General features: G+C 41.1%; 33 protein-coding genes, 3 long non-coding RNA genes, 4 other non-coding genes and 1 pseudogene across 48 annotated transcripts in view; 18 read left to right on the top strand and 23 right to left on the bottom strand.

Moving 5' to 3' along the window:
* Nucleotides 1-4,929, bottom strand: part of LOC102712367 (transcription factor GTE1) — a 5,270-nt gene extending 341 nt beyond the window's left edge. Inside the window, exons 1-7 of the mRNA XM_040525053.1 lie at nucleotides 4,702-4,929; nucleotides 4,339-4,482; nucleotides 3,620-3,697; nucleotides 977-1,201; nucleotides 786-884; nucleotides 340-398; nucleotides 75-225 (exon numbers count right to left, since the gene is read on the bottom strand). Coding sequence (XP_040380987.1) covers nucleotides 75-225; nucleotides 340-398; nucleotides 786-884; nucleotides 977-1,201; nucleotides 3,620-3,697; nucleotides 4,339-4,482; nucleotides 4,702-4,842 — 897 coding nt within the window. The 5' untranslated portion in view covers nucleotides 4,843-4,929. The remainder of the gene's footprint in view (nucleotides 1-74; nucleotides 226-339; nucleotides 399-785; nucleotides 885-976; nucleotides 1,202-3,619; nucleotides 3,698-4,338; nucleotides 4,483-4,701) is intronic.
* A 2,973-nt stretch (nucleotides 4,930-7,902) lies between these two features.
* Nucleotides 7,903-10,718, bottom strand: LOC102712090 (GDP-mannose 4,6 dehydratase 1-like). 3 transcript variants are annotated; one of them, XM_040525535.1, is made up of 3 exons: nucleotides 9,276-10,718; nucleotides 8,861-8,971; nucleotides 7,903-8,100 (listed from the first exon to the last, which is right to left on the bottom strand). In XM_040525535.1, the coding sequence occupies exon 1, from the start codon at nucleotides 10,466-10,468 to the stop codon at nucleotides 9,368-9,370; it is 1,101 nt and encodes a 366-aa protein (XP_040381469.1). In that variant the 5' UTR covers nucleotides 10,469-10,718; the 3' UTR covers nucleotides 7,903-8,100; nucleotides 8,861-8,971; nucleotides 9,276-9,367. The 3 variants fall into 3 exon arrangements, with proteins under 3 accessions (XP_040381469.1, XP_040381468.1, XP_040381470.1); XM_040525534.1 differs by lacking the exon at nucleotides 7,903-8,100 and having other exon boundaries at nucleotides 8,607-8,971; XM_040525536.1 differs by lacking the exon at nucleotides 7,903-8,100 and having other exon boundaries at nucleotides 8,607-8,943.
* Nucleotides 10,719-12,537: 1,819 nt separating this feature from the next.
* LOC107304507 lies at nucleotides 12,538-15,292 on the bottom strand. The gene is made up of 3 exons (XR_001550612.2): nucleotides 14,810-15,292; nucleotides 13,964-14,032; nucleotides 12,538-13,465 (listed from the first exon to the last, which is right to left on the bottom strand). It is a non-coding gene; the product is annotated as an uncharacterized LOC107304507 (long non-coding RNA).
* A 620-nt stretch (nucleotides 15,293-15,912) lies between these two features.
* LOC102721281 (probable ribosome-binding factor A, chloroplastic) lies at nucleotides 15,913-19,025 on the bottom strand. The gene is made up of 4 exons (XM_006655704.3): nucleotides 18,558-19,025; nucleotides 18,285-18,458; nucleotides 17,230-17,431; nucleotides 15,913-16,502 (listed from the first exon to the last, which is right to left on the bottom strand). The coding sequence occupies exons 1-3, from the start codon at nucleotides 18,840-18,842 to the stop codon at nucleotides 17,276-17,278; spliced, it is 615 nt and encodes a 204-aa protein (XP_006655767.3). The 5' UTR covers nucleotides 18,843-19,025; the 3' UTR covers nucleotides 15,913-16,502; nucleotides 17,230-17,275.
* Nucleotides 19,026-20,149: 1,124 nt separating this feature from the next.
* Nucleotides 20,150-25,589, top strand: LOC102720993 (ribosome production factor 1). The gene is made up of 11 exons (XM_006655703.2): nucleotides 20,150-20,455; nucleotides 20,564-20,644; nucleotides 21,797-21,892; nucleotides 22,047-22,130; nucleotides 22,213-22,282; nucleotides 22,359-22,441; nucleotides 23,994-24,073; nucleotides 24,207-24,305; nucleotides 24,611-24,716; nucleotides 25,032-25,121; nucleotides 25,210-25,589. Exons 1-11 carry the CDS (start codon nucleotides 20,198-20,200, stop codon nucleotides 25,246-25,248), a joined length of 1,086 nt encoding a protein of 361 aa, XP_006655766.1. The 5' UTR covers nucleotides 20,150-20,197; the 3' UTR covers nucleotides 25,249-25,589.
* A 2,113-nt stretch (nucleotides 25,590-27,702) lies between these two features.
* LOC107304416 (auxin-responsive protein SAUR50-like) lies at nucleotides 27,703-28,966 on the bottom strand. Its single transcript, XM_040525502.1, has one exon. The coding sequence runs from the start codon at nucleotides 28,900-28,902 to the stop codon at nucleotides 28,540-28,542; it is 363 nt and encodes a 120-aa protein (XP_040381436.1). The 5' UTR covers nucleotides 28,903-28,966; the 3' UTR covers nucleotides 27,703-28,539.
* A 6,434-nt stretch (nucleotides 28,967-35,400) lies between these two features.
* Nucleotides 35,401-38,841, bottom strand: LOC102711812 (transcription initiation factor TFIID subunit 14b). Its single transcript, XM_015837958.2, has 7 exons — nucleotides 38,598-38,841; nucleotides 37,406-37,488; nucleotides 37,088-37,309; nucleotides 36,825-37,012; nucleotides 36,610-36,734; nucleotides 35,957-36,035; nucleotides 35,401-35,857 (listed from the first exon to the last, which is right to left on the bottom strand). Exons 1-7 carry the CDS (start codon nucleotides 38,808-38,810, stop codon nucleotides 35,829-35,831), a joined length of 939 nt encoding a protein of 312 aa, XP_015693444.2. The 5' UTR covers nucleotides 38,811-38,841; the 3' UTR covers nucleotides 35,401-35,828.
* Nucleotides 38,842-44,593: 5,752 nt separating this feature from the next.
* Nucleotides 44,594-53,782, top strand: LOC102711540 (kinesin-like protein KIN-UB). The gene is made up of 19 exons (XM_040525312.1): nucleotides 44,594-44,907; nucleotides 46,203-46,303; nucleotides 46,401-46,523; nucleotides 46,943-47,128; nucleotides 47,249-47,470; nucleotides 47,559-47,724; nucleotides 47,834-47,983; nucleotides 48,138-48,226; nucleotides 48,368-48,571; nucleotides 49,270-49,362; nucleotides 49,717-49,854; nucleotides 49,943-50,074; nucleotides 50,449-50,590; nucleotides 51,004-51,096; nucleotides 51,547-51,672; nucleotides 51,780-51,905; nucleotides 52,324-52,467; nucleotides 52,943-53,071; nucleotides 53,187-53,782. The coding sequence occupies exons 1-19, from the start codon at nucleotides 44,697-44,699 to the stop codon at nucleotides 53,345-53,347; spliced, it is 2,736 nt and encodes a 911-aa protein (XP_040381246.1). The 5' UTR covers nucleotides 44,594-44,696; the 3' UTR covers nucleotides 53,348-53,782.
* Nucleotides 53,783-71,616: 17,834 nt separating this feature from the next.
* Nucleotides 71,617-72,600, top strand: LOC102710992 (AT-hook motif nuclear-localized protein 18). Its single transcript, XM_040525469.1, has one exon. It carries the CDS (start codon nucleotides 71,617-71,619, stop codon nucleotides 72,598-72,600), a length of 984 nt encoding a protein of 327 aa, XP_040381403.1.
* A 10,100-nt stretch (nucleotides 72,601-82,700) lies between these two features.
* Nucleotides 82,701-85,877, bottom strand: LOC102710707 (ATP-dependent Clp protease proteolytic subunit-related protein 2, chloroplastic). The gene is made up of 9 exons (XM_015838236.2): nucleotides 85,706-85,877; nucleotides 85,564-85,610; nucleotides 85,390-85,462; nucleotides 84,765-84,885; nucleotides 84,398-84,535; nucleotides 83,729-83,845; nucleotides 83,559-83,627; nucleotides 83,357-83,452; nucleotides 82,701-83,070 (listed from the first exon to the last, which is right to left on the bottom strand). The coding sequence occupies exons 1-9, from the start codon at nucleotides 85,783-85,785 to the stop codon at nucleotides 82,921-82,923; spliced, it is 891 nt and encodes a 296-aa protein (XP_015693722.1). The 5' UTR covers nucleotides 85,786-85,877; the 3' UTR covers nucleotides 82,701-82,920.
* Nucleotides 85,878-86,289: 412 nt separating this feature from the next.
* LOC102710415 (WASH complex subunit 4-like) lies at nucleotides 86,290-98,215 on the bottom strand. 3 transcript variants are annotated; one of them, XM_006655702.3, is made up of 26 exons: nucleotides 98,127-98,215; nucleotides 97,760-98,034; nucleotides 97,056-97,411; nucleotides 96,746-96,863; nucleotides 96,510-96,633; nucleotides 96,331-96,411; nucleotides 95,840-96,059; nucleotides 95,433-95,502; nucleotides 95,312-95,365; nucleotides 94,803-94,871; nucleotides 93,982-94,038; nucleotides 93,764-93,871; nucleotides 93,608-93,680; nucleotides 93,096-93,139; nucleotides 91,820-91,909; nucleotides 91,247-91,428; nucleotides 90,665-90,773; nucleotides 90,230-90,328; nucleotides 90,009-90,152; nucleotides 89,742-89,903; nucleotides 89,222-89,440; nucleotides 88,727-88,920; nucleotides 88,477-88,648; nucleotides 87,515-87,697; nucleotides 86,691-86,870; nucleotides 86,290-86,595 (listed from the first exon to the last, which is right to left on the bottom strand). In XM_006655702.3, the coding sequence occupies exons 1-26, from the start codon at nucleotides 98,134-98,136 to the stop codon at nucleotides 86,509-86,511; spliced, it is 3,480 nt and encodes a 1,159-aa protein (XP_006655765.2). In that variant the 5' UTR covers nucleotides 98,137-98,215; the 3' UTR covers nucleotides 86,290-86,508. The 3 variants fall into 3 exon arrangements, with proteins under 3 accessions (XP_006655765.2, XP_040380972.1, XP_040380973.1); XM_040525038.1 differs by having other exon boundaries at nucleotides 87,515-87,694; XM_040525039.1 differs by having other exon boundaries at nucleotides 95,312-95,359.
* Nucleotides 98,216-100,465: 2,250 nt separating this feature from the next.
* On the top strand, nucleotides 100,466-105,153 carry LOC102710132 (enolase 1). The gene is made up of 17 exons (XM_040525025.1): nucleotides 100,466-100,636; nucleotides 100,790-100,853; nucleotides 101,214-101,278; nucleotides 101,579-101,626; nucleotides 101,718-101,804; nucleotides 101,894-101,974; nucleotides 102,063-102,164; nucleotides 102,225-102,305; nucleotides 102,385-102,459; nucleotides 102,989-103,051; nucleotides 103,182-103,262; nucleotides 103,381-103,575; nucleotides 103,661-103,711; nucleotides 103,798-103,886; nucleotides 103,981-104,032; nucleotides 104,119-104,175; nucleotides 104,768-105,153. The coding sequence occupies exons 1-17, from the start codon at nucleotides 100,568-100,570 to the stop codon at nucleotides 104,846-104,848; spliced, it is 1,341 nt and encodes a 446-aa protein (XP_040380959.1). The 5' UTR covers nucleotides 100,466-100,567; the 3' UTR covers nucleotides 104,849-105,153.
* Nucleotides 105,154-105,698: 545 nt separating this feature from the next.
* LOC102720435 (protein cornichon homolog 4) lies at nucleotides 105,699-109,049 on the bottom strand. 2 transcript variants are annotated; one of them, XR_001550486.2, is made up of 5 exons: nucleotides 108,777-109,049; nucleotides 108,097-108,278; nucleotides 106,316-106,438; nucleotides 106,080-106,172; nucleotides 105,699-106,003 (listed from the first exon to the last, which is right to left on the bottom strand). XR_001550486.2 is itself a non-coding variant. In XM_015838381.2 (5 exons), the coding sequence occupies exons 1-4, from the start codon at nucleotides 108,840-108,842 to the stop codon at nucleotides 106,136-106,138; spliced, it is 408 nt and encodes a 135-aa protein (XP_015693867.1). In that variant the 5' UTR covers nucleotides 108,843-109,049; the 3' UTR covers nucleotides 105,699-106,003; nucleotides 106,120-106,135. The 2 variants fall into 2 exon arrangements, 1 of the variants encoding a protein (XP_015693867.1); XM_015838381.2 differs by having other exon boundaries at nucleotides 106,120-106,172.
* A 2,079-nt stretch (nucleotides 109,050-111,128) lies between these two features.
* LOC102720153 (uncharacterized protein At4g22758-like) lies at nucleotides 111,129-112,520 on the bottom strand. Its single transcript, XM_006655700.3, has 2 exons — nucleotides 112,057-112,520; nucleotides 111,129-111,936 (listed from the first exon to the last, which is right to left on the bottom strand). The coding sequence occupies exons 1-2, from the start codon at nucleotides 112,328-112,330 to the stop codon at nucleotides 111,860-111,862; spliced, it is 351 nt and encodes a 116-aa protein (XP_006655763.2). The 5' UTR covers nucleotides 112,331-112,520; the 3' UTR covers nucleotides 111,129-111,859.
* A 2,478-nt stretch (nucleotides 112,521-114,998) lies between these two features.
* On the top strand, nucleotides 114,999-118,003 carry LOC102719871 (hypersensitive-induced response protein 4). Its single transcript, XM_006655699.3, has 5 exons — nucleotides 114,999-115,344; nucleotides 116,372-116,492; nucleotides 116,584-116,675; nucleotides 117,147-117,243; nucleotides 117,333-118,003. Exons 1-5 carry the CDS (start codon nucleotides 115,150-115,152, stop codon nucleotides 117,692-117,694), a joined length of 867 nt encoding a protein of 288 aa, XP_006655762.2. The 5' UTR covers nucleotides 114,999-115,149; the 3' UTR covers nucleotides 117,695-118,003.
* A 561-nt stretch (nucleotides 118,004-118,564) lies between these two features.
* LOC102719591 (probable protein transport Sec1b) lies at nucleotides 118,565-126,350 on the top strand. The gene is given in 23 exon segments (XM_006655698.3): nucleotides 118,565-118,871; nucleotides 118,874-118,978; nucleotides 119,134-119,192; nucleotides 119,436-119,517; nucleotides 119,715-119,793; nucleotides 120,143-120,193; nucleotides 120,273-120,369; nucleotides 120,451-120,483; nucleotides 120,944-121,072; nucleotides 121,657-121,845; nucleotides 121,950-122,033; nucleotides 122,118-122,213; nucleotides 122,303-122,373; nucleotides 122,863-122,959; nucleotides 123,432-123,557; nucleotides 123,636-123,731; nucleotides 124,467-124,586; nucleotides 124,661-124,738; nucleotides 125,063-125,262; nucleotides 125,384-125,477; nucleotides 125,563-125,652; nucleotides 125,864-125,962; nucleotides 126,069-126,350. Coding segments are annotated over 22 exon segments (2,328 nt in total). The 5' UTR covers nucleotides 118,565-118,582; the 3' UTR covers nucleotides 125,927-125,962; nucleotides 126,069-126,350.
* Nucleotides 126,351-127,908: 1,558 nt separating this feature from the next.
* Nucleotides 127,909-132,463, top strand: LOC102719302. Of its 3 annotated transcripts, XM_015837931.2 has the most exons (8): nucleotides 127,909-128,104; nucleotides 128,573-128,691; nucleotides 128,725-128,957; nucleotides 129,054-129,217; nucleotides 129,299-129,379; nucleotides 129,614-129,689; nucleotides 129,771-129,869; nucleotides 131,967-132,463. In XM_015837931.2, exons 2-8 carry the CDS (start codon nucleotides 128,594-128,596, stop codon nucleotides 132,089-132,091), a joined length of 876 nt encoding a protein of 291 aa, XP_015693417.1. In that variant the 5' UTR covers nucleotides 127,909-128,104; nucleotides 128,573-128,593; the 3' UTR covers nucleotides 132,092-132,463. The 3 variants fall into 3 exon arrangements, with proteins under 3 accessions (XP_015693417.1, XP_006655760.1, XP_015693416.1); XM_006655697.3 differs by having other exon boundaries at nucleotides 128,573-128,957; XM_015837930.2 differs by having other exon boundaries at nucleotides 128,566-128,957.
* Nucleotides 132,464-132,886: 423 nt separating this feature from the next.
* On the top strand, nucleotides 132,887-136,301 carry LOC102709852 (putative transferase At4g12130, mitochondrial). Its single transcript, XM_006656545.3, has 5 exons — nucleotides 132,887-133,422; nucleotides 134,309-134,562; nucleotides 134,665-134,763; nucleotides 135,485-135,643; nucleotides 135,719-136,301. The coding sequence occupies exons 1-5, from the start codon at nucleotides 132,980-132,982 to the stop codon at nucleotides 135,961-135,963; spliced, it is 1,200 nt and encodes a 399-aa protein (XP_006656608.3). The 5' UTR covers nucleotides 132,887-132,979; the 3' UTR covers nucleotides 135,964-136,301.
* A 5,797-nt stretch (nucleotides 136,302-142,098) lies between these two features.
* LOC102719020 (somatic embryogenesis receptor kinase 4) lies at nucleotides 142,099-145,639 on the bottom strand. The gene is made up of 4 exons (XM_006655696.3): nucleotides 145,247-145,639; nucleotides 143,982-144,242; nucleotides 143,025-143,897; nucleotides 142,099-142,911 (listed from the first exon to the last, which is right to left on the bottom strand). The coding sequence occupies exons 1-4, from the start codon at nucleotides 145,581-145,583 to the stop codon at nucleotides 142,442-142,444; spliced, it is 1,941 nt and encodes a 646-aa protein (XP_006655759.3). The 5' UTR covers nucleotides 145,584-145,639; the 3' UTR covers nucleotides 142,099-142,441.
* Nucleotides 145,640-147,240: 1,601 nt separating this feature from the next.
* Nucleotides 147,241-150,842, top strand: LOC102709572 (annotated as a pseudogene).
* Nucleotides 150,843-153,859: 3,017 nt separating this feature from the next.
* Nucleotides 153,860-156,798, top strand: LOC102709288 (tRNA 2'-phosphotransferase 1-like). The gene is made up of 7 exons (XM_015838401.2): nucleotides 153,860-154,121; nucleotides 154,206-154,353; nucleotides 154,498-154,587; nucleotides 155,769-155,823; nucleotides 155,899-156,021; nucleotides 156,308-156,364; nucleotides 156,459-156,798. The coding sequence occupies exons 1-7, from the start codon at nucleotides 153,871-153,873 to the stop codon at nucleotides 156,587-156,589; spliced, it is 855 nt and encodes a 284-aa protein (XP_015693887.2). The 5' UTR covers nucleotides 153,860-153,870; the 3' UTR covers nucleotides 156,590-156,798.
* Nucleotides 156,799-157,868: 1,070 nt separating this feature from the next.
* Nucleotides 157,869-160,053, top strand: LOC102718745 (40S ribosomal protein S20). Its single transcript, XM_006655695.1, has 3 exons — nucleotides 157,869-158,091; nucleotides 158,196-158,309; nucleotides 159,675-160,053. The coding sequence occupies exons 1-3, from the start codon at nucleotides 157,962-157,964 to the stop codon at nucleotides 159,815-159,817; spliced, it is 387 nt and encodes a 128-aa protein (XP_006655758.1). The 5' UTR covers nucleotides 157,869-157,961; the 3' UTR covers nucleotides 159,818-160,053.
* On the top strand, nucleotides 158,393-158,478 carry LOC121054823. Its single transcript, XR_005812107.1, has one exon. It is a non-coding gene; the product is annotated as a small nucleolar RNA SNORD36 (small nucleolar RNA).
* Nucleotides 158,596-158,679, top strand: LOC121054822. Its single transcript, XR_005812106.1, has one exon. It is a non-coding gene; the product is annotated as a small nucleolar RNA SNORD36 (small nucleolar RNA).
* LOC121054820 lies at nucleotides 158,994-159,071 on the top strand. Its single transcript, XR_005812104.1, has one exon. It is a non-coding gene; the product is annotated as a small nucleolar RNA SNORD36 (small nucleolar RNA).
* Nucleotides 159,211-159,287, top strand: LOC121054821. Its single transcript, XR_005812105.1, has one exon. It is a non-coding gene; the product is annotated as a small nucleolar RNA SNORD36 (small nucleolar RNA).
* A 358-nt stretch (nucleotides 160,054-160,411) lies between the features above and the next one.
* Nucleotides 160,412-163,730, bottom strand: LOC102709005 (3-phosphoshikimate 1-carboxyvinyltransferase 2). Its single transcript, XM_006656543.3, has 8 exons — nucleotides 163,393-163,730; nucleotides 162,547-162,791; nucleotides 162,314-162,467; nucleotides 161,813-162,027; nucleotides 161,608-161,725; nucleotides 161,196-161,406; nucleotides 160,959-161,020; nucleotides 160,412-160,847 (listed from the first exon to the last, which is right to left on the bottom strand). Exons 1-8 carry the CDS (start codon nucleotides 163,696-163,698, stop codon nucleotides 160,629-160,631), a joined length of 1,530 nt encoding a protein of 509 aa, XP_006656606.3. The 5' UTR covers nucleotides 163,699-163,730; the 3' UTR covers nucleotides 160,412-160,628.
* A 4,550-nt stretch (nucleotides 163,731-168,280) lies between these two features.
* Nucleotides 168,281-171,748, top strand: LOC102708724 (transketolase, chloroplastic). The gene is made up of 7 exons (XM_006656542.3): nucleotides 168,281-168,844; nucleotides 169,261-169,351; nucleotides 169,450-169,555; nucleotides 169,643-169,925; nucleotides 170,006-170,154; nucleotides 170,243-170,396; nucleotides 170,483-171,748. Exons 1-7 carry the CDS (start codon nucleotides 168,359-168,361, stop codon nucleotides 171,437-171,439), a joined length of 2,226 nt encoding a protein of 741 aa, XP_006656605.3. The 5' UTR covers nucleotides 168,281-168,358; the 3' UTR covers nucleotides 171,440-171,748.
* Nucleotides 171,749-173,018: 1,270 nt separating this feature from the next.
* On the top strand, nucleotides 173,019-178,434 carry LOC107304438. The gene is made up of 3 exons (XR_001550532.2): nucleotides 173,019-173,163; nucleotides 174,318-174,411; nucleotides 178,179-178,434. It is a non-coding gene; the product is annotated as an uncharacterized LOC107304438 (long non-coding RNA).
* A 3,383-nt stretch (nucleotides 178,435-181,817) lies between these two features.
* Nucleotides 181,818-183,251, bottom strand: LOC102718462 (protein EXORDIUM-like 3). Its single transcript, XM_006655694.3, has one exon. The coding sequence runs from the start codon at nucleotides 183,060-183,062 to the stop codon at nucleotides 182,046-182,048; it is 1,017 nt and encodes a 338-aa protein (XP_006655757.2). The 5' UTR covers nucleotides 183,063-183,251; the 3' UTR covers nucleotides 181,818-182,045.
* A 4,815-nt stretch (nucleotides 183,252-188,066) lies between these two features.
* On the bottom strand, nucleotides 188,067-188,558 carry LOC102718181. Its single transcript, XM_006655693.3, has one exon. It carries the CDS (start codon nucleotides 188,469-188,471, stop codon nucleotides 188,214-188,216), a length of 258 nt encoding a protein of 85 aa, XP_006655756.1. The 5' UTR covers nucleotides 188,472-188,558; the 3' UTR covers nucleotides 188,067-188,213.
* Nucleotides 188,559-195,493: 6,935 nt separating this feature from the next.
* Nucleotides 195,494-196,193, bottom strand: LOC102717903 (BTB/POZ domain-containing protein 2-like). The gene has a single exon (XM_006655692.3). The coding sequence runs from the start codon at nucleotides 196,073-196,075 to the stop codon at nucleotides 195,770-195,772; it is 306 nt and encodes a 101-aa protein (XP_006655755.1). The 5' UTR covers nucleotides 196,076-196,193; the 3' UTR covers nucleotides 195,494-195,769.
* Nucleotides 196,194-200,130: 3,937 nt separating this feature from the next.
* LOC102717622 (granule-bound starch synthase 1, chloroplastic/amyloplastic) lies at nucleotides 200,131-204,340 on the bottom strand. 2 transcript variants are annotated; one of them, XM_040525257.1, is made up of 14 exons: nucleotides 204,253-204,340; nucleotides 203,023-203,397; nucleotides 202,845-202,925; nucleotides 202,657-202,755; nucleotides 202,466-202,555; nucleotides 202,280-202,343; nucleotides 202,104-202,204; nucleotides 201,906-202,015; nucleotides 201,564-201,807; nucleotides 201,296-201,472; nucleotides 201,013-201,204; nucleotides 200,836-200,922; nucleotides 200,579-200,707; nucleotides 200,131-200,491 (listed from the first exon to the last, which is right to left on the bottom strand). In XM_040525257.1, exons 2-14 carry the CDS (start codon nucleotides 203,356-203,358, stop codon nucleotides 200,375-200,377), a joined length of 1,827 nt encoding a protein of 608 aa, XP_040381191.1. In that variant the 5' UTR covers nucleotides 203,359-203,397; nucleotides 204,253-204,340; the 3' UTR covers nucleotides 200,131-200,374. The 2 variants fall into 2 exon arrangements, with proteins under 2 accessions (XP_040381191.1, XP_006655754.2); XM_006655691.3 differs by having other exon boundaries at nucleotides 203,023-203,409; nucleotides 204,253-204,310.
* A 5,315-nt stretch (nucleotides 204,341-209,655) lies between these two features.
* Nucleotides 209,656-211,778, top strand: LOC102717347 (glucan endo-1,3-beta-glucosidase 14-like). The gene is made up of 2 exons (XM_006655690.3): nucleotides 209,656-210,937; nucleotides 211,371-211,778. Exons 1-2 carry the CDS (start codon nucleotides 209,666-209,668, stop codon nucleotides 211,449-211,451), a joined length of 1,353 nt encoding a protein of 450 aa, XP_006655753.2. The 5' UTR covers nucleotides 209,656-209,665; the 3' UTR covers nucleotides 211,452-211,778.
* A 6,360-nt stretch (nucleotides 211,779-218,138) lies between these two features.
* LOC102717071 (NAC domain-containing protein 43-like) lies at nucleotides 218,139-221,414 on the bottom strand. Its single transcript, XM_006655689.3, has 3 exons — nucleotides 220,761-221,414; nucleotides 220,325-220,641; nucleotides 218,139-218,978 (listed from the first exon to the last, which is right to left on the bottom strand). The coding sequence occupies exons 1-3, from the start codon at nucleotides 220,930-220,932 to the stop codon at nucleotides 218,307-218,309; spliced, it is 1,161 nt and encodes a 386-aa protein (XP_006655752.2). The 5' UTR covers nucleotides 220,933-221,414; the 3' UTR covers nucleotides 218,139-218,306.
* Nucleotides 221,415-231,767: 10,353 nt separating this feature from the next.
* Nucleotides 231,768-234,437, bottom strand: LOC107304410. Its single transcript, XR_001550503.1, has 4 exons — nucleotides 234,388-234,437; nucleotides 234,144-234,292; nucleotides 232,538-232,624; nucleotides 231,768-232,447 (listed from the first exon to the last, which is right to left on the bottom strand). It is a non-coding gene; the product is annotated as an uncharacterized LOC107304410 (long non-coding RNA).
* A 4,024-nt stretch (nucleotides 234,438-238,461) lies between these two features.
* LOC102708162 (protein CANDIDATE G-PROTEIN COUPLED RECEPTOR 7) lies at nucleotides 238,462-240,284 on the bottom strand. Its single transcript, XM_006656540.2, has one exon. The coding sequence runs from the start codon at nucleotides 240,145-240,147 to the stop codon at nucleotides 238,792-238,794; it is 1,356 nt and encodes a 451-aa protein (XP_006656603.2). The 5' UTR covers nucleotides 240,148-240,284; the 3' UTR covers nucleotides 238,462-238,791.
* Nucleotides 240,285-242,190: 1,906 nt separating this feature from the next.
* LOC121054652 lies at nucleotides 242,191-243,796 on the bottom strand. The gene has a single exon (XM_040524765.1). It carries the CDS (start codon nucleotides 243,776-243,778, stop codon nucleotides 242,957-242,959), a length of 822 nt encoding a protein of 273 aa, XP_040380699.1. The 5' UTR covers nucleotides 243,779-243,796; the 3' UTR covers nucleotides 242,191-242,956.
* Nucleotides 243,797-243,812: 16 nt separating this feature from the next.
* LOC102707879 (magnesium protoporphyrin IX methyltransferase, chloroplastic) lies at nucleotides 243,813-245,176 on the bottom strand. The gene has a single exon (XM_006656539.3). It carries the CDS (start codon nucleotides 245,110-245,112, stop codon nucleotides 244,141-244,143), a length of 972 nt encoding a protein of 323 aa, XP_006656602.2. The 5' UTR covers nucleotides 245,113-245,176; the 3' UTR covers nucleotides 243,813-244,140.
* A 963-nt stretch (nucleotides 245,177-246,139) lies between these two features.
* On the bottom strand, nucleotides 246,140-251,459 carry LOC102707595 (probable lysophospholipase BODYGUARD 1). The gene is made up of 4 exons (XM_006656538.3): nucleotides 250,574-251,459; nucleotides 250,138-250,469; nucleotides 249,502-249,707; nucleotides 246,140-247,011 (listed from the first exon to the last, which is right to left on the bottom strand). Exons 1-4 carry the CDS (start codon nucleotides 251,199-251,201, stop codon nucleotides 246,669-246,671), a joined length of 1,509 nt encoding a protein of 502 aa, XP_006656601.2. The 5' UTR covers nucleotides 251,202-251,459; the 3' UTR covers nucleotides 246,140-246,668.
* An 11,950-nt stretch (nucleotides 251,460-263,409) lies between these two features.
* Nucleotides 263,410-265,654, bottom strand: LOC102716787. Its single transcript, XM_006655688.2, has 7 exons — nucleotides 265,495-265,654; nucleotides 265,317-265,406; nucleotides 265,077-265,231; nucleotides 264,287-264,407; nucleotides 264,074-264,193; nucleotides 263,927-263,997; nucleotides 263,410-263,847 (listed from the first exon to the last, which is right to left on the bottom strand). The coding sequence occupies exons 1-7, from the start codon at nucleotides 265,606-265,608 to the stop codon at nucleotides 263,598-263,600; spliced, it is 921 nt and encodes a 306-aa protein (XP_006655751.1). The 5' UTR covers nucleotides 265,609-265,654; the 3' UTR covers nucleotides 263,410-263,597.
* Nucleotides 265,655-276,149: the final 10,495 nt, after the last annotated feature.

Genomic DNA, 276,149 nt, shown 5'->3' with positions numbered 1-276,149 from the left:
AGGAAACATGGTTAGAACCCAAAAAAAAAACGAATAGAATAGTATGTTAAGAGGGATGGAACGTATAAAATCACCTGAGCATCCATATCAAGATTCACTTCTTCTCCTCTGAGATGGAAGGTAGGGTTGTCTTGTGCAACTATCTCCAATGCCTTGGTAAGATCCTCCTGACACAGGTGGCAGAGACCTGCACCCAGTTTTCTTTTCTCTTCTGTAGTCATTTTCCTACAATATAAAGATTTTGGTAGCATGCCACATGCATGAGTTTGATGACAGTTGCAACAAACAAACAACAGATAATTAACTCAATAGGCAACAGAGAATATTTGTAATGTGTACCTGCATCTCTGGATAACCATTTGCCGGAGCTCGTCCAACTGCCTATTGATCTCAATCAGCTGTAATAAGAAACCAAAGAGAACTCACTGAATATCTAACAGAATATCAGAATATTAGTACAAGTGTAAGGAGAGCAGGAGTTGCGATCATTTTGTGTGCTTGGTTTCTAGAAAATCACCAAAGGTACATCATAGGTCAGGATATACAAGGCTGTTCAGGTTGACCACATCTCTTTGTCAACAATTGAATCCATACTGGCACATCTTTACAGACAAACAGAAACAAACCATAACAAAACAAATTTGTGTAAGGCCTAAGTGATTTCTTTGCAATTCATATTCTGAACAGTAGCCAAGTCATTACATTTTGCTTTGTGAAATGAGTGGTCAGTAAAGCTACAATCAATGTCCCAAAAAATAACAAATAACAGTTGATGAGGAGCGTACCTCATTGTCAGTATCTTTTGCTAATTGCACGATAGCTTCTTCTACAGAGATGTTTGTTTTCGGAACACCATTGGATTCTTCATCTTTTTGTTTCCTTTCCTAAAAAGAAATGTTCCAACCTATTGTTGTCAAATGCTAAGAAACCCAAATTAGCACCTCCAAATAAATAATATATGCCTACAAACATTCACCTCATTTTCAACTTTAGGAAGAAGTTGGAGCCATTTCTCTTCAAATTTTTCAAGCAGTGATTTGGCCATTATATGAACATCATGCCGTTCATCATTGTACTTCATTGCATTCGCAAAAATTAATCTGACATCAGAATATATTTCTCGGACATTGTTATATCTGGTGTCATCTTTCCCTTCCATTTTCTTTTGGATGGTCGAAAAATCCATAGGTTTGGTGATAATCTGTAAATAAGAAAAATTGAAGACAAAAATATCACTACAAACTCGCTTAAGGGACACATAACATAGAAGTACCACATTAATGCTAATAGGTGGGGAAGCTAGGAATTACCACATTGGCTGAAGAAAAGAAAAAAAAACTACTATACAAATTACCACATTAATCTGAAAAAGAAAAGATGCTAAGTGTTCATCTTAGAAACTTATGGATAGATCTACAATGGAATAGATTGATCCATAAAGGGAAACATATAATTTTTGCCAGGAAAATAAACGACCAGGTGCTTTGTAGCAGTATACAGCTAGGCATATATTACCTGTGTCTCAAAATATTTCAACTTTTGCCCATTTTAGCAGATATTAAGGATATAGGTAGAAGTATAGAAATGCCTCTCATTAAAGCTCTGAGCACAGCTGCTCTCCTACACACACCATTCTGTCTGACATGGCATTCCCTGCCGCCCCAGCCATCTGGCGCCATTGCATTCAAACTTACTGCCAATCAGATGGCCTGGCGTCCAACCAGTGCATGCCCATATAAAAACTCTCACCTCTACGACCAAAACTGCACAAAGCACCTCAGGATACAAGAGTCCCGAGAACACAATTTACTACAGTCCACAAAAGCCATCAAACATCTTACCCACATCTATGAAAGCCAACCACCAATAACACAATTTAGTAAACTCTTTGCCACAACCAACCATCTGTCCTCAGGATTAATTGAATTTACTCGCCCCCCACTAGACCCACCACTCTCTAGATCGTCGGAATCCATCAAACCCAACTCCTCCCAGGAAGGGATCTGCCAAGAGACGGCTTCATCACCCATTCGGTTTGGTAGGAATCGTGTTGGTTTCAAGGGATTCAAGCTGCACATCGGGTGAGTTGATTGGGGAATAGGCTGTTCTTTTGGGTGTTGCTTTCAGCGGGGACCTGAGGAAGATGAGGCTGTGAGCTTGTCACAACAAGATGGATGGATAGAGTGATCGTTCGGTGGGGTGGGTGGAGAGAAAATGATGAGGGGTATATTTGACCATTCGCCCTTGAAAATAAGTATCTTTTGCTAGAATTTGAAGTATTTTTAGACAAATTTGAATCTCAGAAGTCGAAGTATTTTGAGACGGAAGGAGTAAGAATCAATGTTAACAAACATGTGGCATATCTGATGTTTGCAGGATTTAGGAAAGCAATAAAGAAACAGATAGGAGAAGAGGATAAGCTCAGAAAAAAGGCTGATGCAACTTTTGGAACATGATACACAATCCAAAAAAGGCATAGCACTATAGCACGCATGTGCATAGCTGGGAGTGAATTCATGTTTAAATGGGAAACAAATCAAGAAAACAATGCATTAGACAAAAGAGTAAAGCATCGTGTGTGGTCTTAGCTAATTGGTGAGACTCTGTATCACATCATCAGTCCACTGTCAATAAATAAAACCCAGATGGATTCTAACACATAGCTTATGGAAAACATGTCTTTGTAAGAGTTAAATACATCTTTAAAAAAAATAAGCATGTGCTGAACTATCACAGTATTGCATAAAATAGAATGTCTACATGATTGTTACGTGGTGTATGCATTGGGCCGCGGATGGAACAGATCAGTCTATAGATTTGAAATAAAACAAGCAAGGAACTTATTCGGACCATCAAACTGGATGAATTTGAATTCTAATAAGAAAGAAAATACGCAAATTATAAATGATCACTAAAGAACCATCCAAGCAACAAATATTGGTGCCTGATCCAAGAAAACTGAAGGATCAAAAAACATTATTTACTAATAAAGTAAGCAGAAACCATGCTAGAATTGGAATACTTATATTTATACAATTTATTGAAGATTATAACATTTAGTTAACGATAATTTATTGCTACACGTATCCAAAACAGAGGATAACATGCTCTATATATGTTTAATTGCCACCGTTTGCTATATTGAAATTTTAGAATTGGAAGTTTGTGATAAGTTTATTATAGCATTAATGCTCAAGCTTTGCAATGTCCAAACTAAAATAAAGACTTCTCCATAACCAGATTAGAATTCATATGTGCATGTTCTTCAACAGTAAACTTAATTGTGACACGGTACATAATTTTTTTACACATATAATTACTTGCTCATGTGGGTACACAGTTGTGACTAGTTCATCCAATCGGTTACAAAAAAAAGAATAAAACATATGCCACCAAAAAAGGACCTCTGAAGTAAGCTATATCTAATCAGTTTTCGAAAATATTGTGCGGCGCATTGTTAAATCTCAAGAATACATCAACTGGGATTGATGATCAATGCTGCATTCCAGAATCGCACGCACATCATGGGTTGCCTATAATCTTGGGGAACTAAGGGAAGAGAGAAGATGAGGGTCGCTGCTCTAGAAAATACAAGATAAAAATGTGCTAGCAGTATTACCTTGTAATAATCATCAAGTTGAAGGCCTACAACATCTACCGGCTTCAGAAATGGATCGGCCCATTCGTGAGATGTGATCTGGAAGAAAACGAAATCAAGAAAAATACTGAATAATGTCTGCACATTTCATTTCGGAAACTAGTTGTGTATATAGAGTTTTTAGTTCAACTGCAATCAAACAATATGAATTTGGGAGGAACCAATCGAACAAGGCCATAAAATTAACCAACATACAATCAAGCTAAATATAGTATCTCTTTATAATAGATATATTTTTGCTTTGAAGTATATTTACTTGCCAGCTCTCATCTATAAAACTTCCGCAAATATCATCACGTATTTTCTACATATTTGATCCCCTACCCCATTAACCGCAGATCAGTTTGCAAGTTCAATACATGGTTATGGTGAAAAAATAGAATCAAAACTAACAGTAGAAATCCTAATTAAACGGCACTAACTTATCAATGGAAATTAAAGGTGCGCATCACAGTATAATCAATAGCTTTATGGATTTTTTTTCAGTTAGATCGACAAGGTACATTAGCCATGTACTGTCCAAACTAAACCTGCACATTACATATTTTGGCAGCAAGTACACTTTCTGAAGAATGGTTCAGTGTGCATGAAATAGAGAGCATGTACATCAGCGAGCTCAAATACATAGTCAATGCATCACTGGTTTATTCACGTGTGACGTGCGGTTCAAGAAAGATCACCTGACGCACAATCACGCCAAACTGACGCATAAGATCGGGCATCCCTTTGGAGTGGCTGCTATCCTTGCGGCCAGCCTTCCGGCCACCGCTGCCGTGTTTCTTCCCGTCGAAGAATCCCATCACCTCATTCACCCTCTTCTCTACCTGCAACTCTCCGAAACATGAGACCACCGCGCCCTAATTTTGGACACAGATTACAGTGGATACAGTAACTGAAGCCTGCTCTACTCTTGTCCCTGACTAAATCACATACTACAGCGAGGCGCAGCGAGATGGAACTCGGAAATCCTTCCACCGTTCCACGGAATAATCTAGGCTTAGCCAGACAGACGACGGCTACTACCAAGGTTGGGGGAGTATCACCTGGTCGGTCTTGGAGACGAGGTCCTCGACCTGGCGCCGGAACGCGTCCACCTCCGCCCCCGGCGTCCCCGCCGCCGCCGCCGCCTGCAGAGGCCTCCCTCCCTCCGCCTTCCCCGTTGGGGCTCCGCCTCCGGGCACCATCTAGGGCTCGCCGCCTCGCGCGTCGCCGGCAGCCGCGTGGGACCAAATCCTTTCCTTTCTTATTTTTTTATTCTTTCTTTATTTTATTCTTTTTTTCCTTTTGCCCCTCGTCTCTTCTTTTTTCTTTCGGCTCCCTACGGGCTGGGGGTGGGATGGGCCGTCCTTATTGGGCCTTAAGACTATCGCGCTGCAGGACTCGTCGCCCTAACTTTGAGCCTTGTGGGCCTAATGTATACAACTTTTTATGCGTTTTCTTCCTGATCTAAAAACAATAAATTATAATAAAAAATTCCACAGCTAACCTCAGATTTAAGTTTTAAAACGTAAATTTTACGTTACAAGAATAATATAAGAGTGATCTTAGCCAAAAGAGCCTATCAACTGTGCCTAAGAAAAATAAAGTAGTGGGCCGCGGGTTCTTTTTTTTTCTTTTTTTGCAGAATGAATCTGAATGCACATGTGAGCAACAAGTTGATAGTTGCATGGCGACCATGACCATGTCTTGGCTGCCCCACGTGACACGTCAATGTCGTGCTCGTAGTCGTAGGCGTACGAACTAACATGGTTAGCACCTGCCATGTACGATAACTTTTGACATGTCAATCTGCCATGTACGTATGACGAACTGTGTACTTTTCTGTGTTTTTACTGTCAATTGCCGAACGCCCACTGACCAACAATTGATGTGGCACTCGTCATGGAGTTCAGTTATATATCTGTCTCAAAATAAATAATTAATCTAGCATAGGATAGTACGTGATTCTAGATTATTTATTTTAAAATGGATATATTATTTTTCTAAGGGTGTGTTTAGTTGGTGAAATGAAAATTTTTGTACGTGACGTTTGACCGGATGTCGTAAGGGGTTTTCGGCCACGAATAAAAAAACGAATTTCACGGCTGCCCTGTAAACCGCAAGACAATTTTTTTGAGCCTAATTAATTCGTCATTAGCGTATGTGGGTTACTGTAGCACTTATGGCTAATCACGAACTAATTAGGCTCAAAAGATTCGTCTCACGATTTCACACGTAACTGTGCAATTAGTTTTTCGTTTTATCTATGTTTAATACTTTATTTAGGTGTCTAAAGATTCGATGTGATGTTTTTGGGTGAAAATTTTTTGGGAACTAAGAGCATCTCCAGGAGATGGCTAAAATTAAAGTCCTAAAATTCATGTAGGAACATCTAAAAAATTATTAGGATGAAAAATCACTCAATTCTCCAAGAGTTGCCTAAAATAGATTCCTAAAAACTTTAAATTTTGACACATCATCGATGTGGGCCCTTCTCAACTAATACTATTGAAGTTCTTCCACTGCCCAGCACATGGAAGTATTCAATGTTGTAAGACATTCAATGTATTTCTGGATAATCTGATTAATCTGTAAGTGGTGTATTTAGTTTTCAAACCTAACTTTACGGTAGGGATAGTTTCTAGCAGTACGATAACTAGCTTATGGAGATTGAACATACTTACACACTTAGGATGGAGATGGAGTGTGTAGCTAGATGGAGATGGCGCGAGCGGCCGGCTGGAGGCGACGCACGCGGCGGGATGGAGGCGACGCATGGCGGAGATGCTGTTGCGGGAATGGGCGAAGTGGAGGCGGAATGCATGTCAGGTTGGAGGCGACGCGCGTGACAGGATGGAGGCGGAGATGCCATCGTGGGAAGGGGCAAAGTGGAGGCCGAGCGCGCATCAGGCTGGAGGCAACGCATGGCGGACGCGCGCGGCGGAATGGAGGCGGAAACGCCGTCGCGGGAAGGGGCGAAGTGGAGGCCGAGCACGTGAAAAAAAATGGCGTGATCAATTCACTTTTGCACGAAAACTGGTTTGGGAATGCCCAAAATCGCCCCAAATATTTGATACATTTGAGATGATATTAGGAATAACCAAATTTTAGAAATGTATTTAGTTAACCGTTGGAGAGGTGTTTTTTTGATCAATTACCTAATTTTTGGTTTTTAGGATTCATTTTAGACATCTTCAGGAGATGCTCTAAACAGCCCCTAAGATTAACATAACTGTTGAATGTCTACTTGGATCTCGAATGGTTCGTCTGAAAAAGAAAGGTAGTCAGATCAGTCCGAGAGCGGGGACAACAGAACAGGCGCTCCTCATTTGATGCGTCGGTGGCTCCATCACTGGCGAAATGAAGTCATTTTTATAGCAGTTACAACAAAAAGCTTCTGCTTTTCTAACGAAGAACAGTGCTAGTTGTCAACAAGCAATTGGTCATACGAGAAAGTCTGGAGCTGCATGACTGCATGTCAAGTCCACTAAGTTTGCACGAACCAAAATAGCACAACTTTGAAATATTTAGATAGGATTCATGAATGAAAAAAAATGTACATTTGGTTTTTTATTATTTTGTGAGTAATACTCTGCCAAATTATAATTCTACTGGTTTACGTTAGACTTGTTTGGTTTGCTACTAAGCCAAAATACAGGTGATGTCAAATCATGAGCAAGCTTGGTCGGTGCCAAAATTGTGGCAACACGGCGGTGATAGTAAATCATATTTGTAAATAAAAAGTAATTTATGAATAAAAAAATTTATATATGTATTCTTATCGATCTAAGAGGTCAAGGTGAAAAATAAGCTTCAATAAAAAAAATTAAAATAAACTTTAAATTAAAAGTTAAAAATTTTAATTTTGACTTAGAAGCATAAACAGAAAAGAAAAAGATGAAGTTGTACGTTTCACCTGAACACATGAGAAGTAAGCCAAACACTAACAATTTACTATTTAAAATAGCAATATTTTGATAGCTCAACATTTGGCTTCAACTAAACATGTCCATAATTTTTTTACTCCCTTTGTTCTTTATTGTTCGACAACATTGACCAATAAAATTTTTTAAATCACACTGCTTTTATGAGTACAACTGATGTAGTTGTAGCGTGCGAAATACTTTGATACTCGCACTGTTCTATATTATAGATATTTCAAACTTAGATCATTTATGAATCGATGAATATATTTTATACATGCTTTCATATTTATTAGCATTGTGAATCTAGATAGGGAGTTGATTAAAAAGGAACTGAGGGCGTACTTATTTTTTGGAGACTGTTTTTGATGAACATAACACATGTTTACAAGAGAAATCGCTACTCCAACCAGTACACGTTTTGTGATCTATATATGCCTCCTCTTATTTCCTTCCTCATTGGCGAAGATGGCTCCATGGAATTTGGTCGTTATTGGACGTCAGCTCCACAGGACGTACTAAGCAGGTGGCCCGTTCTCCCTACGCGATATACCGTTATTCAACATAAAAGACAAGCCAAATTGCTCATCACAAAGGAAAGAAGATTCATCGAGGACAAAAAGTCATCGATCAAATGAGTACAAAACGAAGTGCATTGATCACAGGACAAGATACCAATCCCAATTAGACGGCTTGTTCTAACTCAAGTCTGCTTATTTTCATAGTCAGATTTGATCAATGCAGCAAATATGGACAGTACGTTCAGTGACACAGGAGTGATATATTTGACTTCACACAGAAGTAAATTTGCATTTGAAAGTGTTTTGCACATGTCCACAAATTTGTAATGGTAAAATGTGAACATGGCGCAGTGATTAATATAACATAATTTACGTGGACGGGCGAACTAAAATCTTTTGGTACACACAATCACATTACACAGCTAAAATCACCTTGAAAGAAAGTTTAGCGGGTCCATATTACAGCATACAACCGCACAATCCCAAATGAAGCGAAAGTAACAAATGAGTGAATAATTACTCACATTGTGTCATTCAGTTATCAAAACTGAGATCTTGCTTCAATAATAGGCTCAAGAACTGCCCAAACATTAAGATACATGCACAATTACATCGAACGGAACTGCCTCGAACTCATAATCCATGTGACATCAGTGTCAGCTACAGCTATGGTACATTGAGATCAATGTCCCCACTCCCCGCCCATCATATAAAAGGTATTTTGGCTGTAGATTTGGCACCAAAGACAGGATACAAAGAGAAGGCAATACAATACTTACAAGTGAATATGCTTGTCATGAAGGTCATTTTTTCCAAACTGCATACCCCATCTCGCGATCTTGACGTCTTGAAAAATCCAAAACTGGTGTTGACATTGTGTCAGAAATGACCTAGATCAACAAATGAGCACTAGAGTTCAGCTCATCCTCTGAAACTAAGGATATAATAGAACAAGATTCATTCTCTCCAGTCTCCAATTATGCACTAACCACATGTTACAAAGTGGCATAAAAAACACAAATTTTCTACCATAATAAGACACATAGCTGCACATTTATTTGTAAATTGCATCAACTCGTTTATTATTATCTGTTAAAACCACACACCGATATAACATAGTAAAAGTAAAGAAATCAAACTACAACACTTCTTATTTCTATCTCAAGGAAACAACAATAGTTAACTTGAGCCCACCTCTTCTTATGTAACGGACAGAATCACAATGTATCAGTTTCTAGATAATAATCCAACTTCAATCTCCCAGGACCACACCATGGTAGCCAATTCTATGGCTGCTGCTTGGCATCACGGTACCCGGCATCCACGAGAACCTTCTCCTTCTTGGCAAGCTCAATGTCATGATCAACCATCATCTCAACGAGCTGCTGGAAGCCCACCTTAGGCTTCCACCCGAGCTCCTTCCTTGTCTTGGTTGCATCCCCCTGGAGACTGTCCACCTCAGCTGGGCGGAAGTACTTCTTGTCAATGACCACATGGTCCTTCCAGTTGAGCCCTGCATAGCCAAAGGCAGCCTGGAGGAACTCCTCGACGGTGTGGGACTCCTCGGTGGCGACGACGTAGTCACCGGGCTGGTCCTGCTGCAGCATGCGCCACATTGCCTCCACGTAGTCCCCGGCGAAGCCCCAATCCCTGGCGGCAGAGAGGTTACCGAGGAAGACCTTGGTCTGGAGGCCGACCTTGATGCGGCCGACGGCGCGGGTGATCTTGCGGGTGACGAAGTTCTCGCCACGGCGGGGGGACTCGTGGTTGAAGAGCACGCCGTTGCAGGCGAAGAGGCCATAGGCCTCGCGGTAGTTGACGGTGTACCAGTGGGCGGCTACCTTGGCGGCGGCGTAGGGGGAGCGCGGGTGGAAGGGGGAGGCCTCGTTCTGCGGCGGCGGCGTGGAGCCGAACATCTCGGAGGAGCCCGCCTGGTAGTAGCGGATGGGCTTGCGGGCGAGGCGGACGGCCTCGAGGAGGCGGAGCGCGCCGGTGGCCGTGACGTCCGCGGTGTAGTCGGGCACCTCGAAGGAGACCGCGACGTGGGACTGCGCGGCGAGGTTGTAGACCTCGTCGGGGAGGATGTGGTCGAGGGCGCGGCGGAGCGAGGAGGAGTCGGAGAGGTCGGCATAGTGGAGCCGCATCGGGGGCCGCGGCGTGGAGGGCTGGGAGTGCGGGTCGTGGTAGATGTGGTCCAGCCGCTGGGTGTTGAAGTTGGAGGAGCGGCGGATGAGGCCGTGCACCTCGTAGCCCTTCCCCAGCAGCAGCTCCGTCAGGTAGCTCCCGTCCTGCCCCGTGATGCCGGTCACCAGCGCGACCTTCCGCGGCGGGGCCAGCGAGCGCGGCACCGCCGCCGGCTCGCCGTTGGTGTGCTGCTCCGCGGCCATTTCCCTCCTGCGCGGTTAGATCTGGTGGGGTGGGGTTGGGGGAGACGAGGCAGGGGGAGGAAATTTGGGGGGGAAGGGCAGGGAGTATTTGTAGGGCCCGCCTGCAGTGCCACTGTGGGACCCCACCACTCCCCCCTCTCTCTCCACCTCCCTGACCGAGTAAGCGCAAAGTGCGACTGTGCGACTCGCCACGGAAACAACAGATTTGTTTCGTTTGAACAAAATTAGTTCCTTCCCAAAATATAATTTAGATTATTTAGCACAAAATAAAGAGGTATTGAAATATTCTTTTTTAAGTAACTTCAGTTATCAATTTTTTGAATTTTACATGTATTAGATTCCATTTCTAAACATCTAATTGGCTTCATAATTATTAGAATGATTTGAATCGTGGAAATCAATACAGAGGGATAAAAAAATTGAATCCTAGACTTAGGTCTCATCTAGTTTCCAAAATTTTTTTCCAAAAACATCACATTAAATTTTTGGACACCTAAATAAAGCATTAAATATAGATAAATCAAAAAACTAATTGCACAGTTACGGAAGAAATCTTGAGACGAATCTTTCGAGCCTAATTAGAAAGTGATTAGCTATAAGTGCTACAGTAACCAATATGTGCTAATGACATATTAATTAAGCTTAAAAAAATTCGTCTCGCGGTTTCCAGCCAAAATCTAAAATTTGTTTTGTAATTAGACTATGTTTAATACTTCAAATATATATCCGAAAACTTGACGTGATGTTTTTACAAATTTTTTTTTGCGAACTAAACACCACCTTACATACGTTTCAGTAGAAATTCTCTACGGAAAAATAAAAATTCCTCAGGATAGTTAATTTAGACTTTTAAATAGCAAAACACAAAATCATACAATCTAAAAGCATGAAAAATCTCATGACAAATACTACTCTCTGTTTTTTCATTTTATATTATAAGACTTTTTGGCATATTTTTTAACAGAGAGAGTAACAATTATTACTTTTGCTAAATTATCGAGTTGTCGTGCTAACCATGACGGAGCAACGAGCACTATGACATATTGATTTATGAAGCTCATTTTCAGACATTGAGATTTAAGGGGGACAGCAACTTGGGTGTATGATCAATTCAATTAAAAATAACATGACAAAAGAAGGGGTAGATCATCAATTTTCATCCACATTTTTGTTTATACTTATAAGTCAAAATTTATTTTTCAAATTTAAATTTAGAGTAGAATTTAAGGTTTTTTATATTAGTTTTTCAGCCGATTGCTAAGAACACATATGTAAAATTTTAATTTACAAATTGTTTTTCGTTTGCAAATATATCGTTCGGCATTTTCATAAATAAGCCAAACAATCAGCCCTTAGCTTTAAAGAATTTTCTCGAGTGGAAGGAACGTAATTTGGGTTTAGACAGGTCAGATCAATAGCAGTCTAGGTCAAAATCATCCAGCCAATTATTATTATTAAGTCTAGACTAGACAGTATCAATATTATCTCCGTTTCGAAATAAGATCATTTTTCAGTTTTTTAATATAATGTTTTGACTCTTCGTCTTATTTTAAAAATTTTACGATTAATATTTTTATTCTTACTAGATGATAATAAAATATGATAATAAAATATGAGTAGCACTTTATGCGTGACTATTTTTTTAAGTTTTTATATAAATTTTTCAAATAAGATGAATAGTCAAGCGTTAACACGGAAAAACGGAAAATGGAGTTACTATGGAATGGAGACAGTATTCAGTATAAAAAAGCGATAGCATGCGTAAATGAAACGATGACATTAGGTTATTCCGTACTAGCTTCAAATCTACGATGTGCTTTGCGTCTTTTTAACTCATCGTTTAAGTCTGGAGGATTGGATGTTACACTTAGTTTTCATGAGAACGTTTTTCAAATTGTTTGACAGTGCTCCATCTGTCCTAATATCTAATTTGGAGTTGACTTTGAGATTTTTTTATCATGGTCCATTTTTTATTATTTTTTTAAATCACTGAGAACATATATATATATATATATATATATATATATATTATTCCTAAATTAGTTTTTATTTGCAAAATATGCCCTTTCGATTTTTCTCTCAAAAAGCCAAATGATCACCACAACACCACCTACGACCAGACACGATCCATCCTATAGTTATAAATCTGGACAATATAATTATTTTTTAAAAAATATTTTCTTGCAAAATCAAATAAATTTATTTTTTAATTTTATAATAGCTAATACTTAATTAACCATGTGTTAATAGCTCACATCGTTTTCCATGGCCTGAAAGTTCATGGCCAACCTCCACTAAAGAACACTGCCTCCTCAGTTCCAAAGAGTTTTGCACGATTTTTATAAGAATTTGTTTGATTTCTCTAATTTTCCTTGAAAATTCCTAGAAATCATAGAGGCCCTTAATCCCTTCCAGTTCGTGATGGCAACTCGCAAGCACACCTCGTTTTGTTTATGGTTAGTCATCTGCGCGGATCTCTAGGCATCAGCGACCTGAACCACACGAATCGAAGAAGAAAACCACAAGTATGACTAGTAGTTTGAAAGCTTAGGTGTTCGCTCGCTCGTATTCACCATCCCCATGCATTGACCTAGGACAAATTGATACTTTTCTACTCCCTTGGAATTCCAGCCACAACCATTCCCATGCACGTATGGATCCTTTTTAACTTAATTTACTATTCTACTCTAGTATATATTGTAGTAATTAACATTGTTAAAAAAATTCGCTCCCCTGATTAGTAAATTATTACTAGCGGCTTAGATTCGATATGATACTAGCAGTAGAGCCAAATAACAAACAAGTGAGAGAGTACAAGGGTTACCTCTCAAAGTGTCAACGAATCAAAGAAGGGCCCATAGGTTGGGACTGCAGAGTACTGAAGACAAGTGAGGCTGCCGACTTTCTTCAGTTTGGGGGAGAGAACTCAACGCCAGTTACAGAAACCAAAGCAAAGACTGATCACCTTTGAGTACCATGTCATTTTACAGCAAGGCCCTGCAAACAAGTGTCGGTGCCCACTGATTAGTGTTAAACTCTCCAGCTCATAAAGGTTAACAAGTTACAATGACGCCTAGTTCAAGAAGAGCGCACTGTCCTAATCATGACGACAAGCATCATTAGAGATATCTTTGAATCACTTCTAGTATCTGTCCTCATCGTTGCCGCATACAGCTGATTATAAGCCGTAATGTCTTACCAGTGCCAAAAAAATAATTTATAGGTAAAACTATTATGTAAAATATTACAATTTTTTTGTAGTTGCTTATAAGCTGAAAAGCACAGGATAGAGCTGAAGATAAGGTTTAGACATATATTTACATGTTTCAATTGAAATCCTAGATATCATCTAAATAGCGTCAGAATGGGTTCAGTCTTATTTGCAGCATGGGAATTGAAGTTCGTCAAAAGAACATTGTTTATGTGATCTGTATGTAAAGCCAGCTTGTGTATCTTAGCTATCACTTCTTCATCAAAACAGTAGCACAGGCATACCTGGCAACCGCCATGTGTGTGACCTTGCTAATGCGAGCTCCACACTCCATCAAAAGATGTCTGCTTTATCTGCAAATGACCGAAAAAGTTCAAAGTGAATAATGATCATACCCGCTAAAAGGATTGTGGTAATATGACTAATGCGTAACTGAGCACCATACAAGTAAAAGATAAGTGATGTTATCACATTTCATGCTCTACAGCCTTCGTTTGGCAGTTGAAGCTAGTCCTTGCAATAGTAACAGTACGTTGTTAATGAAGTAGCATGCAGGGCTGACTGAGCACCATTTTAAAAACACATTTCATCAATGCTTTACCAGAAGAATCACGAGCAGACTAGATCTGACTAGTGATTAGCAGGAGTAGAGTTGTCCACGAGACAATGAACATCTAAATATGCAAGGACAACATTGGTTATGTGCTTCCAATTCTCAAGGGACAAGGAGTATCTTTTGTTTGACTACTCGTCATGAATCTCTACAGTCATTCATTGTGGAAGATTGAACTAACTTTGTCTCTTGTAGATTTCTCTGTACTTTGGTAATGGAACAAGAGCCAGTTTAGCTGCCACTGCCGAATTTACTATCCTTTTATCCACCAGATCTGCACAAGAGCTTTATGTAATTCTAGGAATCTTCTTGTGTTAGATGTTACTACTTTTCTTCTTCCTAGATGAGACATTTGCACTGTGGAAGGTACTTGTACTAGTTTTCCCAGTTTAATTGTTAATCTTGGTGAATGTAAAACCATAGGAACCACTTACCTGATGCTGAAAATTGTCTTTGCTAATTCATTTTTAGCACAAGTTATCTCCTACCTTAGTCAAGCATTAGATAAGTAACCAACCTTTTGTTATGCAGGAGATGCTCCATAGCAGCGTGCTTTGGTTACTCACTGTCAGTTTTGGAAATGTTCAAAGTTAAATCAATTGTGACTCACAACTTGCTGATCCTCACTGATTATTTGAGCATTCCTCCTACAATGGTATAGGTGGACTTTAACCGGTTAATTCATAGACTCTGGAGGATCTGTTGTTTCCTTCGGCCCATGTATGCTTGTGCTAAATGATTTATTTCTGAGAAAGAAACAAAACAAGGATGTTCCATGGGTTTTCCAGTGAGAACGTTGTAGGTTGACCTTCACTGTACATGACATACCCTGTCCATCAACAGACAAAGTAACAGTAGATGATGCTCTGATGATAAGGAAAACAGGGTATCCATAGAGCATCTTCCATCCTTCTCATGGTTGATTTGCAAGACATCAGGTGTCTCTATATCTGAGTATCGACATCCTCTGAGTTTTGCATAACAGATGGAAACAATATCAGGGATGTTTAATTAAGTTCTGACACCAAACTTCTCCATATGAACTGCTGTATAGGGATAGCACTAAAGTATCAGCCTGCTCTCTAACCATCTCCATAGTGATTTTCAGTTTAACCTATCACACTTCTGAGGTCTTCAGTGTTCTCTCCAAGATAACAAATACATAATAGAAGGTCCACTATACAAACATTTCACATTTGTATGCAACCTCAATGTTGTTGGATTTGCATTTCTTGAGTTCCCCAAGGACACTCTGTCCACCTGAAAAAAAATGAAAAGTAAAATTAAGGTGCATAGAAAGCATGGCACATTAATAAAATGGTTAAAGAGACACATAATCATAATTTTTGACTCAATAACCTCATGTCTATATAACCTTTTTTGGGTTTGTGATATACACAAGGAAATATATGCTGCTGATAAAGAAGCCGGGAAAAGCAGAAAATTACGAGTGACGGAGTAATTTTGGTAATAGTTCATATGCTGATATGGATATTTAGACTAATAGCATCAAAGATGTGAATGACAAAAGAATCTAGAAAGCTTCTGATATCAGCTGCCCCTGGTAAAAAGATAAAGAAGAATCTCTTGTGATGTATAGGGAAAATACACAAGGTCATATGAACATCATATGATATTCTGATAATGAAATAATTACAAGCCCAGTTGAGTTACATATGTATAGTAGGCACCTCATCTTGTTTAGCAGCTGTTTCTTCAGCTGATTGTTTTGCCAGATGAGCCATTACCAGCTCTTACAATTTCACAATGGCAAGCATATAGTTTGAAAGTTGTAAATCAGAAATGAGACTTTATCATTACATAGTACTGAACTAAAGGTACTGCTGTACGACATAATAATTCACTGAAAGGTGTACAACCATTCCCAAACCAAACAGAAAATCAGAATTGAAATTCAGCAAGGTAAGTAGACATATAGCAGGTGCTAGTCAGCATATGACAAGGATGAACATCAGTTGCAGTGTCTTTCACAAATGATCAGATACCACAGTCTCCTGGACAGAAAAAAGGAAAATCTTCCCTCAGAACTCCACACCAAAATAGGTTCAGCTTTGACCAGCCATGCAAAAAAAGATATGATCTGCTTGTAATTGGCAACAGAGATGTCAAAGCTCTTCAAGTGTTGAGGTACTTCCAAACATTTGGAGAGCAGATAGTTCTCATCTTTGTAGGACTAAAGTCTAAGATAACTGCACAATAAATTACAACAATTAGAATATTTCTAGTAATAATTGTGCACATGAGCTAAACTCTGAGAAAAAAAGGGAAGCCTGATAATGTACAACTCTTTATGGAATTCATTTGTGTGCTTATATAATCATGCCTAGTGCAACCAATCACCATTAAAACTAGTGAAAAACCTCATGCGGTCAGATATAGAAATATGAGGTGGAACTGAGAAACTCTGCCATGCATATCTTCTCAGCCCAAACATGTGCTTAAGGAGAATGAAAAATGAGCATTATCACAGAGGATATATTCTGTCCCAAACATTGTCTCTGTAGTGTTAGAACCATTTGTTACTTGCATTAATAAATTAAAACATAATGCATGTATTGAGTAAACAACTTGAAAGAGCTATAAGCCAGGAGTTTTGATCTTGGAATAACAAGAATAATGTTTAATTGACTGTTCAACATTTGATCAGAACAAGATTTTCAATTTAGTCATTGTTAATCAGAACAAGATTTTCTCTTAAGAAAATTGTTTGGATATTGCAACTTCAGACAACAAGTTAAATTGTTTTTCTTCAACTTGCTAATAACTATTGAGCCTAATTTTTCTCCCATGACTTTGAATGGTACACAGTAGTTTACCGTACTTTATGCGTAAGAAGAGCATTTCTTTTCAGTCCCACAATTTAAAAGACAGAATAATATTGCAAATCCATAATATTTGAATCTGTATAATTCACACCTGCTATGTTCTGGGGTTGGCGAAGCATGGCAGGTAAGAAGGCAAGCTATTTTACATATATGATGTCCTCCTCATCTGGCTCATCTGCATCCCAGTCACCATCTTCGTCTTCTGATAGATTTGCACCTTCTCCATTTTCTTCTTCTTCATTTCCTTCTTCTTGCTCCCTTTCCTCCTTTAGTTTGTCCAAGATAGCAAGAATCTATAGATACGGAAACAATTAGAATATATTTTTCCAATATATTCGAGATATAGGGAAAATAATGCTTAGTGCAATAATTGATTGCGCGCCAATATAGCTCCTGCAAACCACTGAATTGTTTGTTTTAAAGGTTTAGTGATGTTAAAGCTGAAAGAAATATATCAGTATGAGGGTTGATTGCCTCACATATGCTCTACAGTAAGAAGTTCACATCTAATGTGGTATCAATGAAGCATAACCTATTATTCTTATCTGAAGAAGGCGTATGGATACTTATAACTTAAGTCTGAACTGAATTGCAAACACCATTTAATTAGGGCCTGTTTCCGTTTGGAGGAAAAACAAAGGATTTGGATTCCTGAGGATTAATTCCTATGAGTGCCATCCATTTTCTAGGAATAAAGTATAGGAAACCCAAAGGATTTTTTTTCTTTCCTACAAGTAATAGAGAGAAAACATAGGAAATTTTACATCCACTCAAACCTCTTAGAAAATTCCAATAGATTGAAGTGTGCATGCATTCTTATTCCTTCCCTTTTGTTATTACTGTGGGTTCAAAATCCTCCAAACAGAATAAGCCTTTAGAGTTTATACAAGGAAGCAAAACACTGACACAACTTGTAAAGTAACAAAAACAATATCATGCTTCTTATGAATAGGTTAATATATGCTCGATGGCATATATGAGTTTAACAGAATGCAGAGTCAATAGCCATGGTCTGATATGACAACAATGGTGCTAACAAACAACAAGACAGTGAATAGGATACATGCCCTGAAGGCCTAAATGAAGATAAACCAGTGAAAACAGATGTCCACAGGAACAGGAAGATAAAATGAGTTTGGCGTGTACCCTGCTTCCCCGCTCCATGGACTCATCCTCGATGAAGCGTATCTCGGGCGTGAGGCGCAGCTTCATTCGCTTGCCTATTTGGCTCCTGACATACTTAGTTTTAGCCTTGAGCCCGGCAATGGCCACCTTCTTCCCCCTCTCGTCCCCAAACACGGAGACATACACCTTGCACACCTGCGCCACACCGGAACAAACAATGGAATTCAGCATAGCTCGCACAAAATCTACCATCTCTCTAACTCTCTGATCACCGTTGGCGCAGGGGGAAGTGACCTGGAGGTCGTTGGAGAGCTCGACGTCGGCGATGGTGGTGAGCGAGGAGAGGTACCGGTCGGCGCCGAGCGCGGCCTCGGGGAGGACGGCGCGCTGGAGGACCGGGTCGCGTGTGAGCATGTCGGCGAGCTCCCGCTGGATCTGCTTCGCCACCATCCGCACCCGCCGCTCCTTCGCCATGCACCGCACCACGCGCAGCGCCGACGAGGGCGGCCGCGGAACGGGCACCGCGACGGCCACGCGGCGCGGCAGCGGAGGGGACACCAGGGGGCGGCACGCGAACATCGCCGGATCAACCTCGACTGTGCGCGGCGCGGACGCGAGAGTGTGGCGGGCCTGGCGGCGGGGTTTGCTGCTCCGGCGGCGACAGTCTCGTCGCGGTGAGGCCGCGGTGGAACGGGAGACGGACGGGGAAGTGGGAAGGGGAGGGAAGGGATAGTGTCGAACCGAACAATATCTCGGGTCTTTCTCTAATTTTGTTTTACCCGAAAGCATTCAGGATTACTTTTGGAAGATTTTATATAAGGCTGTTTAGTTTAAAAAATTGTCGTGTTCATCTATGGCATCAAATCTTTAAAGACATATATATATAGAGTATTAAATATAATTAAAAATAATTAATTATATAGGTTGGAAGAAAATTTACGTCAATGATTAGTCATAACTATAATGATGAATTAATTAGGATTAAAAACGTATTATATTTTTCTGACACCATATATGTAATTATGTAATCAGTTATCGAAATAGCCTACCAATATCCGATCAAACATTCGATGTGACACTCAACTCAAAAATTCACGAATTAAAAATGCCCTAAGTCCAATAAAAATATGAAACCATATCCAGATTTCCGTAGTTCTAAAACAGTGCTGCAGTCAAACTATTTTTAAAGTTTTTATGTGGTTTATATTATTGTCAGAATTTAGAATCCATATGTTTTTTTCGTGCATGTCTTACTTTTATTTGTGTGTTTTGAGTTTCTTGTGTTTCAAATATGTCCCTAGAATTATGTGAACTCTAAGTAATAGCTCGATAAGTCTCTGGTATGGTCACATTATAACCTTATGAACTTCTCATTTTACCCATTTTTTATGGGAGAACGAACTAATATTTGTAAAATACAAGATTTTGGTAAGTCTAGTTAAACCAAAACATTGAATAGTGAGGCCATCACGACCCTCCATGTCATCTAGTTTTTAGTATTTAAATACATTGTCATATAAGCAAAAATCTTACGTGACAAGTGAATTAATAAGAAGAGAGGAAAAAAGATGAATAAATCATTTCTCATGAAAAAATCATCTCTACACAAGAACCAATAATAAAAACAAGATGATGGGTGAGTAAAAGAAGATAGAAAAGAGATAATTAGATGAGAATTTAATTTAAAGATACAATCAATTGAATACATAGTTTAGTTTTTTGGTTGGAATGACCTGATACACCTGAAAAAAAAAGATAGGAGCCCATATTTGCTATAATACACAGCCCACGGAAAAAGCCCAAGTAGGCAACCAGGCCCATAAACTGGGCCCAGTACGGGCCCAATAAGGTCTCAAAATGCCACGGTGCCCTAGACGCTTAAACCCTCGCCTCAAACGAACGCTGCAACCTCCCCCGCGGCGACGGCGGCGGCGATGACGAAGGAGAGGAAGCGGAGGGAGCCCGCCGGCGCGCCGCCGCCGGGGGACGACGACGGAGAGAGGATGGACCGTCGGAGGGAGAAGAAGCCGCGGATGGAGATGGTCGACCCGGTGCTGCCGTCGCAGATCAAGAACAAGGACAAGCGCAAGGAGGTGCACGCCAAGCTCAAGCGCGAGAAGAAGGCCCAGAAGCGCATGCTCGCCCGCGAGCGGAGCCAGGCCGCGCAGCGGGCAGCCGAGCTCGGCGAGCAGGCAAGCGCGCACTCGATTCTCCCTTCTCCTATCGGAGCAAGGTATCCACCGAGTTCGGTGTTTTGCTTGTTCGGTTCTGATGATGGTTTTCATTTTGGGTGTTCGTAGCCGCCGGAGAAGCAGGTGCCACGCACGATCGAGAACACCAGGGAGCCTGACGAGACCGTGTGCCGGCCCGACGATCAGGAGGTTTGTGCACGTTCTTCTATGTTCCTTACTTAGATGGATCCTATCAATTCGAGTTTCCCAATTATTGGAGCAATTTTATTTTCTAACTGTAGAGAATTGGATAGTACGAGTTTGGAATCAATGACATATATCTGACAGGGTCTCCTTATGTTGCAGTAGGTTTATGGAACATGATAGTTATTATATTTCGTATTGTTTTTGATAGTATGAGGTGTGATTGGGGTGATTGCGTCCTTTCCAAATACTCCCTCTGTTCCACATTGTAAGACTTTCTGACTTTGTCTAGATCCATTTGTATGCTAATAAATCTAAACACATATACAAAACATATACATTGATACATTGATGAATGTAGGCAAACCAAGAAAGGCTTATAATATAGAACGGATGTAGTATATGGCTAGGTATGATGTGAAGTTCGAACACCATGTGGCATGTTGTGCACTTGTGCCTTGTCAATGTTAAGGAACAAAGATGAGACAACAATTATATGTTTGTTTGAGGTTAAGAAATAAGGATGAGATGCTGGTTATATGTGAATAGGTGAGTTTGCAAAAGCTCATGAGGCATGTTAGCAAATGAGTCTTGTGCTGGCTTCTGTTATAGAAAATATCGTGCAGATGTCATGCTATCGTCATATATCATGCTTATAGCATGAATCAGTTATCAGTCCTTATGACTGTAAACAAGCATCGCAACTTTGACAAGACACTGTACTTGTGTTTTTTTTCCTAGACATGCTTGCTTCGGTTGAGTACCTTGCACTTGTTATGGATATTCAGTATGGAATAACAAGCTTGTAGTGCTTGTATTTGATGATGCTGCCTTGTATTTTGTGCGGTACGCATCATGATTTTATTCTAAGCTGCAAGCATTCACATTTTTCTTTAGATTATTCGTTGCCTTTTTAAGTAGTTCAATTGCATGGTATTTATAAACACTACTAGCTGTTCTTTCTATTTCATACAGTAATGTGTACTCCCAATCCCAACATATTATTAAGCATTTCTCTTAGGTCTCTTAATCCATTTAGAATATTAGTGTATTATATATCCTTTTTTGTTACTCTCTCTTAGGATGGTCACTCATTTGATCACTGTGATTCAACTTTACACAGTACCAGACTTATTAAATTACTACTCTCATTTGCAGCTGTTTGCAGGGAATGATGCTGATGAATTCAGTGCAGTCTTGAAGCAGCAAACAGCACCGAAAGTGCTGATTACCACATGCCGCTTCAACTCAGGCGTATGCCTTTATGCCTATCAACTCTGCTTTTGGATTTTTACTCTTCTCCATATCTTCTTAGGGCTGTTCTGAATTGATGATTATTTGATAACCTCTTTATTAAGAAGGTCGCATCATCTAACAATATATGGTTTTTCTGCACATATGTCCACAGAGGGGACCTGCCTTTATTGAGGAGTTAATGCAAGTGATACCCAATTCGTCTTATGTTAAAAGAGGAACTTATGAACTCAAGAAAGTATGTCATGTCCAATGTAGATACTGTTCGTTTGTTTGAGTTAGGTGCTTCATATGGACTGATTGATACACATATTTTTTAGATTGTGGAATATGCAAATAACAGAGGATTCACTTCACTTGTTGTTGTCCACACAAACCGAAGGGAACCTGGTAAGGTTTATCGTTTTATTATTTCAAAATTTTCACTTTATATGTTATGGCATCTTATATTGTTTATATGTCACAGATGCTCTACTGATTATCAATTTACCTGATGGTCCTACTGCACATTTCAAACTATCCAAACTTATTCTGCGGAAGGACATAAAGGTAATTTATCTTAGTTTTATCATATTAGTGCCTACTAATTACTGTTGTATTTTTTTTATTCAAGATTTGTTGGAAATGATAACCCGTCTTTTAAATTTGGGAACTTGTTGAATGAGCCTTGGTGTTATCTAGTATCTACATCTAGTTATGCACCAACTGATACTCAACACTAAAGACTTGGTTTGAGGTCTCTACCTTTGAACATCGAGAATACTAGAATATCCTTTACAGTTAAACATTTAAACCATCTACGTGCTAACTCAGCATCCACTCAACATACCAAATGGATAGTACAGAAACATTATTATCCATCTTCTATGCCTTCTAATGATTTTTGGATTTGCATTGTAAAGAACAGGTTATGTAATTCCCCGGTCCTAATTATAACAGCTACTTTAGAAAAGCAGAAATTAGTATTAGTTTTCCGCTACTGTGAATCTCCTGTATTAGTTGTTTGTTTAGAACAACTGTCTGACCACAATATCCTTTGTCCAACCTCGATTGTTTCACACAGCATCGTACTAGTCAGTAACTGTGACCATGTATTATGGTGACCAAGAGGTAATACATTGGTTCCTTTTAAATTCGTTAGGTCCAAAAAGGAAGCACGTGAAATTATATGAGTGTATTGATTTCAAGTCAGATAATAAATACACCGTTGTTTTATTTTCAAAAGTTTCTGACACCAGACATTAAAAAAAAAGTGAAAATCTTGTGTTTATTCCCAACTCTATTAGGAATTTAGGGGACATATACTGGTTGTGGTTTGGTATATTGTTACCTGCAGGAAAACAGCCTTGCTGGCTTGTTTTTTCACTACAGTTCCTTTTTTGTTCTTCATATTTTATTCTTAGTAATTAGTGAAGTGGCCTACTGTTACTAAGTGATAGTGTATAGAGCAGAAGGTAAAACTTGTTTTGATGATCACATTCATCACAATGATGAATGCGGAATTGTCAAATAATTGATCACATTATTCAGATAGCACTGGTAATGGCAATGATGGTAGCAACGTATCCTTCATTACACCGCTAATCTTTTCAGACTAAAGTGCGCTGAGAGTGAACAAAACTCAAGTTGACATCAATTGGTCAATGGTCATCCTACTTGTCCCTAGGTTGTCTCTAGGATGCCTTAGCCATCTGAGCTTTGCCCTCAAAATCAAATATGCATGTGGCTATGTTCGGTATCATATGACATGTCTGCTAGATGCTGATCCATGTCCCTATCCAACATAGCATGTTTTAGTTTTAGTTTCACCATGCTTTTTCAATCATTGTATAAATTATTGCAATGGAGTTGGGTTCGTAACCATGTTGTTGATGGTCATCTGGATTGATGTAAAGCAGGAACTCTTATAGCTGGAAGGAACATCTTTATTCTACTTTAGTAGCATTCACATCCAGATTTATTCAATTTATTTAATATGTTCTTGTTAAAGGACAATGGGTCCTCTCAGCTTATTTTTCCGATATACTTTGAATTTTAGCTTAGCAAACCAGTTAATATTCATGGCTTTGTTTTACCATTTTGGTTTTTTTTTATAATGCAGAACCATGGCAATCCTACAAGTCATAAACCAGAGTTAGTGTTGAACAATTTCACTACGCGCCTTGGTAATCGCATAGGAAGGTGATTTGCAAATCAGAACTTTTCTGCTCCTTTGCTGGTCCTGTTTTGAAGGAGAATTCTGTTTACTTTTATATGATGCATTTTCATGTCTATTGTTGTTTCACATGTCAAGTTTCCCCTTCTACTTTTTCAGGATGATACAGTCTCTTTTCCCTCAGGACCCCAATTTCCGTGGTCGACGAGTTGTGACTTTCCATAATCAGAGAGACTATATATTTTTCCGTCATCACAGGTGCATATATCGAAATTCAAGTAGGAAAAACCATGCTGTTAGCATGACTACATGATGAAGAAATCCTGTGTGTCTACATAATTGTCGTTTTCTGAGATCTGTAGCATAATGAAGATCATCACAAATGTTTTGATTAGTTACTCGTTGGATATTTTGTTTAGCTCATAATTTAGTTGATCCTGCGAAATGTGTTATCCTATGATGCTATCTCCTTGCTAATCATGACATGTGCATTGGATTATGTTCGTCTCTTCCATTTTACTGTGAACATTCAAACTTATTTTCTTATGCAATACTAATGATAGGTACATCTTTGAGACAAAAGAAAACAAAATTACTTCGAAGGACAAGAAAGCTAAGACTTCTGAAAGCAAAAGCCAATCTGAGAAGCAAGTTATTTGTCGCCTTCAGGTATTTCAGCTACTTCTCACTACAAGTTCTGTAAGTGATCATATACTTGAATTCACAATCTTTTATTGGTCATCCCCATCTAGCAACCTCAAATCCATGTGCTTGCAACTGTTCTATGTTGTGTGTTTGAAGGGCGCTTCTGGTTCTCCCAAGATATGCTATAGTTTTCAGCATCAAATGCTTGCCATCTTGCCAGTTATATGTGCCAGATGGATGTTAGCTATGATATCTTTTCATAGGCTTAGTACTCTTTATGACTGTTACAATGTTATCTGTTATCCATAGCGGTAAGCCTAAGTTGTTTTGATGAAATAGGAATGTGGTCCTCGCTTCACCCTCAAGCTGCTCACCTTGCAACATGGGACCTTCGACACAAAAAGTGGGGAGTATGAATGGGTTCACAAGGTACTATTATTCATTTACCATCCCATAACCACACTTCCACTCTACATGAAAGTTTTCTGACTTACTGCAAACCTTGCATCATTTACAGCCAGACATGGACACAAGCAGGAGAAGATTTTTCTTGTAATGTAGCATGGGATCCTAATGCTGCACCAGACCAAATGTTAGTATTGTTTGGAAGTTACTGCAGATTCAGTTTTCTCCCTTAGAATTGTATCACAAATGTAACAGGCCTCTATGCACTTTTAGAGCAATTTTGATGATCTATCAAATGAGTTCAGCTATACGTATTTTGGCCTCTTATTGTATTATCTAGTTATAGTCTTGGCTGCCAGTATCTTGCACAAAAGCTGCCCTTTGTTTTGTTCCGGTCCTAATATGTCTTGCTGTCCACAAGATGTATCATCAAATCTGCTGATATACAAAGGTCATTATCATCCAACTACCATGGTATTACACCTCATTGTTCCTGCCCTTCTCTCCATCCATGAACTTATCATTGCCGGCCCCATGTTCTTCAAGGTTGCTATCGCCACCAGCGGCACCATGACATCCCCAGGGTCATCGGATACCTGTGGTATACCTCCTCTAGTACCTGTTACTCTTTTCAGTTATACATATTTGACGAAGGACAAGATTTCATCAATTTATTGATACTTTGCCATCAATCTTATATTAAAATAAAAATATGACATCACTTTTCAAGGCAAATTATATTTGTTTTTTTATAAAACAAGCATGAAGTTACTAGTTTTAAAAGCTTAACTTGAGCATCAATTATTTATAACCAGAGGATTACTACTAGTATAACTTATGAATGAGATGATGAGATACCAGTGGCAATTGTCCATTGCTGGCACTGTTAAACTTTTGACACATTTGATGCTGTTACCGCTAAGTAGTGGCTGAGCTGATGGTGCAGGCAGGCAGGCTGGCAGATAGCTGCCTGGGGGTGCTGCTGCTACACATGGCCTGGGGTCCCATCCTATCCAAGCAAGGCCATATGTTTCTGCGCGTACGTCCGTGCAGGCCGGGGCGTACGACACAGGTGAGCTCTCCTCTTTCTTGGTCGCCGCGGATGGATGGATCGCATTGCACCGCTACCTTGAAAAGGAGGCTGCGCTCTAGAGAAAGAGAGAGGAGTAATTGCCATCTGATCTTGCCCTGTTGTGCTTGCTGGGCTGGTCACGAGCGCAGCAGTGCAGCGGCACATGGCTTGCTCCCCTCCCTGGCCCTGGCCCTTCCATGTTATCTGCTTCAGTTCATCTCAGTCCAGTGGTAACAAAGTGAAATTATCCTACCGGAGTGAAGTGTCTGTTTCTGTAAGGCCCTATTTAGTTCCTAAAATGTTTTTCTAAAAATATCACATGAAATCTTTATACATATAAATAGAGCATTAAACATAGATGGAAAAAAATTAATTGCATATTATAGGAGAAACCGTGAGACGATTTTTTTGAGTGCTACAGTAACCAACATGTGCTGATGACGGGTTAATTAGGCTCAAAAGATTCGTCTCGTAGTTTTTTATCGGAATCTGTAATTTGTTTTTTTATTTGTGTTCGAAAACCCGACATCTGATCAAATGTCTAACGTGACATTTGTTCTAGAAATTTTTGGAATCTAAACGCACCCAAAATCTCTGTTTCTGCAAGCTTTGGCTGGGTGAAATGTTCATCCCCTTCTGTCAGCTGCTTAGCTAGCTTGCCAGTCAGCCATGGTAGATCTCGAGTTACAGCTGAACTGAATTCCTAACTGCCATGCTACTAGAAGGCTACATTGTGAAGCTTGGACTTGCCGCTAGAAGGTAATTAATTACTCTGCTAAAGTTGGAAAAACTGTGTTCATATATCGCTAAGAGCATCCCAACAGCTCATCTAAATTTGGTCATCCATATCTTCATTTGGATGATCATCTAAACTAGTTTCATCCTTCGTATCTCTATGTACTCCACTAGATCATCCATATATGGCATCCTCTATATTTCTTTGGAAGATGGAGAGATCATCTAAATATAAATGTTCTCTCTCCTAATATGGATGACATCTAAAAATAGATGATAGGATAGCCATTCTGTTGGAGCCTAATTTATAGTCTTCATTCTCTATTTTTAGGATAAAGGATGAGATAGATGAGCTGTTAGGATGCTCTAAGCTGATGCTACGAACAACCAGCACTGTACTTGGGGAGTGATGGTGTGCATGGATTGGATGCAGATATTACTGTGTTACATGTGTGGATCAGATCTGTGGACTGTTGAATCTTCCATGCATGTTGGACTTGTGTTGTGTTCTCATGCAAATTAATTAACATGCAACGCAATCTATTAGGCGCCGAGCTGGGCGAGAGCGACTCAGAATAAACTACCTCTGTATCGTACGTGCTACGTACGTGCAGGCGTACAACTACGCTAATATCTCGGAGGACAAACCAGAGCATGTATATATCACCAGCTAAAGGTGTGATTGTTCGTATTTTTTCTCGGGAGAAAAGCAAAACAATATATTTGTAAATAAAAAATAATTTATAAATAAAAATTGTATACAGCAGATTAAGAGTGACTTACGTAGCATATTACCAATACACCTCGCTTGTGTTGTATACAAGTACACGGCGATCGCCAAAATGAATGACCAGAAAAATAAATTAGGCTAGCTCTCTGCACTCAACACACCCACGTTGAGACGTTCTCGACGGCCGGCCGGCAATTAAGCCCGAAAGCTAGCTAGCTGCAGGTAATTACTGATATCATCTCACATATATCACACACACATGTCGTTATATGTACATTGCCACATATACACCCTGGCTGCTGCAGCCTTAGCTACCTTTTCAAGCTCATCGCCATTAATTATCATTACGAGCAGTACTCTCTTTGCAATCAAAATGTCAACTAATTGGAGATCGACGTATACATATCAAGAATTAATGCATGCATGCATAATTGCATTTTGGACAATATATCTCTATCTATAGCTAGCTACCTATGTACTTAATTAGCCGGCCATTAATTAATAATTAATTACCTTGCATGTACAGAGAAGGAGAAAAAAAACACTAAGTGAATGATGGTTCTCAGTTCAGGTGTTCGAAGAAGAAGAACACATCACTCACAAAAACGTCTCCATGAAACATGCAACGAGACCAGCTTCTGCTAGCTAGCTCCAAGTTCGTCGTCTTCGTCTTCGTCTACCTCTCTCCAATGGCGATCGAGCTAGCTAGCTAGCTAGGGCGCGCGCTGACCCGCGCATGCGCCGCTAGCTCAGCTCAGACTCCGAGCAATCGATCGATGAATGGTTTATATTTACACGGTACTAGTGATGATCTCCATTGCTAGATAGCTAGCTCGCCGGAGCAATGGACGGACGAATAGCTAGTGTACAGTTGCGGCGGCGGCGGCCGGCGTTGTTCACCGGGTTCAGGAGTACTGGAGGGAGGAGGTGAGGGAGCGGAAGGCGACCTCCTCGCACGGGAGCACGAGGAGGCCGCCGGCACCGGCGCCGCCGAAGCCGAACTCCTCCTCGGCGCGGCGGAGGAGGGAGCGGAACTCCGGCCGGTCCAGCAGCGCGATGGGCACCACGAACCGCCGCCGCCGCTCGCCGACGTACACCGCGAAGTGGCCCCTCGGCACGTCGGACGGCAGCCCGGACGTCTCCTCCTCCACCTCCTCCTCCTCCTCCTCCCACCGCCCGCTCTGCTGCTGCTGCTGCCGCCGCCCCAGGCTCGAGCACCGCTTCAGGATCTGCTTCAGCCCCGCCGCGCCGCCCTTCTTGATCGCCATTGCCGCCGGATCGAGCAGGCACCTCAAGCTGTTCGTGGTGGTTGGTAGTGGTGGTGGTGACGACGACGACGATGACGAGGAGGCGGCCATGGCGAGGGGGGTATATATAGGGAGAGGTGGTCGTGAGCGTCCCTGCCACTCTCGCCGTGGTTGGTGGTGCAGTGGTGGGCCGGGTGGGCCCGCGGCGCCCGTGGGCTTGCCGGGCCTGGGCCGGGGACAGGGTGGGGGCCCACACCACCTGTCCCTGTGTTTTTCACCTAAGCTAGTTGTTTGATGATACATGGTAATGGTAGACTTGGTAGTGGCTGTGATTAGTGAATTTGATCAAATGATGGTACTATAATGTGGTACATATCTTCTACTGAATTAGCTGGGGACCTCCTGTTTTATTTCCTTTTTCCACAGGAGTTAAGGAATGATGTTTTATGTTCCAAATTACTTCGTCTGTTGCATAGTGTACAACTTTTTGACTCTACGTATATTCATTTATTGATTAATATGTATGATTTTATTTATGTGTCTATATTTGTTAGCATCCATATGAAATAAGAACAAATATTGCTTTTAAAATATATTAATTTCTATGCCCGGCGTCAGAATAAACCATTGCTATGAAATTCCTACATTCTATACACAACTAAATACGGCCTACAACAAGGATGTTCAGAGTTATCAAAGAAAAAAAAAGGAATCATCCTCGATATTTCCCTACTCTTTGCAATTTGCATGGTAGAGACAAGGTCAACACACTAGTAGCTTAGCTAGAGATCTACTCTAATTGCAAATTTGCAATCAAGTGGTAGTGAACATAAACGAGAAAGAAGATCATGTTAGTGGGGACGCAACTTCAAGGGGTTGGTTGACATTTGAGATTTGACAAAACCGGGCAGTGGGAAAAAATGGAAGTCTCACTCAACACCAAAGTGAAAGTGATCAAACCACCCTCATTCATCTGCCTTTTCCAATGCCCTGCAGCCGGTGTTTGTGTTGTTGCAGAGACACACCTCCAATAATGGTCCATCATCCATATCTTCAGGTATCTCTGACCACTGTGCGTGTGTCTGTACCAGCTGCATCTCTACGCACCACAATTCACAAAGATGCCCAGATAGTTTTGACACTTTTTTCGCTTGCATTTCATTAGAGAAAAGATTCTCTCTTTTTTTCTCTCTTTTCTGAAAGATAATCACAACAAGATTTCTCTCCTGGTTCAGGTTAATTTGCTCAGGTTCAGGACTTCAGGTAGCCATTTTCAACAATGGGAAGATGATTGAGTGTGTGCTCTTTTGTGCAACGGCTGAATAGCCGAATGATTTGTGACAATTATTCGAGGATACAAATGAATGAGTTGATGATTATAAAATTGAAAATTGGATTTAAAACATTATTATAAGAAATTTATATGTAGGAAGTTTTTTATATGCAAAAATCACGTAGTTGAGGAGTTTGTGAATCGTGCGCATTGATCCATTCATCTGTTTAGCAGAAAAGAACATGGTAACATACTGCAGAGGTGATAATCTGACATCCTCTGGAGCTGAAGACTGAGGTATTGCAAGAGACTTCCAGTTCAGATACTCAAAAGACAGTGTTAGCAATATCTATCAACTTTATGCAAGTGTCCTTGGCTCGGCTATTTCAGAGCTAATTAATCTTTAATGTTAATTCAGTTAAGTGATCTCGAATGCTAGTTGATCAATCACACAAAGTGTATGTACACACAGTATGTATTGTCAGCTGGTAGATCTGCAGGACCAAACATAAATCAAAGGGCCGCACTTGCCACTGGCACTTGTGTGGTTGCATCTCATGATAGGTGATGCTGCACGTACGGATGGATGGCCACCCGTTTAGCTTGGACCATCAAAGATGGAGCACTAACTGGCACACTATGTCAGGATAAAATGGAAAAATAAAATATAAATACTCATAGTATAATTCTAGCTAGCTGTGTAGTAGTACATGGCATGTAGTAGCAGAAAAGAAAAACAGGTGTCCTTTGAAATCTTCAGAAAGTGTCCTTTGAAATCTTCAGAAGCCTAGCTAGCTTGCACACACATTTGAGTTGATGCTAATCCATGGCTTAATTTACTAGTAACCCAGAAACAAAGCCATGCATGCATGCCAAGACAAAGTGCAAGTCGCATTCACCTTCTAATTAGTTAGTACTAGTAATTAATCAAGCGATAAATATCATGGTGCCTTGGCTATCAGCATCAAAGGCGATTATTATTTTGATGTAACACATGGATCGAGAAAATTAATCACCAGCAGACAATTCCTTTTAATTTTTCTGACTGAATGTCATATTGTCATGGAGGATGTGTGGTGGTATACAAGCAGGCCTGCACTCATCAGCTGCTTTCTTGCGTGTTTATGTCCCTTTGCTGTTGAACAGGCTTGTATGGGCACTCAACCAACTGGAAACATTATGTTGGCACTCATCACAAATCACCATTATATTATGCTGAGAATTCAATGATCATTGGACCCCGGTAATGTCAACTCACTAATGAGCCGTTTATCTGAATTCTGACCGTTTATCTGAATTCTGATTAGTATCAGTCGTGACTAGATTCTTATCACCTGACATGACATTGGTCGCAGCTAGCTGTTTCGTATCTAAGACGGCTTTGAAACAGGAATATTGGCCATGTGAGATGCTACTAATATAATTCAGACGTTGATTGAATGGAAGAGATAAAGATCATCTATCCATGCAACTTCTTGATTAATTTATCTTTCAGAAATCAGAGTTCTGGAATGAGTACTGTTGAAGCACATGCATCATCCATTTTAATTTTCTCATCAGATTAACCTTTTGTTTTACAGAACTGTGCAAATTGCACCGAAAAACTCTTTTAAACTCTCAAGACGTACACCCCGTCGTTTCTTGCATACCATATATACAATTATAAATATTTTTTAAAAAAACAAATATATATTAATGTTTGATATATCACTGCACAAATATGAAAAAAAAATTCAAATTTAACTTTTACAAGTTACAAAAAAAAACAAAAATTATTGTGAATATGCTTATACTAATAAGAGTATAATTTTTTCCTTTGTTGCAATATGTAGATATTGAATACATTTTTTGGAATGATATATCGCATATTATTCTTCATTTAAAAAATTCGATAGCATGAAAAAAGAGAGAGTAGATATCGTCAACCCCTAAAGTGATTATAAATTTATAATCCATTTTCATTGGTACCTCGTTATCTACTCCCTCCGCTAAAAATATAAGGCAACGAACTATTGATCCAATAATACTTAGCTCTTGCTGTAAAAGATGATATTGTTATATTCATGTTCCAAAATACCTTTTTAACCCCAAGCGAAATAGTGTGTAAGAAAATTACGGTGAAAGCTTAGTTTTGTTTCCTTCTAATATATTGACATGCAATTCTTTTGCGCGTTCGAAAAAAAAGATTAGTTTTGGATAATTAAAGAGCAATTTTACTATCCTTAAGAAGATATCAGGAAATACTGAATGATACTAAATTTTATATAAAAAACAGTGCTATATCTCATGGTACCTTTTTAAGGACGGGAGAAATGCTCTAATTAAAATATAGCCAATATTTTTGGACGGAAGGGGTAAGATCATGCTATAATTCAACATATTTGGTGCATATATAAAGAGTATTGTAAAAATCTAAGCTTGGATCTCCATTTGTCCCTGGTCCCTTCATCGAGCATGCAGCCTGCTTGATTTACCTGTCTGCATTAGCAAACAAATTAAGGCGAGGCGAGCGTGTGCAAATGCAACCACCGCACGCGCACGTACGCCCGCACGTACGAACGACGCACTCATCAAGGCCAGCCTTCTGCACGAACAGTGCAAGATTTCAGCGATCACCAGCAGGTGCAGTCAATGCAGATACCAAACTAGCAATGACAGATTCAGAATTCAGACAGGCCCATGCACCTAACTGATCACTAAGCTTTTAGCCAAACAGAAGGCCAGGAACTATGTTGCATGCGTGTGTGCAGAGTTGCAGGCTCTGATCGATCGATCCATTGCTGAATTACCAGAAATTAATTAGCTAATAAGAACGCTAACACTTGTAAATCTTTCAGAAATTCAGAGTTCAGACGGCAGGCAGGGAGGAACTGAAGGTTAAGCTGTAGAAATCAAACTCGGTAGACCGATCTAACGAACTGACAGATTGCGAATGTTCGATCGAGGAGTGCTACTGCTGCTGCAGTAGGGCAGTAGCCTTCGTCGTCGAAAGACGGTAGCTGCTAGGATAGTGACACACTGACACACGTTGAATTGATGGATACATGATCAGATCGATCAATCGATGAACATCGACATCAATCGTCAGATGGTAGGAGTACCAAAGATCGAATTGAAACAAAGCTAACTGCATATTATATGCTGATGGCTCTGACGCATCGATCGCCATGCGAGATGCTCCAAACATGTCAGTGTTCTGCTCCAGTTCAGAAACTCTCTCGTCTCTGCCTCATCAGATGTACTGAAGTGATCTAGAGCTCAGCTAATGGCGATCGAGCCGTGCAAGCTGAGCAAACTGGCGTCCGTTCCAGACGAGTACGTGTGTACATTGTGCTGTCGCCGTCGTCAACCGGGCCGGCGTACGTGGAAGGATCTCCGGCCGGCCGGCCGGCGACGGCGACGTCTGAGCTTCCACATGGCGAACTGGAACGGTCGATCGTCCGGTGGCTCGTCGCCGGCCGGTGGATGTTGACGCGAATCATTGGGCCGGAGACAGCGCCCGAACAGCAAGTTGCAACTTGCAAGGGTGTTTGTACCTACGCCCCTCGTGTGCAAAGTACTCCTGCTATATAATCTACTCATCATTATCCATCAGCCTTAACAGATGAAATGAAAGCTTAATCATAATCAATTAATTGCAAGCATACATATGTCAGTCTGGTTTCAAGAGTCAGAGACTAGCTGGAGATTCTGAGAAACAGCTAATGAGAATTTAGAGAAGTCGGCTGCTAGTTTACTTATTGGATTTTGTAGCTACCGAGACACCATAGTTGGCGTGAAAATCTGGATTGCTCGAGGAGCTCGAGATTCTGAGAATAGCTGTAGCTGTTAAAAGCTCGCCAGGAACAGGCTATACATATGTCTCAAAATTAAATCAACGCTTAATTAACTAGTACAATGAAAGCAGGGATGCATTATATTAGGCCTGAGGTAATCATGAGGGTTTTATCAGCTTCAGAAATTGAAAGTGACTTGTAAAAGGGGCAGATATGATTGAAGGAAGCAGCAAGGGACATTGGAAATCTTGTGAAGGTTCGTCTGGTCCTTGCAACCCAGCCTGTAAGGGTTTGGACCATCGATCGATCGATCAGCCATGATCAGTAGATTGTCCCACAACTTGTACCATGTATATATCCATCATAGATTCATAGGCTGGTGGTTGAACCCCTGTGAAGCAACCCCATTGATTTGATCAGTGTTAACTGTTTGCAATTTAGTAATGTTGAATAATTGCAAGAGAGTAATTCCATTTGAGACTCTCAGTACAGACATTCAGACAGTACTCTGTCCAGCCATATATATCCAAGGAAGGTAGTAAATCCATTTCATTTCAGCTCTGTGTGGCTATAAACACACATACAAGCTAGCGAAGCCATTTTGAGTACACTTTGTTTTTCAGTTAAACTTGGAATAGATTTCTTGGCAGGAATTTTCATCAAACCCTAGGGGGTGATCGTTGGCATTAACATCATATTTACGAATAAAGAATATTTTGCAAATACAACATTTATATATGTGTTCGACTAAAAAAAATAAACTACGATGGAAAAACCCCAAAATCAACTTCATATTTATGGTCAAAAAATTAAAATTTTGACGTATAAACAGAAGCATAAGCGAAAAGATCAAGCTCCTATACTTTTTTTCTGTAAAATTCATGCATTGCATAACAAAATAATTTTGAAAAAAATGTGCCAGTAGTGAACATGCATTGTTTTGCAGACTGGGAAACGTAAACAGGTGAATTGGCGGTCAAGAATACAGAAATGACTAGGGCTAGGTAGGAGCATTTTTTACGGCAACAATGGCTATGAACTGTCAAAATTTTGTCGGCAGCTCAGTGAGCAGCAATGCAGCATTTGCTCACGGTCAGTAGCAAGCAATGCACAGACAGGCAACTAATCTTGCACAGTTGCACTACGAAGCCTACCCCTTAGGGGCTGGAGCAGCTTAGAAAATATATCAGCATGGTACCATTCCCCATTTTTCACCCAGTCATTTACAGTGTGTAGTACCAGCTTGAAGAGAGAGAAAAAAAAAGACATGGAACAAACACACTACGACATTTCATCACCACAATAACCCCACAAGAAAATGTACCATTGATTTCATTCTAATTGCTCACATGTAGCGAAACATATGATAAGACATACTGAGAAAGATATATTGACTGTAAGATGGCATCAAATTTAATTAGAAGTGCATGAAGCAAATAAAAAGATCCCAGCAGAAACTGAATCGGTCGTTCAGCAGCACAGTTTTTAACTGTTACCCACGCTAAGCGCGTTAATAGATGCTCTCCGTCACAGAATCAAGAAGCATAGCACGTTCCTGAGCCTAGAATGTCAATGTTCATCACTGTTTGAACTTTTGAAGTGTCAAAGGTGTTAAACCAAGCAAACGTACTTGTTCTAGAACACCCATCAACAGGACAAATATTAACAGCTTAGATGAGCCCTTTTAGTATGGAATGAAGGGGGAAATCAGAGAAGCAGGTGTTACCATACGATGCATGAAAGCATAGAATACATAGAATATACGCACAATACACTGCTGGTTAGTACATTAATTGCAAGCCCATGGGCTGAGGCAGCTACAATGGAAATACAGTGATACACTTGTCAACACCTAGTTAGAGAGTTGTTATCTTCCTTACAACGGTGCTTGCTGCAGATTAGCCGTGCCCAAATTGTTGGCTTTGAACTGGATATACAAGAGTGAAATTTTTCATCATCAGATTAAACCCTTGGCATAATTTACCTACGAAACAGTCAAATGGGAAATAGAAATAATTTTACTGACCAGAAACAACTTTGGATTGCTGAGGCATTCCATCTATCATGCTTAATTGCCTTCTCAGCTTAGCTATGTGAGCTTGCACCTGGACGAACAAGAGAATTACAATGTCAGAGCAGTGGACATTGTTTTCACATTCAAATTTTCATGCACACACAGTTCCTCCTACTATTAGGTCAGTGAACTATTCTATGAAACATCTCCTAAACAAGATAAGTGAAATAAAACTCTATGTAGTTTTAGCTATTGTTCCTAAAGGTTTCTGCAGTGATACTGGTTATTCTAGTCAAGTGATCCCCAATTCAAAAATTTACAATTTTGTTGCCCTCCAAAGATTAATATGATGTGTTACACGGAATACATAGTCCTCTTAGTATACATTCTTATCATTGGGAGATGCAGAACTTAGCCTGAAAATCAGTTTCCAATTGGACTAGTTTGAGAAGGGGGTGGGAGTGGGACTCTAAAAATAAGGGACAACTACAAGTTTACATGCTTGCATGAATTGCTAAACTCTCTTATGGAAATACCTATGGACTACATGAATTGTTACAGCAGACCAAGTAGATGGGAAAGGAGGGATCCTTCCGGCAGTATTGCCAGGCATTGTAATATATCTCAAGAGAATAAGGACAATTGCAGCTAACTGTAAGTCTCACCTGTTGACGAGCAGCAGCCAATTTTAATAGTTCATCTGCTTCAGAGAAATTTGAGAACCACTGGCTCAAAGGATGATCCTTAGTGTCACCACGCTTCTTTTCATGTGGCACAAGTTCCATAGGGCCTAGATGATGGATAATTTCATGTGGCAAATTCTATTAATTCCCACTGCGAAATATATGTACATGCCATGATGCCAAGGAAAGAGGATTACCTGGAGGAGGCAAGGTTATACCAGGAGGTAACCTAGGCACAGTAGCAGCTGGATGATTTTGAACTCGTTGGAAAAAGGCCTCCGTGGGCTCAGGAAAGACAATTTCATCGTATGTTTCCACAACAACGGGTTTTTTAGTTGATTGTGGTCCAGTGTCCTCTTCAGGATACAGTTTAAGTTGATGAAACCTGCATCATCTATCTAGTTAACTAATAGCTTTCCCATCAGAAAAATGATGTTTTAACACGAGATGTGCAACTTACAAATCCAAGCGCTTTTCACATACGTCACTGTGGAAATAAAGAGTTATTGCTATTTCAAATTCTCCCCATCCAGATTCAGACAATTCAAAAGGTGGTTGCTCTACAACTCTTGTCGGATTAGTGAAACTCGGGTGAAGCTGAAACACCACACGCTTAACTATCACACTCAGATCCTCATTTGTTGCAGAACGGACATACACGGTCCATTTGTGAGAGTTGTATCTAGAAGAAAAGAATATATTCATGAGCTTTATATAATATTCACTATTGGTAACAAACTGTGTGCTTGATCAAGTTTAACAAGAGGTGTCCACTTACTCGCTTGCTTTTTTACCAAGCCAGAAAGAAATGGTTCCATAGACAATTGGAAAACTGATCTCCACATCCTTGAGCTTTTTATTCTGTAAAATATCAGTAAAGCATTATGTCAAGTAAAAAGTGTCATTGGAGCTTACTAATCAATAAGGTCTAGCAATTAACTGATATGAAATGGTGTGATAAAATCTCTCTGGATGATAAACATTCCATGGCATTAAAAAAATCGGAAGGTGAAGTTTGGTGGATGCCTATTTGTTGCCTTGTTTCAATACTTAGAGAAGGTGACCTATGCTGCACCAATACTTCTGAAAAAAATGTATACGTCTCCGATACACGTAAGCCAAGTAATGGAAAATTAAACAGAAAAATAACTAAATTAATTATCCAATAAACCGTCAACACAATGACACTTCTCTGAAACATACGTGACGCGCCCAGCCCATTAAGCACATACTAACCTTGGGAGTTGGGAAGAGTCCATTATGAAAACACATTGATATTATAGACAGGGGTGGTGTAGGCTGAGCGGATGTCAGATGGAGGTGCAAGTATTGCGACCATGTTGGCTTTAGTATCTATACATTTGCTAAAAATCTACATTTCCCTTGCTTGTAGTATATTATTCTTTTACTTTGGTGACAAACAATTAAGTATATGAAAAAAAAATATGTACTGTGTCGCCCTATCGGCATTTTTTAGAAAAAAAATGGTGAATCTCCATATCCATGTCCATGCATCATAGAAGCTGATTGTATGTTTGCTGTCATACATTAGATGACTGGGCTATTGTTCCGTGTGAAGATTGAAAACATGGTAACATAATGCAATAGAATGTATATCAACCAAAAGGTAGTAATTAAATCAAATGACTAGATATTATGGTCCACTGCCCCTCAATTCTAACTGCAAAAAAAAAGGACAAACCGTAAGATGCAGCTTAGCTCACCGGCTACATACTTCTTGCATTGAATCATATCCTAGTCAAATCTCAATTGTGCAAATGAGCATTCATATGATGTTCGCTGCTTACTAACGCACGCGCGTGATGTATAATCCCTTTGATTCATTGAGCCCCTTAGAATAGATACTGGAGTGCCACCGAAAAACCCTAACTCCCCACTCCTCAGCACAAAGTCATGACAGCACCGCGAAGGGGCACGCTACGGTGAGGAGGAAGAGGACGAAGGGAAACCTTCCTGTCGGCGTCTTCCGGCGGCCGCGCCGGCTTGGAGCGGAGCGCCTTCTGCGCGGCGGTCAGCACGGCCTCCGGCTGCGCCGGCGCCGCCGTCTGCGCTCCCGGCGCCTCCTCGGTATCCCGAACGGCCGCCGGAGAGGCATCCGCAGCAGCAGGCTGCGGCGGTGCCGGCGCCGGCGCCGGCGAGGAGGAGGAGGAGGCCTGCGGCATCGGCGCGCGGCGAGGGTTCAGGCCACCGTGGAAGAGGACGCGACGAGGAAGATGGCTGGGTCGGACCGGCTCGATGGGTGGGTAGTTGAGTCTGGTCTGAGCCGGATTGGCCGGTCCACTCGAACCGGAAGCGTGTGGACTGCACGGGGGCTGGGCTGTAAAGTGGGTGGGGTTTTAGGGTGGGCCCGGCCCATAAAGTCAGTGGTCTGATCCGCTGGTCGGCCCAGTTCAACAGCCTCAGGCCCACAGATTGGGATCATCTGTAGATTGAGGCCCACAGCTTTCGATGACATGATTAACCATTTCTTTTTTTTTTTGCCATGCACGTGTGTATCACATGCACTCTCACCCGTGTGAATGTGCCATAAACACATTCCCAATCTACAACGGCCCATAAACTAATTTGATATTGCAAGTATTACTATGATTTTCTATAGATTTACTTTAAAAAAAATCTAACAACCCTATCTTTCGCTCCCGTTTATTTTTACAAGCTAAAATTTAAATTATTTTTAGGTTTGGTTCTTAGATTGTTCTGAACATGTATATAAAGAATTTTATTTATAAATTATTTTTTTCATCCAAACGGTCACCCACTAAAACGTGGCTATGGTATGACCTAGGCAAATCGATGTAAATGCTTTAGGTTGGGGCATTTAACTTTTTATTATTCTTACGAATGTTTTAACAGATTTATTACTGGATCCACGTGTCGTAGTCTTATAAGTACCCACATATCATAAATAACGAGTGGCAAATCTGTTTTGATTATGACAAATGGTTAAATTTCTCCCATAGGATCGCCGTGGTGGTGGCGGCTATGATACGCGCACGTACCGTTGCCCCTTGCCCGATCCATCCATCCGCTGGCCACTAGCCGCGGCCGGCGAGGTAGCCGCCGCCCCCGACAAGCCACGCCCCGCGCAACGTGTCTCCATTCCGCGTCAGCAAAAGCGATCGATCATGCAGAAAGCGACTCTCTTGCTTGCAATCGATCAACTGCCGTCGTCTACCGCTGTACGCACCAACTGTTCCTGCAGTGTCCTGGAGCTCTTTTTCGATTATATTATGCCAATTTTTTTCACTTGGAAATAAAATATGATTCAGCGTGTATTTTAGTGTATACTCTTCTCGAATACTGGTTTGATATACTATATTGCCCAACAGCAACAGTGGCAGCTATGGAGCCAGGCATCTTGGCGGTCCTGCTCTCGTGGCTGTAGTTGTTTACTACTCTGTCCAAAAAAAGAAGATTTCTGGATTTTTTAGGTCGACGTTTGACCATTCGTCTTATTTAAAAAATTTATTAAAAAATTAAAAAAAATTAATCACACATAAAGTACTATTCATGTTTTATCATGTAGTAACAATAAAAATTTTAATCATAAAAATTTTTAAATAAGACGAATAGTCAAAAATTTTAAAAAAACACAGAAATTCATTTATTTTAGGACGGAGTTCGTAGGTTTGTTGGTTGTGTGTTATAGTTGTGGTCATTTGGTTTTCTCTAATTAATCGTGGACTAAGAATTGGTCTCGTTTATACTAAAAACCAGTGATATGACCATAAGTTATAATGGGTGAAAACTAAATCTTATATGTTAGCGATGGATGTACGCGCATGCAGGGAGGGGGGACGGGAGGACGAACAACTGTACGCTTTTTAATAATTTGCTAGATTTATGATTTTGAAATTTTCTTATTATATTTTATTTTCTAGCATTTGCTTTTAGATCGCTAAGAATATTATATACAAATTTTATTCATAAATTATTTTTTTTTTGTTTACAACGATCTCCTTAGTTTCTTATCAAGATTCCTATTTTGTCAATCGGGTGAATGAAAACTAAAGGAAGTCCAACTATAATGTCCTATCAAATTGCTTTCAAGAAATGTCAGTTATGTGACTGTTGATTAACAGTACATTATATGAGAGAGCAATCGTCCGAATCTGCCTGGAACAGGATGTGGAATTGGACGGTTTGCCATCTCTTGCGTTGCCGTTATGGCAAGAGAGGATCAGAGGAGAGGTTGCTCACGATGGCTAGCTGCTGCTAGTGATCAATCATGGGGCCTCTACTGACCGTGCAGTGTTTTTGTGATGGATCAAGTATCCAGGGAATGTCATGCTCAAAAGCTAGATCTGAAGCTAACTTCTGGAGTGCTTGCTTAGATCAGTAGATCACAGGCCCACATGAAGGTGGTTGTTGTTTATGTGACTTGTTCATGTGGTAGAGTGAGTGCAACCAGTACCTGCATTTGCTGATCTTGCACAGCCAATTGCCATGCAATGCTAAGCTGAAAAATCATTTCTTTTTTTTTTTGTGCTGTATATCCTTTGGCTGGCTGCTCTTGCTGGTCCCTAGCTCCCATCCTCTCTTCATGTGACCAACTCAAGTATCTCAACCTGTCAAAGTAGTAGCTCTGAATCTCTGATAGAACAGTGTAGATCATTTGTCATGCGAGGTTCTTGCCTCTTTTCAAGTGATTAGATATACATGTTCAGAAAAGCAGCCAGATCTTGTTGCTCTATGACCTTTTGCAGATCCGACCGTGCGTGTGCTGAAGCGCATGTAATCATATCTGCAAACGTGCTTGGAGTATTCTTTCCTTGCAATCTTGTGGTGAGGTAAAGCTTCTCCATTGATCAGCATCAAGTGAATTCACAGCTAGTTCGATCATTAGTTTGTTCTGGACTCTACCAGAAATTACAGTCTGAAGTCTGAGACTCTGAATCCAGATCTGAGCCCAGAAAAGTCACTACTACAGCACAAATGTGGACAACAATTATCCAACAGAAGTTTCAGACTTTTCAGATATGTGATATGGCAATGGCAGTATTCGCTTCTGTGTCAAAGGCATTGTTTGGAGTTTAAAGAATTTACTCTCTAGGGTAAAAACCTCTCATCTGATCTTTGATTATTAGATCCTGGTTTACGTGTGTCATTACTTTTTAAGGCGTTGCTTTTTTAGGGTTGTAGTCCAAGTACTGCTTGGCCGGAGTAGGAGGATGAAAAACACTTGTAGCTGTAGCTTGATATTTGTTGTCACGTTATTCTTTCTTTTTCTTTTTTTTACAATGATTATAAGTTATGTGCATCTTAACTATACAAAGGTCAGGGGCTCAAGGGCAATCGTAAAATAATTGTCTCGTCTTGATGCAATTTTTTAAAGATCAATAAGCTTCATTTACTTTTTTTTAAAAAAAAATATATGGTATGGTTGGTTTGAATCCCGATGTCTATAATACGACTACGTACATTATTAGCTGGTGTGCATGCTAGGAATTATTCTTCAATTGTCAAAAGAAAAGCAGATATAGTTCAAGAAACAGCAGTGTTGATAGGTCTCATTAGAAAAACTGAAAAAGTCCAGACTAGGTCAAATCCTGCTCTGTGCAAGCTAGATGACATGCCATAAGCTACAAAGCATCGAGCAGTGGACCAACAAAAATCCAAATAAAAAGGAATAATAAGCGTGCTGGGCTGCCTGGTGCTCCACTCTTCACGTCTGCTGCAGATTCAGTGATAGCATTGACCTGTTCCGTTGTACATGACAACAACAAAATAGCAAGGAATCAGAATAAGCGTCGTGTTTTCTATGGATTTCTTGAACAGCTACTCTCTTGGTTCTTTCAGGCGACTCTGATCAGAGATTGGAGGTTAATGGAGTAGTTTAAGCTCATGACTGGTTCAGAAGATCAGGCTACTCAATATTTCTAGGGGAAAAAGAAAGCTCTTCGTCTTCCTCTTCTTGTTGCTGCAGAAAAAACGAAATAATTGGCCCATGGCAGAGAAGAAATTAATCTCAGATGATTTTAAGCACCTTTTGCCTTATTTATCAGGGCTCCTAACTACCAGTCTACCAGCAGACACCAGCTATTTTTGCTGTCATGATTGCTACTTATCATATAACTCAGTTAAATGGGCAACAGATGTCTTCTTAATTTTTTTTTCTAGATGAAACCTGTTTATGTCACACAGTAAATCGGTAATACGGAGTAAGCTGCAGTAGTACATTGTAGATACTGCAACCACTACTGGCTTGTTCAGTTAACTGTACTTAGATCATCTGAATTTGCAACATTTTACATATCAACCACTGCATCTGCATTTAACATTACTTCCAAGCTACTTGTACTGCCATTGATCAGTACACAGTTTGTCATGCCTTGAAGAGAGATCAAAATCCTAGAATGGATAGACCGATACAACCTAAGTTTAGCTTCTGCTATTAGTGAGCACTACAAGCATTTATACTACTAAACCACTACCTTGATGTGATGAACATCAACAACCAAAGATGATGTGCACTGTAAAACATAATCATGAGAGGTTTAATTATATATTAAATTGTGTGCTGAACTCATAGGCGAAAGTGATGTACTGTTGTGTTCAACATCTGAAGATTCTCTCTCTTTGTTGAGAAAACAATGAAGTCAGATACTCAGAAGATGTAGGTTGTACCAACCGATGGGAGGACAAAATCTATCGAATGTGACAATAGTACGAACAACAATATGCCTTCTATAGCTCAAATGAAAATTGCAAGCCAAGCAAAGGGAATTCCTAGTCCAAGCCTACTTATCTTTCTTGTTCTAAATTTCGCCCACATTAACAACTTAATTTACTAGTATAAACTTCAGCATATTTACGGGATCAATATTGGACATGGTTAAGCACTGATATGAATCTACCACAGAAACTGAAGAGTATGCGAGTAAAAAAAAAACAGAGCTGTTGTTCATAAATCTGAATCAACTGTAAGAACAGAGTTTCTTGCTATTGAATTCTCACACAAAATCTGTAGATCGATGTAAACATGGTAACAACTGGATCTAACTTGTATATACAAGACACACCCTTGATGTAACATTGACAATGACATGCCTATTCCTAATTGCTTTTGACACAGCTGGTATTCCCATTCAAAGAATGATCTTCTCTCAAAAAATGGTATCCAAGAACAATGTCTTTTTTTTTTGCGGAACACAAAACAAACCCATCCCAATAAACACACGTGTGGACCCTACCCCTATAAACACATCTAAAAACTGAATTGCTTATATATTGAGATTGACGAAACCACTGTACTGCCCTGCCATAGATGGGTATACCATATTATCATTTACTACTAAAGAATAATTGCTATTATGTTTGGCACAGAGGAAAAAAAAGATGAGGGAGAACTGCAAAAAAGAAAAAAAAACCTTCAAAAGTTGCTTAAATTTTTGAACCATTTCCCCTCCACTGATGAACAGCAAGATCAAGGCAGCAGTAGTAAAACTGAACAAGCCCGAGAAATTAAGACTCGGCAACACAGTGGTCACAGCCTTTTTGAGTTTTTTGGACACCACCACCTCCTCCTTTTCCCTACCCACAGGAGGCACCCGAATTCAAACCCCGCCTCGCTCCCGTGGGCCCCACCTGTCATGCACCGCCAGCTCCCACGGGGTAACACAAGCCGCGAGCATACGGAGCATGTGGGGGAAGGGGGACCACCCGCCCACTCACTGCAAGGTGGGCCACCTCTAGACCGGGCCCACATGTAGTGACGACGCATCAGGTGGGGACCACGTCCACACGACGACACGACACGGCGCTGCTCGCCGTCGCCGTCTTCGCCTTCTCGTGGAGCGGCTGCGCCCTGCGCCACCAACCCGAGTACCCGAGCCGCTCTCCTCCTCCTCGTCGCCTCGACGCTAGCGGCTCGCTTCCTCCTCCTCCTCCTCGCCGGCTCGGCCCGCCTCCCTCCCTCCCCACACTGTCGCTGTCGGTGGGGGCCCGCCGTCCTCCTCCTCACCGGCATTTATTCATTCCCGCTCGCTCATCGCCCTCCCGTGATCTCCCTCCACCCCGAGCTCGTGGTGTGTGGGGGTGGTGGTGTTATGGCCAGTGGCGCGAGGAATGGGGGAGGGGGAGGGGTGGGGGCCAGGATGAGCGGGAAGGCGGACAGGCAGAGCATCAACGCGACGCCCAAGGCGGCGGGCGGGAAGCCGCGGCTGTCTGCGGCTGGCGGCGCGTACCGGCGGACCAGCTCCGGGCCGCTCCCCGCCGCGGGCGGTGGCGGCGACCGGCGCGCGTCGTCGGACTCTGGAGGTGCGTTTGGGCCACGGTGGCTGGGAGTGGGATCCGGATTTGGATTTGCTGATGTGGGGTTTTGGGGGATTGAGGATTTGGAGTTTGGGTTGATCTGCATTTGGCCTAGCGTGAGATACTAGCTCGAATCCGCCGCTTGATCTCCTAGGATTTAGTATTTTTGTAGAGCGTCAAGGCGAATGTGTTCTACCGACTTCTACCTGCTGAATGCTTCCACCATTTCGGTAGCGCGATGGTTCGGTTCGTTGAATCTCCTCACATTTTTGGATTTGCTTGTTTAATGACTTGGTTGTGCCTGGATGCAAGTGCACAACCCTGAAACTCTAGTGGTGCGTTCCAATTGGTGGTTTGATCATGCCATTTTTGTAAGATGTAGCTGTAGTGGCAGAACCATCGCTTCAGAAGTTCAGATTAGGATTTCGGATTCCTCGATGATGTCATACCTCTGGTCTAGCAGTTGTAGTTGTGCCGGGACCATATGTTCGTCGTCCTGTTGCATCGTGCTTAATCATGGTGGCCGTGCACCCCTTGCACCAGACCGCTACCTACCTTTCCAATTTGCCTTGCAAATCTAACATAACTGCTGAGCTTTCGGAAGAATGCCTGCTGGTAGATGTGCATCTAAACAATTAGGCTACGTAGTGCATCTTATATTCCTATCATATATGTAATTCCCATTGATCGGGATGCAGCGTGGTTCCTTCATCTTGGAAATTACCAGAAACCAGCAGTCCATATGACTTCATCTAGGAAATTTCCAGAACCCAGAAGTCCGTATGATTTCTTCCATCCAGGAAATAGCCAGAAGTATATACAACAGCAATTACACCAATAATATTATATGTACTCCCAAAAATGAAAATTCTTATCATTTTATATTTTTGGTATATATGAACCTATCTTAGTTGCCATTTAGAACCATAACATCAAGTATTCTGCTAGCAGGTTTCTTGGGAGACTTAGTTATTGCGTACATGATTCTCATTGTAACATTTTCATGCTGCTCCTATTGTGTGTTAGACCTATTCCCTTGTATAGTTGAACTTACATTTACTCTGCATGCGAGGCCAAGTAGACAACTCACTTTCCATGCCTCTCATGCTACAATATCTTAGCATATCTATACATATATGATGTCGGACATGATCATTCCATGTTTACAGTTTAATTGACAAACCTCATGCCTTGTGTTGAAATTTGAAGAATTGTGTTGCTTTTTGTGTGTTAATATTTATCTGACTTAGATTCTATATTTTTATTAACTGATATAGCTTCATTCTACCTTATTCTAGCAGTTTCTAGTAGAGTTCGAGTTGCTGTAAGGCTTAGGCCTCGAAATGCAGATGAGTTGGCAGCAGATGCTGACTTCGGTGATTGTGTTGAGCTTCAGCCAGAGGTTTGCACTCCCCTCCCCCTCCCTGCTATTTATCATGCAATGCAAAAAGGAACATGTTGTTTGCTTATGGTCTCACTTGATCAATTGTTTTATAAAGCTCAAAAGATTAAAGCTTCGTAAAAACAACTGGGAGTCAGAAACCTATGAATTCGATGAAGTGCTTACAGAGTTTGCTTCACAGAAGAGAGTGTATGAGGTTGTTGCAAAACCAGTTGTGGAGGTATGTGACAGTCTTACCTTTCTTGCATTTACTCGTTTTTGTTATCCATAATTCCTACTATTCATGAATGACCTCTTACAGCACATTGTAAATGAGTTTGGTTTGAGTGTTGTTCTGGGATCTATGGCTATGCTTGAGTGTAACACAAATCAGCTGGAGCATGGAATATTAGCACACTTGAAAGTTTCCTAAATTTTAATGAAATAATTATAGAATTTTTTATTTTAAATGAATTTTTCTCTTGGTTGTTCAATGTTATTTTTTTTTACATTTAAAGTTTAACCCAATCCTGGAGGTAAAAGAAACCTTAAGTCTTCTTGTAGCTAAAATGATATAATGAAGGATGAAGTTATGTCTGTGGACTTGTGCACAAGCTATTAGTGGACTCTTGTTGTCTTCTGACCATATGTTTTTTGCAGAGTGTTTTGGAGGGATACAATGGCACCGTTATGGCATATGGGCAGACTGGTACAGGGAAAACTTTTACACTCGGAAGACTTGGTGAAGAAGATACTGCTGCACGGGGAATCATGGTTCGTGCAATGGAGGATATTTTGGCAGATATAACACCTGAGACTGATACAGTATCAGTATCTTACCTTCAGGTTTGTGATTCAAGGGGTTCTATGGCATTGTATATATTTTCTCCAATCTCAACACATGGCTTTCATTTCTTTGCTGTTCTTGACTTATTGGGTTGTAAATGTATATTATGGTTGTTTCAGTTGTATATGGAAATGATACAAGACCTCCTTGATCCTGTAAATGACAATATAGCCATTGTAGAAGATCCAAGGACAGGGGATGTTTCATTGCCTGGGGCTACAGTAGTTGAGATTCGAGATCAGAAGAGTTTTGTAGACCTTTTGAGGGTTGGGGAGGCTCATCGTGTTGCTGCAAATACAAAGTTGAATACTGAGTCTTCTCGTAGTCATGCACTCCTCATGGTAATCTGTGCTTTTAGCTTTCTAGGCATTGCACCCTGTTGGCAAATTAATATGGTTATGCATGAGTTTTTTATATCTATTGCTGAAGGTAAATGTTAGAAGGGCCGTGAAAGGAAGGCACGAAATGGATGTTAGCATTTCAGGTGAAAATGGGCATTCATCTTCCATGGTTGGGTCATTCCGACCGCCTATTGTTAGGAAAAGCAAGCTTGTAGTTGTAGACCTGGCAGGATCAGAGCGAATAGACAAGTCTGGTGAGTGCATTCTCATCGATAAATGATGACACATCTTTTTTCCTATGAATGCCATATCTTGCTGCACTTCTGTACTTTTGCCAGGATAATAAGACATTAATATCTTCAGGAAGTGAGGGTCATACATTAGAAGAGGCAAAGTCTATCAACTTGTCCCTAAGCGCACTTGGAAAATGCATCAATGCACTAGCTGAAAACAGCCCACACGTACCAGTTCGTGATTCAAAGCTTACAAGATTGCTTAAAGATTCATTTGGAGGTAAATGCATGCTAATATGTCATTTGGTCGATATAAAAATGAAGATTGTGTCATAGCTTAGGAAGGCATGCTCATATTTATCTAGGAGCTCATTATATACTGTAACAGTTTTTTTTTTGGGTTCAAATTGATGTGGTTCTGTTGAAATTCATAGGCACTGCAAGAACATCATTGGTTGTGACAATTGGCCCATCTCCAAGACATCGGGGTGAGACTACCAGTACAATAATGTTTGGACAAAGAGTAAGTTTTTACACTAAGATATATTTAATGATTTTAAGATTCTCTTGCCTTTTCAAGTTGCAAAATTGTTCATTGACTGACCATCCCAATTTGTTTTTTTCTGTGATGCAATTAATGTTTTCTTTGTTGTTTCATATGTAGGCAATGAAAGTTGAGAACATGGTGAAACTGAAGGAAGAATTTGACTACAAAAGCTTGTGTAGAAGACTTGATATTGAATTAGATAAGTTAATTGCAGAAAATGAAAGACAAAAGAAATATTTTGATGATGAAATTGAAAGAATAACAGCAGAAGCTCAATTGCGTGTTACAGAAGCTGAAAGAGAATACAAAACTACTCTAGAGGTTTGCTTTTCACTACAATGTTTTATATATCTTGCTATTTTGTAGTATAGATTAATTAGCCCGTATACCTTTTATCTTGTATATTGGTATGTTGATCTTCATGAGAATTCTATTTATTGGAATCAGCGGTGCGCTGACTGAATATTTGACTTTGGCTTCTGATATGTTTTAACCTTTTACTCAGAGTAGTAGGTCATAAGTTTATTTGACAAAAATAAAGTGAAATTTGGGCTTACATTGACACCATAAAGGATTATCCAATTTCGATCTTAAAACGACTGAGTTAACTATTAGTCATCAATACCTCAATCTTGTCTTGTGCGCTTGGTCCTCAAATGTATTGCCTCTATCATCATCTATAACTCAAAACCCTTCAAGACCTCAAGCATCTTCAGTTGCTAGCCAATCCTATTAAAGGGCCATCTCAATGCTTCACATTCTTATGGCAATTTCAGCGTAGGCTGGAAGTAGAAATATCATAGGCGATTCTAGAGTGCCATGACATTGTGGTACTTTTGCCTAAAATATTCCCTAATGAACAAATAATGTTATGTAAATTTCACAAATTAGTGTTTTAAACTAATAGAATAAAGTGTAAATCACTTTATTTCTAAGCTTCCTAAATAACGATTCTGGTTCTGTCCTGCTTGATTGAGTATGCCTTTTATATATATATTTTTTTGTTTTTCTTATTGTAGAATGAGAAAGTGAAGTGCCATCAAGAATACCTGGATTCTATAAAGATACTGGAAGAGAAGTGGAAAGTACACCAGCAATCACCTAAGAAACAGGTACATCTTTATTTTTGGCATTGACAAGTTCATTTGTATACTCTTACTTGTTTATCATTGCTGGCATGCCATAAATTTCTGACTAAGAAAGATCACTTACATTAACTTTAATAATTTAGTTTCTCATTTGGGAAAAGTAGGAAAGCTTCCACAGGCTGTTATTCTTAGTTAAGTGATTGCTGTGCACTAGTTAAGTGATTGCTGTGCACCAATAGTGGGTGCACATGTAGGCTTGAAGCTGATTGGCATGTGAGTCTTGGGTTTACACTGTATCAGAGTTGCTTAAGCAATAAAAACTCATGTGCTGACCAGCTGCCATTTTCCCATCAACTCACTCATTTTATTTTTCTGTAGATTAAAGAGACTGAACCTACATCCAACGAGGTTGGAGAAGTGCAGAATTTACTGCAGAATGAGAAGATGTTACGCCAATCTGCTGAAGATGAGGCTAACGACCTTAAGAATCAAGTATTGCACTGGAAAAAGATGGAGGTACTGTCAGTATATAATTGTTTTCCACCTATGAATATATTGTTACTGATTATTCTGATAGTACACTAACCTTGTTTTCATCTTGTAGGCTTTAGCTACTGCTGAGGTTGTCAAACTCCGGAAAATGCTGGATACTGAAGCTAGCCAAAAAGAGAAACTTGATGAAGAAATAGCTGCTCTAAAAAGCCAGTTGTTGCAGTTAAGTCTTGATGCTGATGAGGTAAGAATTACTGGCAGTGCTAGTAATAGTGTTACTGATGATCTTGAATTTCTAGATATTTTTTAATTTAATGATTGATTGTCATGTATTATCTTATCGAATCAATTTGATATGTAGCACACCTAATGATGCATAATCATATTTTCTCACATGTTGGCTTTTGTCTTTGTAGTGCATAACACAGCAAATGTTAAGTTTAATTAAGTTCATCCCCATTTTTATGACTTGTACCTGTCCTATTATTTGAATCATTCCATCCCTATGGAAAGCAGCTGTGCTTTCTTGAGGAACTTTCATTTTTATATCTTAAATGCTAATGTAAGGTCTCTGACATTCTCTTTTTTTGTATCATTCATTTTTTTTCTTCTTTTTAGACAAGGAGGAGTCTTGACAGAGGAGATGGATCCGGGAAAATATTTCCTGGGTTTGATTCTTTGATGTCCCATTCTAGGAATTCACAGCCTAGAGAACAGAGTAATGGACCTAAGCCACCCATTGCTAAACTCTTTGAACAAGGTATTCATCACTTATTCTCTATCTCTTGAGGAATGCAATCTTGGCAAGAATCCAGCAAGCTTCACATAGTTGATTGGTCTACACACTTATTTTGATTTTACACATTTTATTCACTTGTAGCCTGTCTTTCAGACTGTATCTTTTACCTGTTGGTCCTTGTAAGATGTCCACATATAATAAGACCATTATACAAGATTGTGATTAAAGTTTATGTATGTTATTCTTGCACAATAGCATTATATGGTAGTGAGTAAATGACCCTGAGTTGTGACTGCTTTCTGTTTTCTCAGAAGCTCGAGATAAGTAGGAGAGACAATATATGTGCCAGACTTAAAAAGAAAATGCTTATGTGTAGGTTACTTATATAGTTTTTATCTGTGATACCATGATGATGAGACCTCCTATTATTTCAGTTGGGTTACAGAAGATACTGTCATTGCTTGAATCGGAAGAACCTGATGTTCGTGTTCATGCAGTGAAAGTTGTTGCGAATCTGGCAGCTGAAGGTGCGGTGTGCATATTCATCATATGTTAATTTGAAATAAGGATTCTATTATTTTTTTTCTTTCATGTGTCAGGGTTTGCATTTTCTGTATGAGTAAATTTGATTTTTAAGCATTTACATTTGACACTACCATCTCCATTTCATTTGTAGCCTATGCTGGATGCTGTTGAACTGAAGTAGTATTACCCTATAAACGTTAAGTATTTTAGATAGTATAAGTATACATTGTAACAATACTTGATATGCATCATTTTTCAATGGATGCCTTGATATTTAATCCTGGAACCAGATCTCTATGTTTAATGTGATACGTACTGCTTCTTGACCATGTTGGATCAGCAGCTTTTTAATAAGACTTGCAAAAAACTGCATCTATGTAGTTAACTTATCTCTGGGCTGCACATGATTTATGCTCCACGTATTGTTAAGTATGGCTGCATTTGTGTTTCAGAGGCAAATCAGGAAAAGATTGTAGAAGCAGGTGGCCTTACCTCCCTCCTAATGCTGCTTAGGAGCTCGGAGGATGAGACCATTCGCAGAGTAGCAGCAGGAGCAATTGCTAATCTTGCAATGAATGGTTAGTAGGCCAACAGTATTTTGTAAATCATGAAAGAGTGCCTTCATTTGTGAGCTTATTTCTGTTGTTGAATGCCTCTTATCTCATTGTGGTAACAATATATACAGAAACAAACCAAGATCTTATCATGGCTCAAGGTGGTGTAAGCCTGTTGTCTATGACAGCATCTGACGCGGAAGACCCACAAACCCTAAGAATGGTTGCTGGAGCTATCGCCAACCTTTGTGGCAATGGTAAACCCTATTTTTCTGCATGTTTCCATTTCAGGAATTAGTACACTAAAAAATTATCGAACTGAAGAAAATGCCCCTGAAAGTTAGTATTCTGGACATACTAAAGTGATAATCAGTCAAATGGCTGGCTGGCAGTGTAAAACACCATGACCATCCAATTTAATATTAATAATCCTTGCTATGCATATTCGTCTGTAGCTTTAAGTTCCTTGCAAAGGAGAAAACTGCTGAAGTGTAAATTTTGGTTAATGACCAGAATTTCTTTTGTTTAGGAGCAAAGTTGATAATCGTATCACTTCAAGGCTAGTGCGGGAGCCTTCAAATTTAAGAAAAAAAATACTGATTTTCTTGGACTGAAAAAATAAACTATTTCCTATCCATGTGACTGTTCTCAGCATCATTATTTTCCTTCTACCAGACAAACTGCAAACACGGTTGAGAGGAGAAGGTGGCATCAAAGCATTGCTGGGAATGGTTAAATGTGGTCACCCTGATGTCCTTGCTCAAGTTGCACGTGGAATTGCAAACTTTGCAAAATGTGAATCTAGAGCAGCTACGCAAGGTAATGGTACCAATCGATCCAATATTCATTTGTTTTTCTTATTGTACTTTGGTATGAGTGGGCGACATGTTCCAGAGTTCAAAGATGCCATGCAAAGGACATTTTTTGGCTTTCAGATTGTGTGATAGCACATAGCTAGAACTGGCTATGTCCATCTTATGATCTTATCCATGAAACCATGAGTCCATGACTGAGATTTCCTTTTCTATCTCAGAAACTGATGAATGATGATAGTCTGAAATTAGCTCTTATGCAATTCTCATCGACTTGAAAATCTTTCAAGTAAACATACTTCCATGGTTGATCTAATTTGTCACTGTAAATCTTGTGATAGTTAATGTTGTTTTACATAATTCCTGCTACTCTGCTAGAGATCAATTTTGATGTACAATCTTATGCGGTTATGCCATCCCTAGATTTGTTCTTCATATTTTAACCATGTATTTCTAACACGTGCATAATTTTATTTTATCAGGAAATAAGGTGGGAAAATCGTTATTAATTGATGATGGTGCGCTTCCCTGGATTGTAAAAAATGCAAACAATGAAGCTGCTCCAATTAGGCGGCACATTGAGCTTGCGCTATGCCATTTAGCACAACATGGTATCTCTCGTTGCTTGCAACATTGCTCCTTTATTCACTGGTGATTGTGCATACAGTATGCAACAGTACTAGCAAAATTATACGTTTATACTTATGGTGTTAACTCTTTCTGCAGAAGTAAATTCAAAGGATATCATTAGTGAAGGTGCTTTATGGGAACTTGTACGAATTTCAAGGGATTGTTCTCGTGAGGATATAAGGATGTTAGCGTACCGGACATTGACTTCCAGCCCCACTCTTCAATCAGAAATGAGAAGATTACGCATAGAATGTTGATAACGAAATATGCTGTTGGTTCACTGCGTGGAGTTACACTCCCCTCACAATCTAGGTGCCATTGCACCAAGCCCTGGTAATCAAGCATATAGGCCATGTTTTAGTCGATTTTTCCAAGCGTCTGGGAGCCTGAGTTTTCATCGGAGCAGCTCCCCTGTTCTCCTCAAAAGAGTTTTTAAGTTTTGATGTGGTGGTTGCTGAGGAGAAGTTGAAAGTCTGGGTTGCAACTGATTTATTCTGACCCGTTGCTGTACGGTTTCATATTTTACGTTGTTTGTAAAATTGTTGTAAAAATACCAGCAAGGCCAAAAATGAGTTGCTGTTATCACTTGGGAGACAGCAGATAGGTAGACTTGGCCATGAATCATACCTGTATTCATCATTGTACAGTAGCTGATCTTTACTGTAACTTATTGCTGAAAAGGCGTGATGTTAGTTGCTACTCTGAGTACTTATGATTCGAAAATGACGTGATTGTACACATGGAGCGTGCGTGCGTTCAACAGAGGCAGATGTGTACCGGCCCAAAATGTACTGGAGTATAATTTACTCGTTGCTCAGAAGTTCCGGAAGACTGCTGCTTTGTGGCCTGACACACAGGCGTGTTTACCCATGATATTTTCTGCTCTCTCCGTTCTAAAATAAATTAATTTTTTACTTTTTATCTTTAATTTTTAACTTTTTATCTTATTCAAAATTTTTTTACGATTGATATTTTTGTTTTTATTAGATGATAAATCATGAATAATACTTTACGTGTGACTAATTTTTTTCTAATTTTCTGAAAATTTTTCAAATAAGATGGATGGTCGACAAAGAAATCGGAGAATTTGTTTTTTTGAGAGAGGAGTGTGTTTGATCCCACTTTTCAATCTTGTGGGTGGGTGTAACTTCTGGAGGGCTTGCATCGAATTGAAGAGTGTAAGGTCAGTAGAAACAAGATGAACAGGTGAGAGGGCACTATGGCAGTGAAACACGGCAACACGGGGAGTTCGAGAAGCGTAGACGGTCGCAAGGTTCCAAAGCAGGAGGACGCGGTTGCGCGCCGTAAAATCAGTGAAAACCTACTTACTACTCCGGTGGCAACCTCCTTGCCGCCTAACATAGTAAATTAGAGCATATTTGACAGCTCATCTTTATTTAGATAACCATTTAAAATAACTTCATCCACATATGATAGTTTCTATATCTTTTGGAGAATAAAGAGAGAACATCTAAATATAAAGTTTCTCTCTCCTAATATAGATGACGTCTAAAAATAAAGAATGTGATAATGTTCTGTTGGAGCTCTATTTTTACCTTTTATCCTCTATTTTTAGGATAGAGGATATGATGGAAGAGCTGTTGGGATGCTCTTAGGACAGATTAAAGGTATAATTCACTATAGACACTTGTCCAATCCATGTCAGTAGCAATAATATATTTTATAATGGTACGCACAAAAATAAAGTTAAGTATGGATTCTTCATTAATACAACAAAATATTTTTTGTTATGCTACTTTTATTTTTATCCACTCCTACACAACAAAATTTTCTTTAATAAATACTAAGAGTCGACTCTAGAACGACTTTTCTCTCTCTTCTCTCTTTTCTTTCCGTTACCAAATTTACTTACACAACGATTAAGAGAGTCAACTAATAAGCACCTTTGTACATGCCCTTAGTTACACGGGTGCCTGCAAGAGAGAGAGAGGGGGTAGAGCGAAGGCAGCGGTTATCACATAGCCAGAACCAAACGAGATCTTCTGGCGTAAAGTTAAAAGACGTTGTTACTGTTGTGCATTTAAGGGGTTTATCCCTTTATTTGTTTAAGTAAAAAAAAAGAAGAAAGGAAAAGGGGCAGCTGGCCGGCTGGGCCACTACCAGGCCCAACAGGACTGAGCAACCCAGCTAGCACAGCACACAACCCTATCCTTTTCTTGTTCGTTCTGAGGCATCGGAGAAAAAGGGAGGCGGGCGGAGCTCCTGGTGGCGGCGGCGATGCTCAATTGCTCGCCCGCCCTAGGCAGCACGTCCGCCCGTGGGACGCGCGCTACGCGCGGCGCCGTAGCTCCCTCTCCTCGCCTACAAAGCAGATCGAGTCCCCCCTCTCTCAAATATAGAGAAACGCATCACCTCTCCACCCTTGTTCATCCAGAACTCCGACGAAATTCCTCTCGATTTTGGGAGGAGTTGGCTGGTGCTGCTTCTGAGCTCTTGTTCGTCACGCCGAGGTGCCGGTCCTAGCCATTGGTGCCCGACGATGTGCAAGATTGCGGCTTGCGCAATTTTCCCCTTTCTCTGGTCGGTGTGGTGTGCAGGTGGTGGTGGATGTGGTGAGTGGCTGCTGCGCCTGTGTGGTGCGGTGAAGCATCTGATTGTTGTCTACCTTGGCCTGGTTTTGGGACCTGTTGCTGTGCAGTGATCATCTGCTCCTCGGGTTGGTGCCGTGGACGTTCCACTCGGTATCAACATCGGCTCAGTATCTCCGTCAACCATCCGCTGATTGAAGACTCGGACGTGAGCGGTGGAATTGGTTTTCTGGGACAGAACTTTGAGTTCGCTGAGTTTGTCTTCCCACGTAGACAATCTACGTGCTGTGAGTTATTTATTACTCATTTTGGTTTACATTATTTGTGCAATTTGCTAGTTAATTACTTGGGTGTGATTGCATATTCTTTGGACCGATTAAATTGCTCGATGATATTAACTGTGTAGTGAGACAACACGTGACAATCCAGAGATTTTAAAGTGCTGGTATATTTATATATGTGCAAATTTGTTTGCCTTATTCTGAAAGCATATTACATCTGCTAGCTCTATTCTTTACTGTTCAGTTTTAAGCAGCTTAGTGTTATTTGGTAATATAACTTGTTGTACAGTCTTTTAAAACCTGATTTAAATCTCTCTGGTAAGATAGTTTGTCATGAGTTAGTCGAGGATCTTTCATCACTATTTGTGTTGGAAGGCTGCACGTGCAGCAACCCATAGTTTTGAGAGCAAATAACAGACAACAACCATGTTCCTAATATTCATCTGTTGTATTCATCTGATTGCCATTATTAATATACAAATGAACTTGAGTAGCTTTCTTCACTGTATAAAAGCTTTTCGTATGCTCCTGTTCATTTATGTCTTATTAAATTATGGCTGTAATCTGAGTAGTAGAATTGTTATATTCAGAATTGTTTTATTCATTTTGTTTGAGTATATCGGAAGCCTGTCACTTATTCATCTAAAACTACAACAATCCAGAAAACCAAGCCTGTCACTTATTCATCTAGTCCTGATGTCATTAAGCCTAAAGTGTTTGATGGCGCAAGCTTTAAGCGCTGGCAGATTAAGACTCGCATGTGGCTCACCGACCTGAAATTATTTTGGGTGGTGACAGCAGATTCCCCTGTGGTTGCAGCAGATGATGCTGAACCTGCAGCAAAGGCCACCGCGGAAGCGGAAATGGCAAAGTGGAATGATGCTAACCAGGCATACTTGTCTCGACTACTGAACGTCGTGTCGAACCGCTTATTTGACTTGTACTCTACTTTCACCTCTGCAAAGGAACTCTGGGTTGAGCTTGAGGATGAGTTCTCTGAAGCTGATAATGGCAATGAGTCGTTTGCAACGGAAAGCTACCTCAGCTATAAAATGGTTGAGGGAAGGTCTGTCATGGAGCAGTTACAGGAGATTCAACTCCTTGTAAGGGACTTAGTCCAATATAACTGCATCGTGGCAGAAAGCTTTCAAGTGAACGCAATACTGGCCAAGCTTCCGCCATCATGGTGAGACTTTGTGACTGCACGTCGCCACATGAAGAAGCAAATGACTCTCTCTGAGTTGTCGGCTGCGATAAATGTGGAAGAACGTGCAAGGGCCAGTAACAAGCCATCCCAGCAAGTTCAAGCTCATATCGTTGAGAAGGGCGGAGGTGGAAAGTCCCAGAAGAAGAAAAAGAACTCTCCACTGCAGAACCAAAACAAGCCAAAGCCTAAACAAATAAAGAAGAAAAAGGAGGACTTTATTTGCTATGTCTGTGGTGTCCCTGGGCATACTGCTTGAAGGTGCCGAGACAGAAAGGGCAAAGGTCCTCCTCCTCAGCGCAAGGAAGGAAACGTGGTGGTTAATTCCACCCCTGTAGGGTATGTACCTCATGCCTTTATGGCAAGTCCATCAGATGACTGGTGGGTTGATTCAGGTGCTATTGTCCATATTTGCGCTGATCGGTCTATGTTCTCTTCATTCCAGGGATGTAACAGCGGACCCGTCTTAATGGGAAATGGTGTTCCGGCTGCAGTTCGAGGCATAGGATAGGTCTGCCTGAAAATGACTTCAGGGAAGACACCCGTACTAAAAGACGTGCTCTATGTGCCCTCGATGAACCGGAACCTCATTTCAGTGTCGCTGTTACTACGACAGGGCCTTAAATTAGTATTCGAGTCTAATAAAGTGGTCCTGTCTAAATTTGGCGTTTTTGTTGGAAAGTCGTATGAGTCAGGCGGTCTGTTCCATCTCTCTAATTTGAGTCATCATTCTTCTTTCAGTTACAATGTCATTTATAATATCAGTACAATTTCATTAATGACATTTGGCATTCTCGTTTATGTCATGTGAATTTTGAGACCATTAAGAGATTAAGTGACATGTCTTTAATTCCTGAATATAAACATACAAAGGGTTCAAAGTGTGGTATTTGCGTGCAAGCAAAGCAGCCCAGGAAGCCGTTCCATACGGTTGAGGGTAGAAATACTACTACTTTAGATCTTGTACACTCAAATGTTTGTTAGATGAATGGTATAATCACAAAAGGTGGCAAACACTATTTTTTGACCCTGATAGATGATGCATCAAGGTACTGCTATATTTATTTACTTAGAACCAAAGATGAAGCACTAGAATATTTTAAAATATATAAGGTTGAAGTTGAGAACCAGTTAGACAAGAAAATTAAAAGACTACGGTCTGATAGAGGTGGTGAATACCTTTCCAACCTTTTTGATGAATACTGCGCAGAATGTGGAATCATTCATGAAACCACTGCCGCATATTCACCTCCATCAAATGGAGTTGCTGAAAGGAAGAACCGAACGGTGTGCGACTTGGTTAATGCCTTGCTGCAAAGTTCGGGGATGCCTGATGTATGGTGGGGCGAGGTAGTACTCACAATGTGTTATGTCCTGAATAGGGTAGCGCCTCGAAATCACGAGGTAACACCCTATGAAGGATTTAAAGGTAGGAAACCCAATCTCTCTCATCTTCGGACTTGGGGCTGCCTTTCAAAGGTAAATGTGTCGTTGCCGAAGAAGAGAAAGCTAGGACCTAAGACCGTAGATTGTGTCTTTCTGGGCTATGCACGCAACAGTGCAGCCTATAGATTTCTAGTGGTCCATTCCGAGACGAGCGAAGTCGCTATAAATGTCATTATGGAGTCTCGTGATGCGACGTTCTTTGAAAACATTTATCCTATGAGGGATAAAGAAGTGGTCGCCCCAGATGGTACTAAAAGGACATACTCACTGCCCTCGAGTGTCTATGACCCGACGCCAGATGTGGAGTTGAGGAGGAGCAAGAGGCAAAGGACTGAAAAGTTTTTTGGAGATGATTATATCATTTATCTAGTGGATGAAGAACCACGCACCCTCTCAGAGGCATATGCATCACCTGATGCAGAGTACTGGAGGGAAGCAGTTCAAAGCGAGATGGATTCCATCATCGCAAATGGAACATGGGACGTCACTGATCTTCCAGCTAGTTGCAAGCCGGTGGGCTGCAAATGGATTTTTAAGAGGAAAAGGAGACCCAATGGTACTATTGAAAAGTACAAGGCCCGTTTAGTGGCTAAGGGTTTTACTCAAAAGAAAGACGAGGATTACTTTGATACCTATTCCCTGGTGGCTCGACTGCCCATGATCCGTGTGCTATTAGCACTGGCTGCTGCGCATAAGTTTCATGTTCATCAAATGGACGTGAAAATAGCTATTCTAAATGGAGAGCTAGAAGAGGAAATTTATATGCAGCAACCAGGGTTTTGTGGTTAATGGCCAAGAGAGCAAAGTTTGTCGCCTAATTAAATCCTTATACGGTCTTAAACAAGCTCCCAAACAATGGCATGAGAAATTCGATAGTACGTTGACCACTGCTGGGTTTTGTGTAAACGAAGCCGACAAGTGTGTGTATTATCGCTTTTCTAGGGGCAAAGGTGTCATCATGTGCCTATACGTGGATTAAATATTAATATTTGGGACTGATTTGGAGGTAATCATGGAGACAAAAGAATTCCTCTCCAAGAACTTCGATATGAAGGACTTGGGTGAAGCTGATGTAATATTAAACATTAAGCTAATAAAAGGTGAAGATGGGATTATTTTGTCACAATCCCATTACGTGGAAAAAGTCCTTAAACGCTTTGAGCATATGGACTGTAAGCCAGTTTTCACACCGTATGATCCATCCTATAAGCTTTGCAAAAATGAAGGCGAGCCTAGAGACCAGCTAACATATTCTCAAATAATTGTATCTCTAATGTACCTTAGTAGTGCTACTAGACCAGATATCTCGTATGCAGTATGCAGACTGGCTCGTTACTCATCCAGTCCAGGAATAGACACTGGGTTGCTCTGTATAGAGTACTTCGGTATTTAAAGGGAACGATGAATCTTGGTATTAAATATACCGGGGATCCATTAGTATTAGAAGGATTCAGTGATGCCAATTGGATTTCTGATTCAGATGAAATGAAGGCTACAAGTAGATATGTATTCATTTTAGCAGGTGGGGCTGTGTCATGGAGATTGTCTAAACATACTTTAACAACACGTTCTACCATGGAGGCTGAATTAGTTGCACTTGATTCAGCGGCTTTGTAAGCCAGTTTCCACACCGTATGATCCATCCTATAAGCTTTGCAAAAATGAAGGCGAGCCTATAGACCAGCTAACATATTCTCAAATAATCGGATCTCTAATGTACCTTAGTAGTGCTACTAGACCAGATATCTCGTATGCAGTATGCAGACTGGCTCGTTACTCATCCAGTCCAGGAGATAGACACTGGGTTGCTCTGTATAGAGTACTTCGGTATTTAAAGGAAACGATGAATCTTGGTATTAAATATACCGGGGATCCACCAGTATTAGAAGGATTCAGTGATGCCAACTGGATTTCTGATTCAGATGAAATGAAGGTTACAAGTGGATATGTATTCATTTTAGCAGGTGGGGCTGTGTCATGGAGATCGTCTAAACAGACTTTAACGACATGTTCTACCATGGAGGCTGAATTAGTTGCACTTGATTCAGCGGCTTTGGAAGCTGAATGGTTGAGAGACCTATTATCAGATCTTCCAACGATAGCAAAGCCGATACCGGCTGTCCTAGTATACTGTGATAACATAGCTGTGTAGCTGAAGGTGAACAGTAGAAAAGATAACCAAAAATCCTCGAGGCATATTAGAAGACGACTTGTGTCGTGTCGGCATGCTAGAGAGACTGGTGTAATTACTATAGATTACATCAAGTCTGAAAGGAATCTTGCCGATCCTTTCACTAAAGGACTGGCTCAAAAGCCAATCCAGGCAGCGTGCAAAGGAATAGGGCTCATACCCTGTTAAAGGTTTCAACTGTGGATAACTATCCTGTGTGACCGGAGATCCCGAGATGCAGGCTCTAGGAAACGAAGCACTGTGAAATCAGGAGCACAAACAACACCTGAGTCTCATTAGCTGTCGTGCTTCATCTGTAAGGCAGGTTGAGCAATATGCTCTTAATGAATTCTATGCTATAAGCGGGAAATTGTCCTACAGAATTTCCTGAAAGGGTTCACCTATACGAGCTGACTATGGGGTCGTAGTCCAGGAGAGTACATGGTTCTCTCTAGTAAGCTCATGAATGGATACAAAAAGGGCATGACCGTAACGCCCTGCCCCGTTAGAGGAGCAGATCAACTGCCTAGTACTATGTGCCTCTTGATTGAAGTTTCTCACACTAAGGCTTATGGATCAAGGCGTAGTCCTCCGTTTGTCTGTGCAGAGATGGAGATCATTAGGATAGGCTTTGGTTCCAACCTAAAAGGTACCTTTGCCAAAAAGTAGTATATAAACAGTATGTGGTCTCAATGACATCAATTAGAAAATAAAGAGAAAAAGGTGGGGATTGTTGTGCATTTAAGGGGTTTATCCCTTTATTTGTTTAAGTAAAAAAAAGAAGAAAGAAAAGGGGGCAACTGGCCGGCTGGGCCACTACAAGGCCCAACAGGACCGAGCAACCCAGCTAGCATAGCACACAACCCTATCCTTTGCTCGTTCGTTCTGAGGCAGCGGAGAAAAAGGGAGGCGGGCGGAGCTCCTGGCGGCGGCGGCGATGCTCAACTGCTTGCCCGCCCTAGGCGGCATGTCCGCCCGTGGGACGTGCGCTACGCGCGGCGCCGTAGCTCCCTCTCCTCGCCTACAAAGCAGATCGAGTCCCCCCTCTCAAACATAGAGAAACACATCACCTCTCCACCCTTGTTCATCCAGAACTCCGACGAAATTCCTCTCGATTCCGGGAGGATTTGGCTGGCGCTGCTGCTGAGCTCTTGTTCGTCGCGCCGAGGTGCCGTCCTAGCCATTGCTGCCCGGCGACGTGCAAGATTGCGGCTTGCGCAATTTTCCCCTTTCTCTGGTCGGTGTGGTGTGCAGGTGGTGGTGGATGTGGTGAGTGGCTGCTGCGCCTGTGTGGTGCGGTGAAGCATCTGATTGTTGTCTAGCTTGGCCTGGTTTTGGGACCTGTTGCTGTGCAGTGATCATCTGCTCCTCGGGTTGGTGCCGTGGACATTCCACTCGGTATCAACATCGGCTCAGTATCTCCGTCAACCATCCGCTGATTGAAGACTCGGACGTGAGCGGCGGAATTGGTTTTCTGGGACAGAACTTTGAGTTCGCTGAGTTTGTCTTCCTACGTAGACAATCTACGTGCTGTGAGTTATTTATTACTCATTTTGGTTTACATTATTTGTGCAATCTGCTAGTTAATTACTTGGGTGTGATTGCATATTCTTTAGATGAATTAAATTGCTCAATGATATTAACTGTGTGGTGAGACAACTCGTGACAATCCAGAGATTTTAAAGTGCTGGTATATTTATATCTGTGCAAATTCGTTTGCCTTATTCTGAAAGCATATTACATCTGCTAGCTCTGTTCTTTACTGTTCAGTTTTAAGTAGCTTAGTGTTATTTGGTAATATAGCTTGTTATACAGTCTTTTAAAACCTGATTTAAATCTCTCTGGTAAGATAGTTTGTCATGAGTTAGTCGAGGATCTTTGATCACTATTTGTGTTGGAAGGCTGCACGTGCACCAACCCACAGTTTTGAGAGCAAATAACAGACAACAACCATGTTCCTAATATTCATCTATTGTATTCATCTGATTGCTTTTATTAATATACAAATGAACTTGAGTAGCTTTCTTCACTGTATAAAAGCTTTTTTATGCTCCTGTTCATTTATGTCTTATTAAATTATGGCTGTATTCTGAGTAGTAGAATTGTTATATTTAGAATTATTTTATTCATTTTGTTTGAGTATACCGGAAGCCTGTCACTTATTCATCTAAAACTACAACAGTTACTGACATATGAGCCCCAGGCTACGGTGAACATATGTTGCGTGAATCCCTCTAACTTTATGTAATTATATCAAGAATCCTCTTGCAGCCAGCACACCCACATTTCAGTCCCATGAGGATCTCTTCCAGCCAGCACACACGGGGCGCAGGACACAAGCGTGAAGACGACGACGACATGGTCAGCAATAGCTGGGATGCCTGCGTGGTGTGCCAGTGTTGGTGTGAATTAAACAAGAACCTATACTAGTATATATATATATATATATATATATATATATATATATATATATATATATATATATATATATATATATATATATATATATATATATATATATATATATATATATGGCATGATGAATCGTCGATTATTACGCTTGAGATTTTCATAGGTGGCGACGGCCGGCTGGCCCTGAAACCTGATCACGCACCGGTATTGTACATTTGCACTATATATACCATACACGTCAAAGATTCGATCGGGCGGCGAGCGTCCAACCCCAACCCAACCAAAACCCAAACGCTCTCCCAAGTTGTCGGCAGCACGTCCCCGGAGACCCGGCTCGAACTCGACGATCTCTCTCTTAATTTGCTCGCTGGCTCTCTTCCAATTCGCCAAATGGTCATCAGATTCTTCCAAACAATCCTACCCCCATTTCCATTGCATTTGCACTAACGCGCACGCAACATACGCCTGCTTAATTCGGCGCCGGATCGATCAGCTGCGATCGAGGCTGTGAGCCTGTGACGACCATTCAGCCTCTTGATGATGTCGTGGTGGTGGTGGTGGTGGGGGGCAACGGAACCGCAGCGCAAGGGAGGGGGCCGCGCCGCGCGGCGACCGCGAGGATTTTATAAGGCCGGGTAGCTAGGCTAGCTGTACGTCCATGCATGATGGGTGACGAGACGGAGGCTGATCACCTGTCCGCGTCGGCTGGCCGACGACGACGGCGACGTGGACATGTCACGTCACCTCAACGCACGCCCTCCCTCCCTCCCTCAATCGGATATTCTCTAATTTTGAGTGGCGGATAACTCAGACTTTAGACGGTTAGCTGTGATTTAATCTCTAATAGAAATTTATCCTAGGAGAATGGGTGAACCCCTCCCATGTCCTCCAATCATTATGGAGTTTGAATCTTTAACTTTTTCATAACTCCTTTCATTAAAAATATTCATTTGTTTTGACAGAAATTTACAGAAAGAAATAGGTTGAGATTTTACACATTATCACACAAGATGATGAGATTTTTTTCATACTACCGATGGAGAGGATTAATTCCTCGAACAAGATAATAGAAAAATCCCAGGATGGGCCGGGCTAGAAACCCGACTAGGCTTAACCGAACATCGATTTTTCTATGGGCCGAAATTTATTCTGCAGGGAAGAAATCCACGGGGTTGTGGCCCAATCCCGCCCAATCTCCCTCCAACCGAACGAGGGCTTAGAAGGCTAAAGTCTCCCTGCCCCTCGTCCTTTCACTTATGTTTACGTTTAAAAGCTAAACTTTAATTTTTAAAAACTTAAATTTAGAGTTGATTTTGGAGTTTTTCTTTGTAGCTTATTTTTTAGTCTTACTTTTAGATTGCTAAGAACAGGTATGTAAAAGTTTTCCATAAATTATTTTTCAATTGTTAATAAGTTCCTTTGATTATGTTTTTGAACAACCAAACAATAGGGTTGATAGAAAGAAGAAGACAACAATGATCCCTCTAGCTTATCCAAAGCTAGATCCATCTACTCCTAATCAGATCTATATGTCAGTGACCTATGTCGTCACGGAACACCTTCCTCTTTTCGCATATGTTTCTACTTATAAGTTAAAATTTAAAATTTCAACGCGTACATGCGCATGGATCGTCGCGAAGAATGAGCTCGATCGTAGATGATTAGGTCGTCTACTAGCTAGCCCCAAATCATTGTCCGGCCGGTCCTACGTAGGTATATATAGTACTCTCTCCATCGACGACGCAACAGTTGTGTGGCGATCGAGCGGCCTAGCTACAACCTGTTGCAACACCACGGCCGATAGCGACACGATATGGCACGCAATTTAGTTCCCTGTCGCCGCCGGCCTCATTGAATCTATGCTTCTAGCATATATACACAATGAGATATACGTGCGTGTGCTTTGACCAAGATCTCGATCAGGAGACCTCGCACGATCACCCATGACCATGTATCGATCTAGGGTGTAATTAACTGTTTGGTTACCGGTTATACTTTACCATAATTAACTTAATCCTGTAGATGTTGGTTAATTCCTCTTGCATGAGGCAGCAGGACATCGATATAACGGCCGAGAAAAGCTTCTGTTAATTTACGTTTATAAACCAAAATTTATTCTTTTTAAGATTAATTTTGATTTTGTGGTTTTGTTCATCGTAGTTATTTTTTAACATGTGCTTTTAGATCACTAAAAATATGTTTATAAAAGTTTTCATTATAAATTATTTTTTTCTGTAATATGCCGTTTCATTTTTTTCGCTAAAAACCCAATCCATGACTAACTTAGTATCTAGGCTAGCTACCTGGAACGTGTTGAGTTATAATCCTAATCCCTAGTAGAAAGACTGACTTCGATGGATCGAAGCGGAGGTCAGTCGTCGGGAGGCTTAGGATGGACTCTATAGATTTTAGGGTCTCTCACCATATATATATTTCTTGTAAGTCGTTGTGTGGTATTGTAACTTCATCATAATAAAGTGAAGATATTTGATGGTTGACGTACGTGGTTTTTTCTCATGCACTTTAGGAGATTTTCCATATTAAATCTCGTTTCTTCTATAATTAATCTACTGTGTTTATCATTTATTTACCTATCGTTTTCTAACGGAACGTGACGAAGAGATTACATGTAACGCAGTACACAGAAAACTACTGTATAATTTGTGTGTGTGCAGGTTAGTAGCTAGCGTGCGTGCGTGCCGACACAGGGGACAGCAGCGAGAGGGGAGGACTGGCCGAGCAGACGAGACGACGACTCGACCGATCGCCAAACACATCTGCGCTCGCCCAGGCAACCAGACCAGGAGCCCATACTCATCTTGCACCAGCAGCTAGCTGATATATATACAGCTCAAATTAAACACATCTGCACTAGTAGTACGTCCATGCAATGTTTTGTTTGTACTGCCAAAGCCAAGCCGTCGATCGTCTCACGAGCCGGCCTTCTAGCTGCCTCTTGGTAGCACATATCAACGCCATTCGATCATGCATGCGACACTCATCTGCCCAATCTGCATCCGTGTCAGTGAATCTATCACTCCATCTATCTATCGATCGAATCATTAATCAACTTGTACACGCAGATGCAGCTACAAGAGAGCAAGCAGTCTATTAGCTACTACTATATATATCTATCTTTTATATATATAGATATGCCGGCCGGCCGGCCGGTCTGATCTCGCCGGCGCCTGAGAAGACGTAGTGCTTGGCCTTGGAGCTAGCTGTCTGCGCGCGCGCGGGCGCCAAGTAATTAAATATATACTGTCGCTGTATCTGCCGATCTGCGTGCGGCCGGCTGGCTGCTGAAGCATGATCGAGCTGAATGCCTGAAGCCTGAAGCAAGCAAGCAAGCTAGCTAGGTTGCGTCGCTGCAGGCCGGCTGCAGCTACTAGCTAAGCTAGCTAGCTGGCGGCTGCATGCGACATCGATCGGAGAGGGGACGGCCCGGCGTGTGTAGGGGTCCGGCCGGCGCGCATGCAGCAGCTACCCATGCATGCAAACATGCTCTCCGGCCATCAGCTAGCTGCTGCCTGCTGTTCACTTCACTGAATCACTGCTCGATCCATCCACCTTTTCATGCATTTTGTGGGGGCGACCTGCCGGCCCACCGCCGGCCGGCCGGCCGCAGCTGCTAATCTTGTGTTCTGCTCATGCTCGTCCAGCCTATCTCATCGGACATAGCTGCACTTTACACGTATATATGCATCGATCGCATTGTAGTTCTTGCTGCTGAAGAGTGACATGAAGATAGATTGACAGAAGTGGCTGCTGATCAATCCACACAGGCAAATCAATTAAGGCCGCAATTGACCTTAGCTACACCGGATATAGAATGATTTAAGCCTACAAGAGGAGCACTACTAGTCTACTACTACTGTTAATTTCTTCTGAATTGATCGAACTGAATGCTAGCTGCTCGTTCCTGATCAGTATATATATATATATATATATATATATATATATATATAATTCTCTTTCCTCAAGTACCTATCAAGCATGCATATGAGTATTTATATATATATGACACGCGCTTCAATAAAATATTAAAGCATGAGCATGTTGTTCCAGTCGTCTGCTAGTGCAATACTACAGTATCATCATCGTCACTGCCGTTGTTTTTCAGTACCGTAATATCGACCTATGGATTGTTGACCTAGCTCTACCTATTGATTCTCACTTTGGATTTTTCTTTACAAAAAAATCAGTGAGGATACTACTTGATCATCACGAGCTCGATCACCACATCAAAGTGCGTGCTCATTCTTTTGTTCTGAATTAACATAATCACAACCACATACATATATTCCTGCAGTCGTCCAGCTGCTCGATCGTGTGCTCTACTGATTTGGAGTATGCTATATATACTCTATCACTGTGTCTCTAATACCTTTTAATATAGAAGTTTTATATACACCAGAACATATAAAATTAAGAGATACAAATTAATAATTCCCTCGAAGTTGGCTGCAGGAGTACCGATAACCACGGAAATATACATATATAATTATGAGATGCACTTGAAATTAAAATACACCTGAGTAGAAAAGGAGAATTGTCAGTGTATCGATCAATCGGTCGAATGCACACGGAGGAAAACATACCTCGATTTGTCAGATTATATCCCTAAAAAATGTCAGGTTGTACGCCTAAAAGAATGTCAGATATAGCTGTGCTGATAACCACCGGTACGGTCAAGTGCGTAGATAGTACTACAATATGTGGCGATTATAATTAAGAAAGGATTCCCCAGACTGCCGGTAACCACGAACTTACCATGAAGTTTGAAAATTTTGAATTCATTTTTTTAGAGAATATAGGAGAAACGTTAACCGGTTAACCCTGACTATGGGTGACAACTTAGCTAGTAATCAATATTCATGCATTGATGTTCATACTTCATACGTCCTAGTGATCATATCGGGGCATTTAACTATTTTGCCACTTTGCACCAAAGAAGTTAAATCATTCACGCACAATCCCCTCTCACAAAGTAGCAAATCCGTTGCCACTCGCCCCCTATAGAGTGGCAAAAAAGATAAATACGTTGAACATGTCGATCACAGTTCCGCACATATATACATCCATATATGCTAGAAAGCAATATATGATTTGAGGAAAATTTGTGGTACTTGAAAAAAAATATATCGAGACACCGTTAGTGTAAAATTTTTTATACCTCCAGGTATTAATAACTAGAAGTACTAAAGTTTTACGCTAGAAAAATATGGTACTCATGATTTCTTCTAAAAAATGGTAAATTTGCTATATGGCCGAATCTATAGTTAATATTGCATCTATAACTAGTAATCTACTTGTGTGTTGCAATATATTAGGTTTATTCAATTGGAGAGAAATGAATTCGATTAGGTCCATATGATTGAGGATGGACAAAAAAACAATGGATTCCATCTAAAAGATTAGATGGATCCTACGGTACGGGATGTTAACAGCATGTGAACGCCTAGCGTAGATCCAGATTAGCTATAGTCAATACTACGACTACAACTTATGCAGTTGGTCATGGGCCTTAGATGGAGATAGGACGAACTAAACCTATGCATGCACTGTTCAAAAACACTGTAGCGATATACTGCAACGTATTTTACTATTACCAAAATTACCATAGTGACAATTATATGCCATTGATCATCTAAATGGATGACTAAAATTGTATGCAGTCGTTCAGTACAGTTGCAGTACTGACTACACCTGATTTCAATCGGCCTAGCGTGCATGGTGGATAGGAGCAGGGATAAATAACGGATGACTCTATTTTTTTATGCAGTAGTATAGATTAATTAATAATAATGTAGTTGACGATTCGATATTTTTTATCAAGGAATATTGCTCCTCCTCCTTGCTTTATGGAGTTTGTTGTTTTCTCTTAGTTTCTCTATAGCTGCTTTATAGGCCTGTACATTCTCCTCTTATATATTGACCACTGCTGCTGCAAGTTGATTGGTTGTAAACTGTTTTGCTTCCTTCTATTATACATCGATGCACAAGCCTTTTACGTATTAAAAAAATTTAATAGAATATTCTTGCTAAACTAAATATCCCATTCGGCTTATGGTAGTCAAAATTTCCATATTAATTTACCTTTCGTCATACGCTAGTTTCCACGGTATTTCTGTCTTCAAGTCAACAAAATCCTCGCAGAACCGGAAAATCGTAACGGCCACATCACAATACATAATCTTTAGTGATACAACAACAGCCAGGAGTGATATTGTTTGGCTTTTATCATGGAAAAATCAAACGATATATTTACAAATAAAAAATAATTTGTGAATAAAAGTTTTATATATGTAATTTTTAGCGATTTAAAAGTCAATGCTAGAAAATAAACTTGGCAGAAAAACCCTAAAATAAACTATAAATTTAAGGTTGAAAGTTTAAATTTTATCTTATAAACATAAAGATATCAAACAAAAAATGGGGGTGCAAGTAGCCAGTAACGACATATATTTGATCAGTTGACCGATCAGAAAACTTACATAGTTGTGCTGAATAACACTAAATCCTATCTATATCAAAGTATATCTATATCAAAACGGTGTCACACCCACACGGTCCTTCATCTACAGACAACGTCACACTATCTCTTGTGATGCTGCCCCTATCTTTCATCCACAGGACTGACCGACCCAAAATAGTCTACTTTGGGATAATATATAGTAGCATGCCCATATAGTTATTTGGTGGCCATTAATTCTTAATCATCAGGAAATGATGCATTTCACTGTTAGCAAATAAGATATATATACAAATATCAAGATGAAATAACAAATACAATCTAGTGCACTTATTTGTTAGTTCATTAATTACCTAGCATCTAGATGCAAAACTAAAACACATAGTTGCATCAATAAGTAGCATGTATAATGTTGACATACAACAGTCAAATTCTAGTTGAGAAAAGCATATATACATAAGGTTGGAAAAAAACACAAACACACTATATATATTGATATATATTCCTTACCTTAGAGTGATGTACGATGAATGGTGATCAAGAGTCCTGTACACCTGTACTCCATATATAGTCCATAGTGTCTATCGTAATGCCCCAAAATATTATACTTGACACATAATAAATTCATATATTTGACAGATAAGTCAATCCGTATGAAAATATAAAATATTTACCATATTATACCTACATTTGTAGCACTGCTATACTATCCGTGTGATCATATATAGTCACACATGTAGTGTCTCATACAAGAAAAAGCTAATATATCCAAACCGAAGACTCAATATTTAGCAATTGACTTCTAAATTTGTCATTTGCAACGCGTCAGTTACTATACCACTTCTATCTTTGCCTCAGCAAAATCCTCGCGTAACGCCAAAGCAACCATAACAGATAACATATCACACTATCTGCAGTGATATGGCTTTATCTATCCTTTCCGTAGTAAGAGCCGATTCCAAAGTAGACTTCTTTCTAAAAAGAATAGCTAGATAAGGTAACACATGTAACATTGATCCGATGCACCGTTTGGCGTGACAACGTGAATACACACCACTCTATTCCTCAAGATCGATCTATACTTGGTGAGAAGATAGATAGGGTAATACACATTATAGTCATTGATTTGACACTCTGTTTAGCATCACCGCGTGAATAACACTACCTTACTCTAAGATATATTCATGGCGAAAAGATAGGGTAACGCAAGACGTAGTCACTGATTTGATACCTCATTTGGCATAGTCACGTAAATATGCAACACTCTATTAATTCCATAGGATTTATACATGCATGGTGTGAAGATAGATAGGGTAACACACGTCATAGCCATTTTTTTGATACTCGGTTTGGGTGGCATTGTGGCCTGAAATACGCACGCTACCCTATTCCATAACGATCTATAACTGGCAAGAAGCTAAATATGATAACACACGTCATGACCACTAATTTGGTACTTCGTTTGGCGTCACGCCGTAAATCCGCACCGCCATCAACCCTACCCCTATCTCCGATCGAAAGGTGATCTCCATACGAATCCATGGCGATGTGCTTTGACGACGTTATACTATCTAAATACTCCTATCTAGCCAAGCCACAGTGACGTGGTGATGGTGGTGGCAAATGCAATGGGTGGTGCAGATGGTCAACACACACGGCCGCAATCAGACATGTCAGCGAGGCGGTATAGCTAGAGAAAGAGAGAGAGAGAGAGACGTGGGCAGCACCAGCCAGCCGCGGCGCGATCGCGATCAGGATCAGACAGCGCCCTGGGCTGTGGGTCCCACCGCACCACCCCATGTGGGCCCACCCTCCCCCTCCCCAATCTACGCGCTTGTATTTTAACCCTTTCTCCTCTCCTCTTCTCTCCTCCGCTCCAAACCCCCTCCCTCTCCTCCGCTTTGACCACCGCCGCGCCGCGACGCGCCGGCCACCGTGAGCTGAGAGAGGGGGAGTGCGTTGCCGGGGGTGGAGAGGTGGGGGGCGGGGATGGATCCTGTGACGGCGGCGGCGGCGCATGGAGGGGGGCACCACTTCGCGCCACCGGTGGCGGCGTTCCACCACCACCACCCGTTCCACCACTACCCGGCGGCGTTCCAGCAGTTTCAGGAGGAGCAGCAGCACCACCACCACCATCTTGTGGGTGGTGGTGGAGGGATGGCGAAGCAGGAGCTGGTGGACGAGAGCAACAACACCATCAAAAACAGCGGGGGGAGCAACGGGAGCGGCGGGGAGGAGCAGCAGCAGAGGCAGGGCGGGGGCGGGGGTGGGGCGGAGGAGCAGCAGGCGGCGCCGGTTGTGATCCGGCGGCCTAGGGGGCGGCCCGCCGGGTCCAAGAACAAGCCCAAGCCGCCGGTCATCATCACGCGGGACAGCGCCAGCGCGCTGCGGGCGCACGTCCTCGAGGTCGCCTCCGGGTGTGACCTCGTCGACAGCGTCGCCACGTTCGCGCGCCGCCGCCAGGTGGGCGTCTGCGTGCTCAGCGGCACCGGCGCCGTCACCAACGTCTCCGTCCGGCAGCCCGGCGCCGGACCAGGCGCCGTCATCAACCTCAACGGCCGCTTCGACATCCTCTCGCTCTCCGGCTCCTTCCTCCCGCCGCCGGCCCCTCCCTCCGCCACCGGCCTCACGGTCTACGTCTCCGGCGGCCAGGGGCAGGTCGTAGGCGGCACGGTCGCCGGCCCGCTCATCGCCGTAGGCCCCGTCGTCATCATGGCCGCCTCGTTCGGCAACGCCGCCTACGAGCGCCTCCCGCTCGAGGACGACGAGCCGTCACAGCAGCACATGCCCGGGCAGTCCTCGCCGCCGCCGCCGCAGCCTCAGCTCCCATTGCCCCCGCACCAGCAGCCGATTCTGCCCGACCAGCTGCCACACAACCTGATGAACGGAATCCACCTCCCCGGCGACGCCTACGGCTGGACCAGCGCCGGAGGAGGAGGAGCCGGCGGCGGCGGCCGCGTGGCGCCATACTGATCAAACCGACGCCGCGCGCGCGCGCCGGTGGCCGGAACCGAGGAGGAGAAGGAGCGAAGCGAGCCATGCATGGTGTAGGATGAATTAAGCTAAGAGTTAATTTCTTCTTCGCCTTTGCTAATCATGCTCTCGTGTTGTTTAATCCATGGTAAAATCTGCTTGCTTTTTGCTTGCAACTTCACTGCAAGCAGCAGCAGCAGCAGAAGCTAAGGATGGTTGGATGGTTAAAAACTAGTGCTCTGTTAGTGCTGAGAGATGTTAATTAATTAATTACTTTGTGTTTCTTTTTACCTTTTACTCTCAAGTGTCAACTACCTTAAGCATAATGCATGTCATGGTTCATGTAGCTAATTAAGATACCTAGCCAGGTAGTAGTAGTACTAGTAATTAAGGAAGGGAGCATTAGCAGTAGTAGTCAGGAGTAGTAGCAAGTAATTAGTCAACTGATTAAGGCTCTACAAGCCAATCAATCAATGAATGATTAAACTAATCATGTCATTGTCCACCTTTCTCTCTTAATTTGTCTGGAGCTGGGAGCTATTAGTTAGCTAGCTTAATTAGTGTGCAAAAGCTGCGTATTTTATGGAGAATGATGGGTCAGTTCGTTGTTGTTTCTCTTGGGTCTCACACACACAAAACACACATATGCAAGCTAGCTAGTGTCAAACAAGGCATCTCTGGATGGATGGACAGATGGTATCACATGAGCAACCACTTCACCAACGAATGGATGACCGGATCAGATAGATGATGATGATGATAGATTTCTTGATTAGCTCTCGTTGATATCCTCTGTTCCTTTCCGTTTTGGTTGTGTTCAGATGGGATTAAGCACAACCACTTCACCTTGTTGAGTTCTTATATATATGTGTGTGTGTATGCTTGTGTGGCAGAACACACATACGTACACAGCTCTGGCTATATTTTATGCATGTCTCGGACAGACGTATGCTGGATCGATCCTCTATCACAAATTCACAAGTGTGTGTGCGTGTGTCATCAGTATTGCAGATATTCACCTTCATATATGCGTAGGTAAATAATTAGAATTTGCTCCAGGAATTATTTTGCTCCACGTATACACGCATGCATTTTGTCGTTGTGATTAATATATTGTCAGATCAAAACATACATAGCTATTTTAATTTATATGTGTGCGGATTACATGTATCAAGGGCTACGTTACTCCTGAATTTCATCTTTTCCTCTCTCTCTTTTTCCTTTTTTTTTGGGGGGGGGGGGGGGGGTTCAAATGATTTTTTTTTGTATTTTGTACCTTAAAATATTTTAAAACTCAAAATTGTAACAGGTTTAGTTTGCAACTGCTTCTAAAAAATGTACTAAATTTGTTATTTAAATTACATAATTTTTCTTTTTGGGGGGGGGGGGGCAACATTTAAAATTTTACTGTCTGCCAAAAGATGTGTGCATGATGGAACCAAAGTCCCATTTTTTTTGACAATTTTTAAATCTGATGTTCATTGCCTACTTAGTATAGCTCCGTTTGTCCTGCAAAGTTCGTTTATCATAGGATTTATTATTTTGTAATAAAGAAAAAGAGGCAATGGTAAATTTGTCACTGTTAAAAATTGCAAAAAAAAAACCATCAAAGATGCCATTTGAGTGACATCCTTAATTATACTATAAGAAAAAACTATTTGGCAAATTTGTAAAACCCAAGAAAGAACGGTCGAAATTAATCAATAACGGTAGTTATTAGTTATTGAGATATTTCCAAGTCTCTATATATAGACCCTTGTTTCTATGTTGTAAAAGGAAGTAAATAAATGTAAAACTAGTGACGGACTCAGGAATTTCTTAGACCTTGAGAATACACATAAGGAAACAATTGTAAACATTTTGAACACTGGACCAAAATATATATAGACTATCACAGTGACGTGACTTGTTTTCGAGCTCGGGTGGCTTCTCACGGGTCAAGCGGGCTTCGGTTAATTATGCCCGTGTAAAAGTTAAAATGGATCATTTGCTCCATGCTCTGAAAAACACGTACTATAATAATCTTTTTCTTCTAGTGCATTGCTTGATTAGACTGTTTGTTTTGTGATATTTTTGTTAAGTTTGTTTCTCAACATTATTTAAATTATCCCTGTAATCAAGCAGACAATCCATCGAAATAATCCTCTCAATAATCTGAATCATTTTACTTTAACTTGCTAGGTAGTACAGAAATCTAACACACTAGCTAAATATACATGATTTGCTATAGAGAAATATAAATTATACATATGTTAGTATTATTTGAAACAATTTGTATTTTAGGGATTAAAAATAGAACCAATATATAGGACTAATATTTTGTACTTAAATAAGTAGTTCGTAAGACAATATATATAATAAAGCTGATAGCAGATTAACTGGCGCCACTGTTACCTTCACTTGTGCAAGTCAGTTCATTACAATAAGTATGCACCCATTGCATAAGCTTTTGCCATGTAATGTGACACTTCACACTTACAATTTCTTAAGGAATGATTTTGTTCTTTTTATTTATTTATATCGTGAGCAATTTTAACATTTTTGAGAAGGTATCAGAAGGTACCACTGTTTTTATATAAAATTTAGTACCTCTTGTTAAGGTAATAAATTTTATATAGAAAATAGTGGCAGCAAATTTAATACCTCTTGTTACATGATGAAAAAAATGCTCTTATCGTACCTTCATAAGGTAAAAGTTTTAGGGTCCGTGGTCTCCCGATAACTCCTTAGGGACCGTAAAATTTATTGTATGTCTTTCAGTGTCATTAGGGCTTAGATATACCACCGGTGAATTATTTTTCTAGATCCGCCCGAGTAATAACAATGAACTGCATTGTTCATTGATCACTGCACGTACACACACTGATCAGCTGATCAGTGTTGCAATTGGATCAACCTCAGCTAGTTGCATAAGTGTGTACTTGCATCCGAGCATTTCCTTCTCCTGCAGCTAGGTAGCAGTCATTCACTGCTGGACATATGCTGCCTCGGAAGCACGAGGCACTGTTCCTCTTGCATGCATGGTTGGGAGGACTAGGGCACAGTGCACCCTCCTGTACTGCAGGCTGCAGCTCCATGCATCCATCGATCTGCAAATTGTACATATTCAATCGCTTGCATGCATGCATGAATGAATGATCGATGAATGAATGAATGAATGAATGCATGGTTTGTTAACCACAGAGCCAGGCCGAGCAGCAATGGCATCGATCGATGCAGTAAAAAAAAAAGAAGAAGAAGAGGAGCAAATGATTCTGATGGCTGCCCCTGCATGCATGCACGCTTGGCATATATTCAGAACGATTCGATCGATATGTATGCATGCAGTTGCAGACTCGCAGTGTGATTGAATTGCTTGCCTCTGCACGGTTAATTCGATCGATCGATGTACCCGGCCACTTTGTTTTGAGTTTTTCATTTTTTACAGTTACTGAATCAACGAATGAATGCATGATCGAATCTGAATGTGAATGAATGAATGAGCCGTGAGCAAACGCATGCAGCCGCGGCTCGTTGCAGCTTTGCGAGAGGGAGGGATCGATCGAGCGCGAAGTTTGAGGCTGATGCAAGGAACAGTACCAGCATGCATGCTCTCTGCTAGCTGCATGCTTCCGGTTCAGCGATGAGTGAGCTGAGCTGCCTGCTGCTGCTGCTGCTGCTACCCAGCGCGGTAATTAACAGGCATGGACGACGACATGGATGTGGATGCAAATGCAGAGAGGAGAGGAGGTAAGGTATGGGCCACCTGAAGAAGAATTCAATCCAGGCTGCACTGCACTGCATGCTGGATGCTCCTCCTCTTTCTTTCATCGAGCATTGTAGAGAGAGAAACTCTATGGAGAGAGAAAGTGAATGAGAGAGAGAGAGAGATTCAGAATTCAGATGGATGTGATGTGTGTGGGTGTGATATATGTGATGTGTGAGAGAGAGAGAGGGGAAGAGACGATGAATTTGCAAGATGGAGGAGGTGGTGGTGGTCAGGAGCACACGTGCACCTGGCGCCTTTTCGAGGCAGCAACAGTTGGGAAGGCATGGCGCAACAGCTAGAGAGAGAGAGATGAGATGGGACGTCGGCCCAAGCCAAACGCTAGAGAGAGAAACTAAAATTAACAGAGAGCGCTTTGTCCATGCGATGTGATCGTCATGCTCATGCTTGCTGTGACCTTGTGTCTGTACATGCAGACGATCCAGCAGTCGTGTGGCCACCTGGATATGAGATGAGAGATGATCGATCATCCATCGATGCATGGGATGAGAGAGTGGCAAAGGGGTGTGTTTGGTTGGTGGGATATGTCTAATAGCAGATGATCGTCCAGGTTTTTGATGCGTTTGGTTCGTGGGCGAAACTGAATATGGTGGTCCAGAAAAAGAATATTCCATGAAGATGCTGAATAGGTGTATCCGACCAAATTTACCGGGTTAGCTCATCTACCTTCGCGAAGCATGATTATTAGTGATTGTTTAGTGATAATTAGCTTGTTTTAACATTAATTAGTAATTACCAAATTAAATTAGTGTTAATTAATGATGACAGATATATTTAATTGATAATTTATATTAATTACAATAAAATCTATAATGATTAATTTATATTATTGTTTATTAGCAATTCAATATGTCCATCCTATCCATCCTCATCCATCCAACCAAACAAAAAATTAGATCATCCTATCCATCTAACCAAACATAAAATTGGATTACCATAACCTTAAAAATATGAATGGTCATATCTCATCCTACCTTAACCACCAACCAAACGCACCCTTAGATAACCTTTCGGTCCATCCCCATGCATGAATGGCCATGCTTTTGATCGAGTTCATGGGATAGTGCTGAACATGCATGCATATCTTGCAGGAGATTCATGTGGAGATAATTCATGATGCAGAAAGTTTTCTTTGATCTCCCTTCGGTAAGAGTATCCATATCTGAAGTGTGAAAGGAAGCTGTTTTTTCACAAAGAAAGTCTCAAACAAAACTTGCAGCTGCATGTGATGAACTTTTGCAATCAATCTCATACCGATTTTATGTCATGTACATTGACACCGTCAGCTGTATATATATATATATATATATATATATATATATATATATATATATATATATATATATATATATATATATGTTGCCAATATCTCCAATGAAGAATGAACTGTTGATACGCCGGTTGTGTCAATAGAAAAATGAAGCCGTTGATGCTTGTAGCAGAATATGTGGAAGCTTGCATGCGTGCTCCGGTCTTAATTATTTTTTGGAAGAGTACATACCACCACAGCGATCGATATGATCAATCAACGACGTGCATGTCATGACTAACTGAATTTTTTGCTTCTGAATTCGCCTCAATCTGTTGCCGGCCGCCCGGCCAGTCTGGTCGTCAGAAAGACTATACTCCTGATTTTTTTTTCCAGAGATGCTGAATACCCGTACTTAATTCTCGTCTCCACCCATTCTTGTGCATCATGCTTATAAGCCAAAATTTTAATTTTTAATATTAAATTTAGAGTTAATCTTAGGATTTTCTTTATAGTTTTTTTAATATTAAATTTTAATGTTTTAGTGTTTGCTTTTAGAGTGCTAAAAACACATATATAAAAATTTTATTTATAAATTTATCGTTTCGCTTTCTCTAAAAAAGCTAAAAGATAGCATTTCATTGTTGGCTTACAATCAATTCTTTTGGTTTCTACTAGAAAGTTGCTTCATACACTCTTTTCCTCCTTTTGTTTTAGCTTGTAAGATATTTTAATTTTCTCTAAATTCATATATGGACCAATATGTGTGTGTTTATACAGGTAAAAATTGAAAATATATCTTATAATCTGATACAGAGTTATACGCTCACTGCTACTACCTCCGTTTCATATTATTTATATATATAATATATATCATTAACATCCTTAGCATTCTTGTAAATCTAAATAATGCTAGAAATACATACTCGTGAAACGGAGGGAGTACTATATACGAAGGGATGGCATGCAGAGACGATCGATGTACAGGTCCTCCAGCCGGCCGGCCGGCAGAGTAGAGAGGGAGGAGAGATTTTGGTCGTCTCGGATCTCCTCTCTGATACATCTCTATCTCGAGAAAGCGACATGATCGAGTGACTGCCTGCCTGCATGTCTGCTTGCTTGCTTCTTCTGCTGCCACACACACGCGCGCGGCCGGAGTAGAGGAGGACGACGCCTTTTTGGCGACGGTGACATCTGCTTTCTCGCCTCGGCCGGCCGGCCGGTTCTTCATCACCTGCACGCATATGTCCGACAAGATTGATCGCCTCGCTTCGCCTGCGCCTGCATCTACGTACGTATGATCTCTCTGAACTTGTACGTCTTTTCTTGGCCAAAAATTCAGAAGTAGTCAAGATGATCACAGTTCATACAACGGCCAATTCATCGGTCAACAATCTGCTGCAGCCTGCAGCTCGCTGCCTCAGCTCACTGGCTTGCTGCTGGTGATGAGAATCCAATTCAAGCGTCAGGTCATGCGCTGTCTCCATCTCACTCTACAAGAAAATTTATGTACTGCATGCTCGGAGTACATGTTGTATTATACATTATACATGCATACGTACAAACTACTGATCTCATCGTGATCGGAAAACCGTACTGTACATGTGATCGAGACTCTGAAATTAATAACTCTAGATGTGAATATATACGAACGCATGCCCACTTTTTCGTTGGGACTTCTTTGTCTGAAATTCTGAATTGACAAGGGCAGTTACCATTAACTAGAGTACACTACTCAGTAATCAGTTGGGGATATTTAGGATGAGCAGAATTGTTCTCATCAGTTTCTCACAGACTGAAAGCTGAAGAAAGAACCTGTGAGGAAATGGAGGACAAGGATGTTAAGTACTCGTACCAAGCTGTGGAAGCATAGAAGTAGTACCAGCAGAGAAAGAAATAGAATTAGATATCCTACTACTAGCTAGGAATAGCTATCAGTAGCTGATGAGTAGTAGGAGTACATCCTAGGACTGGATGAGCTAGTGTTACACACTGCACTGACAAGGAGAGTTGAGCCATCTGCAGAGCAAGAGAGTGTCTGCATGCAGAGGCAGTGCAGGTAGGAGTGGCTCAAGGCTGATTCTTTCTTGCAATCACGATTCTTTCTTGCTTGCTTGTGTTGTGCTTGTGCCTATCTCTCTCTAAAAATCTCTTTATTTTTTCTCTCTGCCTGTCTGTCTGTGTGTGGTATGTGCATGCATGCCCTGCAGGTCTCTCCTTCTCAACCACTCTGATGAATGGTGATGCTGACCACTGCTGGGACCCACTGCACCCCCACAAGATAGGGCCCATCTTCATGTGGTTTTTAGTTAATTATTGCCTAAAGTCTCCTCTTTGCTTTCCTTGAAGTTGGTGCTGTGAAAGGAAGGCCCTACCTGAATGTCATTATCACACTAACAAACTGTGCTCTTATCTGCTTCTATTTTGTACTTGTCGGCAGAACAACCAGATGCAGACATCCACTTCCACTACAACTAGCAAAATGCCCGAGCTCTGTATCGGAGTAAGAGAATTTTACTACGGGCCTCTTCTGAAGGCAAAAATCTTACAGAAAACAGTTTAATATTTTTTTTATATTTTTATTACCTCCGTCCATATAACCTTATTTTTTGTTTTTCCGTGTCCAACATTTGACTATTCGTCTTATTTAAAAATTTTATATAAAATTTTTTTTAAAAAAAATCACGCATAAAGTACTATTTATGTTTATCATCTCGTAAGAAAAAATATTAATCGTAAAAAAATTTTAAATAAAACATAGAATCAAAACATTATATCAGAAAACTGAAAAATGATTATATTTCGGGACGGATGTATTACTTAAAGATCCTCCAACCAATAGATGCAGTAATGTTATCAGAAAAATCATTAGCGGATGACAGATACGACGGGAAGGCTAGTGGCTCACAATACCGGTCATGGAGACAGTGACCAGCAGCGATTAGAGCACATAAGTTGCCACCATCTACTAATCTATCTGTACCTCCGTCGCGTTGCTGCTATTCGTTCTGCAACTGCAACTCTCCGCTCTCTTTTTTGTTCGTTGGTATTTAGGCTGCATGTGTTCTTCCTCCCACATTTTGTTTTTTTTTTCTCAGCTCTGGTACTTATGCTTCATGAACCGCTAAATAATGTGGTTTTCAAAACAATTTCTATCTAGAATTTTATCATCTGACAATAGATTTTAAATTTTTGTTGCAACTAAGTATATTCATATCATGAAACAATTATCACAAAATATTTCATCTTCCATCTCCAAACTATCTTAAACACAGTACGTCTTACATCACACTAGCAGGGGGGAGGCGAAGACGGATTTACCATTCACATTCGCTATAGAAGTCTTCTTAAACAGTATAGATGTGGATTATCCGGATTTGAAGGGCCGTGCTTACCTCCAACTATTCAATCAATCAATCTGGCCTCTGAATGTTAGGTCCCAGACCCTGAAATAAACAGTGCTACTCAATGCACGGAAGATGGAGCTTACCCATTATTGGCTTCTGGGTGGAAAAAAACCAAACGGTATATTTATTGACAAAAATAATATATGAATATAATTTTATGCGTGTGTTTTAACGATTTAAAGCAAAGATCAAAAATTAAACCATGATAAAAATATCAAATCAACTCCAATTTTAAGGTTAAACATTTAAATTTTAGTTTATAAGCATAAGCAAAAGTGAAAAAATAATTTTCTTTATTTGTTCATATATATATATATATATGTGACAAAGTGAGAAGGGAGTTCTGTGAGTAACATCCTTGTTTGATTATACTGGTTATTAAACATGAAGAGTAATTTATATTTTTTTAAAAAAAAGTTATATATAAAAGTTGTTTTAAAAACTTCAATTAATCTATTTTTTAATTTTTATAGTTAATAACTAATTAATTATATATTAATCTATTACTATTTTTTTCGCGTCGGTTAACGATTCCACCGCCGAACACGGCCTAAATGGTGATATAGGCTCTGTTTTTTTTTTTGGAGAATGATATAGGCTCTCTTAACAGTAACATCCATGTCTGTCGTGACTACCACCATTGTTTGGAGTTTTATTAGTTTCAGCAACGAAATCTGCCCCGGTTTTCAAAAATTTTTACCCAAAAACATTAAATCAAATCTTTGAACACCTAAATAGAGTATTAAATATATATATAATGAAAAACTAACTGTACAGCCATGTGAGAAATCGTGAGACGAATCTTTTGAGCCTAATTAGTACATGATTAATCACAAGTGCTACAGTAACCTACCAGCGCTAATGATAGATTAATTAGGCTCAAAAGGTTCGTCTCGCGGTTTCCATGCCAGCCATGAAATTCGTTTTTCATTCTTGTCCGAAAACCTCTTCCTACATCCGGTCAAACGTTTGATGTGATACGCAAAAATTTTTATTTTACCAACTAAACACCCAAACAGGTTTGTTACGATCTGTCTATTTGGGCTATATTTGGGCTATATCCAGATGTAAGAAATGTACTGCCCCGCTTCAAGACGAAGCTAGATATTTCTAACCTCTTCACATTTGTCTCAAAATGTAACTATTTCTTTATCTAATCACTAGTCTCGAAATCATTCTCCATTTAATCTCTCCATCTACAACATTCATCTAAATCATTTATACTTGTACTTTCTTAATACATGTGTAAATGCTTACGAGATTGGAAGGAGGGAGTATTTTTCTCGCCAATCTGTATCCTTCACAGAAAGCATTGATTTTTCTCTGACCAAACATTCTGCAATTTCTTTAATCTTTTATAGGAAGTACGGTAGCTTGTCACAACCTGCAGGTTTGCTTTGACCTTTGAGAGTAGTAAAAGTACAAGTTCCAGTCCCACTTCCCAATAATCTAACAAACATGGGCAAACGCATGCGGAACATGTGCACCTGATAAAATTAATGGAAGTTTGAAAGAGCTGTGCAGCCAAGAATCCTTCCTCTTTGGACTTTTGCTCACCGACATGTTTAGTCAACGGTTGCCAGATCAGGTACTATCATATTGCAGACCACAGCAAACCTTCTGCGGATTTTCAGGCAAAGAACACATCGCTAAACAACAACATCCTCGCCTGAAATTATGACTAAAAATGTATGAGAAATGAGATGTGGCATTGATCCACTACATTTCTTTCTGCCTGCTATATTATTGTCTGTTAGTTTCAATACCGCTGGAGACAACAAAACAAGTCTCGTATCTTCACATAAACTTCCGTTGATGAAACAAGGCAGTAGGATTTCATAGCGGGGGTAAAGAGGGGTAACAATACAATCCGACGTGTATAACGGATGTAACATCTATTAGCCAAGTCCCAGATTTCGTAGATCCTTCTTTTGAGCAGTTGATCCCTCTTTCTTGATCCGAGAAGGCCTAATAATACGATCAATAATTCCATATTCCAAAGCTCCTTCGGCATCGAAACGCTTCACCCTAGATAGATCTTCATGAATCTGCGGTCAAAACAAATTGCTTAAGATGAGAGGAAGGTTTGCAGTTGGAGAGCAACCATGCTGAATCATGAGATTGCGTGTACAGGGAAAATAGCAACAGCAGATTATTGACTTAGTGCAACACATTACAGAAGAAATAAAGCCTTTGATGAATGGGGGGGGGGGGGGGGGGGGGGGATGGTGCAGTAAACAACCAAAATTCTTCTCTGGGGTGGCTAGGCATACTTAAATTGCAGGAAATAATGGAAAAACAATGTAGCAGCAGCATGCAACAGGAAGTGCTTACCTTGTCAACAGGATGGCCTGTGTGCTCTGACAACTTGCCATAAAGATAGTTCTTGATTCTAATAAGTTCATTTGCTTCATTTTCTATATCATCAGCCTGTAGGAGAAAAAAATAATTGTACAAAAGCAATTCAATTCAAATGTGAATTGCCAAACACTCCCGACTTCAACCAATTAGAAAACCATCTATTAAGAACCCAGACCTGTCCTCGAGCCGCTCCAGCAGGTGATTGAAGTGAAATTCGGCAAAGAGGCATACCAGTACGTGAACCCTTGAGTCGCAGAAAATAGAAGAAAAGCAAGTAAAATATCTTAGCATGCTCATCTACTCAAGACAGATTCCAAAAGGAAATTGATATTGGAGTAGTTATACCTTTTCACCAGCTGCAAGAATGAATCCTGCCAAGTTGAATGCAAAACCCAGGCAATGAGTACCAATAGGGCTCTTTAGGCTTAGCATTGTATCATATAGTGCCATGCATGGTGTAAGCTGAAACACCATTGATGAATACGAGTCACTCCCCACAAAAAGAAATTAGTGTAACACATATTAGCTAACAATAAGTAACTTCTACAAGGTTTTGCTTCCTACCAGGTTTGGCATAAATTGTTTAGAAGTAAATTTTTTTTCCAAACAATTAAACAGTCGTGTTGTTTTAACTTTTTTCCCTCCTAGTTTATCATGACTAAAGTAGCTCTCTTTCCATGATGAGTGTTTCTATCTAATGTAAATAGATAGATGCATATGTTTTTGCATTAGTTTTGTCCACAATCCCACAATATAACACTGAAAATAAGACCATATATTCAGACAAACCCACACCCACAAAAAGTAGCACTGGAACTGAAACTCTGGAAGTCCCTTCAACCAGCTATACACCATTTTGGTTTTAAAATTAAACATCTGAACTAATAGCCTGGTTTTTGATTTCTAAGTGACAGGCTACTCGCAAGTTACAAAATCATGGCCTGGCAAATATAAAATTGACATACAAAAAATGCCAATCAAAATTAACACAAATGTTGTACATAAAGTTCTTACATCTCCTCCTGGTCCATTAATGTATAGAAGAATCTTTTTGGTGTTATCAATGCTGTCAAGATACAACATGCTTGCCAACACTTGGTTACTAAACTCTTCATCTATACTGTCCCCAATGAAGATAATCCGTTCCCGATACTGCACAAGAACAAATTGAATTAGGCAAACATTATAGATTTCGTATTATAAGTCATTTTGGGTTTGTCGCAAGTCAACCTTCTTCAAGTTTGACAAAGTTTAGAGAAAAATGTAGCACCATTCCATAGACTTGAAGAAGTTTGACTTACGACAAACCTAACTTATAATATGTAACGGAGGGAGGAAGCCACTTCAAAGAAGCATCATATGAAGCATTGTGTAGTCTTACCAGAGCATTCCATATATCAAGCCATTGCCAAGTTCCTTCACCAGGTGTTCTGTAAGGTACCCGTGGTGTACCAACAGGCATCATTGAAATGCGTGCCCTGGTAGCCCTCTTGTTTGATAATCTAGGAAATTTAAATTTGAAGTACAATGAGAATGCAATAAGGGAACAGACGGTTCAAACAAACAACACTGATATTATTCAGATATTCTTTGGCTAATTCTCATGCTAAACTGCTAACATATAGATTTTTGCTAGAACAAAACAAATCAATAATGCATTTAATCCTGATCGATGCAGGTCTTCATCTTAGTTTGTAAGCAACAGAAGGGCCTCTGAAAATTAACCATCATCACAGCCAAGTGTCTAGAGCTATTCGATTAGACGAAAAGCATACAAACAAACCGACAGATACTTGAATGTGGATTGCAATGCGTAACCAAAAACTGAACTAGCGCAACAGACATAATAAAACAGAACGAAGAGTTGCTGAACTCTGAAGATTGTGCAGTGCTACCATGACAAGAAGGAACATAAAATGTATCGAGTACTATATTTCCCTTCTCACACTATCATACACGAAGCACCACAAACTGCGCAAACCGATGGCGGCGCACTTATTACGTACCCCAGAGAGATCCTCCGGTTGACGGCGGTGTAGAAGCCGGCGGTGACATTCGGGCAAGACGACTCCGACGAGCCTGCACAGCATTTCCAGCCCCCAAGACCAAAATCAACAAACGGTACCAGAGAAAACGAATCCGGAATAAATTCGAAAATCGATCCTTCGTTGATCACTCACCTAGCTTGGTCTGGGCCTTCAACCCGACGAATACCTTGGTGCCGACGCTGCAAAAATAAGGGGAGAAAATGAAAACGAGAGCAGAAGTTGCAGAGGAGGGGGTTAGGGTATTAGGGGTCGGAGATGGGGGGAGGCGGCCCACCTGAGGGATGAGGGCGCGGTGGCGACGGCGCGCGGGTGGAAGCAGGAGGAGTTGGCCGGCGCCGGCGGGGACAGCGCCATTGGAGGCGGAGGGGGAAGCGGAGCGGTCGGGAGCTCCGGGTCGGGTAGTGACCGAGTGGATAACGGAGACAGGCGGGGGAGGCGCGCCTCGAGATTTGTGCATCGCTCGATCCACAAGGAGCGCGATCTAACTACTGAAAAGCGCGAAAACGTGAAATGTTTTTACTGAATCCTCACTTGAGATATTGAAAAAGAAAACCATGAGCATTTAGCTAATACTGCAGTACAATTCACCTTCACATCCAGCGTTGCATGTGTTCTATTCTCCCAAGCTTTTTTTTTTGTCAGGACTGGACTAAGGTAAAGCTCATGAGACATGTACCGTATTTTTTCTATTCTGTTTAGGTTTATAAGAAAAAAAATTAAATTTTCAATCTTAAATTTGAAGTTGATTTCAAGTTTTTTTATCAAATTTTATTTCTCAGCCTTGGTTTTTAGATCGCTAAAAATATGTATAGAAAAATTTATTTACAGATTATTTTTATTTATAAATATGTCGTTTAGCTTTTACGACAATCACCCCATGGCGTGGTGCCATGGTCAGATGTTTCTGAACTGTACTAAGGGTCAGATGTTTCTGAATTGTATTAAGGGTCAGATGATTCAATACTAATTCTTATCTTCTCTGAATTTTTGTTAAGTTTCATGCAAGAAAAATACTCAGCAGCCTATGCACAAAATCATCAGGCAACAAATAAAATGTGTTGTGTTATCAGGTAACTTTCATCTCAATACTGTTCTAGCAAGGCTGAAGAGACATTCTATGAGCTCAATTTCCTGCAGGTAGCGCGTTCTCTTGTCATCAAGACCCTGTCGAGCAAATTAGAAGGTTAAAGAGAAGGATGAAATTCCTATTAAGGATGCAATGTGATATGAGAGTATCATCAGAAATAAACGATAAGTACCTTGTGCTGCTCTGTCTTAACAGGTGGATTTGAACGCCAGAGTTTTAGATTGGCAAAAGCAGATCCGCTCATGCTTCTATCAGTTCCCTTGTCGTCCCTGACCTTCGTCTCTCCTTCCAATTTTGTTTTTGTTGAAGCGAACCAATTGAGTTCATCAAATGAGTTTTCTTGCTCCAAAATCTGAAAGCGTCAGCACATTGGAACAGGTTAACAGGGAGCAAGGTAGAATGTTCATACAGTAACTAATCTGAGAGCAAAAACTCATGTGCAGACCGGCAGCATGAAGAAGCTTTGTATCAGAAGCTGAATAATTACCAGTAAGGTAAAACACCAACCACAAGAACATGCTCGTAGACGTTACCGTAAAATAAAATAGAGTGAAGTGCACCAGCGGTCCCAAAACTTGTGTGCATGTGTCATCTAGGTTCCTAAACTCTCAAAATGCATTTTTGGGTTTCCGAACTTGTCCGGGGGTGTCATATAGGTTCAAATAGGCTCCGACCCAATCCATCCGCTGACATGGCATGTCATGGTGGCGTCTACGAGAAGAGAGAGAAAAGAATAAAAAGGAGAGAGAGATACCGACATGTGGGACCCACATCACCCTACCAACACGTAAGCGCTACCATAGTATCATGTCAGCAGATGGAGCGGGTCGGAGCCCGTTTGGACCTATATGGCATCCCTGGATAAGTACGGGGACCCAAAAATGCATTTTGAGAGTTCAGAGACCTAAATGATATATGCACACAAGTTTAGAGACCACCAGTACACTTCACTCAATAAAATAGAAGGAAACGAAAATTACATTTGAATAATGTTACCTTCAGGACAAAAGCAACTCCAAGTAGGAAACCATCATAAGTGTGTGCGGATCTCTTATCTTCATGCACTCGTCTCAATACTTTATCTTTGAGAAGAAGTTTACAGTCCACCATGTGCCCAATTACGGATGGAACAATTTGAAAGAAAACCTTCATTTCATTAAGTTTATTGCTCTGAAGCTTCTACAGGCATAAAACAAAAGTGTGACGTCACAAAATGATAAAAGAAATAGCAAATGAAGGGTTGGTATCCTATGCAGAGGACCTTTAGAAAGTTAGGATTCAACTAGGTGCAAGTCAATCTTATTCATCGGGTTACTACAACATGATTTAGATTTCGAGGACTCCATGAGTGCACAGTTCAATTAAACTCAAACCAGCTTCACGCTTCTTCTCCACCAACCACTGACCATCCAAGTGAACCTTCGCCTGCTATGCTCCATAGACTACCAAATACCAACTAGCACTCTGACCATAACTGCTGGTTGCAAACAAGACATAAAGGCAAGCATCACTCTATACTTTTAAGTCCCGTGCAGAATACTGGAAGAAACTTACACCCATTACTAGCATTAACCTTTTGCAACTCCCGGAATTTCTTCAGAGTGGTTCCATAAACAAGTTACCTTACCAGTACCAAATACTATAGCAGAAAGTGAATACTATACTGTAGCAGAAAGTCATAAAAGACGGCACATAGTTTTCCTTGTCGTTGACAAACAATGTTACAAGTGCGCAACACAAATGCCAAACCATAGGAAGATTCACAAGAAAGATTGAAATTATGCCATTGTATAACTGATCCAAAATAACGCTCAAACTTCAAACAGATATAACCACAGGCAATGCATGGCAAGTAATGCAGTGAATTTGTGTGTTGACTGGAAATCATAGTTTCCCTTGGTGGCTTGGATGTAGAATACACATATTAGAAAATTTAAGAACAGACTTAAAGATAGTACCTTTGAAAAGTTGGTTGCTAATAATGAAAATGGTTGAATTCTATCCTCTGATGGATCATTGTCTCCTGTGGTCATATCCAAAACTTTGCCAATTTCAACAACGTCATCATCCCAACCCAGCAGCCTGCAACTTGCCGAGTAGCTCAAGTCGCATTTGGGTTTTCTCACATATCTACAATTTAAAAAAAAGGTCATTATGATGAAGAAAAACACAATAATAACCTCTCCAGATGAAGTTCTGAGGTCATACCGTGATATGTTGTTCAAATAGCGGGTGCGACCAGCTGTAAGTACCATCATGAGACCTAGTACACTACCTATTCTAGTAACAACAGCTTTTACTTGTTCAAGCAAATCTAGAGCATGATCTCCAAGTCCAAGCTTCCCTATGGAAAATTTCATGTCTCCTTGGCTAGCAGGATTGGCACCAGACATGCCAATGTCCTGTTATAACGCTAAAGAGTTAAATAAATTTGATAGCTTAAATAGTTCTTATGAAGAACACATGCATGCATTTTGAACAGGATGAAGCCCAAGGAGAAACTGTGGTATCATCAGTGAGAGAAATAGTCCCTCCAATCACTTTCATATGACGCTAAGGACATAGAACTAGTGAATGATTTAGTGTAATTTTGTTGTCTGAAATGTCAAATAATATTGACTAGAGGGAGTAGTATGTTTAACCCTGTAAACTACAAGTAACACATTGTGAATAGTTTAGAACAAGTTTGGTGGTAAAAGTTACCTCTGGTTGTTTGAAATCTCTTAATAAATCAATTTCAATTTCACTCTGAAGCAAAGCATGAAGATTTACGACCATCTGGTTTAAGAAAATAAAAATGGAGTCTAGATATGCAGAAATTCGCTGCAAATTGCACGTGGCAGCTGAAGATGCAATATGATCGACACATAAAATTCTCAAGTTTTTTCGGTCTTGGCCACCCAGATCATTCTCAACAAACATCTGCATGAAATAAAACATTAGAAAAAAAACAGTTCAAAAAAAAGAAGGGGAAGAGGAGGGATGGAATGTAAATTTGCAATTTAGACAGTACATCTAGAAAAGTATCATGTCACATGCTAATACATCAGTGCGGTTGCAAAATATGTGAAATCTTTCCTTTCACAGGGTATATATGAAGGGGTATTTTGAGTTATCATTGTTCTGGTTAGAAATAAGGAGATACAACTTTAACAGAAATCCATAGGAACCATGATTACAAAAAACGTCCAGCTTTCAGGGTACAAGGAATATTAGTGCCCACCTGCTTGACAATGTTGTAGGAATATGCCTCACTAAATGAATCAAGATTTTCCATGGATTGTTTTAGATAGAAATCTAGATCCACGGTATCCATGCTAAGATGGAAATCTTCCAGTTCAACACCATATTTCAGCTCTCCTAGTTGATGCATCTCTGCATACATCTAGAATATACTCAACAACAGTCATAACTCATATGAAAGCATTCGAAAATATACTTAAGTTTCACACAGAAGTTCTTATCTCCACATGAAGAGTATGGTGCATACCCTGTTGTCGTAGTTAGACATCACTGAGTAAGTGTAGAATGCAGAATTTAGATGGCTCTCCACCAGCAATTTAATATCAATAAACTTGGAAGGTAATCGCAAGGGCTTCATTCTTAAGTACCACGAAAGATTACGAACCCCAGTCTGGCCACCACAACAGCTAGTGTCACCATAAGAAAGCAAAAGGCACATTGCTCAATTAATTTAATGTGTTTCATAACCTTTGTTGGGTTCACAAATACTGCTCCTTTTAAGTGAGTGGAATGAACATGAAGTCGGAGGTCAGTCTCAATATCTCTACACAGTGGAGCAACAACCTCCTACAGAGAGTAAGATAGAATGAAGTTAAGTATACAACCCAAAGAGAACCTACAAAAGCTAGAAAAGTTTTAAGGTGTTGCCCGTGCCCTGATTTTTAGTTTGAATGCTCTGCTAGAGCATTTGCTTTTTTTTTTAAGGAACAACATAGTATTAGTCTAGTAGAGTACTGATTTTATTTTGCAAGGAACAGTGTTGTAGTGCAAACTGTTTTTATAGTGTTAGACCAAAAATGAGCCATATTTGGTTCCTATACAAAAGGATATTGCCTAGCTTGTCCACAGACCACAGCACAACACTTCAACAGTACACATGAGCAAAAGAGCCTTGCTCCACACCTTTCTCAGAGCATGCTCAATTTCTTCCTCATAGCATTGAAGAGTAACTTTTCCCACATTTCCAAGTGTAAGAAGCGACATTCCATCAGAAAATGCATCAATGATGCTCCTGTCAACTCAAAATAATCAATGTCAAGAAAAATCAGCAGTAACTGAGACTTCTCAAAAAGGTTGAAGAAGTACAAAAATCTTTTGGTGTTTGGTTCAAATTTATGTTCAGTTATCAATGGCAAGAATTAACTCTTCATGATTGAAATAATTATCCAACATTCCAGCTTATTCCCTCCCTCTATCCCAAAAAAAAAAAACTTTATTTTTCACCCACCCCACACATAACTGTACACAAATAAAAAAACTAGAATACCCTCCACCTTATCAGATCCCAATGCAATTGTCTCAAACTTTATCTAGTTCCATGCATTTGTTCCCTCCTCTTACAAACTCCAATGCAATGATTGCTCAAAGATGGATATATTTTGGGACAAACAAAAGGGGGGCAAAAATGATCTTATTTTGGGAAGGAGGATTATATTGTAAACCCATTCAAGAAAATTAGGACATCTTCTGATTACGTGTACTTACTGTAGCCAAGATAATTTGCAAGCATCTCCATATACCATTGACAACCAAGTCGCAAGCATCTCTTTTCTCCAATACAGAAAGCTGCAGTTTGTCCTTTCATCGATCAGAGACCAGAAATTTGAAAGAATTCTGAACTTCGATATAAGCTTTCTCACACCAACCAACTCAATATCCAAGTAACCCTGTTTCATGGCTACAGACATTAGTGTCACAAACATCAGAAAAATCAGGCTATGCATTAAATAAGAATAGCAACAAAGAAATACACAATGGCATTTACTGAAGGCCATCTGCCATAAAATCATTTTACACAAACTCTAAGAGACTAGTTTGCAATCTACTCCAACTTCAGACTAAATGGATATGTGCAGATGCAAATTCTAGATGTCTCAAGTCTCAACTCCCAACAATATCCATTTTGATTATAATATGTGCTAGTTAAATTAGTCCAAGCGCTATGCATTGCACTCAGACAGGAACCACAAAAGGCACTAACTTTGTTTTCCCTTGGAGCAACCTTGTACCAACAAAACCGTAATGATAATAAATATTTGATTTGAATGTTTAGTGTACCAGACTGTGCAGAATATCCATTGTAATAGAAAGTGTCAGTTGCCTCTGAGAACTCCCACCTCCTTCAAGCAATTGCAAGGCCATCAGAACCTGGAGTTAGTCAGTGATGAGCTCATCAGAAAACTAAATTTTGTAATCGATTCCGAAATGAGAATATTCCTTGAAACAAATGAGCTACAATCACTTTATTAACTTAAAAGAGAAAAACGATGGTTTTAACCAGGGTTGTTCATGTATGGTTCCATCCAAACTGGACAGAGTAAACATAAGTCAGATTAGTACATCTGCCGGTCAGCTAGGTCATTATCTCACTGCAAAAGAATACAGCTGAACCGGCTGGTTTCAACCCATAGATGAACAGCCCTAGTTTTAACATATGAAATTGTCAAGAAGCTGAAAAAGGGTCCATCTCAACACTTTTACTAAACAATTACTAGTCCCACAATCAATAATATACAAAGATTAGATGTAAAGTTGCGCATCTAGTCAATCTCCATGTCTCCATCAGTGGATGAACTGCTGCAGGAAATCACTATCCAACATTCCAACCTGTTATCTTTCCTAGTTGCTAAAGTAATTAAACATCATAAACATTTTGGAGCACTTTCCTCTTCAATCAATATATAATCATCAACAAGATAGTCAGACAGGTATGTATCGCAATGATTAGGCAGCGTAAACAGATACAGAAAAATAATAGATACCTCTAATGTGAACAGATAAATAAAAATAGTTAAACAGTAAATTGTTTGATGCTGTTAGGACCTCACTAAATATTACGTGCATGTTTGGATCTAAGGCAAGGGCTGTCCTTGCCATGCCCAGCGAGGAGAGGCGTTTAGCAGAAGCAAAAATATCTACTAGCTCTGCCCCATAACATAAGGGATTTTGGCTGTATAAATGCATAATCAAAACCCCTCATATTTTGGAACGGAGGTAGTAGCTTATAATGGAAAGCTAGCCTTAGCCAGGAAGGAAAACTAGCTCACACGGGAGAGCCGATTTGGCTCACCTTCGACGGCAAGCACGCCATGTGCACACATTTTATGCAACAACCGAGCAAAAAGGTAGCTTGAAAAGTTCGCTTAACTGACATGGGATGTTTGCCTAGCGGAGCTATAGGCGGATAGGCCTATAGCCTAGATCAAGCAAACAACCAAACATGCCCTAAATTTCTGCATTTGCTGCAATCCTCTTACCATGAGGGAAACCAGCATTTACAGACTTCAGAATTTACACATTTATCTAAATGGATAATTATTCCAAGAGGTATTACCAACGAAAGTGAATCAAGAAGTCTCGTCTCCATGTCTGTACCACCTAAAAGTCAATGGTATTCTATATCAGGAGTATCAAAAAAGAAACAAATGAGAAAAATAACTGGATTATATGGTATATGAAAAAGTATATCTGGAAGCGTTCTTTTGCATTCTATCACAGATTTCTGGAACGCTACTAGTTATTGCTTCCCATAGTCATTCTAAAAATTTGAAGGATCAGGTAGCACACTAAGAAGAAATTAAGCTATACGATGATCCATTATAACCTTTTGTTCAAACTGAAGAAGATTTCTTAGTTAAATATGTGCACCCTAAAACAGCATATTGTTTCAAATCACTATAGTTCTAAACTGATACATCTAGAACTAAGCATCCTGTAATGGATAAAAGTTTGCAATGCAGGCTGAATAATGCTTCTGTTTTCCATGTATAAGAAGATTTTGAAAAATAGTATCTGTATTATTCTTCTTCACAGAACAAAAAAAAGAGAGATACTTGCTTCACACACCACGTATCAATGAGTTAAGAAATCCTGTCTTGCTTGTCTGACTCCCCTTGGCTATTTCATTTTGTAATTTAGTCTGCTTAACACAAACAAAGAAAGAGGGACAATCAGCCCTGTAAAACAAATAAAATATCGTATAGCTCAGGCAGGTGAATGGACCTTCAATGGTACTATGAGTTGTTCAAGATCTGATTGAATGACGTTGATTATGTGAGGAAGACTGCGCACTAAGCTAGACCCTTTCGTGCGGAACAAGTCTCCTATGGCCTAATACAAGAGAGTTAGTACAATGTTAAACAGCACTGGCACTTGATCTTTCAGGAAAAAGCCTTGTCCGAAAGAAAAATCCAAGGAAAAAGTTGGGAGCTTTCTACTACCTTCAGTGACACAATCATTTGGCAAAGAGACTTGGCTTTCTCCCTTCTCAGTGGAACCTTCCAACGAGGCAATGAGCATCACAGAAATTAGTCAAGATGATTCAAAAAATACTATGGTAGTACAAAAGGAGGTACAAATGTGAAAAGTTTCTGAAAAGGTATGACAAACAAATAATTACAAATACTAAGTTCCCTGTCAGTAGTATAAAGGTAAGCAGTTAACAGTATGTACTCCTTCCATTCCAAAATAGGTCATATTTCTAGCCCTTGGGATCCAAATTATTGTGGATGGAAAAGAATTAAAGTGCCACTCATTAATAGGAGAGTTGTATTGGTGGATGGGTAAGTAAGGGGTATTGAAGGGATAAGACTTCTCAAATTGTAGACCGAGGAAAGGTAAGGAGATGGAAATGAACTTACATTGAGACAAATGATAGAGGCTAGAAATGAACTTATTTTGGGACAGGGGGACTATGTGTCAGGGGTATTTGCGATATTCTAGTGGTGACCTAGGATTGTGTATCTCCTACTCTCTTCATTTTCCCTTTGGGTTCTCGCAATGTTTACTAATTAAACTGTGTCTTCCTCGAAAGTTATCAAGCCAGACAATCAACATAGAAACATACAAAAATGAAAATAAAAATTGATAACAGCTCCAGGGAGTATGTAAAGAAATCATGAGGCCAAGTTGGTACTGTATGAGCAGAGCAGGGAATTAATTAAATTTCAATGGATAGGTCACAGGACCCACATGCTAGTTAGTAAAGACTGAAAAGGCAAAATATAAAGGGCACAAAAGGAAAATTAAGAAATATAGGTACCTCAAGATGCATATGCAAGTCAAGCATTGATAGCACAAGCATATGTATTCTATCTGCAAGCACTACTCCCTGCACCAAAGAGCAAGCAAAAATAAACGATGGACTAATAACTCATCAGGAAAGTGTATGTTATTTTACAGTGCAGCAATCAATCTGTAAGTAAATGGCAAGCAGTTTTGGCACACTCACCCAGAATGTTAACTCCATTTACAACTTACAGAAAAGTAAAAACATTTTTTTAGTGAAGGGTCCAAAAACATCCATGCTCAACAAGCCAGGCCTAAGGGACACTAATTATTACCACATAAAACACAAAGAACTTAGTGAAAGTATAAAGTCATTTTGCAGATCAATAAGGGATAACAAAATTCTTTTGACCTATCTATTTATGGTATATGTGTCTAAACTCCAAAGCACATTTTAGACATTTAGCAGCCTAATAAAATTTACAGCACAGCTCTATTAGGAAAGAGTCAAACTACAAAGCAGGATACAACTTAGAATATGACCTGCAAAATTTGTTTCTGGAGATGTCGAACCCACTCTTCCGTCAGCATCTGCGACTGAAACCATGAAACATCAAAACACATCATCTTGTGTAGTTTGCAGAAATGTGACAAAAAAAATTACCGAGGGATGAATGGCTGACTGGAATGAAACAGACCAGCATGACAACGAATCATTTATGGCCTCGATATTCCTGTACATGCCAAACAACACTTAGTAAAACTCCCAAAATTACACTGAACGCTTAGCAGAAAGGATTATTTCGAACAAATGGCATGCTGTAGACAAACTCAGCTAAACTGGTCCTGGCAGAAGCAAAATATGCAAGGCAAATAAACCATCCAAAATTCCCTCTCTGACAATTATCTACCAAAATGTACTTATGTAAGTCAAAGAGACATACAGTTACAATATTTAAATACTCCACAGAAAGAACACAATCGGTAGGACAATAGTAATGATGTGCTTCAAATGTCGAGCAAAAGGGATCCTGGTAAGATTTATATGTATAGATAACCAAATAGTGCTACCTTGAATGTACTTCATTTAACCGTGAGAGATAATTATTCTTCAAGGTAACAAAAGCTTCACAAGCTTCCTTAATGGGTGGTAATGAGGAAAGTGCTGGAGGGCAATGAAACCTAATTAAGTCAGAGAGCATAATACACTTTCCACCTTCAATGTAGACGACTGGAACCAACTGAAATATCTCGATTAGCAGATTCATTGGTTTCTTATCAGGAGCTTCACCTAAAGAATAAAGAAAATTTCAGAAAAATGTAAATTCAAGCAATCCTATTATCAAGCATAATGATAGGTTGAATTGAACCCTTGGAAAATTAAGCTGAACAGGAATGCACAGCATATCTAAATCATATCATGTATAGTACCAAAGCCAAAAAGAATCATTTCAGAGAAAAAAACAGAATAAGCATAGTTAAAAGTTTAGAGGAACAAGAATAAGAGGACTAGAAAGGAACATATCTATAGATATCAATAACCAAGCATGTTAATCAAGTACCAGTTGCCGCTGTGAAGAACAAAAAAAGTGCTAGAAGATGGAGTACAGTCCTTCGATCAAAGGGGAGTTCCTTCAAACAACCTGAAGTGTTAAAATCAATACAGAAAAAAATATTTTGCAGGCCATCAAGACACAACAAAGTAAATGTACTGAACTAACAATGTTTGCAGACTGCTCACCGATGCGTTGAATGATCTCAGAACTACTCTCAGAGAAGAAAGAATAAAATGTGTCTGATAGTTTCTTATTAGATCTAATTAGGTTTATTGAAGAGCACAGAGGAGAATCTTCTTGCACCAAACGCTGCAAAATATTTTTAAAAAAAATCAGTGATATGAACATAAAAATAATTTAAGCAGTATGTTTAGAAAGGGGAATAATGAGAGAAGATGAAAGATGATGCACCAACACTCACTTGGAAGAAGCCAATGTCAAAAAGCTTCTGTAGGTTGTGTACTACTTGGTCAAGGAAATCTACATCCTCAAATGACACACTAAATACATCAGCCTCAGATTTTACCTTATCCAGCATCCTATGAGGAAACCAAAGGTCAGTTTTCCAAACATATTGAAATATGACGGTAATGAGTTACATGGGTGGATACCATATTATTTGATATTCTATTTTCTCAATGAAGCAAGCAGAAGTAGAAGACTATGGCTGCGTTCTAAGACAAGGGTTACCTAAGCCAATTAGCCCCACGCAAACTAAAAACAATTAATACCTTGAGAATAGAGATAGGTAGCTCCTGATATTGCCATTGTGCCTCAAAATTTCATCTACCAAAAGGAACACCAGAAGCCCATCACCAAGCGATTGAAACATGGTCGTCAAATCTAAACCCTTGAATGAGTTCAATGGGCGCACATTCTTGTCCCGAACTGAGCAGATCGCATCCAGCTGCCGGAGCAGGTTCCCAAGGATCATCACTAGCCCATTGATGATTTCATACACATCAAGTAACAATGGGATTGAGTGTGCAAATGTCTTTTGTGGTTCCCCCTCAAGAAGTGCCTCGTTTGGGCCCCCCTCTGCGGTGTGCCCGAAGAGGAGGAGTTGCCGATAGAGTTCCCTTGACGCCTACAAAAGAAATGGAAAATAAGGTAACAAACACCTCTAGCATTTATCGCTTGCATTTCTTGCTTGTGGTTGGCATTGTAACAATCATATTTCAAACGGAAACATAATAAAACAACAATCACACAACATTTCTCGCTTGCGCTACATTATTTCGAAATCAGCATTTCTCAGTTAGCACATTTGAATTTGACTTTGCATCCCAATATCATGGTAAACTCAATTTACTAAAAACTTGCTCCAAAAGTGAATCCCACAATTCAATAGCAAAACTCAATTAAGGAGAAGTAATCCTATGAGGCTTCGATATTAAAATTGAGTAAGACGGCACATCAATTTTAGCGCGCTTACTGCATCAGAGAGGCGGGATATCTCGAGGCACGAGTGAGAGATCACGGCAACGAACTTGGAGACGTCGACGTTGTCCTCGGCCGCCGCCACGGCGGTCAAGAGGGACGCCGCGCCCGCACCGAGGCCGGGCTCGGTGGGGGCCACGCGGAGCCTGACTGGGTCGTATGGCACCGATGTGGACGGGGAGTCGGGGCTGATCTCGGCGAGCGCCGCGCGGGACCGGAACCGCCACTCGTCGACGTGTCGCCGCAGCTTCTCCTGCTGCTCGAGTAAGACTGCGCGGGAGCAGAGCACACGAGTTAGGTGGGGGCTTCCAACCGCAGCGCTTAGAGCGAGGGAGAGGTAGCATCGAACCCGAGGTGCTTACGTGACGCCATCGCCGGCGGCGAGCGGTGGTCGCCGGCCGTCGAGCAGATGCCGCGGAGGGGAGTATGTGGAATCTTACATCGGAGCCCCTCATCAATCTCTAATTCTCTTTTATTCATTTGAACCCCCAATATTACGATAATTTATAAGAGCACCCTTGTCTCTGATGCAAATGGGCCGCCAAGGCCCATGAATAAGTGGGCTCTTTCGTAAGAATTTCCACCTTGTTGGGCTGAAACGAGTTCTCGGCCCATCCAGTCTGTATGGGACATAGGCACTCTTCCTCCGTAATTCCGGCCCATGTCACATTACATAGGGGTTGTTTGATTGCTAGTCAAAGTTTGTCTTATTTTTCTTTAAGTTTGGCAAGTACTCAATGATACCGTTGATCATTTTATTTAATTTTTTGTAAAATATGTTTATATATATATGTATAAAGTATATTTAACAATAAATAAAATGATATAAAAATAATTAATAATTATGTAAATTTTTTGAATAAGACAAATAGTCAAACGTATATAAAAAAATTAACGGTATCAAATATTTATATTTAGGGACGGAGAGAGTAGGTTTGATCAAGTTAAATGTAGTATTTGGTTCCAACCATAAATTAGTCTTGCTAAACTTTTCTATAAATCAGTCCTACATAAAATAGAGACAATAGATTATGATAAGGAGGCTAAGGCGTACCTTAAATTTTTTTACCATCACTTTAGTAACTTATTAGCTATAAATGTTTGGTAAGCTTAGACATGCATACACAGCCAATTAAACAACTCCATAAAGCTCTTCGGGATAGTTTCTTTTAAAAAAAAAACACTTCAAAAGGGGTGTTGTGTGTGTGTACGTATGTTCTTTGCATCGTCGTAATAATGGTGTTATAAAATTGCAAATGCAAAGTCAAAATAGTTCTCATGGAAAGAAAGAATATTCGTGTATATTATGCTATTTGTTGACGTAACAGAAACAGTGCATTTTTACTTTGTTTTCTGTCCGAGCTTTGTCGCAGCCAACGTTGAGATGGACTGGGAAACTGGTACGTCCATGGAACAAAATAGCAGAAGCCAAATATCTTCTCTTCCTTATATTTATAAACTAAAACTTAAATATTTAATCTTAAATTTAAAGTCAATTTTAAAATTTTTTATTCTATATTATTTTTATCTTTTTAATCATTAAAAACACATATACAATATTTAAATTACTTTTTATTTGTAAATTTATCGTTTGGCTTTTCTAATGATTTGATATTGACAGGGGCAGCATTTTGACAAAGTCTTGACCCCAAAATACTGACATTTATAATGGATTTTTCTCTATCATTTGCCAAGAATGAGTTAATATCACCACTTCAAAAATATGTAGGGTCAAATATATGGTAAAAAGTTAACAGCGTTATTTATTAAAAATAAAGAGATGGGAGATTAATTTCCTTCTCTTCTGTAGCTCTAAATGTCCATAATTCACCAATAGTCCATTACATATATCATCAGCTTCAGCCTTCATGGACACACGGAGACACAGGCACCAACTTTAATTCACAGTGCCAGATGTGCAGTTTCTAGACAAAGCAAAGGCGCATTTGTCCAAAGGATCGATCGAATGAGAGATTAATTAACCTAATGTTCTCTGGCATGATCTGTTCCTGCTTCCTGGACAGAATTCGCTTGCCGATTGGAACAAGATAGCTTTGTCAAATACTGTACTCGGTATCATCACCATCGATCATCTCGTGAAGACGATCGATCGAGATCAAATGCAACTTCGCCTCCCAGTACACTACCTCTCGTGCCTACCTTAACCCTCAAAAACCCATTTAAGGGATGTGTTTAAAGGGGTGATTATTAGTCAAATGTCATACTCGTAAACGTAAAATAATTTGTATATGTGTTTTCATTGATCTAAAAATAAAAGAATGACGAAAGTTAACTTTAAAATTTAAGAAATTCAATTATTTACTTATAAATATAGGTAAAACTAAAGACGAGAACGCTTTTGTACATGTTTCAACGTTGATATCACGTTTCCCGAATAGTTTGCAGCCTAACAACCGAGAAATTACACGTACAATACGTGAATCCTATCAGCTTTTTCACGTAATTCAGTGAAATTTCTCCAAAATTAAACAGGCCGTACTAACTCCGTAGCTTGGGAAGAAATCAAGCGGTGTGAGCTCCAAGAAAACCGTGCACTCCGGATTTCCCCCTCCTCCAAGCAAAGCAAATCGAAGCTACATCAAGAGACACTGACATGTGGGCCCCTGCTGCTGGGACAAAAAAATCTCCGCGCGCCAAGTGGCCCCAACCCATCCTGGCTTCCGCTCCGCTTGAAATAGTTCCTCGTCAGTTCAGGTGGCGCAGCGGTGCGTGCAATCCACAGACAGACGCGAGCGGAGAGCCAAGAAAATACGCGAGGCGGCGGCGCGGCGCGGCGGGGGAGATGGCGGTGACGATCCAGTCGGTGAAGGCGCGGCAGATCTTCGACAGCCGCGGGAACCCCACCGTGGAGGTGCGTGCGGTCGATTTTTCTCTTCGACGAACACAGCTCAGATTTGCGCTCGATTTGGTTGCGTTTTTTGTTCGAAGGATGAACTAGATTGCTGATAGGTTTGTGTGGTTTTGTGCTGGAATCGACGGCGGCGGCGGCGGCGGCTGGTCGCAGGTGGACGTGGGGCTCAGCGATGGGAGTTTCGCGAGGGGCGCCGTGCCGAGCGGCGCCTCCACTGGTGAGCGGGAGAGCATGAGCGCATTTCTGGCGAAATCCTCATGGTCCATCGTTTTTATTTGTCAAATGATTGGTTCGAAACCATTGTTAGTCATGATCATGTTCTACATGGGAAGAGATGTTTGCATAGTTAGATGCAACAGGGGATTGATGGAAACATTCGAGCAGTAATATGGTTGTCTCTGTCAGGGCTATGCGTTGGAATTTATTAGCATAATCATCGTCAGCACGACAGCATTTTGATAGTATATTAATCTGTAATCCCGGATACACTTTCAATGTGGATGTGACTGAAATCAGAAACACATCGAATCAGAATGGTCACCTTTTTTTTTTTAACTGTTTCCTGCTTTGACTAAAGGAATATATGAGGCCTTGGAGTTGAGAGATGGAGGATCTGATTATCTTGGCAAAGGTGTACTTAAGGTTAGCTTATTGGCTTTTCCCTCTAATCGAATGTCAGGACATTTTTGCAATCTGCAGATAGCTTGCACTTTTATTTTGCGTTTTGATTCTGTCTACCTCTTGTATGTGTCATAAATTTGGTCCAAAGGAACTATATGAAGCTTGCAATTCCATTCTTTTTCACAGATGAGAAAACCATTGAACTGATCAGTTGAAAAAACTGACTGTTCGGTGGTTTCTACCTTGTTAGAATATCTCAGTGGTCGAGCCTAGTGTATGCCTCATGTATGCCAATCAAATAATATTGTCCCTTTTTGCTAGGCTGTGAACAATGTAAACACTATTATTGGACCAGCACTCATTGGAAAGGTATGTATCCCACATTATATAACTCCATTGGCATTATACACAATAAAAGTGAGATAGCTTGCTTAAGTACTCCTGGTGATTTTTGTTGCAGGATCCCACTGAGCAAGTTGACATTGATAACTTCATGGTTCAGCAGCTTGATGGAACCTCCAACAACTGGGGCTGGTGCAAACAAAAAGTATAACTTGTAACAGTTCTTTTCGATCTATCATTGCATCAAATATACTCTTTGTACCAACATCCTTTGATGCGGTTAAAACAAAACAGCTTGGAGCAAATGCTATTCTCGCGGTTTCACTTGCTGTGTGCAAAGCAGGAGCCATGGTGAAGAAGATTCCCCTTTACCAGGTATGTACTCTGTAAAAACTATACATTGCTCTGTAACTTTGTTCTTCTAAAACTTCAGTGCTCATGCTTAAACATCAATAAACTGCAGCACATTGCAAATCTTGCTGGAAATAAGACACTCGTGCTGCCTGTACCTGCTTTCAATGTGATAAATGGAGGATCCCACGCTGGAAACAAACTTGCCATGCAGGTAATACTCGTGTCGATACATGATCCAATTATACTCTTTGCTCATTTAGCTGCTGCACAGGAATTCATGATCCTCCCTACTGGTGCCTCCTCGTTCAAGGAGGCCATGAAGATGGGAGTTGAGGTGTACCACCACCTGAAGGTGAACAATCAACCTTATTTCATTTTGTATCTGAAACTTCAGAAATATTTTCTCAGGATGGTGGTTCTTCTTTATACAGAGTATAATCAAGAAGAAGTATGGCCAAGATGCCACAAATGTTGGGGATGAAGGCGGCTTTGCACCTAACATTCAGGTAATTATCCTCCAATTTCTGTACTTCTATCATGGCATTACGGTAGTAAACTTGGTAGACTGTCCCAATGATTTGTCGGCAAACTCGATGAGTTTCTCATTCTGAAGTATACTAGAACTGACCGTAAACACAAATAAGCAGTTACACGTCACTAAAGATGTTAAATATTCAGATATTATCAACTAAACAACAACTACATTAGGAAAAATAGAACAAAATTATTTAAATTTTTTTAAAAGAGTTTTTAAAGTGAGGAGGTATTGGTTCAGCTCAAAAGTCACACAACAATTTGGATCGTACATACTTGGGCCGTCTATAAGTTCTGTGTGCTACAGCTAATATGGGCCGGATGTACTAGTCCCGTTCCGGCCCAACCAATATTGGCCGCAGGTCCACCAGGGGCCAGGGCCAGACACGTCGATCTCAGTGGATGGTAGCCGGGCCCACCATCATTTACTGCGGCAATATTTTGTATTTTCAGTTCGTTTTCAATTTTGTTGCAGACATGAACTGAAATATTAATGTGTAGGAAAACAAAGAGGGCCTCGAACTGTTGAAGACAGCAATAGCTAAGGCTGGCTACACAGGCAAAGTAATTCCCTTCTCTTAATTTAGCTCACAATTCAACCTCGCTTTGATTCTTACTGCATGCTTCATTTGAAGCTTGTGCTTTGATTTTCTTTTTTTTTAATCAATATCTATTGATTTCATTTATATGGCAGGTGGTCATTGGAATGGATGTTGCAGCTTCTGAATTTTATACTGAAAAGGACAAGACTTACGATCTTAACTTCAAGGAGGATGTAAGACCTGTAGCTTCTTCTCGAATTTTTATCTGCATATAGTTCTTGCGTTATTCCACGAGGCTATAACAAGACATAGAACTTATGTGTATTGACATGTGTTTGTTTTCTTGACCAGAACAACGATGGTTCGCACAAAATTTCAGGCGACAAACTGAAAGATGTGTACAAGTCCTTCGTTTCTGAGTACCCTATTGTTTCGATCGAAGATCCATTCGATCAGGATGACTGGACTACCTATGCCAAACTTACTGATGAGATTGGACAGAAAGTGCAGATTGTAGGGGATGACCTTCTTGTTACTAACCCCACAGTAAGTTACAGTTAATGAATTAATTGTTACTGATCTGAGTCTTCACCAAGTTTATGTTTTAACAATACATGCTTGCCCTGTACAGAGGGTTGCGAAGGCAATTAGTGAAAATACATGCAATGCTCTTCTCTTGAAGGTAGTGTATTCTGCTCAGAGTTGCTAGTTCTTTTGCTAGGACACTGTGGACCATATTGATTATATACCATCTGTTTGTGCTGTCAGGTGAATCAAATAGGCTCAGTTACTGAGAGTATTGAAGCTGTTAGAATGTCCAAGCGTGCTGGATGGGGAGTGATGGCCAGCCATAGGAGGTAAGAGTTGTAACTCTTTCAGCTGTTTTCATCTTTTTGTCGGATTTTTTTTTTCACACAACTCTTGTCATCTTGTGTCCTCTCCTCTCTGCAGTGGCGAGACAGAGGATACCTTCATTGCTGACCTCTCGGTTGGTCTGTCTACGGTATGGCTTGTGGTTAAACTGGAATAAACTTCATATAATTCTGAGTGCTTTCAATGGTAACATTATATCCCACAAATTTGTTACAGGGTCAAATCAAGACAGGAGCTCCCTGTCGGTCTGAGCGTCTAGCCAAATACAATCAAGTAAGCCTCTGCCTCTCCCACTTCACCTCCTTTGCAGCAAAAAGTACACTCTATGACGCTCTGCAACATCTTTTCACTTAAAATAAGCATAAGCGAAACAACTTAATAGGATTTAAAATAATTTATGAATAAAGCATGGTGAAAAAACTCTAAATTTAAGTTTTAGAATTTAAATTTTGGCTTTTAAGCATAATAAAACTATGTTTGTTTTGTGAAGCCTTCACTCACTGCTAGTAATTCCAGCAAGGCCTTCAAAATATTCTTCTTTGATGTGTAATTCTTCTAATCTACAGTATAAGTGATTACGTTTATCAATTGAATTACCTTGCTTAATTTATCATTGCTATTGATACTTTAAGCTGGAATCTGTAGACAATGAATTGGGTAAATGAACTCCTATGATATATATAGTTCTGATGGCGAAGTTTGCTTGTCTTGGAAGGGGCATAGTTTCTCCTTTATTTTCAATAAAATTTAGTGATTTTTCTGCGTGTCATTCGGTGATGTCACAACAAAATGTTGTTGCTTGCTTGTTTGCTCAGTGTTCTGAACAACACTGACTGACACTGTCGTTGCTTGCTTGTGGTTGCAGCTGCTCAGGATCGAAGAAGAGCTCGGCGACGCGGCAGTATACGCTGGACTAAAATTCAGAGCCCCAGTGGAGCCCTACTAAACCCTTCGTGTGATCTGAATCAAGGCGGTGATGCTGTTGGCCTATTTCTGTTCGGATACAAGTCTACAAGCGCAATAAAACCTCTTTTTTGAAAGAACATTGTTACTACCTCTTGTCAGTCCCAGAGATAATGGTTTAGTTACCCTGGCTATTTCGTTCAGAACCGGATTGTTTACTACTACTTTGGTTTCTTGTCACAGTTGTGCACCAATATAAGATCAATAAAAGATACTAGTATGCAACAGAGAAATTCGCTTTGTCAGAAAGCGTTTTTTCTCCTCCCAACAAGTTGAATTCGTTGTGTTGTTGAATTGTGCAGTTGTGCGTGGTGCTAACAATTGGAAATGAAATGGCATTATGGAACCGGTGGTGATAAGGACTGAAGAGAGATTAAGTACACCGGAATAGGTCGCAGAGCAAGCGGCAGAACATGAATCTCTTTCCTCTAATGAAAAGACTTCTATATTACTAATTTCTTCTAAACAATGTTTAATTTAAGTATGCACTTTGTATTTTTAAAATGAACCTAAAGAACATATATGCAAATAAAAAATAGTTTATAAATGATATATTTATATGTATGTTCATATTGATCTAAAAGTCAAGGCTAAAATAAACTACGATAAAAAAACTCCAAAATCTAATAGAGATTTATGGTTAAAAATTTAAAATTTTACTTATAAGCATAAGCAGAAACACGAAAAGATACGGCTGAATAAGTTAACACGAAATTTCAGGTGCGAGTTGAGGGTCACATGCTCAGGTCTCAGGTTTGGGACAGAGTCATAGCACCAGGCATTGCCCTGCGTGTTTGCACTTCTGACTGACGACAAAAGATGAGGACAGAGAATTCAGAGGAAAGGATCTCATCTCACTAAACAAAAATCAAACCACACGAGGTCAACATAAAATCGAGGACATTCTGCAGTGCAAGGCAAGATAACTCACGCACAGCAACGGAACTAAATCCTTTGCCCCCATGAGAACCGATGCACGGTTCAAATAAATAGTGGCAGTAGCCCCTAATTTACAAGATACACGCCGACACGGTAGGAGCTTCACTATAAATCGGGAGAAAAAAAACAGCTCCACAAGCCAATCATATTTTTGTTTGAGGCCACGATTTCTTTCACTTGCCTTGCTTCTCCAGATGACCTGCATTGAACCAAAAGGATTTTGGTATTGATCAATATGACTGCAAAACGGTGTCATGAGGGCCATGTTGTAATACCTAACTAATGGTTGGAACTTGGAACACCAATATGACCTACATAGTGTTTTTTCATTCTACTGGTCCTCCTCCAACAATACACTCCAGATCATCCTGAAGACAAAACATGCAAAAAAGTGCTAAGTTATATTCTTCTCTGCTTGTTGGCAATAAATAACAAATGATTTAGTTTCTCTGTAGTTCTAGTAAACAAAACAAGGACAAGAATAGGAGAATGATGATGTGATTCTATTTACCAAAACAAGGACAAAAATAGGAGAATGATGAGGCCAACTATCTTAAAAAGACGACGTTTCTTCTCCCGGCCAAGGTGATTAAATATTTCCGTTACATCTACAAGATGTTGCCGTCGCTGGTACCTGCAAAGTGCAAAGACCACAAAACGGTTCCCAATCAAGTTGACAGACAATTATTCATTTTGAGTTCTTTTCACAAGCGGATAAGTTAAAGTATCATCAATGGAAAACCTAATCTCTATAGTATCAGTTCTGGAAATCTTAGCGCTTGTTTGTCACTCATGTTTTTTTCTCAAAAAAGAAAAAAAAACAAGTGACAAAGGATGGTCTGAGTACAGTTTTAATGAGAATATAATACAGTTGAAGTTCAAGTCCTGGAAAATTGCATTTTTGTGATATAGCAATATATCGCTGTAGTGCTGCTGTTCTGATATCAACGAGTTTACACCTATCGTTACTAGTGCATATATTAGAAATATGCATTCCTGGATAATTACATAGTTAACAACAAAAGTCTGAATGATATGTTGCCTTTGTAACCTAACATCTCAAATCAAAACCAAACTAAAATCAGGCTAGAATCTATAATCACTATTTCACAATCTAGTGATCTACCAAATATGCTTGCATGCAAATTACAGTATTTAGTTTCTCAGTAACTCCTGACATATTAAATATGATTAGACTATTTGATCCAGCCTAGGTCGTCAGTCCCCATTTTTTCCATGAACACACCAATTACAGTTAAATGACATGATTTCATCACTATGTCATCAACCTCAAGAAAGACCATAGCATGCAAAACATGCAATGGACATGGGTGTGTGTGGGTGAGTGGGAAGGAGTAAATTCAGTTGGGATAAACATTAAACAGAACAAGACCGAATAACATGACAAGCGCTAGTACCCTAGATCTCCAGAGTGAATATACTGGTTGGCTAAGTAAAGATATTCATAATTTGAAGAGGGGTATTAGCTATAGGTTTTTGTAAACTTACAAGACAAGATAATTGTGCATATGTTTGTGACTCCATCCAATGACATGGTAGTTAAAGGTTGTTTGCTTTAAAAAATACTTTTCAGGCAGTCTTGTGGAAACTGTCTACACAAGAGCCAGCATTATCACCTCATTTGTTCAAATAAGAAAAATAGTTAATTATAGTTCATAAGATAGCTAACCATAGCAAACTTAGTATAGCAAGAGGGGGAAAGCAACACAGAAATTCGGAGTAGTCATTAGTCAATTAAGTGAAATCATGGTCCTAAATAAGCATGTATGGCATGCATATAAGAATTTAGTGATTCCTTAATACTAATAAGAAAACGAAATATTAGAAGGATGTGTAGGAAGCTAAGCTCATTAAGATACAGATGTGTGCAGCACTAAAGTATATCAGGAATCAGAACATTGGAATAATAGATCATATGCCACTAATCTTGGAGCCATCTTTGGTGCAATATGAGTAAAGTTCAAAGCTTCGCCTTGGAAACAGGAGACACCAGAACCTCATCAATCATTTTAGTCTAAAATTTTCTGAACAACTGAAACAGCTTTTAAAAAGGGTGTCTCAAGCTTCATTTCCATTTTAGAATTTTGTTTTGAACCTCATGTACAAGACATGGAGGGCTAATGAATTCTATCATTTCAAAACTTTCATTTAATCTGTTTATACTAAGCACGGCAAAATAATAACTTGGCATCAAGAGACTCTAGCCCCAGACTTTTCATTCAATGCAGATTAAAGGAACTTAAAGGCTAGTATGAAGACAGCAGCACTTACAGCGTATAGTTATAGTACACCATCGGGGCAGAAAGTAAGAACATTGCCCAATGCCCCGATAGGAGGAACAATACACTTAGAACTGCTTGCAATACGAATTCTGGCATAACCACTTTATTTATCCGAGAAGATGAATCAAATGGGTTGATATAGTCAAACTCCAGATCTGCCAAGCACATCAGCTGCCAAAAGAAAGAAAAAATCCACGGAGGTGATGAAAAACTGAAGGGCTCAGGCAAATACATATGAATTGTAACCAATTTACACAACGACAACGATGAAATATTTAACTGAAATTAGGAGTTATTGTTCAATCAAGCATCGCAGCTTTACTACGCCAAAACATGAACAAGAACAAAAATAAAATGGAGATAACTGATCGCACACTACAGTATTGCACCAGAGCGCAACAAATTAAACCAAACGATTCCTAGGCCCTTCTCCACCAGCCAACAAGACCCCTCCAAAACCCCAAACATTTCGAATTACGAGTCGCTCTACCCCAAATGCCGAGAATTTCACCCTAATTGATCCACAAATCTACAGACCCCCCCCCCCCTCCATCCAAACGCCGGGGAAATCCCGTACGGCACAAGATCAGGGCGACAGAACCAGCCACGCCAGAGACTCGGAGCAGCCGGCGACGAACGGAGGTGCCCCAGGGTGGCGAGGTAGCTCACCTGGTAGATGACGAGCACGATGAGCGCGACGACGAGGAAGAAGGCGGTGAGCCACACGAAAACCATCTCTCCCCCCTACTTCCCTGAGATGGCGGCGCTGGCCTCTCTCTCTCCGTGGGGGATGGGGCTCGCCGGAACCCTAGCCGGAATAACAACCGTCGCGCCGCAACAAGCTGCGGCGACCGGCGGCGAGGCGGGTGAGCTGGAACGCGGGGAAATGGATGCGGCGGCCCACAAGAGATGCAGATTCTTCTTCTCTGCGTCAGCAGAAGCTGGTACTTGTTCGTCATGGGCCTTGGTCAATCCAGACCGCTCGTCACTAAACAAACGGCTCTGATTTTGTTAATTGGATGCCCGTTCTTTTCTCATCACCCCCAATTATCCCGGACGCGCGCACCCAGCCAACCAGTTTTGCATAAAAATAATTCTATACTCTCTCTGTTTGATCCTTGGTGTCTCTGTGGACAATGATAATATCTTCAAAATATATTTTGGCTATAATCTTTTGTTATAGTATATAATATTAAATAATTTAAAGATATTAATAGTCAAAGTTATAAAAATTTTACTTTACCTCGTCCAAAATGATAGGAATTAACAAATGATCAAAATTTCTTATCTAATTTTTGTAAAATAAATTTTCAACTTTTCAATGCTACCTTTTATCTTAAAATAAGTTCATTTTCATTTCATCCATCCCACGCATGCGAATACAAGAGGAAAAAAACCAATATACCTTCTATTTTTTTAAATTCCAATGCTACTGTCTTCACTTGTCTGGTCTAATGTGTTTGTTTGTTTTGCTTCCATAGGCTTCACTGCAATGAAGGCTTAAAAGATGAAATTATTTTTGGATAAATATAATGATATAAAATAAAGTTATTTATCTTGTTGATGGCAGAAGACGTCAAATGGTTGTTTGGATCTCTTGTATCCGTGAAGGGTGAGGGTGAACAAAAGAATAGTGGCTCTGTGACTGTAAGATAGAGAAAGTTAGCGTTGATATACGATGGAATATTTCCTAATGTTTATATTGAATTTTCAGTATATCTGATACAATTCTCGCATGGATGAGGAACACTGTCCCATTTTAAATATGATTTTACACTAAATGCTCTTGTTTATAAGAAAGTATGCAGATATTCTGAAAGTAGCCCTGGTTACGTGACTAAACATTTCCATTATCTTTGGGAGATTTGCAAAAAGGAAAAGAAAGACATTTCAGTTTCAGAGTTTCAGTCTGTTCAGAATTCTACGGCGCCTGAATCATCAAAGAGAGGACACGAAGAGAGGCCATGAACATGAAAAGAACGACACGTATTAACGGCCTCCTGTATTCGACTTGTGTGGCAGCGGCAACGCAAGAAACAAAAACTGAACAAAGAGACAATGACGACGGCGTTTTTTTCAGAGAAAAGAAAGACGAGGAAGATGTGCCAAGTGTGGCATGGTCAGTGGCCGTGTGTCCATCTGTGTCCGGGCCGAAGCTTCGTTGATGTCCTTTCGCTAGCTGTGCCTGCCACGGATTCCACCCCCGAGTGGCGGCGGCGGCGACGGTCGAGCACACGTACGTGTGATGCAGCAGATCTGCTTCAATTCAACCTTGTTGTCGTACGACTCATGTACTACCGTGTCACATGTCACGGTAACTAATCCTTGAGTTAGTTAGCACTCCTGCCATGCCATGTGGACCTAGCAAACAAAAACAAAAACTGTATGTACGCGTGTATAAGTCGTATAGTTCGGTCAGACGTATAGTATTTCTGGCTTCAATTCGCCTAGCGTCACCCATATGACTGTCTTTATAATTTAATTTCTAAACCTCGTATTAAGTATGTTATTTTGTGTATGACTTAATTAATTATAAGTGGATTTATAGATCAACTATAATAACTATAAGTATGTTTTTTTTTAGTTGTTGATGTAGAGGCGGGTTTTAATCCATTATGTAAGAATAATTCGTAACCGAGGTTGATTTAATTAAATTAGCAACTAAGTTATATTTTAAACAAATTAATTAGTTTAACTAAAGTCAATCATTAACTAATTGGACTAAAATCGATATTATCCGGATATCCATGCATATAGGTTTACTCCCTCCATCCCAAAATAAAACATTTTTTTACTTTTTACTTTCAATTTTTGACTCTTTGTCTTATTAAAAAAATTTTACGATTGATATTTTTGTTTTTATTAGATGATAAATTATGAATAGTACTTTATGTACGACTAATTTTTTCTAATTTACTAAAATTTTTTCAAATAAGACGGATAATCAAACGTTGGATACGGAAACCGAAGAATTCGTTTTTTTTGACAGAGGGAGTATCTGTAGTTTCAGTTCCAGTTTCAGCACGCTGCAATTGTGGCGAGGAAGGACGTACGGTGCATGCGACCCGTGCACAAATGCTATACTCCGTACGTATGAAGCAAACTTTTCACTGCCTGGATCGTTCTGGGCAATCAATCAATCAACAGAGAGACACTGCGTGTTGCTTATAAACGCATCTTATTCCTGTACTCACAACAGCTATAGCATCACCAAAAAAAGGAGAGAGTGGGATAAGAAAACAGCAGTACAAAGTTTCAATCTGTCCAGAACTCTACGGCGCACCCGATGGAGGTAGTTTTTTAAGCACACGTTATAAGTACATTCATTACTTGCGTATCATCTAAATAGTTATCAAAAAATATAAAATAATTTAAGAAGATAGTTTAATATAAGTTATTTCACTCCACTAACATGCATGCAAGTTTAAATTCAACTTCTATAAATTAGCAATAATAAAAAAACAATTATGAGTATGCGTATACCTAGTTTCAGTTTTACTTGCATGTTTGTGGAGTGATATAACTCATATTAATCTATCTTATCAAATTTTTTCATAATTTTTATGATTATTTAGATTACATGCAAACACACGGATATACGTGTGCTAAAAACTGTTTCCCGCACGCGATCTGCGATCTGTCAAAGCATGATGCAGCTCACGACTTACGACTGGCGATTAATCTGCTCTGCTCTGCTCGATTAATGAACTAAGCAAAGCAGCAGATTGTGTTTGACAAAAAGAATCAAAATTTCAAGCAGCAGGTCTCCTCGAGCAAAGGAAGAAATTTCGAGATCCCAGATCCGCCAGCTTCTCCTCCGACCTTAGACCTGACAAGAAAATGATCAAGAAATCGATGAATTAATTAATCAGCGCTCGGCTGGAAGCATGTAAGAAGAAATTAATCGAAGAAAATTCAGGCACGGGAAAGAACAAAAAAAGACGCGTACTTTCGAGAGAGTACTTGGAGAAATGCAGCTCAAACGCGGCCGCCGCGTCGCCGGCGTGGCCGGGGAGCGGCGGCCGTCTGCCCTCGCGCGCGTACGCGTCGACGGCGGCGCGGACGAGGTCCGCCACGGTGCAGTCCGCGCCGAGCACGACGTGGACCGGCCACAGGCTCTGCTCCACCGTCACGTTCAGCAGCAGCCGCGTCAGCCGCCTCTGCTCCGCCGCCGCCACGACCGCCGGCGACGGCATCGCCTGCACGGCGCCGCTCGGCGCCATGGCAGTCGGCCTTATCTTGCACCTCTCGCGGGATGGAAGCGCTCGCTGTGGCTGCTGCGCGGTGCACGGCGCGCGCGCGGCGGTGGCGAGCACGGACAGAAGCGGTGAGGCAGATATAGAATGAGAGGGAAGAAGAAGATACTTGGCGGATACTATCGATGGAGAAAGGAGCAACGGATTGTTAGGCACGCGTGAGCGTGTGTGCGTGCGTGACGTTCACAGCCACACTACTTATAAACGAACTTAGCTTCGGTGATATTGTCTTACGATATTCTCGGTAACATTAAATAATTGACGTTGGGATCTACATGTGTTTAGACCTACGTAGATTCTACGTGTCAGTGACTCAACGTCACCGAGTATGTTACGGGGCAATGCTATCGAATCCCTTATGACTATGCCCGTCCCTAAATATTTAGCGTCATTGGTTTTTTATACATGTTTGACTATTCGTCTTATTTAATTTTTTTTGTCAAATATGTAAAGCTATATATACGCATGAAAATATATTTATCAATAAATACAATGATATAAAAATAATTAATAAGTATATAATTTTTTTAATAAGACAAAAAGTTAAGCGTGTGTAAGAGCACTACCTGTGGCAAGATATCTTTGCAAAATCAAGGCATAAATGCGTAATCCACACCAGGAATCAGGTGTTAATGACGTGATTCGATGCAGTTGTTCCGTGTTCGTGCTGGATTACACGCTATTTTGATCACCACAAGCTAGCCTTTTCTTTTCTCGAACGAAAAAAAAAACTTACGCGTCAATATATTAGCGGGTAGCTAAATTAGAATTAGTAACCAGCAGCAGGAGGAGGCAATTAAGCACTTGTTTACACCAGAATCAACAATCGTAAATATTCACAATATAAAGTTTGGTAGATAACAACTAAACTAAACAAAACTTTACTATTATAAACTTACCAATATATAATAATTCTTAAACTTTCCACACAGAATTATACCAAAATCTGATAAGATACCAAACTAAACATAATGCATGTCTTGATCTTACTAAAGTTTTTATCAATGGATAGAAAGATTTATTTGAACCTGTTCTAATAAGACTTTTGAGAGGGATCGTTGATGTACTCATGTACATGTGGCTGTTTCGTGAGCGGACGTGCGACGGATGCGCCGCACCGCAGAAGCACGTGGCTAGGTGAGTAGTCGGGTCGGGTTAGGCGATCGATCCTGCCTGGGCGGCGGAAAACGCCTGAACCAGTTGCGCCCCGCGCCGAACGAGCGGCTCTCGTCTCTTGGACGGGGACGGTCGCATATTTGGACATATTTGAGTGAGCTTATCTCGGGGTACGGCTTTTTCTTTAAGCCGTTTTTGTTAGAAGTTGTCTCAAATGGTTTATAGCTTATAAATTCTGAAAAATAAATTAAGAATACAGAAGCGGGAGAAGCTGAGTTTATAAGTTTTTTTTCAGATTATCAGAAGCTGACTAATAAACAGCTACTTTTCAAAATCTAAAAACTCCCCAAACAAACTCTTTGTCCTACATGACACTGCTATTTTACCCGTACATACAGCGTACAGAGTATGTCCTGCTTTGTTTAACAATAAAATACATGTTCTATCTTTAAATTTTTGCAGAGGTGTTCGTTAGATTTACAATCTTGTAAATCGTATATTCAGATCCATAAATATAGTTTAATGCGCTGTTAATGGTCCAAACTATCTTTTGACTAGCTCCAACTACAAATTAACATTTTGCATTCGACCTCCTCACTAACCCACCAATGCCAATAAATGTGTATTTATCCCCTTAGGTCTTAGCATAATACACACAGATCAATTTCGCCACTTCGACTCTTGTCTCTATAGAGTGAGTAAAATCGTTATCGTCAAAATTGTTCCTGGAACAGTGAAAGAAAGATAACGTAAGTCGAAGAGAATGATCCCTTGAGTTTGGTTTGACACGATCGCTGCAAGAAGGTGGAGAATATACCTGAACTTTCAAGATGATGAGTACGTCGACATCTATTTAGAGTGAATTCTAATCATTATTCCGAGCTATAGAGGGGGCTAAATAATACTACTCATGTTTTTTTAATATGACGCCGTCACATTTATTTTGCATTACAAATGATGATATATTTCTCTACAAACTTAATCAAACTTATTTTTTCTATGACAAAAATGTGCATATATATATTGTGTTTCAATACTAAGACGTTTGACTTTTCGTTTATAATGTTTGATCATTCGTCTTATTCAAAAATTTAGTACAAACATTAAAAAAATAAATCGTGCTTAAAGTTTTTTTATAATAAAATAAGTTGTAAGTAAAATAATTAATATTTTCATAATTTTATAAATAAGATAAATGATCAAATATTGTAAATAAAAAAATAAAATATTTTACGTTACGAAACGGGGGAGTACAAGCAACCCGTACGCGCTGGCCCAACACGAACAACCAAACAAAACGTTAGACGCTCCCGGAATACCGGCCCAATGCTGAGAAATTAACATGGGCTCGGACAAACTGGGCCGTGAATCCTTCGGAACTTCTATATGGGCCTCGTCCAGCCCATTTTGTCCGTGAAGCAAACCGCCTCCCTTTCCCAAAAAAACTCCACGCGGACACTGACACGTCAGCGTCGTGTTCGTCTCGTCAGGAGGAGGAGGAGGAGATGACGTGGCCTCATTCCTCGTCAAAAAGGGGGAAAAGAAGAACACGGGGGCTCCAAATCCGCCGTCCCAAATTCCCCGCACCTCTCGCTCCCGAATCCGCCGACGACGAGATCGAGAGATCGAGGCGAGGGGCGCGCGTTTGAGGTGGTTGAGCCGCGAGAGCCATGGTGAGCGCCTTCTTCCTGCTGTGCGGGTGCGTGGACCAGGCGAGCGTCGCGGTGGTGGAGAAGTGGGGGCGCTTCCTCCGCCTCGCCGAGCCGGGCCTCCATTTCTTCAACCCGTTCGCCGGGGAGTGCGTCGCCGGGACCCTCTCCACCCGCGTCCAGTCGCTCGACGTCCGCGTCGAGACCAAGACCAAGGTTTCCTACACCGCTCCTCTTACATTACCTCCTCCATCACGCTACCTCATGAGCTTCTAGCCTTCTACTTGCTTGATTAATTGTTTGCAATATTAGCTAGCCTGTGGAAATCTTTCCATATCTGAGCCTGGTGGGGAGAGTATTTGGTTCAACGCATGGGTCCGAGCAGTTTCCCCTTGCTAGATTCATCTTATTGGGATGCTAATTATGTTAGTTTTTATTGTTTGAAAAATGATTACTGGTAGAAGTAACAGCGGTGGAAGGAAGTAATTAGACAGTGTTAATTGGTCATATTTCCTTGTGTCTGGTAATGCTTTGGACAAATGTCCATACGGCCCTATTAATCTCCTGCTGGGTGCGAACGTGCAATCATTCCTTGCTTGGCGGTTTAACAGCAGGAATTCGATTAACCAAGCACCGATAGGAGGATTGGACACCATCGTCATTCTGGTTGGATGGCCGATTTGGAAGGGAACAACAGGGTCCTCAATGGCCTGCACAAAACCTGGAGGGAGGTGGCCGCCACTGCAGCGGAGGAAGCTCGCTTTGGCATGAAGCTGGCAAGTCACTCTAAGGAAGAGCGGCTTGGTCATAGTCACACAATCATTAGCGAGATATTGCCTTAGTATCCTATTGCCTTTTTTTTTCGGTTTCTTTCTTTTGTCCTTCATGTACATACTTCTGCAAGTGCGCTGGTACAAAACCCTCAATCTTAATACAGAGACACATTTTGGCGTGTTTTGGAAAACAAAAACAATCTCACGCTGGGTGAAGAAGTGAATCACTGCAACTTGGTGAAACTGGTCAGCGGATGGTTGTTGGTGTTCAAAGTAATTTAAGCAGTGATATTTTGCAGAATTTTCTTTTCCCATTTTTCTGTGCGGTGTGCTTTGGCAAGTCAGCCACCGCGATCCAATTAATAATATGTTCTAACTTCGTGTTTGAGGAATAATATTTTCCTTACTGATATTACTTGGTTTGTGTCTTTACTTGGTGAAACATTTGATGATGTGAATTTCCCTTGCAGGATAATGTCTTTGTTCAGCTTATCTGCACTATCCAATATCGAGTTGTTAAGGAACATGCTGATGATGCATTCTATGAGCTGCAGAATCCCCAGCAGCAAATTCAGGCCTACGTCTTTGATGGTAAAATTATTAGTATTTGTTGAGCAATTCAACAGTTGCTCATAGCAAATTAATAACTCAAAAGCCTAATCACTTTTTTGTTGAAAATTAGTGGTCCGAGCCATAGTTCCAAGAATGAATCTTGACGATCTTTTTGAGCAAAAGAATGATGTGGCGAAAGCTGTACTTGAGGAGCTTGAAAAGGTAACCCATATGTCTGTTATTACTGTTACCGTGAGTCTGTATCTATGGGATTAACTTATCTTTTGATTGTACAAAGTCCAGTGATATGTCTAAGCATTATTTGTATTTTCTACATGTATTACTTCTATTCACCACTTCATGTTCCCTTTGCTTCTTTTGACATGTTTGGAAATTTGGGCATTTTGTTCGATACATTGTAAACATGCAGTTCGATTATCTACAGTTCATTTTTCATTTTCTCAATATCATTTTTAATATTCTTATTTGTTGGGATAAGGGTTCCAAAATACTGTTTGATGGAAGCGTGGAACCTTGTTGTATGTACAACATGCACCACAGAGAGAACTGCAATGTTCAGTAGTTTGTACACCTTTTGTTGAATGTTCTGCTTCATACTTTACTTTTCCATCTATTTTTTGAGGGAATGTGCTTTTCCATCTTGTCTTGCAATTTGATTAAGATACTGTCCAGGTCATGGGAGATTATGGTTATAGCATTGAACACATTCTCATGGTTGACATCATCCCTGACGCTGCTGTACGCAGAGCAATGAATGAAATAAACGCAGGTATCATTCCTTAATGTCTGATGTTAAGTAGGAGTAACAATTTCTGTTTTGTGCATGTGTGCTCACTCAATATTCAATCCCTGTAACAGCCCAAAGGCTTCAGCTTGCAAGTGTCTACAAAGGAGAAGCAGAGAAGATTCTTCTGGTCAAGAAAGCAGAAGCAGAGGCAGAGGCAAAACACCTTTCCGGTGTTGGCATTGCTAGACAGCGGCAGGCGATAACTGATGGCCTCAGAGAGAACATCCTGAACTTCTCACACTCAGTTTCTGGCACCTCAGCGAAAGAAGTCATGGACCTCATCATGGTCACACAATACTTTGACACCATCAAAGAACTTGGGGATGGCTCGAAGAACACCACGGTGTTCATACCTCACGGTCCAGGCCATGTCAAGGATATCAGCGACCAAATCCGGAACGGTATGATGGAAGCTTCAAGCAGCAATGTGTAGACCGCCGTTGACGGTGATTCAGATGGGAGATCTTGTTTATAGTGAACAGTAGGAAAACTAGCACCTTTTGTTTGCGCACCTGGAGTGAACTGTATACAGCGATAGATAACAGGGTGTTGAGTTTTGGCAGAACAATAATCTTCGAAAGAAAGATCACATGTTTTCGTATATGAGTTAAAATCTGCACTTATACACGTTAATATTCTGTATTGTGGCATACTGACGAGAGTACTAAGTGTTTTTTTTTATTATTAATGCAACACTATTAAGTTCTATTGGTGCTAGCTACTGAAAGCCAGTAAATGGATAAGTGCCATCATCCTGATCCGTCCCTCTGGCCCCAACCAGGTTCACCATATTGGTATTATCGTGACGATAATCATAATAATCAATCATACGGCAAGAGCACAATAACAATAAACCACGGTTGGTTTAAAAAATATCACGAGAATTTTTTTTAAAAAAAATCAGGGTGATATATCCCAATAATTACGATGTATGTGTGGTTTTCGTATAAAGCTGTGATTATCAATATAGTGAAAAGTGCTATAATTATCGTTTCAGATACGGCGGTGACAGTAGGCGTATGACGTGCAATAATCGCTTCCTACCCAGCAGCTTGACCCTAAAACTGTAACGACTTTATCTAAAAGTATTAAATTTAAATTAACATGATTATCGTGATTATCGCTATCTAGCTGTTTGGGCTTACGAAACGATAAAAAAAAAACCGTGCACCAACTAGCTTCTCGGTGATTTCACTAAGCAGCAACTCGCTCGGTGCGACGTGATGTCACGAATCTGCAAACGAGTTGTATATAAAAAAAGACAAAAACAAAAAAACAAAAAACGAAAAACGAATCTGCAACGGCAACGGCAACGGCGTGCATGCGACGAAGCGGCAACTCACTCGGTGCCACCATGGGCAGCGCAGCACGGTGCTCCCATGGCGTCGTCGTGCGGTCGTGCCCTCTCCTCCTCCCCCTCCCCCTCCCCGCGGGAATCGCGGCCCCGCGGCTCCTGCTGCGGAGAGGTGAGGACCCCACGCTCCCTTCCCCTCCCCGCTCTTTCCCGCCAGCTAAATCGGGTGGGAGGAGAGTAGTAGCGCGAGAGCTAAATCGGGAAATCGAAAGTGAGGGTGAGGTGCGCGAGAGGGAGGGAGGGAAGGGCAGAGGCATCGACGTCGGTCGGACCCAGTCGGCGGCGGCAGGATGTCGATGTCGGGGTCGGACTTCGCCGCCGCGGGCGAAGACTCCAAGATCTTCCGCAACATCTGCCGGGACCGTAAGCTGCCCATCTCTGCCGCCCCCGAATCCTCTTCTCTGATTCCCTTGTGGTTTGTCTATGTCTGCGTGATCCGCTAATACTCACTGAATCGATCGCTTGCTGTTTCTGCTAATACTTTCTGAATCGATCGGTTGCTCCTCTTCCTTTCACAGGTATACTCAAAGACTTGCTGAAGCCAGACAAGGACAAGGAGACCAAAAGCTCATGGAAGGTATAAATCAAACAAGTGCATGTATAAATGTCATTACACAAATCTTGTGCATGGATAATTCCACATGTGATGCATAAAGTGTTGATTTTTTTGGGGGTTGCATATATTCACACTTATATTGAACAAGGTGTGGTACCCAAATGTGGTAACTCTATGAAGATCGATCGATGCCGATTTTCACCAGCTCCTTGCAGAGAGTCTGAAGGGGGATTCCCATATTGATTTCGTTTATCTCCTGCGCAGGTTCTTATCATGGACAAATTTACGGTGAGGATCATGGCTTACGCCTGCAAGATGGCAGAAATCACTGATGCAGGAATTTCGTGTAAGTTTGTCAAGCCTGGACCTGTGATCATGTTGTAGGCTTATAGCATACAAACAGAGAGTGTTGATCTTGAAATGCCATCGGTTTTCTTTTGCATTCACTTGAAAGACTAGTTCAGCAGATAGTACTCTAGTAAGCTGGTTGCTTTGAAATTATTCATAAATGAGATATTTACATGGATTTCTCTTGTCATGTAGTGGTTGAAGATCTTTTCAAACGAAGGGAGCCCATGCCTTCCATGGATGCAATCTACTTTCTCCAGCCACTGAAAGAAAAGTACTATTGGATTGCCTTTGACCTCATTCTTTCGTTTTATTGTTCTGAAGCAACAATACTGATAGCGAGTACCATATACATGGAGTATCTCGTCTTCGATTCATTTTGATTTTATGATGTTTCTTTTGGGTAATGGTTAGCGAGTAGCATATATAGTATGATACTAAAGACATATACATTTGAAACCAAAACCATAGCACTGCATTTCCTATTTTTGTTTAACATTAGCTTTTGCTTCCACCTTTTTTCCTTAGATGACTGTTCTGCTAGTTAATGAGTGTTGCACAATCAATCCCTGATGTTATATAGTCTTGAATCTTCTCTCATATGTGAGCTTCACAACCTGCAGTGTCATAATGCTTCTATCTGACATGTCTGGGAGATGTCCGCTGTACAGGAAGTATGTCAAATGGATTGTTCAATTCATAACCAGAATGCAAATTACAGAAGCTCATATTAAATATCTCACTTGATTCTAGGGCATACATCTTCTTTAGTTCACCGATTCCTAAGGAGCTGGTCTCTTACATAAAGAACGACAGCAGTGTGATACCACGTATCGGTGCACTAAGAGAGGTTATTATCCTGTTGTTTGTACCGTTGATTTCTTTGAGTTTGACAGATGGGTTTTCTAATGCTGAATTTTATTAATTGCAGATGAACTTGGAGTTCTTTGCAATTGACATGCAGGTATTCATAGCCTTCGATCTACATGATCTCTTAGTAGTGATGCCTCTTTTCTTGATTGCTGGCTAAGAAAATTTTCAGTGCTGATTTTATTTTGTTACTGTCAAGTATAAGCTTATCGCTAATTATAAGAAGCAACTGAAGGTAAATGTAAAATTAGCATTGGTTGAAAATAAGTTTGGACAATTTAGAACTGCATTTGCACTGTGAAGGAAAATTAAAATGGTTCATTTGCACCAATCTAATGAATTCATTTCCATGTTTGAAATATTTGTGATATTGCTGAAGGTGAAAACGTAGAAAATGAGGCCTGCTACTTTGTTACACATGTTGGATGGGCCATGGATGTATTCACATGCTGTTGGCTGGTTCTTTGATTTGTTATTAGTAGGGTGGTTAGTTCTATAAGAATTGAAAATTCAAGTTCTCAAGATTAATGTAATGATTAGTGGCATATCTGCAGGGCTTCACAACTGACCATGACATGGCATTGACTGATTTATATGGTGCAAATGAGCACAACTCCAAAAGGTTCAATGACACTATAAGCACTATGGCTACTCGCATTGCTACAACATTTGCTTCGTTAAAGGCATGGACATACTTCATTTGTTATCATCTATTCCCGTTTTCTAGTACTGATTTCATCACATTACTGATAGATTTCCTATCAGTCTTTCAAATTCATCGCATGTTTTTATCCTAATAGACATGGTTCCAAAAAAGTTTGATGCATATGTTTTTGCTTGTCATTTTTTCTCATTCCCATTTCCCAGGCCAGACATGCCAACCCTGAACATCGCCTTCCTGGCTTCCTTGATTCACCATGCCACAAAAAGAATATATTAAATTCCTTGAAAATGCAAAGAATATGCACTTTACAGAACTTTATTAATACCCTGTTAACATTTTGCCGGGTTGGCCGGAATAATACCCTGTTAACTGACTTACAAAGATATTGTCTTGGTGATCTCTTGAAGTCTTGTATTGTGGCAGACTATACCTTCCTCTTGTGAATATTTTAAAAATATACATAAAATAATCTATTAAACACCAGCAGTTCTAAGTATCTCATCTTCTTATGATGTATTCTTTCAGTCTTTGAGAATCTATCAAAGTATATACAGCATCATTGTTCCCCTTTTATCAAACACAATCTGATTCAAGTTATAACAGGAATTTCCTTGTGTGCGGTATCGTGCCCCAAAGGGCTCAGATCCATCAACAACAGCAAAATTTGACATGGTTCCAAAATGGTTGGCTACTGCTGTTTGGGATATTGTGTCGAAGTATAAATCAACAATACCTGAATTTCCCCAGAAGGAGACATGTGAACTGCTCATTGTTGACAGGCCTATAGATCAGGTGCTAAAGGATAACTTATGTTTCAATAATTATCGATTAGGAGTATGTGGAAGCAATCCATTATCTTTCCTACTACTAACAATAATTTCCGTATGTCTGCAAAGATAGCACCTGTTATTCATGAATGGACCTATGATGCAATGTGCCATGATCTACTTGAAATGGATGGCAACAAATACATATATGAGGTACATGTTTTATCAGATTATATAATGAACGTAGCCTGTTCACTTGCTCCATTCTTATGTTTAGGGTATAATTTCTGTTGAAAGGTGTCAAAAATGGGATCAGAACCTGAGAAAAAGGAGTCTCTATTGGAGGATCACGATCCTCTCTGGCTTGAGCTTCGCCACATTCACATAGCTGATGTGAGTTATGTGTTGTACTGTTGTTTAAGATTGTTTTAACTTTTAAGTACAGTTTGGTATGTGCTTTCTAACACTCATTGAAATCACAGGCTAGCGAGCGGTTGTACGAAAAGATGAATAACTTCGTAGCCAAGAATAAAGCAGCTCAACTTCATTCAAGGTGCATGATCTTTCTCGGTTTTAAAAAAAAGGCAATTGTAAATGTTCTAATACAGAGTCGAGCACAATATGAAATTCCAGCAATGCTTCTCCATTGGTGCCATCTTAGCATTTGTAGTTTACTGAGGGCAGTCATGTTCTATATCACCTCTTGCATATCCCTTATGCTGGGTATTTATCTGCAACATAGTTTGTTGCAGTTCAAACACAGTTTTATCTATATCTTTATCTTACTAGTGTATAGTATTCTTTTGGAAAAACTGATTTGGTTCGGATCTGAATTTTCAAACTGCTAGACAAATATAACCGGAATCCTTATAATTCAAAGGAAATAATATAAGCTGTGGCCTGTAGTTTGATGTCAAGGTACATCAAATGGTGATTGGTCAGCTATTTGCTAGCAAAAGTACAACCACAAATGCATCGTTCTTAGTAGTTAGTACTAAGTTCTTTTGTACTGCATGCTTATGACATTCCCATTCTCAATTAGAGATGGCGGTGAAATTTCTACGAAGGATTTGCAGAAGATAGTTCAAGCTTTGCCACAATACGGTGAACAAGTTGAGAAATTGACCCTCCATATAGAGGTAGCTAATTATCTCCATAATAGTTCTCTGTGTGCTCCTGCTGTTTTTTATCTTTACAAGTCATCAGCTATACAATGTGAAAGGGAAATAATTAATGTAGTTGTTTATCATGATATTATGGTAATTTAATTTAAAAGAGCTGTTGAGCACAAAATATGGTTTTTATCTCTCTTGCACAGTAAATCGTAGATTCCATATCTAATATATATGATGTAAAATTGTCAGGGTATATCTTTATCACTTTCTGTTTTTTTTTTTCTTTTTGTATTACTTAGTGAAACATAGCATCTGGTCCAAAGCAAGCAACTATTGTTTAGAAACACTTGTTGACTATTGTCACCTTAGTACATACTTGCATATTTGACTTTTATAGCGCAGGCCTTAGTGCCTTGCTTTGTGATTCTTTTTGTAAGTTCTATCTTCATCCTCAGAATGATAACAATTCTAATGCTCCCTATCGAGTTCTGTTCAGATTGCTGGAAAAATTAACAAGTTTATCAGAGAGTATGGCCTCCGTGACATTGGGCAGTTGGAGCAGGATCTAGTTTTTGGAGATGCAGGAGCCAAGGAGGTGATCAGCATCCTCAGGTCAAAGCAGGTTTGTTCGGAAAGAAAATGAAAACAGGCTCACTGCTAATTGTTTACCAGTTTTTCATTCTTTGCTTCTATTGTCCAGGATATGAGCCCAGAAAACAAATTGAGGTTGCTTATTATATACGCAATTGTGTACCCAGAGAAGTTTGAAGGTGACAAAGGGGATAAGTTGATGCAGGTATTTCCCATCAAGGTTTTATTGATTGTTAGTACAATGATTACATTAATTATACATAAATTACACACTAATTTCCCTAGTTAGAACATGGAAATGTAGAGTACCAGGTTGGCTATTATCATTGTTCAATGCTTACTCAAATGTAACCTGCTAACGAAAATGTGGCATGGTATTCCCAACAAAAAAAATGTGGCATGGTACGGGGTCTTGTCAGCTGTTTTTCAGGAATACATTTGCCTGTTTAGAGTTACTTTTTATCTATCAATATAATAGGAAGTCATGCTTGGACTTAACATGGGATACATTACATTGTGGATGAAGCAGTTGTTGCTTGCTTTCAAGAAGTAATATAACTATGGTGCAGATAGTTTTTTTTAAAGAAAAATTCATACACGGAGACAAATCTTTTGAGAAATGGCTTGGATGACTGGCAAAGTTGATTCAGAGAAATGTAGATATGCTAGGTTTCTTTGAATAATTGATTAACAAGGTTTGTAATAATAAGCTTTGGGTATACAATCATCCCATTAGCGGCCTTACATTTACGTTTATTCTACCTCCCAAGTAAGGTTAAGTTAATATGGAGTGGCTTATGAACCTTATGGTAAATGTATCAAAAGTATCCCGTGCGTTGCAAATATTGGACTGCACTACAATTTTGATTGACATGCATGCAGTTGATTCTACAACCATATGACACCTAAACAAGTTTCTCTTGACTCTTTGGACCTGCAGCTAGCAAAACTGCCACATGATGATATGCATGCTATAAACAGTTTAAGATACCTGGATGGTTCAGATACAAAGAAGACATCACGTGCAGGCGGCTTCTCTCTCAAATTTGATGCCCAAAAGGTGACGTCATGATTTGACTTAAATTATTTCTACTTCCTTCACTTGAACCAACATGTTCTTAACTTCTATACCAGAAGAAAAATGCTGCCAGGACAGAACGGCAGGATGGCGAGGAGACCTGGGCATTATCACGTTTTTTCCCACTTATAGAGGCACGTGGTATAACTATTACTAGTTTACTTCTAAAATTCCTTCATCAAATATCTGCCAATCCAGTTTATTTATGTGTGCTTAGTACAGTTAAGAATTACCTCATGAGATACTATCATTTTTTTGCGGGGAAATGAGATACTATCATTAGCCTTTTCTGAAACCAAAATATATCAAATTTCTAAATTCAGGCACCTCAATAATGTGGTTCATTCTGTTGATAAAAATATCTTATAATGAACTGAATTGAATAAGAACAAGCAAAGTGGCAATGATTGGTTTGTATTTGTTCTTTAAAGTAAAGACTGGTTATCATTCTCAAGCAGGAGTTGATTGAGAAACTTAGCAAAGGGGTATTACCTTTAAATGAGTACCCATCCATGAGTGAACCCAGTTCTACTGCTGAAGGAACTACACAAAATGCATCTGCGCCTCGACCAGCACCAACACAGCAGCCCATGTCCAGGAGATCACGGCGGACACCGACATGGGCTAAGTCTCGAAATTCTGATGATAGTCAATCCAGGTATTCAAGAAAGATAATTTTCTATCTGAACCACTCAACCATATAAATTTTCCAAGTAAAACTAAATATATCAGCTCCACACCTTTTAGTTATCTCTTATCATCATAAACTGAATTGGCAGCGACTCCTCGGTCTTGAGACATGGATCAGGTGACTTCAAGAGGCTAGGCAACCGGATTTTTGTCTTCATGATTGGTGGAGCCACTAGATCTGAAGTAGGCCATTTACTGCAAATGATTTCTTAACTCAAATCCTATCAAATGTATGTGTTTATCAATTCTTATACTTAAAATGGTTCAGCTGCGGACCGTGCACAAGCTTACTATGAAACTGAAGCGTGAAATCGTCCTGGGATCATCTAGCATTGATGATCCTCCCCAGTTTATTTCGGTAAACCCATTCTTAACACCACTATAATTTATAATGTCTTTGAAGTTCTTTCCTTTTCCCATTTCCATCCAAATCCTAATGCTGCAATGGAAAAAAAAGAATAGTAACCGTAACATTTTTTAACATAATGCGGACTGTTTCATTAGTTTAATGTAGAATTATCAGTTGATATTTGATCAATTGTACTAATTGTTTCAATCCACAAATGCAGAAGATGAAGATGCTAACTGCAGGTGGTGCCAAGGACGTCTCAATAGATAAGCTTCGCATTTAGTTTGCAAGTCAACAGATGGAACAAAATTGTCACCAGGTAACTTTTCGTACTTCATTTCTACCCATATCATTTCCGTTTCCCCTCTTTATGAGTCTAATTCGGAGCATCTTTGTGATACAAACATGTATGCAATTTACTGCAGAATTACGTTGCTACGAACGGTTAGAAGCCTTGGACAATGCTGTTTGTCATCAGTGACCGGAGTACTCACAATAATCACACCAAATGTAAAGCATGACATGTAGACAACACATTCTATACCCACATTATATGTTCTTCTCACCAACGTACAGATGTAACACGTAGAACAGTTGCGACAGTTGTTTTGCCCGAAGTTCTAACAACGCTATAACAATGACATGGTAACATCATTTATTCGAAAAAAAAAATGCTGGACAAGGTGACATCATAATCATACAGAAAATGGATTTGTAGTGAATTAATGGCGTTGTTTACTTATTTAAATATGAAGTTTTATCCATTGATCGGATTATCAAAAGTGAGGTGTCTGAGTCCAACTCGGGCTTGTGGCGGACGACGAATTGAAAATGAGGTGTGGCCAAAGCGCTTTCTCATCCACCACCATCGTGTGGTGACTTCACATTGGTCATTCACAATTATGGCAATTTTAGAGAAAATTGTTAGAAACATCGTACATATACAATTTGATACGTGGGTTTAAATTAATTTTATATATCAGTACTTTTATAAAGATAAAGCATGTTAAAATGATTATAAAAATAACAATAATGGTTTATATTTGTTATTGTATTGAAGATCTAATAGCGGTGATCGATAGTATTTTTTAGTGATTGTCAATATAGTAATTCCAAGGTCCTAATTGCTAAAACATAAATAAAAAATAGATAGAGGGGTGGAGAAAGAAACAAGTTGCATAGCATGAATTACACTATATATCATAATTACATGAACAAAAACTATAAAGAATGAAAGATTGAATATTTTATATTGGATAACTTATTATCCAGAATAAATCTACATTGATATTCATTAATAATAAATGATACGGGAAAAGGAAACAATATTGGACGGACTAGGCAGGGCATGGCGAGAGCCATACCTCGCCTATATGGTCCTTCGCCAATAGCTCGGGCTATGCATTGCTGTCCGATTCCCCATTTTCGCTTATGTTTACGAGTCAAAATTTATTATTCATCTTTTTGTTTCCGGTTAAAATTATTAACCTTAAATTTAAAATTTAGAGTAAATGTTGGTTTGCTTTTGGATCTCTAAAAACATACATATAAAAATTTTATTAATAAATTATTTTTTATTTAAAAATATGTGATTTGTTTTTTCCATAGCCCGAGACCGTACACGTGCCTACTTTTAGGTCAAAACCGATGCGGCGGTTGGGAATCATCAGTCGCGTTCGACGTTGATCATGGGTGTCAGCTGTGCTGTGTCCGCCCGATTGCGCCAAGTGTAGCGTGCACATGGCGACGTCGACGCCCAGCCGGCAGCCGGCAGCCGGCGGCGCCTTCGACTACGGCGACATGACGAGAGCTCCGCAGCAAGAAGCGGACGAGATCGGGCATGTTCGCTTTGTTGCCTGATAAACCTTACCAATCTATTGGCATTTGGCATTGTCAACATTTTGATAATGTTAAAGATGTATTGTAAACTCTGTTTAGTTTGATATTTTTATCAAATTTTAGAATAGTTGTGTGAGTAGAAATTTTTGGATCATTACCAAATACTGGTAATTTTATGATGATAAGGTTAAGTTTGGTTTGTTGCATAACAAAATTTTGGTTTTGTCAATATTTGATATGTTTGGATTTGGTAACAAAGTGAACAGGAGGCCTTTGAGGCCCAAAAACTCCAAATGTGGACTACGGCCCAATCCATGAGCCTGGGACTCGATCTGGAGGCTTCCGTGGGCCCTCGCGCCACATCGCTTCGCGGCCACGCGAACGTTCGCGAGAAATCTCGCAGGGCCTTGCCGTCGCTGCGGGTCGCGTCGTTCCTCTTCCTCCTCCTCGCACGCCGCCGCGCTGCCAACGCCACGGATAGAAGAAGCCGCGCGGCCCCTCCCCTCCCAGGCTCCCACCACCAAACCAGGAGAGAATCTCCCTCCTCCTCCCCGTCCTCGGGGATCCCCTCCGCTGCCTCCACCAACCCGCGCGCGCGATCTCCGGCCTTGGGGAGATTCAGGTGAGGGTTGCCGGTCCCTTCATGCATGCCCTGTGCGGTTGGGGAATGAATAGGAGGTTAGGAAATCATGCATGGTTTTAGTTCTTGCGGGGATCGTGACGTGGGAGCGTCTTTAGATTGTTTTCGGTGGGAGAATTCTGTGCTATTTCTCAGGGGAACCGATGAGAATCGATGAGGCGAGCGTTTTGCTAGTGCGAATTTGGGGAAAGTCGCGTGCTATCTTTCTGCTAGGCCGGCCTTGGATCGTTTTTTTTTTTTTTGGGGGGGGGGGGGGGGCTTCAATTTTACGGTTGATACGGTATTAAAGAGTGCAATTCAGTGGGATTGATTTGTAAAATTAACTGGCTTCGGTAGGAAATTCCATGTCACCATCTATCCATGATCGTTTCATGTATTACTGCTGTTACTTTTGAACAATTTCTGTATCGTTAGGTGCTACCGTGCTAAGTAAATTCATGAAGCTTGCAGAACCTGCCTAATCATTTGGAAATGGAGAGGGGGCGGAATGGAAGGGATGACTTCTTTGGCGGGAGGGACCCGTTTGCCGGATTCGGTGGCTTTGGTCGTCAGAGGAGCTTGATCTCTGGCTTCTTTGGGGGGAGGGATCCTTTTGATGATCCCTTCTTTACTCAGCCATTCAGTGGCGGGATGCATGGCCCAAGTCTTTTTGGGCCAATGGGAGGGCCATTTGGAGACATGAGAAATGATGGGTTCCTTGAGCAGGCTCCTCCTCCCAGAGTTAACAGCAAGAAGCCTATTATTACAGAGCTTGATGAAGAGGAAGGAGAGAATGCAGAGGGGCATGCTAATGAGCAAGCAAGCCATGAGTCATATGTTCAACAACCAGATGATGGTAGGAGTTGGGCTTGAATCATTTCTGTTCTCTATTTTATCCAGGATGCAGAATTGATGATATGTTAAAGTCGTTTTGTTATTTGTTAATTTCCAGAAATGCAAGGGGGCCAAATGCAGCCACGGAGGGATTTCAACAGGGCGAATGAAGGGCAGCCACAAGCTCGTGTGTTCACATATCAGAGCTCTACTGTGACCTATGGTGGTGTCAATGGAGCTTACTACACTGCTTCGCAAACTCGAAGGACTGGAAGTGACGGAGTAAGCAAATAACCTAAAAACATATTAATGGCCCCTCACCGTCTGGTTCACACAAGTAACAGTAATTATGCTTAACTGCAGATAACTGTGGAAGAAAGCAAGGAAGCAGATACTACAACCAAAGAGGCTACTCATAGAATCTCACGAGGAATTCATGACAAGGTAGATGCGTTTACATTCTAAAATACCTACATGGGAATCTAATGTTCAGATCTAGATCTAGTAGCTTTCAGTGTGTTCTGCAGGAGTCTCTATATTTAAAGACTAAAAATTAAAACTCAGATTATCAAATTTTCCAAAGACAATAGCATCAATAACTTCTTGTTATCTAACACTATGTTCATTAAAGTACTATTTAGGTATGTAACTAATTTTCTTTGTACTCAAAACTTTTAGGGGCACTCACTAACAAGGAAGTTAAAATCGGATGGCAAGGTGGACACTACACAGATATTGCACAATCTTCATGAAGGTTTGTCTGATGTTCTTTAGATCTGGTTGCCACATTTTGCTTGCATTTTGGATATATTTTTCACACAAGTACTCTATACAGATGAACTAGCGGGGTTTGAGGAATCATGGAAGGGGAATGCTGGGCATCACTTGCCTGGCTGGAACCAAAATGCTGGTACATCTAACAATAATGAACCAGGTAAGCAATGGTTTGGGTTTGTGAGAACCTTTATGCCTGCATACATTTTTGGGATAAGACTTAATTCTCTAGTTTTCTTTACAGCGCGTTAAAATTGTTCTTGTATAAAACAATGGGGCTGTTCATTCTCAGACATTCAATCTCAGTTTAAGCTTGACCCGAAAATGTTTCTTGCTTCCATCCTGTTTTTCTGAAGACCAGCTAAATAAAACTGACAAACACACTTTCTGGGCTCCTGCTGATTGCAAACCCAGTGGTGTAGCAGCAGTAACTCAACACAAAATTAATAATGCTAGAAAGAAGAGAGAGGAGTAGGCTGGGAAGTATAAAGTGGAAAAGGTAGACTGAATGTCCTCGTATAAACATCTTTTCAATTGGCTTGACTTCTAATATGCGGACAGATGGTTCCATGGTGGAAAAATGATGTAGTGTTCAAACTGTTTTAGTAGCACGAATGTCAGTCTCTGGGTACTAATAGTTTAGCGAAAGTTGGACCCCATACTGCCACTGTTGTGTGGGATCTTCTTTTTTTGGACAAGGCAAGAGAGTTGCGTGCCATTTCATTAAGGAGGGAAAGAAGTACAAGATCAGGATGCAAAACCTGACCCAAACACACTCACACCACCTAACATAACATTGCACAACGGAAAAGAAGGCCGAAAGTTCTAAAGGCTAACCCATTGTATGCGCAGCAGCAGAACTGCAAACCATTTTGCACTAGCCATGCACCATGTGAGCCCTCATGGTCTATAAGACCGCACAACCAGATTGACACTAAGCAGCCCCATCGAACACACAACCACACCTGTTCTTCTAGAGCTCCCAAATTACAAGAGTAACTAGCGAGTGAAAAGTGAAAAACCTCCTGCTTTGCAGCAGCACACCACCAACTAGACAAAGCGAGCAGTGTCCTGCTGAGGCATCAGCCCAAAACCCTCTGGCAGCACTAGAAACCAAACTTGTGTTGCAAAAGACTTTGTGTTGAATATGCTCATCCACTTGATGACAAAGAGGACGTGCAGCAGGGTGGGGGAGACAGTGCTTGGCCAAGCGATCCGCGGTGCAACATCTGTTCAGAACGGTGAGCCATAAAAAGATTTTCCAGTGCAGGGGCGAACGCCAAGGGGCAAATGTAGCCACCCCAGAGTAGAAAGCCTTATACGCTGATTTGCAGGTGTACACAACACACCTATCCTACAAAAGCTTCTAAACATGCTGATGTTGCACCCCCAGAATTTAGCACGACTCCCTCCACAGTCTCATGAGTTAGAACTTCAAGGGAGAGATGACCACTAATATCTGTGACCCAGCCACGGTTCAGCAGGACTTCCTCAACAGCGTGCTGCTTGAAGATTTGACTAGCGCTGGATGTTTTCAGTGCTTAGTTTTTTCCCCCTCTTTTTGTTGGGAGATCTTCAGCACGAGTTATAACTGTTTGTTGACCATGGCCTGACCTAAAAACCGGTGTTTAGTTCTATTTATCTTTAGCACGTGCATTGTGCACAGGTTCAACAAGTAGCAAATTCACAAATTTGTGAAATCGTTTATAGAAACTTGAAGTTTGATAAAAGGAGAGATGGTCAGACCGAAAGATTAGCTGAGTTTGGTCTTTTGCTTTTAATATGATTGAGAAGGGCAAATGAAAATGCCATGCCAAATGAAGTAGATGAACTATGAAGAGTTGTTTTTTGCTCCTGTTTTGTATTGATAGTGTTGAAACCTGGTCTGCCTAGAGCCCTAGACATGAATGGGTTTCGTGAACACACAGAACACTTAATTTTTATGTCCTGCTTTGTCTATTCTAGGTGCTTAGCAGCTAATGATCAATTCTAAATGGTTAGTTTTCATGGAATAGGATTCCAGCATAAGTTTGCTGATAACCTTTTTTACAAACTTGTTTGGTGATAACTGAAACTGCTTTAAGGTCTTCTATGTGAACCGTAGTGAGGTCTTGGGCTGTTGGCATTTATCTTTAGTTCTGTGGTTTTCCATGTACATTTGTTATTTGTAGTGGAGTTCAATATGTATGCTTCTGCTCAGTTGGCATTTTCTGCATTTTTTGATCCACTAATGTATATGGTTGTCAATGCAACACAGGTAATCGTGGCACCAGTGGACGTGGCAGGCAATCTGGATGGGGCTGGGCGCTTCCTGGAACGGAGCAAGGCCGTGATCCGAGACGGAACGGACGACCAAAATCACGAGTCATACCAATTTCCTGAAAGAGTTTATTATCCATGGATCGAATCAGTGAACTGCTGCTGTGAAAGCAAAATGCATTAAGATTCAGGTCCAGAGGATTAGGTTCAGGTGAATACTCCTGTTTCCTGGAGGTCCAAATGTACCCTACGACCTCATGTATGTATGTACCGGAAACTGTAAAAACACTACGGAGAGTGTGCGCTGTGCTGCTTTTCGATCTGTAGTAGTACCAAATAGGTCGTCGTTGCCACGTTGCTGTTCGCTCATGGTGAAAACTGAAAAAAAAAAAGTGCTTGTAAAGGTTCGTTTCGCTCTACTCGTGTGTATGCCCATTGTAATTCTGGAATCCAGAGCCGCGTAAACGTGTGACCAGATACTGTGTTGAGATCAAACGATGTACTTTGAGGCCTGTAGTAGTTGCATATTATAAAATGCTTTGTTTTCTTTGGACCTAAACTTTTTAAGTTTTATAAAAAAAATATTTAAAAATAGTCACATTTAAATAGTATACTTATATATATATTCAATGTTCCATTTAATGGGACAGTTTAGTGTTGCAAATACCGTTCTTTTTATAAATTTAGTTAAAATATAAAGTTAGTTTCTAGATGTATACTGCCTCACCAGTTTACCAGTAGGTTCCCCTCCTGCCCATCTGCCCCGTGGCTTCACCCCGTGGCAACCATGGCCTGTCACCACTCACCGCAACCAAGGCGGCCAAGACGCAACGCGTCTCGAAGTAGGCGAGCGACGCAAACGGCAAGAGGCCACGTCCCTCCCCCACGCGTCCGCGTACACCCCCCGCCGCCCGCCTCCATTCCACATTTCCACTATCATCATCAACCTCGCCGCCTCATCGCCCCCGTGCGCGAACCCAAAAATCCAACGGACCTAAACCTCTCCCGGCCATGCCCATGGCGCCGCCGCTCGCCCGCCGCCTTGCGCACACCGCCGCCACCCCGGGGGTGCTGGCCTGCCGCCTCGCCTCCCGCGCCGTCGTCCGCTTCGCCGGGCCCGAGGCCGCCCGCTTCCTCCGCTCGCTCCTCACCAAGGACCTCCTGCCCTCCTCCTCCTCTTCGGCGTCGGCGGAGCAGCGGTACGCGCCCACGCCCAACGCGCCCGCGCGGGCGCCACCCCCGGCCTACGCCGCGCTGCTCACGCCGCAGGGGAGGTTCCTCTACGACCTCTTCCTCTACCGCCCGGCCCCGCCGTCGCAGATGCTCGACTGCACGGGCTCCGCGCCGCGGACAGGGGAGAGGCCCAACTGCGGGGAGGAGGAGGAGGAGCCCGGCGAGGTGCTCGCGGATGTCGACGCCGCCGAGGTCGACGAGCTACTCGCCTGCTTCAAGAGGTGAAGATTTGTCAAAGCTAATACTCGTATAAGTCTGAAGCTTCTAGTATATGCTCCATTATGAGGAAATTGTGAATTGTTACAGTTCAGCCGCGAATTGTCAGTAAAAGCAATTTGAGTAAGAACTCTACATCATTAGCTAATGCTGTAATGGTTAGTGGAGACATCGAGTGTGAAACCTGGGCTCAACGGAGCTCGACTGAGAAGGAATTTCGTTAACCAAGAAAGATAGATTTTTGACTGATTCGTGCTTATACTCCTTTCGTCGTTACCTCTGTCCCAAAATTAAATGAAGTTATTTATATCACCTACCATTTGTCCCAAAAATTTTTTAGACAAAGGCTTAACAGCCCTGCTTTTACTGAACGCAGAATCCATTTGCCCCAAAATGAAGCTATTTCTCCACCTACCTTATCAATTCGACCAATCACAACCAACATTCTCTTCTTAACCAATCACATCTTTCTTTAATCATTCTCACTTTCTTATTCCCCATGCATGCTGAAATGGTTACATTTTGAGATGGGGGAGTAGCACATAAATGGTGTGTTCGGCATTTCACAGGCGTTCCGCAACACAAATTCCCATTTTAAAATTATCATGGCCCAACTAGTTAGCAATTTTAGTTTCATGTACGACCCTTGGTATCAGGATTTTGTATAAAGCAGCTCCCCTTGGACTGAAATTGTAATTATTAAAGATTCATGTGTTAAGCTCTGGTAGGAAGGAGTACATTAGGATCTTCTTGTAGCTGAGAGATATAATGATATATGAGATCACATTGTCTTATAGCTTTTTTGGTGGAACTAGTGACCTATCCTTCTTGTTTGTAATGATCTTTTTATTTGTTCAAATGTCTTATGTCCTTGCAATATTGCCCATTCAGATACCGGTTAAGATCCAAGGTTGAGATAGACAATGTCAGTAAGGACTTCTTATGTTGGCAAAGATTTGGACGCAATGTGGAGCATAAAGGACCTTCTACTCAAGAACCTGAGGCCCAATCCATTGGATGGGGGCAAGGTGTTGACCATGCTGCCGAATCAGCTGCGCAAGGCAATGGCCATGGTTGGGAGTGGTTCAAAGACCCACGGTTGGATTGCCTTGGTTACAGAGGAATCTTTCCAGCTAATAGTATACGTAAGTCATCTTTTCACGATGTTTCAATAGTGTTGTTTATGGCATGATATTCAATTTCTAGCAGGATCCATTTGAACACTTGATCCCTCCTATTTTTCACAGCACCATTAGTTGAGTCTGACAAAGAAGCGGATGAGCGCCATTATTTGCTCTGGCGGATAGAGAATGGAGTTGCAGAAGGCTCAACTGAGATCCCAAAAGGTTTGATTCACATTGACACTGCTTTTATTAAGACTGCAGTTTGGTGTTGTTCCAAATCTAGAAATGATGCCAATGATGTTTTTACAATGCGTATTTGTCTATTAGTGCATTATGGCTTTCTTGTTCAGAATGTCATTTTGGTCAAAAAAATTCTTCTCCAACTTCAATTATCTATTGAGGTCTATGAACTTGATTATGATCAACTTAAGGGGTATCTCCTATTACCTGTTTTAAAGGCTTCATCACCTAAGCGTATTGAATAAGTAGTACCCCTCAAAAAGAGGCCTCTTAATAAGGTTAACACAATTAGTGGTAGCATCCCTATTCCACATAACTTGAAGGCGACTGGATTCAGGTCTATGTTCTGTATAGCAATAGGAAGTTAGGAACACAAGGGTATTGTTGGCTGGTGTCAGTGGTGGATTATTTACCATCACTCTGTATTCCCTTGGAGACACCTTAGAAGCATAGTCTGTATACCGTCTTTTATTCTCAAACTGCAGCTTTCATTGTTCCCTTATAGCACATGGATAAACTCACACAAATGTCCTTGTTCATGAGTTGACATACCTCATGAGTGTCCATCTTGTCAGTATTTGTTTCTGGCATAATGTGTTATCATTTTGGTCATTGACCAACTCTTTGTGATTTTTTTTTCAAAATTAGATAATAAAATGTTTTTTCTATCTTCATTTGCTGAAATTGTCTTGTTTTAAATCAGGTGAAGCAATTCCACTTGAATACAATTTTGCTGGATTGAATGCGATTTCATTTGAGAAGGGCTGCTATATTGGCCAGGAGCTTATTGCACGGACACACCATCGTGGTGTCATTCGGAAGCGCCTAATGCCATTAATATTTGTAGATGAAAACGGGCAAGGTATGGATTGTGTGCTAATAGTGTTTCTTTTCCCCTTTCTTGCATGGGACTCATTATGCAAACTCTGTTGTTTAGAACTCGAGCAGGCTGTTGCTCCAGGCTCAGAAGTCGTGGACAAGGAGTCCGGCAAGAAAATCGGTACAGTTAGCACTGCTCTTGGCTGCCGCGGTATGGGCCTACTGAGACTTGAAGAAGCACTGAAGCAAAACTCAAGCCTTGCCGTCAAGGATAATAGGGATGTGAGAGTTAAGGCGATCAAACCAGACTGGTGGCCGGCTGAGTGGACACAAGTGCTTGAACAGCAAAGTGCAGTTGCTTGACAGCAGATATTCAGTGCCCCACTTAAAATCTCCAGTGAAGTTTTGTGGAGTTTTAAAGCCGAAACTGTAGAGGTTTTCAGAATTCAGAGGCAATCAAAGCAATCTCAGTTTAGCAGCTTGGTTATGTTTACAGTTTAGCAACTGACATGGTTACTTGATCATGTAGCAGTAATGAAGTATGAAGGCAGAGATTGTTTTGTTCTCTGGCCTCTCTTCACTTGTATCGACCATAAATAAGCGACTGTACATAGCCCAAACACTGAAAGCACGCATTTCAATAAAATTACACTGTCAACAGTTCGCCAACGACACAGATGATCCTGCACTAAACTGTTCCTTTCAGACGGTCCATCAGACTCATGATGATACTTCAGTCCTGCCTCTACAATGTTTCTCAACTGGACATCGACACCTGGAGTATCTGATGAATGCAAGCATGCGCTGTTTGATCAGTTTTTCAGGCGTTTAGTTGGTGAAATAAAAATTTTTACGTGTTCATTGATCGGACGTCAGAAGGAGTTTTCGAACAAGAATGAAAAAAAGAATTTCACGGTTGGCATGGAAACCACGAGACGAATCTTTTGAGCCTAATTAATCCGTCATGCGTCATTCGCGCATGTAGCTTACTGTAGTACTTATGACTAATCATGTACTAATTAGGCTTAAAGATTCGTCTCACAATTTCTCACATAACTGTGCAATTAGTTTTTCGATTTATCTATGTTTAATACTCTATTTTGGTATTCAAAAATTTGATGTGATGTTTTTAGGTAAAAATTTTTGGGAACTAAACGGGGCCTTAATAATAACATTGTGTGGTCCTCTTTCTTCAAAAATTAGAAGAGTAAAATGATTAAAAATAAATAAAATGACAAGTCTCATTGAATCTATTATTTATGCAGATCCCATGGCCTTCAAAATTTGAGATCACAACTTGTGAGCTTGGACCTTGATGAAGGACCACACTGGGGAACAATTCCTGCCACGGGTACAAATTCACTGCACAATGAGCACAGCATTGGGAGCAAAAGATTAAAGGACATTTGCTCAGTTCGTCCTTGACCATATGGTATGGAGGAGAAAATGCAATGCTTTGGATTCCCTGTAATCTTTGCTGGTCCTTTGCTGCCAATGACATACAAGTATTTTTGCATCTCAAAATTCAGGAACAATTAATTTTTTACCACTCTTACATTTAACCATAACAGATTTGTCACTGAATCCACATATTATAAACACATAAGAACCGTATGTCATAGACAGCAAGTGGTAAATCTATTATCGTCTTTTATTAATGTTAAGAGTGACGAAAAGTTAAATACCCCAAAAATCCAACACTGGTTCTACTGTTCAACTACAACAAGTGCAGGGCATCTCTTGTGTATGGAAGAGGCTTATACTGTTTGTGTCTCTCGTGTAGAACTCACACAGTACGCCAGTAGAGACTGATTGTTAGAGCTATACCTATACGCCGTATGGCACTGGTGTACTATGAATCACCCATTCTTGTCCCGCTTGGAATACACGGTAGAACAATGTGATGTACAGTAATAGCAACGTTTGCTGGCTGCAAATGTGCTACAGGACATTATCTTCTTGCTTTTGCTTATAAGTCAAAATTTAAATTATTAATCTTAATTTTAGTGCTGATTATTTATTTTTCAGTATTTGTTTTTAAATTGTTTGAAAAGATGACCATAATAGTCGTATTTTCAAAAAATATTTTGTTAAAATATAATTTTGTGTTGTTTAATAGAGAGTAAGTTTTGATGAAAAGACATCGGTGTCACTTGATAAATAAAAATGAATGTATGTAGCGGTATATGTGAGAATAAAATTAGAAAAAATATATAAAAGATAATTGATTGGATAAATAGTGCATAAATAATATTAAAAATGATTATATTTGGAAATAGATTTTGAATTCTATAAATAGTTACAGTAGTACTAGGATGCAAATGTGGATGACAAACTGAAAAATTGGGAGTATTATCATATTCTTCAGCTATACAGTACAAACAGCGTGCGAGTGCTAGGCTGAAAAGGTAAACTAATGGAGGGACCATGTGCACACGTGACACTAAAGTACTACAGTCTCCAGTATTTTCGCCCTATGCTTCACAGGGAACCATCAAAGCAGAGAAAACAATTTACTAATCCCTTCATTATAGTAGCAATCCATCCTTCTCCCAAGAACACACTTTTTCAGGGATTGACAAAGCTGCAAATCCCTTCACAGCCAACATGCAGGACAAGAAATTCAGTAGGAAACTTCTCATCAACGAGAGCATGTAAACAAAACTGAATATCAGGAGGGTGATTGTTAACGGCATATTTATAAATAAAAATAATTTGTAGATAAAACTTTTATTTATATATATATATATATATTCTTAGTGATCTAAAAGTTCTGAAAAATAAACTTCGGCGAAAAAACCTAAAATTAACTCTAAATTTAAAGTTTAAAATTTAAATTTTGGCTTACAATCAGATAAAAAAATGAGTGTGTATATTAAGCTGATTCAGGCAGGCCTCTAGTAAGCCTTACCCAAAACTTTCAAATAAGTGTTCATAAATGGAGATTCAAATTGCTGCTGCATTCATGTTGGTAGTGATGAATGCAACGGCAACCTTGGACTAACCCTGTGCAGGGCAGAGTCAATGCTGGCTGGAGCCTGAACTTCACACCAAATGGCAGACAAGCCGAGCAGCAAAAGAATAGTTCCAGATACCATATTTTTTTTAGTTTAATTATCTTCTAAAGCATGATAAAATTGTCCATTTCTTTATAACCTCTCTCAAGCTTACTCTCGAAAGAAATGGCCAATACCACTTTGGACACGCACAAAAGGATGGCTTGCCATTGCCATTGCAATTGCAGTTGCAGTTGCACCCTCGAAAGAATACCAGCTCCACTACTCATATTAGCACACTGTACACTCCAGCAGAGCTGGACTACTGCTACTCTCTGGCAGTGACACTGGCTTTGCTTTGGTCCTGTCTTGTTCGAGGCTTTGAGCACTGCAAATCTGCAGTGAGAGAGAGAGAGAGAGAAGAAACAGAAGAGAAGCTTTGGGTTGGGAGAAGCATGCACACACATTTTCAAATGCCAATGCTCCAGCTGAACGCAACATCATTGCAGCAAAGCATGCGGCTGAGGCTGGCCGTCTCGTTTCAAGAAACAAGGAAAGGAGGACTGCATTTGGCTATCTATCTGGTCAATGGCACTGTACTGCTGCTGCTAGTACTAATGGTTAATGGCTGCACAGTTCAATAAAGATCGGTTTTGTCTTTGTCCTACTATTAACTGAGCAGACAAGATTATGGCATAATGGCCCTGTGATTAAATGCGAGGGTAGTTGGTGATTGAGCCTTCATGGGTTGGTTATTTTCTTTTTTGTAGAAATGTTTTGCTTTTGTTCTTGGTTTGATTAAACAAATCTTGCAGCGGTGTGCTCCCCGATGAACGGGCAGATTGTGCTGCTGCTGATGCTGATGGAACTTGGCTGAATTTTGTCTTTTGTGACAATTCAGTACTAGTGCCACTCGTATAGTATTCTTTCTTCTTGAAGAAATAATATTGTTTGAATTATTCGAGTCTTGCAAGTAATGCAATGGTCAGAGGTGTATGTAAATGTTTCGAGCCTTTCTGTACTTCATGTTAAAAGTTTGCATTCTAGTACTTGTAGCTCCTTTTTAGCCCTGTAACTGTGCACTAACAGCGTTGGCAGTACTACAGAGATATCTCTAGCGGACGAGTTCTCCCACAGGGTTGACATGTGGACCTAATAACCGTGTAGCCTATATATCAATCTATGGCCCCGTTCGACACCTATGTTAGGGGTGATTTAGATAGGGCTAGACTTTTTAGTTTCATGTCACATCGGATGTTTGGACACTAATTTGAAGTATTAAATATAGACTATTAATAAAACACATCTATAATCTTGGACTAATTCGCGAGACGAATCTAATGAGTCTAATTAATGCATGATTAGCCTATGTGATGCTACAGTAAATATTTGCTAATTATGGATTAATTAGGCTTAAAAAATTCGTCTCGTGGATTAGCTCTCATTTATAAAATTAGTTTTTTTTATTAGCTTATGTTTAATACTTCAAATTATGGTCCAAACATCCGATATGACTAGGGACTAAAAATAAGTCACTGGAAACAAACACACCTTAGATATCTAAGCACCCTCTTTTTTCCGCGCGCACGTTTCCCGAACTACTAAACGATGTATTTTTTGGAAAAAAATTTTATAGGAAAGTTGTTTAAAAAATCATATTAATCTATTTTATATATTTTAAATAATTAATAGTTAATTAATTATGTACTAATTTATTACTACGTTTTTCGTGTTGGATAACTTATCCTCTACCTCATCCAGCCGAACGCGGCCTATGTGTTAGGAGAAAGTAAAATCAGTAAAATCTACCATCTCTAGCATGGACTCATGCTTTGTCAAAACTAGTGATTTTCTCTCTCTTTTTCTCGGACTAGTAATTCAAATGTTCAGCTATGGAGGAGCTGAAATGACGAGGCTGAGAGCACTCTGGAAGAACAGTGGCCTGAAGGCCAACGGTCTGTCCCGTCTTAAAATAAGATTATTTTTTAATTTTTTATATAATGTTTTGACTCTTCGTTTTATTTAAATGTTTTTGCGATTAATATTTTTTTCTGAGATGATAAAAGCATGAATGATACTTTATGCGTGAATAATTTTTTTTAAGTTTTGTAACAAATTTTTTAAATATGACGAATGGTTAAACGTTAAACACGAAAAAATAAAAAATAAAATTATTATGGGATAGAGTAACGTCTGTAGCGTTGGTGAGGAGAAAAAAAAAAGCATTCCCGTGCTGCTTGTACAGAAAATGCAGAGCCGTGTATAACTGCCTGGGACTGTCCTTGTTTGTTCAGAGATTCAAATTTTAAAGCTACTCCCAAATCCCAATGTCTTGCAATTATGTTATGTCGAGATTAGTGGCGATATATTGCCTATGTTTTGCATATTGCAAAGTACAACTCCTACTCCAGTTCTTGCTCAAGACAATTAGAGCTCTTTTACAACAAAGCAATTTTTGGGACTAGATTATATGGAATAAGATTTCCTATATGACCATTTGGAACAAATGAATTCATCTTCCAAATTTCTTTAAAGTTATTTAGGAATGCCTTAAAATATAGGAATTTTGGAGAATTTTCAATAAGAGGTCCAATCTCTTAAAAAAAATCTCTGATGTCTAAAGCTCTTCTAATTCATGTGTTTTTACTACACTCGATCTATTATTCCTGTAGTTTTATCTTTTATGTGTTTCTTCTTCTGTCCATAGAATTTGGGTTGATAAGTCAGTCCAATCCCCTTATACTGGAAAACTACTCTGCTATGAAAGGGGCGATCGTTTGGCTTTTTCAAGAAAAAAAGACAAACGGTAATTTGCAAATAAAAAATAATTTATAAATAAAACTTATATATACGTGTTTTTAGTGATCTAAAAACCAGTTCTAAAAATAATCTACGATTAAAAAACCCTAGAATCGATTCCAAATTTAAGGTTAAAAATTTAATTTTTAAAATACAAGGGTGAAAATATAAGCACCTCAGTATTTAATTTTTTTTTACTAAAGTAGTGGATTTTTAAAGTTCAGTTGACCTTCCATTAAAATATTTTCTCATCCTATCTCTCGCCACCCTTCCCCGCATATCCACTATGCCATCAAAGTATTTTTCTTAATTTTAATCTCGGTTAAATAGAGTAACAACTAACATAGAAATGGAATGGGTAGTATATTGCCCCTAGCAGATTGAGATTCACAAGAAAATGGTATGATGAATCGCCAATAACGCCCAGATATCAATTCACATCCGTAATTTTAAGTTCGATCACGAATTCTATGTGAGTTTGTTAGAAACATTAACTGAATTATGTACATAAATGCAAGCAAATTCTCATCAAAGCTGACCACACCTCTAGACTAGAAATTCTCTTGTACTAGTATGGTACAAATCAGATGCAGATTTATAGGACAATGGAATGATGAATGGCATGTCAGGGTCAATTAACACCCAGACCTCAATTCTCATCCGTAGTCAACATCGATCACGTATTCTTCGTGAGTTTGTTAAAATGCATTAACTGAATTACGATAAAGCACTTCAATGCAAGTAATGCCGTTGCGAAGCTGACCAGAGCTACATTAGAATTTAGAAATGCAGAATCTCTGAACCTGATGGCTTTACAAATCAGCATCTATGGCATACTGATCAACCAAACCAAGGTTCACATCTAAAACACCTACTTTTCAACATTCTAGTGTCATTAGAAAAGAGTGACTAGTCAATCAGTACTAAAATGTTCAGCACAAGCATATCAGTGGCAACTGGATCATTACCCTTTCACTACCACTACAAAATACCTCAGGTGAAGGAGGTTTCCAAAAGACATCACAATATCAGCTAGCTTCAGTTCTTCAGTGGCAGCTGCTGAGTTGCTGGACCACAGCCTCCATTGTGGGACGTTGGCTCGCCGCCTCGCTTGTGCAAAGTGCAGCAACAGCGGCTAGGTTAGCTGCCTCAGTTCGTGAGAATATGCCATTGAGGTTTTCGTCGATCAGGCTCTCAAGGTCATTGGCAGCTGTGCTGACCTTCAGTTGTGAGACTGCCCTCCTTCCTGTCATGACTTGAAGGACGACGATTCCAAATGCGAAAACATCACTCTTCTCGGTGAATCGACCAGTGGTGGCGTACTCAGGGGCAAGGTACCCCATTGCTGCGCTGGCCTTTAGGGTTGAGAAGACAACATCGTCAGCAAGGAGCTTGTGCAGCCCTGGGACCGATAACCGCGGTGTTAAGTGGTGGTCGAGAAGGATCTTCTCAGCCGATATATTCTGGTGCACTACTGATGGCTTGTTAGTTTTCTTACTGTGCATGTACTCAACTCCTGCAAATGTGCATCACATTAAGCATTAGAACATCACTGATAATACTGCAATGACCATGTCAGCTGTAAGTCAATGAAGATAAAGCTAGAAAAAAATAAATTAGTGGAAATACCTTTTGCGATGCCTCTGATTATGGAAACTCTTGTTGGCCAATCAAGGACATTAGCACTGGAACCATCCTTAACATCCAGATACTGTGACAAGCAGCCATTAACCATGTAATCATAGACAAGGAAGCATTCCCCCCTTCCCCTGGAGCAGCAGAAGCCCCTCAAGCTAACAAGGTTCTCATGTCGCAGCACAGTGAGCATCTTGAGACCACGCAAGAAATCTGACTCTTCTTGCTTGCAGCTTGTCTTGTTAAGGCTCTTAATAGCAACAACAGATCCATCGCGTAGAATTCCCTTGTATGTCGCAGCAAAGCCACTTTTACCCAGCAAATTAACCTCAGAAAAGTATTGAGTCGCACACTCAACCTCCTCAAGGTTGAACCTAAAGCTATCACCAACCTCGCCCGATGAGCCAACACCTCCACTGGACAAAGGGTCCCATCCATTTGAGTACTCAACACTAATAAGTGGGGAAGCGCTTCTTCGGCAAACTTCCTTCTGCTGGTAATGGTCAGTGCTGAGCCTGCTATCAGAAACCTCCAATGAGCTGCCAATCTTCTGCTTTTGCCGACGGTAATATGAGAACGCAAATGTTCCACAAAATGCAGCGCCAATCACCACTGCAACCACACCAACAATAAGGACTCCTGTAGATGAATTTGAAGATCTCGAGCAACGGGAACCCTCACAGTGATCTGTATTCGCCGACTGAGGCACTTCCCGTGTCTTGACAGTACCATCTGGGCCAAAAGGCTCAGGTTTACTAGGTTTCAAGCCATCCTCCGATGACAAGCAAAGATCCAGCAAACTGAAGCCAACTCCGCAAAGACCTTTGTTGTTCACATACTGGAACCCACCATTCAGTCTCCCCAAACCTAGCATCCAGACAACAAGTTACAGTGATAAACATGAACATAACAAAAGTTTTTACTCAAGAGAAGTAATAAAGGGTCCATTACCTGCAGGGACACTCCCAGAAAGGGAATTATTGCGAACATCAAAGACCTCGAGCAATGGAACCTCTGCAATCTTTGAAGGGATGGAACCAAATAGACTGTTGAAGCTCAAATCAAGACGTGTCAACAGAGCCAGGTCACCCAGTGTTGCTGGAATGGCTCCAGTCAGCTGGTTGGACTGAAGTGCAAGAACAGCAAGATTGTTGAGCTTGCCTAACTGAGGCGGTATGCTGCCTGTCAACTGATTGTAACCCAGCTGCAACACTGCGAAAGAAAAAGGAATGCTACATAAAAAATCTGCGTACACCATATTCTACATCACAGTTTTGATTCTCAATGACCTATAGCAAGACTGTTATATTATTGAAGATTTGAAACAGATCTAGTGGCAGAAAATAATACTATTTGACTCTTAGCAACAAGGGAAAAGTTGGCACTGGCACACTCCAAGCTTCCAAAACATGAACAGAAGTAGTATCACATGGTCGACAAAGGCCTAATCAACAGGTATGATATATATGTGCAGATTCTGAAATCTTGAGGAAGGAGCCAAGGCGGCAGAAAGAACACCAGCAAAATGTTACTTGCTCTTTACTGGATTTATTCGCCGAAAAAGGCACAAACATTGGACAGAAACAGCCTTGTAAATCAAATCAGAGAAGTTAATAATGCCCTATAGTTTGTTTTTTACCAAGATTCAACCAGAAGCTACCACAAAAATCTAAACGGAGACAAGTGGGGCTTGTAAACAAACCGAACATGAGTAAATCAAAAAAGATGAACACGTGACTGTCGCGAACTCGCGATGCTGCAAGAGAAGCATCGGAGTAGAAACATACAAATTGGATGTGATATAATAGTAAAACTCCCGTTTCAAAAATCTACCGTTGTACTGATGTTTAATAAATGAACCCAAAACTAACAGTACCGATTCTATGCGAAAATCCCGCCACAAACTGTCAAAAAATGGAATAGAAAAACGGAGCATTTATATACCACCAGCAGTAGTACTACATTGGTTCTTGAAGCGTGGAAAATGGAAAGACTTCACTGCTCCATGCTTCAAGGCGGCATTTTTATGCCATTTTTATTTGAAATGCATCACAAGAAACAAGAGAAGTACAAATAATCTTCAAAAAAAGAAAGAACCATAAATCAAACGCAAACCCTATATACCGGACAGACAGAAAACGAAGGTTAAACCAAAGAATGCAATCTTGGAGGCGAAAAGAGTTCAAGAACTGAAGAACGCAGCAGAAAAACCTCACCTTGGAGGTTCGCCATGGCGGCAATCTCCACTGGCACGGGCCCGCTCAAATGGTTGACGTCGAGGTAAAGGTCGGTGAGCTCCGATAGGCTCCCAATCTCCCTGGGTATAGACCCCTTGATGCCGTTGTAATGGAGGTACAGCCCAGCGAGCCGCCGGAGCCCGGAGATCGCCGGCGGGAGGGTTCCGGAGAGGCCGCGGCCCTGCAGCGAGATGGCCGTCACGTGGCCACCCCTGTCGCAGGTCACGCCGACGAACGAGCCCCCGCAGGGCTCGCCGGAGTCGTCCCACGAGCCCAGCACCCGGCCGGACGGGTCCAGGCTCCCCTTCAGGGCCATCAGCGCGTTTGCTTCCTCCTCGTTGCGTGCTGAGGCGGCAAGAACGGCGAGGAGGAGGAGGACGGCGAGGAGGGGGGAGGCGGCCATTGCAGCGAGAAGCTCAAGAGGGAGAGAGGGGAGGAGGGATGTGTAGAGTGGAGTGCTGCTACTGCTAGTATATTTGAGCAGAGTGGTAAGCCAGATTGCTGTGGTATGGGTCAAGCTCAAAAGGCAATGAATGCGTTGGAATACTAACCAAAGGGCAAATGGGTCAATTCCAAATTACTCCCTCGGTTAAAAAACGAATTTTTCGGTTTTCGTGTCAAACGTGCGACAATTCGTTTTATTTAAAAAAATTTCAGTAAATTAAAAAAATTAGTCACACGTAAAGTAATATTCATAATTTATCATCTAATAAAAACAAAAATATCAATCGCAAAAAATTTTTGAATAAGATGAAAAGTCAAAAATTGAAGATAAAAGGTGAAAAATTGGTTTATTTTGGGACGGAGGAAGTATTTTCTTCGTGTGTTCATTTTCAACCATTTACAAGTTCATTAGTGTATCAACTTCAATTTAGCTAATAGTCAATTTATATCATACCTACCTACAAAACATATATTGTCTTATTGTCATACATATATTATGTCTTAAAGTCCGTGTTGTAACTGGCTATAAATTTATAGCTTATTGCTATTCTCTCTCCTCTCATTCTCCTTAAAATATATTTATACTGGCTTATACCAGAGAAGCATTATACTACATCTTTTTTTTTCTTATTTGATGTCATGACTTTTTAACGTTTATCTTGTTTAATTATTTAGATACAAAATTATGAATTATGTCTAATGTATATTTTATAATAAATCAAATAATAACAAAATAATTATATTTTTTACTACAGATGGTAAAGCGTTGATCCAAATAACAAGAGCACCAACTAAAAAATGTTGAGGGAATATTTGTTTTTGCTTACCGTAGTGTGCATGTAGAGTATAAATTTTCTCATTTCTTCTTGAGGTTAAAGTCGTTTTAGTTCTTCTATTTTTGCAACTTTCATTCCCTCGTTTTCATATGCATGTTTTTGAACTAATGAATAATGTATTTATATGTGTATATATAAGTTTATTAAACTTATAATAATCTATTTAAAGTTTTTATAGATAATACTAATTGATCATGTGATATTGAGCCACCAATCTTTTTTGCCAAGGAGAAAGTTTGTGAACCCGGGTTATCCCCTTAAGGCCCATTTGAAACATAGGATTGTGAAATTGTAGGGATAGTAAAATATAAAAATAGAACGTCATGTCTACTTAGATTTCTATAGAAACTAAAAACACAATAAAATTTAAAACCATCATTAGATTCATATGGAGAATACACATGAATATTAGAGAAACGGGAACAATAATGCACGGAATCGATCTGTTTCACTGAGAATTAATTGTCTAAAGTTTGCTCTCTTTTTTCCCCAAAGACGAACATGTGTCTTTCAAGCATTAGCAGCTGCTGTTGAATCGGCATATAATAAAAGGCAGTGGGCTTGTGCTAATTCACATAAGAACTTTGATAAAGTTTTAGTCGTGGATGATTTCATCCATCAGTACGAGATAGTTGTTGGTACTTAATATGACAAGCCTGAATATACACTACATTGATCATATATTATTCTTCAATGGGAAAGTGTTGTAATCTCTCGAGAGGATATCCATTTGTTTTTACATGGTGTAAACATTTATGAAAAAAATTAAAAAATTGATAAAATAGACCAATATGTGATATATCACTCTCACAAATGTGCAAATTTAAATTCAACTTTTACAAGCTACAACAAAAGATGCGGATACTTATCATAGTTTAATTTGTTGTCTTCTTACACTCCTGATGTTAAATTTGAACTTGCATTTAGTTTGTTGTTTCCATTATAACTTGTCAAGATTGAATTTAAAATTTGCATGTTTATAAGTTGATATACATATTAGTCTATTTTATCGATTTTTTTAATAATCATAACTATTTGAACGACATAGGCATCACCTCGAATTATTAACAACTATTTTTATTCTTCAATGTACTTGCATGAGTCTTTCTTTGCCTTTATACAGGGTGTAAATTGGGGTCTAAACCCAGTGGCAGCAGTGGTGGTCATGGTCAAGAATTCTTGTTCGGCCGCATCTACCTGATGATGTTATGACACTAGTTGTCATGCATATTGATTAGTATATATAAAGAGATCGATGAGGAGAGAATGATTTTTGATCTATAAACTTAGGTGCGGTAGATTTTTGAACTCTGATGATAGTTGAGCTCCAAGCAGTATTAGTTAGTCTCCTTGTTTAGTGTTGTCAGTTGTTTTTTTCTCTTTTACTACCTCGCTATACACCCACCCTACTGCATGCTGACAATACGTTTGCAATATGTATGATATTGGACTACAAAAATTCCGTTACATCTATTTGGGAGCTTAAATATACGTATGTGCTGCTTGGATTTTAAGTTTAGTTTGATTCTAATGAACTATGAACGATGGATTTTAAGTTGAGTCTGATTATTTTAATAATAATGGTCGATTTTAATGATCAACCGGTTGTCTTGCATTTTCCAACAACAGTATGCAAGCAAATGTTCTTTTAAGTCATAATGGTATCTATATGCTAGGCGTTGTCTCGTAGTTCGAGCTTGCGGGGACCCTCAGAGCATCCCCAACAGCTCATCCATCCCATCCTCCATCCTAGAAATAGAGAATGAAGAATAAAAGTTGAGCTCCAGCAGAACGTCTATCTCATCATCTATTTTTGGATGTTATCCATATTAGGAGAGGATGTTCTCTCCGCAATCCTCCAAATAGATATAGAGGATGTCATATATAGATGATCTGTTGGAGTACAAAAGGATATGAAGGATAAAAGTGTTTTAGATAATCATCCAAATGAAGATATGGATGACCAAATTTAGATGAGCTGTTAGGGATGTTCTCATGCCGCTCACCCCTGGTCGGCACGGGCGGTGGCAACGCCGCCATTGCCAGCTCGCTCTCACGTCTCCGCTCACCCTCTCCTCGTGTCCCTCGGCTGTGCGCGTGCGGTCCTGAGACGGGACGGTCCGAGCAAATTGGTGGGACCATCTCATCCAGCATACTGAAGTTATATTCTCTTCTAGAACCAACCCAAATCACCAAATTCAGGAATCAAACAACACTGATAATGGGATGGCTCTGGCCCAACCCATTCCATCCATGCAACCAAACACACCCAAAAAGTGTAAGCTAGCCTACAGTAATATTGTTGATTAAGCTTAAGTTTTGATGTAGCATTATATAATTTTCGGTTGGTTATGTAATGGGATTATAATACAATTGTCTTTATGCATTCAATATCCGAAACTTAATTATCAGTAATGTTGTGCTTGTTCTGATTTAGGTGTAAGGAGGATGATGAACGCAATACTCGGCTTGCATAAGAACAAACGCTTGCATCAAAAACAGAAGCTGCAACCTTGGAAGAATCACTCGAGACTACAATATTGGGAGATCCATTTACTGCTAGTGCATCTTCCTTACCACCCGCACGACATGGCATTAGTGAGGTCTCACCACCATCAAGGCGTTGCCATCACACTTCTTCAAAATCAACCATTTGGATAAGAGAACCTAAAGGTTGGCCATGAACATATCATATTAGGATGGATCGTGAAGGATCTTTCCACACATATCCTACTCTGGATGGACCATTTCTAAACTTACATGAAGCTGAGGATGCTATCAATCATCATCTTGATAGGCTGAAGTGTCCGATGTAAGTTTTTTAAACATTGTTCTAACTTATTCATTGTCTGTTCACTGCATTTTCTATACAATCTATTTAAACAGCCCTAGTTTAGTTAACTAGCCCTACAAAACAAGTAAATGATGAATTACAAGCTAAAAATTAGTGTCTTACAGATAAATCACAAGCTGAAAGAAACTATGCGCCTTCAAAATCCTTCATTTTTGATTAATTTTGTTAGCAAACTAGGCTACAAAAATTTTAAAGATAACAGAGAGCTCACCAATGTATGGTCAGCTAGTAACAATATCCTACCGCTAAAAACATTTCTACATGAAAAAATACAAAATAAAGAATTCTTACATAACATTAACTTATGATCATAGAAATATATAATAGAAATTGACTAATTCAACTGTGTGGTTTTAAAATTTGAGAGGCCAATTCTTTGTTTTAAACTCTTGGCAACTATAGTAACTTTTTACGCCTCAGTTCTGACTTACATTTACTAATTATTGGCCTGATGGGACTAGGAAGAAATATTCCAGTCATTCAGAACATTGATAAGATCAGACGACAACTGGTCCAAGTTCAGAACATTGATAAGAGCAGACAACAACTGGTCCAAGTTCTATTAGACAAGTATAACGATGATCATGACCTTGTTGAGATTTGCTCTTCCTCTTTTCCCTCGCTCTTTTCTGATTGCACAGACTTGTAGTGTCTTGGGGGATAAACCACTTATTTGTTGCAGAATCTTGCTTATGAACTTCAAGACGTTGTTCGGTACTAACTAATTGTTGAAAGAATTAAGTGGTTCAATCACTTCAATTTCACAGCAAAGATCAGTAGATTTATTGTTAACAATTTATTTTTTGCTGAAATGATGTGTACGTCAGGGGAAGAAGATTGGGTAGTTACTTGTGCTCCTTGATTAACTCTGCTGATAATGGTATATCATACTTTTACTAAATTAATTGCTCATGTTAATGTGCACGCGTTAATATATTAAGGAACATGTCAAATTCTATATGTCATGCGCCACTTTTGGTTAAACTGTATTACATATTTTGTGTACTTTTAGTAACTTTATTAAAGAGATAACTTTTTACAAACATATAAGTTAATAATTAACAAAGACTAGTTCTTAATATATTTTTTATTTCATACTAATTGAATTTACTGCTACATTTACTTTTATAATGGTTGTCAATGGTATAGTGGACACTTGACTCTTTCATTCCACATGCTATCACTATGTTATGCATCTGTTGTTTCTTAAGTTGGTTCATGTGTAGCTAGTTATACCATTTGTGTGTATTTAATTCCTTAATTTTAATTCCCAACTGTTATTTTAATAACCAAATGGTTGACAAATAATCCTTTTTAATTTTTTTGTAATGGAGGCAAGAATGATGAAAATGTGAATATAAAACAACCAAATGATTTCGATACATATATGGGTGGTCACAGTAACATGACTATGCCATTTGATACTAATGATTTGAGTTAGTGTAATAATAAGGTGTGATTATTTGTTTTACTTTTTTTATGATAAGAAATTAACAAGTTGTGCTTCATTGTTGATATTAATAATGATAATATTTTTACTCTCCACATGATTGGGAAGTAAAGGCGAGTAGAATAAGAATAATGGTTGGTTGAGGTTTGTTATGTTTTGTATTGAATTTTATGCATATAAATTTGATTTCTTAATTGTTGATTAATTATTTATCGTGATTTGTTTAGGAATTGATGATTCAAATGAACCAGATGTTTTTTTTAACTGAGGCTTAATAAAGCTGCAAAGCATGTTAACTATCTTGTTTATTATGTTACTGTGTTAGGTTTAAGCGTCAATCTCGAATTTCAAATTGCAGAATAAATTATAGGATGTAAACTTTCATATACCTAATTGTTAATAATATCGTTATTTTTGACATGTTGTGACATTCTCATTGTTTCATTGTGTTTGACCTTGTTTCTTAATGGATAGTCATAATAGCTTACTATTTTATTTAAAATATTTTTTTTGGACATACAACTCATGTTCACTCATGAGTTGAGTTGTTGAGTATAGTTGGAATTGAAGGCTAACTGTTTCACACACTAATAAAACGGTTGAAACAGCAAAGTACATGAGAGTAAAATAGGTATAACACACACCTACAGTACTACACCATCTATCTAAACAAGTATTGAAGTAAAAATAAGAAATGGATGTGAATATATTATAGTGGCGAAATACACATTTTTTAATTATATATTTATTCAAAAATTATGTTTCGAATTTGATATCAAGGTTTCATGATTTTTTTAAAATTTTTTAATGTTTTACGTAGTTTATCCTTAAATATTTTTTCCAGTATAAATAATCCAACATTTCTAACTTAGTTATATATTATTCCCCTCGTAGTGGTTGCATTATTTTTTAGCTTTTAGATAAAAGACAAAAGAATATCCGATTTTTTGATAGCTATTTAATGTTGTTAATGATAGAATTAGCTTATACAAAGTTAAAAATCTATTTTAGAAACGTAAGATGATGAACTTTTATATAAAAAACTTTTATAAAAAATAATTCTCAATTTGCAAAAAAAATCTAACTTTATTTTTCTTAAGTTAGCTCCCGAATCCTAAACTTAAAAAAGAATGTAGTAATTTAAATACGGATCGTGTTGATCCATTAAATTATGTACACCCGACACATATATATGATACATATTTTAATAGAATTTTATCTGGAATGATTGTTTTATCCCCATGTCGTAGCACATGCATTGTGCGAGTTAAATATTATAATCATAAAGTGCAAATATATATATAACCTGATATTTGGTCTGGTACATTATTCAAAAGTCATTAAAATCATTCTATATATAGTTATAGGCCTCAACTACAGTAGATTATGCAACCCACTATGTTGGAAAAAATAGTATAGCTATGCAGCCTCTACTACTGTTGTGACCTTGCGTCACGAACACAAGTGCATGCAACTATAAAAAATGCAAGTTGCATGCATAGAAAGAACTCAAACTCAAAATGCCTCAGTACAATTCATCTCATTAAACTTGAATTTTACAGGTTGGGAGTACGGGCTTTTATAGCCCAAAACCCCCTTTGTACAATTACCAGACTACCCGTGGGTAGTTACTAATGGAGTCTAAGGGTATCGACGTAAAATCTCTAGTTTCTAGGGGACCACAATGCCAGCTGTCTTCAATACTTGAGTGCACTTGAGTGCTGGTCCTCAGGCATCTTGGCGAGAATATTTCTTGGAGTCGTAACAGGCAAGCTTCACTTAAGCTCCTCTTGGTTCGGCCGACAAGGTGCACTGGTGGAGTGTCGAAGTGTCATGGTTAAATAATGAGATATCTTGGTCGAACATGCCACTCAGACATGATGGTCAAATACCGAGGCATCTTGATCGAACATGCCACTGAGGTATAATGGTCGAATAACAAGGCATATTGGTCGAACATGCTACTGAGACATGTTTAGGGCGAATAGGATGGAAAGGAGGGGACTGTACCAACAACTACGTTGGAAAAAAATAATATAAATGAGCTTGATTGATGAATTAGTATCACTCCATATACAATTCTTGGCCTTTGTTATTGCATTGAAAAATCTACCGGAGTAGATTGTGCACCCGACGTAAACAAAATTATAGTCAACGATTCACCAAACATCTCCTTGTGAAAAATCTTATCATATTAGTTATATGGAGCCAAGCATAGAAGGGAGTAATTATGTTTTCTTGTGTAATGCACAAGCAAATCCTAAATGCAAAACTTCATAATAAAGTTTTATTCTATGGCAAAGCACATCAGTGATAAAACTAAATCTTGGTTTAGCTTCATTATTCTCTCAACAGGAGAGAACCAACGTGAATCATTTTCGTATGACCCCTTCTCATTGCTGAACTTTTCTACTTAAGTTTCAATAACACGATGGTCATCATGCATGTGTGCTCAAAGACCATTTTGGTAGCATTTTTTGTCATCCACATCATCCATAGAGGCCATGAGTAACTGAAATACATAATAATACAAAAGTATGAAAATAAATAAATAGTAAAATATACATACATGAATAGAAATATTAAAGAACGCTACCAAAGGTCTCACAAAAGAACACCCAAGGTCTCTAAAAGCTTTCCATAAAACTTGTCGAGGTTTTGGTGTTATCGACATCAATTGACAATTGAGTTATTGCCATTTATATGTGCAAGATGATAAATAGATCGTTGGATCAAGATCTAACAGCATTCAATAATCAACTAAAATTTAGAGAAATTTGTAGCAACTGATGAATAGGCAGCACAGGTGGGCATTTTTTTTTTTTTTTGCATGGATCAAGTCACTCTGGGTCAGCCACCTGTCCATGTGGTGGTAGGTCCACGAAGGGAGCCCGCACATTGGAGATGGCCCAATTCCGGCCCAAACGGCCCACCCAACGTGCACGGCCGGGCCGCCTCGTCCACCGCACGCACGCCGGCCGGCCGCCTCCGACCAACCGCCCCGCCCGCCTCCGACGCTATGAAGGCCGCCTCCTCCCCGCTCCGCCTCCGTGCCGCGCTCCTCCTCCTCCTCTCCTCCCCGTCCCCGCGTCTCGCGCTCCCAATGAACCCCTCCTCCTCCTCCCCCGGCGGCGGCGGCTACCACTCCAAGGCCGCCGCCTTCGCCTCCCCTCAGCCGCGCGGCGGCGGCGGCGGGGACAGGCGACGCGGCGGAGGGAGAGGCCACGGCGGCGATGGCGGCGACCGCATCGATGCCCTCGGCCGCCTTCTGTAAGACCAACCGCCATGCTCCCCCGATTCTCCTTCTCATAGTTGCTTGCCAGTAAATTTTGTTGGTGAATTCGTCTCTCCCAGGACGCGGATCTTGCGGCACATGGCGTCGGAGCTGAACCTGGACATGAGGGCCGACGGCTACGTGCGGGTTCGCGACCTGCTCAAGCTCAACCTGCAGACCTTAGCCAAGATCCCTCTCAAGTCACACACCGTCGAGGAGATTAGGGAGGTAATGCTACTTCAATCTACTCAATTATCTCAACTGTATACTTACTAGATTGCGTTTGGCTTCATCAGTAATTTGCATCTAAAAATATCAGTTATGGCTGATTACTATGATAAGTGAATGATGCCTTAAATTTTGGTGTGTTAGGCGGTCAGACGGGATAACAAGCAGAGGTTTAGTCTGCTGGAGGAAGATGGTGAGCTGCTGATACGAGCAAACCAGGGGCACACGGTAACGGTATGTTCTCTGCCGAGATCCCCTGCACCGATGTAATTATGCTGGTATAAGATACACTATCAGTGGCGAACTTAGAACAAAAATTACCGGGGATCTAATACGTACGAATCATCTAATTTTTATACTTGTACACTAATTAATATGATATAATTTAGTAAGAATTAGAGAATTTACCCAGGGTCCGAGGACCCCGGGAAGCTATATGTAGGATCACCACTGTACACTATCACTACCCTATGACTGTTTGCGATGACTTGAGCTGTTAAGCATCAGTTCTGTTATTGCCGGCAAGCTCATACTTATGAAAAACAGAAGTAATACATGCATATGTGTAGTTGTGCAATTTCACTGTTTTAGTCTGTTGGAAAAACACATGTTCTGGGATTTGCTAAAGATATTCATTTTCCACGGTAACATAACTCGCTCTTGTTTTTTATAATGATAACAAGCTATCTGAGAATAGTCATTCAATTGCTTATTGGCCTGAACTAGGAAAAAAAATAAAATGGAGTTACAATTCATGTGCATTTGTAATGCCTAATACTTGTATTCCAATAGTGTTCTGTATGCTGTAGTCATATATTCTTCCGTAACACTTCAGTGCAACTTTCTTGGCTTAGATGCTTTCATAGCTTTGCTTAGTGACAGGTTTCATCAGCATAGCACAAACACCTTTACAAGATTCTCCTGGCACTCTGTAATCTTTTGGCATAGTTTCAAGGTCAAAGGACCTAACAAATTTGTATGTTCAATTATGTGTACTGTGATGGTAAAGCACCCTGGTGGATGATATTCAAGGTCTCCAATTTTTGCCTCTCTTAGGTCTTAGCTGACTTAAAAAATACACATAATGCACAGCTGCTCTTATGCATGAGCCGGTTTATCTCCTAGGTTGGTCGTCCTGTCTTGAGAGTTGTGGCATAAGGCATCTAAGCGTTGTTTACTAGAGGGCTAGGTAAATTTTCTTAGTGAAGTGCTTCTAGTGTTTACAACTAACCACTTTAGCAAACAATAGACCAGAGGATATTTGAAAGCGAGTTGTTCTGCATTACTGTGCAATGGCAAATGCCCCAAGTTTCTGCAGTAGGCTTTCAGTATCCATAAATCATGATGCCAGACTCTATATACTGGTTATGCTGCTGCTTTCTGCTTTATAACAACCCTGCAAAAACCTCATGCAGACAGTCACTTCAGAGAGCTTGTTGAAACCCATCCTATCAGCTGATGAAGTCTCAGGTATATGGTTTTTGAACCCCCTTTGCACTTTAACTGAATGGTAGTTTGGTTTTTACTGATTATTTTTATCTGCAGTTTGTGTGCATGGAACATACAGGAAGAATCTTGATTCGATCTTGCAGCATGGGCTAAAACGAATGGCAAGGTTACATGTACATTTCTCAAGTGGCTTGCCGACAGATGGGGGAGTGATCAGTGGTAATGTTTTACCCTTCAGCAAGTAAAAAAGCACAGAATGCACTATTGTTTAACTTGTTTTCTATAGAACAACGAGAAGGCTATGGCTGTTTGCTTAGTCAAAGCTGCAAACAAAGTTATGATTAAGTTTCTGTTTTAAATTTAGTATGTTTCCAATCATTGCTATATTCCATTGTTTAGGTGCATGCCAACTTATTGTTGATCATGATTCTTCCCAGGATGTAATGGTATATTCTATTGGTTCTTCCACTGCTACAATCATGAACTAATTTTTTTTCTTCTTCAGGTATGCGACAGAGTGTTAACATCTTGATATATTTGGATGTCAGCAAGGCACTGCAAGGTTTGATGCTGTTTGTTTATAGCCACACACAATTTACTTGCTCTCTTATTAACTCACTAGAGAGTTGGTTTTGATAACTGAATTTGTTTCTCAGATGGAATGAAGCTGTACATTTCAGACAACAAGGTGATACTGACAGAGGGCTTCGATGGCGTCGTTCCTGTCAAGTACTTTGAGAAAATTGAAACATGGCCAGGGAGAGCACCTGTACCATTTCACAAATAGGGACCGTAGTACTGTTGTAATTTGCGTATGCGTATGGCCACCTGTTCAGAATTCAGATAATGGGTATTAGCTCATTGTAGTTTGAGAATGAGGCTAGAGGTAAACATTTATACGCGATTCTTAACATGTGGATTGTCAATTACAACTCCCGTTTATTCCATGCATCGTCTGTGCAGCTGGCTATTACTGAATGCATGTTGTTGTATGCACTCCATCAGATTCAGATGGTTCAGATATAAAAAGAATGCAAAATGTATCTAATTTGCATCCATCTAATTTTCAGATAGACAGACTGTTCAGGTGTAAAAAAAATGTTAATTTGCGTTGAGATTCTATTGTGTTGGGGCAAATTTGATGATTTGAGGCTATAGATTGTCACTTGTTACTTTGTGACAGTAATATGTTGAGCTTTAAGTCAGGTTGTGTTTGTGTCCAATGATGATTTTTTTTTTAGAAAAAACTTAGCTCGCATGCTCCTCAATTTCCTAAACAGTTCGTTTTGTGCCATGATTTTCTATATAAAAATTCCCTCTCTTATTTTTTGAGAGAACATTTTTTAATCAGTTAAATAACCCTCTTTATAAATTATAAAAAATCGAATAATTTTTCGGTGCAAGTTAACAACACAGCCCTAATGACATGAGTCAAATGACACGTTAGTCAGCATTGGCGTTATATATCAAGCTGTACAAGTTAATGTTCGTGTGTTAGGCCCCGTGTAGTTCCCAAAATCTTTTTCTAAAAACATCACATCGAATTTTTAGACATGTAAATAAAGTATTAAATATACATGGACATTAAAACTAATGACACGGTTATGGAAGAAATCGTGAGACAAACTTTTTGAGTCTAATTAGTACATGATTAGCTATAAGTGATACAATAACCAACCTGTGCTAATGATGGATTAATTAGAGTTAAAAGTTTCGTCTCGCGGTTTTCAGGTGAAATCTAAAATTTATTTTATAATTAGACTATGTTTAATACATTTAAATATATGACCGTACGTATCAATGTTACCTATTCCTAAAAAATTTTAAAACTAAACGGAGACTTATACAACAAGCTGTGCAAAACTTTTGGAACTAAACGGGGCCTTATACAACAAGGTGTGCAAAAGATACCGGGTCATTGACGCAACACACTATTGCTTCCCCAATCCCAGGAACAAGTTCCCATCCAACGACCAGGACGCTCCGGCCATTCGATCCAACGGCCAGGAGAGCCCCTCCTCCTACCTCCCGCCTCTACATAAACCCCCCGCCTCCCTGCACGCCGCGAAAACCTAGATCCCCCTCACCTCGCGCGCCGCCACCTCCTCCTCCGCGAGGCGAAACCCTAGCCGAGGACCTCCCTCCCTCCCGCGCGAGCCATGGCGGCCGCCGACATGGCGTACGCGCCGCCGATGAAGTCCGGCAAGATGGGCTTCGAGAGCTCGCAGGAGGTGCAGCACAGGATCCGCATCACCCTGTCCTCCAAGAGCGTCAAGAACCTCGAGAAAGGTAAAGAACTGTTCGTGCAATCCTTGTTCCGCGGTGATCCCGAGAGGCTTATGCGTGGCGTTTGATCTGATCGTGTTCGATGGGTGTGTGTGTTGCGTGTGCAGTCTGCGGCGATCTGGTGAAGGGAGCCAAGGATAAGAGCTTGAGGGTGAAGGGCCCGGTGCGGATGCCCACCAAGGTGCTCCACATCACCACCAGGAAGTCTCCCTGTGGCGAAGGTGATATTTCTTCTCGACATTATCTGCTCTGTTGGTCGTGTAGAAGAGTGGTCTATGATTTGTCGTGATGATGATGATGTGCTCAGCAGATGATGTTAATACTAATACATCACTGAGATCTTTTGGTTTTTGATGTCTAAAAAATCGAGCTTTTTAAAACTGATGCTTAGCGTATCATCATCTTAGAGTGAATTGTTCTGTTTGTTAGAAGTTACAGTGCCTTGATTTGCGAAGTAGTGCATTTGAGATGAGAGCGAAGTTTGTTTGTACTGTGAATTGTAGGGCTGAGCATGTGATGTTACAAGGAGATGCTACTGAGATGTTATATCATTGAAGTCTCTAAAACCGAGCTTTTTAAAACTGATGCTTGCCTTATAACAGCAATGGTAGATTGCAGAGTTTTGGTTGTTGCATGACTTGTGCTAAACTTAGTGTTGTTGCTACTAAACTAATGTATATATTTATGTTTGTACTCATCTTGGTTTACATGCCAATCATGTTACACTGCAAATTTTGTCATCCAATTTTTTTTTGCTTTGTCGATCTAGTAAATGCATAAATGCTGGTAGAAGTTTGGACTAAGTTGGCATTGAATTGCTCATAAATATCTCCTGTTAAAACCTTATGTTTGTTCGATCTGGATTAATGTTTTTTATTATGTGGTAATTGTTCTATGGTGGGCCGGCCAAATGATGCTAAATATGTTATTGCTGAGTCTATCTTTGAAGACTAACAAAATCGAGCTTTTTAAAACTGATGGTTGGCCTATCCATTGCTTGAAAATTATTGTCTAGATACTGACACTTTTGGTAGAAAAAGGTAATGCTGCTTGCCTTAATGCTCTCCTGTCATTGTGGGGAAGCACTTTGATCTTTGAATGGCTGTAATTTTTGGACATGCTGAGCAGATGATGACACATTTACGTTTGCACTGATATATTTGATGTCTAAAAATCGAGCTTTTTAAAACTGATGCTCAGCATGTACTAATTCTATGAACCCCTTATATGCAATTGTTTTCTCATTGTAGTTGAGTATTACCTCTTGCAAATTGGCAAATTGCTCTGCTTTTATTTACTAGTTGAATGTGGTGTTCCTGCCCAGTATATGTAACGTGGATAAGGATGAGCATGAGCTGGCCCGTGGTTAATCCCTGGCTAGCTCTTGTTCTACTAGATGAACTAGATTTCGTTTTTAAGATCAACATAGTTCATTGAGTTGGGTTGACCCTAAATTACCTGCAGGCTGACCTGTACCTATCTACGTGGGTTATAATTTTTAAGTTCGTCTTTAGTCTTTTTGTGTTGTGAGCGTCAGCTTTTTCCTGTGTATTGTTGTACATGTTAACAACGTGACATTTTTTCAGGTACCAACACCTGGGATAGGTTTGAGATGAGGGTGCACAAAAGGGTCATTGATCTCGTCAGCTCTGCCGATGTTGTCAAGCAGATCACCTCGATCACCATTGAGCCAGGCGTGGAGGTTGAGGTGACCATCAGCGACCAGTGATCATCCAGTATCTAACCTTCAACGGGTGGAGAAATTCAGTGAACAGGATGTTCAGAAAGTTTATTAGCATGCGAAACACTGGTGGAACAGAGTTTTTGTTAATCTATAGGCTCCTCGGTTAATTCGACCCTCTGTTATCTAAAGCTATCATAAATCTTGACTCATGTCCGTTCTGTCAGATGTTATAAATGATGATGACTCGCTAAAGATCTACAGGATTTTGGTGTCATTTTCTTGGACCCATTCTTCTGTGTCGTTTCAGTGCACCGAATTGCGTATACTTGTCGTTGATTGTGGCCGAGCTTGGAGTGGTGACTGGTGACTAGCGGTTTGTAGTTCTGTGGTTTGTGCTTACAATCCAGTTCTAGACAGTCCGTTTCATGTACCAGCAGAGGAGACAATTTAAAAATTAGATCTACCTTTGATCCGGTATCATATTAAAAAAATATATATTTTGTTATTTAATTTATTACTAAATTAACTTTAAGTATGATTTATTCTTTTGTATATTTGGATAAACATTTTAAATAAGATTAAGGCTCAAACGTCAAAAACAAAAAATCTAAAAGTTAATTAATTAAAACGGAGGGAGTATAACATCTGAAATCGCTTAAGGCCAGTTTATTCCTTTGAGTCAAATGAATTTGGTATACCATACATCTCATTTTTATCTCAATTCTTCATCACTTGTGTCACTCTGCCTTGCTACAAACTAGAATTACAAGCCCAAAACTCATATCTCATCTCGTGAAAATAAGAAACAAGTTTCCTCAAACATATGAACTGATAGACAACATTCGTCTCGACTCTTTTAGTTCTTGACGAAAGTGCTTAGCACGTCGAAGTAGTTGGGGAAGGTCTTGCGGGTGCAACCGGGGTCTCTGATCGTCACGGGCACGTCGGCGCAGGCAGCGAGGGAGAAGGCCATGGCCATCCTGTGGTCGTCGTAGGTGTCGATTGCCGTGACGTTCAGCTTCTCCGGTGGGGTGATGATGCAGTAGTCCGGCCCTTCTTCAACCGATGCTCCCAGCTAGCTCAACGCAATAAACTCGTTGAGTTCACATTAGATATATATATTTGTTGAAGGAGAATTGGAGAAATTACTAGGAGAACGGAAGAACGTGGGATGTGATGATTTTACCTTAGTTAGCTCGGTCCGAATTGCGACCATCCTTTCGGTTTCCTTTACTCTCCAGGAAGCCACTGTGGAAGATAATGGATAAGTATCATGAACGGTCATGCAATGTAGGATTGCCCAACTACAGTAATACTGTTTACTTTTGAGTTATTATCAAGAAAGTTTGGTTATTTCTTTTGCCCCTGCTATTATGCAGCAACTGATATGATGGAACAGGTATGACAGGCCTTATATGTTTACCATCTCTGATAGCAGTCGGACCATCAGCAAAGAGCGCAACAACGGCAAGAGTCATGGCGACATCAGGCATTTTGTTCATGTTGACATCAACAGCTTTCAGGTGTTTCTTCCCATAGGGCTCACGTGGTGGACCGGTAACAGTTACACTAGTATCGGTCCATGTAACCTTTGCTCCCATCATCTCAAGTACCTCAGCAAATTTCACATCACCCTGTAACATTAAGCTTTAAATCAGGGAATATGACAGCACAGCAAGGCCGCATATGGCTCAAAGATTAAGCAAGGGTATATGATATCCTTCTAGGTCAAGCATGTTTGATCGGCTGTGACATATCACAGATTGCGTTGTACTCTGAATATATAGATATGCCTAACTAAAAGGTAAATGTTAAAATAAGCACTGCAGTTCTACCTGTAAACTGGTTGTGCCACAACCTTCAACTGTCACAGTGCCTCCAGTGATTGCAGCACCAGCCAAGAAATAGCTTGCACTCGAGGCATCACCTTCCACATAGGCATTTCCAGGAGATCTGTCAATTCCAAAGAAACAGAGGATTAGTTTAGGGAATTATACATACTACTAATTATTTGACTCAGTGAGACAGCTGGAAGCTTACTTGTACTTCTGCCCTCCCTTGATATAGAATCTGTCCCAACTTTCAGAATGTTCTGCGGTCACGCCGAAACGCTCCATCAATCTCAGTGTCATTTCAACATAAGGAATGGAGATTAGTTTATCAATGATTTCAATCTCCACATCCCCAAGGGCCAAAGGAGCAGCCATCAGCAATGCACTCAAGTACTGACTGCTGATGGAACCAGAGAGCTTCACCTGTTAAATTGTTAAATTTAATTCACGTTATTGCCAATTCATGAGAAGGCACCAAACAAACGAATGCCCGAAATAGGTAAAAGTAACCTGCCAAATTTAAACCAATATTGCTCACTTGAGCTTGACAGGAATATGGTATGATTGTTAAGCATAAAAAATATTCAAGTTACTATCCATCCTAAGGTTGAATTGTATCACACTATATTCCTTAGAAATGTAGAAGGCTATGACAGTTGACAGAATTGAGGTGCCTACAGAACCGCATAACAGGCAGTTGAAGACTAACCTTGCCACCAGGAAGTCCTCCAATTCCATTCACACGAACAGGCGGGCAGTCAGTGCCAAGGAAACAGTCAACATCAGCACCGAGTTGTTTCAAACCAACAACCAAGTCACCAATCGGTCTCTCCCTCATCCGTGGCACTCCATCAAGCACATAACTGATGGCAAAGAAAAAGGTCTTAAAACATACCCATGGATTCTATCTATACTTATTTTCATAAGCATTAAAAAACATACGTTGCATTTCCACCAGCAGCAGTCACAGCTGCTGTCAATGGCCGCATTGCAGTTCCAGCATTCCCCAAGAAGAGTTGCACTTCCTCTTTCGCATCCTTCTCAACAGGAAACTTGCCACTACAGCCAACGACTATGGCCCTTTTTGCAACTTTATCTGCTTCCACAGACAGCCCAAGGGCTTTCAGTGCCTCAAGCATGTAGTGAACATCCTCACTGTTCAGCAAGTTGTCAACCACTGTTGTCCCCTGATAACCAGAGCAAAACTGATCAATAATTTGTCAAAGGATCAAATAAACCCAAAGAAATCCTGCACTTAGTGCCTAATATAGTTCGTCATTAAAAAAATGCTACAAATAACAACCCAAGAATTGAAAATGTTGCATTTGGAGATCAAATTTACTAACAACAATGTTTCGGGAATTGGTAGTGAATGAGTTTTTGAATTTGCATCATTTTGGATGAAATTACTATGACTGCAAAATGCTCATGGCACCAGTACAATGAAAATTTCAATGGAGCTCGGCAGATTCGTAAAACACCTTGCTTTTGAGTGGAGCATACTGCCATGAAAAAATCAGTAGTCTGACACACGAGGATCTCCTCGCTATACCGTCTTGACCAATCCAAAATGTTTCAGTAATCGGTTATATGAATGAATTGGCGATTTAAACTAGCGTCCGAGCTTTATCTCATGGACCTATCGTTAGATTGATCTCACCGATAATTCCTAGGTTTCCACAAACATTGAGCAAATAGAAGCCATCCCACCTAAACCCCCTAAAATCCCATCACATCCCATCTCTAAAATGGAATTCACGCAAGCGGGGAGGAGGGATCTCGGGTCACCTCGGAGAGAGCCGAGAGCAGGAGGATCCTGTTGGAGAGCGACTTGGAGCCGGGCAGCTGCACGGCGCCGGAGATCTCCCGGATGGGCTGCAGCACGATCTCCTCCGCGGATTTCGCCGCCGGCGCGGCCACGGACGACGACGCGGCCACCACCACCACCGCGCGCCGCCGCCGCGCCCGCACGCTTACCCCACCGCGCGCCGCGGCGGGCACCCGCAGCTGCCGCGGGAACGCCGCCGCCGGGGTGGCGAAGGCCGAGGCTCGGTCCAGGGACACCGCAGCCGCCTTGGCCGCCATGGCCGCCATTGCCGCGAAGGTGGGGGTTGGTGGGAGGGGGGGTGGGGGATTGGTGCGTCGGGGTTGGTGGTTTGGTGCGGGCGGGGGGAGGGAGGGAAGAAGAGAGGAAGAAATAGGGAGGCGAGGCGAGGAGAGAAGCCGAAGGGGAGTGCTGCCGCCGCCACCTACCACGGCGAGTGCGCGACCGAGTCGCGAGTGGGAAGGAGAGGATCTCTGAGCGTCGGAGCGTTGGTCACCGACATGCGGGCCCCACTGTTCATGGCCCACATGTCAGTCTCTTAAGCCCCTCTGACCACCGAATGTTGTTGGACGAACATGAATGATTAACTCCAAAGACATATTTAATAATTTGTGAATAAAATTTATATACATATTTTTCTATATGTCAACAAAATAAACTAGGATGAAAAATCCCTCAAAACTAATTCACACTTTGTGTTAAAAATTGAAATTTTTGGGTTATAAGTATAAGCAGGAGCGAAAACATATGGTGATACTTTCTCTGAATTTAATAGATGGTGCCGTGTCGCCGTTAAATTTTTAACATGTGTTTGATCATTCATCTTATTTAAGAATTTATGAAAATGAGAGTTATAGTTAAAATATATTTAGTAATAAATCTAATAATAATAACAATAAATAATTAAGGAATTTTTTAATAAAACGAATAGTTAGACGTGTGCTAAAAAGTCAATGGTTCACCCTTCCGCATTTTGATACATGGCATTGTTAATTGTTTGTCATATGTTTGACTATTTATTTTATTAAAAAACACGTGAAATATAAAATTTTGTTATAGTTAAAATACATTTGGTAATAATTTAAATCAAAAGAAATAATAAGTATATAAGTATTTTGAATAGGACAAATTATCAAATATTTTCCAAAAAACCAATGACATCGTTCAGACGAAGTGCATGTGATATATATACATAAAACCACTAAGACCGCATTATCTGAGGGGGTATAAGTTAACTTATCCCGACGCTGAAAATGTAGTAATCGATTAGCACATGATTAATTAATTATTAAAAAAATATAAAATAGATTAATATGATTTTTTAAAACAACTTTTCTATAGAAATTTTTTACAAAATATACCACGTTTAACCGTCCGAAAAACGCGCGCCCAGAAAATGAGAGAGACAGTTAACTTACTGTGGTAGCCGAAAGCGGCCTAGAGATCGTCAAAAGTAATGTACGAAGTTTTATTCGGACGATGAAGCAAAATATGACCGATTAATTACTAAAACCAGAGTTCACCAACGATAATTGTACTCCGTATCACGTTGATGGAACGGTTTTCCGATGGTTTCCGTGCTTTAGCGCTCGCATGTGGTATCTTTTCGCTTTTTGTTATACTTATAAATTTAAATTTAAATTTTTAAATTTATATCTATAAGTTGATTTTAGGTTTTTAATCGTATTTTTTCAATCTTTATTTTTAATTCATTAAAAAAGTATATAAAAATTTTATTTATAAATTATATTTTATTTACAAATACGGTGTAAACGATGAAGACGTAGATAAGATGCCCCTCTTCTCCTTCGCCATGCCATGCTGCGACCGGCGTCCGGCGACGTTCTCCTTCCGTCCGGTCTCTCTCACCAACCAACGCAAGAAGAAGAAGAAGAGAAGGGGTGTACGTGTAATACAGCCTACGTGGCGGCGTACGAATGGAGGAGATCGAGAGCATTGCATTTGTACTAGGAGCAGAGCACCTAACCTGATCGAGCATTGTCCGTACGGTCGTCACACTGGCTTGCGGGGCCTACCTACCTCACTCAATTCATCGGTGGGTTGCTGCTGCTGCTGAAGAATTTCGTCGGCTGGTGACCAGCGATCAGCCGAGGGGAAAGTGGATGATGGATGCTGGACAAGTTCAGCTTGACATCTCGGATTATTGCTCTTTAACGGGTTATTATTGTCATCGATTATTTATTTCACATATATAATAAAATGATTAATTGGACCAATGTCTTTGTAAATACTTCATCCGTTATATATTCCATATTATAAGTCTTTTTTTCTCGATTCGATCATATATTTCAAAACTCAAGGAATATATCGCATTTAAAAATATCATTACTATTTTCCTATTTAGAGTTGTGCATTATAACTTCACAGTTTTTAAAAAATAGTATAAGGCATGGTTTCATTAAAATTATGGAGCGGATTACCGTCACATATTATCTACTTGATATACTACTAAACTAAATATTTTAAGAAATACACTCGTTAGATAGTTTTAAACAAGCGCTCTAAAAATACAAAATAAGGTTTTTTTAAGAAAAAAACATATTTTTTTGGAAGCATAGAATAAATAATCCATTTCAATATTCTGATTAATAACATTTTTAAGAAAATAACCCTTGGTTTACTGAAACAACCAGTAAACCTTGCGAACTACTGCCTCGGACCTAAGAGGTATAAAACAAAATGCTCTGTATTTTTAGTACACTCTAACGCAGTTATCCTTCCCTTAATCAAACTCTAATATATTTATCTTCTACTTTATAAATTTCTTATTTACTTATTCCTTAAACTACTAGGTTAATATAATATACTGACTGCTTTATAAGATAAATGAGTCCTTCGTGAGATGGAGGAGTAGCCATTGACGAGAGCCGATTAGTCGACCCAATCTTTTGGGGCCTTGAAAGGCTAGTTAGCCGAAGCCAGCCAACCAGCTTGAACCAACCAAAGAGTCAAGATAAAGATCGATGCGTGCTGCTGTTGGTCTTTTGAATGTGGCAGCAGCCAGGATCAATGCATCCTAAACACACTGCTTTAGGAATTAGGATTAGACAAAACTTAACCCCAGGGGCGGCCACATGGCTCACTTCAACCTGTTTCAGCTCCCCCTGTCAGAATCTGAACACAAATAAGTAGCTCTTTCATGTAAAACATGTTTAGATTAGTCTTGGGAATCTTTTCATTACAGTGTATAAACCCAAAGCAAAAATTATGTCATTGCTGCTAAAAAAAACTATTAACTACTAGCAAATTGTATAAGAATATTCTTCAGAGTTAGATACCTGCTGAATAGATTCTATGCCCATATGCTTCTGTCTTTGTTACTATTCTCCTGTGGCTCGATTTCATCATCCATATCAACGAATCACAGAAAAGTGAGCGAGGTGCAATTTATATTTAGTTGAAAAATGGTATTTTTTTACATGCCAGAATCATACCGCTGCATCTAAAAAAGTTGTTTTTCTTACTCCAATTTTTCAACATAAACATCACAATCAACCATGGAATGACGCCAGAAAACAACTGTGACGGCGACGACCCCAACATGCACAAGGAGCCAGGACAATCTTCACATTTTTTCCTATCTTCAAAAAAAAAAAAGGATGTGACCCACAACATTTTTTTTTTCTAAAGCACACCAGACCACTACAACAAATAGGCGAAAAATATCTTTAATAATATCCAGTCGTTTCCTACCCTCTTCCAACGGCCAGGATCTTCTTGCTTGCGATCATCAACGGACAGGGATGATATCCTCATCCACCAACCCACCTCACCACAACCATCCCCCATGAACCCAGTCCATACACTCAAAAAGTAATCAAAATCACATACTCGGTTACACAGAGATACCAATGTCAAGTGCCCATAAATATAGGTTTGCATTTAATTATTTAATTATTTAGATAGATAGGGTGATCACTGGCTTATCTAGCATAGTTATAGAATGTTTTGTAAGTTGAAATTTATTTCGGACTTTGGTTGTTTAAGTTATACTGTTATACTAGCTGATAAGCCGCGAAAACAAATAAATGAAGCAACCAAACATGATTTGTGAACAAGTTTTAAGATCTAAACTTTGTGGTGGCTAACAGACTAACCATCATACAACCGCATGCTCAAATTAGAGCAAGTTGAATAGCATTGTGATTTTGGACATGAGTCCAACTTTTGCAAAAATGGTAACATGAGCTCTACCACGGTACTTCATGGGTGCTTTAAATGAGTCTAATTCTAACATCCTATCTCTTCCCTTGTACTTATATTTATAAGCTAAAATTTTAAATTTTAAAATTAAATTTAAAGTTGATTTAAATACTAATATATTTTTTAGCCTTCGCATAGATTATTAAGAACACATATAAAAATTCTACCAATAAATTATTTATTAATCTTTAATAAATACAACTTATATTGAATTATAATGAATATCAATCATTTTTAATTATAATAAATATAAATTATTTTTTAATATGTTTTACTTGTGCTTCTTAAAAGCAAAGCAACGGGGCTCCTAAAATGAACAAACTCTCTCTCTTTTGTGCGAGAGATTTTCACAACCTCACCAAATATCCACCAACTTCTTTTTCCAAGATGCTGCACATGCTACCTAATCAATTCGTATACTACGTAGCATTTGTTAACCATAATATATTGATAGAAAACTACTTTTAAGGATTATCATCGATTCAATAATTCCGGCGCAAAAAGGCGTTTACCAACTAACCATGGCGGCTTAAGATGATTGGTCCATGGACCATGTCCACCTAGACGGGTCCTGGCGACTAACCCTTTTTATTGGCTACGAGTCCCCGGAAAACGCACCCGGAAGTCTATACATAACCCCATCCCATCGCCCACCTCGCCATCTCCGCCTCGCACACCACCCGCTCGACCAACTGCCCGCTCGCCATGGCCGCGCACTCCGTCGCCGCCGCGCACGCCACCATCGCCGCGCGCGCGGCGCCCGCGCCCGCAGGGGCCGCGGCCGCGCCGTCGGAGCGCCTGGGGTTCCGCCTCAGCTCGCTCGCCGGCCGCGGCCTGCGCTCCCCTCTCCCGCCGCGCCGCGCGTCGCCCGCGGCGCCGCGCCGCCGCCAGCGCGTGCGCGCGGCGGCCGTGGAGACGCTCGAGGGGCAGGCCGCGACGGGCGCGCTGCTCGAGAAGTCAGTGAACACGATCCGGTTCCTGGCCATCGATGCCGTCGAGAAGGCCAACTCCGGCCACCCGGGGCTCCCCATGGGATGCGCGCCCATGGGACACATCCTCTACGACGAGGTCATGCGGTACAACCCCAAGAACCCCTACTGGTTCAACCGCGACCGCTTCATCCTCTCCGCCGGCCACGGGTGTATGCTCCAGTACGCGCTGCTCCACCTCGCCGGCTACGACGCCGTCATGGTAACGCTTCGATCCTTTGCTTGTTGCATCTGTTTCGTGCGTGTTTAATTCTCTTCCGAGTGGTTGGTGCGGCTAAATCGGGAGTAGGTTCGTGCAAGGTTTGGATCTTGTTAGGTAAAAACAGTGGAAAGTGTGGATCTTGACTGCTATTTTTATGTGGCGGCTTCGTTTTTTTCCTAGCAAAAGGGTGTACCTTTTCCGGCTGTCAGAGATCTGTTCAGTGGAATTTAGTGTTCCTAGGAAGATTAGTTGGAAGTAAACTCCATAGGAATAATTGACTTGTTAGTCATGATAAGTGCAGCAACTGTTCACTGTAAAATCTGGAGTGATCCGTCAAGTTTTTAATATGATTGACTTAAGTTTCAACTGGTTTGATCCTTGAACCTGTTGTAACTATGTCCGGTATACTGCTGCAGGAGGACGACTTGAAGCAATTCAGGCAATGGGGAAGCAGGACTCCAGGTCACCCCGAGAACTTCGAGACGCCCGGGGTTGAAGTTACCACTGGTCTGTTATGTCAACTGAGTTCATAGCACCTTTAAGTTTCTATGGTTGAATTCGGAACTGAAGGTTTTGTTTTTTGTCTGTGTGGTTTTATTCTGTAGGACCTCTTGGTCAGGGTATTGCAAATGCAGTTGGGTTGGCTCTTGCTGAGAAGCACTTGGCTGCTCGTTTCAACAAGCCCGATAGCGAGATTGTTGATCACTACACGTAATACTTTTTCTTATTGATGGCTTTGGTTTCTGCTTTAGTTATGGTGGTGCAATCTTGGTGACATGATTCATGAATTTTGTGCAGCTACTGTATTTTGGGTGATGGATGCCAAATGGAGGGTATCTCCAATGAAGCTTGCTCATTGGCTGGCCATTGGGGTCTTGGCAAGCTGATTGCTTTCTATGATGACAACCATATTTCCATTGATGGAGACACAGAGATTGCATTCACTGAGGATGTGAGTGCTCGCTTTGAGGCTCTTGGGTGGCATACAATCTGGGTTAAGAATGGCAATACTGGTTATGATGAGATTCGTGCCGCCATTAAAGAAGCAAAGGCGGTATCTGACAAACCTACACTCATCAAGGTTAGCTTCTTGTACATTCTCACATACCTTTGTATGTTATAGAACTTATCATATTTAGCTGAAATGTACTCTTTTTTTAGGTGACCACCACAATCGGTTTTGGATCTCCCAACAAGGCCAACTCATACAGCGTCCATGGAAGTGCGTTGGGTACCAAAGAGGTCGAAGCAACCAGAGAGAACCTTGGATGGCCCTATGAGCCATTCTTTGTGCCTGAGGATGTGAAGAGGTTTGTTTATTGCTGTGTAGGTTATCTGAATGAGATGTTTAAATTTCATAGCACACGTCTTATGGTTTATTTGCGTGGAATGTTACAGTCACTGGAGCCGCCATGTTTCCCAAGGTGCTTCTTTTGAGGCTGACTGGAATGCTAAGTTTGCTGAGTATGAGAAGAAGTACCCAGAAGATGCAGCGACCTTGAAGAGCATTGTCTCTGGGGAGTTGCCCACTGGCTGGGCTGACGCTCTTCCTGTAAGTCTTTTACCACTTCTACTCATGACATTTGAGCTGATATGTGAATGATGAGATTCTAATGATAGATTACTTGATTTTTACAGAAATACACTACAGAGAGCGCAGCAGATGCCACCAGGAATCTCTCACAACAGTGCTTAAATGCACTTGCTAAAGTTGTTCCTGGTCTCCTTGGAGGAAGTGCTGACCTTGCATCCTCGAACATGACATTGCTTAAGATGTTTGGTGACTTCCAGAAGGATACGCCTGAGGAGCGCAATGTCCGGTTTGGAGTCAGGGAGCATGGAATGGGTGCCATTTGTAATGGCATTGCTCTGCACAGCCCAGGACTCATTCCATACTGTGCTACTTTCTTTGTTTTCACTGATTACATGAGAGCCGCCATGAGGATCTCAGCCTTGTGTGAAGCTGGAGTTATCTATGTTATGACTCATGACTCCATTGGTCTTGGAGAAGATGGTCCGACCCATCAGCCCATTGAGCACCTGGTGAGCTTCCGCGCTATGCCTAACATCCTGATGCTTCGTCCAGCTGATGGTAATGAGACTGCCGGGGCATACAAAATCGCTGTCCTCAACAGGAAGAGGCCATCTGTTCTTGCTCTCTCTAGGCAAAAGCTTCCTCAGCTGCCAGGTACCTCAATTGAGGGTGTCGAGAAGGGTGGATACACCATCTCCGACAACTCAACTGGCAACAAGCCTGACCTCATTGTGATGAGTACCGGTTCTGAACTAGAGATTGCCGCCAAGGCTGCTGATGAGCTCAGGAAGGAGGGGAAGACTGTACGTGTTGTGTCATTTGTTTGCTGGGAACTTTTCGATGAACAGTCGGATGAATACAAGGAGAGTGTTCTTCCTGAGGCTGTTACCGGAAGAATCAGCATTGAAGCAGGATCTACTCTGGGATGGCAGAAGTATGTTGGAAGCAAGGGCAAGGCTATTGGCATTGACAAATTCGGTGCAAGTGCTCCTGCTGGAAAGATCTACCAGGAGTATGGCATCAGCGTGGAGAGCATCATTGCAGCAGCAAAGAGCCTGTAAGATCAAACCGCGCGTTTTGAGTTTTTGTCATCCTTGATGCAAAGGAACAGTATACATGGAGGTCTTGTGCCCAAAGCTTGGAATAATGAAGGGAGAGGATGCCTGCATTGGAGCGTGAGTGGTATTTTAGGCCTGTAATAAGCACTGCTTTTCCATTTACGTATGTTTTGTTGGGTCACTCCATAGATGATTCATGAAGTTGAGCCTGATTCAATTGGGGACTGGTTTTGGTGATATTTACATTTGACAATGTTCCATTCTCCCTGAGTTCATTTCAGTGGTTAATCCTGAACTATATGCCCTTGGTCCTGTTTGTTCGCTCCAGAAAATTTCAAAATCTTCCAAATCCATAATATATTGCAAAAAAATTATGTCTCATCATGTAAGATACATGAAGCTATATCCATTTCCTTTTTCTATGGCCTGCATGGGCTGTCTGTTCACTAAATGGTAAAGACAAGCCTGGAGTGCCATCCATCCGGTAAGGCTAAGATAAACTCCCTCCATTGCTTCTTGCTCTTGTTTTGCTTCTAGGGATCCTGTTTTCTCTGTGTGCCTCTAAAATCTGATGAGAAATGTATGTGGCTCGAGAAGCCAAGATAGCCTATCCATATTGTCGTATTCTTTTAAGGTGTTTGGAGCCTCAGATCAGGATGTGATGATCATCTCTCTTGGCTCTCGGCCCTTTTCTCCTCTTTTCTCCGATCGTTTTCTGTGGCTCTTTTAATAATAAGTATTACTTATAATATAAAAAATTATAAGTAATACTTAAACTACTTTTAATAATAAAGAAAATAATAAAAATAAATAATACATTTAAATTTTTTTAAATAAAACGAGTAATCAAATATTGCAAACAGAAAGTCAAAATCCCTAATATTCTAGGACGGAGAGAGTATCTAATTGCCTAATTGGACCATGTGATGGCATAGGCAGCCACTTTTAACGCATGAGATCAACGCGGTTGTCTTTTAAACCTATGTTTGACCGCTCATTTTATTTTAAAAAATATGTTATTATTATTTATTCTATTACTGTATTATGTAACATGTGGTCATGATTTTCGATGTTGAACGTAGATTGTTTGCTTGCTGCTTCCTTTTACATCTCTTTATTCTCACAGCAAGAACCCTTTTTTGAAACTGATCACAGCAAGAAACTTGTCTAATATTAGGATGCTTTGATTTAATAATTACTCTGCGACCTTCAGTCTTGGAAAATATTGTCTGAAACAAACATTATGCAGGCATGACGAGGGCCGGTGATGGAGGTCAGATTGAAGTGCTGGCTTCTCGAGCATCATGGTTGTAGATTAGGTCCATTAGCAAAAGAAAATTTAACTTGACCCGGTGATGAAACGCATGGATATTTTTTTAAAGTATATTAATTAATAGATAAATTTAGATATAGCTAAAAAGTCAAACAGTCACCCCTTCATTATTTCTAGACCTTTATCCATTTTTAAATAAAAAAACATTCTCAAAACTTATTTTCAAATTTTAGCCTTTTTTTTTGCCACGTCATCAGTACGGTCAAATAATACTATCACAGTTCGGCGTGAAATATCATACCAGTTCGGCTGAAGTAGCCAAAAGTAGAAACAAATTCACCGTCAACCATCCAAGGCCCCGACGCCTTCGCCAGACAACGCTAGGGTTCGACGGCCGGCCGCCTCCGCCCACGCAGACGACGATTCTTGCCACCCGCCGCTCCCAACTCACGGGGTAATCTCTCTTCCTCTTACCTCTAGTTAGATCGGTTTCGAAGAACACCAATTTTAGTTGCACCATCGTCTATTCGTCTCGGTGCCAATTGGCAATTTCAACAAATTGATGTTGTGCGTCTGTTAAAAAAAAACATATATGTAAACGAAGAACCGCTGTCCCTTCAGCATGGAAATCGTTTTCTGCCATGTCCGGTGCCAATTTTGATAAATTTCCTGTGCCGTGCTCTCTCTCTTCAGTCCACGGCGCCTCACCACCACCACTTCACCCTACAGGATGCCCCTCTTGATGTCCACTTGAGCGAGCTTGTATCCCCTCCTGGTTGCAGAATATTTTTTTGGATCAGTACTCAATGTTCTTGGTCTCTTGGACCATGCTAATTTCTTGATTTCTGAAAAACTGTTGAATCCCTCTTGTTGATGTCTCCCCATCTTGGAGAATCTATTTGTTTTTTCTCCTTCTTTCTCGGATGGCTGAATCCTGTCAATGTGGCGGTTAAACCTAGTTGTTGCACTGAATCCATTTGTTGCTTAATTTCGTCTTGTAAGGCCGCGTTCGTCGTAAGGGATGGATAAGTTAACCTGACACGGAAACGTCGTAATAGTAATAATAGATTAGTACATGATTAATTAATTATTAATTATTTAAAAAATAAAATAGATTAATATGATTTTTTAAAATAACTTTCCTATAGAAAAACTTTATAAAAAATACACCGTTTAGCAGTTTAAGAAGTGTGCGCTTTAGTTCATAATTTTTTTTTCAAAAACATCATATCGAATTTTTGAACACCTAAATAAAGCATTAAATATAGATAAACTAAAAAACTAATTGCACAGTTACGGAGGAAGAAATCTTGAGACGAATTTTTTGACCCTAATTAGTTTATGATTAGCCATAAGTGCTACAGTAACCAATATATGCTAATGATGGATTAATTAGGCTTAAAAGATTCGTCTCACGGTTTCCAGGCTAGCCGTGAAATTCGTTTTTTCATTCGTGTCCAAAAACCCCTTCCGACATCCGATCAAACATTTGACGTGACACTTTCTAAAATTTTTCTCAATCTAATCACCCCCTAAGTCTACGTCGATCTGCTTGTTCTGCTGTAATAAACACAATTCTAATTGCTTGCAACATGACTATACATGCAGTGGGCTTGTGATGGAGAGAGATGGAGGGTACTTCACATGACTTACAGCAAGGAGCCCACGGACATGATTGACTTCAATTGTTCTTCTTCAACTGGTATTTTTTCTCTTCCACACCATTGATGAGATGTTTTCTACGGATAACAATGAAACTATCGAGGTGTTTGTTTTCACCTAACTTTCTTTTAGTCCCTGTCACATCAAATGTTTAGACACTAATTAAAAGTATTAAATACAGACTATTAATAAAACTCACCCTATACTCTGGACTATTTCGCGAGACGAATCTATTGAGCCTAATTAGAGCAAGTTCAACAGTATAGCCAACTACTAGCTCCAATTTATATATAGCCAATCTAATAGCCAATTCATACAATAATTACCTAAACATATACTATCATGTCCCACTTGTCATACACACATTACGTTTTGGAGTCTATGCTACAACTGTCTATAAATCTATAGTCCACTCTTCTTCTCTCTTATCTCTTATCCCACTAAAATATGTTTACAGCCAGCTTATAGCCTATTATTGTACCTGCTCTTAGTCCATAATTAGCGAATGTGATGCTATAGTAAACATTTGCTAATCGTGGCTTAATTAGACTTAAAAAATTTTCTAATGAAATAACCTTTATTTATGCAATTAGTTTTGTTATCAGTCTGTATTTAATACTCCTAATTAACGTTTAAACATCCGGTGTGACAAAGACTAGAAAAAGTCTCTGGATCCAAACACCATCTATGTTGTGAACTTCATGTGTAAAGAAAGTAATAGTAATACAATTTATTTATGACAGCGGATGTTCACCAGATGTCTAAATATTCAATTCGATGTTTTTTTTAAAAAAAATTAGAAACTAAACGAGCCGGAGTTAGAGGCAGTACCATGCGTGCCATTGCCAGTTTGCCCACCGTGCAAGCACGTTTACTCGGCTTATGGGCCAGAGCACCGATACACTTTAGGCCCATGAAAATCTTCCTGTGCCGTGCGGGTGGGCCTTAAAAACAGCGTGCGGTCACAATGGCTCGGGAGCTTCTCGTAGGTGCAGAGTTAGAAGTTCAAAGTTTCTTCGAACAACACTTTAAGGTCTAGAAAATAAATTAAAAATTCGAAGCTAAAACCTAAATTTTCTATATTGACATAAGCAGAGCAGCTGCGTGCTGCGCCTCAGAAGCTTAAGGCTCCCTCGTTTCACTTTTTAGAGGAATAAGCGAAACTGCGTATTTGCAAACGAAAAATAATTTGTAGGTAAAATTTTTATATACGTGTTTATAGTGAATCAAAAGCGAAATGTGTAAAATAAACCATGATAAAAAAATCCCAAAATCAAGTCCAAAATTAAGTTCTAAAATTCAAATTTTGGCTTATAAGCAGTTGCATCTATGGAAAAAGATGTGGCCTTAAGCTTTTGCCAACAAGGCCAATGTTATGGCCAAAACTAGACGTAAGTCTTTTTTTTTTATTACACGCAAGACGCAGTCACACACATCAATGCACGTAACATTATACGCACACAATGAAGGTTCCCTCGGCCAAGCCAAAGCTGTCTATATTGTGTTTGCAATTATCTACTACGTGTGCTACAGCTTTGTTGTGTTTTCTATAAAAATGGCACGTCACAATTTTCGTGTTAGCCAGGGCATCATGCCACTGGGTGCTAGTGGGGCTAAAAACTGAAAAGGGTTCCTTCGCTTCATCTTTGACCGGCTTAGACCAGCTGTTAAAAAGATCAAAAGTGAGCCATTGGAGAAGAAAAAGATCATCAGGAGGAACAAGATGCATATGATGACATGACGTCCTGGCCTACCACCCTGGCCAGTAGGAAACAGCGGGTACAGTACAGTATACTAGTGCAGTAGCAGAGCAAGCAGAGTGTGCTGCACAAGCGATCGTCCAAACGTTCTTGCCATTCTTCCCTCTTTCAAGCCTCCCAACGACAACGATCGATCGTACGCAAATGGTGGCGCGTGCAACCGGAGCGAATGTCCACAGGGGTGGATATGACGTGTGGACTCCGGGAGAGGTAGCACATAGTATGTGGGTGAGTAGCGTGGGGCTAAACTTTTTTTTCAAGCTTTATATCACATCGGATGTTTGGACATTAATTTAAAATATTAAATATAGACTAATAAAAAAATTAATTTTATAAATGAGTGGTAATCCGCAAGACGAATTTTTTAAGCCTAATTAATCTATAATTAGAGTATGTTTACTGTAGCATCACATAGGCTAATCATGGATTAATTAGACTCAATAGATTCGTCTCGCGAATTAGTTTAAGATTATGGATGAGTTTTATTAATAGTCTATATTTACTATTTATAATAAGCGTTCAAACATAAACAATAGACTAAAAATAAGTCTCTTGTCCTAGACACTACTTTAGAGTAAAGGTGCACCCAAAAGTTCAGTAAATGTGCATATAAAAACCGATAAAAAAAACTCACGGGGTGATTGTTTGTTTTTTTATGAAAAAACTTAAATGGTATACTTGCAAATGAAAAATAAGTTATGAACAAGCTTTTATATACGTATTTTTAGCGATATAAAAACCAATACCAAAAAAAACTTTGGTGAAAAAACCTTACAATTAACTTTAAATTTAAGTTAAAATTTTAAACTTTAGCTTATAAATATAGCCAGAAGCAAAAATATGGGAATGTTGCTTAACCGGGAGAAACGAATGCAGCCTTAGACCTCTCCGTCGTAGTATGCATATAAATTAATTTCCGTTGCTCTCAAACTAGAACGAGGAAAATGATGATTAGGGTGGTGACGGAGTGTGATTTAGAGGTAACAGGAGTTAATTTGGGGGCATACTAAGGTGGTGTTTAGTTGACAAAAACTTTTAACAAAAAGGTCACGTCGAACGTTTGACCGGATGTCGGAAGGAGTTTTCTGACACGAATGAAAAAACAGATATCAGATTCCACCTGGAAAACGTGAGACGAATTTTTTTAGTCTAATTAATCCATCATTAGCATATGTTAGTGACTGTAGCACTTATGACTAATCATGTCCTAATTAGGCTTAAAAGATTCGTCTCGTGATTTCCCTTATAACTGCGTAGTTAGTTTTAATGTTCATGTATATTTAATGCTTCATTTAAGTGTCCAAAAATTCGATGTGATATTTTTGGAAAAAAATTTAGGAACTAAACATGGCCTAATGTGAAGTGGTTTATAAATGTAAAATTCTCGCGTTAGCACTCGAGTTAAGCAGATATACTTCGGCCCCGTTCGGCAGCCATGGCAAGATAACTAAGCTCGCTCGTTTTCCGCGTGCACGCTTTTCAAACTGCTAAACGATGTATTTTTTATAAAAATTTTCTATAGAAAAGTTGTTTTAAAAAATCATATTAATCTATTTTATATTTTTTTAATAATTAATAATTAATTAATCATATACTAATCTATTACTATCCGTGCAGTATAACTAACCCCTTCCTCCCATACCGCCGAACGCAGCCTTCGAGTGATACACTAAACAAGATTATGTATTTGAATGCAAATTTTATAAGTTCATGATCTAAATGTCACCCTGGTCCAAATTTAAGGACTGAATATATACTTTACTCTTATTTATAAATAAGAAACCATTTGAAAATTTTCACTTTTATCTTATCTTAATCTATGTTTAAAGAAGGGGTGATAATTAACGAAATATATGACCTATTTGCTTTTTCGTGTTTTTAATTAAGTTCAGATTGCCATGAGTGATTAAGTTTGAATTGAGAGTGATGCATATACGATAAAAATAGATAAATTCTAACTGAAATATTTTTTCAGACATGGTTTCGGAAAACACTTCATATATTTAATGTAACTCTACCCCTGGTTTAAAGGTAATTTATTTTGAAGCGGATGCAGGGCGGAACCGGCCGACACTCTCTGAGTACAGGCACGCAGAATTTCTACAAGTTCGTGCCATGGAGCATACATATCATCCGAACGTGCAGCCCACACGTACGCACGCTACACACGGACGAGAATAAAACGCATTTAAACATGCTACCCATTGCATTCATCCAAGCAAAGCTATTACTAGCATTGTGTAGTAGCAAACCTGTGGACGTTAGTGTTTAGATCCAGCGGATGCGCAGTTATTTTGGTTTCTGTTTATAGTTATAGTTATAAGTTAAAATTTAAATTTTTAATCTTAAATTTTAAATTTATTTTAAAGTTTTTTATTATAGCTTATTTTTTAGTCTTAACTGTTAGATTGCTAATAACATTGTATAAAAATTTTATTCATAGATTATTTTTGTTTACAAAAATTTATCCCTGTAAATTCATCTCAAAGCGGCTTTCAGGACGGAGATATATTGATGACTCACCCGGGTACACCATTCGAGTGCTATGTACTACTCTAAGGGGCCTAGCTTGACATGATCACATGACCACACAGAACAGAATCAATTTGTAGCAAGGACCAGCCTATTTGGGTTGGTTCGGTTAGTGCCTTAACAAAACTTTGGTGAACTTTGATAAGATTTGGTATCATTAAATTTCGGCAGCGTAGAGATAGAAAATATTGTTGTGGATTCACTGATAAAATTGGTTGGAAAATGCTTAAACTATTTTCGTTACCATTTTTGTTTCTCAGAAACGGTGTCCAAACTGTAGAACCAGAAATGATAAAAGAAAAATGCTAGTATTGGAACATCGGGAAATATCAAAACGGAAGTATCAAAATAGACAGGGTCCATCTCTTGGTTTTCGAAAGAAAAAAAAATCAAACAGCATATTAACAAACAAAAATTATTTATCACTATAAATTTTATATACTTGTTAATACCGCACGGGTATCAGCACATCTATGCGTACTCCAGAGAGTGTTAGTAAAGTTGCAGTGTTGTACATGTGTCCCGTAGGCATATTCCAACACTCTTTTCTAATACGAAAATGTTAGAATTCGATACACCACGTATGTTGTTGGAGACATGATGGTTTTCCATTACTAGCAACTGTTCAATCTGTTACCTAGATTGTATTTTTTTTAGTTTTTCTTTGTCATTACAATTAAGATTTTAATGTATCATTTATATTTTAGACTATCGTACCATTACTGATGAGTATTCCCGGGATCACGTTAGTATCAGCCGTTATCGATTAGGTATCAGCTGATAACACCATAGTATCAGTTGTTACCAACTGAGTATCAGCTAGTAGCGTATTAGCTGATACTGGTATGATATTAGATATGATACTATTGCGGTATCATGTTTGGTAATTCGTAAAAATCATTTCATTCCGAAGCGGTATATCGGACCATAGCAGTCCTACGTTAAGTCTTATCTTTTCGTTTACAATAATATTCCTCCATATAACATCGTTGATTTTTTTATATATGTTTAACTATTTGTTTTATTTAAAAGATTACATAGTTACGTAGTATTAAATATTTCTGTCATGAGTTGAGTTATTTCTAAAGACACTTTAAGCGCAACTTGAAAATTTGTATATTTGCACATAAATAAGACGAGTAATTAAACGTAGACCTAAGAGCTAGCGGCGTCACATAAAAAAGGGAGAGCGTAGGTAAAACGACATATGAATAAAAAAATAATTTGCGTAAAAATTTCCCATATGTATTTTTATCATTTTAAAACCAAATATAATAAAATAAGTTACGATAAGAAAAACTCAAAACATTTAAATTTTAGCATATAAACATAAACATACACGGAACAGTGTGGCATTTAAGAACCTGAAATTGTCCAGCTATGATTGCTAGTGAGCCAAGCCAACATGAATATTGATGGCCTGATTGCCTTGCCTGGCCATGATTTCACAGCACCGGTTGCTATCAGCTCCTCCATTTCGGAGGGGCGGCCAATAATGCGTGGGAAAAAAGCCTACACCGAGCAGGAGCAGGTAGAGTAGAAGGGAACCGGCTGAATGCCCTGGTGGCCTGGTGCCTGCGCTACGCAACAAAACCCACAATTTTTGCCCATAAAATCATTGGGCAACACATGCTCACGGGCAGCCTCATCTCATCTCAGCCTTGTTCTTGCCCCCCTTCAATCTCCGGCAGGCATCAATTAATCCCGTGATTAATGGCCTCTGTCAATCAACCGACCTAAAGCCTCCCTTTGGTTTATATGGTTTGTAGAAAAAAAAGAGAGAGGGTTACTCAAAACTTAGGATTGAAAAAAAAAAAGAGAGATGCAAAAGGCACATGATTTTATTTTAACAGAAATACAGATATAAAACATTGTTGTAAAGCATGGGAAAATCGAATGGTCGTTTGAATGGATCACAAAACACATGGATCAAATGAGAGATAGACTTGCAATAAAATTTCTCAAGAAATTGGAGCAGTTGCTAACCTTCCTAAAAAAAATCTATATGCATTCAACGCTTTCTTAGGAATTTCATATGATTTAGGAAACTCCCTTTTTTGTTTTAATGTCTATATAGAATAATCCATCGACACATCCTTTGATCCAAATGAGCTACGAAGGATTCAAATTCTACCGGAAAATTTCCTAAGAAACCTTTTAAACTAAAGGATTGAATCTCATCGTTCTTAGAACATATTCAAAGGTATAGTTTATGATCAATTCTTCTTAGACTTGTATCAACAATAAGAACATATCTTATATAGATATCTATAAAAATCTTTATAGATATCTATAAAGATCTTTATAGAGTTAGGTTATAAAGATTTTTATAGAGTTAGGTAAAATTTCTTCGTTAATACAACAAAATAATTTTTATTATCTTCATTTTCATTTTATCCACCCCTATGTAAAAAAATTCTTTCCATAAATGCTAAGAATCAATTATTATCGTTGCTATGCAAAATATTTTTCTTTTTTATCATTTCTCTTTGCTCCATATTATTATATTTGCTAGAAACCCAAAGAGAATTAGCTAATAATTGTTTTTATACATGTCGATATGGATTTTTTTTTAGAGAGAGAGAAGGTTTCGATCTTATTCTCCTGCAATGCTATATAACAGTAGACTGTTTTGGAAGTTTCACACAAATTTGCTTATGGATTTTCCTGCACGGTATACTTGAATCCAAACACCTCGCTTGATGTTATATGTACGATTTCTTCATATATGAACTGGAAAACCATCATATCACTTACAATTCTGCTATCTGCAGCATCTTTGCTCGTATGCTAACAAGGTAATCTGTTCTCCGTGCGCCAAACCGCAGACTGTTTGTAAAGCTAGCGGCAGGTTCGCAAAGCCAATCGTTTTTCTGCTGGGATTTAAAATGGTTTAAAAATAATTCAAATGTTAAATTTATCAAATAGCGGTTGAAGTTCATCAAAAAAAAAAACGGTGATCAATCGGTAATGTAAACCACCAGCTAGCTTGCTCCTGTTACTCTGTTCGCCACCAAATGCATCTGAACATAATGTTTTGCCCCTCCAGCCCGCGAGAAATGAATGCCCGATTTGCTTCCAGAATTCTCATGAAATTTTACCTGCTGCAATGTCAAATTGCTGAGTTCAAATTCAAACCAATCCAAGAACAAACTCAAGCAAAGGAATCGAGCCATGCAGGTAAAGCAAAATAGTCTCAAACTTTCAAAACAGTCTCCCCAAACATGCCCCAAAACCCAAACACTTCCAAGAAACCAACCCAGCTCGCCACCCTTCTTCACCTCGCCGGCTCGATCTATACAAGCTACCATGGATTCCAAGGAGTGGAATCCAAATCCATGGGGGGGACACATGCATGGCGGCGAGGCGGCGGCGGCGGCGGCTACTGGTCGAGTGCGTTGGGGCCGGAGCAGTAGCTGAGGAAGGGGTTCCACACCCACTGCACCAAGAACTTGCGGCCGCCGACGCCGTTCACGTTGTACGAGGCGCCGGAGCGGACGTCGGTGAGCAGCTGGCCGGTGTAGGCGCCGCCGCCGCCGGTGCCGTAGATCCCCTCGCAGAGGTCGGCGATCTCTGTCGGGAACGACGGGTCCTCGCCGGCGTACCACGCGTTGGCCAGCGGGTTGGACGCCAGCTCCGCCAGCTCGTGCGCGATGACGCTCACCATGCCGTCGACGCCCACGTCGCCGTTGGGCGGCGCCTCCGGCTTGCGGCCGGCCACGTAGGACGGGATGGCGAACGGGTAGGCGCACACCTCCGGGCACCGCCGCGCCGAGTTGCCGACCCAGGCGTAGGGGAGCGTGTACCCGACGACGGACGGGAAGGTGAAGTAGTGGAAGCCGCACACCTGGCCGCAGAAGTTCTCCACCACCACATCCGGCGAGGTGAGCACCAGGTACACGCCGCTGGAGTCGACGGGGAGCGGCCTGGTGCGCGCGGTGACGGCGTCCCGGACGACGGACTGGATGTCGAGCCGGGTCAGCCTCGCGCCCCGCGACATGCGCGCGTCGGTCTTCTCCTGCCCGAGCTTCACCACCGCCGACACGTTGGCCGAGGTCTGGTCGGTGTAGAGCCGCACGGTGCGCCACCACGCGGCGACGGACGGCGACGGGATGGCGCCCTCCTCGGAGGCGGCCGGCGAGAGCGACCGAACGAACGCCCGGATCGTGCGCTTCTGCTCGGCGGGCCACCGGCCGTACCAGATCGGGTGCACCGTAATGTCGGCGGCGAGGACGGGGCCCATGTGGTACTGCAGCTTGACGAACTCCGACGACCCCTCGAACTTCTTGGACGCCCCGATTCCTTCAAGCTCGCCGCTCCCATTGCGCGGCGGCCACGGGCGCCACGCGACGGCGAGCTGCGCCAGTGCAAGCAGGAGGCAGACGGCGAGGCGATGCATCGCGGACAGGCCTTCCAGGAGCTGGATGAGGAGGTGGTGGTGGGTTTAATGGCGGTTTCTTAGGCTCGGGAGGAGGAGGAAAAAAAAAGCTTTATAGAAAGAAAAAATGGAGGCGAGTGGAGCGATGGGAGTGAGAGTGGTGGCGGAGACACTGTTCTTGGGTTGGGGTCTCTTTGGACCTTCCAACTTTTTTGTTCTACGTGTTCGCTTTGTTTCGTGTGGGGCTTAATGGAATGTGGGTTGTTCATTCTACTTAACTTTTTCTGCATTGTCCTTGCGATCACGAGTAATTTTTGGTGTACCACTCACTTGTGTGATTGTTTGAATATTTTATAGAAAAGCCAAATAATATATTTGTAAACAAAAAATAATTTATAAATAACAAATTTATTTATATATTCTTTGCGATCTAAAATGACTGAAAAATAAATTTTGGTGGAAAATCTAAAAGTTAGCTCTAAATTTAAGATTAAAAAATTAAAATTTGACTTATAAGCTTAAGTATATGCTAAAAATGGTTGTTAATCCAATACTATAAGCAGTTTTAGAGCATCCTCAACAGTTCGTCTATCTCATCCTCTATTATGAAAATAAAGGATGAAGACTACAAATTGAGCTACAGCAGAACAGCTATTCTATCATCTATTTTTAGATGTCATCCATATTAGGAGAGAGAACATTCATATTTGAATGATCTCTCCCCATCCTCTAAAGACATATAGAGGATATCATATATGGATGATCCAGTGGAGTACATAAAAATATGAAAGATAAACCTAGTTTAGATGATCATCCAAATAAATATATAAATGATTAAATTTAGATAAGCTGCTAGGATGCTGTTAGAGCTAAGAGTGTTTGTTCGAATGAGCCTTTTCAATTTAGATTAACCATGGGTACACGAATCGAGAAAGCTCGTTAGAGTAAGATTAAGTAAGCACGAGCTATTACAAACTTAAACTGTTTTTATAAAAAAGAAACTACGATCACGTTAATCGAGAGATTACCGATATGATCCTCTGCGGTATTGTTGCTCACCGACATACATGCCCAGTAGCATTGTTAGGCTCGCATTTAAATTACATCAAAAGCATTGTTGGGTTTGCATGTCCATAAATAAAATTATACAAATAATACTTTAGGGGATCTCATTGCCTAGCTAAGTAGGTTGTTTTTGAATGGTATATATGAAAGTTAATGAAATTAAATGAAAAAGTATTATGTGAGAAGAAAATAAAGATGAAAAGCTCGGTGAAAATTTATAATTGGTTAAAAGAAAAGGTATGCTGATTCCTTTAAAAAAAAAAGAAAAGGTATGGGAGCACTCTATTGCCCATCCACCAGTGAGGCCAAACAGCATCAATGCATCACAAGGGTTAAAAGTTAAGACCAAAAAGTAAAATCCCCAAAACCTCTTTGACATGTTGCAAATGGGAAGAGCATGAAGTGGCAGCACGCAGCACAGCAATTGAGTTTGAGTAGAGCGCAATACTACTCCTGCGGTTTCACAGTTTCACACCACGATTTTTACCTCTAGTGCCGTGCAGACTGCAGAAGAGAAAAGAGAAGGGAGAGAAAAAAAAACGCGCGTAAAAAATGGCGGGCAAAGTGCGCGCGCGTTTCCCCTCGATCACCTCACCACCACCGCTCGCACTGCTACGTGAGGGAGGCGTCGTTATTGCCCAGATGTTAAGCCGGGCCCGCTTGTCAGAGACCCGTGTCTCTTACACGTGTCCCGCCTCGACGCTCTCACTGACACCGCGGGCCCACGCCGTCGACGATATTTTCCGCCCGGGCCCACAGGTGGGCCGCACCTCGTCGTCTCGTTTGATTTTACTCCTAGCGGAAAAGAAGCAGCAGCTGCTGCAGGTCAGCATCAAGACTGGCAGGTGGGCCCTCGGTTTACTGGGACCCATATGTCAGTTACTGCTGTTAGTCCTTTCTCTCGAGTGGGCACAGCAGGGTGGGTCCCTGATGTCCTGGAAAAGTGGAGAAAAAAGAGCTGGAGAAAAGGAAAATATACTCCCCTACATTGATGAAAGAGGACCCGGTTTTGTTGCAGAGGAAAATTCGTTGCCTACACAAATACACAAAGGTCTTGTTTCCAAATTTTTTTTTCAAAAATAATACATTAAACTTTTAGACATCTACATAAAGCATTAAACATATATGAATCAAAAAACTAATTACATAGTTATGGAAGAAATCTTGAGACGAATCTTTTGAGTTTAATTAGTCCATAATTAGTTATAAGTGTTACAGTAACCAACATGTGCTAATAACGGATTAATTAGGCTCAAAAGATTCGTCTCATGGTTTCTAGGCTAGCCGTGAAATTCGTTTTTTCATTCGTGTCCGAAAACCCCTTCCGACATCCGGTCAAACATTTGATGTGATGTTTTTGCCAAAAACTTTTGGCAACTAAACAGGACCAAAGTGTCCTCGTGTCTAATTCTAAACACAACACTGATCGATCTGCAGCACAAACGATGTACAATACACTGTAGAGTACGAGCAGCAGCAATACTGTGCATGAGTAGTAGTAGTTTGTAGTATGGCTTTTGGTATCATCGGCCAGAGGCCAGTGGTTGAGTGAGGCGGTTCATAAATTGTGAATGCACACTACCATATGTTTGTCGTTTGGAGATACAGTGTCTCTTTCCTGGAGGAGTATCAACTGCTTTTTGGCGCTGTAATTGGTTTGTAATTTGGGGGGAATTGAAGGAGTTGCAGAGATTGGCTTTGGTCGTTGAGAGACATGAAAGAACTGGGCCAGATCTCTTGTGAAAAAGGGAAGGGTACCACTCTACCACTCTAGTCTAGCCTTACAACTGCTTCCTCTGCGCCTTCGTGCGACGTTTCTGCAAAAAAAAAAACCCTGTTCAATCTTCATTCTTCAGTCATTAACTAGTTCCCATCATCACTCTTCTTGCATTATAACAAGTGCTATTGCCGTTCTTGTATTCTGAGTTTAGATTAAGGTGAAGTCCACATGGATTCACTGAGGTTGAGAATTACTTATCGCGTAATCATCTCACGGTTATCAAGGTAAATTCATACGATAACCTTATCAGTTTTTGAAATCTGACGGTTTTCTGCGTCAACCCCTACCGAAATTGCGGCAGTTGCATTTTGCCGACCCACAAATCCCCAGCCTCCATGGATGGGTATATCCAGCTTGATGAAACTTGACTTGACAGACAGAGTGGTTTCGTGACTGCTGCAAGCTTGTCAGTCAAGTCAAACTGCATGCTGCAGAGCAGCATTTCAACGTGTTTGACGAACTTGTGACTGCATTTTCTGGCTTGTGCGGTGCCGAAGAGGGGAGAGAAGCTGAAGGGCACTGTACCACGCTGAACCTTCTGTCGGTGCTGCCCGTATGGGCTGGACCCACCCGAATACAGGGCCGCAGATTAATGGGCCAAAAGGGAGAAGCATCTCTACTTTCGGCCCATGATCAGACTGCGTTGTACGCTGCCCAAGCTGGAGAAGAAGAAGAGGCAATGCTGCAATTCAGTTCAGACTTCAGACTCACACCTCATCGACGTCATCGTTAGGGTTCTCTTTTTCTAAAAAAATTAAAGGATATATTTACAATTACAACATAATTATGTATGTGTTCTTAATGTAAAAGATAAAAAAATAAAGTATGATGGAAAAAAATCCTAAAATCTACTCAAATTTAAAGTGGATTATTTGCTTTTTTAGGAAAATGTCAAACGATGCAAATGAAAAAATAATTTATGAGTAAAACTTTTATATACATATTCTTAAAGATATAAAATAAAAAATAAATTTTAATTAAAAACTCAAGATCTATTTGAAATACAAATTTTAGCTTACGGCAGTTGAGTCGTTGACGGCACGGAACGTGCGCGCCAAGCCGTTGATGTCGCGTGTGTCACGCGGCGACCGGGTCGCGTACGCTCGAGTTCTTTCTTTCTTCCGTTCGGCCACTTCGCCTTCCTCCGCGTCCGCGAATACTCTCGACCCGTCGCGCCAAGAAAATCACCAATCCGACTCCGATCCCAACACAATCTCAATCCTCTTCCTCTCCCCCTCTCGAGCTATATAAACACGCGGCTCTCTCCTCTCCCCCTCGAATTGCCGACCTGACCAAGCAAGCTAAGCTAAATTCGAACCAAAAATTCGAGCCTTGCCTACTGTCCAGCAATCTCGTGATCTCGTCTCGTCTGCACGTTTGGAGGCGATGGACAAGGTGCTCGCTTTCTCGATACTGAGCGCGTCGCCGGCCGAAATAGCCGGCGGGTGCTGGGCCCGGCTGTCGTGGCGGAGGAGGCCGGATGAGCAGCCGGCGGCGGAGCAGCAGCGGCAGCGTGGGGAGGGGAGCTCGCAGCCGCAGCCGCAGCAGAGGGAGGAGCGGCGGCCACGCGAAGACGCGGCGCCGCGGTTCGCCCCCGAGTTCGATGGGATCGACTGCTTCGAGACCATCGTGTTGCATTAGCGTCTGCGAAATAGCTATAGGTTAATTTGATCTGACAGACACGCTTGTAGTTTGTGTTTTCTTATTCGAACCTGTACAAGTGTACATGGTGATCAATCGAACATACGATTTTTTTTTCACTGAGCAAATTGAATTGTGTGTTGATTGAACTTTCAAAGAAGTGTTTGATTTTATTTCGCCCAATTGCTACATGATTTCCATGTTTTTTTTAGCTCTTATGGGTTTGATAATTTTTCTTCAAAGATGAGTAGCTAATTTAAATTGTGGTGGATACAAGAATCCAAAGTGTTAGCTGTCGAATTAAAAGAAGAGCACAAGTTTCACGCTCCTAATTAAGCAACTCGATCGGTGGATGTTCCTCTTTCGCTGTCCTGAAAGAAACTCGTCAAGTTTCGTTGGCGAAAGGGTCAGTTTCGCGGTTGGGGGTAACGTGTATGATCTGGCACGAATTTTCAATGGCGATACTGATTAGGCTCCACGTTCACACGACGCGTCATTTGATCGTTCGAATCATGTAAAGTTCAAATCACACCAGGAAGAACAGAAGAAGAAACATTGATTTTTGACTAATAATCAAACGAACGTATAATCATTCATCAATTTCATTTGGTTGCTGTATGAATTCACCAGCTCTGTACAAATTACGCCTCTTAATTTCAGTTGGCAACAAAAGAAACGAAAGAAAATTAGAAGGAAACGATGGACTCGAAGCAGTTGATGCCGTCGAACTCCGGCGCGAACCGCGCCCTCGCCGCCTCCGGCTTCTTCCTCTCCGCCGGCCGCGAGCTCGGCTTCTCCCCCTCCTGCTTCGGCGCCTTCTCCGCCGGCTTCTGCTTCTGCTGCTTCCCGGCACTGGTCCTCCACGAGAACCGCGTGGTGTACCCCGCGGCGGCGATCTCCGCCGGCGACGAGCTCAGGATCGAGAAAGCCAGGATCTTGTCCATGACCTAGAAGAAACTTGAGCTTCACTTTGCTGCTGCTGCCTCTGCTTGACCGCTTCGGTTAGTGTGGGTGTTTGGTGCTGGTTGCTGTGACTGACTTCTCGCGGCGCTGGGTGGTTGTATATATAGGCGGCGAGTTGAGTGGGTGTAGAGTTGGGGACGAGGAGGAGATCGAAGGCGGGTGGAAGGAAACGCGGAGGTGGAGACGCGGCTGGAAAGTTCACGGACGCGCCAAATCGGACCCAGTCCCGGCCACGGGCTGGCACAAGTCGTGCAAAACGGTCGGAATAGGTAGCGCAGCTCAGATCGGCCGGAAGTCAATTGTGCTTGCTCGAGGTAGGCCAAGATTTAGTTAAATTTATAAATTTGTTATCATCGATAATTTACTAAATATTTAGTTTAAATATAAAACCGACGATGCATATGTATTCTCCTTTAAAAAGTATTATTGTAATATCATAAATTTATTATTTATTATTTTTATAAATTTTATTATAATACAATATTATTATGGGAATTTTACAAGTATATATATATATCATTTAACCATTTAAGAAAACATTATAATGAAAAACAACGGAATTTTTCGTCCATCGCTATCTGTAGGCGCGGCCCAGCACGCTCGTGGGGAACGGCGGTGACGCGGTCGGGGTCAAGCTGGTTCCAACGAAGAGAAAGGATAGGGGGAGCTGGGTTCGGTTGCCGCTTCGTCGGCGAGACGTGGCGAGCGGCGATGGGGGAGTGCGGGGGTGGGGGCGAGGAGTAGCAGAGGCGACCACACTTGTGGGGTGGATCGGTTGGTTTGGTCCGCTCGGCGCGCGGTTGTTTGGTACTTTGGCGGACAGCCCCGCACCGATCGCGCGGCCGAATGTTTCTTCTTTTCTCCCGTGAATGATATGCCGCGCCCCGCTGCGGGTTCGGCGTCGGTGGGTGGCAGGGTAGGCACAAACGGCAGCGCGTACTCGGGTGAGTGCGTGCGAGATTCGCCGATTTGGCAGGTGGTTTGTACCGTTCACGTTGCATTCATCCGTCCTCGTGTACTACTCCGTTTAAAAAAACATATTCCTAAGTTTTGTCTAGGGAGCGTTTGACCATCCGTCTTATTTAAAAAATTTATTAAAAAATTAATCACATGTAAATTATATTCATGTCTTATCATATAATAACAATGAAAATATTAATTATATATTTTTTTAAATAAGACTAAGAGTAAAAAATTTAATTAAAAACTCAGGAATTTATTTATTTTGGGACGGAGGAGGGTGTAGGATATAACACGGTGCAGGCAGAGAGGCTGGTGCGCTGCTCTTTCTACCGAACCTTACGTCGCGCTACGCTTCTCCAGATGGAGAAGCTTGGCTCCGGTAGGTTAGGCAGATTCGTTTTACGGATCAACGAAAAGTCAGGGCAGGGCAGTTCAGTGGCAAGTGGATGAACATGAACGTTCTGGTCGGCCGCCGGACGGTCAGAGGAGAGCTGTGCCTGGACGGGTCAAAAGCTCAAAGCCGGCCGTGCATGTACATATTCTCGTTTGCCTCTTTGACTCGGGCGGCTGCTCCATTTTGACTCGACGACGGGGTTTGATAAAGCAGGAAGTAGCCGGTGGAGGATGACACAAACGCCACACTCTCGCTCATGCTTATCTCCAACATTATGCTTTCGATTTGGCCCTTTCAAATTTTCTGTTATTATTGCTCTTTGCACCCCCGGTCGTTAATTCTTCCTTTGAAAAGTAGTAATGCTAGTACTAACGTGTCTGCACGTCGTTTGTCCAGCACTCCCGGGGACATCCATGAACCATCGCCGGGACTGATGCAAACTGCCCTGTCCCTTTGCCTGCGGTAAACAACAATTTGCCACTTGATGGATGTCTAATCAGCTAGTCATGCCTCGCTCTCAAGGGGGCAACCCAACTTACTCCTATGATCCTGTCATGATGAAGAAGTTAACGCATAGGATGTGCTTTTCTATTTAAATTATTTTTAGTGTTTTTTCAGTTTTTATATATTTTTCGAACTAATAAATGGTGCACATTTTTAAATAATTTATAAAATATAGTTCATCATATTAACTTTCTACACCATATTCTTAATATTGTACATCATAAGTATTAAATAGTTATAATATCAGATAAGCTTTTATCTGGTATCATCAAAAGAAACACGATCTCAGGAGCTAAGGCGAATGTAGCTGAACACCATGAACCTGTTTGCCTTTTGGATGAGGATGCAGGATCTACCTGCCGCCTTGGGCGAAAGCCGAAGTTAACCTCCCCAAGTTAACCTCCCCGATAATGCAAACGAAGTTATGTTTCCAATGCATGAACGAATCGTGGTGGCCGACCACTGCGGGACACGGCCGCCTCCAGAGGCAGTCTGATTGTCCGAAGCCCCGTTTAGTTTTCAAAAATATTATATCAAATCTTTAAACATATAAATAAAATATTAAATATACATAAACATTAAAACGAAAAAATCGTGGGACGAATCTTTTGAGCCTAATTAATATATGATTAGCAATAAGTATTACAGTAGCCAACATGTGTTAATAACGGATTAATTAGACTTAAAAGATTCGTCTCGTAGTTTTCAAACGAAATTTAAAATTTATTTTGTAATTAGACTATATTTAATACTTCAAACCGTACATGTCAGTATAACATCTCTTCTGCAAAATTTTTCAAACTGAAAGCAGCCTGAACTGAAGCATGCACTGCGCACTCCTCCTGTCCGTGCTGCCTCTTTTTCTCTTTGTGCTATTTCTCCTCCACATGCATCCTCCAGCCAGGATGCTTGCTGCACTCGCCTCACCATCTGGACGTTTGCGTTTCAGTAATCAGCGAGTAATTAACACTGGCCAGTTCATTCATTCAGAAAATAAACGGATTTTAATCTCTCGAGACAATATTCTCTGAATTACATTTCCCTCCAAAATTCAATGTAACCGGTTGTGATTTTCTTTTAAAGAAAAAAAATCAGAACAAGAGTATAGTGACATTTATCAGTCTATAAAAATCAAGTTCAAAAATCATTCTGCACTTTTGAGGGGGGAAAGACAAATTCAGCTATTCTAGTGTCGAGCTGAATTTGCCCCCTTTTTTATGTCTCGATATGTGAAATGAATTTGTTGTAAACAATTGGACTTAAAATTTTGCAAAGACGGGTACGACGACCGGGTGCGGTTTGTCGGCTAGATCGGCTTCGATGGCTGCTATGGTGGTGGCAAAGATCTACGTGGACAATTAATTTGTAGCTCAGGCCACATTCATCCCCCGGTAAGTTAACTTAACCTCTTCATTTTTCACACGCACGTTTCTTGAACTACTAAACGGTGTATTTTTTATAAAAGATTTTTATAGAAAAGTTGTTTTAAAAATTATATTTATCTATTTTATATTTTTAAATAATTAATAATTAATTAATATACTAATCTATTACTGTGTTTTTTTTGCACCGGGTAAGTTAACTTACTCCCTCCCTTACCGAATGGGGCCTCAGTCACTCTGTAGAGTTATCTTCTGATTTGGTTTGATGTAAATCATTAACGGTGATGTAAGTGAAATTTGATAAGATCAATGGTCGATCATTGATTTTGGATTATGTTTACTGGTTTAAGATAAGAACTATACACAACTTGCAAGTCACTTAAAAACAATGGTTACGTAGATTCTTGTCAACCATAGTTTAGCGATATGGCTATCTTCGTCTTTATGTCAATATTCAGATTAGTTTTCTTTCTTTAATCAAGCTATGATTTCGTAATTAATTGTTTTTATATGTCGTAATGAATTCCATTATTTAAAAGCCGCAACATCATTAATTATTTTGAGAACTTATTGTAGCTTGATTAAAGAAAGAATAAAGAGGATGTCCCGGATCAAAATACTTTCCCGTTAATTCACGAGAGAAAATTGGACCTAGAGAAGCACATCGGCGCAGGCGCGTCATGTCCTTCCCAATGCATATTACGCCGTACTCTACCCGTTTTCTAATTTGAGACCATTATTTTTTAATCTACTTCTGATCGTTTATCTAAATCGAATTTATCGTCCAAATATATAAAACTATGAGCCATACATAAAATTTAATATAATAAATCAAATCAAAAATAATAATTAATAATTATACAAACGTTTTTAATAGAATGATCAGACAAACATAAACTTAAAAGTCAATAAGTTTAAGGTACAAATTTACGACTATTCTTTGCAGCTCGCATCCTTGCAGTGGATAGATTATTTTGATGAAAGGGGCAATTACATAGCTGGCCATACTTCAGAGTCTAATTGCGGATTTAGCCTCGTTTTTTTCGCTTTGCAGATTTAGCCCTGCTTTTTAAAAATGAACCTCATGTTTGGTCCTACTCCGTTAAGTTAGGTTAACGGTGTTAAGTGAGGAAATATTGGACGTCTTTGCCCTTACACATTTGATCATGTTTTGTAAGTATTATTTATATATTTAGCTCTGTTTTTACACATGTGTATACTTTAATAAATATTTGTAATACTTAACTTGTATTTAACAGATTTGAGTCGGTTTTGATTGATATTTAAGTGAAGTTTGATAAATTTGACTAAAATTTAAAATACATTCAATTAAAATTTGAACAAATTTTAATGTTGTCATTCATAAGCATGTTGAGTTTATCAATAGCAGCTTGAGCTGCCTCATCCCGGTCAAACCGAACAAAGCCATAGCCCTTTGATTCTCCAGAAGCATCGGTTGCAACTATCCAGGAAAGAATACAGGAAAGAATGTTGCCAAACACACGGAAAGAATGCTGGCCACCACGCCGCCACGCGCCGGCCGCCGCTGCCTGCTAGGCCAGCCCGCCGCTGCGCGCGCCCCGCCGCCGCGGGCCCTGGCCGCCGCGCTGCTGCGCGCCTGGCCGCGCACGCCCTTGCCGCCGCGAGCGCCCTGGCCGCCGCACCGCCGCGCGAGTCCTTGCCGCCGCGAGCGCCGCCGTGTCGCCGCGCGCCTGCCCGCGCCGCTCCCTCGCCTGGCCTGCTCACCGCCCGTCCTGCTCGCTGCCCGCCTGACCAATTAACCTTAGCTTCTAACCGGGAGAGAGGAGTGCATATATGCTTACAGTAGACTGGGATATTGCTGTCATTTCACGTGTTTTTTTTCTCTATTTTCTATTTACACTACTCATAGTTTGTTAATAGTAGAATTAAATGAGAGCTTTAATTTTAAAAAATGGGACTAAATCTATAAACTGAAAAAAACAAGACTAAATTTGTAATTAGACTATATAAAGTAGGACCAGTTATGTAATTGTTTCCGATCGAAAAAGAGTGATACGGAGTCAAGTGGTCAGATTTCGCCGCGCACCTGAAATGAACCTTTCGCATGCATGCAGAGACGGTAGTTTTGTACTTTTGTTTTCTCCGTTCAACTGACGTGTTTCCAACGTGGGCAACCAGACGAAGAAAAAAAACATTAGAAAACGTTTTGTACTGTTCAGTTGTTTGTTCCTCGAAGCCTCGAAGTCGAAGGCCTGGCGGTGAATTACAGCAAACAACAACGCGAAAACGAGAAAAGAAATATGACTTTAAAATCCTTCCTGGTCGAATTCAGTAAAATTTATGCTTCAGTAACGATCATCCATAAAGATCTCCGTGAAATCATGGTGATGATCTATAACTATTTGCTCAAAGAAGCGTTCGTATTTGTACAATAATCAAACGAAACAACATTAGTAGTATTTAATTGCCAGTAGATTGCCGGGTGATCAGCGGCGCATCACGATGGTCTCGAAGCAGTTGAGGCCATCGAACGCCGGCTCGTACGCAGCCTCGCCGGAGAAGCGCTCCTTCCTGCCGCCGTCCTCCTTCTTAGCCTCCGCCGGCGGCGCCTCGGCCCGGCCGGCGGTGGAGGCCTTCACGGCGGCGGTCACCGACGTGCCGGCGAAGTCGACGACGTCGATGCCTGGCATCTCGCAGAAGACCAGCGATACCAAGAACCTCTCCATGGCCATGGGTATGAGTAATCTTCTGAGCTTCTCGTCGATGGAAAAAACAGTGTGTTCCGGTTTGGTTCTTGGGTAATTCTCGGTGATGAATTTATAGGGTGGGTTGGCCACTTTGGGCTTGTGCAGACTCGGACTGCCATGGCATGTCCGATTCGGTACCATGCACGCACTGGTGAACGTCCAAATCGTGTCGGACTCTGAGTTGATTTAATCCAAACATTGCCTTTGATTGTGATTTGTGATGCTACGAGATGATGAAAAATCAGCTGGCCCATCTTCTGTTTGGGTTTCTCTCGTGGTGGGCTCATAATGCTTCCTGGGCTTTGATTAAACGAGTTTTTGAAGTCCTATTGTGAGGTTGTGACTGTGTTTGCGGTATGTTTTCTTCGGCATACCGTGCTAAGCATGTCTTTTTAAAAATATTTTTTTGAAGTGGTTAGTATTTCATTTGTGACCTTTTGGATTTATTTACATTTATCCATATGTCAATGTATATATTTTATATATGTGTATAGAAAGTCTTATAATATGGAACGGAGAGAATATATTTTAGCAAATTTCATGTTTGGTAAATTTTATAACTAATATTTAGCGAATCTCACATCACCACATGTGTTGTGCATATCTAAAATATTGTCAAAGGTGCATTTCGTCCTTACCTTTTGTTTTCGGCGTTCCAAAAGACGTGGTGCATCTGTGTTTTTAAAAGCAGCCTTTTTCCGGAAAAAGAGTGCCTGCCTTCTGCTTTTGGTTCGTTGCCAAATATAAGCCTTTGTGATATTTTTTGGCAAGGTTTAACATGTGCAACATACCCAGGCATGCAGCCCTTAATTGCGTTGGGTGTACGCTTGTCACCGAAAGATCGACGGTGACTGTTTAGGTGTTTTAGAAAAAATAAGACAAATAATATATTTTACAAACGAAAAATACTTTCTGAATATAAATTTATATACGTATTTTTATCGATTTAAAAGCATTAGGCAATGTTGAAAAATAAAATTAGACAAAAAAACTTAAAATTAACTTTAAATTTATGGTTAAAAAATTAAAATTTGACTTATGACTGGTGTTGGCATCACATCGATAGCTTGACCGACACCCTTCGCGGGGGAAAAAAATGAAAATCGAAAGAAGAGACACACTCGGATACCGAATTCGTTGGATTTCAGTAGGGCGATTACATCCTAGTGCAATTAACAAATCGAAGCATGTTGCTTAATCTCTAAAGATCACACAACCTAACAGAGAGAAAATTAATATCGCTAAAAATGACAGAATCAAACAAGAGAGGGGGGAAGAAGAACAAGAAGCAGGCAGAGCAGAGCATGTCAATGGGGGGAGATGGTCTCGAAGCAGTAGAGCCCATCCAGGTCCAGCGCCGGATCGAACCGCGCGCCGGCGCCACCGCCCTTCGCCGCCGCAGATTTCGCCTCTGCCGGCGCCGCGCGTGCCTCCGACGACGGAGGGCTCTTGCCGCGGCCTGTCCCTTCGGCCGCCGCCGCCGACGCCGCCTTGTTGCCGGCGCCTGGTTGCCGGCGGTGGACGAAGCTCTCCAGCGCGCCGGCGCTCATGCCCGGGCCGAACACGTTCCCGGGCCCCGCGCCCACCACGGACATGGCGATGATCCTCTCCATGCACGGCGGCAGCAGGAGGAGGAGCGGGTGCGAGAGCTCGTCTCGCCGCCGCGATCTGTCGCCGCGCCCGCGTGCGTTGGGTAAGGTCGCGTCGCGTGGCGTGGCGTAGAGGCGTCGTCTCGTCTCGTCTCGCGCGGCGCAGCTGACACGCTAATCTTTATAGGCGGCGAATTGAACCCAAGCGTACGTGCTGCCGTCGCAACCTCCCGTACTCGGATTACTCGTTTCCGATTCCTACACGTATTTGCAAACGACATACATATTTACGGACAAAAAATAATCTATAAATAAAATTTATATATATATATTTTTAACGATTTATAAATAAAATAAAATAGAAGCTGGGGATGAAAAAATATATTGAAATAAGTTTAAAAATTTAAACGGGAAAGGAAGCTGCGTTTTGAAGGGGTTTTGTGGATGGGGATGCATGACGATGCAGCAGCGCATGGACCAGGTACGACGGATGCAACAGCAGCAGCGTGAGACAATCATATGCATGGCTCCCGTGAGCCTCCTCTCGTCATCCATGACACCATTCACCAATCTCTGCATGTCCTTTTGCCAGGACAGGGTGCTGGGGAGGCTGCTTCCTTTCGAGAGGTTGTTAGTATAGATTAATGTAGTATATTACTATTCCATAAATATTATGAATTCAATCACTATAAAATTAATTCTGAGTAGTATGAACATATTTATAGTAATATTTATTTTACTACTATTTATAAATATCAAATTTCATCTTTAATTATATAGTAGTATATCACACGTTAATCTATTTATTAAAAAACATTTTTTTTCTATTTGGATAGCATATAATAAAAAAAGACATCATCAAAGATTTAGGCCGCGTTTGAACCAAAATCTTTGGTGCCCTCCACGTACGCAAAATAGAGCGACAAGTTATCATGTGATTAATTAATTATTACTCCCTCAAATTCTAGGATTCATGTCATTTTGAATAATGATACGGCCCTCAAAATCTATATTCAACTATAATTTTATAAGAAAATATATAAAATAAATAAATGTTTACCTTATTAAAAGTATGTTTTTAATACTTAGGTATACGTGTTGTTCTAGTTTTCTCCAACTAAATACCTTTAAAGTTATTAATAGTTAATGTTTTAAAAGTCTGGTCAGTATTTTCCAAAGTGACAAAAATTATGAAACAGGAGAAAGTAGCTTTAAAAACTTTAATAATAAATTAATATAACTTCTAAGAGTTAATTGTACTTTGGGTCACCTTTATTACCTAAGTTTCACCAACCATCTCAAAACATATCTTTTAAGTTTGTATTAGGTAAAATTTCCATGGTAACTTTTTGGACCATACTAAATAGCTTTTCTCGCCATATCTAACTTTCATTTCAGCAAATATATGGACCAGTATATCGAAGCTGATGTGTTTGAAGTCATTGATGTGTACTTGGAAAAAAAATCGTCTGAGATTGTCCAAACCACAACAATAGCATTTACCCGGTCCAAAGTAAAATGATAGGTTTAAGGGTGGTAAAAAATATGGATAGTAAAGTATGATCCAAAGTACAATTTACTCATATTTAAAGCAACTTTCTTATATAATTATTTTATAAAAAACATACCGTTTAGCAGTTTGAAAAGTGTGCGTGCGAGAAGGAGAAAGAAGAATTTGGGAAAACAGGTTGCTGAACGCTGCTCAAACTTCTGCTCTCTAGTTCTTCGGGCACACGCTTCCTAGATTGCTTAACATTGTGTTCTTTTAAGAAAAGAATTTAATAGAAAAATATTTTTAAAAATCATATTAACCCATTTTAAGCTTTTAACATGATACTTAATTAATCGTGTGCTAATCTACTGCTCTGTGTTCCTTGTCGAGGGATGGGTTCCGAGCATAGATTTTCGAGCAAAACCTTAATAAAAGAGTTTCCCCTGCTTCCAGTGCAAAACAGGGCCAGATGCCTGTCACGTTTAGTATGTGCTACTACACACAACACATTTTCCTTTTTTTTTCCTTTTTGAACTTTATAATAAGTGTGTTTAGATGGAGGTGATTAGTCCGGAAGACAGCTTAATTTCAGCAAAAGGCAGTGTCAAGGAACAGTATATAATTCGCTAATTATTGTCCATCTTTATTAGTGACTCCGACTGGCACGATGTGTGGATCGCAACGGGTGAAGGAGATTATTGAGAGCCTCCAAGTTGGCCATGGAATAGATTTGCATTTGCAAGCCAAGCTTCCATGGCCGTTGGTTTGGTCAAGTAGTGACCATGACCCTAAAGTTTGTATGGTCCCTCTCTTCTTGACTCGGCCGGCCCGGACCACAAAGGCGGATCAAATCTCTCGGTGTACAACTCATTCACGGTTCTATGATTAAACCAAAATTTTGGCATTCAAACTTTGTCTCAAAATTAAATCAATTCATATACTGGGCCGCGCTCTTCCCCTTATAAGATAACTTATCTCCCTCGTTTTCCGTGCGCACGTTTTCCGAACGGCTAGACATCATATTTTTTGCAAAAATTCTCTATAGAAAAGTTGTTTTAGAAAATCATATTAATCTATTTTATTTTTTAATAATTAATAATTAATTAATCATGTACTAATCTGTTATTACGTTTTCTGTGCCAGGCTAAGTTAACTTACCACACTCAAAACGAATGCGGCTCTACTCGTTCATTGATACCACATTCCTATTAACGAGGGATATTTTTGTCCTTTTTCTCCTTAAGTTCTCTATGAGATGCTAGAAGTTGCCCTTGGGGATAGAGGGGATATATGGTTTAACAAAAATAACACATTAGACTTAAACCCTGTTTCGACCCCTATGCTAAAATTAGCTTTTTTTTATTACCATTCTTGAAATGTTACCTTGAGTTATTATATTTTCTAGTGTAAAAACGTGGTAACTTCAGGTATATATGTTTATATACTCTTTGGTATTAAAATTTAATTTGGTACCACCTCCGTCGCATAATAAATTTATTTTTTATTTTCCCGTGTCCAACCTTTGACCATTCGTCTTATTTGAAAAATTATAAAAAATCTTTAAAAAATTAGTCACATACAAAGTATTATTCATGTTTTATCATCTAGTAAGAATAAAAATATTAGTCGCAAAAAAATTTCAAATAAGATGAAGAGTCAAAACATTGTATTAAAAAACTGAAAAACGATCTTATTTCGGGGGACAGAGGTAGTACATTTTAATATCGTAAAATTTTCATGCTAAAATTGATATGCTTACTTGTAAAAAATCATGCATGTGTTCCAAAAAAGACATAATTGATATGCTTAGTTGTAAAAATTCATGCATGTGTTAAAAAAAAAGACATAATTGATATTCTTAGTTGTAAAAAATATCAGTATCAGTCGGCCGTGCTTGGAACATGGGATTCCCTGTTTACATAATATTTTCTACCACAAATAACCTATTCCGACAAAATTCCTTCCATTTTCCAAGAAGGCCTGGAAGCAAGAAAGCCAAGTATGATTCCGTATCTAAATCTTGAGGTGACTGGTATCCACCAATGGATGATATGCTTCACCTTGTTACTTCCGAGGCCACAAGCAGCACCAACTGGACTGGTACCAGCTGATGTCCTGCCTGAACCTGACGTAGACGGACGATCAATATAATGGAGCACTAGTAAATGACAGTGCCATCTGATCAACCGTAGCCACAAACCTCAAAACACACAAACAGGATATTTTAACGAAATCTTTTATTAAATAAACCATTTTAGCAAGTAATTTTATTACTAAACCACTGGGTAACATTTTTTTGAGACAATCTTTTGGCTAGTGGTCTGCCACGCCGCCTGGTCGACATGACATGGCGTGACAGTCTCCACGGACAATGTCAGTAGCTGCCATGCCATCGACAATGATGTGGTAAGCCGTTTCGTCATGCCAATGTTGATGGTATAACCAAAAGGTTCATAGGGTGGAAATATTTTTCCCGAAGGTTTAGTAATAAAATTATTTATTAAAAAGTTTAAAAAATAAAAAAAATCTATTTTAACAGCTATAGCAACATATATATCATCATCGATCTAGAAAAACAACCATAAGATGTATAATAATAAACCCTTTATTATTACTTAATTATTATTGGTTACATGCCCACACACAAATTCAGGGTCCAATATATACTTATGCGCACCCACAGGAGTACAGCATCAAGCTTATTAGCCTATAATGGCTATACATATATATTATGTAGCTATCATTTTCACTACAACAAACGACTGGCTCGTCGTCGTTTTCATCGATCCATCCATGTACTTGTGCTGCATATGCTGCAGGTTTGTTCTTCTTCAAGGAGCAGCCACGTTCTCCTTGGCGAGCGGCGCGATCTCCTCGCCTTCGACCCCCGGCTGGCTCCCGGCGACGCCCAGGCCCAGGAGCACGTTCTCCCAGTTCCTTGCAGGCCCCTGAAACCCATTGCAAACAGATGAAATCACTTCTGAACTTTTGACGTGTGTGCGATCGATGGAGTTGTTTGTTTCGTTCGTACGTACCTTCCAGGAGAGGTCCTGGTTCATGCAGTTCCTGACCATCTCGTCGTACGCCGGCGTGCCGACGACGTTGATGGCGCGCTTCAGGGTGGTCGCCACCTTCTGAACGTCACTTGGCTCCACCACCTTGCACTGCCAGGCAGCAAAGCAAGCAAATCACAGCACCAACAACTTAATTAGCAACAGCTAACACAACACCATGCAGTAATTGCAGCTAATGTGAGCATGGAATGATGGATGATTCAAGTAGGCCGGCTTACGTCGACGCTGAGACGGCCCATGTGGAATCCGGTCTTGCCTTCGATGACCGTGTCGACGAGCCCGCCGGTGGAGGCGCAAGCACACGGCTGAAGTAGCATGAATCATGCGTATGTTAATTTGAGGAAGCTGACGAACTGAAGAACTGATGGAGAGATGGAGATGGAGGAATGGCGTACCGTTCCGTATCTCATCCCCTGGAGCTGGATGAGGCCGCAGGGCTCGAAGCGGCTGGTGACGGCGAGTATGTCGGCTCCGGCCATGATGTGGTGAGCCAGCGGCGCGTTGAACTTCACCACGGCTCTCACCTTGCTCGGGTACTTCTCCTCCGCGCTCTTGAGCAACTTCTCGAACTTCTTCTTGCCGGTACCCTGCACAGATCAGATGCCCACGCCGATCGATGTATCAACCTTCATTTGGAGACTGGATTCTGAATTCTGAATCTTGTATAGGATGCGTTACCAGAAGAACGATCTGGACGTTCTCCTTCATGAGCTCCGGGATGGCGGCGGCCATGACGTCGGGGCCCTTCTGCTCCTCCAGCCTGCCGATGAACGCGATCAGGGGGATTTTCCGGTCGACCGGAAGCCCCACCTCCGCCTGCAACGCCTCCTTGTTCAGCGCCTTCGCCTCGATGGCCTGAAAAATGCGACGCATTTCTCGCCTTGTCAGTATCGATCAGGTAAAAGATGAGCTTTTTTTTTCACAGAGATCAACTGTGCGTGCTCACCGTGGTTGCGTCGTACTTGACGGTGATGTACTTGTCCTTGCTAGGATCCCACTCGCTGACGTCCATGCCGTTGACGATGCCGGTGATGCCGGTCAGGCGCATGATGTTGTCGAGCTCGCAGCCCCTGGCAATGCCGGAGATGAGCTCCTCGGCGTAGTACGGACTGACGGTGAGGACCCTGTCGGATTCCAGGATTCCAGCCTTCATCCAGTTGATCTTCCGGCCCTCCACTGGCTTGTCATACCTGAAATCATCCAGATTCAGCATTGCTTGTTTGCTATCACCTCAATCTGAATGGAGGCAATGCCAAATCCGACACTCTTAATCAGTTTCTTAGCACACCCGTCGATGAAATCGAAGGATGACCTGAACCTCTCGGAGAGGTTCAGCTCAGGGAAGTCCTCGAAAGCGAAACGGCCCTGGTAGGAGATGTTGTGGATGCAGAAAGCAACCTAGTGAAGCTTCAAACAGTCAGTTTCTGAACAAAATGCAGTGAAGAGTGATAGCATGACAAGAACAAGCAATCCAAAAATAAAAAACCTTTGCATTCCTGTAGATGCCATTGGGCTGGTAGTTGTTCTTCAGGTAGCTCGGCAGGGGGCCAGTGTGCCAGTCGTTGCAGACGAACACAACATCCTCACCTGTTGTCAGTACCAACGGAAAGGAATTAGTCTGATCATGATCCTGAGATCAATGGCAGTATGGTTACTACTCACCATAAGTCCCGGAGAAGTATGGGTTGTTGTTGAGGTTTAGGATCCTAGGAGCCTCGAGTGCTGCCTGCAATGGCATCCATGCATTCACAGTAACATCTTGCAAGAATTAGTATTGAATCGTACATAGGATGGTAAATTGGTGATGCTTAAATGCTTAATCCAATCATCAGGTAGAAGATCACTGACCTGGCAAAGAAGGCTGAAACGCAGCTGATTGTCCTTGTAATCAATTCCAGTGTCAGGTCCGTAGATCTTCTCACCGGTCTTTCCCCAAACCTGAAATCAATCACCAATTCAAATTAAGCTCAATGCAACTGCTAAATGCACTGTCTTGACTCAGTTTTTTTTAAAAAGATGGGAACTTTTGATGACTCCACCTTCTCGAGGAACGACGGATGGTCAATGAACACACGGTCAACTCCACGCTTGTAGCAGTGGAAAAACCTCACCCTCTCGTACCTGTCTGCAACCTTGATCTGCATTTGATTGCACCACAAAAGTTAGGTTAAAAAAAACCTTGCGAAATGTGATAAATCATCTCATGCTACTCTTGTGATCTTGTCACCTCAGCCACAACGCTGGTGTCCCAGGCGTCCTTGTATTGGTCGTAGCGAGGAGAGATCACCATGACCCTGTGGCCATTTGCCTGCAAAGAACACAAGCCGCAGCGTTACGCATTGCATGCATGGATCGATCCAAGAACAGTTGAAGAAGACGATGGCCAAGAAAGCTTCTGCGCTTACAGCCATGGCAGGGGGCAGGCCACCGAGGACGTCGCCGAGGCCGCCGGTCTTGCTCCATGGCGCCATCTCGGCGCCGACGAAGACGACGTTCATGCCGGCGCCGGTGGCGTAGACGACGACGGAGGGGAACCTCCGGCTGCCGCGCTGCACCGACCGCTGCTGCTTGGGAGTTGCGCGCGCGCTGGTCGTCACGCTGAGGGATCCGTCCGCGCCGGCGGGGCTCCGGGGCTTGAGGCCCTGGAACCCATGGCGGAGCATCGACGACGGCGCCGACCTGTCGGCGATGCCGAAGCCGGCGGACGAGGTGGCGAGCTGGGACGTGGTGAGAGCCGACATGGTGGTGCACAAGCACGGTCAGCTGTCTGAAACTCTTTGCTGCGGAAATGACTGCACTGAATTAGTGAGGTTCTAGCAGGGTGAGCCTAACAGAATTTGAAATGGTTTAATTTGAGATAAATTCAAGATCTTAATTGGGAGAAGCTGGTTGTATTCGGGTATATTTTTTAAAACTAAAGTTGTATTAATTTGAAATCCAAAAATTAAACAAAAGTATAATTAGTTTACAATTTTTAAAAACATTTACAAATTAAACCAAAGATCTTCGTATTTTGTCTAGAATTCAAATAATGTTATTTGTGATTAAAATAATAGAACAAATAACCTCAGCTACTACTGCACTCGATACGCAAAGGTCACAAACAGATGACTAGCCTGATTTATTTTAAGAAAATATATTCCTTGACACTAAATTTAACCCTGTCAAATAAAAATTCACCCTAGTAAAATCTATTATCATTTTTTCTACAACTTATTTTGACCGTTCTTAATAAATTGCCGGAACATCAAATCTGTAACAACATACTATCCTTTTAACCGCCTCAACTACTAGAATTGGTTGTCTTTCTGACTCTACTATTTGTGGACATCAACCCTTGACTTTGTACCAAAACAGAAACCCTCTTGATCCGTTATTTCTCCAGTGCCTCAAAACATAATTCTACGAGGCCCAAACACAAGATCTAGAATCTAGATCATATATAACATCAGCATGACTAAAAACATAGGAAAAGAGAAAGATCTAGCACGCACGTAAAACACGTACATCCGTGCAATTGCAAAGAAGCAAATGCAAGATCTCCCAATTAATCCACAAAGGGATCGATCACCCATCGATCGATCTGAATTAATTACTGATGAACAAGAAGGAGATCGAGATGAAGGTAGGTATACCTGAAGAAGCTGTGGATGAGATCGAGGGAGTGCTGCGGAGTTGTTTGTGTTGTGGAGAGGAGTAGAGAGAAGTGAAGGAGAATGAAGTGGTGAGAGGAGGAGGAAGGAGGGAGGTGGCTATTTGTAGCGCCGTTGCGTGAAGCCCGGGGGGGGGGGGGTGGGGTATTACCCGGTCCCCACCCCATGTCGATGGATGGGTGAATGACATGCGGGGCACGCACCGGTGGCCCGCACGTCAGAGGCGTCTCGCCAAAGACCAGAGCAAACCAAAGCCAGACCAACCGATCCTGCTTGTCCCGTTGCGCTTTGCCCAAATGGCCGGTGGCCGTGACGAGCAGGGCAACGGGAGAAGCGAGAGCGATCGAGCCGCTGCCGCGCGCGTCGCGTTTGCCTTGCCTTGCCTGCCGTTTCGGCGTTCGGCTTGCTTGCTTGCGTGCATGCACGCGCACGGTGATGGATTTGGATGCATGCCTCGCGCGCGGGCGGCCGTGGTGAAGGCTCTTTTCTTTTCTTTTTTTTTGCTTTCCAGCTTCGTTTTTGCGTTTGCGTTTGCGTTGGATGCCTCGCGCGCGCGCGCGCGTGCCGTCCGCTCCGAAGCGGGGAGCGATTTGTCGTGCGGGCGGGGGGGTGTTGGGGTTGTTTTGCTGCTTGTGTTGTGCACGCCGAAATGTGACCCGTCAACGAGTAGCGGACCCATCCTTTTGCTATACTTTTGCCTATAAATCAAAATGTAGGTTCTCAATTTTAGAATTTAATTAACATTATTTGTAATTATATTTATTTTCTATACTTTTTGACTACTCAAAACATATTTATAAATCATTTTGCGTTTGTCAACACGTGGTTTTGTTTTCTCTTCCAGGCCGTCGAAAAGACGACCAGCTAACCATCGATCTACTAGCTAGGCAACAAAAATGGGCTCGGTCGCGTGCGTGGCGATGGACGGAGGCGCGGGCCCACGTAAGCAGCGCAGTGGGTGCCAGTTGGTGGCACGCGAGCTTCTTCTCATGCAGGTGCTGCTGCTTTGCTTGTGTATGTATGTACGTGCGTGCAGCGTGCTGACACAAAAACAAAAGAGACCTTGGCGCGCGTACGTACGTCCGTCCGTCCGAGAGCTGATCCCTGGCACGTTGCACTTTACTACTCCGTTCAGTGCGTGCGTGCCAACTACTACTAATTAAGAGCAAGTTAACTAATAGTTTCAATTTATCTATAGTTAATCTAATACCCAATTCATACAATAGTTACCTACAAAATATCAATATATGGTCCCACATGTTATATACACATGTTGTTTTAGAGCCCGTACGCAGCTGGCTATAAATTAGTAGTCCACCTCTCTTCTCTCTTATCTCTTTAAAATATGTTTATAGCCGACTTATAACCTGCTATTGTACCTGCTCTAACACCGCCTCAACGACAGCACAACACATCGATGGAGCAAAGCAAATTAAATCGGTTAGTTAACATGCACTGCAACGACGAACGATCTTCTAAAAATGTGTGGTGCACTGTGCCTCCGTGCTGCTGCTGCTGCTGCCTGATCATCGTCATTCGGTGATTCCTTCCGTAGGACATAGACCACAGTTTCGCTGATACGAAAACAATGTGATATGTCTACACTTGTACGTGGGGGTGTCAATTACCTGCCATTTTGTTTTTTCTTTTTCTTCTCCTTTTTCCCTTTCCTTTCCTTTTTTTTCTAATTTTCTTGGAGATCAGCATTTATCTAAGCTAGAAATTTGGTGATGCATCTGCTTCTAAGGATGTCTACAGGCCATCAGCCCATGGTTTGCAAAGATGCAACATGTATGTCTCCGGAATAAGTCTATTTCACCTCCCTCAGTTCATGTCTCAACCACAAAACCGGGTATAAACCACAAAACCGGGTATAAACCGTCCCCAAACTACCAAAACCATCACAAATAGACTCTTTGGACGTTTTCAGAGGTGTTTTGCCCAACGTGGCATCTTTGATTCCGCTGACCAACTGAGTCAACTTGTGGGACATGTGAGTTGTAAGCATAAAAAAGGAGCCCACTATCAGCGACGGGGCTGGCTCCTACGTCGTCACCGGAGCTGCATCAGACGACGACGGCGCTGGCACTGGAGTTGCATTAGATGACAGCAGCACGGGCACCTACACTGTCACCGGAGATGCCTCAGACGACGGCGGCGGCGCGGACTGCAACAAGGAGCCTTGCTCGCTTACCGCCATTGCCCCCACATCGGCATCACCTCTGCCCCTTCACTTCACGCTCGCGGCAAGCTCTGTCAAAAAATGACAGCATGGTCTGCATCTCCATCAAAAAATGACATCGGCCTTGTGCCCTATTACAGGCCCAACCAACCGCCCAAGCGAAGCTCTAGGGCTAGACTTTGGGGTCCAAACTTTTGAACAGGCCGAATCAAGCGCGGCTTCACTTGAAACTAGGCCTGTGCAATTGTTAAATGGGCCAAATGCATCGCACTTTGAGTTAAAACCAGGCCTCAAGTCAATACCTACTTGAGTTTGTTTCTTTTTGGACCCCATACAGCCCATTGCATCCTTCACTCAAGTTTTGTCCAACATTATCGTTTCACTTAAAATAAGCAAATCGAAACGACATATTAACGATTAAAGATAATTTGTAGGTGAAACTTTGACATACGTGTTTCTATAGGTCTAAAAGTAAATATTGTAAAATAAACTACTATGGAAAAATCTCAAAACCAACTGCCCTAAAATTTAAATTTTAGCATATGTTTATACGAGAATAAAAAGGTTGCCAAAACGATGAGTAGCTGTTCTTTTGTGTGAAAAGATTCTTTGCTTTTGCACTGTGCTAACTTTTATTTCCAACGAGAGGGAGTTCTTCAGCTTCATCGTGACACTACTACACCACTATGGTCTTCTACTATGAATCAGTCTTGTGTACCCTGAAAGCCCTGAACTGGTTGTAACTTCTGCATTTTGATCTTAACACAGCAGCTTTATTACCCTACGCTGCAGCAGCATCGGCCATTTCATACTCTGTGTACAGTGTACACATAGGGGGTGTTTAGATGGCAAAACATTTTGTCAGAAATGTCACATCGAACGTTTGACCGGATGTCGAGAGGGGTTTTTAGATATGAATGAAAAAACAAATTTCACAGCTCGCCTGGAAACCGCGAGACGAATCTTGAGCCTAATTATGCTGTCATTAGCACATATTGGTTACTGTAGCACTTATGGCTAATCATGAACTAATTAGTCTAAAAAAATTCGTCTCACGATTTCTCACATAACCGTGTAATTAGTTTTTTTTCATCTATATTTAATGTTTTATTTAGATGTCCGAAGATTCGATGTGATGTTTTTGGAAAAAAATTTTAGAAACTAAACAAGTCCATAATTGAGACGCAACGAAAAGGAAATTCTGGTCAGTGAGTGTCCACACAAATAAGTAAAGCCCTCAATGCATAGCACCACTTTAAAGCTGGCCACTATGCTAGATACTTTACCTTCTTTTTGAGCCATCCATCCTCTCTTCACTTGTCTTCTTTGCTTTTCTAGTGTAATCTGATGATAAGTAATCTCCATCTCAATGCATATGGGCGTTGGGCAGCTAGCAGCAAGAAAAAGGGGCAGAGCTGGGGGATACTGTATTTTAAAGAGAAGCTGGCCTCAAGCAAGAGAAAAGTAGTTCAGGAAAAAAGCTAAAGTGCTGGCTCAAATTGGGATCGATCAATTCTTGCAGAGATGTTGTGTGCCGACCTGGGCTATTATTGCAGGTTTTGATTCTGATTAGTCGGCACAATGCATGACAGCAGAGAGGAGTGAGCAGTTCTGAAGTTGAAATGGAGGGTGATGCACTTGATTCAGAAATGTAACTGAAAGTGTCTGAAACTCTGAACTTCGTACAGCAGGTCGGACACAACTTATGTAGTTGGTTGTTATGCAAGGAGAGCATTTCCATGATCTTCATAATACTAGTTCAGTAAGAGCTGCAGATGTTTAGCTCTAAGGGGTGATTCTATTGGATCGACAAAATGGTACCTTTCTTTCACCACTATACTACACTTTGAACACATGAATTTTCCCCCTTTGTTCTGATTGATTACCAGTTAATACATCCTAGTCCTAGGGTGATTTTTCTCTAATGAGCTAGTATTACTTCAGTACTCTACTGAAAGAATCCAATGAAAGCTCAACCTTCTCAAGCATAGAAAGAAACGAACAGATGCCAAAGACAAATGTTGTTCCAACTTCTTACTACTAATTTAGCCACAAATCCAGGCCAACTCTGACTTCAGTTCATACTGTTCAGTAATAGTCAGTGGCAGATCCAGCTCTTGGACATGTCGGACGGGGATTGAGATTATATGCAGTCATAACTAGGAACCTAAGTTAATGACCGCATGGAATCACATCCATTCATTTCCTAGTGAATGATATAGATTAAGTATTACAGTGTTATTGCTACAATAAATGTCCAATGTTTTATGTTTAATAAACAATGTCTCAATTAATCTTACCTCTTGAATACTATTTGGATAGCTATAGTATGACTGCTTAGCTGTTTACTACTTCCGTCTTAAAATAAATCAATTTTTTACGTTTTACCTATAATTTTTAACTCTTCATCTTATTTAAATTTTTTTACGATTGATATTTTTATTTTTATTATATGATAAATCATGAATAATACTTTATGTGTGACTAATTTTTATCTAATTTTCTAAAAAAATTTTAAATAAGACGAATGATCAAATGTTAGATACGGAAACCAGAGTTGATTTTTTTTACTGAGGAAGTAGGTTACAGTCACATTAGACATAGGAACAAATTTTGTCGGACGGCTGTCTGGGCTCCACCGTTACCGTCTTCACTACAGTCGTTTGGGATTGACCGTATTGCTGGGTCCATTTGTAGTAGTAGTATCGTGCATCTCCAAACGGAGGAAACCCAACATTACATCAAAAGAAAAGCTCTGTCCCATTTTGACTGATTTTCGAGCTCGAGTTGTCCATCTCCATGCTGCAAAAACCAGCATCGTCGTTCGTGCATCAGACAAAAAAGACGACACATGTAGTTCACCATCATCTGCTCGCTTCACTATATGATTATAATCTAAAATTTAAATTTTCATCCTTAAAGTTAAAGTTAATTTTAAATTTTTTATTATAGTTTACTTTTAACATTGACTTTTATATCACCAAGAAAACATGTATAAAAGTTTTATTCATAAATTATTTTTTCGTCGTAAATATACCGTTTAATAGAAAAGCCAAACAATTACCCCTTCTTTAGCATCAAACAATGTACGGTCGTGATGTAGGGAACCACCCTACCAACGGCTGACATGACGCCGTTGCGAAAGCCGGACGAAGCACAGCGAATTCTCCTATAAAGCAGGCGTGTTCCGGCCACCACATGCACGCGCTTTTCATGGCTGCCATCTCCAACGCTGTCGCGAACACTTGTTGCTCTCCCAGTCCACTGCTCCGGCGACGGCGAGCCACTGCCATGGCGGAACGGGCACAGTTCCTGCTTGCCATCGCCGTGGTCGTACGGGCTTTCGGGGTGGCGGCCGGCGGTGCTTCGTTAGGGGTGAACTATGGCCAGGTTGCTGATAACTTGCCGCCGCCGCAGGCCGCGGCGTTGCTCCTCCGCGCGCTGAACGCCACCAGGGTGAAGCTGTACGACGCCGACGCGCGAGTGCTCAGCGCGTTCGCCGGCTCCGGCGCCGACTTCACCGTCGGCCTCCCGGACCGCCTCGTCCCGCGCCTCGCCACCGACCCGTCCGCCGCCGCCGCGTGGGTGCGCGCCAATGTTCTGCCGCACATCCCGGCGACGTCCATCACCGCTATCACCGTCGGCAACGAGGTGCTCAGCGGCAACGACAGCACCATGCTCCGGTCGCTCCTCCCGGCCATGCAGTCGCTCCACGCGGCCCTCGCCGCCTGCAACCTGACCGCCCGCGTGGCCGTCACCACGGCGCACTCCCTCGCCGTGCTCTCCTCCTCCTTCCCGCCCTCCTCCGCCGCCTTCCGCCGCGAGCTCCTCCCGTACATTACCCCTCTCCTCGCCTTCCTCGCCAAGACCAATTCGCCGTTCCTCATCAACGCCTACCCTTACTTCGCCTACAAGGCCGACCCGGGCCGCGTCGACCTCAACTACGTGCTGTTCGAGGCCAATGCCGGCGTCGGCGACCCGGCCACGGGGCTGCACTACGACAACATGCTGCATGCGCAGGTGGACGCGGTGCGCGCGGCGATCTGCAGGGCCAACTACGGCAAGCCGGTGGAGATTCGCGTGTCGGAGACCGGGTGGCCGTCCCAGGGCGACGACGACGAGGCCGGGGCCACGCCGGAGAACGCGGCGAGGTACAACGGCAACCTGATGCGGCTGGTGGCGCAGGGCAAGGGGACGCCGGCGGCGCCCGGCGAGGCGCTGCAGGTGTACGTGTTCGCGCTGTTCAACGAGGACATGAAGCCCGGCCCGGCGTCCGAGCGGCATTACGGGCTGTTCAAGCCGGACGGCACGCCGGCATACGACGTCGGCGTGAAGGCTCCGACGATCGGTGGCAGCTGGAAGGGGAGAGGCAATGGCACTACCGGCGGCGGCGCCGGCGGGCTGGTCGTGGCGGAAGGGCCCGGAGGAGCGGACGGTGCAGGACCCGGAACTGGATTCTACACAGTGTCTGCAGCGGCACACAAGGTGATTAAGCAAATAACTAATTACACTTTGCCATTCTTAATTAATTGCTTGTTTAATTACTTTTGTGATAGTATGGTTCTTGATTCACTGCATTATGTTTGGGTTTGAGTTTGGTGCAAGGAAGGTAAACTAGTATTGTGCAGTGATGCATCAGTTCAGTTGATCACTTGATCAGTGTAGTCTAATTAGTCTGTGTAACAAATTTTTTTTATGCACCTAAAATATAAATCATGTTTTTAAATTAAAAGAGTGGAAGATGCTGTGCTCCTAGATTTGCTCATCAAGTGAGTAGTTAATCATGCTTGGCACTAGCTAGGAATCAATCAAAAGCTAGCTGCTGCCTGCTGTTACAGCAATGAGATTTATACTAGCCCTCCTTTACAAGTAATGCTTTGTGTTCCTCACTTTTCTCCATGATCCTTTTTTTTCATAGGTGAAGAGGTGGCAATGCTGGGAAAGCTTGTTGTTTGCAACTGTCTTCTTGGCCATGGCTTCTGGCCTGTGCTGGTCATGACCTGGAGTGATGGAGTTTGAACTGTGAAGGTGTGCAGCAGTAGAAGAGGAGGAGGAGATAGATCTGCACCATTTGCAGACAAAGAGAAGATTGAAGAACGCCATTGATTCAATTGATTATTCTTGTTTTTGCCGTCCTCCGGTTCGTGTTTAGTTGATCTGTAGTTGTGTAGTACTGTGTAGGGAAGACATATATACATGATATACATGGTACAGTGGATCAATGATTCTGAATTCTGAAGCCGGGACCGATTGCAGGTTACCCGGTTGAAGAAAAAAACTATTAGTTCAAATTCAAAATTCTGAAAGGATTTGTTTGGTTGGTGTACTCAGATTTGTCTAAGCTTTCTCACGATATTTTAGGATATAACTTACGTAAGGCTTGTCTAGTAAAATTACATGTACACTTAGCTAGCACAAGGCAAGTTTGCTGCTCTTATTTTTTATCCTTAACATGAGGGTATAGATCTAATCTACTAAACATGAGATGCTTAACCTAAAGATAATCCTAATGCAGAAACTTAGGGCTACTGATCGTGTTGTGAAGCCATTGTCCCTAGCCTTGTGACCTCTTCTGCGAAGTCCAAGGTGGAGCAGAGGATAGAGTTTCTTGAACGGGCATGGATCCAGCAGTAACAGAGGCTGACATGTGAGCCCATAGAATACAGGGCCACATGTCACTGCAGCTACTGCATAGCAGTACTACAGACAATCTTCGCTGTTCTTGAACTGCTTTGGTGTTTATCGATATAGATTAGGTTGTTGTAGCGCCGAGCCTCCTAATCTCAGTGTAGAGGTATGTTCACTGTATGACGTTGTGCTACATGTGATTTTGCAGGTGCCCTCATTTAGCCTTAGCGGAGAGCGGCCAGGGAGCTGGTAGCAGAATTCACCGCTCTCCGTATAACTCTCCCAACGGACGTAAAAAGAAGTTTCTTAAAGGACATATTGGGAGTAACCTATACTGCCTCTGTCCCGAAATAAGTTTATTTTTTTAGTTTTTAGATATGATGTTTTGATTCTTCGTTTTATTTGAAATTTTTTTGCGATTAATGTTTTTATTGTTACTGGATGATAAAACATGAATAGTATTTTATGCGGGACTATTTTTTTAAGTTTTTGTGCAGAATTTTCAAATAAAACGAATGGTCAAACGTTAGACACGGAAATTTAAAAAATAAAGTTATTATAGCAGGTACAACAGCAGGCTATAAGCCAGCTATAAACATATTTTAAAGTGATAAGAGAGACGAACTTCAAGACACAGTATGTGTATGACATATGAGACCATTTACTAATGTTTTTGTAGATAACTATTATATAAATTGACTATTAGATTGACTGTAGATGAATTGGGGCTAGTAGTTGGTTATACTATTAGTATTAGTATGTATTCTTGTAAGTACTTAAAAAATATTAGTATTGATGGGCTGGACAGTCAACCCAAAAGCGCTCTGCTAGGCTTTTGAAAGGATGGCCAACGGACGGAACGTGAGCATTGGGTGGGCCTGTCGGTGTGTGTTGTACCAGGCCGGCAGGCCCCCGCGCTCACCGAATCCAATCGCGCGTTGCGGCCTTGGCTAATGGCTCACCCGCGAAACAACCAACCATTCGCCTCGCCCTCTCGCGGGTCGCGGAGCCGTGCGAAACGCCCCCTCATTTTTCTCTCCTCCTCTCCCACTCTCCTGAGCCGCACCGAACGCTCGTTGGTTGGTACGCAACGCGACGCGCGATCGACCATCCGCGCCACTCCACCGCTCGCATGCAGCCGGCCAAAGCGGCAAAAAAGCCGACACAATGTATCTTTTCGGCGTACGTACGTTTCTCCGCCCGCTTCGGGACCAACCAACCAACCAACGGCCGTCCGCTAGTGAAACGCATGCGGCCTCAAACCCACCCGTCCTGTCCGCTTCAGCCCGGTTGACACGCCTATGCCTGGTTCGGTCCAAATATCCAAATCACGCACCGCCTCTAACCCGGCCGTGTCGGTCGCTCCGTAACACTAATTAACCAACAACAACATCTCTGTCACTAGAGAGAGAACAAAAAAACAGAACAAGCACGAATTTCACAAGGGCAGCTAAGGCAAACGTGATGAACGAACCATGGAGGACTGGAAGGAGAGGGAGGGAGCAGTGATTTTCTAGAGGCTGATCTGGGTCAAGTCAGGTCTGGAGCAAAATTAAATTAAGTAGCAAAGACTATGTGGGCAACAGCGACGCGGCAGCCACCGATAAGGTCCCTGCCTAAGCTGCCGTCCTCACCAGGGCGCCCATCGTTTTACTACCCCCGGTGACGGCCGGCCGTCACCCCAACAATTCGTCACTCTCGGTCGTCGACAACATGTACCTCATCTTTTTTTTCTTTATAGTTATATTTATAAACTTTAGTTTCATATTTATAGTCAGTTTTATAGTTTTTTCACCGAAGTTTATTTTTTTTAGCATTAGTTTTTATATCGCTAAAACATGTATGTAAAATTTTTATTTGTTTGAAAATATACTTTTTGCTTTTTCCCAGTCGCCCTGTTGTCTCTGCACGCATACCTTTCACGCATACGTCTCCTTGATCTCCGAATCATCACCGTGTATGCCTACCTTAATTGCCAACTTCCTACAACTCACTTCTTTTCGATCTCTACGGGGCAGCAATTCATGTTTCTTTTCAGTTTTATTTATCGGATTGTTTGATAATCCAGCTTTCAAAAATTACTGTTTTCTTAAGAGAAAATTTTCTTGTACTGTACCGCATGTTTCAACTACTTTTAAGAAGTGTTTATTAGGTTTGTTGGATTTCAAATTTTACCGTCGACACAAAATCAGGGAGAAATATATCATAACGATTTTTTCTGCCGTTCGATGAAGCCCGAGAGTCCTATTGGCTGTTAGGTATACGCTTCATCCCACAAAGACCATGCCCAATAGTCTCCCCAAACTCCTCTTACATGCTAGTTAACCGGCAATCACACTATAGTTTGTGATGCACTTACGTTTGACAGATTTTCGGTGGATTTTCTATTGAAAGTTGCAAACCTAGTCCCTAATTAAGTTTATTTCTCGAAACATTCAACTTATCTATTTAGTCAAGTAAATAATTCATGGCAATAATCTGCCCAATAATATAATGGAGAAAGAACAAATGGAGAAGGAATAAAATCGGTCCTTGCAGTGTTTTTTTTTGTAATTAAGGAGAATGCCTTTGCAGTGTGGTTGATTTCGGATTGTAGGTCTTTGTTGGATGACATAGTGACAAGGGACATCACATTTCATTAAACTACTAAAATTCAAGCTTCTACCTTAATGGGCCAGGAGATAGTGGGCCCACCTGTGATAGCCCAGAGTTGGTGTGCATAGTGTAGCAGCAAGCATGGCACTCCCTCTGAAGAAAAAGGTGGTAAAAGAAAGAAAGATGGCCAGCAGGCACCCTGTAGCCTCCAACAATATTAGACTGTACTACAGTTAAGGGTTCATCGTCCTAATTAATCACTCAGACATTATACTACTACACTATTCAACAACCAATTTAGCAGTTTGCGTATGCATCACTAGAGAGGAAAAAAACAAACTCAGGCAGCTTTCAATAATCATTGACCTGTCTCCTATACAGGTAGTTCTATCCTTTCATATATATACTATATATCCAAATTAATTAACTAAATGTTCCAAGTGAAATTTTATTATTGATTGGTTAAAGAAAAAATGGTGCACATTATTAATTTAGTAGGGCAAGAAGGATGGGCGCCTAGTCATTTTCGAATCTAATGTGCTATCTTCAATTCATGTATGTAAAAAAGAGTAAACTGTGTACTGTGGCCCTTCGTACTAATTTGGCAGTCAAAGCAGCTGTGTTGTAAGTCTCTCTCTTTGCATTGGCGTATCCAAAAACTAATCACTACTTGGAGATTTAGATATTGTCACCAAACAGTAATATATATTTGATGTCTATACTGCCATTATTCGTCGTACGTACTGATCGATATGTTTGGCTCAAGAGTAATATTAAAATACAACTACTAATTAATAAGAGGATGTCTGTGTCTGGAATGCACATGTTCATCAAAGCATATATTTTTGTCAGAAATCACTGTTCTCATACTTAACATAGATGTTATATTATCGAAGTTTACTAACTGTTCAAAATTTGTTATGACATTATCATAATAGTATATGGTAAGTATGACTTATCATTTTTCATATTTATACTAAATTTTTGATTAAGACGAATGATCAAATGTTATAATAAAAAAAATGGGGAGGAGGTAGTACATATACAATTACTTGCTGCTATCAACATGATGCAAACAAAAAATATTGGTGCAAAAGCACACTAGAGGACATATGTCATCATTTCTCCGTCTGATGTGGTGGGGATACATAACATGAGCATGCATGTATACACTGCACTGCATGCACAATATAATTAAAGATGCCCTTGATCTGTATATATCCACCGAAAAGCAGGAGCTTCTATGAAAATACTGGCTATCCTTTTGGTAGGTATATGTCACATTTTCACCTGCAATTTTGATACACTTGGGTTTGCTGTATACTGTAGGACAGGGTTTACATCGGGGTGAGGAAAAAGCCGAATCTTATATTCGTAAACGAAAAATAATTTGTGAATAAAATTTTTATATACATATTTTTAGCGATCTAAAAGTCAATGTTGAAAAATAAACTTTGGTAAAAAAGTTTCCAAAATCAACTTCAAATTTAAGATTGAAAATTTAAAATTTGGCATATAAGCATAATCATAAGTGAAAAGATACGGTGATTAAGCCCGTATGTTCGTAATCACATATTTCAATAAAGTTTTATCGCTTTCCGATAGATTCTGACTAAATTTTTTTTATCAAACTTACTGTCTGCCATTTAAATTTAACAAAAACCATAAAAAGTTTCCAACCCTAAATTAATTTCAAGCCGCTTAAAAATATTTAAAACATCACAAAAACCGATCGATTTTCGTTGGCTATGTGAACCCTACAGTGAGATTTCACCACTGTCTACCACCATGCATGCATGGGTAGCTAGCTAGCTGCAGCAACAAAATGACGACCCAGCCATCATATTCTCCCATGCATTCCATTGCATGCACTCGTGCAAAAACGCACACCACACATACAATATTCGAGAATTTCAGACGATCGATCGATCACCCAAATCGATCAGAGAACATATGTATATATTGATCACTGGATTAATTCATCGGGACGGCAAGACGTGATGCACGTGTTAGGCCCCTAATCAATTCGATCTACCTAGCTGTCAATAAAGCAGTAGAAAAGGTTAAAGCCATGGAGAACAAAACAAAGCTCCAGATCCCGCAAGATTTTAACGCTATCAATTGACCGCGACAAGGCGACAAAAAGTATTCTTGTATATGTGGCACGAGGCACCAGCTATACTAGCATGTAGGAGTATATATATTGGAGTACTTTGCAGCTTGGAATAATTTTATGATATTAAAAGATATCATATTTTATAGTGTACAGTTTACTAATTTAATTCTTCTGTATGTCAAGATATCAAAAATTTTGTAGTTAATTATCCTGTATGTCGAGATACCAAAATTTTGAGTAGAAATTTTGCTACCTACTAGAGATAGTTTCTTATTGATGATAAATTGCCATGTATTTTCTCGGTCCAAAATTAAGTTTATTTTTTAGTTATTGGATACAACTCTTTGTCTTATTTGATTTTTTTATAATTAGTATTTTTATTATTATTAGATTATAAAACATGAATAGTACTCTATGTGTGACTATTTTTTAAGTTTTTAAATAAAAAGTTTTAAATGAGACGTACGATCAAAATGCTGGGCATAAAAACAAAAAAAAGACTTTTTTTTAAGAGAGGCAGCAGCATATATGTGCATGCAGCCCAAGCGTAGCATTAATTTGCAACATTTTCAACGCACACTGAAAGTCACAGAGGGCAAATTAAAGCAGCTAGTGTGCTCAGTGGTCTCCTCTCACATCTGTCTGTCTAGCTAGCTTTTCTTGCCCATTTGCTACCTCCAAATATCTCCACAAAATAGCTGGAGGGGCCAAAGATCTCTGCCTTTTTCTCGGCTATTTTCCTCTTGGCATGACACGAGAGACAACGATTTGCACCACCCAACAACAATTACACGAAAAAAATAATTATGCTCTGAGAAAAAAAAAATGAACCACACACACACAACTGCTAGTAGTTAATTTATTAACAATCCATCGATCGATCACACAATAATTAAAACGTACACCCACACACGGTGATCAGTAATAATAGATGATGATGATATGATCATCAGAGAAAGGAAATCACACCTCGCTGCACTAGAAAAATGTCTTGATATATAATAAGCTACAGGTACAATATATAACTATAGAAACATATATATATATATATATATATATATATATATATATATATATATATATATATATATATATATATATATATATATATATATATATATATATATATATATATATATATAGCTCTCCTACCACGCCGTCCTTTTAATTCTTTTTCTTCCCTCTGTTTCAGATCGACAACAACTCGCTCGACCACGACTGCACCTCAACATCTTCGTGGATCATCACCGACTGATCAACGGCTCAGATCGATCGATAGATCTTGATTAGTGTCTTGCTCACATGGCCAGCTATGTCGTCGTCGTCATCGTCTTCTTCTTCATCTCGCTGGAAACCCTAGCTAGCTAGAGGAATTATTGATCACGTACACGTGTGTGTTACGTACGTACAATACCGTCGTCCATGCATGCATGCAGTGCGTAGACCGACCGGCCAAGAGTTAGTGCATGCATACGCCATCCATGTCTAGCTGATTCTCCATCCATCACCCAATTATTATACGTTGTTCATGGTCAAGTCCGCGTGTAGCGATGACACCGACCGCGCCAGGCTCCACAGGTCGCCGTCGCCGGCGCCGGAGGAGGCGTGCACGGAGGAGAAGGCGGCGCCGGGCTCGTCGAAGAAGCCGGACACCATGCTCTTGGAAGCCACGTCGGAGAGCGCGCCGTTGAGCTCGTACGACGCCGCCAGCCGGTCCAGGCTGTCCCAGTCGGCGATCCCCGACGCGTCGGCGGCGGAGTACTCGCCGGCCGGGTTCGCCGCCAGGAGGCCGCCGCCGCCGGCGACGTGCTCGAGGGGCGGAAGCTTCATGAACTTGCCGTACATGCTGATCGGAGCAGCGAGGTGATCCAGCGCGGCCGCGGCCGCCGCCGCCGGCTTGGTCTCCTGCTTGCAGGAGCGGCCCATGTACTGGAGGATGTGGTCGAGCGCGTCGTCGCTGGCGGAGTGAAGCATCTGCGCCTTGACCTGGTCGCTGACGGTCACCGTCGAGCAGTTGCTCGGGCTGCTCTCCATGGCGGCGGCGAGCTTGGCCGCCGCGTGGCTCGTCGTCGCCGCAGAAGCGCCGCCGCTCTGGCCGCCGTGGTGCACGAGGTTCTTCTTCTTGAACACCCTGCAGATCACCCACCCTTCCTCCTGCGCCGCTTGGTCTCCGGCGCCGCCGTGCATCTGTACGTTCAATTACCAATTAATCAGCAAAACCGTCTCGCTAAACAATTTTCATGAGATGAAATTAGAAGAACAAAGTTAATTAACCATTTAACCGTGAGTAGTTAAAGAGATTAATCAGTACTCCCCTAGCAAATAGTGTACTGTCATGTACTATATCGTTGAATTTTCCCCACAATTAACGTTGATTGAACAGGAGCTAGCTAGTTATTGCAGGTCAATTTGCACAAAAAAGAGGCACAGTGCAGCGACCCTAGCTAGAATCAGATGCAAGATTTCCCACAAGCCAGCTCAAAAGCTAGCCAAGCTAGCTAGCTACTTCTGCTCGTCCTCCATGTTAATCAAGTTGACAAATCTCAGGGCCAGGAAGAAAAGAAAGTAAAGCCATGGCGATTTGTCATATGCTGGTGTCCTGGCGTGCACAAAGTCCACTCCCTAGCTGCTCCCCCATTCGTCAACTTAACTGGGGGCCATGCATGCAGATCAGATCACATACTAGTACGTAGCAGCAGCAACAACTACTACTGCTGCTGCAACTAATTCTTCAGTGTACGGACGTGTGTTTGTGTCTGAGAGCTAGCTAGGTAGAACGTGTGTATATGTACGGACGTGTTTGGTTAATTGGTTGGGTGTGGCATATTGCATTCGCATTTGGGGGGGTTGCAATTTGCAAATGGGGCAACACATGTGTAGTACGGTACGTTCTGATGATCTTGCTGGTGCGCATGCAGAGATTCGATGAACAGACAACATGCCTGCACTACACCTGCACCTATCGAAGCTATGAGCTTAGCTTAGCTTAGCTTAATTAGCTGCCTTGACGTACGTACCCCAAAATGGTCGCGCATGCACACACCTAACAACCTCTCAGCAACCAACCATCTGATCATCAAACGCATATGCCCCCAAATGATCCATCCATCTCAATGATCTCTCAAGTGATTAATTTGAGAGATAGCTAGCTAGCTAGCTAGCCTGTATTAATTAGCTTGATTATTTGCTAGCTAGAGAGAGAGAGAGAGAGAGAGAGAGAGAAAATTAGTGAAACCACCCACTACCTCCCTTTTGCGAGTGACAGCGAGTGAAGAAAGCAACGCTGCCACTCGCGCGAGCGAGCGAGCTGATCAGACATGTCCCCCCGGCCCCATTCCAACCACCAATATATCACCTCACCTCGCGACGACGCGACGTGCAAGCGCGCGTGTACGAGAAACATGCACGCACCCAGTGCTCGATCGATCTGATCTGATCTGATCTATTCCTGCCTCGCTCACGCATCGTCGGCCGGCCGGCCGTCGTCTACAGTGTCAAGAAGTGGAGTTGAATTGAAGTGTGTGTGGACTTACTGGGGAGGAGGAGGAGGAGTAGGAGGGGAAGGCGACGGCGGTGGCGGCGGCGGCGGCGGAGGAAGGGTCGTCGAGGCGGTACTCGTGCATGATCCAGTCGGACTTCTGGCCGTGGGGGGCGCGGCCCTTGTAGAAGACGAGGGTTTTGCGCATGCCGATGCGGTTGGAGCTGGAGTAGATGGCCTTGTCGCGGCCGGTGGCCTTCCAGAACCCCGCCGCCGTCGCCCGGTTCGTCCTCGTCCCCGTCGGGTACTTCTTGTCCTTGTGGCTGAAGAAGTACCAGTCGTTCTGCGGCCCTGACCCGATCCTACACCTCTCTGCACCAACCAACGAACGCCACATTACACTTTGATCGATCACTACTACGAACGCACGTACCTACTTGTGATCGATCGATCGATCACTTGCTAGCTAGATCGATCGGTTGCGTGCGTACCTTGGATGTCCCATGGCTCGAGCTTGTTGAGGTCGACGTCGCGGATGACGTCCAGGTCGATGCGCTCCGAGGCCACCTTCTTCTTCAGGTAGTACGTCAGGAGCTCCTCCTCCGTCGGGTGGAACCGGAACCCCGGCGGCACCACCGACTGCCCGTTCACCGATATGCTCATCGTCCTCGATCTCGATCGATCACTCACTGATGAGAGCTCTCTCTAGCAGATGATCAGTGCATGCAATGCTCAAATTAGCGTACTTGCATGCTTGGCTAACATTGACAGGGGATCAAATTGATGGAAGGAAGGGAGGGAGGAAGCAGCTGGAGGAAGGAGATGATCGATCGAGAGAGCTAGCTAGCTGCAAGGCTGCAAGCTAGGAGGTGATGGGAGGATGATCGGATGGGGTACAAGGAAACAAGTTACAATGGAGGTGGTTATATATAGCTAGTGACAGTGGCTAGTGGGATTAGTTTCGCGAGGTTAGGGAAGTGCCACCAACCTTGAGAGAGAGAGAAACAAAGGCAATGGCCCCAGCAAGGAAAGAGAGCCAAGAAATGGAGGAGAGAGAACGCTGAAGCTGAGCTAGAGAGAGAGAGAGAGAGAGATGCACAAGGACACAGAAACACAGATAGCTAGGCGTCTGTGTGTGTGCAGAAGAAGAAGAGGGCAGATCGAGAGAAAGGCGAGCAGCCAACATCCGAGAGCCATGACACACGACCTTAAAAATCTCTCGGAAAAGCACAGCCAGCCCAAACTACTTTGCATCATGGGGGGTAAAATCAAGTGGTGTGGTCGACTCTGGCATGGCCAGCATAACCACCGCAGCAGCAACCACTGCAGCAACAACAACAGCAACAACAATAACAGCATCAGCAACTGCAATGTTATGTTATTCTATCAGCTTCGAGATTTTGTGGCAATTACTTTGAACTTTTGCAGGAGGAGAAAAAAAATAATTGATATTGGTTGTGTACTAGCTTAGCTAGCTAGCCCCAGCTAGCTGAGGTGAAGAAAAGAAGGCTGTTGCACAAGCTTGGAAGCAAGCAAGGGACAGCTTTTTGACTTGTTCTAGAAAACGATAAAGAAATGTGCGTGCGTAGTTTTTGCAGTTCAGTTGTAATGTTAATTCGATCTTGCACAATTTTGTCTCCACGATCCATTTTTTTTTCCTTCAGCAGCAAAAAGCTCAAGATAGAGACTACCATCGAGGGAAATAAATTATCATTGAAACAAATAGCTTTATTCCGGCCATAAGTCATCAGAGGAGAACAACGTATGTTGACTTCAGTTCCAACTTATGCTATCTAATTGATTGACCAAATCACACACAGAAAAAACAACCTACTGTATTAGGTTAGGAGAATTTTGCACATATTTGCATATATGTTTGCCTGATTTCTAGCCCATTAATTTTTCTTATTTGAGTAAATTTTACAAATCTACAGCTACATTGACCAAACTATCGTAAAACTATATAGATAGGAGATGGCGTATCATGAAACTCTAGATTTAGCAAGAAATTTCTTATGAATTGCATATTTTAGTCGACAAAGCATTAGAATTTACCAACTATAGGTTTATGAATGAAGTTAGCAAAATATACATTCTTTAGGGCACCTTTGGAACAGAGTAATTCTGAAGAAATTTTATAGGATTCAAAATATATGGAATTTTTTCCTACAAGTCTCTTTAGAAAAAAAAAATAACAGAATAGCAGTTCCGTAATCCTACAAAATTTGGCTCAAATCATAGAGATTTTGGAAGATTTCTAATATAAGGTTTAACCTTTTGGAAAAAATTCCTAGTGTCAATCTCTGTTTCGATTTCGGTGTTTTTCGTAAACTCCATTGAAATGGTTATGCATATAACTTTTATGTGTTTTCCTATATAGGATTTGAGGTGACAATGCACTTAAGTTCTACTATTGGTGTATAAAATATGACATACCCCAACTGGAGGGGCGAACACCGACAACAACAATAATAGAAACGCCAGTTTACATATAGAATGTAAATACAAGGAGACAAGGGGTACAAATATAAAATCTTAGGAAGGGATTAGGGATGAAACTAAGAGAAATCAACAAACTTACAAGCTAGAAGCCTAGAAGATAGCCACAAAGCTTTTTTGTCGATATCACCCACGTATCTCATTATCCCATCTTCCGGTAACCCTCAAGTCATATTTCCCAATAAGATTACCGAATAGGTCTAGACTAAGTTTACGTGTGTTTGCCACTTTTTCCAACTTCTACTCACTTGATTTTCACCGCATGTTTTCTGAATTTATATTTTGTAAAGAAAATTTCATAAAGAAGTTGCTTTAAAATTATACTCGTATTAACTATTTTTTTAATTTTTAGTTAATAATTAATTAATCATGTGCTAATTCACCGCTCCATTACGTGTGCCGCTAAGGGAGAAGGGTTATGAACCCCTCCTCTGAATCGTAGTCTAGTTGTACATACATCCTTTGCCATATTCTTTTCATATATACGATGCCAACAGGGGCAAAGAATCCGAAGGTAGGATGTAATGCCATCAGTGTCGTCTCTATTGTACCATTGGATTAATTCAAAAATATACATTAGAAAAGATAAATTTATAATAAAAATTACATCAGATCATTGGTGTCATATGACATCATGAAATGGCCCTAGCTCTACTCCTAGATACTGATGGTACATAGTTTCATTACTCTTAGTAAAACCTGAACTTGTATAAAGTTATCCAATGTCTGACAGGTATCTCACTGAATGACTGAAGATACAACACACAAATATAACCCATGTATACAAGTTTAATGTTGTTATATTTATGTCTATGGCATAAATGTTTTTTTTCACGTGTGTTTTGAATATCACGTGTTCTAAATGAGCTCTCGAAGTTTAGATTCCTAAGACTATTACTATTATTCTACTAATGTTATGAATGTTGTAGTTTTGTATTAAAACTAATATTGAACCTATACTTTTGCTATACTAACACAATACTCTAAATTTATAGTTTTGTGACAAGCTTAACACCAAATATGTAGTTTTGTGGTGTACTGTGTTCGAAGTACATAGATTACAATAATTTACTTAACTATCTATAATTTTGCGAAGTTGCTCCTCTTATTTTATCTGCACGTTAACTGTTGTTGGTTTAGAGAGGCTGAAATATCTGTGCACATATAATAGATGGTGTCCTGCCTGAAATCAAGCTCAGATCGATCTTAATTTAGTCGACCATGAATTTCCAAAGAATCCATTAAATGGTGAATGGACGACCTATCTTTTTGTACGTCATATCTGTTTTTAAATAATAAATCCATCAATTTGTACGTCAGAACAATAGTTTAACACGTGGTTTATCAAAAATCAATTAATCAGCGCCTTGCAGCCTTGCTTTGTATCAAAATCAATTTATGTCATCAGCACACCTTCCTTTTCTGAACAGTTAACTGACACGATCGGCCTGTTAATTAGGCCACTGCTCTGTTTCTTATCCTCTGCTTTGGCATTGTATGTATACAATCATGCACTGTGTTGGCCGTCCAAGTCCATCGTACACTGGCAGGATGTAATACATGTCAACTCTTTATTTTTATTTTAATAGATAACACCGTTAATTTTCTTAGGATATATTTGATCATCCATCATATTAGAAAAAAACATACAATCATCATTTATTTTGTTATTATTGGATTCATTACCAAACATATTTTAACTATAACTTTAATTTTTAATGCTTGAATAATTCTTTTAAATTAGACGAATAATCAAACGTATGAAAAAAATTAACAGTATCATCCATCACGGTATGAACGGAGGGAGTATCATATATAGTGTTAATTTGGGGGGAGACTTCGATTACCGCTGGTGGCACCTTCCGACCGTGTAGGCCCAAGAAATGGACGTTGTTTTTCTTTTCACCGTTTATACTAGCACTTTTAACACATACAAATACACACCACACTCACACCACAACATACGTGTACACACACATACGCATCTCTATCACATGCTTAGTTTTTGAATACGCACACGTGTGAGAAGAAAAATCTTCAGATAAAATGCGCGAGCTGCAATCCTAGGGATCGAACCCGTGTGACTGCTCGCGCACCCGCGTATCTAGTCACCTGAGCAGCGCTCGGTTCTCAATTGTACTAGCACTCCATCGGCTACTCGCGGATTGAGCAGAAGGTTGGTTGCACGTTGAGATCGGTGGACATATCGATCTGACCGCGTCGGCAAACGCGAGCGACGACGACGGTCTGCGTCGACGCTGCTGCAGGTGGGTGGTGGCAGTGCGCACACAGGGCTTTCTTTCCCTTACCCCTTCGTAGGGCTGAAAAAAAAATCAAAAATATATGAAAACGATATAGATTTGTGTTTAATTTCCGCAAGGTTATTAACATGGTTTACCATACCTGTAATTATTCCCATTGGCTGTGCTAATCTCGACCAAATGTCCAGCTTCTAGTTTGAGCTCCTTAGATGCTGTAGTTTTGCTGTTTGTTTCTACAAGTGACCGTGGTTCTAAGCCAAAGGTGCTCTTTTTGTGCTTGGCCTATAAAACTGGTAATCCTGGTCCTCTGTGAACTCTTTTCTGGCTCTAATGAAAAGCAGAGCTTACACCTTTCTCTAAAAAAAATACCTGTAATTATCGTGGTTACTATCTCGAATGGTAGCGGTAATTTCATGGTATCAATTGAAATAAACTTTAAGAATAATTTGAATTTGTAATAAATTTTCTATGATTTTGTGTTTGCTATGGTTACTTAGAGATTTGCTCCGGTCTAACAAAAAGTATCTTAAGACATCAGTACCTCGAAATACCGAATCATTTTCTATCATTGGATCTAAGGATATGCACTCTTAGATCCAACGATCAAAAATGATTTGGCAAGCCCGGTCGGCGCGTCGGGAAGCTGCAGGTAGGCAGGACGCGGCGCTTTTGCAGTGCATGCACGGGGTCTCGGCGTTCGGAGGTACATCAATTCGGCAGATTATGATCTGGGTATATTGGTTCCGTTAATTCTTCGTGCCTCTCGATCAAAAGCACAGCTTAATTTGGCTTTTGCAGCTCGATCTAAGTTGCATTTAACAACAACTGCTGCTGCGTGGTCAAGTACATACAGATCGATCCATCGATCGACCAACCAAACCGAACCGCACTGAATTCCTAACGTACGTTGTGAACTCAACTCAAAAACACTTAGGTCTCATTGACGAACCCTACTGCTAATACTACTACTAATCAAGGCGACATGGATACTTATCTAAATATGTCAGCTCGCTAAGCCAATGGTGTATTTTTTTAAAAAAATTTTTATTAAAAATTATATTACAAATCATATTAATCTATTTTTAATTTTTATAATTAATAATTAATTAATTATGTATTAATTAATTACTACGTTTTCCGTGCGGATCAGATATTCCACTGCCGAACACGGCCACTACTCAAGGCGACATGGATACTCATCTGAGTACGTCCAAAAGAATACTCAGCTGAATACGTCCAACTCGCTAAGTCATGCTCTCTCACAATCAAAATCAATGTTTGGAGTAAACCCCAACAACCACCGGTACTATAAATGAGATAAAAACCCTCACTAAATATACACTAGTACATGTAAACTCTCAAAAAGTTACCGGTGGTTAATTGTTTGTCTATCAAAGGTAAGAGAGTATAAGAAATGGTCACTTATTTGTAGGACAAACATGCATGTTTAGTTTCAGTTTTCTGCTCAAGGATGAAACATGTTTTTAGCACTGAAACATGTCTTGATTAACTTTGTTGTTAGGAGATCAAAACCACTAGCCTACAACTGTACTACATGTGTATAGCCGAGTGGTTGCAAATCAACCACGTTTGCGACGTGTTGATCCAAAAAAAAAAGACTTTTTTTTTTTCAAGAAATGGATGATAGTAGCATGAAATTAAGAAGAATAAGAAAGCACAAGTATATATTATTAAGTCTAATAAAGCTGCGGCAATAAGCTTGCAACCAACTGATTGGGGAAGGATGTGAGGAGAGATTAATGTGGTCATCTTTCTTCTCCGAGAAGCTGCAGCTAGTGTGGCCCAATGTACCGATCGGTTAATAATAATCGGATTTGATTAAATCACGCATTGACGACTGTACGACTGATGCTAATTGCAGGGATTGTGTCGATTTGTTAATGGGCAATCTGGCCTTGATGTGCCCTGCTGCTGGCCTCAACAAGGGCCCTACACTACTGTTGCTCTGTTACCATTGCTGCTGTCATCTAATAGAAACGGTTTAGTATCGTGAGATACTGGTATGTCGAGATACTTTTTATTAGAACGGAGTAAATTTCTTCTCTGCGGTGGATCAATCAGAATCGCCCATGCAGCTAGGTGAGCTCTAGCTAAGATATAGTACTGATTAGTACTAGTAGCAGGAGACTAACCACCAATCGCTTAATTAATTAATGGACATGATTTCTGAATTAATCGGCATATATAAACAGCATATCCAGAGTGACGAAGGCGACATGGAAGCCAACACTGACGGAATGGATTGGATAGGTGGACGAAGGGTTAAATTTAATTTTGTTTAGTTCACTTCCAGTGTGTATGTGTATACGTCTGTTGAGAACAGCAGCAAGCTAATTACTAATAGTCCAGCATATGCTGATTAATTATATAGTTTACCTAGCTGTTCTATTGGATTGTGGGTAAAAATGCCTCCTATGAGTAAATGTTACTCCATGCGTCTTAAAGTATAGTTCTATTTTATATTCAATTTTGTTTTAAAATATAACTATCTTATCTATCTCTATATCTCAATAATAACATTTCCATATTTAATTTCTTCACCTTTCTTTCAATCTGAACCAATTACAATCATTATTCACTTCAATCACTCTAAAGAGGTCATAAATCTCTGTATTTTGAAACGGTGAGTATAAAAGTTATCAAATAGTTTAGACAAAAATATCTCAATAATGTTGATGTAGAACTTTTGTATCATAATTTTAAAAGTATGGCGCGAATAATCTATACAACCATGGATATTTAGAACATGCTCTTAATTAGATGCATATCCTCATAACACGCACGGGCGCACCCATACAAGTGCAAGCACACGTACACTCCAGAAATTTTTTTTATTTCTTAAACATTTTTAAGAAATAATTTTATTACTAAACCTTCAAAAAAATATTTTTACCACAGGAACATTTTGGCCACGCCACTAACATTGGCGTGGCCAAAAAAGCTTGCCACACCATTGTTGGTGGTGGCGTGGCAGCATTGTCTTGTCACGCCACTGATATTGGCGTGGATATTGGCGTGGCAAGACTATTACGCCATGCCACGCCGATTAGGCTGCGTGGCAGCGTTGTCTTGCTACGCCATTGTCACTGGCGTACCCAAAAGATTCAGTTTTAAAAAAATTTTGCCCGGAGATTTAGTAATAAAATTATTTCTTAAAAAAGTTTATTTAATAAAAAAATTTCTACACTCCATCCCTATAAACGTCTCTAAAGAATTAGTTAGCCATATCTTTATATTAATAAAATCACCACGAGTATATATCTCGTCATCGATAGGTATATCTTCTATCTAAAAAAAAATATCTAGCCATAAACACGATCAACCGTGTTAAATATAGGATTTGAACCTAAAAAGATCGAGTTGTTCCCACAAATAGGAATCTAACATGAAGGTCGATCAATCAGTGGATTGTTTGAGTTTTCTTTTAGCTGTAACTTAATTAAGCTGATGAGGTGTGACGGGGTAAGTGGAGGTGTTGACAGCATCAAGCTAATTATTACGAGTCCATCATCAAGAATGATTAATTAATTTACCTTTGATTAACAGGAGTCGATCGGTTGATCGATATGGTCGCTGGGTAAGATAGGTAGGGTAAAGAAAGGGAGTGAACGCTGGGCAGGATAAGTTTTAGTATGGGGTTTGATGGGGGCAAAAGAAGGAAGGCGACGATATGATTCGATCGCTCAACCAGCCAGCCAGCCGGTCGAGTGACGCGGAAAGGACGCCCTTTTCACTGTATTTTTTTGCACATCGGTTAACATCCATCCACACGCATCGGTTAGCTGTACGTCGGCACGTAGCAGCGTCGACGACGTTGTAGTAATACAGGTACGGCACGGCCGCGTGCTTTTCAGCCGACCAACCAACATGAAGGTGAAAGACTTATCTGTTTAATGGTAGATGGAATTATCTGCTATAAAGTTTAAGAAACCTTATTAGAAATATCAAATGATAACTTATGTCTAGTCTTTAAAAAAAATTAAACTAACCGTTTAACAGTTCGGGATGCATACAAGAAAAAAATCTGAAAAAAAATACGAAGAGAGTACACTTTCTCGTGACAGTTTTTAATTTTCTAGATTATCTGATTTTTCTGTAGGTATTTAACATTATAAATAACTGAATTAACAACTACGCTAGCAAAGCTTAAATAAATGCTAGACAAGAAAATTTTATATAGAAATTTTTGAACGGAACACAATGTTTAAGAGTTTAAAAGCCATGCCCATGATAATTCATATTGATAATGAAAAAGAATAGGGCATGGACCTTCAGTTCTGTACAGCTGGTTTTAATTGATTCAGATATTTTTTTTATTCGTTATACACATTCACTATGCTCACACGTCCAAAAATGTATTTAGGGCTGGAGAAAGAGGGGTGTGTATTCACTCCAGATGTATTAGTCAAATAATACACGTGTGTATTCACTACAGATTTATTTAATTACCTCAAAAACTACAGATCTATTAGTCAAATAATACACGTGTGTATAACATTCGTGACACCAAAATTACATACTTGTACTCTACCATCGTTTCAGCTACGCTTGCTCAAATTGATACAGATTTTTAGTTGCAAGAAGATTGAGAATTAATTAATCGATACCCATCGGTTACGTCCATCCATCAGTTATCTGTAGTCGGCAAGAACCAGAGACAAAAAGATTAGTAGTAGAGTTCATGTACCTACCTTCTAAAGTTTCCAGTTCTGTACAACATCAAGAGGTTAAACTGCAAGATGATTTGAGAAACAAATAAAGTAGCAGCAGAAAGGATCGATGTGTCAAGGTCAGTGTGAATATTGGCCAAAAAATTGTGCTCTCGATAAAGCTAGCACCACAGTACATATGTAGGCGGTGTTGGTGATTGGCAGGGTTTCACTTATTGTTTTATATGTTAAAATCGTGTGCTAGCTGTAGGATTATCGTGGATAATAGCCACAATCATGCAAAATTCATATAAATTGTAATTAATTTTTTTCGAATAAAATCATAGTGGTTTTAGGGGGTCAAACCATGCGGTATGGAGTGATTATCGTCAAGGATTTGATGAAAACAATAATCATAGTATCTAATACCATAATCGTGATAAAACTGCTCAATATGTCATGATAATAGTTATATATGTCACAATTATCATGATATATCACCAAAGTTTTTGAATTTTTCTCTTTCTACATTTTTGAATTTTTGCAATATTTATCAAATTGAATCGTGGTTTATCGTTATCGTTTCATGGTGGTATGGCTAATTATCACGAGGATAGTCATAATTTATATTGCAAACTCTAGTGATCAGAGATGAATCCGATATGTTTTTAGGTATGTCACATCATTGACTATTATAATTATATATCGATACGTGGATACTGGAAAAATAGAACCTATATATCAATAATTAAAACGATATTATTATATCGATGGAGGATACACACCCCCTTTTCAGGTTGCCGACGGCATCAGCAGCAGAAGCAGAGCTAGAGCTAGCTGGAACCCAACCTGTGACAGATCGACGAGACGACACGACGGACGTGTGCACGCACGCACGCACGCACACGCGGAGTTGAGATTGTGCGAGCACTCACTGTGGCGACGCAAGCGACCAAACATGCGCTTTATCGCAGTCGCGGGTATATTTGTCGCCCGCCGCCGCGTCATCACGTACTAGTAGCGAGCGCACGCACGAAGGAGGGAGGGAATATATGCCCCGCTGCCAATTCAACGACATACGCACAAACCGACCGATCGCCGTCGCCGTGACGACGGTTCACTTGTCCCCAAGGCGGCCGGCGCCAGGTGTCCCGGCCACCGCGGACACACCTGTACTCCGTTCTAGACACACGCCAACTACTCTCCTTTTTTTTTCCCCTCTCTCTCTCTCTCTCTGCCAATTTTTCGGCTTCTCTGCTACTGTGCTTCAACTACTCTGCTGCTACTGCATGCAATGCAAGTACGCGAGCAATGTTCTTTTCTTATAGAGCTGTGTAATTTAAGCTATCATTTATTACCTTGAGATATTTTTAAGAATGATAAAATCATATATACAGGCTACCCTATAAACACGTCAGAAAAACTAAGCCGGTATTAGCTTGGCTATGGGTACTCTCCACTGGCGGTCACCGATAGTATTTTAGTATCAGTATTATTATTGGTAGAAGCTTATTGACATGGATTTAGTGTTATGCTACAATTAAGAGAAGAATATTCTACCCACAACGGAGTGATTAGTTAGTGGGTAGGTGTGTTATTTAATTAGAAAAAAATAAAGAGTCGGTAAAGAAATATTGTGGAGCTCCTACGTATATCTCATTATCAACGGATATATTGTTTATCACGAAAAAAATAGTTAACCATAAATATAGCCACCCGTATTAAATTTAAAAACTGAAATATGAACAGATTGGTTTATCAATGGAAATATAATTAGCTGAGCTACGCGAGTTCACAACGCTGGTAACGGTGATCAGGAGTATTCAATGGTGAGCTGAGTGATCGGTTGAGTTCTTGGATGGATGGGTTAGTGACTTTTTAGTGCGTTCACCGTTAAAACTGAATTATCAAACATGATGATCTCTCGCTCTCCAGCACTGCACTGCTGCTCCTGCTGCTGCTTCTGCTTTTTTGCAGCCATGGAGGAGTTGGATTAGTGGAGGGGATCCTGTGCGTGCACACTTCTAGACCGTAATTATAATGGTTCTTAATGGTGTATTAGCTCGCTAATGCATGTTACACACACCCTTTACTTTGGTACTTTTCCCCGCGTGTAATCATGTCCCCGGGATCGTTGAGAGCTCGACGTAGCAACGACAAAATCAAGGCACTACATAGCCCACACCTACGAACTCACAGTGAAAAACAAGCATCAGAATAAAAGGTGAAATTCGCGTAGATTTTCGCTGAATTTCAACAACTTTTTTGCTGCCAAATTCGATCTCTCTCCTTTTTTCTTTTTTTCAAAAGGCACATCCCACCGGCCGGGACCCATAGATAGACCTGAAATTTTTGGAGAATTCACGCACACGTTGATGGCTACACGATCTGATATGATCCGAGTGGGCTAGAGCCATGTCAACACCTGCTTTCCGACGCAATCCAAGGCGAATTCGGTTATCCCACGAGGCAGAGGAGCACAGTAAAACGAGGAGCTGAGGCTGCAAAATCAGGAGAAGCAAACAGGATGTAGTGGTGGTGTTCTACTCCATCGAAGCAAAAATAAAGGGGCAGCAAGAGAGAAAGAGATAGACGACGAGCTGCATGGCTACATGTGGCGACCAAGCTGGGTCAATTGTCCTCTCTTTTCCGAGTATTTCTTGGTGGCGTTTGGAATATGGGGAATCTCAACTGCTTGGTGTGAGTGTGCAGTGTGCATCATATCAGTTGAGTCAGTGATCCATTTATCTGTGGAGATAAGAGAGTACACCAATATAAATGATTAAGATATAGTATGATGCTGTATGTACGTGTTGAGAATTTGTGATTAATGCGTACACTACAAGTCGGCAACGGCGACGTACGTCGACGATCCATCCGGAGCTGCTGCTGTTTGCTGTTGCTCTGCTTTCATTTTCCTTCTTTCTGGGACAAAAGCATATGCAATAAAGGTATGGAGTATATATGCATGTATGGCTTCTTTTTGTTCCATCTGGATAACCAGAAAGAATTAGCGTAGTGGAGTGTATGGAGAGCTTGATCTTGACTCTACACGAGCTAACACTAATGGATAGTAGTGTAGTAGTGGTGGTGTGTTATGGATGGATGCATCCATGCATGCTTTGCTTCGTTTTTAATTAACTGCATGCATGGAAGCCGCCTCTTCCTTCCTATAGGCTCACTCACCTCACTCCATGCAGTGCAGGTTATTACAGCATAAATATCATGGGCTCATGGCCGGGCCGTGTATAGATCACATCAGTTCATGCTGTTCTTGTGCACTGCCTGAAAGCTGCAGAGGCCAGCTTTTGGATGATCAGCATAAAGACACATACATAGTGGGGTAGTGTCAGAAATGAAGGCCATACTTTATACTACCTAATTTTCTTTATGAGGTAATTAGGAGTAAAGAACAGAAACTCTGATCCTCTGCTAGAACTGCATGGATTCTCATAATTGATCTCTTTAGCTCATTCGTGGGGTACTTCATTCAAGTACTCAAATAGCTAGGGGTATCAGTACAGTACAGTGTCCCCTCAAACTGTAGTTAAATGTGATGATTACTACATAATCGCGCACTTATTTTTTTACTTGTACTTGGGAATTTAAATTTAGCGCCCCAGACACAAAAGGTAAAATCATGAATGAGAGTACTTTGTTTTTTTAAAGGAACATGTGCTTTGGTCTAACAGAAGCATAGGCCATAAGCCCCAGACCGATCACATGAGCAAATTACAAATATATAATAGCCAGAGAGAAGAAAGAATAAAGGTGACAAACCCATGAGTGTTTAGTTAATTGACCTAATTCAGCTTATTAATCTGTGATTGGGTTCGTGAGTTATGACAAATATTTAGCATCAGGATGGCATCATGCGCCGGCCGGCCTGGGGTGGCCTACGAAATCATGCGCGCTAACGGCCTAACTCGTGCATGGCAAAGTGCTCAAAAAGGCTGGGATTCTCGACATGTAATCCCACCAAGGTCAGCACCTCCATCATCATGGCAGCCAGCACCCGGCGCCCAGCTGCTCCGCCACCACCGAATCGCCATTGCTGCAGGCATGCTAAGCTTGCCCTCCAGATCGGGCACTTGGTTGGGTTGTTTGTAGAAACACCCATCACACAGTACTAGTCAAGGACTAAATACTAGCTAGATAGTGAGACCATTAGTGAATGATTGATGCATGCTCAGTGAGTTGATTCTTTAGAATGCTAACACCATTATCGGCAAGTACCAGAGTGAAAGGTATATATGATCAGAACTTTCTTCCTTCCATGCATGCCCTACTCACCCTAGTACCTACCACTTTTTTCTTTCATCTTTCATTTTTGTTCTTTTTTTTTTTTGCAAGTGTTAGTACCTAACACACTAACAGTGCCAAATCAAGAAGGGAATTGTAAAAAAACTGGGAGCTCTGTTGTTAAGAATATTACAGATGTTACCTGCCGTTATGGGAAGAAGCTAGCATTTGAGTGAGCTTGGCCTGATACATAGAAAGAAGCAGCAACGATCAATAGGCTGCACAGTCATTCCTTGTCCCTGCCTGGCTATTTCCAACTTCTTTCCAGCCTCATCTCACCAAACGCCCACACTACCAAACACGAGCAGGAATATTATGGGCCAGAGCAACGGTGTCCATCTGAAATTCATCAATGGTCACCCCAAATGTGGGGCAGTGTTACAAACCTGGAGGGTGAAGCTTTCTGTTCAGGTGTAACCTGGAACTTCTTGCCCAGGTGCAGCCGCAAGCCACAGAACCTGCCTCTTGCAAGATAGCAGTCAGCTGAATTATTAACAAACTAGAATCATAATGAGAAACATAATTATTTGAGTATTTGGTGGTGCTATGGACATTAATCTACATCTGAAATGTTTTACATATCCCTGATCTTGAGTGCTTTAGTTAATTTACCTGTCAAAAGTCATAATAGGGAGAACCTCGGTCAACGACTCCACAGGCATCTGGCTTCACAAACAAGCAAAGTCAGAGCACATAAGAAGATTGATCTACAAATAAACCCGCCTGTCACCTTGATAACAAAAACATCTACTTTCTGATTGGTAAAGTAACTCACATACTTGCATCCTAATCTACAGGTGCTACAGCTGACAGGAATTGGAAAGGGTCTCCTCGGATCAAACTACCAAATTCATGGCCAGTCAGCAAAACTGTGGATTCAGATTTCAGATTCTAGAGCACCATAGATCACTTTTAATTCATTTCCTTTCCATCACATGAAAGAAAAGTAACAAGAGGAATATATGCATCACTTTTATTCCCATGAATCAGACAGCTTGCACTGCAATGACACTTCCCCTGTTGTTCGGCATGTGTAGTGGGCATCAGACTCAGGGAAAGCAAGTGGCAGCTTCCATCAGCACAGGCCTACGTGCAGGCTTATGAGATTGTCCAACTTGCAGCTCTGGGTTCAGATCAACTCCAACTCCCAGTGCAAATGCAGAGGCTGGGGAAACAGGCATGTCTGGCCAACAAGTGCAAATCAAGGCAGCACCATCAGGGAATTAGATTGTGACTCATCACCAAAGTCATTCATGGGGAAGATGCATGCAATCTTGCCCTAGCTAAGCAGGAGCATGACAGAAAAGGCAAAAGAGAACCCATAGCAGGATCAACATTTGTGTGTAACATATATGACCAAACTGACAGGCAACAACTAGTGACTAGAGACTAGAGTGCTCACAGCACCATAGAGGAATAACAAACTTGGTTTATTTTAGCAACATGGTTCTTCACGATAAGGAGGCATGCAATTTTCAACACCAAATCAGCTCTTGGCACTAACAGAAGAGAGTGCCTCCCGTAAAGATCTGATGTTAACATGCCAAAAGGAAATTATTTACTAGGGAAACTACAGCCGAGGCTTTAGCATGCATAGCTCCATCCACTTGAAAAGTTGCTCCACCTTGCTAATGATCAGGGTTCAGTGCTTCCAACGTTTGGAAGCGACCTGCTTACACGACATAACGAACTTCTATTATAATCAAAATTTAGCAAGATACGACCAAAGAAGCGCGAAAGAGACACTTATTTTTTCCCCCATACCCCTATTATGGTGGAATTCCATAATCATTTCAGCATCATAGTAATCATACTAGTCATACACCAAATTTCACCATAAAGTAATCACAGATCACTTGGCAACTGAAGTTCACCGCGAAGTAATCACACAACACTCGTACAGGGGTTGGTCATATGTGTTAAGTTGCATGTATAAATAAATGGTTGAGAGAATCAAAATCTTTTGAAAACATAACTTTGCTCTCTTGCAAATCAGAAGTTGCTTGTCCAGGATAACTGCATATTTAGCCTTCCAATTTGCACAAAAAATACTTTAATATACCATGTAGTAGATCCAAAGCAATACAGCTAGTTTCTAGATCTGCACCATACATATATTATCGTTAGCAGTCAAAACCGTATATGTATTTTATTCGAGTCATATCCCACAACTAACTTAGTGGTTATCAAATGGAGACTTCCTGTAGTCAGGTTTGGCCTTGACAGATGCAGGAGTGAACTACAAGTCTACAGTTACATGCTTGTTACGTGTAATTGGAGTACTGATCTGGACTACATCTCCTGTATTAGGATTTAGATCAAGTAATTAACACATCTGATATTAGGATGCCACGCATGGGCTAGAATACTTGATGTAGTCACTCATAAAGCCCAAGCCCTAACCTAAAATCCATCCTCAGCCCATGGAATGAACTGACTAGTAGCTCAGTGGCACTAATAGGAAATGCCAATGCTCAGAACTTAAGGCTCTCTTTGTTTGGGCTTATAAGCGAACTTTTAAGCCAAAAAGCATAAGCTTAAACAAACAAGCAGTTTTTTCAATGGGTCTTTTTAAAGCTATAAGCCACTCTTACACTATTAAGCCAAAAGTTAGGTTCGAGTAGCTTTTTTGGCTTATTTGGAATAGAGGTAGCACCTCACTGTTAATTTTGAAGCTTTAAAGCCACCAGCTTATAGACCATATAAGCCGAAAAGTTGCCTTAAAAGCTTAAAGCAATAAGCCTAAGCCAAATAAAGAGGGTCTAAACAATGACATTAAGTTTGATTGCCATAAATAAAATGTAAATGAAAAACGGACATTAAGAAATCCAGTGGAAAAATTCTGGTTTCTCTACCATGTACTCCCTCCAGTAAAAAATATTTGAAGTTTAGAATAAGATTCAGTTATAACTTTTAAGACTTTGACCATCAATGTAATATTATAATAAGTTTACAATATTATGATAGCACTATGCAAGGCAAATCTTTACATAATATTTAATTTTTGTTTTAAAACCAAGCATTTGAGAAGTTACTGATGGTCAGGTTTGATCAAATAATGTCCTAAACACCAAGTGTTTATGGCCAGAGTATGAAGTAAACGTACAAAGATCATGTAAATAAATCCAGCAAACAGAAAATTTAAATGGCATGCTATCGCATTCCCAAGAAATTGATTGAATTGTCCAAAGAAAAGGACATGACTCAATCCTGGTTCGACAAATTCAAGTTGCATGCTTACTGGCAGAAGATTACATATTTTAAGATGCAAAATACTATCAAGTGCAATTAATGTAAAGAAATATAGTTAAATTAAGACATGATAAAGCATATTTCTCACCATTTTCAAGTAATAAGCCTGTTCTAGTCCAATTTTTTAACATGTGCATCAAAGATGGTCAAACATAAGTATAAGTTTGCTCTTTTTTCTAATGATGCAATACTTGAACCAAAACCCGAAATATCCAACTGAGTTCATATATACTGGTACCACTAGGCCTATCGAGAGCTGGATGATTGTGTAGACATGTGAGTCCTCTAGGGTCATACAACTAAGCAATTCAACTGATAGTTTTATAAAAGCCTTTGCAATCATGTGGTCATCAAACCAAACAAGTTTTTCATGTTTTACGGGAGGTACCCAACCAAAAATTTCCTATGCCTCCACCTCTAAGCATCATCGCTCTTAATACAATTACAATATGGTACAGATAGGGAAGGATTGAAAAATAGGAGTGAAGGACCAAATATTTGCACAAATAATAATACAATCAGATATATCACAACAACAAAAGCACCATTAACAATATACTAGCTATTAGTCAATGATCATAGCACCCAAGAACAGTAAAAATATGCAAACAGATGAACATAAAACATGGTAGCGAAAAGTTCAAGATGACAATGTGTGCTTTGAATTTTGACTAGCGAAAAGTCCAGCAACCTAATTAGATTTCAAAGCATATGGATAATTTGTTTATGATGTGTCCTTAACTCCTCATCATAGTCCTAGTTGGAAAAGCCAAAGTACACATACTGCCAAAAGTGGACAAGAGAAGTGAACACTTAAACTTGCGCAGTTCTATGAATATACATTCTAAATTTCCTAATGACCAAGGTTACTCATCCAGGCAAAAACATTCATTGTAATTTCTGAACGTACAAAGATACAGCAAGAATGCAATCAATGCACACATGAAACAAGTTGATAGTTCAATGTCAGGAGATTTACACAAGTAAAATAAAATGGAAAAAAACTTATCGCGGTGCTCTATGTACCACAACCTTTAGTTCCTCTTTTGGAATTAGGAAGCATTGTACATGACACCAGAGTATGTTATAGATTGGCATTTGTTCCTGCTCTATGAAACTAAATGATGATACGGACAACAATACCAATAGATGCAGATGTAGAGTTAATCTAGAAATAATCTGGAGTCTGGGCTGATAGTTAGAACTACAGTTAGCACTAAATGAATTAACAAACTGAATCATAGTCAACTTCTTTTACAAGAGAAGTAAACATCTAGATACAATATTTGCTACAGAGGTACAATCAGAACAGCTCATCTCAATGCTTTTAGATTAGACCAACGCAAATCCAAGCTGCTGCATTTCTTAACACAAACACAAGGTCGCCGATAACCAGTTACAGAAAGAAAAATATAACTAACTTCAAATGAAAAGAAAAAGGATATGGACTAGATACCAGTCTATACCATCTGTCCTTTGGAGGCACATACAATATCTGTATCATCAGTTGCAAGGAAGGGACTGGTAATTGTAAACCCTCATAGCTCAAATTCATCATCCAACTTGAGTGCCTCAGCAGCAGCCTCCTCCTCCTCATCGTCGATTGCAAAGTATGGGTTATGCACCTCAGGCCGGAACTTGTATCCAGTGAACACATAGAATGCAAGGGTGGCCAGCTCCTTTGCTACATCACTTGTCCATTGATACCGGTAGGAGGTGATGGTTATCAGTGCATAAACCACAACACGTGTGAAGTAAATGTAGCAAATTACAACCACATAGTACTGGCGGAATAGGGTGAGCTTCATGAGATTCACAGCCGCCTTCCCATCAGAGCGGGCAGCCTCCCGGAGATTCTTGATGGACCACACAATCGGGAAGAGCACAGCACAGCAGCAGATCACATCAACCAGCAAGAAGATCTGCTTCCAGGTGACCCAGTCCCGAGCATACGGCCCAGATTCATCAATCACCACCTGCGCAATGTTGGCCACGACTTGCAGAGGGATGACCACCATAAGGACCTTCTTCTCTCGGTCGGCCAGATAAGGCTTGAGGAATGACCAACCGGTGCCGATGAGCACAATGAGCGTGAAGAGCGAGATCCCCTTGAGGAAGCTGAAGATGTAGAAGAGCACGTCCCAGCCGTGCGCCGTGCCAGTGCGCTCGATGTAGGACTTGTCCTCGGCCTCGGCGAGCAGGTTGACCGCCTTGAGCACGAGCACGGCGAGCATGAAGTAGTGGATCCGGAACACGGCGGCGCGCTTGCGCAGGAGGATGGCAATCCAGCCAGCGGCGAGCGCGGCATAGACGACGCCGAAGAAGCCGAAGATGGTCGGGAGCGCGGTGGCCCCCGCGGAGAGGTAGGAGCGCTCGCCGGTGGGCGGGTCAACGTTGTACATCGCGGAGCGGACGTCCATGGAGACCTTGAGCCCGCCGCCGAGGCAGTTGGCGAAGACGAGCGTGTACTGGCCCGGCTCGGAGACGCGGAAGGCGGTGGAGAAGGAGGAGGAGCGGGCAACCTCGACGCCGGCGGGGTTGGAGGGCGGCCTGAGGCGGTCGAAGGAGTAGGCGAGCTTGACGAGGTCGGCCTGCAGCGCGCAGGTGACGTCGAGGTCCTGGAGCTGGCGGAGGACGTGCACCCAGGCGTCGAGCGTGGAGAGGAAGAAGCCGAGCTGGGAGAGGTCGAGCTCGGAGGAGGCCGGCGGGTCGAAGGCGATGCCGGAGACGTTGAGCTCGAGGACCCCCGAGTGGGAGAAGCCGAACGCGTCGAGCGGGATGATGCTCCGCGGGTCGCTGCGGATCACCGTCTCCCGGATCTCGGCCGCCGCCGGGGCCGCGAGGAGGGCGAACGCCCCCACCAGGAGCGCCGCCGCGAGCGACGACGCGGCCATCGTGTTCGGCGCGGCGATCTGGGGCTCGGCGGCGGCGGCGGCGGCGGTGGGATTTGGGGATTTTTGCGGCACCAGCGCGAGATGGTTCGTTTGGTCGATGTCGTGATTTGTCGGCAAAGCCACCCCGACCCGACCACGCTCTCGAGTGAAGCACTCGAGCTTTTTTTTTTCTTTTTCTTTTTTTAAGAAACATTTTTTTTATTTTTAGCAGATTATTATACTTGACTTAACAGAATGATTAAATTCAGATTATTCGGTTAACCTTCACGTATGAATTTCTGAATACTTATAATTCTGAGAGAATAATTACAATCATTTGTAAATTTAACATAACATTAGTCTTTTTTTTCTATATTACAAGGATATCATTTGAATAATAGTTTTGGTAGTGTTTTGTAATTTTTTTACAGGTTTGTGCTAACAATTCAAACCAATAATAATTTTTATTATTTTAATTACTACATATGTTCTAAAATATAAATATTTTTATGTTATTTGTTATATACTAAGATTTAGTCAAAAGATTCAATTATAGTCACTAAAGTAATTAATTTTTGAATTATCTATATTCTCTTTACGAGCCACTACTTGGTTAGTTGAGTAATCATTAAAATGATATAAATTATGGGTACAAGATTTATTATAAAAAGGCATATATTTTATAATGGATTAAGTAACCATTAAACTTGGAGATCATCGGAGTTGGTAGAATAGTAGGTCGGGTTTGATGGATTCCTCTTGCTCTTTTTTTTGTTGGGACTTTTGCAATAAAAATTTTCTCCTTAAGCAAACTTTCGAATAACTGTTTGAAGTTTATCTCATTGTGTTGTTGTCAAAATTCGGATAAACGCTTCTTGAAACAGGCATAATTCTAATGATTTTGCATTCTTTTTGTGATTGGTGAGTTTTTGTCCATGGGGGCGTGGTGGTTGACATTAGGCTGTCGGTGTTGGCACAGCGTGCTTTTGAGATCCGTGGTTAGGATGTTTAAAGATATCAAATTACGGGTATTAGCGAGGGATAATATTCTAGGATGAATTGCATGTTTCGAGTTAGTTGGGAGTGGTGCTTCAGTCCCCGTCTTGACGCTGACGGATTAGTTTATACGGCTAGTTGTTGTATGCCTTGATTATCAGTCCCAGCTACCGAATTAGTACTAGTTTAGCTTTGATCCCGTGAGGTAGGCAGTCCCACGCAAAACCGAGGGATTTTACGAGTAAATTTCATAAAACTATGTATTAGTATTATAGTCTGAGTTGTATAAAGCTATGGAATTGGTACGTTGCGCATAACTTCAGTATTATGTTCGATTTTTTTTAAACCTACATTGTTATTAGGATTTTTTTTAAGGTGCACCTAAACTATTTTAAACTATCCATCAAGGATGGATCTAAAGGTCCATAGCACTCTTACCTCCTATGAGATAAGTTCATTTAATATCATTAAAATATTCTTAATACAATCATTATATTATAATAAGGAAAGAAGTAAAGTTTCCTTTTAATAGTATGCACAGATTCATATTGCTACAATGAATTTTGATGGTAAAATTTAAATTTTGAAAGAATTTTACCATAGTCAAATTAAAACTCTCTCTTTTGGTTTCTTCCATTTTTTTAGTGCAATATTTGAAACAGTTTCAAAATATCGAGTCATATCTATTTTTTATTATGATATAGTAGTTTGGAAGATGAAGATAAAACCAATTTTTTCTTTAGATTGTTGAATTTATGTTAAATTTTATTAAACTTCCTATCAAAACTATGACAAAATCATTTATATGTAGGTCCAAATACTTAAATATGTTTACATTCTTGGGCAAGTATTGAACGTGAATCACATATTTGGAAGGATAATTTTGTAATCCATTACCTTTCCTCTCATAGTCATTTATTAATAAAAAATATCAATGATTTTTTTACCTAGCAAAATATATCATTTATAATCAATGGTTAAGATATTTCCTAGCTTTCTTACCTCTAGAGAGGTAAGATGGTGCACTGAAAAAGGGCTCAACCTGATAAACTTGTATTTTACCTCCACTTTATAATATATTCAGGTGAGGAAACTCCCCCTCCTGGTGACCAGTCTAAAAAAATTTTAAACCAGTTGTACAAAACTACAAACCATGCTAAGATTTACTGAACTTCTTGCAACACAAATTGAGACATATTGTATAAAGAAACTTTGCTGGGTCAGAAGGCATTCGATCCCATTCAGAGAAATCACTAAAGAAGATCCAGAAAAAATGGCCAAATGGCATTGAAATGAACTCGATGTGCAGTATCATGGTTACTTTCATGAAGTCTTGTAAATTTTGTGCAAATGCCATTGTGTGTACTGAGATCAGCTCGAACTTTTTGCTGCTACAACCGCAAAGCTCATGGTAACCATTACAGCCGAGGTGCAGTAACACGATCACGCTATAGAACATCTCCTCTCTGAATCTGAAGAAAAACAAATAAAATCAGAATGCTATGACTGCAGTTTAAACTGTGCAATAACTGAACCTGCTCTGAAATTCTTTTTGCATGTGTTATCACATTCTGAAGTCTGAATCCTAATAAGCACTCTACTCCAAATCTCCAATGGTTCAAGGTACAAACACACCGAATTCAGGCTCCTTGCTGCTCAAACGCAGAGGCTCTTTGAAACATAGTAGGGATTTTACAGGATTTTTATAGTAAACAGTTCAAATCCTCCAAACTGAATAAGAAAATTTACTGAATTTGAATTCTGAATCTGCATGTCATTTTGATATCTCAAATCTCAATCGTAAGCTGTGATGTGTTGCTTCAGTGGAACTGAATCAGGAGCTGGTGTTCTGCTGTGGGTGGTGGTGGTACTTGTCGACGAGCTGCTGCACCCGGAGCTCCAGCTCATGGACCCTCGTCGCCCACTCGCGCCTGATCTCTATCGGCCTCGCCTCCCTCGCCGTCGCCGGCTCGCCGCCTCGCTTCGTGCCGCTGCCCTGCCGCCGCGCCGCCGGGCGCGCTCCGGCTTTCTTCCTCTTCTTGGCCTCCTTCGCCGCCGCCGCCCTCTGCAGCGCCCGTAGCACGTCCGACCCGCGCAGCTGCCCCGCGGGCTCCGGCGCAGGCGAGGAGGGCCGTTGCCTTGTCGCAGCCGCGTCCTCGGGCTCCGGCTCATCGTCTTGTGCGTCGCCGAAGAAGTTGGCGTCGATGCGGTCGTCGGCACCGTCTTCCTCGTCGCTGCCGCCGCCATCGGCCCATGAGTGGTTGCGGCGGGAGCCGCCGCGCCGTGGCCTGGCTGCGACGGCGGTGAGCGCCGGCTTGCGCCCGCCGGCGGCTGTGGCGTGGGGCCGGGGGTGGACGGGGAGGAAGAAACGTGCGGTGGAGAACATCGCAGATATCTCGCCGAGCGCTGGAGCGCGCGCGGCGGCGGTGCGAGAGATTGGAAAGGCGGCGCAGCAACGAACAGGGCGAATAGAGGAAGCACGTAGAAGTAAGCAATATAGTAGTAGTACCTTAGGGATTCCCGTCGACTGGCCTGCGGCGGCGAGTTCGCCGGAGCTCCGTCGAGTAGAGCTGGAGACGGGGGAGGAAGATGAAGTGCAAAACGCAGGCAATACGAGGGCCATATTGTCAAATATCCAACGTTCACCTGCGTACATCCAACCCGATCCGAACCGCAAGAGTCTGATCCAATGGCTACAAATAGATTTTTCTCTTTGTGCTGAAATTTTACATTTGAACCCCCGTTAAGTCTAACTATTTATAAGACCAGAATTTTTACATATTACCCCCCTTTTTACTATTTAGAATCACAATTTAGCCCTGTCACGGTGATGCGCGCCTGGCCGGCGACGTACGGACACGGAGCTGCTCCACCGCGCCATTGACCGGTGCTCGAATCCCCCGAGAAGACATGGTAATGAGTCATCGGAAAACTCCATTTGATTCTTACGTACGTACATACATACATTAGCCTAGATCGAGAGCAAAATTTGCAATCCAGAATCAAAGAAAGCAGCAGCTACTGCGAGGCGGCGGCGGCGGCGACGGGGACGGCCTCGAAGAGCTTGGCGAAGTAGAACTGCGTGGAGATGAAGCCGCGGTTGGCGACGCGCCAGCCGGCCTCGCGGAGGGCGTCCTCGATGTCGCGCTCCGAGTGCAGGTAGGCGCGCGTCGCCTTGGACGGGCCCGGGAACAGCTCGCCGACGCGCTTGAGGAGGTCGAAGTAGAGCGTCTTGGGCGCGAAGCTGATCAGCACCCGCTTCTCGGCGAGCGACGCGAGGTGCTTGATCATCTGCTTCGCCTCCTCCCGCGGGTAGTGGATCAGCACGTCCAGGCACACCACGATGTCGTACCGCCCCTCCAGGCTCTCCAGGTCGCGCACCTCGAACCGCGGCATCCGGAACGCCGGCGCCGGCCGCACCGCCATGGCCGCCTCCGCCTGCCGCTGCGCCTCCGCGACCATGGCCGCCGAGATGTCCGAGGCCAGCACGGACGCGCCCTCCGCCGCCAGCGGGATGGACAGCGACCCCGTGCCGCACCCGGCGTCGCAGACCGTCGCGCCGGCGAGCGGGACGGAGGAGTCGCGCAGCATGGCGAGCGTGGCGGCCACCGTCTGCGCGTGGCCGTCCCGGATGTCGAGCTGCACGCGGTTCACGCCGTCGGTGGCGGAGCCGTAGATCTTGCGCCACCGCTCGAAGCCGGTGGAGTTGAAGTAGGCACGCACCGCCTCCTTGTCCCCGCCCCCCGCCGCCTCAGCCTGCGCGCGTCGCCGGCGCTCGGGGTCGGAGAGGGACACCGCCGCAGCCAGAGCGGCGGCCGCGGCCGCCGCGGCCGGCAGGGAGAGCGGGGGCAGGTCAGCCGCCGGGGGCAGCGCAGCCGCGGTGGTGACACCCCTGCGCCGGTGGCGAAGAATGCCGACACGGGAGTGTGCATGGCAAGGAAGCGGCAGCGGCGGGGAGAACGGCGCGGTGGAGACGGCGGCGCGCGCCATGGCCGGAGCGAGGAGTGAGGAATCTCTCTTCTCGTTCGAGTGGTTCGCGGGTGATGGAGCTGGGATTTTGGGGATAGGGTTTTTTCGGATAGCCCCCTCATATATCATAATATTTACAAATAAATCTGCGGTAGCTTTGGATGAGGGTCTCGTTTATATGGAGGATAATTTCACGGGGTGAATAACAATTAGAGTTATAATAACTGGGCCTCTCTGTTCCATTGCTTAATGGGCTAAAATGCTTCAGTTTTCAGCCATCTTAGGCCCATTATTTTTTGCTTTTCTCTTCCATTTGGGCGTAAACCCATGTTCAACAAAAGCCCATAAGGCTTCTGAATCATGTGTTTTGTGGGCTATGGGCTTATGCTTTTTGCACACGATCAGTTCTAAGTTGCAGGAAAAAAAATATATTATCGCTAGGTAATTCCTGTGAAATTTCTCTACCATTAAATCCTAATGGACCTTTCATTTTGGCATAAAGAGATATCAGATCAAGAAATCTTGGGACTTTATTTGGCCCAATCAAAAAAAAAATCAATGGACTTGAATTCCTGATCCTGACACGCTCGGTGTCCTACTGATTTATCATCTGAAGAAGATCAAGCCATGAGCAGAGAATGTCTTCGTCAGAGTTGTGGGCAAACCAATCCTTGGTCAGAATCAAATTAATGGAGATATAATCTAATGTTATGAGCCAGCTAAATTTGTTGGGGACCGCACACCCATGTTCTTAGAAACTCGTTAGAACTTCTCTTCATCATGTTAAAATGGAGAAAAATAAATTACTCCTACAGAAAGATTGTTCATGCAAGTAACGCCAACTTAGTCACAGCGAAACACAAGTAAACACTCTTGCGAAAACAAGATTCAGAAGAAAGAAAGAAAGAATGAATTCGTCGGTGAAATGGAGGTGACGGTCTCTTTCGATCACTGAGGAATTAATTGGAAGCAGGGCCCCCGATCAAAAGCAAATCGTTGCCTGTCACAACTCACAAGCCCATGCAATCATGCGAAAAAAAACTTAACATCCACGTCAGAAACCAACTTCTGCAGCTTAATTAATTCTGCCTCGACGTCCATATTATATTACAGTTCTGACAGTAGTGTAATGGAGCTGCTAGTAGTACCGTCCATGTTGGCCCAATCATGACAATAAATACAGAGAAGAGCTGTATAATCAAAGTACACTTTTATACTACTCCACTCCTGAGAAAGAAGAACAAAATAAATGAAAGGAAACGACTATATATATATGTATATGTATTGTAATTACTCCTGGAAATATATATTGCATACGGTTTCCCTTCAAGAAAAAAAAGAGAAAAATATATATATTTATATGGTAGAATTGCTCATACTATTCTATTATAATCTTCGTCTTGTTTCTGCAGGGCAATCGATCGTTGTTATTGCGTTCATGTTTAATTTACCGGCCATTAATTAACTTGCATGGTCCTGTCTCTGCTGTGCATGCACTGTCACTGCTGATCAGTATAGGAACGTACGTAAGTACACGGTGCGTGGTGGTGATGATGGCTGCTGCTTGATGCGCGTAGCTACTCGCCGTCGGCGGCGGCGGCGGAGCTCCGGCGCCAGATGGCCTCGAGCTCGGCGGCGAAGAGCTTCTCCTGGCCGATGATGATGGTGATGTGGTCCTTGTCGTCGTAGACGGTGACGCGCGCCCTGGGCACCCTGGCGCCGACGGCGAGGGTGCACTCCACGGGGAGGAGCTCGTCGTCCCGGCCGTGGAAGACGGCCACCTCGCAGGCGAGCTGCCCGGCGACGACGTCTAGGTAGCTGTCCATCTTGCCGGCGCTGCCGCAGATGATGTTGTGCAGCGTGTGCCACGCCGCGTTGTGCGTGTGGCACATGAACGCCTCGATCAAGAACGTCCTTATCCTGCACGTACGCAGCATCAACCTCACTTCAGTTAATTCTACTCCACTCCATCGATTCAGTCAGTCAGACAGCACAGTATCATTCACCGATCGTTTCAGTTTCAGTCAGACAACGACGAGCTGCCAAGAAAGAAAGATCACTGCCAATTGCATTTGCAATTGCAGCTGCTCCTACCCTACCTGACACCCACCAATGGCCACAACTCATTACACTCGGCTGTACTTGCACAATCCAGTAATAAAAATGGTTGCAACTTCGAACCAACTTAACTGCTAGATCTCAGGCCATGCCAACATGCAAGCAATCAAGCATGAATGTGGTGTGGATCCCCCACACTGTGTTTCCTCTGTCCTTCGCTTGCTGGTAACCTTCGAGCTAGTACACTAGTACTACTTCTGTACATGCTCACTCATAACTCCTGTTGCTTCGACTGACTGCTACTGGCACTCTATCTACAACTACTACATTTTCAGAAGTTATCATGAATGGTAGAACACATACTACAGCACTAGCAACAGTATAGGCTTCAGATATTTTCAGTTTCAGATTCAGAACATTCTATGCGGTTTCTTGAACAGCTAAGCTGGAGATGATGTCTGAACAATTGAAAAAAAAAAAGTGGCCCTTTGGCATGAACAAGTGTTGTTAGGTGAGTCGATCGATCGGCCATACGAATTCACAACCGAAAGCCATTAAGAGAAGGTGTATGGTACTACTACTGACTACTGTCTACTGGCTGGAGTTACCATCGCCCTAACTACACGCCTTCCTTTACGTGAGCCCACAGAATCTATCCTGAAGAAATGGCAAAGCGTAGCTGCCTAATTCCGGGCAAAGGGACGCCGCTTCTTCAGAGCCAAGGCCGAAAGAAACTATCAGAGTTCCCAAATTTTCTCCATGACAAACGCAAGGCCTTTAATCAATCAATCAATCAATGGTTCAAGTATTAATTTCACTCCAGCTAGTTGCGCGTATTTGTAGGACGGCATGGAGAAAAGAAAAATGGTGGCAAACTGAAGAAAAGCACGAATTCTGAAACTTCTCTGTCTGAAAAAACGGCGGTTTTCAGAGGTAAAAAAAAATCTCAAATTTTCAGTGAAGGATGAAACAAGTTCCTTTTTTTTAAGCTCAGATTTCTTCTGTGCAGAAGATAATAACTGATGAGTTACATATCTGTTTCCTACGATTTGTCGATGTCATGAATCATGATAGATGGGTCCCCTGCCGGTTTTATGGCGGGGCCGTGAACCACCGCCATTTTAGGCGCGGCCATGAGCTCTGGAAGAGAGAAAGCAAGCAGACATATGCAATCCCGATGCGTACGAGCGAATTGAGCTTCAGAGTTCGTTCGCCATCAAGAGACGGCGGCCATTGCCGCTGCAAGCCTCGCTCTCGAGGAAGCCATGGCCAACATGCAGTACAGGTGCAGCAAACTGACGGTGCCTGCCTGCCTGCCACCAACTGCGTCTGGTACAGTAGCTAGCTAGTCCTGTAGCTTGGCTGCTGCTGCACTGTACAGTAGCTGAGCTTCTTGATCAGACTGTAGCTAGGTTGCTTATTATGAGTGGATTAGCTGGAATCGCGGGTATTAATTCTGAAGGACAAACGTGAACTATTGTCAGAGAACAACATTGGAGGTCGATCATTTAAGCAGGCGACAGCGATCGATCGATGGAATGGGCATGATTTTGGCGATGGCTCGAGCACTGCCCAACATCGCTGTCGTCTGATCTGTTCCTTAACAGCAAAATGGAATGGTTATTGCCCTATTCTAATCTCTGTTTTTGCTGCTAACGATACTCCATCTTTTTTTTTTCTGTCAAAGTCTGAAACTTTTCACTACCGAAAGGCACAAGTAAACTCGTTTTGGATCAACATTTTTTTTGTTTAACTCTTTGTGGGTGAAGTGTACGTTAGGACAGAGAAGAAAAAAGGGGAATCATCATGCAATGCAGGGCAACTGCAAGAACGGATCAAAAGGACGTACGTCAACTAGAGAGACTTCACTAGCCAGCAGCAGTAGAATGTTCCCTCTAGCTGTGGCACAGCTGTTCCTCCTCCTCATCTACCCATTTCAGCCGAATTTAATACAAAATAAACTATTTTAAATTAATTTTGAAATTTAATATGGAGTAAATCTATAGTAGAAGATAGGAGCAGAGCATGTAGGACAGAACAGATTGCCAGGTGGCTGGAATAAATCAGAATAGAAAAGAAAGGGGAATTGCTAAGGTGCTCGTTCTTTTGACTTATTTAAGAAATAAGTAAAATGGTATATTTGTGAATGAAAAATAATTATACGTGTGTTATTAAAGATCTAAAAAGCAAAAATTTTAAAAAAACTAGGATAAAAGAGCCCCAACATCAACTCTAAATTTAAGATTAAAAATTTGAATTCTGTCTTATGAGTATAATCATAAGCAAAAAGATGATTGGACTGAAAACTAACAAGAATTAATTAAGGAGGAAGGAAAGTGGTAGTGGGTTTACCTGTTGCGGGTGAAGAGCCGGAAGAGGCGGTCCCAGGTGCGGTGGTGCCTGCAAATGGTGAGGCAGATGGTCCGGCTGACGTGCTCGTACCAGCAAGCCATCGACGCCCCGAACGCGATCGGCGGCCACACCCGCCGCGGCGCCACCCGCCGCATCACGTACTGCGTCGCCGCCCCGGCCTCCTCCTCCGGCACCGGGAAGTAGGGCTGCTCCCGACACACCACACCCACACACCACGCACGCACGGTACATCAGAAAAATCGAACCAACCCATCCTTCGAAATTCAAATTACACGGTGTTTCTTTTCTTGGTGTAAATATATTTGAAAGTGACGAAATTAGGGTGAGTGTGATGATTTATGATGGGAACATGTGGTTCTTTGGTGGATGGTCAAATCCGGCCAGGTACGTATAAAAAAGGTGCACACGGTTGGTTAGGGCGATGGATTTTCTCACATGCAGCCATGCGGCTCAAATTAATTAAATCGATGGTGTTCACTGTTCAATGACTGTGTGGGACGCCACGTACGCCATGATCGACAAGTGAAGTGGCTGTAGATGTCTGACGAACGAACGATCGATCGACCGACCTCGCCGCCGGCGAGGTGGAATCAGTGGACGGGTGGGGTTGCGTACCGGCGCGAGGAGGGTGAGGGACTGGACGGCGTCGGGGTACTTCACGGCGAGGGCGAGGGCGAGCACGGAGCCGAGCGAGTGGGCGACGACGTGGAACTTGCGGAGGCGGTAGCGCTGGAGCACGGAGCGCTCGATCATCTCGACGTGCTCCCGGAGCGTGTAGAGGGAGTCCGCCGGCTTCGGGCTCCGGCCGAACCCCAGCAGGTCGACGGCGAACATGCGGTACCTCCCCCGCGCCGCCGAGCTGAACGCCGGGAACACCGTCTCCGTCCAGAAAACCGACGACGAGATGAACCCGTGGATGAACACGACGTCCTCTGTCTCCGCGCCACCTGCGTTCAGTGCATGTATGCGTCGTCATCGTCAGCTCCGGCCGGCGGCCGTCGTGGCACGTCGTGCATGCATGGAGATGGGAGGCGGGTGGGTAGTGTATTACTTGCGGTGGTCGGGGCTTGGACGTGGACGTAGAGGTGGGAGGAGCGGGAGGCGGCGCTCCAGGAGTGGCAGACCTTGCAGTCGCAGTCGGACCAGCAGGGCGCGTGCCGCGGCGGCCGCGGCGCGCGGTCGATCTTGCCGCGGATCAGCTCGGCGATGGCGGGGCTGACCGTGAGCGTCGGCGCGGCGGGGCCGGACTTCTTGGTGGCGTCCGACAGCAGCGACGGCCGCACGTACAGCGTGTCGGAGACGTCCTCCAGCTGCATCTTGGCCGACGACGGCGACAGCCGCACCACCTTCGGCCCCGGCGCGGCGGCCGGGGGCACGAAGATCGCAGCGCCGCCGGCCGCCCCGTCCCGCGCCGCCGCCGAGCAGTAACACGCCTTCCACTCCGCCTCCACCGCGTAGTCCACCAGCTTGTACACCACGCACAGCACCATATCCAGCACGTCCAGGAACGAGAACACCACGAAGCTGACGACGCAGTTGAGCGCGCCGCCGGCCGCGGCCAGCAGCGCCACGACCGCCGCCCTCCAGTTCCCCGCTGCCGCTCCCCCACCGGCGCCCATGGCCGCCGCAGTAGTAGCCGCCACCTTCTCTTGCCACACGCAGGTAGTGGCAATGTGCATTGCCAGGTGGTAGCAGCTAGCCACTCTACCTCCCCGCCCCTCCCGGCGCCTCGCTCGCTCGCTCGCCGGAGCAGCTAGCTAGCTAGTGAGTAAAGCGCAGAGGAGAGTGGACAAGGTAGAGCTAGCTTTTTGTAAGAGGAGTAAACGAGACGAAGGGTTTAACTCAACTCCAAGAAGAGAGAGAGAGAAAAAAAAAAAAAGGCACGCATTTAAGCGCGGTTGGAGGCGGATGGTTCGGTTTGGTTTTCTTGCGGAGGTTTTTTTTGCGGGCGATCGGGCAAAGGGTTTGGTTGGGTTAAATAGATCGAGCTGGAGTGTGGGCTAGCGATCGAGCCACCACGGCGTAGCTCCACCGGCGGCGGGCGGGCGGGCGCGCGGCGAGAGGTGGAAGAAGACCCAACGCGACGCGCGAGTGTTGCGCGGGAGGAGAGCTGATTAAGCTACCCGTGGAATTCGGCGTTTAATTCTCAACGTTTACTCCTGCTAGTTACATGCATGTAGTTGATCGATCCTCGTCGTCGCCATCTGCATGGGTTAAGTTCATTTATTAGTTTTGAGGTTCGGATGAATTTTTCACTTGTGTCTCGCATCCACTTGTGAGCATAGGTTACAGCTTATCCATTTCATACTCTATCGATGAAATAAAGGACTAATAGTAAAAAAGACATAATACTCTATAGATGACCAAATTTAAATGAGTTATTGTGCATGTTAACGGAGAGAAATATTTAGTAAAACACAGTACATTAACGTGGTAGTTAGGTTGCGTAACCTGCGTTCTCAGTAGCTCACATAAGCATTTCTTAAGAATAAGTCTATCGACTTTCTAAAATTTAATTGTAGGTGTACTTCTTCTGTAATTAGCCATGAATATCCAGCTCTTATAAAACCAGATGGATTGGGACCCTACTTCAGAGGACTCACAATTGGCTGGCATTAATCATGAACAATTAATCTCAAATGTCTCTCTTCCTCTTGCTAAAGAGAGGAAAAAGTTCAGTGTTAGTGTGGAACACAATACATTAAGGTAGTAGTTAATGGTGGTCCTCAGTACCAAAAAGTTATGAATGATCGCTTACTAAACTTTTAAACAATACGATTTTCATACAAAAGCCTCTTTCCTCAATATTTTTTTTAGAAAAGTATTTAATATAAGTCTATCAACTTTCTAAAATTTTTAATCTTAGGTGTAATTCCTTTTGTAATTAGTCATGTATCCCTTGTTCCTACTACCGGATGGAGCGGCACCTTAGTGCAAACTAGGCTCACAGTTGGCTGGCGTTAATCATGAACAATTAATCTCGACCAGACAAACAGAGATGAGCGAGCGGTACTAAAATGTCTTTTAGCAATCCTAATGCTTAGTGATTTCTGTATCCTTCGTATCATAAAGAAACCAGTACTAGACATCACTTTTACAATAAAAACGCTACTAATTCATATATATAAATACTAATTCACATATGAATTTTAATGATACTTATCTTTCATGATGTATTGGGTATTGTGCCAAAACTATGTCTTATGAAAGATCGATATGATTTATTCCTCTTTCTTTATTTAATCACTTGTCACATCATTTTTCATCTTATATAATGACTTATTAAAATATCTTACAAGATATCCTTGTGTTATAATTTTTAATTGGACACCATTAACTTTTGTATTTATGTTTGACGACCGTTCGTCTTATTTAAACTTTTGGCGCAAATATGTAAATTATAAGTCATACTTAAGATACTTTTAGTAATAAATTAAATCATAAAAAATAATTTATAATCATATAAATTTTCTGAATGAGACAATTGGTTAAATATAAATCTAAAAGTTAATAATGTCATTGAGAAAAATGGGAGGGAGTTTTACATTTTGCAATGTAACCAACCAATGTTTTTTGGTTGGCATGCCCAACTAATTAATCTACACAAATTTGGGTTGGTGTCCTACTCACTATGTAAGGCACGCATAAACAGAAGGATGATTTCACATTTGCGTGTATAAATGGTGCACCCCTCATTTTCCCACTATCATACGAAAGGCATGACATGCATAAATATCGTATAAGAGTAAAGAGTATCTTTGGGAAACATATATAGCAACCTGATCGATTTGTTTTATAATAAATATAAGAGAAATGGCATATTAACTTTTAAAAGTAATTTATGGGTAAGACTTCTACCGGCTGGATCAGATCAGCTACAGTATTTTATCTTGTTTTCATTTCTTACTTTGGTTCAGCTCCGGCCTTCCAGTCGGACCCAGCAGCATCCTGTTGTGTTGTAACATATTTTCTTCCATTCTATCTTAATTAAATCGGTCTGTCCGTCTACGGCTGACTCAGGCAAAATTAAATAGTTCTCCATATGTTCTGAAAATTTGTGTGACTAAAAACAGAGTATGCATTTTTTTTTTCCAGAATTGTAGCAGTAGAGCATCATTTTTGAGTCAAATTGCCCATATCAGCTCAAGGTTTATTGGAATTCACTACGGCAATTAAAATGCTCTGCTTCCTGGCAGTGGGTTGGATATACTGGCTACCAATTAAAACGTTCTGTCAAAACACGCTCTACAAACAACCTATCAAGTGATTGGCTTGAATTAAAGCCAAAGCATGGATAATGTTCATCTCAATTTCGCAGTACTCACAACATTTTTCATCACATTGAGCATATTAGTAGCAAACCAAATATGATAATACGTACTCTAGCAAAGAATTGGTAGTGAGATTCGCCGAAATTTTAACCCTACTAATTACTCGATCCGTTTCTTAACGTAAGACGGTTTATTTACATATAAATATATATTGATTAAGTTATATCATTTATGTATAGATTTATTAGTATTTATATAAATCTAGTTAATATGAAGAAATCTTATATTATAAAACGAAGATAATACTCGATAACGATAACGTAGATAACCAAAACGACATAGTATTAATGAACAGATTTTGGTGTGCTGTGAAATAGAGAGAGACAGAGAGGGCGATCGAGGTTGGTGGCAGTTGAGGCAGCAGAGAGGCAGGAGCTGCTGCTCATGGCGGCTTGGAGAGCTTAGCTGAGCTGATCCTCGTCTGATCCGCTCACGCCAGCACGTTGACATGGCCGCTCCCCGGTCGTCGTCAACCTCGCTCCCGAACCAACACAGCCGCATTCGATCCAGGCAGGCAGGCAAGCAGCGCCGCCGGCCATGACTGTCTCAACGTCGCCGGTGCTGCAGCCATGAACGGCTAGGGATGGGAGCACTTGCTACAAGTCAAGAACGGCTCACACACATTTTCGACCCGCCGTACAGTATCACCGACAACTACTTACGACATGTTTCAAACGCGTGGTTCTTTCTCGATTTCAAAATTGAAATGCAGTAGGAGGCATGTCTATAAATAAAATTTTTATATTTATAATTTTAGTGATATAAAACCAATGCTGAAAAATAAAGTTTGATTTAGAAAATCCAAAATAAGCTTTAAATTTAAGGCTGAAAATTCGAATTTTGACATATAAACATAAGCAGAGACGAAAAGACGTGGTTGATAAACTATTTCGTACACAATTTGTCACGGGCTAATACTTATGGATCAAATTTTGATAGTGTTTGAGTGTTTTAAAATTACGCTAGAACATACGCTATTTTCCAGGAGTGCAGGAGGTTGAGATATGCACTAGCTGACAATTGGACGGTTTGTTGGTGGTCATGTCGTCAGGGCCATCCTCCTGCATGTGAAGTTAAAACCGACGATGTGTTGTCGAAGAAAAGGACACAAGAATTGCGTTGGGATTGATAAAGAGTTCTGCTGCACTCCCTGCTTCTGCCTGTCCTGCATCAGCATCATTCCACGAATCTTTTCTTTTCTATTTTCCATTCACGTTCTGCCAATCTTTTGTACTCATGTTAATTAAACTGATCATGTTAGTACTACCGAACTTCTCCAGGGGCAATGTTTTCTCTGAAACCACGTTTATCAGACAGAATTAAGCTAAAACGCAATTTGGAAAGAAAAAAAAACATGAGTATAGCAATGCCAATGAACCCTCCATTTATTTTTCTCGTCTTTTTGGCGAGGAAACAATGAACTTGGTTATGGCCGGTTGTTATTGACTAATAAGTCTTATAGACTATTAACACTTATAATCAATACTACTAATAATTAGTTAGGCAACAGTACTTTCAGCAGTTGTCGTCATGTACATTGCACTGTAGACTCTTGCAGATTGTGTACTTCATCATGGGACAACACATATGCACAGTATTTGGCCAGAAAGAAAAATTCAAGCAGAACACGGCAACCATTACACGTTGGTTGTGGTGTTTGCTACAGCCCTTGTTCAGTGATGGCGCACGTAGAAAACAGCTAGGGTTTATCGCCCCTATTTTTCGATTTTTTATTATACTTATAAGCTAAAATTAAATTTTTAAACTTAAATTATAATAGATTATGGAATTTTCTTATCATATTTTATTTTTCAGCTTTAGCTTTTAGATCGCCAAGAACATCTGTATAAAAGTTTTGTTTATAAATTATTTTTTATTTATAAATATATCGTTTAGTGTTTAGTTTTTTTTATCTAAAAAGTCAAAACAATCACCCGTGCACGTTGATGACACATGCAGAGATGCAGTCGCCTGGTCTGGACGACGACTGACAATGTGCAATCCGTGTAGAATTCCCTCCCTGTACGTGCTTGCTTGGCTGAGCTTTTGAGCTGATTAATTTTGAATTTTAGAATTTTATTTGACGCTAGGCTTGATTTCTGGAGGTATTCCCATCATTTTCATTGTCTGCTTCTATTGTTATGATGTCCAAGAAGATGGGTAAAATTTCTACCTAAAACCTTTTTAACTAAAATTTTGAGTTTAAATATTGCGAGTAAATTTTTTATATATGTTTCCTTGCAATTTAAAAACAAGGCTGGAAAATAAACCACGATAAAAAACCTCAAAATCAACTCTGAATTTAAGGTTAAAATACAAATTTGGCATATAAGCATAAACAATTTGAAAATAAACTATGATAAAAAAAATCTTAAAATCAACTCAAAGTTTGAAATTTTAATTTTGGCTTACATGTAAAAACAAAAATATTGGAGCAACAGTGTTTGTTTGTACAAATTACAGTAATCACACCGGAAAATCGTTCGACGGCGTGTCCCGAGGGAGCCGCTGAGTAGTTATTCACTGTGCTCTGTTATGAGGAAGTGATTGATTTCTATCTGTCCCTTTGCAAATACAGTTATGTTTGATGCAGGCATGACATGCTTATTGCTGATAAAAGTTGGTATGCAAAGTTATCGATACCAAATAAAGGTGATTGATTTGAGCGGCCGGACTTGACCGACAGAGAATGCACTATCCAGTTTCCAAGGACGAATTTGGTTTTTTTATTTACAAACAAAAAATAATTTATTATAAATAATTCATCATCTAAAAGTCAATACTGAAAAAAAATAAATCTTGGTAAAAAACCATTAAAATCAACTTTAAATTTAATATTAAAAATTTAAATTTTAACTTATAAGTATAAACAGAATTGAAAAGATTGTGTGATAGAAAGAACACAGCTATTAAAGATTTAAGCATGATTATGACATTTTGTTCAAGAATCATTGCAGAGGAAGACACTGGCATGCAATACTCAAAATGTATTAACATTATCAGAATTAATCCGACCATGTTAAAATTGTAGGGTCTTTTAATCGGGACGTTTATTATCTATACTCTACTAAAAGACTCAAGTAAAGATGTGAGTGATTAATCTGCTATCACTCACCAATGAGTTCAGATCCTCTGTAGTAGTCCTGTAGTTGATCCTATTTGCTAACCAATTGACATATGGAGCCATAAAGTTAGTGAATATGCCATCACCTGCTCCCACTTGGAACAAACATGTGAGGGCCACTAAACAGTGGTGCATATAGACGGTTCTTTCCCAAGCTATGGAAAAGGAAGGGATATTTAGCCTACTCCTTGCAGCACAATGGTATTTAGAAAAAAAAATTAAGCAACAGTAAAACTATATCTCAGACCATGCTGTTATCGAAATTGAAGGTTGAACTTGGAATACAAAGCAATAAATCCATGAAAGCAAAAGAGCTAGCTAGCTAAACGCGGTTTTACACTCGTTTTGAAAGCTACAATCTGACCAAAATGTATTGGAAGATGTATTATGGTGATGGGGAGCATGGCTCAGCCGACTATTCTCAGTTAATGTGACCTAATTGCAAAATCAAAGATGATGTGCTCTATTGCACAAGAAACATTTTGGAACAAGACAATATACATAGTCGGCCAAGGCTGGATAATTAGGAGTCTGCTTCAATCAATCGTTGAAAGATATCAAACTCTGAAGGATCCATTCAAACGCGGCCAGTTAATTTGTTTCTGAAAGCTACTTAAGTACTGTGTAGAAGACGCCACTGACAGGGCATGGGCAAAATTAAATTTCAAACACAGCTGTTAGCTAGATGCAACTGATGCCAATCGCAAGTAATTTTATGAAAAGAAAAGGACATGGACTTCAAATTTTTGCAACATACAAATTTTATTAAACTAAGAGAAATGATGGTATGGATCCGTTTGGATGTAGAGGGCGGGTTTTAATCCATTTTTCTAAAAAATAAATCTAAAAGAAGGGTAATGTAATGGAACTTTTTTCTATGAAATATGAAAATATCATCTTGATGTTTTCAGTGTACAACATATGGATGCAATAGTATTGATGTCTAAAACACAGAAAAATATTAATTGTACGAATCTCCAAAATATCAGATATTATCGGCAAGATGATTAAGATGGCGCGTGCGTACAAATGGATTTTTTTCTACTGTTGAGCATTTCTTAGGATCATGCTACTTGTGTTGATCAGATCACCTCATGATCCCCACTTTGTTCGATTTATTGATTGATTGAGTGATTACATCCCATTAGGCTACTGTTAGTGGATAACAACCTATCTGACACTCTAATACGGATTTGATAGCAACGGCTTCCAAAGGACATTTCTCAAGAAAAATAAGGAACAGAGTTTATCTCCAGTAATAGGAATATCCTGCCAAGGCAGAATTAATTTGTGTGCTTCAGTTTTTTCTCGCTCTTTTGTTTTTTTTTTCTAACATATGTACAAGGCAATTTTTGGTACTGAATGTAGCATGATGGATAGAAGTTGGGAATGCTGAAAAGCTAACTGGTTTGGCTTCAGTATGAAATGGCCTTTTGTGTTTCATCACCAATGAAAATATTCTGACATTGTAACAGGAATCAATTTGATTTTTTTTTGCGTGGATTAAACTGTTGTGTTTTTACCCCTTTTTTTTGTGATTTTGCGTACGTTGATGAGGCGCAATTATTGCCAATGCTGTTTTCCGTAGGTACTGAACGACGCTGACATCTCAGATTTAGACAAGGGAACTATAATACGATCCAATAATCGATCAGAACGGTTCAGATCAGGTACATCTTACGTTCAGATTAATCTGGGGAATTTAGTCAAAATAGTATGGAGATTAAATCAGGAACCATGCTATGAGTTCAACCGATTCTTGTTTGTTGGTGGCGACATTTAATTTGGGCGATGTTGATTGCTATTGCTATCTCAACTGTGATTACCTACGTTAGCTTTTCTGCAAAGCATCCACGTATCAATTAAGTGTCACTTAAATAATCACAGCATCGCATTAGCTGTCTAATTAAGTTTACCTGAAATTACATGCATTGGTTCCTCTTAATTCATGAAGCTTGAAACTAGCTTTGCAGCCATTGTTAAGTTATGATCCAAATTCATTATGTGCTAGTAGAAAGGCCTACTTCAACGGAGTGACGTGGAGGCTTGTTTATTGCTATCTTGCTAGGAGTCTACTTCACCTAATATATATCTCTTGTAAGCCGTCATGCGGCGTGGTAACCTTATCTGGATACAGTGAAGATATTTGCTGGCCGACGTCCGTGATTTTTTAAATCCTGCTTTAGGAGGATTTTCTACGTTAAATCTTATGCCTTCTATAATTGATCTACTGTGCTCATTATTTATTTGCCTACCATTTCCTAATACCATTGCACTGAACTTTTAGACCCAACACGTCCCAACCCTATCAGAATGAAATTTCTGTTCACGGATCAAATCTAAAAACATTATGGTTATCCTTGTTGGCCAACAAGTTCCTTTAAAATAGTATGAATCTAGTTAAGTGTTTTTCAGAAGAAATGACCCAACTACAAACTGATCAGTCACAATTATAGTACTAAAACTTACAGTGTCCGACACCGATTATATATCCATGTACTTTAAATTGCCTTGTATGCAGAACACATCAAGCAACCAATCAAAGCAATAATGAACATTTAAAAGAGGAGTCAAACAATCATCACACGAGTAATAATAAGCTATGTAAATCCAACACCAACTATCCACCAAAAAAAATTGGATTGTCTTAAAAGATGACATTGCATTTGGCCATGTTTTTGGTTACCCAAACCAGGTAACTAGGAAAGAAGAGATTGACTCAGGTTCACCACTGTAGCTGGTGCTTGAGCAGCAAAAGGAAAATGCTTTGAGCTCCCATCGTTTCGCCTTTTAGAGGAATTAGCGAAAACGCGTTTTTAAACGAACAATAATTTGTAGGTAAAACTATTATATACGTGTTCATAGCGACTCAAAAGCAAAATGTGTAAAACAAACCATGATGAAAAAACCACAAAATCAAATCTAAAATTAAGTTCTAAAATTCAAATATTGGCTTATAAGCAGTTGTAACTGCAAAACTATGGGAGCCTTGATGTGCTGGATAACCACCCTTTGTCTCAAAGGCCACTGACTGAATGGATGACTGACCTTGCTAACCATCCTTCCATTTAAGAGCCCAAAATTGCAGATATGAGCAGAGCAATGGAGGAGCAGGCAGGCAGGATTGCTGGAGAAACCCAAGGAAAGCCTCATGTGGGGCACACGCCATCACCCAATGGTCAAGCCCCTCCGATTTTTCCATTGCTGCACGAACTGATGGCGATGATGGTGATCAACCACAGTGGCATCATGGCAAATCCTGGGGTTATGAAGCTGTGGTTGCTTGGTCCCACATCACACACCAGGCCCAACACATGATAAAAAGTCATCTAGCATATAGAGGAGCCAATCTAACCTTACTCTACTTAGAGGAAGAACATGTGCCAAGCTAGAGGCATATCTTACATAAAAATTGTACCATCAATTAGATTTTAAGCTGAGGTTGGGTTTCGAAATGACAAGGAATTGATCCTTCCTGCTAAAAAAATATAAAAGAAAACTAAGGTTAGATCTCCTTGAGTGCAAGAAAGTTCGAAATTTCAAACGACGATCAATCGGTGATACCGTGATAGATTCAACTCCATAGTGGATCGGAGCAGCTCTTAGGCCGCGTTCGGCAATGTAACTAGTTAACTCAGATTTCCCTCCTTTTTTCATGCGCACGTTTCCCTAACGGTTAAACATGTATTTTTTGTGAAAATTTTCTATGGAAGAGTTACTTTAAAATATCATATTTATCTATTTTTATTTGTTTATATTTAACAATTAATTAATCATGTACTAATCTATTGCTAATTTTTCACACCAGATAACTTAACCCCCCAACCTACATCAAACGAACGCGGCCTAGTGAGATAAGAACTGCATCAAAAGAACCTGGAGCGTGATTGATTGGGATGCATTAGAGTGGACACAAAATGTGTGGGGGGTCATGGCTGCCAGAAGCGACGGTGGCCGGCGGCCGGTGAGACGCCACCGGCGGGCCGGCCAATTTAGTGCCCGCTTCCGTAGGGCGCTTGTGCAATAATAATCCCCCCAGACTACAGTGTGTGGTTTACGCTAAATAAGCAGGCGAAGCAGTGATTGCCCAACTGATCACATGGCGGATCGCCGGCAGAGAATTTGGCCCATCGATCACATTCCTTCTTTGCTGCTTGATGGAATGGGTGGACGAGGAGGGTGTGATACTGTGACGGCACGGCGTCGGTCAGCCATCAATGGCCACCCCCAAATAGGTTGGGATTGGTTGGGTCACACTGCTCTGGTCTGGTCTAACTCTTGCTCTACCAAACCCCTTCCATCTGCAACAGCAGCAGCTCTCTAACTACGTGTCTGCAAGGTGTGTGACAAGTGTACAGTGTGCTTGCACTTGGTACCTACCTGGCTAGGTTCCATGAACTGGATTCTGACTGACATGTGGGTCTCACCTGCGCGCCGGCCAGGTTCCAGATATTATGGGACAGGCTATGTGATGTGAAATAAGCTGGAGTAACACTGTAAAAGAAACCACCAGTTTGTCACCAAACAGAATCAAGGGTGGTACTTCTACTTGGTAGTGTCCAAATTGGTTAGGGACGATGTATGGTTGGTTGTTGATGTGATCATGCATCCAAACCTGCATGCAGATGACAAGTGTAAACCCTAAGCGGTTCTTGCTTGTGTAGTTCTCTTGAGGCAAAATGCAGGAGGCCGTGGGCTGGGGGACCTAATTGTGGTGGCTAACAGATGTGTGCATTGATGAGAGAGTGATTATACCAGCCCTGAACTAGTACGGGTACCTCTTATTATAGTTCTATTGTGCATACTATGCATGCCTTTTTCCTACTAGAAACAAATGCTCCAAACAGTGCATGTCTAGTTTTCCAGGCAGTACGCTTAGGTCCATTAATATGAGCTCACAGTGCATTGCACAAGAAATTTAATGGGAAAGTAGGCACTTGTTTCAGGGCTTCAGGCTGATTCCATCCTGCCATTACAGCATTGGATTGGTAAGGTGTTTACAGTGCATGCCTTGTTATTTAGGTTTGAGCATCTTTCCTTGGCAAAGCATATGCAGGCGCCTCAAGGTTCGGTGGACATCTTGTAACATAAAATTCCATTTCGCAATCACAGGAATGGACAAAGGACAGTAGGTACAGGCAGAATATATATCTCATTGAAGGCCTCTAAATTATCACTCGGGTCACTTCACTCAATGGCACGTCCATTTTCACAAGTAAACACAAATACACCCTCCAATTATTTTAAACTCCATTAACCAATATCAACTCTTAGCTAGGTTAGTAGAGTAGCGACAGCGTCTCAGCCAAATGGAGTGATCAAATGTGGGTTGTCACTACAGGTAGGGAGCAGGCTACTGCCAAATATTTCTTTACCTTGCATGTTGCATCAAGAGAGAACCCTAGAAAAAGTAAAGGGGAATGGTGCTGTCCTAAATTCCTTTCATTCTGAGGAGGTGAAACAGAGTTAGGGTTTTCGTACTTCTGAAATCTATTAGTTTTGGTCCCTTGGAGCTATCACTTCTTTGTTGCCAAGTTAAGGTCTCGACTTGAATGTTCTTTGGCTACAACTAGCTAGAAGAAACAGGATTCCAAAAGGACAGTCTTTTTCCATGCATCTTTTACTGGTTAAAGATTGTTCAGTGATGAATCAATGCTGCCGACTTCTCTCTTCCCTTATCTGCTCTCAGCTAAAACCATATACCTTAGTTGGCACTCCCATCGTGGCTATAAAAATCGAGTAGCTAGTCCACACGTTTTGTATATCCACGATGTTTGTGCCTGCTGTATTTAGCAGTTGCTGTGATGTGCAAGTACATCAACTTCAGCAAGTGCACGAGATATATGGGGTGGAAAGTAGACAGCCGGATATAGCAGAGTGAAACAGGAATAACAGATGATATACTGCTCTCATCTGAGAATGGCTAGCAATCAAACAGGAATAACAGACAATATACAGCTCTCGTCTGAGAATGTCTAGCAATTGATCATGGGCTACTAAATAGTGGCCTGGTTCGTTATAGTACAAACCTAGATTAATTGGGGGCCTGTTGATAGCAATAGGAGGTTATGACGAGACAAAGATGTGAACTGACTAGCACTGTTTGCCTGTGGCGGATTAAGGCCCATATGATCCTAATATACAAGATCCAATGGTTACGTGCGTTTATTTAATTAGCAACAGTTTGCTATCATTTCAGTCTATAAACTTAGGATGCAAAGAGCATTTCAAGCTTCAAGGTTCTAAATTCTTTCCTCCAGCTTTCATTTCTCGATTATTGCCTGGCCAATATTCTGTTCTCTTTTGCCATAGCCTGTGAAGATTAACTATGGCTATTTGGAAGTAGAAGACCTAGAGATTTAAAAGATTAAGGAATAATCTGATACCCATTGCAAAGCCCAAGTTAATTCTAAAAGGTAGCTAAACAGGATATGAAGGAATGTGATTACATAGAAGTTAATCAATTGGTAAAGGACATAAAAACCTTAATTTATTTTCACTAAAAACCACCAATCAAGAAATAGATGCTAAATCAGAAACTATAATTGACTGGTGAGATGAGGTGCGAAGCAAGGCTGAATGGATGACATGAGGTGTGGAACACAAGTCATACCACAATCCTAAGCATCATTTATAGTGTTATCATCTTCCTCTGGCTTTACAAAGAACTCTATATAAGCAATTCGGCTCGGCTGTTGAGCCCCTCCAGCAACATTACGGAAGTATTGCATACCTGGCCTTGCAACTGAAACTAGGTGCTGGATTTTGAGCATCCCTCCCCTCCCAATCGTCACCTTACTCCCACGATTCTCCTTCACAATACTGCTTGGGAAATTTGAAGTTGTTGCACGAAGAAACTTGTACTTATACCTTGAAGAAAACAGAATGGTTAGCACAAGGCAGCAAACGTTCAGACGTTCAGAGCATTTTAAACACAAGCGTTGTTTACCTGTATGATGTTTCTTGCTCACACTGAAACGCAATGAGAAGATCTGTATTTGCATAGTAGGGTAATTCAATCTGCCAAATGGTGTACCTAGCTGTGAGTCATGGACAATTTGAGGCCAAGCAACGAATAGAAACAAACTCACTGTACCTGCAAGTCACCATGCCCTTCACCTTTGAATATCACTGAAGGTGGGTCTGGTTGCATTTGAATTTGAATGCTAGAACCTGGCCACTCAAGGTCCTCAATCGATTCTTTCAGGACGGAAGACTATAAAATTGAAAGGTGAATTATACTGTGCACTAACAGTTAAAACTTTTATTGATGCATACACCAAATAAACAGAGGAAGTGATTGGAGTACCTTGACAGTAAAAGTGACTGGTGTATTCCCAGAATGCTCAAAATGGTAATCCCAGGAGATTGTGTCTGGAATCCTGGTCCTAATTTCTGCATACATACATGAATCTGGGGAACCCACCGACCTGCACCCACATTTAAAAGAATCATGCTTATGAGCAAAAGGTGACAAATAACGTTGATGTTGTGTTGTTCTCTATTTTACATTGCTCAAGTTACATTATCACGGGATTCGTTCAGCATCTTATGCTTAAGCTGAACACAAGAGCTTAAGTCTTTCTTCTTTTTCGTATAAATAATTTGAAAAGTAAGATTCATTAATCTCCTTATAAAATTTAATGCACAGAAAATTCAATAATTTGATAAGAATATGATTTATGAACGAGTGTATTACTCCAATATAAACTTGCGTGTATACTCCATCCCAAGTTTTTTTCCCCTCCAAGGGAACCAGCAGGAGCTCTGCCATTTCATTGATAGGAGAAAGCAGCAAAATACAGGGAATTTAACAGATCTGCGAACAGGCTAAAAGCCAGAAGCTCCTGCCATTTCGTTGATAGGAGAACGCAGCAAAATACAGGGAATTTAACAGATTTGCGAAGTACAGGCTAAAAGCCAGAAACGATGCCCACTAATAAGTGAAGGAAAACCCCAAAAGACTGATCGTTGCTAGTGCTTCCTCCTGGGCTATATGAACTATGAACAACAAGACATTTACCCACCACAGTTCGCAGACGTTGCGTGATCAGATTATAAGAGGACAATAATTCCGAGTAATCAGAGTATATACGTACTTGAGAAGAAGCTGCATGTCAGGCCCAGGGTACCGGATCTCGACAGCGGAGGAGTGCCCTGGGGACGAGAACGTGTTGAGGCAATCGACGAGGAGCCCCAGGCTGAGGCCAAACCGCGGCCGCCCCTCAGCTGCATACTCGTACTCCATAAACAGCTGCATCACACGACACCCACCAACAAAATTCAACGCCCAAGCGCAGCGAGGCATTAACACAAACACCTTACGCGCAGTGACTCACCTCGCGCTTGAGGTAGACCTTGGCCTGGAGGCAGCCGCTCTCCTCGACGATGAGGACGATCCCGTGCTCCGACAGCTCCAGCACCGCGTCCTGCATACCAACGGGGGGAGGAAATGGCGCCTCAGATCGGGGCAGATCGGTTCCTGCGTTACAGGTTGGGGGAGACGAGCTAGCGCACCTGGTGGCGCTTCCAGCGAACGCAGGAGAGCGCGTCGACCATGCCGTGGACGCAGTCGATCTGGCATACGAGGTCCGGCGCGTCGTCGTCGCGGCCGGACGTCGACGAGCTCATCTCCACCGCCCGCCTGCGGTTTCGCGCCCTCCTTTTTTTTCTTTTTCGCGGCAGTTCCCGCGCGCGCGAGAGAGAGGTTATCGTGGGCCAGGATAGTATCTGGGCCGCGTAAAGTAATGGGCCTAATCTAGTGAATGGGCTTTTGTGTGACTTCCAGCTCGATTTGGTTGGGCCTCAAGAGAAATTTGGCCCATCTGAGCTGAATTGTTGCAGTGCTAGCGCTATTCTAGTTTCCAGTATCAACTCATCTTACATGGGTAATCAGGATTTCTAATTAGCCATATTTGTTTACACTTGCCAGTGCAGACTTTTATGTGAAAGTGTGCATATAAAGGTTTTCTGATAAAAAAATTTTGGGCTACATACCCACAGTTGAGAGTTTTGTAAGATTTTGGGTTGAAATTATCGTAGTAAAATGGGGTGTGTACTGAACGCAAATGTACTTTGGATGTGTACAAGTGGTTGTAGCTTCTTAATAAAAACCGGATAATCTATACTGGTTTAAAAGTGCACTTGTCTGTTGTCCCTCACGGCCTCACCCATCGCAATTCCACCCTAAAAAGGGGGGAAATTCCAACCGTGTGCTCCTAACATAAGAAAAAACTAAAAAACATCCAACCGCTCCCCTCTCACAAGAAAATCAAACCAAATAAACAACATGTGTTTTCATTCGATCTAGATATTAGGCCTATTCTCAATAGGCCCGTAAAGAACATAAATGCACTCGTGAAAATAGTAGTGGGTAGATGAAATATCAAATATTGTCTAGGGAATTTAGATGAAATACTGTATAGGGAATTTAAGTTTTTCAAATACCCCTCGAAATTTTCCAACCAAAAGCATATATTATAACTGAAAATGTCCTGGATTATCTCAATAAAAATGAGATTTGACAGAGCATATTCATATGATTAGCAGTGTCGAGATCACTATGGGCCTCTCGTCAGGCACCATCACAGATCTATCAGCATCAGTAGGCCTTGTGCGCAAGTGCGGTCTCGGCTTCACGGCGGGCCTAGCCGACCAAGCCAAATTGCCAAGCGAAGCGACCGGTCCAGTCCCGTGATCCCATCCAACTCCCCGCAAAGAATACGCGATCCACCACGCCGCCCCACCGGTGGCGCGCGAGCGGCTCACGATCCACCACGCGACGCGCCGCGCACCCAACCAACATTTTTTTGCGCGCCGCGCCGCGCGGCGCCGGCGCCGTCGTCGTCGTGGGCTGCCCCCGTTGCGTCGCTGCGACCCACGGCGACGTGCGTGTGACAGGCAGACGGCCAATCGACCGATCGGATCGGATCGATGCGAGCTACTAGCTGATCCAGAAGCAAAAAAAAAAAAACGTGTGCTGCAACGCAACGCTCACCAGCCGGGAGACTCACCCAGCGAAGGCCTGTCTCTTCTCATCCGTGTTTGCGTCTCTGGGAGAAGTAGAACGACCACACACACATCACACATGGGCTGCCCCCAACAACACGGTCGTCGATCCTGGTCTCTCTTTGTTAGTATTTCACGGTCTGTTAGAGCAAGTACAAGTACAATAGCAGACTACAAGTCAGCTAGCTATAAGTATATTTTAAAGAGATAAGAGAGAAGAGAGGTGGTCTACTAATTTATAGCCAGCTGCACATGGGCTCCAAGCCAACATGTGTGTATGACATGTGGGACCATATATTGATATTTTGTAGATAACTATTGTATGAATTGGCTATTAGATTGATTGTAGATGAATTAAAGCTAGTAGTTGGCTATACTATTGAACTTGCACTTATAAGCAGAAACTGTTGTCATCTTTGGTACACGATTCTCACCTTGACAAGTAATAGTAGCAAGTATATACAAAGACACATAAGTTGATTTAGATAAAACAGTATACAATTAAATTAACAAAGCTTTGTGACCTGATTCATAGGACACAGAAAGGGGATAAGGAACATGGGACAAGTTGATGAACTGAGCCATGTTTAGGTACCTGCACGCTACACCGGCGACAACGCATGTTTCTTCCGGTCAGTTAGGCCTTTTGCCGATGATGCCATCTCTTTTTCTTTTTTTTTTCTTTATTTTTGAGGCATGCAACTTGGGAGATGCAGATTAATTCGGTATATCCACACAAAAGGGAAGGGATGGAATTAGGTCTCAATTATCGAGTAGGTCACAGAGCGCTCTTTAGTCTTTAGCTGATCCAATAATGCGAGCAAAGACAGCACTTGTGACGATATAAAAGAGATGGAAACTAACTAAATTCAGGCCCTTGAACTAATAGCTCCACTAGGGACATCATTTTCTTTATCTGATAAGATTTGATGGTACTATAGTTAATCTCGGTGTCTTTGTCGATATCTTTTTCCTAGGACACTAGCCACAGTATAAACAGACAATTATTGATGTGCCCTGTGACAACTTGCACGTGTTTAGAAGTTTCTTCAGGAAAAGTTTACGTCATACTACGTAGTAAAAACCTTGACCAGGTTCGGGTTTACACGTGCTAACCTAACCTCTTGGAGTAACCTAGCTTCCTGGAAATAGCCGCTACAGTAAACATGAAAATCGCAGACTAAAGCACCGAGCTTAACTTTGTATAGTATAATCAAAGGTGCTGACAGTGCTTTCGTTTATTCTTCTTTTTTTTCCCTCCAAATCTACGCAAAGATTCAGTCGTTTGTCATCCAAACATTGGCGTCAGAGTTTGTCGCCGGAGGGGCATCTCGTTGCCTGTCTAGCCGGTGACGACAAAGAAGATGAATCTAGCGTCTATCTTCTGATTATGCTTAGAAATCGAAATTTAATTTTTAATTTTAAATTAAGAGTAAATTTTGAAACTTTGTCTATTGTAGTAGTTTATGTTTCAAGTTTATGTTTTTACCGTTAAGAACGCATATATAATTTTTTATTAATTTTTTTATTTTTAAATACTTTGTTTGCCTTTTTATGTGCTCTGCACCGGCTAGCTACCAGGGATAGGTGTCAGCAGAAACCGCCAGATTTTGCGTAGATTAATCGCAGCAAGACGCCGGTGCTAACTGTTCAAAGATCTTCAAATTAACGGTAGGTACACTGAGACACTGTAAACACATCACACATGTCTGTAGTCGTAGGCTCATGCTATGTTCCTGTTTAGACAGTTAGGTGGTGTTTAAGATCGAGAAAATTTTTAAGAGAAGTGTCACGTTGACCGGATGTTGGAAGGGGTTTTTAGACACAAGTGAAAAAAACAAATTTCACGTCTAGCCTAGAAACCGCGAAACAAATCTTTTGAGCCAAATTAATCCATCATTAGCATAGGTTGGTTATTATAGTACTTATGGCTAATCATGGGTTAATTAGACTCAAAAGATTCGTCTCAAGATTTCTTTTATAACTATGCAATTAGTTTTTTGGTTCATCTATGTTTAATGTTTTATTTAGGTATCCAAAAATTTGATGTGATATTTTTGAAAAAAAAAATTGGGAACTAATAATTTTTTTCTTTCCGTCGCTGTCTGTCCCACAGTCCTTGGATCAGCAGAGGAAGACCCGGATCCGGGATCCTCTACTTCTTGGGCTCAAAGTCATACTATATTTTTCTCCGCTTTACGTCTGTAAATCAAATTAAAATAAAATTTTAGCATTAAATTTAGAGTCGATTTTGAGTTTTCATCAAAGTTTATTTTTCTGTCTTAGATTTTAGATCGCTATGCATATGTATGTAAAAGTTTTATTAGAAATATGCTTATTGCAAGACGACGAGAGTAATTAAGACCATCAAACTTCATTCTTCTTCGTGCTAAAATATAGTTATCTCTTTTCATGATAGGACATAGTCGGACGACCTCAACGTTTCGCTTATAATAAGTATAAGCAAATAAACATATTAGTAATTAAAGAATAATTTGTGGATGAAACGTACATATTCTTATCATTCTAAAAACAAATGCTATAAAATAAATTACAATAATAAACTCAAGTTAGCTAAAATATTAGGCTCTAAAATTCTAATTTTGGCATATGTTTAAACTACAAATTTGAACTCAAAATGTAGCTATCTCACGAGGGGGCTCAGTCTAGTACTATGAATTTAAACCCAAAATATCATTGTAATATGAGCTAGCTATATTTTAGAATAGATGCAAGGCCACTATATTTTTCAACGAAGAGAGTATCGTATAAATGTGGAGATAAATCTAACCCTTCCGTGGACAAAACATGCTAAAAATAGTATCGACCTACAGCTACGTGTAGTCATTTCTGTGGCAACAGCATAGTAACCATATAAATTGTGCCTAGTGCCCATGTGAACGAGTTTTTAAAGTTTGGAAAGAGTATATATTTAGTTTTATCTAGATGAAACGCTCATACCTATCTTCGTAACTCTATGGCACGTCATTATATTTGCTTTGATGGTACCTTATTTGATGAGAAAAAAAACTCCTATTTGATACGTGCCCTAATGGTCTTATCAAAGGTGTTGTGTCTCTGCTATCAGTTCATCCTCGCAGCAAAAATGAGACTCTTAAATCTCCTTCATATACATCAGCTTGATACTTGGTTATTTAGGTCCACCACATATGTTAGTCCTCTACATGGATATGATCATGGTGTATTGCAAATCCAGATTTATTCCTCCTTGTTCTTCAATAATCGAATTCCCACTCTCCCCGGGGAACAATTGCAACGGTTCCAATACCAACGTCAACTACAAAATAAACAGTTAAGACCTCTACCCCCGGATTCTTTAAACTAGACAAATACCTCCATGTGCACAATTTTGGGTGGTTTTGCTATGAGCAAACACACATGCAGTGAAGGCGTCATTGAGCGAAATAACTCAAGCTCACTCCTATTGGGGTTTTGATGGATACGGTGGCCTAACAGTACAACTCAGTGTGGTGATCTCAACATCCCCTTGGGAAGGATAGGGGAGCGGTGACTAGCAAAGTAAACGAGCTCAAAGGGCGATGGCGGTGTCAATCTTCGTATGGGAGGAGGAAACAGAAAAGGCCACCGAGCTTTGTGTGCAGCTATCCTTACTCATCTAGTCGACCTCAAGGAGGATGTGTCACAAACGACAGCTATCGAGCTAGTGAGGAGAGATGAGGATAGCTCGAGTTCCCCTGCCAGCAACCGCCTCCAATGCTCTCCCCAATGATGCCTCAAACTAAGTAATGGCAATGGCTAAAGTAGAGGAAGCAGCTCGATACTGCAAGAAAAGGTCATTCCCTCGTTCTCGGCCTAGCCCATCGTAGGAAACGCCTCTTATGGTCCACTTGGGATGTTAAGGGGAGCTTGCCTACAAAAACACCATGTAGGAGTGCGCAAAACAGAAAAGGTGAAGGCATAATCATGATTAGGTATTTTTAAACTTCTCAAATGGAACAATGAAATGAATACACTGAAAGTTGAGAGGTTAATTTCTTGTTGAGGAGCATGTTTTTTAAAAACATATGAGATAATTTGGCGTGTTTTTATCCTCTACTTTGATAGTACACGTTGCCGCACTGACCGTATGATGTTGGGTTTCTATGGATCAATCCTCAATCTCAATGGTACAAGTTTTAGAGACGGTCACCACGTCTATAGAGGAAAAAAGTTAACACACATTTTCTTTGCCTTCTAGATGTGACACAAAGAGGATAAAACTTTTTTTTACCTCGCTCCTCGGTCTGTATCTCAACTTCTTGGTACGTGTTTGTCCAACAAAAAGATTGTATTACCTGTTCAGATGTCAATAACTTGAGAAGAAATATTACAATTCCTAGCCAATCGATAAATGTTTAGGTTTTCTACTATGATATTGCTTTTTAAAAAAAGGTAGTGAGCAAGTAGAGTCTTTGTTCCAAGCATGCATGATATCAACACCAACACCTTCTTGTGAAAGTCCTTGTTAACTAAGTAATGGCAACGACCAGAGTAGAGGAGGCAGGCAGGCAGGCAGCTGGATAGTGCAAGAAGGAAGCCGGTCGCATTTGTATTTTGAGTGAGATCGATCGACCCGGGAGTGGAAACGAACGACCGGTCCAGGATCTGGCTTGCGCAAGCGCCCACGAAATCTCCCGGGGGGGAAGAAAAAAAAACGTCGCTCTCGCGGCGTGCGGGAAGCGGCAACCGGCCGGGCGGCATCCCGCTTCCCCCGGGTTGCACCCTCCCCGCCCTGGACGACGCACGCCGAGCGCGCGCGCGCGCGGCGCCTGCACATCACAAGGCGCGGCGGCATCTGCAGGAGCGTGAGAGCGTCCGATGGGCGACGCGGACTCGCGAGATAGCCCGCGTGGTGCTCGCTTAGCTTTAGCGTAGGTAGGGTAGGGGCCGGGGCGAGGTGTGTGGCTCCATGCCGGTGCCGGGCCAGTCTGCTCCGTCCACCTGTCCGTGCGCCGTGCCTGCCTCGGCTAGTCCTCACTGATGACTCGGGGGTGAGAGCGAGAGGATCGTGGGCTCCTCTCGTTGCTTTTACGTACCTCGTCGTCCTGTTCCATCGTTGTTTCTCTGGAGGTCGTCCGTCGCACAGCATCTAGGTGGAATGTAGCCTAGGTAGTAGCATCATGCAGGGGATGGGTGTGCTGACTTAACGGGTCACGGGCCAACAAAATCAATGGTACCGGTAACCGACGATACTGTGCAGTCTGTGTTGTTTAGGCTAGATTTTTTTTCCAGATATTTCTATTTTTTGGTATATTTCGCTAGTTTAATAAATGAAAATCGGAGGCAAGATTTGGGTATCAAATTAATTTTAACTAGTCCCTGCAAAATTACACTGGGAAACCCCACATCGATTTCAGCAAGTTCAATACTGTAGCCACCTCTAAATCATTTGTAAATAACTTAATAATTAATTCATACCATAGTTACATATAAACATATGCTACATAATTAATATTCGGTCTCAATATTTTGAAGTTCATGCTGTAATTGACTATAAATATATATAGTCCGCTCTATTCTCACTTCTCTCTTATCTCCTTAAAATATTTTTACCGCTGGTTTATAGTCTACTGTTGTACCCGCTCTAAGCATGTCAGGTGAAGTCGCTGTACTTGAAGTGGAATTAACATCAAGTAAGCATAAAAAAACCCCTGATAGACAAATAATTGTCAGTAATAGAAGTGAGAACGGAGTGAAGAATGCGATTCAAATGTGGGATTCTCTGTTCCTTGTGTATCACATTTTTTTCCTTTTGTCGCGGGGAGGCGTATTATTATCTTTTTGACAAGAAAACGAGAAATCAAAATGGAGAATGTACGTAGCCACGTAGGTGCACTCCGAAGCTGGTGCTGATCACTCAAGTTGATATTACAAAAGTATATATCTATAAAATCCGATAAGTATATAATATTTTCTCTATATTTTAATAGATATCGTTTTTGCCCTTTTGTTACGTGTTTGATTATTCATCTTATTTAAATAATTTACGTAAAAGGGTAAAAGTTTAAGTTATAATTAAAATACATGTATAATATTTCCAATTACAACAAAATAAATAATAATTACATAAGTTTTTTAATAAGGTAAAATAATCAAACATATATTAAAAAAATCAATGTTATTTATTAAAAAGTAGGATGAGAATACATATAAGTGAAACCGGCGGCGAAAGGGGCGATCTGGGCCGTCGATCCGAGTTCCGGAATGAAATCGGGATATTTCCGGACTCGAGCCCTTTTTATCAACGGGGGAACAATGGCGCAGGCGAGCCGAAAGCGGCGGGTTTTGACGATGACGACGGCCACTCCAGTGCGCGCCTCCCTTGAGGAGAGGTCAGGGACGACGCATCCATCCACCCCCATCCATCCGTTTCTGGCCTTTTCTTTTCTTTTTTTTCTCTCGCTCGCGGAGGAGTCGTCGGACCACGAGAGAGGCCGGGGCCCCAGCGCGCAGCCACGCGGCGCCTCGACGCGGTCCACCCGCGGCGGATTCCCGCTGAATCCGTCCAAAGCTCGCGTCGGTCGATTCGGCGGCGATGGCGGGATGAGAAATTGAGAACGGGTGGTGTGACGACGCCGGCGGCAGCGAGAGGCCCATCCGCGCGATCGCAGAGACGGGTGATGCTTTTTTTCCAGAGAGATAATCGACGACGCTTTTCTCCGTCCTCCCCGGCCCATCGAATCTCCTGCTGTGAGCGGCTGCCCTCGTCCCAAGTCACGCGGATGGAGGAGGGATCCGTCCGAAATTCGGATGGCGTGCTTTCCGCCTGCGCTTTTCTGACCCATGCAAATGCAATCGAGCAAGCCATTACGTACTATACCCGCTACTGTTAGTACTGTAGGCACCGAATAAACCCATACCAAGGCCTTGTTCAATTTTGAAAAAAAAAATCACATCAAATTTTTGGGTACACATAGTATTAAACGTAGTTTAATTATAAAATAAATTTTAGATTTCGTTTGAAAACCGCGAGATATATCTTTTGAGTCTAATTAACCTGACATTAGTACGTGTTGGTTACTGTAACACTTATGACTAATCACGGACAAATCTTCCAAGTCTAATTAATCCGTCATTAGCACATATTGGTTATTGTAGTACTTATGACTAATCAAGTCCTAATTAGGCTCAAAAGATTCGTATCACGATTTCCCTCGTAACTGTATAATTAGTTTTAATGTTCATGTATATTTAATGCTTTATTTAAGTGTCCAAAGATTTGATGTGATGTTTTTAACAAAAATTTTTAGAAACTAAACAGGGCGCAATCCATAATCAACAGTGTAGCTAGAGAGGAAATGGACGATGACGGAGGAAAGGGTATACGTACCTATCGTATTTTCATTTGTCTTATGCTTTGTAAGCTAAAATTTGAATTTTAAATTTAAAGTAGTTTTAGGACTTTTTTATTAATTTATTTGTAGCCTTTATTTTTATAGATCACCTTAAACACGTATATAAAATTTATATTTATAAATTATTTTTCGTAACAATGAGAACCATTTAAACCGACAAACTTATATTCTGACTCATCGTCTGCTATATTGCCATGGATCGTTGGTTAGTTGGATATGCCATTATCTAACAGAATTGTCTGAGATCTTCTAAGATCAACTGTACTAGAGCCCCTGAACAAAACTCTTAAATTAAGCTTAAGATCTTGGGCTAAGAAATAAGGTCCAGTAAAGCTCATACTAGAGCCCTTAAAATAGGGTGATCTCCAAATCTCACCTTCGACCGTTTTCTCCTACATGAGCAATTTTTTTCGTATCTCCATATGCACCTACTTCTGATCCTAAATATAAATTAAAATTTCAAAAACTAGAAGATAAAAATAAAATTATATAAATTTAACTAATTAAGTCGTATGTTTGGAAAAATTCTGGCTCCGCCACTGTTAACGTGCCCATCCTCTTCCGTCTTTACTATGTTCCGTCTCTGTTACATGTGACTGAAAACCATGTCACTTGTGTTCAGATTTCGCCCAAATCACCTGTACGTCATTTTTAATCCCATCCTCGTGCGGAAAATCCTATATAGAAAAGCAACACCACCAACCATGCATGCTGATTTTTTTTCTCCATTAAAAAAACAAGAAGCATATGAAATTTTAGGCAGGCGGAGCCTAGCTAGAGTGGAAAAACGCAAACGTTTCCCCGCAATTCAAAGCTCTTTATCCCGTGCAAAACCGAACCCTGAAGAGAAGAAAGCTGCCCATTGTTCCGCTTATTCCACGGATAAGAGTGAATACACTAAGTAATATAAGTGGCTATAAAGTTTATCACGTCATATTTATACTTATACAGAGAGAAGAGATAAAATAAGATAAAATAAAAACGAGGTATAAAATTACAATTGGTTACGACACAAACTCCAAAATATTAAGTGCACGCATAATATGTAACTATTGTACAAGTTGTCTCTGTGTTATGTCTTAATGATACGTAAAAATTTTAAAGCCAGTAGTCACCTCTTTTATTGACCTTGTTCTAAGCGAAACACCATGTTTATGAAAAAAATAATTTATAAATAAACTTTTATATACGTATTCTTATTAATCTTTTAGATAAAACTGAAAAACAAACTTAAAAAACCCCTCAAAATCAACTATAAATAAAGATGAGCGAAAAAAACCACAAGAAGAACTAGGTGAAAAAAAATCCGGCGCGGTGGAGGAAGCAGCAACAACTTGAATGAATTATGAATCGGTTCAAATCTCGCACTGCGACTGCGACTGCGACGGCGCCGCAAGCATGCAGCAGATCGGTCGACCACCTGCTGCAGCGCAGCGAATCCCACATCCCTATTATTATTCGTATAAACTGCATCCAAAACCTCCCACAAGTCCGATCTCGCGCGTCCCCCGCCGCCGGATCACGCCCGGACGGCCCAGATCGTCCGTCTGCCTGGCTGCTACCATCATCGATCGATCGATCGTCCCCTCGCCGCTGCACCAACCGCACGCAGGCGCCGCGCGCGCAACAGAACAAGAGAGGGATCAAAGAACGTGACCCCCCCCTGAGGATTTGAAGCATTCAACAACCATACGCTACGCCTACGCCCAACCCCAACGTGAGAGAGAGAGAGAGAGAGAGAGAGCCCATGTCATGCGCAGTACTGGTGGCGAGTATACTACTGCTGCC

This window comes from Oryza brachyantha, chromosome 6, assembly GCF_000231095.2.
Source record: "Oryza brachyantha chromosome 6, ObraRS2, whole genome shotgun sequence".
Classification (NCBI taxonomy): Eukaryota; Viridiplantae; Streptophyta; class Magnoliopsida; order Poales; family Poaceae; genus Oryza; species Oryza brachyantha.
This window is presented reverse-complemented; position numbering and strand designations above follow the sequence as displayed.

What these genes read in the sequence shown, in the direction of transcription:
- LOC102712090 (XM_040525535.1), bottom strand. Translation starts at nt 10,468, where the DNA reads ATGGCCGCGGAGCAGCACACCAACGGCGAGCCGGCGGCGGTGCCGCGC.
- LOC102721281 (XM_006655704.3), bottom strand. Translation starts at nt 18,842, where the DNA reads ATGTTCGCGTGCCGCCCCCTGGTGTCCCCTCCGCTGCCGCGCCGCGTG. An exon ending in AGCTCTCCAACGACCTCCAG is followed by an intron (nt 18,459 to 18,557) that starts GTCACTTCCCCC and finishes GGTGTGGCGCAG; the next exon opens with GTGTGCAAGGTGTATGTCTC. An exon ending in CCATGGAGCGGGGAAGCAGG is followed by an intron (nt 17,432 to 18,284) that starts GTACACGCCAAA and finishes CCGTATCTATAG; the next exon opens with ATTCTTGCTATCTTGGACAA.
- LOC102720993 (XM_006655703.2), top strand. Translation starts at nt 20,198, where the DNA reads ATGACGAAGGAGAGGAAGCGGAGGGAGCCCGCCGGCGCGCCGCCGCCG. An exon ending in CACAAACCGAAGGGAACCTG is followed by an intron (nt 22,283 to 22,358) that starts GTAAGGTTTATC and finishes TATATGTCACAG; the next exon opens with ATGCTCTACTGATTATCAAT. An exon ending in AGTATGAATGGGTTCACAAG is followed by an intron (nt 25,122 to 25,209) that starts GTACTATTATTC and finishes CATCATTTACAG; the next exon opens with CCAGACATGGACACAAGCAG.
- LOC107304416 (XM_040525502.1), bottom strand. Translation starts at nt 28,902, where the DNA reads ATGGCGATCAAGAAGGGCGGCGCGGCGGGGCTGAAGCAGATCCTGAAG.
- LOC102711812 (XM_015837958.2), bottom strand. Translation starts at nt 38,810, where the DNA reads ATGCCGCAGGCCTCCTCCTCCTCCTCGCCGGCGCCGGCGCCGGCACCG. An exon ending in CGGAAGACGCCGACAGGAAG is followed by an intron (nt 37,489 to 38,597) that starts GTTTCCCTTCGT and finishes GATATTTTACAG; the next exon opens with AATAAAAAGCTCAAGGATGT. An exon ending in CTTGGTAAAAAAGCAAGCGA is followed by an intron (nt 37,310 to 37,405) that starts GTAAGTGGACAC and finishes CTTTTCTTCTAG; the next exon opens with ATACAACTCTCACAAATGGA.
- LOC102711540 (XM_040525312.1), top strand. Translation starts at nt 44,697, where the DNA reads ATGGCCAGTGGCGCGAGGAATGGGGGAGGGGGAGGGGTGGGGGCCAGG. An exon ending in TTGCAAAACCAGTTGTGGAG is followed by an intron (nt 46,524 to 46,942) that starts GTATGTGACAGT and finishes TGTTTTTTGCAG; the next exon opens with AGTGTTTTGGAGGGATACAA. An exon ending in AGCAATCACCTAAGAAACAG is followed by an intron (nt 49,363 to 49,716) that starts GTACATCTTTAT and finishes ATTTTTCTGTAG; the next exon opens with ATTAAAGAGACTGAACCTAC.
- LOC102710992 (XM_040525469.1), top strand. Translation starts at nt 71,617, where the DNA reads ATGGATCCTGTGACGGCGGCGGCGGCGCATGGAGGGGGGCACCACTTC.
- LOC102710707 (XM_015838236.2), bottom strand. Translation starts at nt 85,785, where the DNA reads ATGGCGCTGTCCCCGCCGGCGCCGGCCAACTCCTCCTGCTTCCACCCG. An exon ending in TTGATATATGGAATGCTCTG is followed by an intron (nt 84,536 to 84,764) that starts GTAAGACTACAC and finishes GTTCTTGTGCAG; the next exon opens with TATCGGGAACGGATTATCTT. An exon ending in TTCTTGCAGCTGGTGAAAAG is followed by an intron (nt 83,628 to 83,728) that starts GTATAACTACTC and finishes CTGCGACTCAAG; the next exon opens with GGTTCACGTACTGGTATGCC.
- LOC102710415 (XM_006655702.3), bottom strand. An exon ending in AAATGATTGTGTCACTGAAG is followed by an intron (nt 93,872 to 93,981) that starts GTAGTAGAAAGC and finishes CTCTTGTATTAG; the next exon opens with GCCATAGGAGACTTGTTCCG. An exon ending in TTAAGACAGAGCAGCACAAG is followed by an intron (nt 86,596 to 86,690) that starts GTACTTATCGTT and finishes TTTGCTCGACAG; the next exon opens with GGTCTTGATGACAAGAGAAC.
- LOC102710132 (XM_040525025.1), top strand. Translation starts at nt 100,568, where the DNA reads ATGGCGGTGACGATCCAGTCGGTGAAGGCGCGGCAGATCTTCGACAGC. An exon ending in GCCGAGCGGCGCCTCCACTG is followed by an intron (nt 100,854 to 101,213) that starts GTGAGCGGGAGA and finishes CTTTGACTAAAG; the next exon opens with GAATATATGAGGCCTTGGAG. An exon ending in GTCTAGCCAAATACAATCAA is followed by an intron (nt 104,176 to 104,767) that starts GTAAGCCTCTGC and finishes TTGTGGTTGCAG; the next exon opens with CTGCTCAGGATCGAAGAAGA.
- LOC102720435 (XM_015838381.2), bottom strand. Translation starts at nt 108,842, where the DNA reads ATGGTTTTCGTGTGGCTCACCGCCTTCTTCCTCGTCGTCGCGCTCATC. An exon ending in GTGTACTATAACTATACGCT is followed by an intron (nt 106,439 to 108,096) that starts GTAAGTGCTGCT and finishes TGCACTTTGCAG; the next exon opens with GTACCAGCGACGGCAACATC. An exon ending in CTATTTTTGTCCTTGTTTTG is followed by an intron (nt 106,173 to 106,315) that starts GTAAATAGAATC and finishes TTTTGTCTTCAG; the next exon opens with GATGATCTGGAGTGTATTGT.
- LOC102720153 (XM_006655700.3), bottom strand. Translation starts at nt 112,330, where the DNA reads ATGGCGCCGAGCGGCGCCGTGCAGGCGATGCCGTCGCCGGCGGTCGTG. An exon ending in CTCCAAGTACTCTCTCGAAA is followed by an intron (nt 111,937 to 112,056) that starts GTACGCGTCTTT and finishes TTTTCTTGTCAG; the next exon opens with GTCTAAGGTCGGAGGAGAAG.
- LOC102719871 (XM_006655699.3), top strand. Translation starts at nt 115,150, where the DNA reads ATGGTGAGCGCCTTCTTCCTGCTGTGCGGGTGCGTGGACCAGGCGAGC. An exon ending in GCGTCGAGACCAAGACCAAG is followed by an intron (nt 115,345 to 116,371) that starts GTTTCCTACACC and finishes TTTCCCTTGCAG; the next exon opens with GATAATGTCTTTGTTCAGCT. An exon ending in TACTTGAGGAGCTTGAAAAG is followed by an intron (nt 116,676 to 117,146) that starts GTAACCCATATG and finishes GATACTGTCCAG; the next exon opens with GTCATGGGAGATTATGGTTA.
- LOC102719302 (XM_006655697.3), top strand. Translation starts at nt 128,594, where the DNA reads ATGGAGAGGGGGCGGAATGGAAGGGATGACTTCTTTGGCGGGAGGGAC. An exon ending in TGTTCAACAACCAGATGATG is followed by an intron (nt 128,958 to 129,053) that starts GTAGGAGTTGGG and finishes GTTAATTTCCAG; the next exon opens with AAATGCAAGGGGGCCAAATG. An exon ending in CACGAGGAATTCATGACAAG is followed by an intron (nt 129,380 to 129,613) that starts GTAGATGCGTTT and finishes CAAAACTTTTAG; the next exon opens with GGGCACTCACTAACAAGGAA.
- LOC102709852 (XM_006656545.3), top strand. Translation starts at nt 132,980, where the DNA reads ATGCCCATGGCGCCGCCGCTCGCCCGCCGCCTTGCGCACACCGCCGCC. An exon ending in CTACTCGCCTGCTTCAAGAG is followed by an intron (nt 133,423 to 134,308) that starts GTGAAGATTTGT and finishes TTGCCCATTCAG; the next exon opens with ATACCGGTTAAGATCCAAGG. An exon ending in TGTAGATGAAAACGGGCAAG is followed by an intron (nt 135,644 to 135,718) that starts GTATGGATTGTG and finishes TCTGTTGTTTAG; the next exon opens with AACTCGAGCAGGCTGTTGCT.
- LOC102719020 (XM_006655696.3), bottom strand. Translation starts at nt 145,583, where the DNA reads ATGGCCCTGAAGGGGAGCCTGGACCCGTCCGGCCGGGTGCTGGGCTCG. An exon ending in TTCTGGGAGTGTCCCTGCAG is followed by an intron (nt 143,898 to 143,981) that starts GTAATGGACCCT and finishes TCTGGATGCTAG; the next exon opens with GTTTGGGGAGACTGAATGGT. An exon ending in AATCAGAGGCATCGCAAAAG is followed by an intron (nt 142,912 to 143,024) that starts GTATTTCCACTA and finishes GCACATTTGCAG; the next exon opens with GAGTTGAGTACATGCACAGT.
- LOC102709288 (XM_015838401.2), top strand. Translation starts at nt 153,871, where the DNA reads ATGAAGGCCGCCTCCTCCCCGCTCCGCCTCCGTGCCGCGCTCCTCCTC. An exon ending in GATGCCCTCGGCCGCCTTCT is followed by an intron (nt 154,122 to 154,205) that starts GTAAGACCAACC and finishes CGTCTCTCCCAG; the next exon opens with GACGCGGATCTTGCGGCACA. An exon ending in ACCAGGGGCACACGGTAACG is followed by an intron (nt 154,588 to 155,768) that starts GTATGTTCTCTG and finishes AACCTCATGCAG; the next exon opens with ACAGTCACTTCAGAGAGCTT.
- LOC102718745 (XM_006655695.1), top strand. Translation starts at nt 157,962, where the DNA reads ATGGCGGCCGCCGACATGGCGTACGCGCCGCCGATGAAGTCCGGCAAG. An exon ending in CGTCAAGAACCTCGAGAAAG is followed by an intron (nt 158,092 to 158,195) that starts GTAAAGAACTGT and finishes TTGCGTGTGCAG; the next exon opens with TCTGCGGCGATCTGGTGAAG. An exon ending in GAAGTCTCCCTGTGGCGAAG is followed by an intron (nt 158,310 to 159,674) that starts GTGATATTTCTT and finishes ACATTTTTTCAG; the next exon opens with GTACCAACACCTGGGATAGG.
- LOC102709005 (XM_006656543.3), bottom strand. Translation starts at nt 163,698, where the DNA reads ATGGCGGCCATGGCGGCCAAGGCGGCTGCGGTGTCCCTGGACCGAGCC. An exon ending in GCTGCTGGTGGAAATGCAAC is followed by an intron (nt 162,468 to 162,546) that starts GTATGTTTTTTA and finishes CTTTGCCATCAG; the next exon opens with TTATGTGCTTGATGGAGTGC. An exon ending in GTGGCACAACCAGTTTACAG is followed by an intron (nt 161,407 to 161,607) that starts GTAGAACTGCAG and finishes TTAATGTTACAG; the next exon opens with GGTGATGTGAAATTTGCTGA.
- LOC102708724 (XM_006656542.3), top strand. Translation starts at nt 168,359, where the DNA reads ATGGCCGCGCACTCCGTCGCCGCCGCGCACGCCACCATCGCCGCGCGC. An exon ending in GAGATTGTTGATCACTACAC is followed by an intron (nt 169,556 to 169,642) that starts GTAATACTTTTT and finishes AATTTTGTGCAG; the next exon opens with CTACTGTATTTTGGGTGATG. An exon ending in ACAAACCTACACTCATCAAG is followed by an intron (nt 169,926 to 170,005) that starts GTTAGCTTCTTG and finishes CTCTTTTTTTAG; the next exon opens with GTGACCACCACAATCGGTTT.
- LOC102718462 (XM_006655694.3), bottom strand. Translation starts at nt 183,062, where the DNA reads ATGCATCGCCTCGCCGTCTGCCTCCTGCTTGCACTGGCGCAGCTCGCC.
- LOC102718181 (XM_006655693.3), bottom strand. Translation starts at nt 188,471, where the DNA reads ATGGACAAGATCCTGGCTTTCTCGATCCTGAGCTCGTCGCCGGCGGAG.
- LOC102717903 (XM_006655692.3), bottom strand. Translation starts at nt 196,075, where the DNA reads ATGGAGAGGATCATCGCCATGTCCGTGGTGGGCGCGGGGCCCGGGAAC.
- LOC102717622 (XM_040525257.1), bottom strand. Translation starts at nt 203,358, where the DNA reads ATGTCGGCTCTCACCACGTCCCAGCTCGCCACCTCGTCCGCCGGCTTC. An exon ending in ACACCAGCGTTGTGGCTGAG is followed by an intron (nt 202,756 to 202,844) that starts GTGACAAGATCA and finishes AATCAAATGCAG; the next exon opens with ATCAAGGTTGCAGACAGGTA. An exon ending in AGGGGATGAGATACGGAACG is followed by an intron (nt 200,923 to 201,012) that starts GTACGCCATTCC and finishes ATGCTACTTCAG; the next exon opens with CCGTGTGCTTGCGCCTCCAC.
- LOC102717347 (XM_006655690.3), top strand. Translation starts at nt 209,666, where the DNA reads ATGGCTGCCATCTCCAACGCTGTCGCGAACACTTGTTGCTCTCCCAGT. An exon ending in TGTCTGCAGCGGCACACAAG is followed by an intron (nt 210,938 to 211,370) that starts GTGATTAAGCAA and finishes TTTTTTTCATAG; the next exon opens with GTGAAGAGGTGGCAATGCTG.
- LOC102717071 (XM_006655689.3), bottom strand. Translation starts at nt 220,932, where the DNA reads ATGAGCATATCGGTGAACGGGCAGTCGGTGGTGCCGCCGGGGTTCCGG. An exon ending in CGAGCCATGGGACATCCAAG is followed by an intron (nt 220,642 to 220,760) that starts GTACGCACGCAA and finishes TGGTTGGTGCAG; the next exon opens with AGAGGTGTAGGATCGGGTCA. An exon ending in ACTCCTCCTCCTCCTCCCCA is followed by an intron (nt 218,979 to 220,324) that starts GTAAGTCCACAC and finishes TTGAACGTACAG; the next exon opens with ATGCACGGCGGCGCCGGAGA.
- LOC102708162 (XM_006656540.2), bottom strand. Translation starts at nt 240,147, where the DNA reads ATGGCCGCGTCGTCGCTCGCGGCGGCGCTCCTGGTGGGGGCGTTCGCC.
- LOC121054652 (XM_040524765.1), bottom strand. Translation starts at nt 243,778, where the DNA reads ATGTACGCAGGTGAACGTTGGATATTTGACAATATGGCCCTCGTATTG.
- LOC102707879 (XM_006656539.3), bottom strand. Translation starts at nt 245,112, where the DNA reads ATGGCGCGCGCCGCCGTCTCCACCGCGCCGTTCTCCCCGCCGCTGCCG.
- LOC102707595 (XM_006656538.3), bottom strand. Translation starts at nt 251,201, where the DNA reads ATGCACATTGCCACTACCTGCGTGTGGCAAGAGAAGGTGGCGGCTACT. An exon ending in CCAAGCCCCGACCACCGCAA is followed by an intron (nt 250,470 to 250,573) that starts GTAATACACTAC and finishes CACTGAACGCAG; the next exon opens with GTGGCGCGGAGACAGAGGAC. An exon ending in CCCTCACCCTCCTCGCGCCG is followed by an intron (nt 249,708 to 250,137) that starts GTACGCAACCCC and finishes TGTCGGGAGCAG; the next exon opens with CCCTACTTCCCGGTGCCGGA.
- LOC102716787 (XM_006655688.2), bottom strand. Translation starts at nt 265,608, where the DNA reads ATGAGCTCGTCGACGTCCGGCCGCGACGACGACGCGCCGGACCTCGTA. An exon ending in GACATGCAGCTTCTTCTCAA is followed by an intron (nt 264,408 to 265,076) that starts GTACGTATATAC and finishes ATGTGGGTGCAG; the next exon opens with GTCGGTGGGTTCCCCAGATT. An exon ending in GAGCAAGAAACATCATACAG is followed by an intron (nt 263,848 to 263,926) that starts GTAAACAACGCT and finishes GTTTTCTTCAAG; the next exon opens with GTATAAGTACAAGTTTCTTC.